Source organism: Lingula anatina, chromosome 1, assembly GCF_051362555.1.
Source record: "Lingula anatina isolate TDL-2025a chromosome 1, LinAna3.0, whole genome shotgun sequence".
Taxonomy (NCBI): domain Eukaryota; kingdom Metazoa; phylum Brachiopoda; class Lingulata; order Lingulida; family Lingulidae; genus Lingula; species Lingula anatina.
Genome location: NC_141767.1, coordinates 68,684,721 through 68,944,162, shown reverse-complemented (window position 1 = coordinate 68,944,162; position 259,442 = coordinate 68,684,721). Strand labels below are relative to the sequence as shown.

General features: G+C 36.7%; 26 protein-coding genes and 1 long non-coding RNA gene across 57 annotated transcripts; 13 read left to right on the top strand and 14 right to left on the bottom strand.

Annotated features, from left to right (window-relative positions):
• Nucleotides 1-17,550: 17,550 nt before the first annotated feature.
• LOC106153638 (DNA polymerase kappa) lies at nt 17,551-31,281 on the bottom strand. Its single transcript, XM_013527678.2, has 12 exons — nt 30,966-31,281; nt 24,438-24,563; nt 23,947-24,065; nt 23,482-23,634; nt 22,407-23,115; nt 22,070-22,194; nt 21,371-21,537; nt 21,017-21,049; nt 20,633-20,729; nt 20,189-20,360; nt 18,946-19,705; nt 17,551-18,354 (listed from the first exon to the last, which is right to left on the bottom strand). The coding sequence occupies exons 1-12, from the start codon at nt 31,132-31,134 to the stop codon at nt 18,255-18,257; spliced, it is 2,730 nt and encodes a 909-aa protein (XP_013383132.2). The 5' UTR covers nt 31,135-31,281; the 3' UTR covers nt 17,551-18,254.
• Nucleotides 31,282-34,579: 3,298 nt separating this feature from the next.
• On the top strand, nt 34,580-41,785 carry LOC106153469 (uncharacterized). The gene is made up of 3 exons (XM_013527445.2): nt 34,580-35,014; nt 39,458-39,623; nt 40,408-41,785. The coding sequence occupies exons 1-3, from the start codon at nt 34,856-34,858 to the stop codon at nt 40,470-40,472; spliced, it is 390 nt and encodes a 129-aa protein (XP_013382899.2). The 5' UTR covers nt 34,580-34,855; the 3' UTR covers nt 40,473-41,785.
• Nucleotides 41,786-42,917: 1,132 nt separating this feature from the next.
• LOC106152772 (epithelial sodium channel subunit beta-like) lies at nt 42,918-59,432 on the top strand. 4 transcript variants are annotated; one of them, XM_087002199.1, is made up of 14 exons: nt 42,918-43,445; nt 52,540-52,672; nt 53,353-53,621; nt 53,685-53,869; nt 54,065-54,210; nt 54,389-54,498; nt 55,485-55,648; nt 56,028-56,144; nt 56,268-56,430; nt 56,895-56,967; nt 57,153-57,210; nt 57,527-57,612; nt 58,128-58,203; nt 58,362-59,432. In XM_087002199.1, the coding sequence occupies exons 1-14, from the start codon at nt 43,106-43,108 to the stop codon at nt 58,599-58,601; spliced, it is 2,160 nt and encodes a 719-aa protein (XP_086858325.1). In that variant the 5' UTR covers nt 42,918-43,105; the 3' UTR covers nt 58,602-59,432. The 4 variants fall into 4 exon arrangements, with proteins under 4 accessions (XP_086858325.1, XP_013381986.2, XP_013382056.2 ...); XM_013526532.2 differs by having other exon boundaries at nt 53,353-53,869; XM_013526602.2 differs by lacking the exon at nt 42,918-43,445 and adding an exon at nt 48,158-48,494 and having other exon boundaries at nt 53,353-53,869.
• Nucleotides 59,433-61,860: 2,428 nt separating this feature from the next.
• On the top strand, nt 61,861-63,649 carry LOC147764928 (uncharacterized). Its single transcript, XM_086998830.1, has 4 exons — nt 61,861-62,309; nt 62,594-62,714; nt 62,930-63,034; nt 63,497-63,649. Exons 1-4 carry the CDS (start codon nt 62,215-62,217, stop codon nt 63,542-63,544), a joined length of 369 nt encoding a protein of 122 aa, XP_086854956.1. The 5' UTR covers nt 61,861-62,214; the 3' UTR covers nt 63,545-63,649.
• Nucleotides 63,650-65,325: 1,676 nt separating this feature from the next.
• On the bottom strand, nt 65,326-68,409 carry LOC106169300 (uncharacterized). The gene is made up of 3 exons (XM_013548720.3): nt 66,994-68,409; nt 66,493-66,684; nt 65,326-66,103 (listed from the first exon to the last, which is right to left on the bottom strand). Exons 1-3 carry the CDS (start codon nt 68,090-68,092, stop codon nt 65,517-65,519), a joined length of 1,878 nt encoding a protein of 625 aa, XP_013404174.2. The 5' UTR covers nt 68,093-68,409; the 3' UTR covers nt 65,326-65,516.
• Nucleotides 68,410-68,743: 334 nt separating this feature from the next.
• Nucleotides 68,744-71,039, bottom strand: LOC106152080 (cytochrome c oxidase subunit 5A, mitochondrial). Its single transcript, XM_013525572.2, has 5 exons — nt 70,873-71,039; nt 70,420-70,547; nt 69,948-70,052; nt 69,554-69,721; nt 68,744-69,003 (listed from the first exon to the last, which is right to left on the bottom strand). The coding sequence occupies exons 1-4, from the start codon at nt 70,964-70,966 to the stop codon at nt 69,557-69,559; spliced, it is 492 nt and encodes a 163-aa protein (XP_013381026.1). The 5' UTR covers nt 70,967-71,039; the 3' UTR covers nt 68,744-69,003; nt 69,554-69,556.
• Nucleotides 70,900-74,893, top strand: LOC106152081 (protein JTB). Its single transcript, XM_013525573.2, has 6 exons — nt 70,900-71,065; nt 72,165-72,266; nt 73,028-73,104; nt 73,639-73,727; nt 73,928-74,001; nt 74,289-74,893. The coding sequence occupies exons 2-6, from the start codon at nt 72,211-72,213 to the stop codon at nt 74,449-74,451; spliced, it is 459 nt and encodes a 152-aa protein (XP_013381027.1). The 5' UTR covers nt 70,900-71,065; nt 72,165-72,210; the 3' UTR covers nt 74,452-74,893.
• Nucleotides 74,894-75,194: 301 nt separating this feature from the next.
• On the bottom strand, nt 75,195-78,923 carry LOC106152079 (BLOC-1-related complex subunit 8). The gene is made up of 7 exons (XM_013525571.3): nt 78,744-78,923; nt 78,274-78,330; nt 77,769-77,881; nt 77,425-77,489; nt 77,008-77,115; nt 76,359-76,475; nt 75,195-76,177 (listed from the first exon to the last, which is right to left on the bottom strand). The coding sequence occupies exons 1-7, from the start codon at nt 78,790-78,792 to the stop codon at nt 76,108-76,110; spliced, it is 579 nt and encodes a 192-aa protein (XP_013381025.1). The 5' UTR covers nt 78,793-78,923; the 3' UTR covers nt 75,195-76,107.
• Nucleotides 78,924-79,050: 127 nt separating this feature from the next.
• Nucleotides 79,051-81,333, bottom strand: LOC106152067 (transmembrane protein 230). 2 transcript variants are annotated; one of them, XM_013525547.2, is made up of 4 exons: nt 81,078-81,333; nt 80,475-80,586; nt 79,708-79,833; nt 79,051-79,475 (listed from the first exon to the last, which is right to left on the bottom strand). In XM_013525547.2, the coding sequence occupies exons 2-4, from the start codon at nt 80,559-80,561 to the stop codon at nt 79,335-79,337; spliced, it is 354 nt and encodes a 117-aa protein (XP_013381001.1). In that variant the 5' UTR covers nt 80,562-80,586; nt 81,078-81,333; the 3' UTR covers nt 79,051-79,334. The 2 variants fall into 2 exon arrangements, with proteins under 2 accessions (XP_013381001.1, XP_013381000.1); XM_013525546.3 differs by having other exon boundaries at nt 81,029-81,332.
• Nucleotides 81,334-83,898: 2,565 nt separating this feature from the next.
• LOC106152068 (nucleolysin TIAR) lies at nt 83,899-127,582 on the bottom strand. 9 transcript variants are annotated; one of them, XM_013525551.2, is made up of 15 exons: nt 127,510-127,582; nt 127,395-127,425; nt 127,125-127,221; nt 124,311-124,406; nt 106,058-106,115; nt 101,404-101,491; nt 94,044-94,119; nt 92,886-93,015; nt 91,218-91,310; nt 90,984-91,068; nt 90,703-90,832; nt 90,227-90,381; nt 89,179-89,297; nt 86,868-86,894; nt 83,899-86,319 (listed from the first exon to the last, which is right to left on the bottom strand). In XM_013525551.2, exons 1-14 carry the CDS (start codon nt 127,514-127,516, stop codon nt 86,887-86,889), a joined length of 1,173 nt encoding a protein of 390 aa, XP_013381005.1. In that variant the 5' UTR covers nt 127,517-127,582; the 3' UTR covers nt 83,899-86,319; nt 86,868-86,886. The 9 variants fall into 9 exon arrangements, with proteins under 9 accessions (XP_013381005.1, XP_086862651.1, XP_013381002.1 ...); XM_087006525.1 differs by having other exon boundaries at nt 90,242-90,381; XM_013525548.2 differs by lacking the exon at nt 86,868-86,894.
• Nucleotides 127,583-130,432: 2,850 nt separating this feature from the next.
• Nucleotides 130,433-136,886, top strand: LOC106152075 (vesicular integral-membrane protein VIP36). 2 transcript variants are annotated; one of them, XM_013525565.3, is made up of 9 exons: nt 130,433-130,617; nt 131,490-131,590; nt 131,890-132,004; nt 132,283-132,365; nt 133,263-133,424; nt 134,353-134,467; nt 135,289-135,338; nt 135,626-135,689; nt 135,931-136,886. In XM_013525565.3, exons 1-9 carry the CDS (start codon nt 130,491-130,493, stop codon nt 136,092-136,094), a joined length of 981 nt encoding a protein of 326 aa, XP_013381019.1. In that variant the 5' UTR covers nt 130,433-130,490; the 3' UTR covers nt 136,095-136,886. The 2 variants fall into 2 exon arrangements, with proteins under 2 accessions (XP_013381019.1, XP_013381018.1); XM_013525564.3 differs by lacking the exon at nt 134,353-134,467 and adding an exon at nt 133,684-133,798.
• Nucleotides 136,887-137,777: 891 nt separating this feature from the next.
• LOC106152074 (armadillo repeat-containing protein 6) lies at nt 137,778-142,612 on the bottom strand. The gene is made up of 7 exons (XM_013525563.3): nt 142,461-142,612; nt 141,026-141,148; nt 140,142-140,793; nt 139,825-139,970; nt 139,206-139,337; nt 138,780-138,917; nt 137,778-138,208 (listed from the first exon to the last, which is right to left on the bottom strand). Exons 2-7 carry the CDS (start codon nt 141,140-141,142, stop codon nt 137,996-137,998), a joined length of 1,398 nt encoding a protein of 465 aa, XP_013381017.1. The 5' UTR covers nt 141,143-141,148; nt 142,461-142,612; the 3' UTR covers nt 137,778-137,995.
• An 87-nt stretch (nt 142,613-142,699) lies between these two features.
• LOC106152082 (uncharacterized) lies at nt 142,700-157,009 on the top strand. Of its 5 annotated transcripts, none has more exons than XM_087002694.1 (9): nt 142,700-142,804; nt 149,604-149,695; nt 149,905-150,451; nt 151,040-151,167; nt 151,514-151,583; nt 153,798-153,944; nt 154,456-154,587; nt 155,150-155,222; nt 155,449-157,009. In XM_087002694.1, exons 2-9 carry the CDS (start codon nt 149,636-149,638, stop codon nt 155,591-155,593), a joined length of 1,302 nt encoding a protein of 433 aa, XP_086858820.1. In that variant the 5' UTR covers nt 142,700-142,804; nt 149,604-149,635; the 3' UTR covers nt 155,594-157,009. The 5 variants fall into 5 exon arrangements, with proteins under 5 accessions (XP_086858820.1, XP_086858822.1, XP_086858819.1 ...); XM_087002696.1 differs by lacking the exon at nt 142,700-142,804 and adding an exon at nt 143,018-143,184; XM_087002693.1 differs by lacking the exon at nt 142,700-142,804 and adding an exon at nt 143,165-143,192.
• A 2,782-nt stretch (nt 157,010-159,791) lies between these two features.
• Nucleotides 159,792-161,647, top strand: LOC106152078 (uncharacterized). The gene is made up of 3 exons (XM_013525570.3): nt 159,792-159,949; nt 160,224-160,287; nt 160,822-161,647. Exons 1-3 carry the CDS (start codon nt 159,932-159,934, stop codon nt 161,361-161,363), a joined length of 624 nt encoding a protein of 207 aa, XP_013381024.2. The 5' UTR covers nt 159,792-159,931; the 3' UTR covers nt 161,364-161,647.
• On the bottom strand, nt 161,584-169,372 carry LOC106152076 (sodium- and chloride-dependent glycine transporter 2). Of its 2 annotated transcripts, none has more exons than XM_013525568.3 (15): nt 169,233-169,372; nt 168,258-168,384; nt 167,537-167,668; nt 167,004-167,177; nt 166,647-166,707; nt 166,218-166,350; nt 165,882-166,016; nt 165,625-165,728; nt 165,247-165,371; nt 164,746-164,858; nt 164,398-164,535; nt 164,068-164,167; nt 163,612-163,712; nt 163,018-163,179; nt 161,584-162,564 (listed from the first exon to the last, which is right to left on the bottom strand). In XM_013525568.3, exons 1-15 carry the CDS (start codon nt 169,254-169,256, stop codon nt 162,325-162,327), a joined length of 1,869 nt encoding a protein of 622 aa, XP_013381022.2. In that variant the 5' UTR covers nt 169,257-169,372; the 3' UTR covers nt 161,584-162,324. The 2 variants fall into 2 exon arrangements, with proteins under 2 accessions (XP_013381022.2, XP_086858817.1); XM_087002691.1 differs by lacking the exon at nt 169,233-169,372 and adding an exon at nt 168,823-169,163.
• Nucleotides 169,373-169,737: 365 nt separating this feature from the next.
• LOC106152077 (dynein axonemal heavy chain 12) lies at nt 169,738-171,980 on the bottom strand. Its single transcript, XM_087002697.1, has 2 exons — nt 171,808-171,980; nt 169,738-171,211 (listed from the first exon to the last, which is right to left on the bottom strand). The coding sequence occupies exon 2, from the start codon at nt 171,157-171,159 to the stop codon at nt 170,245-170,247; it is 915 nt and encodes a 304-aa protein (XP_086858823.1). The 5' UTR covers nt 171,160-171,211; nt 171,808-171,980; the 3' UTR covers nt 169,738-170,244.
• A 1,925-nt stretch (nt 171,981-173,905) lies between these two features.
• LOC106167876 (uncharacterized) lies at nt 173,906-177,739 on the top strand. 4 transcript variants are annotated; one of them, XM_087002690.1, is made up of 8 exons: nt 173,906-174,096; nt 174,390-174,479; nt 175,110-175,226; nt 175,738-175,839; nt 176,027-176,131; nt 176,286-176,461; nt 176,646-176,822; nt 177,158-177,739. In XM_087002690.1, the coding sequence occupies exons 1-7, from the start codon at nt 173,988-173,990 to the stop codon at nt 176,805-176,807; spliced, it is 861 nt and encodes a 286-aa protein (XP_086858816.1). In that variant the 5' UTR covers nt 173,906-173,987; the 3' UTR covers nt 176,808-176,822; nt 177,158-177,739. The 4 variants fall into 4 exon arrangements, with proteins under 4 accessions (XP_086858816.1, XP_013402223.2, XP_013402222.2 ...); XM_013546769.3 differs by having other exon boundaries at nt 175,107-175,226; XM_013546768.3 differs by having other exon boundaries at nt 173,942-174,108.
• Nucleotides 177,740-180,065: 2,326 nt separating this feature from the next.
• LOC147764927 (saposin-C-like) lies at nt 180,066-182,773 on the top strand. Of its 3 annotated transcripts, none has more exons than XM_087002275.1 (4): nt 180,066-180,592; nt 181,198-181,341; nt 181,480-181,652; nt 182,375-182,773. In XM_087002275.1, exons 1-3 carry the CDS (start codon nt 180,541-180,543, stop codon nt 181,635-181,637), a joined length of 354 nt encoding a protein of 117 aa, XP_086858401.1. In that variant the 5' UTR covers nt 180,066-180,540; the 3' UTR covers nt 181,638-181,652; nt 182,375-182,773. The 3 variants fall into 3 exon arrangements, with proteins under 3 accessions (XP_086858401.1, XP_086858400.1, XP_086858402.1); XM_087002274.1 differs by having other exon boundaries at nt 180,364-180,592; nt 181,480-181,638; XM_087002276.1 differs by lacking the exon at nt 181,480-181,652 and having other exon boundaries at nt 180,385-180,592; nt 181,198-181,337.
• A 1,190-nt stretch (nt 182,774-183,963) lies between these two features.
• On the top strand, nt 183,964-187,744 carry LOC106152062 (hemicentin-1). Of its 2 annotated transcripts, none has more exons than XM_013525539.3 (5): nt 183,964-184,222; nt 185,538-185,650; nt 185,845-185,995; nt 186,487-186,690; nt 186,990-187,744. In XM_013525539.3, the coding sequence occupies exons 1-5, from the start codon at nt 184,120-184,122 to the stop codon at nt 187,157-187,159; spliced, it is 741 nt and encodes a 246-aa protein (XP_013380993.2). In that variant the 5' UTR covers nt 183,964-184,119; the 3' UTR covers nt 187,160-187,744. The 2 variants fall into 2 exon arrangements, with proteins under 2 accessions (XP_013380993.2, XP_013380992.2); XM_013525538.3 differs by having other exon boundaries at nt 183,968-184,222; nt 185,845-186,046.
• A 688-nt stretch (nt 187,745-188,432) lies between these two features.
• Nucleotides 188,433-196,628, bottom strand: LOC106152065 (uncharacterized). The gene is made up of 8 exons (XM_087018079.1): nt 195,680-196,628; nt 195,223-195,407; nt 194,606-194,807; nt 193,885-194,173; nt 191,187-191,692; nt 190,759-190,940; nt 190,333-190,531; nt 188,433-190,057 (listed from the first exon to the last, which is right to left on the bottom strand). The coding sequence occupies exons 1-8, from the start codon at nt 196,242-196,244 to the stop codon at nt 189,771-189,773; spliced, it is 2,415 nt and encodes an 804-aa protein (XP_086874205.1). The 5' UTR covers nt 196,245-196,628; the 3' UTR covers nt 188,433-189,770.
• Nucleotides 196,629-196,785: 157 nt separating this feature from the next.
• Nucleotides 196,786-200,339, bottom strand: LOC106152071 (potassium channel subfamily K member 16). The gene is made up of 4 exons (XM_013525561.3): nt 199,176-200,339; nt 198,693-198,880; nt 198,163-198,361; nt 196,786-197,915 (listed from the first exon to the last, which is right to left on the bottom strand). The coding sequence occupies exons 1-4, from the start codon at nt 199,861-199,863 to the stop codon at nt 197,641-197,643; spliced, it is 1,350 nt and encodes a 449-aa protein (XP_013381015.1). The 5' UTR covers nt 199,864-200,339; the 3' UTR covers nt 196,786-197,640.
• Nucleotides 200,340-200,494: 155 nt separating this feature from the next.
• Nucleotides 200,495-204,230, bottom strand: LOC106152072 (protein PBDC1). The gene is made up of 6 exons (XM_013525562.2): nt 204,156-204,230; nt 203,050-203,115; nt 202,762-202,821; nt 202,150-202,293; nt 201,634-201,745; nt 200,495-201,294 (listed from the first exon to the last, which is right to left on the bottom strand). The coding sequence occupies exons 1-6, from the start codon at nt 204,174-204,176 to the stop codon at nt 201,101-201,103; spliced, it is 597 nt and encodes a 198-aa protein (XP_013381016.1). The 5' UTR covers nt 204,177-204,230; the 3' UTR covers nt 200,495-201,100.
• A 33-nt stretch (nt 204,231-204,263) lies between these two features.
• Nucleotides 204,264-226,559, top strand: LOC106151946 (uncharacterized). Of its 7 annotated transcripts, none has more exons than XM_087002267.1 (35): nt 204,264-204,436; nt 204,935-205,214; nt 206,083-206,341; nt 206,807-206,994; nt 207,249-207,426; nt 207,698-207,931; nt 208,181-208,292; nt 209,047-209,118; nt 209,250-209,396; nt 209,750-209,915; nt 210,254-210,386; nt 210,709-210,794; nt 211,234-211,373; nt 211,783-211,957; nt 212,231-212,398; nt 212,670-212,789; nt 213,166-213,273; nt 213,453-213,578; nt 213,922-214,051; nt 215,314-218,075; nt 218,319-218,483; nt 218,875-219,048; nt 219,463-219,655; nt 219,865-219,990; nt 220,282-220,542; nt 220,804-220,976; nt 221,121-221,216; nt 221,476-221,583; nt 221,801-222,022; nt 222,650-222,781; nt 223,763-223,939; nt 224,167-224,277; nt 224,524-224,623; nt 225,271-225,455; nt 225,655-226,559. In XM_087002267.1, exons 2-35 carry the CDS (start codon nt 204,969-204,971, stop codon nt 225,736-225,738), a joined length of 7,857 nt encoding a protein of 2,618 aa, XP_086858393.1. In that variant the 5' UTR covers nt 204,264-204,436; nt 204,935-204,968; the 3' UTR covers nt 225,739-226,559. The 7 variants fall into 7 exon arrangements, with proteins under 7 accessions (XP_086858393.1, XP_086858394.1, XP_086858395.1 ...); XM_087002268.1 differs by having other exon boundaries at nt 204,266-204,436; nt 204,932-205,214; nt 219,466-219,655; XM_087002269.1 differs by having other exon boundaries at nt 204,266-204,436; nt 204,932-205,214; nt 225,310-225,455.
• An 840-nt stretch (nt 226,560-227,399) lies between these two features.
• Nucleotides 227,400-237,767, top strand: LOC106152085 (programmed cell death protein 4-like). Its single transcript, XM_013525575.2, has 10 exons — nt 227,400-227,860; nt 231,128-231,231; nt 232,418-232,531; nt 232,969-233,190; nt 233,974-234,071; nt 234,753-234,867; nt 235,111-235,218; nt 235,755-235,865; nt 236,045-236,184; nt 236,489-237,767. The coding sequence occupies exons 1-10, from the start codon at nt 227,626-227,628 to the stop codon at nt 236,553-236,555; spliced, it is 1,314 nt and encodes a 437-aa protein (XP_013381029.2). The 5' UTR covers nt 227,400-227,625; the 3' UTR covers nt 236,556-237,767.
• On the bottom strand, nt 237,151-245,360 carry LOC106151947 (short transient receptor potential channel 5). The gene is made up of 14 exons (XM_013525393.3): nt 245,222-245,360; nt 244,740-244,971; nt 244,266-244,456; nt 243,582-243,742; nt 243,099-243,286; nt 242,633-242,812; nt 242,035-242,332; nt 241,706-241,811; nt 239,693-239,915; nt 239,321-239,487; nt 238,950-239,184; nt 238,591-238,770; nt 238,212-238,271; nt 237,151-238,034 (listed from the first exon to the last, which is right to left on the bottom strand). The coding sequence occupies exons 2-14, from the start codon at nt 244,953-244,955 to the stop codon at nt 237,831-237,833; spliced, it is 2,409 nt and encodes an 802-aa protein (XP_013380847.3). The 5' UTR covers nt 244,956-244,971; nt 245,222-245,360; the 3' UTR covers nt 237,151-237,830.
• Nucleotides 245,361-247,015: 1,655 nt separating this feature from the next.
• Nucleotides 247,016-248,912, top strand: LOC106151950 (uncharacterized). The gene is made up of 3 exons (XR_015332099.1): nt 247,016-247,400; nt 247,915-248,009; nt 248,382-248,912. It is a non-coding gene; the product is annotated as an uncharacterized LOC106151950 (long non-coding RNA).
• A 150-nt stretch (nt 248,913-249,062) lies between these two features.
• LOC106151949 (neurocalcin-delta) lies at nt 249,063-259,031 on the bottom strand. Its single transcript, XM_013525395.2, has 4 exons — nt 257,676-259,031; nt 250,769-250,924; nt 249,978-250,094; nt 249,063-249,667 (listed from the first exon to the last, which is right to left on the bottom strand). The coding sequence occupies exons 1-4, from the start codon at nt 257,799-257,801 to the stop codon at nt 249,452-249,454; spliced, it is 615 nt and encodes a 204-aa protein (XP_013380849.1). The 5' UTR covers nt 257,802-259,031; the 3' UTR covers nt 249,063-249,451.
• Between the last annotated feature and the right edge of the window lie 411 nt (nt 259,032-259,442).

Genomic DNA, 259,442 nt, shown 5'->3' with positions numbered 1-259,442 from the left:
AGTGAAATTGACTCTGAACTGCAAAATACTGAGGTATGTAGACCGCCTGTGTTTGGGAAATTGGCGGAGACCTCCCATTGACAGCATTTGAATGGGACTTGCCTGGATTTCTCCCTATCAGAAGACCATTACAGGTGATTTAGCTGGCAGAAACAGATCTTACCTATTACTTGAACGATACGATCAGTGCCTCAATTGGTGCCTCAATTGTGCACTCTTATTATGTCTGTATGTCATCAGAACTAGCAGGGCCAAGCTGACAGTGACAGGTAATTGTCCAGATTAATCAACAGACAAAAAAAGTGCACTACAGTGCAGCCATCGATTACAATAAATTAGCAGACAAAGTGGAACAAAGACTGATAGCTGCAGAACAAAATATCCCCAGTAATACAACAGAGACGCCTACAAACACCCCACCAAGTCCAAGTTCCTCCAAGGATAAACAGCTAAGTGCAGATATGACAGCTACGACAGATACAAACCTTTATACAACTATGCCCTCGGGATTTCATGAGGATGAAAAAACTAGGCAAAAATCTTTAACAATGAATTTGTGGAATTTGCACATCTTTTATACCCGGATCAGAGCACAACCTTAAAACTTTCAACAGAAAAAGATGGAAATATTATCTCTCAGCCAAAAGCAAAATTCCACAGAAGTATTTACCCATGGAACCAGAGCTTTGACATTTTTTTTTCAATTTATTCATCAAAATTCACTAATGAAAAACCCAATAGTGTTTCCACGGTCACGTGACTTCTGCTAAATTCTTCGTGAGAATGCGAGATTTTGCAGGATTTGAAGTTGAAAGGGGCAAGTATGGAGCTTACACAACGGACGCCATATCGACGAGTGCTTGTTTCGATCTGAATTTTTTCGAAAACACATCCATGCGAGTACTTGGAATAGAAATTTAACAGACGTACCTGATGACTTTTCCATGAAAGAACTGAAAACGTATCTTACAGACAGCAAGGATAGGACATACGATAAGAAATCTGTGCGGGCATTCAAAAGTCTGAAAGCTTAACGGTATTTTCAAGATGGATATGTGCAGAAAATCTACACAACAGCTTTAGTGGACCACTCTGTGTCACCAGAATTGTTTATGGGGAAGTGTAAAGTCATGGCATCAATGAAGCGCATTATCTACAATGTTGCCGTATGCCTGGATGTCAACGGCAAGGTCCTTGGAGGAACCTGTAATTGCGTAGCAGGGTGAATGTTTGCACTTTATGGTTTATTTTGGCTAAATACGCAAGCACTATCAGACAAATTGACTCCACAGTCATATGGTTTCACAGTGCCACTTGGCCTCTGTATGATCAGCCAATCAGAGGCACAGGATGTAATAACCAGCCAGTGGTTATACACTTGTTCTTAGAGTTACTTTTTCACCAATAAGTCCACTGAGACAGGCAGGAATAGTTTTCTGCTACATGATTTATTCAACCGACTGAAGACTCAGGTCTCTTCTACCATCTCTCTCTGTGGTATCTATCCCTCACTCTCTCACTCTCTCTACTTTTATACATGAACTTAATTTACATTTTAGATTAACTTCTAGGACTGACATGCGACATGCCATGCCTCAGGACCTTAAAATATAATTGTGGGTACAATTTGCATTAACTAATATGTAGATCACATTTATGGAAATTAGCTCTCAATACTATTAATAGTTCACCACAAGCAAACTGTCATGCTAAGATCCATTTGGATATGTAAATGATATGTATTCAAATTTATGTTATCAGCACTAATTAACGGTTTACTACAAGGAGTTCAATGTCACTGAGAATAGGGAGAGCCTTCTCTCACTTCTCCAGAAAAATTCACATTTAGTAGTTCAGTGTAAAGGAAAGAAAAATGTAAAGGATGAATACTGGAAGATTTATTCAAACACAACCCTGTCACAACCTTGACAGCAAACTAGCTCCTCTCTTTTCATGAACACATAAATAGATCTTTCCTATTACTTGATTACTCTGTCATCAGAACTAGCATGGTATGGGCGGCAGTTTATACAAAAATTAAAAACACAATTAGACGTTGTAGTTATCAGATCAGACAGCAATACTTAAGAACTAAACGAGACATTTCTAAAATGCGGCAAAATATGACTAGTCTAGAAAACGCAACTAGAAGCGATAATTCGATTTGACGCTAGATGGCACTCATGTCAATGGTCTTGGCTACCCTTGCGCCGACGTCACAGTCAATACCGCGAAATTCTGACACTGACAAGTGCTTGCGATTGACAGATTGAGGAGAGTTGACGGGTGTTGTACTATAGTAGGCTAGTATAGAGAATTACAATAATGGCTAACAACAGATCAAAGACCTCGATCAAGAGCAGATATCTCTATACAAATAACTGACCTTTTTGCAGAGACGACAGACTTGTTGGGAGTGTTTGTCAGAGCCGGCCAGGGTGATGATGATAACAACACCATGCGATGCGTTTTCAAGCTGACAGTAACAGGAAGGTGCTTTAAAGCTTGTTTCTTAAATGACAAATGCAAGTGGTACATGATCACAGGAATTCTGGAAATGGTAAAAGGATGTTGTGTGTCTGGCTGTACAAGCTAACAGTTGTAAAAATCCAGAGAAAAAAATTTTGTCAGCTGCCCACATTATCAGCATGACTCGAATGGCCATGAGCAATCAATCCTGCTTATAAAATATGTTAATCCAGATGGGAGTTTTGACATAAACAAGATGTGGACCCCTAGCTCAAAATTTGTATATGTGTGTTCAGCCAATTTTGTCACAGGTACAATAAGAAATCAACGAGTTCAATATCTTTAGTAATTTTTGATATATATGTGCTTCCTTGCAAACATAAGATTTTTATTGAATAATCTATCAATTCTTATGGTTTTTATTTTAAAAGAATTACTCAAAATGACTGTCTTCCTATAGTGGGCAGAGTAAGAGATCCAGAGCATCCAGGTTATTGTCCCTCAATTTTCCCACATAATGTGACAGTCCAAGTCAAGTCTACACAGAAGGAGCAATGCCTCAAACGTGAAGACACCAAAAAAGATGCATACAAACAGGCAAAGAACTGGTAAATGAGCAACTGAAGAAGACAGCCTTCTGTGAAGTGGCAGAGCAGGAAGGCAATACCTGCCACGAGGAATCAGCAAAGAAGATGGAGGACAGTCCTGTAGACCATGAGGACGTGGCACCATTGTTATGTATTTTTAGTTATTTAATGTATGTGTTTTATTATAATTTTTTCATTGTGATATTTGTATTAAGTTCAAATTTGATATTTGTTTATTCTTTTACTTTCATTTGTTTGATTTGTTTCAATTATATTTCAGTTCACCGTCGCCATATTGTTTCTAGATGAGTATAAATAAATGTTTATTACTCCACCGGGAATTCTGTGTTGACATTCGCTACAGTGAAATAACAATGACAAAATTGGACTAGAAAGACACCTGTTTAGACATTAAAATGGCTTCAGAGGAATTGATCCATGTGAGTTGGGCCAGAAAGGGTGCTGTCACAAAGGCCAAAGGACATGTTAAAAGAGCAGTCGCGAATGAGAAGGCAAGGGCATGTGCAGTTAAAATTGTAATGGACAAACTCAAGGACGTTTCAACATTTCGAGGCAATGCATGACGCGTATCACGTGGAACTGGAGTATGACCAGTTGGACGAGAGTGAGGAGTGGTTTCGCGGTGTCAAGGAACGTTATATTGAGGGTATTAAACTTGGCAAATCATTTTTAAGACATACTTCCAAGGTGCCCAAGGAAGAAAAACTATCAACTGATTGATCGTGAGAGTGAAAGGTTTACTTGTGTAAGTGAGTGTAAGTGAGCAATTGTGAGTGAAAGCATCCATCTATAGGACATCTATAGGGGTCCAGCAGTCACTACTACACGTAGTACTGAAAGAGCCCAGAAGCCCTCAGAACTACAACTGGAGAATGTACCTGTGCCAGAAATTGGTAATGAAGAAGTCATTGTGACGGAGCCAGAAGAGTGCAGTGATGCAGTGGAGGTGGAGTGTTTGGTGAAGCTGGAGGAACCTATGCAGCCTGGGGTGCAGTGCAGCATTTTCAGGCCTACCCAACTACCAGACTCTGCACCTACGGATCCAGAATAAACCGGTTTATCAGACCACACTACCCATTTTCAAGGTGTGTGTCAGATCGCATTACAGAGTATCAGCCACCACACCGATTTTGCCTGGTGCGCGATGTGATAGCAATGATCCTAAGCGGGGTTGGAAAGTAGTGCATCTCATCTAGATTCAATCGCTGCTGCAATTTTCCCTGTTTATGCTAAAATCTGACAATACCGCAATTTTCATCATAACCGGGATGGACGAGATTGAGGGCAGGGGTAATCCTAGAGAGGGGTGAGAAACGTCCATTGTTCTTGTCAGCGAGGCTGGCCTTTTTCAGGGTATGTACGCACAGATAAAAAACTAAGTATTGTGGAAACGTTACTAATGAAGCCACTGGTAGTACTAGTAGATATCAGCCTGTAGTCTAGAACAAGCGCCTCGATGACGAGTGAACAGGTGTCAAAAACAAAAGACCCAGGTGTGGTAGTTCAACTACTGTTCATGCGTGCCACAACGACCAAACCTAATTGTTCCTCAAGGTCACAAAACAATAACCGTTATTGACTTAATCATAAAAGTAGCGCGTTTCCACCCCCTGATTGAGGGAGTCGTCTGTCGCCATGGTGTTGTATTCATACGACTCCTACTTGACGAAAACTATGCGCGATACCCGGATGACAGGTAGGCTTACAAAATTTGTGATGGGGTATGATACTCTGTAATGAGATCTGACACACACCTTGAAAACGGGTAGTGTGGTCTGATATACCGGTTTATTCTGGATCCGTAGGTGCCGAGTCTGGTAGTTGGGTAGGCCTGATTTTGATAGATGCAGAAAGCAAGTATTCAGTGCAGCAGTTTGTCAACAATCCAGATGCCACTTTGTATTATATTGGATTTCAGAACTATGAACATTTCACATATTTTTGGGATGTGCTTGGTACAGCAGTGTACAATTTAAATTATGGATGTAAATCTCTGTCTATGAGGATCACCTTTTTCCAACCCTCAGCAAGCTTGTCTGGCAAGATTGATAAAAACCATTTACACTAGAGAGAGTAGTTCCCTATTCGTCTAACTTACTCCATGACTTATCAATAAATCCCAGGGACAGATCTTCCACAAACTTGGTATTTACCTACCCAATAGTGTCTTTTCTCATGGTCAACTCTATGTGGCATTCTCTAGAGCCAGGTCATTCTAGAACATTTTTGTTTAAGTCACAACATCTTCAATTCAGGACAAGTGTGGAAATAAGACTTTCACACAGAATATAGTATATAAAAAGATTCTATTAATCGTGTATACTTATCTCAAATAAAAAGCGAATTGTGTTTTACAGGTGTAATTTTTTTATGTCGTATGTTTCTGTAATTTTTGGTTCTGTAGAAAGTGGATCACACCCTACCAAGAAGGGTACGCACGTATAAAGATTGCAGTGAGAGCTCCAAAACAGTGGCAGCTCACCAAAAAAGAAACTATAATGTCTTACAAAAACTGGCGACAGAATTTAGCTTACATCCTTTCTTTAGATGCCAACTTTACTCCCTTCTTAGCTGATGGATAAACGTGGCTCAGAAAAACTGCCACTACCCCCCTACGAGGACTATGTGCTGCTCCTGCACATACCAGTAAATTCTAGGAACCCACTTTCTATGAAAACATTAGTAATACTTTTATCAATCACATTAAGGAAAACAGAAAAAAATCTCATCAACAGTTTTAACAGTTTCAGATACAGACTATGGGACACTGTAGCTGCAGAAAAGGAAGTTTAGCAGCTGAGTCAAACGTTGTTTTATGGCGACGGTCTATAACCTAATTCGCTATGTAATTTTGGCCATAATTGTATAGAGCCTCGGATTCAATGCTGCATTTAAACTCCCATGAAGCAGCAGATTCAGCGCTACATCTTTGGCAATTGGTTGTGATTGGCCAATCATTTCGTCCAATCACAGTAACTAGGTCGTGACATCTGGCCCAATCAGCATGAACTAGGTCACGCGTTTCCACGAGGTACGCGCCGTCGCATTTAAGGAAGCGAATGATAGTATTCTTTCTCTCACTACTCTTAGCACGTCATTCGCTAGAGAACAGACAACGGATTACAATCGCCACTGTACGATTTTTATCCCCGCCACCTTCCCCGTCTCCTCCAAATAACAAAATTACAATTCAATTACAAAAAATTTACAAAAAATTTTATCTGTCTGCTGCTGTCTTCATTACACTTTTCAGTGCCTCATAAGAGATCTAGAAGTTCAACAGCTCCCGAGAGTACTCCAAGCAAGCACCGGGCAAACAAAACGCCTCCTTCTGCAAGCACTTCTTACGCGGGACCCTCATCAGCACCAGACAAATGTCCACGAGGCGGTAAAGGAAAGCAACTTCTTCGTAGACCTACACCTCCCTCCAATGCGGTCGCTTCTTCACCCTCCACTTCTGCGAGTTCACCTTCAACCCCGCCCGTGGACAACCAAACTATTTTCAACATTCTCAAAGAGATGTCGCAAGCCATGTCCACGCTAGCAGCCAACTCGGTGCCAGCCCAGTCAGGCCAACACACTGTACCCGAGTCTGTTCCTCCATCTACGGCTTCTTCAGCGGACACAGGTATAGTACCTCCCCAAACTTCAAGCAGGTAATCCACAAAATCTATTCCCCTTCATGCCCTGGTCGATGACAAATTAAAAGACTGAAATTTGGGGGAACGAGTTTACAGAATTGTCACTACTCCTCCAGGACCAGTCAACTCAGTTGTCTCAACCTGGCGACTCCCTCCCACTGGCCATGGAAAACCACCATGGTAAGCTCACACTTGCAGTTTCTCAGGGTAAAAGGCCCCAGATCATCTCTATGTCCCAATGGACAATGGCCTCACACCTTCATGTCTGTGTATACTCTCAAACACCCCCATGAGGCTCCCAATTTACTCAAGTATACTGAAGACATTAGGGTCTTAGCAGGGCTATGGGGGGACTGGTTGGCTTACGACCGCAACTTCACGGCTAACAAAGAGAGGTCTGGCGACCCATGGGAAGACACTAATTGGGACCTTTGGAATAGGGCTCTACTTAACTCCCGCCCAAGCAACAGTAACCAACATTTTCGCCCAAGGGGAACATTCAAACCGAGACAGCCATTTCGTAAATTCCCTGCGGGGGTCTGCTACAAATTTCATTCCGGAAACCACTGTAGGGGGGATTGCTGGTATGACCACAAATGTTTCCATTGTTCAGGGGGGATCCACCCAGCTTCCCAGTGTCCCCACTCAGAGAATAGACCACCTGCCCACCCCACGTACCCCGCACGGGCTAACAGAAACACACCATCTACCTCCCAGGGTTCTCAAAACACCAGTAGATCCCAGCAAACTCAATAAGTACCTTTCCCGCTATCCTTCCGAATTAAGAAAGCAACCAGTATCGGGTTTTACGATTGGTTTCAAACTAGGTCACAATGGCTCTTAATCCCCATCTTCTGCCCATAATCACAAGTCAGCTCTGGATAGGCCCGAAGTTGTAGATCAAAAGTTGTCATCTGAATTAGAACTAGGCAGGTTGGCTGGTCTTTTTAATTCGAAACCATTCTCACATTTAGCCATATTGCCCATTGGCCTTCACCCAAAGAAAGATCCAGGCAAGTTTAGGCTCATTCACGATCTCTCTTCAGGTCAGTCAGTTAGTTAACGATGGCATTGATAGAGAATTCTCCTCTGTAAATTACCATTGAGAATACAATAGAACTCATCAATATGTCGGGAAGATCCTCTTGGATGGCAAGACTGATGTGGAATCTGCTTTCAGAATTCTTATGGTTCACCCCGACGATCAACACCTGTTAGGGTTTATATGGAATGATAAGTTTTATTTTGACACGCGCCTGCCAATGGGCTGCTCCTCCTCCTGTAGAATATTTGAAATGTTCAGTACCTCCCTCCAACGGATTGCGGAGAAAAAGTCAAGGCCCACTCTATGGTTTGCATTATTGACGACTTTCTGTTCGTAGCCCCCACCCTAGAAAAATGTCAGCAGGACCTCCACAATTTCTTGGCGCTCTGTAACGATTTAGGTGTTCCTATTGTGAGTGAGAAGACGCTTGGCCCTACCAGAGTCCTACCTTTCACCGGTATTGAACTAGATACTGAATTGATGGAAGCCATACTTCTAGAGGACAAGGTCTCAAAATGCAGGTCTCTCATAACCAAGTTCCTGGGTAGATCTAAAGTTACATTACAGCAACTGCAGTCGCTCATTGGGCTCTTGAATTTCACTTGCTCACTAGTCCTGCCTGGCAGGGCTTTTCTTCGCAGACTAATTGACCTAACGATTGGTATCAGAAAACCCCACCACTTCATCAGGCTGTCTATGCAGGCCAAGTTGGACCTGGAGACCTGGGCCCACTTTCTTTCTGTCTATAATGAGAAATTGTTTCTTCTTGATTTCAAATGGCTTACCTCACCCGCTCTGAAACTGAACACTGGTGCGGCAGCCTCCCTCGGATATGGAGCTATTTTTAGGGACAGTTGGTTTTTGGGGCTTGGCCAAAACATTTTCTAAACTGCACCATCACTTTGCTAGAATTTTACCCCATTGTAGCGGCAGTCGACCTCTGGGCCTCGGAGTTAAGAAATAGGTGTGTCATGCTCTTCACTGACAATGAAGCTTTGTTCCACATCATAAACAAACAGACATCTAGGGACCCCCACATCATGCACCTGGTTCGACACTTTGTCCTATCTTGTCTCAAGAATAACATCCTGTTTAAGTCAAAACACATTCTCGGTTGCGAGAATAACTTAGCAGATTCTCAATCACGTCTTCAGGCACAATCATTCAGACGACCTGCTCCGGCCATGTCCAGAACTCCGACTTCCCTCCTGGCACATTTTCTACCTCAAAACTTGAGTCTACCAAGGAACTTGTGGACGCGGCTCTGGAACCATCTTCCAAAAAGGCTTACGATAAAGCTTTCCTTAATTTCTCTTCATTTCAGACGACCACAATAGGTCTTCCTTCCCCCCGCTTCCTAGCCACGATTGCCGATATACTTTTGTATATTTCCCACCTTCGAGATTAAAAACTCTCTCCCAACACAATTGTGTCTGAAATCTCGAAATTAAGTTATTTTCACAAACTGGCTGGCCATTCTGACCCCACCAGCGCATTCAATGTTAAAAAACAACTTATAGGTGTTCACAAGTTGAACCCATCCTCCAATTCTAGACTTCCCATCACAGTCAGAGTACTTCACAAACTAGTTAGGGCAGTCGAGCTCACTCTTTCCAACTCCTACACCATGTCAATCTTTAAAGCAATGTACCTTACAGCTTTCCACGGGTTTTTCTGTATAGGCGAGATGACAGCTAGGGGAACGGGGGGCCCCAACCACTCCCTCTCCCGGGAATATTAAAAATTCTTTTGCAACCATGAAGGGGAGCAGGCAGTCGAACTGGTAATTTCCCATTACAAGCATAACATTAAAGGCTCCCCATTTTCCATAGTTATTGGCCCTAAAAATAATCCTTTATGTGGGGTAAAAGCCTTAGATCAATACATCAAGCTGAGGGGGGATTCACCAGGCCCACTTTTTTGTCACCTGAATGCCACACCCATTCATCGGGATTTCTTCAACAAACAGCTGGAGAGGGATCTTCGGTTCTGCCACTTGAACCCTTCCCGCTTCAAAGGACACAGTTTCAGAATAGGAGCTGCTTCCCTGGCCGTGCAGAACAACCTATCAGATGCTAAGATAAGACAGCTTGGTCGTTGGAATTCGGACTCGTTCAAGAAATACATTCGCACTCCCATGCTCTGGTCTAGTCAAGCAACTGGACTTGTGGAATAGGACTTTTTAGTATATTTACATATTTATATATATATATATATATATATATATATATATATACACACACACACACAGGGACTCACTTTAGTATGCACTCACACACATTTTAGTGACATTTGAAAAAATCGGACTTTCACATGTTTCACTTAGTGACATTAATCATAGAAGTATTTTCATTTATCATTTCATGTTCAGCCTCAATTTCATTTTGAAGTCCAGCAAGACATGCGGACCTCATATTCCTATCTTCCCAGAGATCTAGCAAGACATGCAGATTCTCTCCTTCTACCCATTTCTTTTATATTTTTCATTCCATTGTGTTATTTCTCTGGTCCAGCAAGACATGAGGACCAGTTATTTGTGATTACCTAATCAGTTAATTTAGAATTGGCCAATCTAATTCATAAAAGACCGGGTGGGCACATTTGAAATTTCTTCGACATCTAAATTTCTCTAACTAGGGATGGCAGAATGGAGAGCTCTACTCCTCGCTATAAGGCCTGATTATCATAAGGAAAAGAGCATACCTCCCCCTCCCTCAAAATGAGGGAGTTAGGGTTGGGTAGCACGCTGCAGCTTATCTGCCGTCCACCAACTTTGCTTATTAGCTTATCCTTTATTTCAAATTCCATCGACCTGCTTCGTCCGATCGTTGTTCAGAGTTTTTCTTCTCGGCCTCTTTGCAACCCCACAAATTAGAACGTCTGCACTACATTGTTTGGGAATTATATATAAAATAAAGTTTTTTCAGACGTAAAAGTTACGTAATTAGGCACTGTCACAATTATTCCATTTTAGCTTCTAAAATTACTTCATTTCATTTATTAGAGGGATTCACAATAAAAGCGGGCGTCATTGGCCAAATTTCGAACATCATACTTGTGTTTGTCACTTTAATACCTTTTCTATTCTTCACTGTATTGAACTTGTTTTGATCATGGAGACATAAATAGCATTATAAGGGTCATTCTTCTTGACCCCATATTTGTCTATGTATTATGACGCAGAACATGACTGTGTAAACACTAATCTTAAAAGTGATTTATAATATGTGTTATCAATTTTCTTTGTATAGACACTTTTGTGTTACTTCAGATTGCCGAGTAGTTTAGTTAGGTAAAATGTGCAGCATGTTCATCTTAAATCTTTACCAGTTTCAGAAATAAAACACTTCATTAATTTTATCAGTGGGTTTATTTGATAGATATATACTTTAAAAAAAAAAAAGTGAGATTTCCAATGAATTAAAACTTTCCAACTCCTTTTCCATAAATGGACCAGTGTTATCGCCTTTATTTTAGAGAACCGCAGATGACTTACATGGCCAACCAGAATGCCCACACCCATTTGACTGCTAGCCTTAAACAACCCTTTACAGGGCTATGATGAAAACATAGCTGATTCTAATGAAAAATGTCAAGAATGATTATACAATTTCACCACTCTGTGTAAGTCGCTCAGCATTCCCTTGGCATCAGTCAAAACTTTTGGGCCAAGTCGTGTCATTTTTAGGCTTGAAACTAGATGTTAAAAAGCGTGAGATCAGGCTTCCCCAAGAGCAAATTGATGCTTATGTCAGCCTCTTAACTCAACATGCTAAGAAACAAAAAATAACACTACTAGTACTTTCTTGAGTAATAAACTCAAAGCTTGTATAGTATACTGAACCTAGTTATTCTACATTTTGGTTTAAGCACATATTTACTTTTACCTATGTTTTGTTTGTCCCTCACTAGAGTTATATATTCAGAATTTTGAACAAAGTTTTAACACACTCATACATTGGCAGGCCAGGGCAAATAGTAGAAAATCCACATGAAGAATATTTCAACCTTGGTTTCGATGGCACTAGCATACAAGTAGTCTGTCATGGTAAACATGCAGGTAGAGGTACAGTAAGTGAGGGCCCCAAGTCTTTGAAAAAGGAAATGAATGTGGTAGCTACTTGTTACCCAGATATAGTCTACCTTCAAGTAAGGAGCAATGATTTGTCAAAGGAATATTCAGACCTCTTAAAAAAAAAACTTACGATAAAGTTCAATTCTGGACTGTGCCCCGACAGGAGAAAAAAACAACTCCAGATGGACAGTCGAGATGATCATTAACACTACATTCTACGTGACAAAGCTCGTGGGTCACCCTATCGTTAGTGGTGACTTTTTACAGACCTATATCACCAATAACAAGGGTTTGGTCAAAAAGCAGTGGATATAACAACAATCTTTGCCTATTTCGGTGCCTTGCCCTGCACAGAGGGTGGCCAGTTCTTGGGACTAGAAAAAACTGCAAAACAGTTGTTTGAGAAGTACAGAGCCAAGACAAGATGCAAGATCAAAGGGTTTGAGAGAACATCGAAAGGTTGTACGAGTTGCAGGAAACAGAAGACGGCGCGACTTTTGCTTATTACGTGCATCAATCGCTGAACAAGTACAAGGAAACCATGTCGCTTAATGTGTATGACAATCACTTTTCGTACATAAAAGACATGGGGAAATATACTCAAAAATATACTCAAAATGCGATAAAATGTTCAAGCATAAAGGTAATTTACATGTTCACGAATGGACATAAGAAGCTTACGTCAAACACCTCTTCCCACCAACCATTTTTGAGGAACTGGCGGATTAGGATCTGGTTATCTCCAAGGAAGATAGATATTACCCCTATCGGGCAACCTTCGATATCGAGTGCCTACTACCACCAGCGAACAACCCCAACGACAGTGAAAAACTGCACTTGGAGCACAAACACCAGTTCCTGAGTGTAAGCATTTGTAGCAATGTGCCAGGACACACCATGCCTAAGTGCTTCATATCGGACGGTGATCCCGAGAGAACAGTGAGAAGATTTATAGCTGCCCTCATTGAAATTAGTGAGGAAGCTATGGTAATATTAAATGATTAATTTAACTGGGTATTTAATATGGTTACAAAAAAGTAAGGGAAGATGTAGAACTAGATGTTGAAACGAGTGACAAAGAAATAGATGTTAACAAAACCTGAGAAAGGGCCATCAACTAACAATCTTTTTCTAAGTTTAGCAATCATTTAAAGGAATTACCAGTTTTAGGGTTCAATATTGGGCATTACGATTTGAATGCCATGAAAACATTGTCTTTTCCGGTGTTGATAAAAGGAGAAAAGTTGCGCTTTGTTGTCAAGCGGAACAATAACTTTATTGTGCTTAAGTCAGATAGTTTGAAAATCTTAGATGTCAAAAATTATTTAGCCCTCGGTTGTAGTTACAGTCAGTTTCCCAAGGCATTTGAGTGCACAGAATCTAAGGGGTTCTTTCCCTATGAGTGGATGGACTCCTTGGATAAACTCGAATACCCATGTCTCCCTCCACGTGAAGCATTTGCCTCACAATTAAAGCAAAAAACCATAAATGAGGAGGATTAAGCATTGTGCCAACAGGTGTGGGAGGAAAACAACGTGGAAACAATGTGCGACTTTCTCACCTGGTATAACAACAAAGATAATGAACCGATGCTGGAATCAGTTGCTAAAATGTTTGCCTTCTACCTTGAGAGGGGAATTGATATGTTTAAAGATGGTATGTGTACCAGGTTTAACGCTGAAATACCTTTTTCAAAACATAGGAGATGCAACAGGTATGTTTTATTGGCTATCTGACAGTTCATCCACTGCCAAGAGAACAAGAGAATTTGGACATTTGGAAAGAGAAGAAAATAGTTTTGACTGTTACAGAGACTACAGACTATTGTGATATAAACAACCTCTCACCAATCATATGCTACATATTTTGCATAGATAATTAAATGTTCTGTTTTCAAGTACCACTATACAAGTATATACATATCCCCACAGAGGGTACACAGGCCCTGTGGCTGTCCCTCCACGCATGGCACCAACTTGGCAACCCTGGACTACGTCACACCCTCCATTGGATCATCACACCACAGTTAACACAGCAGAACAAATCACACAGAGAGCAGACCACACTGATGAGGACGACTTGCAAGGTAAAGTTGCATCCAATCTTCTTTCGGCCCATCTTACCAAAACTAGATGCCACAAAATCTGGAACCAAGAATATGTTCCTTTCAAAGAGCTCATTCCGCGTACTACAAACACATCCAACCGGTCTGAACGCGAAGGAGCTGATGACCTACCAGAAACGAACCTTCTGAAATCATTGGGCCTCAGTAAAGAGGAAAAGAGGCAAAAGGAAATCACTTTTGGCCAATGGCAACAGGCATTTAATGTATTCAAAATCATGCACAACCTTAAATACCCTGGACAGAGTCAAAATCTGATCATTTATGGCAGCAGGATCCTGGAAATGTGGGCATCCAGATCAATGAGCTGGAAAGCCCTTGACGAGCGATTTCGTTCCAACTTCGAAGCTATAAATTACAAATGGAACTAGAGGATCAGAGAGGCGATACCGCCTCTGGATATTGTACCACCAGCTGGAGTAAGCGCATTCGTATGCCCCCCCCCCACCAAAAAAAAAAAAAATTGGACACCACCACCAGTCTTGTGCTTGACAAGCTCTATAAAATGCAATAAACAAGAGTTCTCAAAATATGCAAAAAAAAAAAAAAAAAATCAAAAAAACATAACAGTTTAAATGGTCCAATCAAGGAGATGTTCAAATTGACCTGTATTTTCCTAACACTGATCACTCCTGTGATTTTCTAGACAATAGGCCTATTGGTTTTCCTTGAAATGCATTATCAGTATTGCATATACCGGTATGCTGACAAAAGAGAAAACCTAGGGACAACACTGGGCAGATCTCTGCTAGTTTTGAAGATATGAAGGGCAAGAAAATATGCAGAGTTCAGTTTGTGATAAAAAGTAGGTCAAAGGTCAATTTCAAGGTCACAGTATGTGACTTCCTATATAAGTTCAATAGTAGCTATGGGCATTTCTTTGCCAATGTTGGAGATATGAAGGCCAGGAAACAAGCAAAGTGCAATTCATCATAAATAGTAGGTCAAAGGTCAATTTCAAGGTCACAGTAAGATTGCCAGTATATGACTTCCTATTCAAGTTCAATAGTAACTTTGGACCTATCTCTGCCAGTTTTCGAGATATAAGGGATAAAAAAATTTGCAAAGTTCAGCTTATGTTGAAAAGTAGGTCAAATGTCAATTTCAAGGTCACAATAAGAATGCCAGTATATGACTTCCTATTCAAGTTTCATAGTAACTATGGGTGTATCTCTGCCAGTTTTGGAGATATAAGGGATGTAAAATTTGCAAAGTTCAGTTCATGGTGAAAAGTAGGTCAAAGGTCAATTTAAAGGTCACAGTTAGATTACCAGTATATAACTTCCTATTAAAGTTCAATAGTAACTATGGGTGTATCTCTGCCAGTTTTGGAGATATAAGGGCTAGAAAATTTGCAAAGTTCAGTTCATGGTGAAAAGTAGGTCAAAGGTTAATTTAAAGGTCACAGTTAGATTACTTGTATATAACTTCCTATTCAAGTTCAATAGTAACTATGGGCGTATCTTTGCCAGTTTTGGAGATATAAAGATCAGAAAACTTCAAAGTGCAGTTCATCATGAAAAGTAGGTCAAAGGTCAATTTCAAGGTCACAGTTAGATTACCAGTATATGACTTCCTATTCAAGTTCAATAGTAACTATGGGCATATCTCTGGTAATTTTGGAATATTTAACATTTTCCCCACTGAATATTGCGATGTTGTAATTTTTGATATAGCGCAATGCCTAAGCCATATCTTAAACAAAAAAATGGACACCACCTCCAGTATTGCACTTGACAAATTTTACAATATGCAAGGAACAAAAGGTCTCTGGCATTTACCATTCCAGAATAAAAGCAAGTTTTCAGTTTCGGTATCTAATGGCTGCTTCTCCCGTGAAAATGCACCGATTGACCCCAAACTCCCAAAGATGAAAGGAGTCCCCAATTGTAACCCCTCACTATAACAGGAGAGCTTAGATCTGTGTAGTTTCCAAAAAATAGCACAAACAAATATTTTTTTGCAGAAAATTCCCATTTTTAGAAAATTTTGGCTTGTTTGACCTTGAAAAAAGGTCAAAAGTCAAATCCAAGGGCATATTTGGAATCTCCAGATATGACTTTCGGTCAGGCTTCTGTGGTAATTTTTCCCATAATTCCTTTGGTTTGGGAGATATTTAGCCTTGAATTTTCAAAAATTTTGACAAGGGTGCGTTTCAACAAGTGTCACGCCCAGGCCAATGCACCGACAGAGACAAAAAAACCAGGGTGTTCAAGTTGAGATCATATGTGACCTAAATCCAAGAGATGGGGACACAGGTCCTGGCGGTCTAGGAGGAGAAGCGGTAACGGTGACTTGTTTCCGGCGCCCGACTGCGGAGCCGCAGGAGCCGGCGGAGCTGTACGAGACGGGTCGGGACTAAAACCATGAGTACCGCCAGCGTATACGCTGGTGGTACTAATGAGACTGATTTCTTTCTCATGACAGAAATCACCACTTCTTTTGTCCCCAGCTTTTGACCCTGTGGTAGCTTCAACAATCTGCTACAAAAGAAGAAGAGCATGAAGCAGGAAATGAATAAACTAGGGAAAAGAACGTATTTGAGACAGGGGTAGATTGCTTAATCAACTTCTGAAAGCTGGTGATGCCTTTATTTTTGATGGAATGGCAGTAATCCAGTCAATGTAACCTCCAGGAAACTTCTGCATGCTTGGTGACAGCATTCCACTGATATCAATAGCAAAGAGATAAAGGTGTTCAAGAATCGACTTTCTTTGTTACCCACCTTTTAGCTTCCAAGAGCCATGAAAGATTATGAAGAGCCCAGCATGGATCCCAGATCTTAGAAATATATAATCCTGACCAGAGAACTCCACATCATTAGAAGAAATACCATGCCAATGGGAACAGCAAAAGGTGCTTGGCTAGTTCCTATTTCAGCATTGGGAATGGATGGCAGAATTCCTGGATGATATTGACAAATATTGCACACATTAAATAATGCCATGCTTGAAAGTAGTTAATTTTAAAGATAGCTCAGTATGGTTTTTAATGCTAAATAGATCAAAGTGCATTTAACTCAGTTTTCTTGTAGTCCTGTTTTATTTGTTAGTGTTTAGATCACAGTCGGAGTTATTGTTACAAAATGTCACTAAGTATTTTGAAAATGAGGGGCATTCAGCTTTCAGTACAAGTGCTAATATTGATGAGAAGAGACAAACATTATTATTCAAATAAGACAAAGGTTGTAGAGAAAGTGGGAGCAGCACTCAGATCGATGGTCTTCAGGAGACAGGGGAAAACTACATGAAATAATCTTCTGTGGTTAGATCAATGGAGTACATTTAACCCTCAGCCAGACCAAGTTTATAAATTACACCAGCTTATCTAGTCTGATAGTACTTAGGGGTTTTCTTGACACAGCTTTCAACAGGAAGAAGCCTCTGAGAGGTGTAGCACACAAGCACAGATGGTTCAGATGATGGGACGTTGGCATTGAGAAGATGGGGCATTGGCTCTGACATTATTGGACATTGGCACTGAGATATAATAAATAAATTAAGAAACATCCATGACTATGAAACAATTTACCTCTACCAAGCTGTCTAAATTTAACTTAAAGTTCAATATAGAATAACAATAGACAAAGAGACTAGTAATGTACATTTACAATATAGAAAGATAAGACTGCAGAGTACAATATGTATTGTGTAATAAAGAGAAGTGTCTGAATTACAGACAGAATCTTTCAAAAATTTTCTCTCAAGCTTTAGCACATCACCCTTGTTACAAGCACCATATCAGACTTGCCCCTTACAGTTTATTTTTCATGCATGTACCTATACCACTTGGCATATCCCATGAAATGACTGCAGACAAGTATAATGTAACCAAAGGAGAATTGGTCTGGCCATAAACTCTAGGAATTGTGGTGGTAGTGTATGAATAGGTGAGTGACTTAAATCCTATAGTTAAGAATTAATTTTTTAAAATACTTTTTAAACAACAATGACAGCAGCATACAATTAACAATAGCACATAAACATTTAACTATGCACTTATATAAGGAATTATCCCTCAAGAGAAGGCAAGAGGGGAAAACACCTGCACCACTGATTTCTACTCATCTGGTGATAAAACCAAAAAATTGGACATTACCAATATTCAAAAAGAAAGCGGTCTTACTTATAAAAAAAACTCTGTTACTATGGTTATACATGCTTCCTGAGCAGAAACAAGGCTGACAGATAGTATGTTGTTAACATGCAGTACAACCACATCACCTGCATCTGTCCCTAATTACCACTGAAATAAACATCTGTTTATATCCACATTTCTACAACTACATAACTTTTCACATGAAGAATTTGTCCAGCGTCTGGCCATTTTGTCCATTCAATGCTTTGTCACTTCTTCTACGTTTGGCTGATGGCTGTAACCCAGTCCAGTTTTCTCTGGAAGATGAAAAAACACCATTCTTGAACTTTTAAACCACTTTAGCGAGATTAGGCTCAAAAGTAGAACAAGGTTAAATTCAAGGTCACATTAAGATTCCAGATATATGATTTCCAATTCAAGTTTGATAGTAACTAATGTATCTCTTCTACTTTTGGGAATATAAAATTTTGACAAGGATGCATTGTGAGGATCTTCACACCTAGGCAAATGCATCAACAAAAGTAGGTTTAAGTTGATATTATATGTGACCAACTCCAAGAGATGAGAACACAGGTCCTTTTAGTATAGGATGAGGGTTAACAGTGACATGTATCTGCTGACATGACACCGAGCCATATGAGACGGGCTGGGACTTAACCCAAGAATATTGCCAGCAATTATGCTGGTGGTTGTAATGAACACACTGACCAATGTGCAACTTGTGGTTGTGAGTGATCATAGTTGGTCACATAAATGCCCGACATTTTACCTGGTATTTATTTCCTTTAGCACTTTATTATAAGGAATAGGTAACAAATTATTGGCCTAAAATATCCCAAATTCATTCTGACAATTTTTCATCATTTATATCAAGCATACAAACACACCTTTTATGACCTCCCCCCTGTTCCTGAAGGATTTCCTTGATGGTTGTTTTGCTGAGACAGGCATCCACATGTCTGTTAAATCTGTCCAGGTCTGGATCCCACTGCTGGATGCCACACACAGGACACACTAGGGATGGTGGTGCAGTGGACGGGCAGCGACTCTCTTCAGATGTACTGGCATCATTAGTGTGAACATCATCTGACCCTTGTGTCTCAAACTCTGATACTGTTATTGTATTCTTTGCATGAACTCTCCGGCGCTGCCTGCGAGGTTCAATTATATCTGTTTCTATAGAATTATCGCTTTGTGAGTTTAGACAAAGGTCCACATGGCAGTTAAACTCCTCCAGGTTTCTGCACTGTTGAATGATATTACACACAGGACACTGATATTTAACCATATCTGCTGCACTCTGTTTAATACTATTTCTATTACTGCTGGCAGTAGCTGGGGGATACAAAGTTCCAACAAAACTAGCAGAGTTTTCCAGTTCTTCATGCCCAGTAGCTTTTTCTTCTGAAAGGGGTTTTGAGGAATTGACAGCAACCTCAGAATCCATGTCACATGAAGTGTCACCTTTCATGAATGAGCTTAAATTAAAACCAGAAAGGTTTTCCAGGGGTTTGTCCTTCACCAGGCAGCCTTCACTGCTCACACTGGCCTCTGTTGCCACTTTAGTCTTGTTGAGAAAACTCACAAGTGTTGTCTGCTTTTGATCTTTCTTTGCGTTTTGAGACTGGAAGTTAGACATTCTGACCCCTGAAAATAATGAAAAAAACACCAAATTTTAAAATATCATATAGGCACATCTAAGCTTGGTTCAAGCCAACATTTGAAATTTTTCATCAATTGTTGAAGATTTAATTTAATTTGGACAATTTTTTTTTTCAAATTTATCATCATTCTAACAAAATTTTTATATGGGCAAGGTACAAAGGAGAGGTGTTAGTTCATTAACTAACACTGAATTTTTGCACAATTCTTCGGTGGACTCATGCCCCCTTACTTCAATAAAGTGCTTTGTTAATTCACAAAATAAGCTGTACAAATGTACAATAAAAGATCAATTTGTACCATTGAACCAGTACATTGGTAACAACTCAATAGCACAGATGACCTCACTTCATAAAATCCAACCTGGATATTTTAAAGGGGGCTCATTTGAGATGACACTGTTAGCAATAAACCAAAATCTATAAATATTTAGAGGTACAACAGTATATATTATTGTGCATCACTTACCCATGAGCCTCAACCTTAAAGGATTTGGAGAACACGCCAGAATTTCTGCTCTTAGTAAATCTTGTGCAGCTTTATAAATGCAGTCACTGTCACAGGTATACTCAACTAAGGACTGGGCGCGGGTTTTGACTTCAAACTTGACAGTTTTCAGCTTGAGAGTCACAGTTTTCCCCTATCAATTCAAGATAAAAGATGGTGTTATTTATTCGGTTATCATTAAATCATTCAATAAAACAACATAATGAGATATGGTTTCTAATACAATTAAAAAATTAAAAGCTTTTATGCATATATGTACATTGTTAAAACAGGTCATTTTGTCGAGAGAACTTTTTACATCATCTACGACATACATTAACAGACCACATATAAAACACATTGCTATCCAGTGCTATTGCAATGCCAATTTTAAATATTCAAGTAAAGTGAAATAAATGTACAAACACTCAAGTTCTCCTGCATAAGATCACTGGCAAGTTCTTCACACAGTTCACTGCACTTCTGATAGAGGTCAGTCGTTTTGCTCATTTCTTGAAATGTCCTGCCAATGTGGAAAGAAATACCATCATTTAAACCATAGCCATTAAAAACACTCAAAATGTTAAGTTTTCTCTATATATGAAATCTTAAGTTAAAGCTATCAATGTCCTGCCAATGTGGAAAGAAAAACCATCATTTAAAACATAGGCATTAAAAAAACTCAAAATGAAAAGTTTTCTCTATATATGAAATCATATCTTAAAGCTATCATCACAGTGTGCAGCAACTGACTGTTATTCTTTTCAATACAATAAACAACCTACTGCACACAAATGGGGAGGTACTTACCTTTCAACACTCATGCTTTTTCTCTCAGAATCTCTGAAATGAAGATCAACCATAACTGTAGTTAGAAATTATATGCCAGGTTGCAAATTACATGTACATCTAGGGCACTCCAGTTACACTGTACTTGTGTATCTATCAAGAGTTCCCCAGAGAGCTATCAAGCCATCATTTGGTCAGCCACTGGCCTCAAAATACAGCTAAGATTTACCAACACAGCTGTGTTATGGGGGATGATGGGTTGGTTCATCAGGACAGTCTGTGGGTGACCTAGCACCCCCCTCCCCCTCAAGTTATTCTTTTACACTCCCTGTACCCCCAAATCCTGGGGAAACCCCTGATGTCTATAAACATTACCTGCCAATTCTTGTAGAGCCAATACCAAGGCAAATCTGCATGAAGTACTTGAATGACATCTGGGAATACAGGTGATACAATATCCCCCTCTTCTCATACACATCAGCACAGGTGGTCACACCAAGAGCACTCAGCATCTTCTCAGATACTTTGCCAATCCCACACACCTGACAAGAGTACCAGTATTATGCTTTACTTACAGAGCAGGACTTAGGGGATTTGGGGGTCAAAAACCTCTCTTAGTTTTAAGGTAGCTTTTGCTTTTCTCAAAGGCTTGTTGCACACCTATTGAATCATTCCTCTGCTTCCAAAGTTCATTTTTGCATAAAATAAAATGGAGGATATCTGTTCACTTTGCTTACAATTAAATGGATAATGGGAATTTAAAAGAGTTTGAAACTGAATAAAGTGACAGTTTATGAGCAATATAAATTATATGAGGATGACAGGAAAATTTTAGTATTTTGGCACAAAATCATGTAAACAGTCTCTTCATTTCAATTTTAATTCCAAAAAAAAAAAAAAGGAAATGTTTTCAGAGGGAAATATTGAGCCTAAATATACACTGCCTACATGCCAAAATAAAGTAACCAACACACCTTCCTTATGCTAAGAACATCACAAGTAGTAAAACAACATATAACCTCTTTTCCCATAGAATAGTACAAGATGGACAATATACGTGTTCCCTTCACTTACCTTTCTAATGGGCATATCTTTCACAAAATCCATGACTGCCTCTCTGGTGGCTGGTATCATATACTGCCCATTGGGCTTGTTCTTGTCAGAGCACACTTTGGCCAGCATTGTGTTGGGGGCTATGCCTTAGGGATGGAGAGCAGGGTTTTAGTTATTACTGATCATTTAATGGCTTAAGTGTATCATTGCAATGAAAATTTTGAGAATATTCATTTGCCATTTACAATTTGTCATTTTAAAATACAAATGATAGTATGCCTTGGCATCTTAATCTAAAATTTACAAAAATGTAAGATGTAGAAATTAACAATCAATAAATTATCTATGTTGGCCATACCTGCACTTGCAGTGAGATTTGTTTTCTGTTGTATTCTGAACCTCATTTCATGCACTGCTTCCTCGGCACTAAGTCCAAATGTCCTGATTTCTTTGATTACCACTCCTTTCCCACACTGGGGGCATCCATGTTCTGCTGTTGCAGCACCAATAGTTGAAATATGAGCACCACTGTCATCATTATCATCACCATGGACACAGTTACCATCACCACGGTCACCGTTATCATGACCACTGTTACCATTATCATTACCATGGTCACCATTATCATCACCACTGTCAAAATTATCTTTTTCTAGCTTACTCTGCGTAACTTCACTGTTGCCAATTACCAAATGTTCACCATTAGCATTTTCTTCAGTGGAAACTTCCCTCTTGCTTCTTGAGGGTTTACCATTTTCATGACTCTCAACACCAGAATGTTCCAAACAAGTGCACCTGTCAGTGGTTAATGTATGTGTTCTTTCAGCTTCGGACAAGTTTCGTCTTTTTTCCAAGTGGTCTGTGAAGTCCAGGTACGCCTCATCTAAACTCATTGGACAAAAGTTGGAATCATACTCTGACATAATGTCTCGCACCTCTTTACTCACAGCTCGATACTTGTCAAAGTTTGTTGGCACGATTACAAGATCTGGACACAGTTTCTTTGCAATGAAACCAGGCATTGCTGCTCGAACACCAAATCTTCTGGCCAAATAGTTGGAGGTTGACTGAAAAAAAAAATCAATTGGGTCAATGTTTTTTCTTGAAAGGGCTTGGTCTTGGACAATATATTGTAATTTCAGGATTTTTGAGTTGTGGTTTACATGCAAACAAAAATATGTTTTAATATCAACAAACAAAATCAAGGCATTCAACAAATTAAAAAAAAAAACATTAAATCTAAATCAAAATATTTCAATTCTTTAGTAACCGTCAAAATAAAAACATACCTGCACACAATTCAATACACACTGAATACTTACTTGTGCTGAAATCTTCCATCACAGAAAGCCTAATCTGGTTATAAATAAAAATGGTAAAAAAAAAAAAAAAAAAAAAAAAAACTCAAAAATGTTACAGGAAAGATGTCTCACCAACATGTCCATTCCTCCCACGGCCATGGGTTTATTTCTCAGACTTGGCGCATCCCGCATTTCTACAGCAGCATAGAAAGCATCCATGTCCACATGAACTATTGTATGTCCAAGATCTCGGGATTCTTCCAACTGGTGAAGTAACTTGTCTACCTGACATGATGATATGATAATAATAATAATAGTAATAATAATATTTCATTGATTATTTCACTGATCATAGAAAAATACATTTACAGGCTCTCTAAACTACTACAGTGGTACAATGATATATATCAGATCCTTTCCATGATACACCAGATCCCTTACAATTACATATTGAGTATTGTGATACAATGTACATTGTCAAAAGAGTAATCTTGAATACTGTGGAAACACTTCATCACTTGTCAAATTATGATTTCAGAGTAATAAAATGTTCAGTCACTACACATACATAGCTTTCACTGCAGGACTACTCCATACCTCTATTGTGCCTTGCTGTATGTTCTTCTTGGTCAACTTCAAAAACTTCCTTTTCTGCTCAGCTATCCTGATGTTTACTTGTTCTTCTTTCTTCAGTTCATTTTCATAAAATCTTGAGCCTGTGTAAAAAATGCATAAGGACAATTTTAAAACTCAGAGCTACTTGTAACACATTTTAATTCTACTTCCACAAAGTCCAATGATTACTTAGCTCATATTAACTACATCTGTCAAATTGACATATGTTCCAAGTCTAAAGTTGGGTCTGGTTCCCTGGCTTGGTTGACTAGGATTTCCATGAGAGTGCTGTAACAGTGTTCCTGATAGGATAAGATGTGTGCATGTGACCACATAACCTTGGAAATTTCAGTTTTTTTGTTTTTTTTTTAAACTGGGGCCAGGGCACTTAAGGGGTCAGGTCATTAAGGATGACCTACTGCCTACTGATAGTATTTACTATCACATCACAATGCTAAGGTGGTACAACCTACCCTTTGATGCCTCATATATGATTTTGTTGATCTTCTCCTTGTCCAGGCCCTCCATGCCAGCCTTGTTGTCGTTGAGAGCCATACGGGATACGAGGTCTTTACCATCTTCATTAGCTTCGGTTGCACCTGGATCATGTCATCAGAATAATAGTTGATATATTTAACATAATGTAATTATTCTTACTTAATTTCCACAAAGCGAGTTATAACCTGGGTAATTTTGGATTTATTCACCCATGACTACACAAATGAAATCTGTTAATAGATAATATTAATAGATTAATGTTCTTAATGTTTTTTTAGTACTAAATTTTTTCAGATATTTTTGTCCAGCTACTACTTCAGTGTGTTACAATTCACTATGTTGGTGTAAATCGTGCAGCTGTGAGGCAGTCCCATACTCAGCATCTGTAAGTGAAAATTGTGGAAAAATTCCCATCATTTCACTAGAGAAGAGCCTCAATGGGTCAAATGCAGAAAAATAGTGTAAATTTTATTCCTCTAAGAATATTTCCTGGAAATTATAAAAGTTCAGAATGTTTCACAAGCTGTAGTGGAAATGAGCCAGCTAGGGAAAAGCACAACATACATGTAGGTGTCTGTACTTAGCACATGCACATGTGAGAGAGACTTCACAAAGAGATACCAGAAAAAGGCAGACCTGCATGCTCACATCCTCAATTTGCGTTTCTATCCTTGCCATTCTACTTACTTGACTGTACCACTTGTAGCTGACATTGGCACAAAAAATGTATACTTAATTTGTTAAAATAAAAGGGACTCGGCACTGCAAGTGAAATGAAGCCTTGCATGGTCCATTGGACATGAGGAACACAAGATAACAAGTGCAGAAGAGAGCAACACAATTACTGTGTTGGGAGAGTGGAGGAAGGGTGCTGAAAATGAGGAGGAAAAGACCACAATAATGAAACAGCTGCACAATGAAAATGTACATTAATCTTTCAGTTTTTTTTTATGATGTCTGAGTGAAAATTGTACTCAACTCTAAATACCCTTCACTTGAAAATGCATATTTCCTTTAGCAATGAGTGAGATGATCTTTTTTCTATAAACAAGGCAGCAAAGCTGTCAAATGTACAGACAAAAAACAGAAAAAAAAGCGCAGGAAATAGGATACTGTCAATTTTGATGCATTAATGTATTATGCTTACTGTAACTGCATAGCCAACATCAAATTCTAATTGTGCATAACATTGAATTAGGATGAAAGTAAAATGTGTAACAAGCATTAGACTGAGTTCCCATACCTAGATCAATCTAACAGGATCAATCCAACTCCAAGGGGTTTCTCACTAAATTGCTTTCAGTTTAAGCGGCTTAGGATTCTGGCATGCCAGTTTCAGTAGGCGTGACAGACAGCTAAGCCACTTACATTGATTGCAATTTAGCGAGAATTCCCTTGGAGATACATCGATCCACAGTTAGCGTGATAGGGTCTGGAAATAGTCCCTAAGGCTTGAGGCTGATAAGAGTTAAACTTTGGAAATGCCAGAATGGGATAAAGTGAAAATTTCTTAAACTCATTGCTTAAACTCAATTTAAAAAAAAAAAAAAAATATATATATATATATATATATATATATATATATATATATATATATATATATATATATATAATCATACTTGTAAGTTAAAAAAATACAGAAAGTGTTACAAAGTTACAGTACAGGGCTCCTGGTGGATGGGAGTGATAAGTCACATCTTGAAAATGCCAGTTTGAAAAATTTAAAATTAAAGAAAAAATTACAAAAAATATTCCACTAAAGCTGCCATTCAGTCTAGCTGCATAACCATGATATGAATCATCCAACTTCAGTTTAAACAGTGTAAACAAGTCACAGAAATATAATATATTTTGTTTTACCACAAAAAGGGCAGTCATAGCTATTATTCTGATATCTGAACTTGTCATCAGACCATGTGACCTCCATAGGTGGCTATACTTTGTAATAATTTCTTAAGAGATTTTAACAAAAAAAACTTTTTAGAAAAAAAATTATTTGCCAAAAAAGAACAGTTATTATCCCTTTAACTGTAAAGTCAAGTTGCAAATATTGCACAACAGGTAGTATCAATAAAAGTGAACTGTTACATACCCTTTGGAGTTATAAGTCCCACACTGAAAATGCCAGTAGGTAAAAGATAAAAATTTCAAAAATATATACAACAGAATAACATGGTCAACAAGATTACAGTTTCAGGACCATATGTGAGAGTTCAAATTCACATAATGAAAATCCCTATATGTGAAAAATGATGACAGTGCATAAAATAATATTACACAATGTTTAAAGACATAAAAACCAGCACAACTGCTAATGTGGAAAAACAAAATACACAGCGCTTCTGGTGGATGACAGTTGAAAGTGTCATCTTGAAGATGCTAGTGTTTGAAAAAAAAAATTAAAAGAAAATGTAAAATAAAACATAACAAAAAATACCAATAAAGCTGCTATTCAAACTTTTAATCTAGCTGTACAATTACTAACATGATATGAATAACCCTATTGAGTTTGAGAATAATAAGGCACTGTTATTCATCTTTAGCATTAATGTAAGCGTTACACAAAATTTTTTTTGTAAACTTATTTTCAATATTAAATAACATTTACCTGCATAATAATCATCGACTCCTAATTATGTGACACAGTTAAGAGAGATAAACCTATGGGACTTTACAATGAAATCTCAATGTGTGTTTATGTAATCTCATTTAATGGCCACTTGAAAATTAATTAAGCAAATTATTTTATAACCCTGAAATAACTTGAAAATTAATTAAGCAAATTACTTTATAACCCTGAAATAATTGCCTACTATCCATATACATTTATTGCACCAAATAGCACTCTACTGCATTGCTTTCAAAACAGAAAACAATTACAATGGTTTTCCAACACAAGCTGCACTTCAGTCTTCTCAGTAAGGTTGATTATCATAAGTAACATGGTTTTCCCTTAATCGCTATCCTGGCAGCAGTGTCCAAAATAGGGTTTTCTTCAACTTTCATGCAATAAAACATAATACTTAACAGCATATTGACCATCAATTTTTTTATAAAAAAATAAAAGTATCATGAATATTCAGAAAATGTGATTTGGGAAGGTCTTCAAGGCCACGGAAGTTCAGAGTCACACTTTCAAAATGCCAAAATGTAAACAAGAGATAACTGTACTGAAATGATTTTCTTTCCATTTTCAACACCTTTTTTAAAACAAAATAATCAATAAACTGTCATTTTTAAATGTTCAACTAGGAAAATTGTTGACATAAGAAAAATATCAATAGAACAATTTTCAATGTCCAATTTGCTCCATTTGCAGATGCTGAACATAGTGAATGATTAAATCTGACAAACTGCAATAATGAGTTCCTTTCCATTTATGAAACTTTATTACACAAAGCACAATAACAGGTTTACCGTCATTTTTATATAATCAACTAACAATATTGTTAAGAAGCAGAAAATGTCAAAACAACACTTTTACATATCTTATTAGTTACATAATGAGACTGTTGACATGCCCAAGAATTAAATCTGAAGAAATAACAATTATATACAAAAATACAGAAAATGCACGGCACCTCTGGTGGATGGGAGTTAAAAATCACATCTAGAGGATGCTAGTGTTTGAAAAATTATTTTAAAAAAAATTTAAATAAAACGTAAAATTTCCAATAAAGCTGCTATTCAAACTTTCAATCTAGCTGTATTAACTTGATATTAATAACCCCACCAAGTTTGAGAAAAATAAAGCACTGTTATTCATCTATAGCATGTTGGCATATCACTTTTTTTTTTGTTGTAAATTTATTTGCAATGTTAAACACCATTTATCTGCACAATTATCACCAAATCCTAATTTTGTGACACAGTTAAGAGAGCTAAACCTATGGGACTTTACAGGGAAATCTCAAGGAGTGTTTTATGTAATCTCATTTAATGGCCAATTGAAAATTAATGAGTAGGCAAGTGACTTTATAGACCTTAATTTAATTAGTGATCACCCATTCCTACAGTACCATCATATAGCACAAATGTGTTATAGGTGTTGCATACATGCTGAAAAAAGTGAAAAAACAGCATTACTTCCCTAAAAATGACCCGAACATGCTGATTTTCAAACTTGACCTGCGTATTATAAATACACATTTGTTCTGCAAGTTTCAAGCCAAAAGGTAAAATGGTTTTCCACTTATCATGTTATCAGTGTTGCATATATGCTGAAAAAAGTGAAAAACAGCATAACTTCCCTAAAAATGACCCGATCATGCTGATTTTCAAACTTGACCTGCGTATTATGAATATTCATCAGTTCTGTACTTAGTAAGTTTGAAACTAAAAGGTAAAATGGTTTTCCACTTATCGTGTTATCGGTGCTGCATATATGCTGAAAAAAGTGAAAAAACAGCATAACTACCCTGAAAATGACCTGATCATGCTGCTTTTCGAACTTGACCTGCGTAATATGAATATTCATTAGTTCTGCAAGTTTCAAGCCAAAAGGTAAAATGATTTTTCACTAATGTTATCAGTGTTGCATATATGCTGAAAAAAGTGAAAAACAGCATAACTTCCCTAAAAATGACCCCATCATGCTGATTTTCGAACTAGACCTGCCTATTATGAATATTCAGCAGTTCTGTAAGTTTCAAGGCAAAAGGTAAAATGGTTTTCCACTTATCGTGTTATCGGTGCTGCATATATGCTGAAACATGACAGCACTGTTCTGCAATGGGTTTTCTTCCATTTTTAAAACCCTTTTTAACATAAAACAAAATAAACAGTTTACTACCATTTGTATATGACCAACTAAGAAAATTGATGAGATGGGAAAAATATCAATAGAACAGTGTTAAATGTCCAATTTCCTCCATTCTGAGATTCTGAAGATAGTAGATGAATGAATCTGAAAAACTGCAATGATATGAGTTTATTTCCATTTTTGACACTTTATTACACAATACACGATATCAAGTTTACCATCATTTTTACATAATCAACTAACAATGTCATAAAGATGCAGGAAATGTCAAACAAACACTTTTACATATCTTATTAGTTCAATAATGACACTGTTAACATGCCTAACAATTGAATCTGAGGAAATGCGAAAAAACAGCATAACTTCTAAAATAATGGCCTGATTATGCTGATTTTGGAACTCAACCTGCATTTTAGTAAGATTGACCACTCCTGTAAGTATAATGACAATTGGCCTATCTGTTTTTCTTATATTGTGTTATCAGTGCTGCATATATGTTGAAAAAAGTGAAAAAATAGCATAACTCCCCTAAAAATGGCCCGATCATGCTGATTTTCGAACTTGACCTGCGGATTATGAATATTCATCAGTTTTGTAAGTTTCAGGCCAAAAAGTAAAATGGTTTTCCACTTATCGTGTTATCGGTGCTGCATATATGCTGAAAAAAGTGAAAAAATGGCATAACTTCCCTACAAGTCACCCAATCATGCTGATTTTCGAACTTGACCTGTGTATTATGAATATTCATCAATTCTGTAAGTTTCAAGCTGAAATAAAAAACAGTTTTCCACTTATCGTGTTATCGGTAAAAGTGCACGACGGCAAGGACGGCGACGACGGCGACGACGGCGACGACAGACGCAGATGATGGCTATATGTACAGACACATCTGTGTCTGTACATAAAAAGGGTACTGATACATTCAAGTGGACACCTTGGAGTCACAAAAAGACATTACTACTGACCAAGCATGACCAGTGGCATATGACATTACATAGCTACATGCCACGAGTGTCAAGTAAATACTAAAGAAGTAAATAACTATGCGGAATCACACAGGGGGAACAGATATATATGCACAGTTAACTGTTATTTAACTAAGCATGCATCTGCCATAGCACTGAAGAACTAAAGTGCTTCTTCAGTTGCTGTGTATGTTGCACAGCTGATGATGATATGAGTTTACCAAAATACACAAAGCTTCTTTATTTAAAACATTTAAAAAATGTTAAACCTTAATGAACATTTGTTTGTTCGGCATGCTTGTAACAACATTTTATTTAAAAACAATTACTAGCTGCAAGAAAGTTAAATTGAAGTATTTGCAGCATATGTCCTTTATCGGAAGATTAGGATTTTCATCGGTTATAATCAGCGACCAAGGAAAAGAAATTTTGCAACAAACTCAATGAAGATCCCCTTGATGACTTTGTCAATGTAGATGTACAAGAAACTGAGAATGTGGATCCGATTCACAATAGCCCACACATAGCTGTAAAAAAATGGAGGAGCAACGCAGACCACTAAGGATTCGGAATTTCCAAGCGGTTCCTCCATTTTAGAACAAGAAGTCAGGAGACCCTAGGATTCAAAAGTTAGAGTCTTGCACTGTCAGTTTTAAAACGTAGCATCCGCGGCCGCCGGACATTGTAAGGGTAGAACTCTCCGTTCGTTACACCGGGGCAGCACATTTATCAGAAACGAAGACTGAAATAGATATATAAGATTTGGGAACACCTACTAAGATCACTGAATGAGCTTCCGTCTTGTTTTTGACGCTGTATTTTCTCCATCTCGGAGTCCCTTTTGGAATTTTGACGACTTGGGGCCTGATTCCCCGGTTGAGCCCAATCACAAGAACGCCAGTCCTCCTGTTCGTCATCGTCTTCAAAATCATCCTCACAGTTCATGCTGCTGAATGTTACAACTGTTACAGCCCCCAGCTTCAACTCGGTGACAAGATGTTCACCCCACAAACACGCCAGTACTGGTTCCTCTGCGATAAACTACTCATGTACGTGATAACTTAAACTGTATCTATCATTAGCGGGTTTTAGTGCTGCCACCTATTGAAAAATAGGTTAATGATCGGTCAAGAGTTATTTCGCATCTATCGCAATGACACAATGGCACCCACTGGCACCTATTTGTGTTTCCTTGCAGTCTTTGGGCTAAATTGGACGTATAGCCCACCCACTGTACTGTATGATAATGGGTTGATGGGTCCAAGACAAATCTAAATACATTTATAATGGCATTGTGATGTATAATGCAGACTGAGATAAAAATGAATTTATATAATAGTCAACTACATTTGAAAAATGGGAAAAGAACGATTAAAATCGGGTTAGTAATTTTAACCCACTTATGGCCCTGTCACACCTTGACGATTCAGCCAGCGAACGCCAACGTATGAAAAATTTGGCCAATAGGCTGGCGTACGTCGAATAAGTTATGGGTTAGTTTTGTTTAAGTTAAGAGCACGCTGAAGCGCGCCGGCATACGTCGTAGTACGTCCAGGTAGTCCAAAAATTTTGTGCATGCACAAAACTTTTAGACGTAGGCCTATGTCAACGTATGATTCATACGTCCCGCATACGCGGGCAAAAAGTTATGCGATCGTTGACGCCCGTTCACACACACGTGTCAGTTACTCACAAGTCGTAGAATACGTCAAGATAATATCAAGCGTACCCAAGCGTTGTTCAACCTATGATTAACGCGCTTTGAACCTACGTGTAACTTATATCGAACTTACCTCTAGCGCACATTGACAATTTTAGACGTATTTGACGAGTTCCGAACAACCCCAGAACTTACTGAACGTGCTGCTAACGTTGAGCTACCGTATGATGGCGTGTTGGCAGCGTTTAGGGGAATTGGGGTAAAGCAATAACAACTCTTCCTTTGGGATTCAAAATTCCGCAAGAAATACATTGTACACAATGCATGGAAATATATTCTATTGCATTTTACCACTAAAACGGCAATGTCAGAGAGGGCTCCGTCAGTTAAAATCTCTTAAGATATTTTAACAAAAAACAAAACGTTTAAGGGGAAAAAACCCTGGACTAACTTTGAATGCAGGAATGGGGTCGTTGACCATTGGTAAGTACGGGAAAATTGCCGTTTACTCCAGGAAAATCCAATTTTTGGCTAAAACGAAGAGTTATTATGACTTTAAATGTACATTAACTAACCGGCTGTTTAAATGCTGTTTATAAAACACAGTTTTACCCGCCGTTTAGTTAACCAGTGTTTAGATAATTTATCCACTGGTTACGCTTATTTACTGGATAGTCCTAAACGTCCTTTATAAAACCGGGCCCAGTGGGTTTGGAGTAAGGTCCAACCACCACAGGGACGAAGGCAACGCAAGATTTCCCTAGGCGGATCGCCTGCAATATAATTCGCCATCATTTTTATGAATTCGAATAAGCGAGGGCAAAGCTTTAAAAGGCAAAATTATTTTAATAACATTATAAAAATTAATGTCAGCTACATTTCCAGCAGATAAAAGAAGAAGTGTCCCATTAGGTATTTATTTTTATTTAGGCTATTTATAATTTTTTAAAAGATGAAACACAGGGGAAATGTCGTACTGGTAAGCAACGGGGCTTTCACGCCTGGATGATGATTATGTTTGTTTTATTTGTTATACAGGTTAATAAAGTGCACTGATTTTGGGTAACAGATTTTGCTGTCATGTTGGGAACTACATTACTCAAACCAGGTGAGAAGATAATATCTATATTACTTGGCATCGAACCAACTTCACTGGGAACTGCATTGTGGGAGATTTCAATTCTCAAAGAGAAAATCTCCACGCCTTACACCCGACTCTCATTAAAATGTAAAATGTTAGTAGGTTGAATTAAATCATCATCATTTTACGCCTTTTAGGGTGCATTCCCAGAGATTTAGATCAATCCAGAGATTAAGATTTAGATCGACCTAACTTCCTGGGGGTTCACGCTAAATTGCAGTCAGCCGTGCGCGCACCATAGTTTACCTTTACAGCTTTTAGTAGGCGGGACAGACGCTTTTAGCCGGCTAAGCTGACAGTAATCTAGTGAGACTCCCCACAGGGATAGATCGATCTAAATCTATGGAAATGGGGTCTTATTTTCAAAAGGAATTAGTATATGGAAGTTCAAACTATCAAATAGGGGTAAATTAAGCCTTTGTTCGACTGAACCAATCATTTATATGGCAGTAATATTTCAGAATTTTTTCCAGGAATCAGGGAAGTGAACTAAGGTAGCCGCCAGCCTGTGGTAATTGCTGTCCCCTTCTTACCTCCCCTGTTTTCCTATTGTCAATTATTATTCAACACTTTAACTGCTTGTCAGTTTAGAGTTTCTGATAAGTTGCAAAGTATATATTTCACCACCTTGTATGTATTCTACTCAACACCAGGAGGAGGCGTGTTAATCTGTTAATCTGATTGCATTCAGCGAGAGCCTCCTCCCACCTCACCCCCCAAGTCACATTGATCTACGTAGAACGATAGTTTGATTGGGAATGAGCCCTAAGCTACTAGTGCCGTGCTTTTCAACAGTGGCAAGGAATAGGAGGCTCAGAGAGTATTCACAACTAGTCCGCGGATTAAATATGGTTCACACTTGAAAGCAAGCAGCAGAATCCCATAAAAATCCTGTAATGGATTCCCCACCTCCCAATTGACTGGATATTGAAATCGATCTTATATTATTATTTACTATCTGAATGTTTCTTTTATTTATTTTACTCTTTTAAATATTGTGTTTGCGTTTCATAAATCATGACTCTGTAAAGTCTACCGAACATTTAAAATGGTTTTTACACTTAAAATAAAAAAAAAACATAATTATTATTATTACTATTATTATTACTGTAGCTGTTGATACACGCTAAACCTTTCACTCCAGCTGTCACCCCTCCCTTGTTGAAAAAAAAAATAATAACTTTGGTGAACGTTTCGACAGGGTCACCCACCCACCACCCACCACCACCCTCCACCTCCCAAAAATATAATCATAATAAGATGGCGTTTATTTGCCATGGGACAAGAATAATTTTAACAAAAATAAAAGGCAATGCGCATGCACCACGTCTGTTACTCTTGAACAGTAGACATTCGTATAATCCATTCCTAATCCAGCAATATGCATGGGCTAAATAACCAAAAATTGGCTCGGAATTAACCGATCAAGGCGCAAAGTTTAAGCCACGGGCACTAAAGCACATCGTTACCCGAACCTTCTGTCTGTTCCCCTAGTAGTGAGTCCATTGTCAGTAACATATCACACCTTTGCCGCTTTATCTGTAGGACGGGCGCTGGCCGTGAGGATTGACTTTTATCCCGGTTCCCCAATGACTTTTAATGGCTATGTCTAAGGGGCAGTGTATTTAAGTAATTATTCGTAATTTTGCTAATAAGCCATTCCATGTCCATCTACCGTAAGCTGACACTCTTTGCGCTATAGGCCTCGAAAATACAACGAACCTTGGTGTGCAATTTCAGTCAAAGTAGACGGAAAGAGTTATTTATCACCTTTGTTCCTTCGTTGTTAACAAGAGTCTTGAAGCATAGAAACTCGTCTATAAATAATCCGCATACTTGAAGAACATCATTAAGTTCTGTGGACAATGGCAGAGATTTCAGCAGGGGGCAGGTTTTATGCTTTTGCGTGCCCGACCAAAAGGATGATGGTGCTGATCCTAGCCCTGGCGGTGGGGACAACGAATTTAGTTGCATACCCTACAGAGGAAAGAGGAGAAGGGGTGTTGGCATACGAGGATTTGAAGGTAAGAATCGTGCCCAAAACCTTCATTTGCCTGCAGGTCTGAGGGCAGAAACACGTTTTTTCCAGATCTTCGCAATCTACAAATAAACCGTATGAATGTCACAGTGAAACTCATTTAAAGATTTTTGCTAGGGTAATTTCAGTAAAAAAAAAGACTTTGTAAAAAAGAAAAAAAAAGTAGATTTTTTTTTTCAAATTATTCTAAAAAGACTTTGCTCAGTACTCTGTATATTCGGTAGTGTTACCAATTTTTTAAAATCAAACTGAACCATGGGAATGGAGTTAAGGATAAACACAAAATAAGTTTATAAACTTATGTTGTGCAAAAATGGAAAAATTGGGAACCATAAGCGCCATTACACATCTTGCTTTGCCTAAAAAGGTTGGCAAATTTAAACAAAAGTATGGTTTGACACTTATGAGACGATGAGACGAATTTTGGCAAAATATATGCAAAAAAGATAAAAATAACCTTTTGTAAAAAGAAAAATACAACAATGATAATCCCCCCACGCGGCTTTTTGAAAGGAACACTTTTTAAAGCAAACAATACAACTCAGTTAATTTACAGAAAAAAATAAGAAGAAGATTTGGCAGTTACTTGCACTGATGCTTTAGACTGCGACAGCAACGGCGCCTACACGGACAGACACAGTGATCAGAAGGTATTCAGACGCGTGCAGCGTCTATATATAAAAACCGATCACTTACTAAGCGTCTTAATATTCTCCCTGTCAGTTGCGTATTTTAACGTTATCCGTTTATCACAACATGAACAAGAAAGAAGATTTTTGTGTGATTGCTATATTTCTCCGTTCAAAGGCATAGGATGATTTTTATTGCTTCATATAACATTCTTTTGCCTAAAAAACAACACGAAGGCCCATTTTGGCCAAATAAGAAAATAAATTTCTTTTGTCCCAAATTTAAATCGAAAACTGACGTAGAAGATGTATTTAAATACACTGTACAATGAATCATATAATGTTGTAATTCGAGAGAAAATTATCGATAATGCGATGAAAGTTCATTGAAGGAATTATTTCACACGTTTTGTTCCTTTGATTCTTTTGCGCTCGTTTTGCTGGTCGATTCAGATATATTATACTGACCGCCAATGAGAAAGTCAAAATACTGACTTATTATTTTTCTATCAGCTATGCAAATTGATTTTTTTGTTGTAGTTTGCTCTTTGAAGTGATGACTTTTCGTGTTTTTTTTTATTTTTTATTTTATTTATTTATTTCTTTAATTTTGTTGAGGATACAGTCCCGGCGGAAAGTCCCCTTTCTTACTCCGCGGGCCCCTGCGGGTTGTTCATACGGCCTGGCGCGGTAACCATAAAAATAACATTATCACCCATGCGCTGTTTAGTTTCTGTTAACAATAGTACCATGCCCTGCCCCGTCGGGTAATTATCGTGACTTACTTTATGCTAACAAAAGAGCCTAACCCTAGCTCGCTGAGGTAAAGATCGAAGCTGAGTGGTCGCAATTAAGTGTTCGTCCAAGCCTTAATTGACCTTTAATGCGTGGTGGCTTCACTCTACTTTGATCACTCTACTCTGATACGGAGATTTTAAGTATAAGAACTTGCCAACAGTGATTTTTAAAAGTGCCTTTACCAAAAAGATTCGGTGATGAAAGCAACTTTCGTGTACATTTTAGCTATGAATTGATTGAATACACATAGAGTTGAATAAATGAATTTATGGAAAGATCAAATAAAACACTACTCGTACTTGTACATGTAATATTTATTTGGCTTCAAACCGTCTTTACTATATACATATTATAAACATAATTGAACTTTATTTTTATAGTAGGTCCTGATATTTCTGTTTGCTTTGTTCATGGATAAAATGCATTTTTTTCCAAAAAGACTTGTCATTTGTTTGGGTAATAAACATTTTGTAGGCCTTATCTTTAATATAATTTAGTCTACATTTGCATACAGGAACTCTCCCATCTACACCCGTAACATTTCTGTCCTTTTGAATTCGTTCATCAACAGTAAACAATCTTCCAATTAGATGCACGCAAAAGTTGCCTGGTGAACTGGCCTACTGTCGAATATCAAAATGTATGTTTGGTAGACAGGCGAAATATAGTAAAATGTTGTGTTGATCTTGAAAATGTCATAAGTGACGTTCTTTGGGTGTGGCATGGACAGCCTATATGTAAAGCCTTTAAAAATTCTTTGCCACTAGTAAAAATTACTCTATCACCGACCAGACTGACAGTAAAATTGTATCTTTAACACACCGACCACTGAGCACCCTTCTGCAACCCCGAGGTGCTTTTGCCATTTTTTTTTTTTTTTTGCCTGTGTTGAGCTACCTTCAGCGACCAGCCTTCGCGACCTATTTTTGCATGGCGTCCACGTGGTGTGAACTGGTGTGAACACCCCGTATACCACCTTTGTACGATGTGAGCGACCACTCTGCTTCCTTCACCCTCTAAACAGACTTTGCCAGTCTCATGGTCACACTAACGACCGACAAAGGAGGCGCACTTTCTGTGTAAATCTGGGCTCAAGAAATCTTCACAGAGAAAAGAATATCATTAAATAAAACAAACAAAATGCCCTTTGAACAAATACACATAAAGATGTGACATTTGGTTTGAGAAGATCAGCCAGCAAAAATGCCTGTCGTGCAGAACTTGGGCGTCTCCCATTATACTTGGACATTTTTAAACTAGTATTAAGATACAGTGAAAGGCTGAATAACCTCCCAGAGCAAAGAATTGTCAAGCAAGCGCACAACAGAGAACAAACAAAAAGGAAAAATAACTGGTTTTTGGCAACGTCAAACTTGGCTTCATGTTGGGGAATAAATCACTCAAATTCCACCACAACTGACAATAAAATCCATAATCACAAAAATAATAAGCCAAGGACATACAGAAAAATTAAAAATCAATACGAGCCCGAACCATACTTAAAAATGAATATTTCACGTACCCACAAAAAAACTTTTGGCAAAAATGCGAATAAGTGACCACGATCTAGAAATTGAAAGAGGGCGACATGAAAACCCAAAAACACAACTATCGGACCGAAAATGCCCTCATTGTGACAAGGTGGAAGATGAAATTCATTTTTTCCTCGAATGCGCTGATCACGAAATTGAAAGAAAACTACTATTTGAATGCATACCAGTGGTAAACTGGGTCTAACAGACAAGGTAAGACGGCTGGACATCATTTTAAATCCACCTTCTGTGCAGGGTGCAGCTGCAGTAGGGAGTTATATAAGTATAATTATGAAAAAACGCAATTAATTAGAAATACACTTAGGATTTAATCTATTTCACTTAGAATGTATATTGTATAACATCATATATGTATAATTTTTTTAAATATTATTATTTTCTAATATTACTGTTTTTTCCATATATATATATATATATATATATATATATATATATATATATATATATATATATATATTATTAAATGGGTTTAACAGCTTAGCACTAAATTAATCAGCGTTACGCCATAGCGTTCCTGCAACCGCAAAAGGGCAATGCTCGTTGAAATACGAAGCCAAGCTTGTTATGTCGCCTGGTTGTTGCATAAATCCTGTCTTTTCTTTCAGGTTTCATCCTTTCATCCTGGGTCTAACCTGTTAGACCCACCTCCCACGGAGTCTCAATTAACGGCGTAAAATTAACACATATAAACCACTTCTAGTTGTTTCTAATACAACTCAAATGATGTTGAGTTGCCAAAGAATGAGCAAATAAATCACTCGGTCAGCAAATAAAAAAAACTGCACCTTTTTCATATTGCTGGTTGTAATCTAGACCTATTTATCCTTCCCTCCAATTCATAAGAGCCCGCCAAATGACGTGCTTATGCTCGATTGTTGAGGTATTGTGGACCAGTGTCTAAAACTGGGTTTCCATACCTAGATCGATCTAACGGGATCGTACCATCTCCACGGGGTTTCTCGCTAAATTGCTTTCAGCTTAAGCGGATTAGGTGTCTGGCGCGCCTACCAAAGCTGCTAAACGATAGTTAATTACCCCCTATCAGCTTCAGTAGGCGTGACAGACATCGAAGCCGCTTAAGTTAATTGCAATTTAGCGAGAATCCCCTAGGAGATAGACAAATCCAAAGTTGGTATGATAGGGTCTGGGAATGGTCCCTAATGGTAGGCCTATCTCAGTGCAGATTATCATCGATCATGGCCGTCCTGTGGGCATGCAATGTAACATGAGCGAAAACAGTAATCGCTGATCATGTTTGATTACTTTCCAAGCATACTTTTCTCAGATGTTTATTTGGAAACTTATCAAATATTTTGCTGCCAATTTTTTAATAGGCTCTTTATTTTGATATCTTTAATCCCCTGAAAAGCCAGTTTTCTTCCACGGCGCTCCAAATGGTCTAATTCCAAAGCATGCCTTTCCTAACCCACACTTCACTATTTATTTCAGAATGCTGCTTTTGGTCGGTTCACCCAAGGCGACACTGCCAACTTATTATCTGGTCTCAAAAATATGGAAAACAAATTGGACTACGATGGAGCCATTAAACAGATTCCAGAAATGAAATCTAAAGTACCAAACGGCCCTGACGTACCTAGGAAGCGGCAGGATGGAGGTAAGTTCGTTAATGCTATTGTATATTGTCGGTTTCTTGGCATGTGATAATAAAAGAGCATTCACACCTATTTTAGGGGGTTGAATTTTAATGATATGGGATATATGTAGTGTAGATGCAGTGACAACCCAGCTGCAAACACAGAACGTTATCATAACGTTAATATAACCAAAAATCGTTACGGTAACGTGATGGTAATGTTAAAAAACGTTCTGTGTGTGCTGGGAAGTTACTATATATCCATCCTAAAACGTTAAAGGGATAATAACTCTTCGTTTCGGCCAAAAAATGAATTTTCCTGGAGTAAACAACAATTTTCCCATACTTACCAATGATTAATGAATCCATTTTTACAATCAAAGTTAGTCCCTGTTTTTTTATTCTAAAAAGTTTGGTTTTTTGTTAAAATCTCTTAAGAGATTTTAACAGAGTATAGCCATCAGTGGAGGTCACGTGGTCTAAAGACAAGCTCAGATATCAGAATAATAGCTATAACTGCCGTTTTTGTGGTAAAACAGAATATATTATATTTCTGTGAGTTATTCACAATGTTTTTATTGTGAAATATAGATCTCATACGAAGAGTTATTATCCCTTTAAGGAGAAGCTGGTACGTGTAGTAGCAAGGAAATGTATGAGAAACCTCCTAGGTAGTGGTAAAATTTGTCACATACATCCACATAACATTTAATCTTTTTATTTGACTGAAATATTTATAAAAGACTTATATCATAAGTTTAAAGTGTATTTTTTCAATATATGTGTAGTTATTTACCTTTTTCAGGTTTTCCTATGTGCATATGGAAGATGTGCCCTCAAGCACCTTGGACGAACCGCGGACGACGATAAACAGTGACCAGTTTTATCAGCTAAAATGCCATGAAAATGCCATTGTTTTTTATCTTCGCCAATCAAACAGAAAAGAAAAAACTGAAAAGTTGTCATGACTGACGCTAGTTTGACTAGGTCTTGGAAACCTGGGCCGCCTTTGCTGTCATGTAGCCTAACAGGATACAGAAGAAATAACTTATCGCTCCTTTCTTTCACTGGGCATCCGAAGGTGTTTCATATCTTGCGGTAACTTTTTGCTGAGAATAAAACCTCAATTTTGTTTACTCTTCTTTCCAGAGTATCATGCGAAATTTGTAGCAAGGGTATTGCCTTACTGGTTCATATTTTGGTCATCATTAATATTTTTGGCGAGTATTTTGTGATCAAATTGCTTAGGCATCACTGAACTTTTCAGTATTAAAAGCGCCATTCATAATAGGGGACTAAGTAGTGTAAGGGTCCAATATGGCCGACCCACCTTAATCTGCTCCACGGGGAATCTGTTCAGTGCCTATTAGCGGATTAGACGGCAAGCTTTGTAGTGGGTCACCATATTTGACCCTCGGACTAGTTAGTCCCCTATTCTGAATAGACATAGCCAGCGTACGTACTTGAATTCTCAGCAGGCTGAGGACAGGCCTGGCCTGTTTGACCCGCACATTTTATTGGCAATATTAAACTGAGTATCAATATTTTCAGAAATTATACTAGGAATTCAATTAATATTTGAAAATATGAATACTGTGATTCTTATGACATAATAATTTTACTGTCCAAGTTTCGATAGGGTCCATGTTACTTATAGGTACATGTAATAACATTTCAGACAAGGCAGAAAAATCTTAGTGATCTTGTACTTCTGGTGAAATACCCTCAACATTTAAAGCTTAATTTCAAAAATTGTCGGCCTATTGCCTCCGATGCTTACTTTTGAACAGTTTTGACCATTAAAAATTTTGTATCTTTTCTGGCTCCCATTACAAAAACAGTTATCCATAAAAGGAATTTAATTAGTCAAACGTTTTTTTAAAGAAATTATGTCAGAAACAATATACACTTATTGGTTCTTAATCCTGCTATCTTTTGTGCAAAATTTTAGAAAAAGTGTACATAAGCAGGACTAGGACCAACTAAAGTTGTTTGGTGGGAGCTTGAAAAGAACGAACAGATCACGTAAAATCTTTTCTTAGTTACAGATGTTACATTGGCAGGCGAATAGTTTTAGCGTTGTTCATACCTATATTTCTCCAAAAATGTGACTTTGGTATTTTAGATTTTTTGTGTTTTACTTATTTTTTTCATGTTACAAATAAATATTTGTGTGCATCCTGCTGATGTGTATGAGTTCTTGGTCTGTTTTAACATGTAAGTTCTAGTTACACACTAGGGGTTTAAATTGAAATGCGACTATGATGCTTTGATACTCCAAGCCCAGCTGCGAAGACATTAAACATTTCGATACAGTTTTGGATATTTTGCGGTGCTCCGGTGTGCCTCAAACGATAAGATCAATCTCTCCTTCCTTCTGATAAGACGCCAAGAGATAGTTTCAGAATAAATGGGGCTGGGTGGAGCTTCCTCTGTCCGTATAAGAGTGATATGTTTCAATAAAAGTTGAGAAATATACATTATAGAACCGGTTGAAAAAAGTTTCATTTCTGCATTATTCTGAAGGAAAAAATTAAGAAAAAAGAAAAAAATTGCCGCCGAAGTTGTCTTTTTCTTCAAACCGACCAAAAAATATACAGAACATTTTGTACAGTATGGAAAAACAATAGGCCTATACATCTCGAAAAAGTACATGCGCTTGTACTTATAAAAGCTGCAGCCAGGCCAGGGTATGTGGAACATGTGTCCCTCATGTGGCACTGTGCAAATCATTTCTCCGAAATTTTTACCAAGACGTTAACCCATGTCACGTATTAATCTGGATAAACTACGTTAACCAACATTGAAAAGTGTCATTTTCTACTCTACATGTTGGTTGTAGCCTTTTATTAATCATCGACCTTAATTTAACCAAAAATGAGGCACAAAGAATTAGTACCAATCTTAATACTGCACTATTTCTCAAGGGTCGAATTCTTGCCCCTTGTCCTCCGATATTAAGGCCTTTGATCTGTTGGTGTTACTTATAAAGAGGGCTTACAAATGAATTACATGCAAATATTGCACAAAGAATAATGTTAATAAAGTATTATCTTGATCGTGTCAGGACGTTTTGACATAATTTCAGACCCCTCAAGACCTGAAAAGCAGCCTTAGTGTACATATAAATGTAAATAAATATTATATAACATGTTTTAGAACGGTATGGTTTTAAACGAAGCGTGAAATAATCAAATTCCACCCTTTGACAGACAGCTAGGAATATGCTTACGAAAATAGACATATTATCGACGTGCACCTTGTAACTTCTTAAAGACAAAAAAATTGCTAATGAAGCGTAAATCAATCGACCATCTATATAGTATAGAAAACCCTGTGCGTCGGTTTCATATCCCCGCGGCTTCAACTATGTAACAGTCAACACAGCCCTATGATGTTGTGTGTTGAGATTTCAAGGTTTAGTAAGGAAATTACTCATTTTGAAATTTTTGTGGAGTTTTTAAAGTTTTAGAGATATCAGGAAGTTCGACAAAAAAAGCAAAATGCAGCAAGACAAATATGAGCAGGAACAAAGAGCAACATCACAAAGAAGCTTATTAAACAGCCAGAAAAATGGAGGTACTGGTTTTGATTCAGAACAGTCAGAGAACGGTAAATATTCATCATGCTCAAAAACTGCAAACTTTGAAGGCGGCGGTTTATTTGTCCGTCAGGCACAAGATCAACTCCCTAGCGCAGCCGAACAGCAGGATGAAACAAGCATGCTGCTGCTCTGTAAAAACTGGGGAGACAACAGTCCCATAAACGGCGTTCCTAATATCGCACGCTCGACATCCAGTGTGGGTAAAGTGACCTGGACTTTACTGCTTTTAATGTGCTTTGGTAAGTTTGTCGAATAGATATATTTTACATCGTTTACTTTTCCTAAATGTATCTGCTTTTCTTATCTTAAGTTTTTAGTTATAACAATTTCTTAGGTGGTATGCTAACTTTGTTTTCTGGATAAAGATGTATTTTATGAAATTAATTAAGTTGAAACTTGAAAACGGATGAAAATACGGGAGTCTTAAAACATCTGTTGGAACTGATATCAAACATTTGTCTTCACGTGTTATTTAAACCTATTCCAAGGATTGCCACGTTAAGTATATCGTGTTACCCCACAGGATTTTTCCCCACATCAAAAACAAATCGATGTGTCATGAACCTTTTCATACATATGGATTGAATGTCCTAAACTTATTCAATTTTAGTACGCTTAATTTAAGCATGGGATCGAAATAGGACGTTAGTTTTTGACTTACTTAGCGACTTTAGCAATATGTAAAACTTAATCATTCAAACATTCAAATAAAAAAGGGACAAAACGTCGGATGCAAGGCAGGGATAGGTCGAGCAAGTCGAGAAATAATTCGTGGCAGAAGAAACATTTCTCCTACAAAATCATCCTGGATGGTTAATCTCGTGTAGAATACCTTTAATAATAATAATAATAATAAAACACTTCTTTAAAACCGCGCTACACATGCGTCTCAGCGCTGTTTACATAAAAATATAAACTCCACAGATAAATTAAAGCCACTATAGACTAAAAAACAGGATACTTAAAAATTTTAAAAACTAAAAAGATGCTATAAATTAAAGTATTCTTTAAATAAAAAAGTTTTTAAATTCTTCTTAAAACAGTAATATGAGTCATCCAGAGACACATTAGATCTTGTGATAAAATTAGACCATAAAATCGGTGCACAAATCTTGAAACTTCTGTGTCCATATGTCTTAAGAGTCTTTTTAGTGTCTTTTCGCTTAAATTGAAGTTGTCCACTAGATCGAAGTGACCTGATAGGAGTTAAAAGTTCTGTGGTAGAGTTTAAGTAAAATGGACAGTCGCCCTTTAAAATCTTAAAAGTCAAAAGTAATATTTTAAAAACTATTCGTTGAGACACGGGTAGCCAGTGGAGGTTTCGCAGAATTGGTGTGATGTGGTCGGACTTCTGAGCTTTACAGAGGAGACGAGCAGCAGAGTTCTGAATTGATTGTAGCTTTTCCATTTGATAGTTAGGTATTCCAAACAATAGGCTATTGCAATAATCCAGTCTAGAGGTTACAAATGCATGGATGAGTAATTCAGTTTGCTTGGTGTTAATAAGGTGAAAGATCTTGGATATCCGTTGGAGACTAAAATATGCTGTTTTACATACTTTGTTAATGTGTGATGTCATTTCACATTTGTTATTAAAAATAACACCCAAGTTCCTTACTTCTGTTGTTGGTTTTATAAAAGAATCCCCAACTCTAATACTATCAAGTGCAGTATTGTCTTTAGAAAACTTAGAGTTGAAATGGACTAATTCAGTTTTTTCATCATTAAAAACTAAGTAGTTGGACTTGAGCCAAGATCTAAGTTCATTCACACAAGCCTCAATAGTTGCTTTTTCATCACAAGGATTTTCACATATAACATATATCTGGGAATCATCTGCATACAACATCAAATTGAAACCAAACTGAGCAACTATATCCTCAATTGGTGAGGTGTAGAGTGTAAACAGTATAGGACCAAGCACGGAGCCTTGTGGCACACCATAAAGTAATTTGCTTAATTTTGAAATAGAAGAGCCTATGCGTACATGTTGCTCGCGTCCAGTTAGATAAGACCAAAACCAGGAGAGAGCTGTCCCAGTTATCCCAAAACGGTGTGCAAGTCGTTGGAGCAATATGTCGTGATCGAGAGTATCGAAAGCTGCTGATAGATCAAGAAGAATCAATATCACATGTTTCTGATCATTCAGGGCTTGGAAGTGTCATTCTGCACCTTAAGAAGGGCTGTTTCTGTACTGTGGTTTGGTCTATATGCAGACTGGCATTTTGCATATAAGGAAAAACTGCTCAAATAGTCATTTAATTGGCTTGCAACAATACGTTCCAGGAGTTTGGAAAGAAATGACAGATTCGAGATTGGTCGATAGTTTTTTAGGACATTAGAATTAAGGTCTGCCTTCTTTATCAGTGGTCTTATCACTGCCTTCTTAAAGCACAGAGGGACTTTTGATATTCAAGTGATGACTTTGTTATGAAAATTTTTACAATTTTATTTTGATCATCACCACAGCTCACAATCTATCTGTGTGTGTGTGTGTGTGTGTGTGCAACATTTGGTCTTATAAAAAATTTACACCAGATTACAAGCTTAAGCTCTATTACCGAGCCTAACATCACTTTCACTCCTCAATTCTTGTTGAAGCAATGTGATAAAGAAACTTTTTATAAACATAAGCCTAATTACCCATTGAAAACATTTATGTGAACTGAATCGATAATGGACTTTTGAAACTGAATTTTTTCTTGTCTTTTCCTTATTGTTGTTCATAAACCCAAATAAAAACAATGGATATCGGTATCTCTTCATTCCCCCCTGTCCTGACAACTACTTAATTCATTACATTCACTTTGACTAATACACTCCACTGTTACCGGGAACCTCTCTTCAAGACAGTTATACAGATGAAAAAACAGAGATATGTAACTGCACTGTTAGACAATAATGTGTCCTAACGCAGTCTCTTGTTATCAGTGTTTCTGGGGTTTTACCTTAGGCACTACGTAAGCACGGTATCTTAAGTAGTATAGCACACTGTTAGCCAGGATAGTATTCAATTTACCTTCTCCGTTACCAATAACATTGCTTTAAAAACTTTTTTCTATTATGGCAACTTTAACGTAAACCTATAACACGCTTGCTATCAAAGTAAAGCTAGTGTGACGTCTGTTAATCATTGCGACATCCGGGTTCTATTTCCAAGAATCTAATTGGCCAGAATGAAGAAAGGTTGATTGGGCATTTAGACTTCGTTTGCACTTCCTATCAACAGGAGTAACTGTTACAACGTACAAGGCAAATCACGGTTATAAGAGATAGGCAAACACAGGCCCATTCAAAGCGAAATGCGCTTACTTAACTTGGCCTTTGAAGTAATTGTGTCAAATAATTTTCAAATAATACCCGAACCCAACGCAGTTTCTCGGTTTAAAGACCCAATGCAACCTAGTCTATTCTGTTACGTCGCATGGGCTTCTTAGCAATAACATTGTATAGTTAACTAATAAGTATAACTAAGGTATAGTTTTCTACAAACACACTGGTAGAAAAGCATATGGCACTACAATTACAAATAAAGGAATAATTGAAAATCATAAAGAGAAGGTAGAGGTGGATATTCATCACAATGTCCTTACAGGTTTTCACAAATCGATTAATATCGACCAATATCATTAATGGTCATTTCAACGTATTGGCTAAAATTCCAGGCACAGAGGATTAACGCTTTACTTGGTTGGAAGTAAACTAAACAGGAAGCATCGAAAATGATCATGAATTGTAGTGCTAGCATAATGCTTCCCTGTCAACGTGATACAGATCGAACACATGCACTTAACAAGGGTCGATGTTACCATCATGTGGGTCTCACGTGCATACTGTGCTGGTTTATTTGAGTTGGTAAAGAGGGGTTGGGGGTGGTGGGGGTGGTGGGGGGAAGCTTATGGAATGGATTTTGATCGAGTTTTTTTCTACACTTTTTCCGTATGGATCAATGTCAACTTCACCTTCATGCTGTATCAAAACGCGTTTTCCAGATCATCCGAAGATTTCAGGTGATGCACTTAAAGAACAAAATTGAATACCACATCCCGCTGTTGTGATCAAAACTCTCAACCTTTTTTCAGCTAACTTATTCATACATGACACATTTCATTTACCTTACGGTTATGGGTGACAAAACATGATCTAAAATAGTTCGACTCTTTGCCATTAATCATTAATTTGAATTCCAGTTAATCCCAGTCTTCTGTAATTGCATATATTTCGTTCTTTTGTTCTGATTTTTGTCCTATTTTTGTTTCTGATGAAAAAATACAATATGGCAGTGGCAGTAATCAGAATATTTATCAAAAATATACATCCTGTACATTTTAAACCTTTACTAGTATGAATATTTTCTTTAATGTTTGTTGCCATTGATAGACCAGTTTTATGCCAAAAGACTCGGCGGTCTTTTCTTTACTACAGTAAATATCATCAATGTAAGCATAATGTCTCTTCAGAAAGAGTCTTCTCTAGCAAAATAATGTTTTACATTTTTTAGTACTATATTTTTGATAATTTGAGTGCTTTGCAAAATGAAAATTTACATTTCATTGGTAAACAATTTTTGTATATTTAATTGACTAAATTATTCTTTATCTCTTGTCTTCTCTTATCTCTTAACAGTTATATTTCAATAATTACAATCGAATATTGACGGTTCACACATCATTGATTTATAAAAAAACAATAAATGGCGCCGATTATCCTCTGAAGTTTTTTATATTGAATTTTCTTCTGGAATCTTTCTAATCCAGGTGAGAAACTGGCACGGCACAATTTCAGCTGTTGTTATTACCATTCACAACAGTTCAACACAAAGGTTGTGTTTGAAAACTGCTATTGACTACGGGTTTGAGATTGGATACTTGAATTTACACCGCGGCGTAATCGTCAATTATGGATTACCCACTTCCGATTCTTTATAAATGGGCTACAGACATCAGCATTTAGCTAATTGACGTTGGTCCGACGACTTGACTAGGTAGCCTAAAAGTCCATCATATATCAGCCTCGTATAGTAACCGATTATTCAAGTTGGCGCAAGATGAGTACGGGGGCGCAAACTATGTATCCATCCGAAAAAAATCAGTTTGACTTTTTCAAAAACAGCTTGGTAGTAGATCATAATTCCCAAGACCCAGAGAAAAGCGCTCGTGAAGAGAGTCTAATTGCCTTGGCGTACGACTGGGCGTCCAACAGTCCCGTGAATGGAATACCGAACGTCGTGAGGTCGCAAAATTTGATCAAGCGCTTCTTCTGGCTGGTGGCGCTTCTAGGGTGTTTTGGTAAGAGCAAAACGTTAATTGATTAATTGATTAATTAATGAATTGATTGATTGATTGATTGATTCAATTGAGAGAGAGAGAGAGAGAGAGAGAGAGGATGTGAAACCATCGGCTCCAAGGGATTGACATTCCAATTACTTTGATCGTAATCATGCAGAGCAAATTTGGAAACGAAGTTTGGTGGGCAGCAACAGACTTTAATAGTAGGGTATGATACATTTATTGTGATGCGTGTTGAGATAAAAAGATTCAGATAGAATGATGCTTATCTATCAGCTTGAGAATAATTGGTAAATTAAGTAATTTCTGGGTTTTATTTAAAAGATGCAGAAGGCAGTTAATATATCAACGTTTTCACGATTACATATGTAATTGAATTCTTCTAGTGTTTTAAAACTATGAGAGGTAAACTGATTTTTGCAGTATCGCATGCAAAAACAGGTAATAACTTTACATGAATCGGTCATAAAGATAAAATGAGAAATAGTGCATCGATGTTAGAAGGTACAGATTACTTTTGGTGGTGAGAAGTGGGCAAAAATAACTAATGTGAAGTATTTTTAATCCATTTGTTGGAATGAATAATGCCTTTCCACGCATTTCACAAAAGCATCAATCATATTCTTTTTTATATACTTATAAGGAAGGTTTCCGCCTAAGTTGGCTACCACAAATTGACAAGATCATGACAAAGAAATTGAATGATTGTTTGTCATTCTTGTGCATAACTTTACAAAAGTAATCCAGTCAAAAGAGCACTTGTGTACTAAATTACTGAGGTTGCTTACATTTTTTTCACAATACAAATATATTAAAAAGAAGGCTAAACTTCCATCTCTATGTTTACGTGCAATTTGTTTATGTCAGTTATAATGAAATCCATTATAAAGTTCATCCTGCAATTACGGATTCGCCAAGAAGAAACGAAAACTGATGTCATGGCCCAGATTGCGTTTGTTAAATGCGCTCTTATTCTAAACCCTTAGCATGGGATCATACAATAAATACTAAAATACTTTTAAGCTTCAGCCACATTTACAATTACTTACAAGACAAAAGAACAGGTGGACAGACAGAACAATTAGCTTGAGATCCCATAGCAAGAAATAAGTGAAAATAAATTCATTTTATCACCTACTGTTTACGGCATGACTGACGACAAATGATCAAATAAGCTGTTCAATCCCGGGTATTTTTGTGATCGATGCTAATGGAAAAGTCAACTTCGGTTCGTCAACTCAGCCGTTGCAAAGTGATTGCATATCACTGCCTTTAACTTATTCATGGGCAGTGATTGATGTAACATCTATCGTATAAACAAACCAGTTCAGAAGTTCATCTTTTATAGGTAAAGGTGTCCTGAGCGTCCACACTTAAATTCTATACCACGCGTCAATCAAATAGAGCTACGTCGAGTGTTAACGCTAGATAACTGGTATCTATTCCACGCTGACTTTTTTAAATTGCATGTGTAATTCAAATAAATGTACTTCAATGTGAAATGATCTCCTCTGATTATAAGCGCCCATTTCTCCGGATCACTAATTGGTGCAGTTAGTATGATCTGACAACTGTTTGTACATGTAGTTTTTTTTCTATAGTTCAAATGTGTGTGTGTGTGTGTGTGTGTGTGTGTGTGTGTGCTTGAATTTTATTAAAAAGACAATTTGTTCTATTTTGCAAAACATGTGGTCTTAGATTATCTCAACTGTACCAGTTGCGGCAAGAGTATGTTGCCTTATTTTTCTACGTGTAAAACAGCCGAGTTACAGTAAAAATTAAAAACGTTTCCTATTTGTTGAAGATGAATTCCTATCTTCTCTCGCTGCTCTGGGTCTAACAGAGGCGCGTGCTACTTTTTTAAAGTTATTTCTTTTTATCATTTGTGAAACAATGAACCCGTTCTCTCACTAAATAATCAACTATAAAACTTCGTTTACTACAGTTTACATCGGTTTCTATTTAGAATTGATCAGGTTTTAATGTACGTCAATGGCAAACAGTCTAAATGTGATAAACACCAATTAAAAGGACTTATTATTATGTTTTTAACCGTCTGATTCAATAGTGTTTTAGGCTAATTGGGCATATATTGTTATCAGTAAAGTAATTGATGTTTAATCCAAATACTTATATATTAAGTACATCATTAAATCGATTAAAAGAGTACATGGATACTGGTATATACATAGGGTATGTAACCATCTCATTAATGAGGCGTGACAATTGGGGACATTTTTTGCTTCAGGGTTCTATTAACGCCCCGAAATCCTAACACAAAACTGGCTTGGATTAATTGATTATAGACTGACGGGCACTTGGCAAACTGGCGATTAAGCTATCAAAGCAGTTTGGTCAATGAAATTGCTATGCATCCATCATATCTCTGTAAAAGAACTGGCACGATAGCCGTGCTTGTAGACAAAACTAACTCGCACTTATTGATTGCAGATTGACGGACACTAAGGGGTCATTCCCCGTGAAACTATCGTTTTACGTAGATCTGTCCAGCTCCGCGGGGACTCCTGCTGAATGCAATCAGATTAACAGATTAACACGCCTCCTCCTGGCTAGGAGTAGATTACAGGGAAGCTAATGATTATAAGAGCACTCTGGAACCGAGGTTGCGTCTTAGACTGTTAATCTGATTGTATTGGAGTTGGATCGATCTAGGTAGAACGGTAGTTTCATTTGAGAATGAACCCTAAGCTAGGTAGCGATTAATCAATTTTGATGAATGCAAGCGCTACATATAGGTTGCTGTAAACTTTCTTTCTTAGTTGCATTTCTTACCAACCCAAACGCAACCCAAATGTACGCATTCACAAGAAAATAACTTGAATTGAATATATAATTATAAATAATTTACTTAAACACCCGATCAAAAAGAAAACTGGAGAGCAACACATTTTACGTGTTTGTCAAGTCAACAACGCAAGTACAATAAATTGATTTTCACTCAGTATTTTGCCCCATTAGTATTTGTTAAATTTGGCGTTGTGTTTGAAACTTCTACAAAACCAACTTAAGCACTAAACTATTTCTGAACTATTTCTGTCTATTTTTCTTTCTTAACGCAACGGTCCATGAAGTCCTGTCATTGCAGAGTCGTTTGTCCAGTCATAACAGATACCTTTGTTCAAGAGTATTCATATTGATTGCCCCAGGGGTGGAAGGAGGGGTAGCCAAGGGGATATGTTATTGCCCAGGAATTGTTGAAATATTCCTGGAGCTTTGTGTGTACTTGTTTTTTCTTTCCTTCGGTTTCTTTTTCTTTCATCGTGCATTTTCGAAACATTTTGAAGAAAAATAAGGAAAGATGTATGACACGATAGACTACATTAAACGAAGGTGCCCCCCCCCTCTTTTTCATGTGCCTCTAGGGTAGGAAAACACACCGTGCTCAATACTGACAATATCAGTTGCGGTAATTTTGGTCAACATAGTCAGTCGGGGGTGTGAGCATTTTTGAATGTTATTATTGCGCTGAGCTTCAACTATTCAGTCTGTTTTGACTCGAAAAAATGGGGAAAGGCGATAAAAAGCAGCAAGAATCATTGATTGCGCTGTCCTATAGCTGGGCGTCGAACAGTCCAGTGAACGGATTGCCGAATATAGTGCGCTCTGACATTAATATCTTCAGACGGACAGTATGGATTATCCTCTTCCTCGCGTGCTTTGGTAAGATGTGGGTGGCGTTCACATAGGTATCATGCATCTTGTTCAGCTAAATATTGCTTTTATGTACCAGAGAATTAAACAGGTAATTTGCAGCAGGCAGGTCATGTGAGATTCTTTTCTTGGAGGAATGATGTAAATCCGATCCGACAAATATACTCCATTTGAGAAAAACCGACATTTCAGCAGCAAGGGAAATTTGACACAGACTTAATAATAATAATAATAATAATAATGATGAAACAGGCCAAAGTATGATATAAAATAATACAAAATTGCATTTTTTGTTGAAAAATGCCTAGAACATTTGAAGTAGGTTTTACATGTGAGATAAAATTGAAGTCGTTGATTTTACTTCTTTTTTTAGGTGTTATGGGCTATCAGACTTGGGAACTGGTCGCTAAGTTCTACAGGTTTCCTGTTGATACGACGCTGACATACACCCATTCCAAAGAAGTGTACTTTCCCGCCGTCACTGTCTGTAATGTAAACCCACTAAGGTAGGTCTCAAAATGCATCTCTGAATGTGCTATCTGTATATAGGTACTGTTCCAAAATCTCCTGCCTTTTAAGTTCTCCACTTTTTGAATATGCATTTCTTTACTTTTAATGTTTTTGAAAGGCTATAAAACAAAAAAGACGTCTGCTATATGTAATAAAGATAATCTAAAAAATGAACAAGTTTTCCACAAACGTGGCTGTCGAATTTTGGGTAACATTGTATTGTTGACATTTCATACACTAATTGATCATTCATTCTGCTGCATTTCATAAATAGGTCAAATATCTGGATTACTTCCCGTCATTAATAATTCCAATCGACTCTGGATTACCAAACACTTTGTTCATTAAAAGCCTTGTTCGGTTCAATACTTCTTAAGCACAGAGCTGATTATAATCTAATTGGTAAGGCTTAATTGGATAAATCAGAAAAGGTACCCGTTGAAAGGAAATAAACGTATGGATTAGAGAATTAATATTTACATGTCTAGAGTTCTAGGTGTCAACATATTGCATTTTCATATATTTTTTTCTACGGTTACTTCAACTTACTTCAGTACCAACAAAGGAATCTATTAGGAAGTCAAAGTGAATTTTGCCATTTTCTTCGCTCTTCTTTGCCTGTACTATTTGATTGTAAATATTTGATTTAATTCGACACACCCATTTATTCTTCCAGGAGATCTATGCTTTCAAGCGCTGGTGATGATGTTTACGCTCTCCTAGGGCCGCCAAAATCACAAATGGGAAGCAGTCCTGGCGGTGCGCAAGCACCAGCAGGTCCTGCAGGGTCCTTTGCAAGTCAGAGTCAGACCACCCAGGCAGCTGCGGGTCCTCCAGGCCCCGCCTCCTCCAGCATAACAACACAGGCACCTGCTGCACCTGGCCCAAAAGGAAGTGGCAGTGGTGGGACAACTCAAGCACCGTCTGCCAGTCAGACCACGGTAGGTGCGCCTGCTGGCGGCGGCGGTGGGACAACTAAAGGTTCAGCTTCTAGCCAGACCACAGCAGGTGCGCCCGCTGGTGGCGGCGGTGGGACAACTAAAGGCCAGGCTTCTAGCCAGACCACAGCAGGTGCGCCTGCTGGTGGCGGCGGTGGGACAACTCAAGCTCCGGCAGGACCGCCAGCACCGCCAAGTGGCCGAAAACGCAGAAGTACCGGGACAAACAGCACTAGTACTTCGAGACGGAAACCAGTGAGTCTTTGGGTTTACGAGGTTTTGCATGAGCAAGATAACGGAAAAAGGGTTGACATTCACATTCGGTTAAATTTTGTTTCTTCAAAAGAAAGAGAAATGTTGCTTCCTTTTTCTTTGTTTTTCATTTCTTACAGTATTTTGCAAAACACAATTCTGGTTACCATAAAATTATAACGGTATTTTAACATCTAGGGTCAAATGAACGAGCGTTTCGAGATGCGGAAAAGATTTGGAAACATTTGGGCCAAACTAAACTACACAACCCGCGAGACTGTTGGTCATGAATTGGATACTATGATTATTTCCTGTACTTTTAACGGAGTGACATGCAGCTCTGCGTAAGTTTTTTTATTAATCACGATTAATCATAAGCTAGGACACAGACTTTACCTCCTAATCTTAATAATTATTTGCAACATTTAAATTTCAAATGCAGATATTGATTTGGCGACATCATTTTTTATGCCATACAAGTTTGCTTACAAGGTAATATCAAGCATATTTTAAACGTTTTAGAAATTTCACTCGATTCAACAATCATCAGTTCGGGAACTGCTACACTTTTAATTCCGGATGGGATTCAAGCATTCCCGTAGAAACTAGCAGTAACGCCGGCCCTTTGTATGGTGAGTCGACTCGTTAAACCACAATATTTGATGTTTTTTTTAATCAAATCTCTGTAGAGCGCTGACAATTAGAACTTTATTTTAGTCCCTAGTGCAGTTACATATCAATTACAAGTTGTATATTTCCTATGAGCAGGCTGAGTTAACACTTGGGTCTTTTTGCATCGACCGGTTTGATTTTGACTGCTACACCCGGGGCAACGGAACACTTTGAAGCGAACATATGAAAGGGGATAAAACAACCTTAACTTAATTACCTGCAAACTGGAGCGGTACCCTTTTTGTACCGCCCCTTTTTCACATAGACCACGAATCCCACGAATCGCCAGGAATTGACAAATTTCAGGATTCGTGGTTGAATCGTAATCAGTTCGTTAAGTTCTTAACAGTTTCGTATATAATCGTGGTCAGTTCTTGCAATTCTTGATCAATCGGGAATTCGTGGCAAAAATTTTGAGCTGTTCAAAATTTTGGCCACAAACTCCCGATTCCAAAAAACCGTAGTGAATTTCTGGGCAATATTCGTGCGATTCCAGCCGAATCCCACGAATATTCGTAACACCATCGCACCTGTATCGTAAATGAATCGTAGGGCGTGTCGAATTAGACCAGAAAATTGGCAAAATCTCACGAATCCTCACGAATCCTGAAATTTGTCAATTCATGGCGATTCGTGAGATTCGTGGTCTGTATGAAATAGGGGCATAAGCGGGCATATCTTAGCCGTTAGGGACTGGGTCTAGTTCAGACTGACCTGAGTGTCGGGGCACCATAAAAGCTAGCTTGCACACTATAGTAGCTTTTTAGCATTGCTGAAATGGGTTACATATGAAATCAAGATCGAGCTGGCAATATACTGAAATCAAGAACCTAGGGTACATGTAGCTCAGACCTGACTCCCAGGCGACCTGTCTCGCCTGCTATAAGGATATCAGCATACACTAAGTAGGTTTTCATGACAACGAAACTATTTTTATTATTCTCAGGCCTGAGCCTTGAAATGTACATCGAGCAGTCAGAATACATAGGGGACCTATCCGAGTCCGCTGGGGTGCGTGTTCAGATTCACAGTCAGAGGTCCATGGCATTCCCCGAGGATGAAGGCTTTAACATTGCGCCAGGTTACCTCACGTCAATGGCAATGACGCGGGTATGTCATGGTGTAGTGATATTGATGAACAAAGAGTAGTTTTAACTTTAAATTCAATGGTTTGCAGTAGCAGGCTTTTTTATTTTAACCATTTCTTCAGCTAAGCTCATATCCAATGAAATGTCAAAATGTTGTCACGGTATGACGAAATAAAAAAAGATTATTTTTGCTCTTGTTATCAATTTGCTTATATTCTTTATTGTTATTTTGATAGTTTTAACGTAGTATATTCTGTTTATTAATTTTTTTAATTTTAGCTAACCTGATGACGGATAAATGTTATAGGCCCATTAGCCAGTTTTCCCCGCAATAAAAAATAAATATATAAATACCAGCATATTTCCTTATATGGTGTCATCTTCAAAATTTCAAATTGTAGGTGGAGATTACGCGAAGGCCACATCCCTATCCCAGTAAATGTCGCAATTTCACGACCGAAGAAAGCAAGCAAAAAAGTGTGTTCACGTCCGTGCACAACGTGGACTATTCTGTGTCGGTAAGTCTAGCTCCAAGTGGTTCATACAGAGCGAAAGTGAGAAATGTAATCGTTTCCAAATATACATATTTTATTATGCATTGTGCACTTGAAATGTTTACCGTTGTTTATTGTTATTTTAAGGGCTGTATGAAGACTTGCTATCAGCGCTATGTGATTTCGGAATGCGCATGCGGGGACCCTGCCTATCCCTTCAGCTTGGACTTGGAAGCGTTCTCGGACTTGAAGAATAACATTAATGGAACGACCGCGGAATCTGTTGACCCTTGTGTTAGTGACGCAGATGGTGAGGGAATCATTGTAATCAGCACTAACACATTTTCCGGATCTTACTAAATACAAAATGTAAATTAGCACATTTTTTCTGGGACGAGAAATTTTAACACAAAATATGGTTTTAATATCATGCAAACTGCTTACGTTTCCCAACTCAGACCTTAAAGACGGTAAAAGCTTCTCAAATTAAGGTATCTGGTGTCGACTTTTCCTCTAAAATGTCAGAATGACGTTCAGCGTTGTGAATGAACAATTATTCGTTCACGGCTTTGTTATTTTCAATTAGAAATGATGAGAAACAGAATCTAAGTGCAGGCACCGATCTAGCAATTATTCATGAGTAGGAAAATTATAGACAAAAAAATGAAAGGAGTTGATTTTCGGAAGACTAAATTTGAGTCCGTCTGCTAAGAAACTAAGGTCTGCACCTGGAATTGTCCGTAATGACACTTAATGAAGTCTGCTCATTTCCAGATGAGTGTGTTGCTGGTATCAAAAGAAGGTTTGCTGATGATGATTTGTCTTGCGACTGTCCTTTAACATGTGTGTAAGTACTGTACAACTACCATCGCTTACTTTTTCTTCGTTTTTCTAAATACCAAATTTGGCGCAAAACTGATACATTTCGGTTGTTTTCTTGCCTTGCCCCCCCTCCCCTTCCCTCAAGTATCCCTGAATAACAAGGTGATTACATAGGAAGTGATGTACATGTTATCTCTATGTATGTTTCAGAGATGTTGAATACTCCGGAGTTCCGTCCTTGGCAAAGTGGCCGTCCAAACAATACATGGTAAGTGTATCTCCAGTGTAAAACTAGTTGTTTGCCCAGAAATTTGAAAACAAACCATGGCGAACAGACAAGTGGTTATTTCTACGAATCAAAAGATCTGAAAATGCCTTAAATGGTTGTGTTATTTTATACTTAATTGTTATAATTTTTTTTAATGGTGTATTAACCGGTCGTCCCGCATTTTTTTCACGTGATACGTGGTTGCATTTTTTTCTTTGGAAATGTAAATTTCATTTTGAAAAGGAATAGCAAAGGGAGGCCAATGTTGTCTTCGTATTGAATCAAACGTTTTAGGCGTAGTCAACTTTCCTTTCAGTCTACACTCCATGCGACCTTGGCCTCTGCTGGAGCGCACCTGGATAACATTATCAATGGAAAAAACGGCATGGCCGCCGAACCTGGGTAAGCCATAACAAGCGGTTTACACATCTCGACAAATGCATAATTACTCAGACGTTAAAACCACACAATGGGGTTTAAACCTTTATATAAGTTTTCAATATTTTAATTTCCCTTAATCACCAAGTTATACACCATATCCATAATATTTCACAAGAGTATGGTCCACAAATCTTTGTTTAGTTTTTGAGTCTCTCTTCCAGTGGAGAATGAGACGGGTGAATTTCACATTTGACGCTACAAATAAACATTTAGAACTCGTTTATGAGTTTATAAATCGTGATTTGCTCAGCGGTTTTGAATAGAGCATACCTTAGTGATAAAATGAACATTTGCTGAAATTTCAATAAATCTATTGTACAAAGGTCTAACGCATATTGTATGCCTTTAGGCTAAATGGCCGGATATTTCCCCTTTGATTTTTCACTTGAATAAAAAAAGGTATTTTGAATTGTAAAGTAAAAGAATGAAGGGCAAATTCTTCCAATAAAATTTAATCAGTAACTTTACTTTTGCAGTGACAATCTACTGAAACTTGAGGTGTATTTTCAAGAGCTAAATTTCCAAAAAATAAGCGAAAATGTTGCGTATGACGTAAGTATTTTGCTGGAGACAGTATTCAGTTTTTAACGGACATCTTGTTTTCAAATCTTTTTTTTGCCAAACTAGATTTGAAACTCATTTACGTGTCTTTATTTTTCTCTGCTATTAGGACCAAAGAACAATTCATGTAACTTGTTTATTATTTGTAGGTTTTTGCTCTCCTTGCTGACATTGGAGGTCAAATTGGGTTCTGGGTGGGACTGTCCATCATGGCTCTCTTTGAAGTTGTCGAACTTATCCTGGACGTCTTCCGTCTCCTACTCTTCCGCGTGGGGAGTTTCTGCTTTAAAAAACAGCAGAAACGCCCTCCCTCCAGACAGGTGAAAGTTCAACCGGCGTCAGAAGAGAACGTCTTGACCCCCAGACTGGAGAAAGTACGATTCACTTAGGAGAAGGGGCCCTACGATTCAAGTAATCGAAACTGTATATTTTGAGTTCAAAGGAGAGGCGATATTCGTGGATTAAGATTTGGGGTACATGTATTTATGGGATTATTATGCTGTAATTTATAAAGCATTTAAAACACTTACCTCAATTACCTGGAATTGTATTTGTCACAAAGACTGGCCTTGTATGTAAACGCGGTAGCATTATTTTGTGCACTCGAGATAATATCTATTCGGCTGTCTATTTACTTATTTCATTATAGCAGCCTTAGGCATGCAGGCGGCGTTATGGAATTGGTTTTTAGATTCAATAGTTTAAAATACTAAACATGTCTCCTCCTGTTCCAGTATTTATCATTATAAAACATTTTTCTTTTCATCATCATTAGATATGTATTAGTTAATTGGTTATATTTGTAGATTCTGTTAAGATGAGTACACAATTCTTAAAGCGATTTGCCATCTTTATATGTATATATTATTATATAATTTTCATGAACCAATAAATATGTTTAAGAAATTTCTCCTCCAATTTATCATGATACGATCAGTAGGCACGGGCAGCTTCGTTGTAATAACAATTAATGCTATTTACATCCTTTTTTCAGTATTTCCCCTCACCGTTCCCTGATAAAGGTCTGTCTGTTGGCTTATTCTCTACCAGCCACCACCTACTAAATGAGAAAAATATGAAAGATAGATTAAGTGTAAATATGACAGCTAATAAAAGTTAAGAATATGTCAGACAGCATAACTTCCGTCTCTGTCTGTAAAACCTATCATGTTTTACTGCATGGCTGCATGTGATAACTTATATATAAGTATATACACTATATAGTGTATATAGTGTATATAAGTATATACACTATATATTTAACTATTTCATTACGTTACTTATGTATTTGTTTGGTCATAGCCTTCTTAAAATTGTATGAGAACTAATAAAGATTATTATTATTATTATTATTATTATTATTATTATTATTATTATTTGCTTCCCAATAATTTCAGGGACTTGATAATTTAAGAAATAATTTAACACAGTACAAATATGCCCTGAACTCACTCTTAGCATCATAATTGGTATTTCTACCTAAATTTTACAAGTTGCTTTTGGATTTTGAAGGAGACTGGAAACCTGCCAAGTTCATAGTTTGTAATTCCAAGTTTGACGTCTACAGTGCTCAATATTTTCTGTCCTTACCGTCAAACCTGTAGCATCATGATACCGTAAATGCTGCTCCATGTCACACAAAATATACATCAGAGGGAACAATTAAAGAAAAAAAGGTCAACCCTATCTTCCTCTGGAGTTACAGTAAAAAAAATATAACACGAGATTTTATCAATATTAAGTATTGGTTTGATACCACTGTAAAACATTTGCCAGCCAATTAATAGGGAATGAACTGTTTACATATGCATTGCCTCCGTCCTGTATCGAGATTTTATTTCTTGATCATTGAATTGTAAGTTTTTGTAAAAATACTAAATCTGGAAGATAAAACTATAGTTGATCAAAAGATCGCACTTGCCACGTGCTTATGTATGGTCAACCAATCAGAAGAGGGGCTGTGCTGCACACATCTCCAACACGTCATTACGAAGATATTGAATATTTCTTATTATCTGATTCTATTTATGTTTGATACTTGAAACATTATTTAAATTTCAGTTTCTCAGTACATAACTCACGTTTGCAAATTAATGTTATAAATGTTATTATTATACATATTTATTATAACAACACAATCGAAGCGATTCCCAGCGCCAATTTGATTCTTATAATAATAATTGTTAAATTGTAACCTTGAGAGGTTAGAAAATTAAGAAAATATGCATTATATGCTTCATAAAAGACATTATAGTGTATGTGAGTGTTTAACTCGGCTTATAGAAGTGATTTTGAAGTTGAATGATATTAAGGAGAGATTTTTATGAGTGATAAATTTACACATATTGTTCCATAATTTACACATTCGGTATCTGCATGCGCAAGTTCTCTTACCGACCCCAGTCTTTTTAATAACGATTTTTTTTTTTTTTTTTTTTTTGGGGGGGGGGGGTCAACTTTCACCTTTTAAGGGTATAAAAGTAACACATCTTAGGTTTTCCTTGAAAAATTTTCCCACTTTTACGAACCAGCGATAATGCATTAAAAAATTAAGCGAAAAAATTTTAGTCAAAACAAAGGTCGATCTCGCGCAAACCTACTAAGTGCAAATTTTGCCGGTGTAACAGGAATGCAAGTCCGGACTCCCATATGATGAGTACAGGTAAGGGTTAGTTGGAGTATTGGGGTTAGTATATGGGACGAATGTCACCTGTACAAAGTAATGGGAAGCGGACTACGGTTCCTAGCGGAGTTGCATTCATTCCTGTTACACCTGGCTTTATCTACAAGATAATGGCCAGGCTAGTAATTGTCATTAGAAATAACGCTTCCTCGCATTTTTGTTTCATTTAATTAATAAAAATTCGCATGAAATACTGGTCTTGGTGGTTTTAAATGATAGAAAAATGTTTTGGTGTGTAGGAATTTTTCAGTATTTCACCCAAGAACAGTGCACCTTCCCCTTTCAAAAAAAGCTTAGTGGAAGTTCTCAAATTTAATATGTCAACTTTCATGAACTCGTGAACTGAGGGTTAAGATTCGTGCATATACGAGGTTTCACGTTTTCCTCCACGTTCACGATATTTGTGGCGAATAAAAAAAATTCCAAGTCCCCTTAATCAGGTTTTAAGGGATCTTGGATATTAACGAAAAAGTCCAAAACTAATGCAGCTAATGAAATTTCCTATTAACTTAAAGATAAGGTCTAGCAAGCCAAACAATTTTTCAAAGTTTGTAGTCACAGTGTAACACGAGTGACGTAATATCAGCGTTTTGAGGCTAAAATTGTCTTTTTTTTAATCAAATATTTCTCTTAAACAAAAAGCCCTATTAATACGATTGAAATAGCTATCTAAAGGTTAGCACAAACTCCATAAGACTCTGTCAGGATTTTCTCTTTTTATTTTTACTTTTGATTTTATTTTGATAAAACGTGAATTTTACGAAATATATATGGACCTTCCAATTTCAGTATTAATAACTTCAAAAATAAATTGTCAATCCAAAAACCAAGACTCAGTCGACTAGATATTATACTGAAACAGAGACACATCAAATTTCATGTCAATCTGACAATTACAGAATGAGATATGGGAATTGAAGTTTAGACTATGTTATCAATCTTCAAAGCTGAGAAATCGCTCCTAAACTTATTTGCTCAGGTAATTGGGCTATTTAAGCAAAATAATTGCACCTCCACCTTACCTGTTATCATCTTGTTGATCGGGAAGGTCTATACACCATTACGTGTTAAAATTGGGTTGTTTGTTTCTATCTAGATGCCAGAAAATCTTACTTTTGTACGCAAACTTATTCGTACCACGAAAGCCGCTCTTCCCTGAGAAATGATTGACAGCTGAGTAGGTCTACCTACTCTCGTTTCACTGACGTAATTAATCATAATTGTGCCTTACGCAGTAGGAGTCTGTGCACTGTCTAGGAAGTGTCTAAGGAAGCGCTTACAAACAAAAAGAGGATTACTGGGTGTGCCAGCAGAGGACAATGCCACCCGTCGTGCGTGGACGCCGCTCTACACACCAAGACGCGAAAATTGAGAAAGCAAAGCAAGATTTACTCCGAGAAATGGCCGAATGTGGGTACGTATATGTCATGATGCCACAGAGTGCCAAGACCGTAATATGCGAATTTGAAAATGTTTTGGGTGGCAATATTACTTAAAAACTTGCTTGCTATTACAATCTTTATTGTGCATAAAATGATTGCCTAACGATTTTTTTCTGACAACCCCAGACGTTGTACGAATACTCAGCAGTTCAAGTGTGATCTCGAGTCTTTACCTAGACGTGATTTAGACGCTATAGGATAAAATTTAATATATCGTTAACAATGTAATGAAAACAATATAATATCTGTTTTATAGGTATGATGGGAAAACATTTGCCCATAGTGTGGACATGACCGTGACGGCGCTACGTATCAAGGGGAAGAACCACAGGAAGATACGGTACCAGCATTATTGTAGCTGGTGGAAGGAGTTAAAGGTAAATAGTAGACCTGTGCTAGTTCTATATCAAGTGACACAAACGTGAAGACGATGTTTTATGCAATCACAAATAATATTTTATTATTCTGTCAATTAAAAAGGGCTCCATATTTATATTATCACGTAGGGCCTGCAGTTTTGTGTTTTCAAATGTTCGCTTCACATCCACCTCATAAAATAAAGATGCCAACCTATATTACCTTTTTTTTCTAGTTAAAAGGTGTTGGGCCCGAGGGGTGCCACTACTCATATCCAAAGGAGGTCTTGGGCTACATCCGAGCGCTTGTGCCGAATCAAGTGAAAGGAGAGTTTAGGGAGGTCAGTCTAACATCACCTTGTGTGTCATGTTTCTGAGTCAAATATTACATAGGCATGTAAAATATTAAAAAAAAAAAAAAACAGCAGTATAACCTCAATTTAGCTTTAAAAATACTTACCAGCAAGTACATGTATTTTTAGTATGTTATCCTCTCTTAATTAAAGAATTTATCAGTAATTTGTGCCAAATACATTCCCCATGGCCAATGCCAGTGAAATTTAGGAATAATCAAAGTCACGCCAGTAGATTTTCATCTGGTCAATACTCGCAAATTTGTAGATTTTGTTAAATGGTCAGAGGAGTGATACCTTTTACGCAAAATTAAGTAATTTACCATGAGCACAATTTTATTATATCCAGGGATTAATATGTAGTGATCACTTGTGGTCTTTTTTTATTCTAAAATAAATTAATCAGGTCTTATTTCATAGTAAATCATTCTTAATTTATTATCGTTTCAGACTGGCTATCTTGTCACCATGCAGCAATTTTGCAGGGCTGTACTCTAATCGGAATGAAGATACCGACATGTGCCAAATTTCATGTTTTCGCTTTTTTTTGTAATTTTTATTGTATATTGCAAAATATATAAATAAAGGGTAAATGAAAAAATATGTTTTGTTCTTCGAGATTCGATACATTCATTTCCTTGACCATAATAAAGCTACTTTACAAACCCTTTTTTTGCTAGGTAAAAAATCAGATTGGCAGGATTAAAATTTATTGGTTATGAAAGCAGTCAGAGAAATCTCAGTATTTCACAGTCAATTGATCTTTGTATGGCGGTAAATCATTTCACCACTAGTACTAGTAATTGTATATAAAGGAAGGAATACACTTTTAAAATATGAACCTATTCTTGCTTTTTCTGAAAAGGGCAGCTTCATAGAAACCACTACCAGACTATAAATGAATTTGTTGCCCCATCCTGTAAAATTTCACTTACCAAGATGAAATTGATCATTTTTCTGGCATTTTTTTTCATCTTGTCAATTTCTTAAAGCAAAGTTGTGTTCGGGTGAGGGGTCATCATTATTTTCCAATAAAAAAAAATGAATGCATGAGAATGGTTTCCTTTCATTTGTAAAGTATAAAAATTTAGAATACAGAAAAGAAAATTCTTTGATTTAGGTATTTTTACTGGTGCATTCAATTCCTGCCTTGATATACACCTTTCCAAGATAAAAATCAGTCACTCCACAATGACAATAACTTGGTCAATTGAAGCTCCAAGATACTAGTGACACCAAGCTTGAATGAATAACATAAACGGTTTTCTATCTAGGTATGAAATCTGGGCAGACTGTCACCTAACAAGATAAGAGATCTGAAGTAAAAGATTTTATATTTACTTCTTTCTTTTTGGAGACAATGAAAAGGTTGCTACAGATTTAGTGTAGGAATGACTCAGCCATACAAAATAGAAAATTGGCCTGTACTGGATTGACACCTTTCTAAGATAAAAATCAGCCACGGTTACTCCACAATGACAATAACTTGGTCAATTGAAGCTCCAAGATACTAGTGACACCAAGCTTGAATGAATGACATAAACGGTTTTCTATCTAGGTAGGAAATCTGGGCGGACTGTCACCTAACAAGATAAGAGATCTGAAGTAAAAGATTTTATATTTACTTCTTTCTTTTTGGAGACAATGAAAAGGTTGCTACAGATTTAGTGTAGGAATAACTCAGCCATACAAAATAGAAAATTGGCCTGTACTGGATTTACACCTTTCTTAGATAAAAATCAGCCACGGTTACTCCACAATGACAATAACTTGGTCAATTGAAGCTCCAAGATACTAGTGACACCAAACATGAATGAATGACATAAACGGTTTTCTATCTAGGTAGGAAATCTGGGCGGACTGTCACCTAACAAGATAAGAGATCTGAAGTAAAAGATTTTATATTTACTTCTTTCTTTTTGGAGACAACGAAAAGGTTGCTACAGATTTAGTGTAGGAATAACTCAGCCATACAAAATAGAAAATTGGCCTGTACTGGATTTACACCTTTCTTAGATAAAAATCAGCCACGGTTACTCCACAATGACAATAACTTGGTCAATTGAAGCTCCAAGATACTAGTGACACCAAACATGAATGAATGACATAAACGGTTTTCTATCTAGGTAGGAAATCTGGGCGGACTGTCACCTAACAAGATAAGAGATCTGAAGTAAAAGATTTTATATTTACTTCTTTCTTTTTGGAGACAACGAAAAGGTTGCTAAAGATTTAGTGTAGGAATGAATCTGCCATACAAAAAAGTAAAGAGACCAGTCTAATCTATAATTATATTTTATTTTTTGCTCTGTCTGAGGATTTGTATATATCATATCACCAAAAAGTGAGTACAAGAAAAATAGAAAACATGCCTGTATGGGACTTCAATAGACGCGAGCTCATTACAATTATATTAAAAAAATCAATGTCCTATAATACTTAATTTCATGCACAATAACAGTTGATTTTACTATGTACACAATCCTTTCTTGTGCCCCTTTCTTGGTTTCTTACAAGTTGTACACTTGGGTGCATTACGCGAGGATTGGGAGAATTCACCAGACTTGTATGTGTCCCCTTCCACTTTCCTGAAAGCATCCAGTTGCTGTAACTTCTGTCTTTTTCGCCCTCGTCTGTTCTCTTTATCAGCAGTATCCTCTCGTTTTGAACAAGTACTGATCCGAATTCTGTCAAGTTTTACAAAGCAATTTTTGGTCAATTTATTGAATTCAATCCCTGCACTATGAAAAAGTTTTTCATTTGATGAGCACAGTCCATCATTAAAATACATTACAGCCATATATAAACCAAGAGTTACAGCATTGCTGCTCTGATAAGAATCTTTTGGAACCATGGTCCACACCGTGGAATGAAAGCTTTCATTCTGATTTTGTGTCAATCCTCGCAAGCAGCCTGCTAGTAAAACTGGGTCCGCCAGCTCATTGATGATGGGTTGCACAACCTCTATAACAGCCGGGGGAAGGGGCTTCTCAACCTCTCTGTGTGTCGTGGTGCCACAAGCTTTGTCTTGTTGAAACTTGCACCAGCTGCTTTCACCTATGAAAGAAATGAAAAAATAAAAATAAGCATCAAATCAAGAAAAAGTTCTGTAATTACACTTTCACCAAAAATACATATCACTGTTTATGTTCGATTTGTTGTATAGGAAAAGAGTACTAATATACAATGTTGAAACTATAGAACATTTTTTATTGATAAATATTGAAGTAAAATATATCATTAGTTTTGCATATTAGGTCACTGTACACATTTCAATTTTTCCAATAGTTTTTGTACCAGTTATAGATAACTGTGACACTAGGGCAATAAATATGATCAAATCAAATATACAGTAGTTATAGGTGGCTTAGGTTTTGATGAGGTGTTTATATACATTTTTAGATAAACAGAGGGGGCAACTATGCCCAATTTCATCACCAGCTTACCTTCAGGACAATAACTGTGTTCAGCAAGCTCGCTGTAGTGGCGGGTTATGGCTTGGGTCTCCCTGACCATCCCATCTAAATTACCGATGTTGCGTCTTATTGCCAGTCCATAAAATGTTTGCATGGAATCTATTCTGGTCATGGTGAGGCGTCCTGCTCCCTGAAGTCCCTTTCCATCGCTCAGCTTCACCCCTGAATTATCAATAAAATTTTGGTAATTTTTATACAGCCTTCACAAGCTCACTACCTATTGTTTTTATTTAAGATTTGAAAGCTTTTTATATAATGAAAACAAGTACTAAAATCGATTCATATATACTGATCGTGTTCAAATTTTACTTATCACAGAGAGGTAAAAAAAACATATCATGGGGCCATGGATCTGTTTTAAAGTTACGTATAAGTCTAAGCAATAACCAAAGCATGCAAAAATAGTGTTGAAGATAAGTCAATCCTGTACAAATTCACTTTTTTACTTCTATTTATTTTCACTATTATTACCTTTATTTCTTGCAACTAAGCGCCGAAGTCTAGTGCCCATTCGCTTCTGAATATGGCCTATGCATTCTTCTTTTCTTATCTCAATGTCAGGACCATAGGGCTGCTCTTGCTGGACTCTCCGGAAGGCTGAGCTGTCCCCATCCCCTACAAATGGGTTGTAGCGTAATCCATACAGTTCCATTGAACGACTGTACAAAACAGAGGCACCCTCAGCTTCCATGGCCTGGGCTGAGCCTTCGTGGTTGCGGGGGCACTCCTCGAAGTGTTTTAGCTGAAATTCAACCTCTTCCGCCGTCGTGTGGGGCAGCTTTTGGAAATTGTCACATGTCCGACATATGGTGCACATGTAATGAACGTCCAGAATTTCTCCTGTATCAACTGAAATTGCGGCAACAAAACCGTGTTTAGATAAGTTTCTAGTTTGCCAGGAACCGTCTATCGTAACCCCGCAGTCCACAATTTCCCCTGGATCAACATCACTCCCTCGGAGTACCTGCTTCACGCGAAGCGCAGCGCTATTCATGCTCTCCTGAGCTGTCTCTCTGGCGTGGTCGCCTAAGGCCTGGCTGTGGAGACGCCAACTGTTGTGTGCTACTGGAGCCGGCATAGAGAGGTACGCTGAGAGCTTTTCAGCAGCAGTGTTGCCCCTTCCAATTGCTCGCATGCCCAGTACGCTCGCCCTGTTGATTTCGAAAAACTTCCCCGTCTTTCGCGACGTAGAAGTCCAGCCTTCTTCGGGCACTCCACCGCATGCCGTGCATGCCCATCTCATTACACTGGCCCATCCCCGTCTCTTCCCCTTGTCTTCCACAAGCACCACGTCTCCACCACACGCGCGACATGCACAGGTCTTGGCTACACTGTCCTGGAGCTGCCCGCAATTCCATAAACGGTAACCCGCCGGCACCATTTCTTCTCCCTCGCTGTCGGAGCTCGACGATAAATCGTCCTTCAAGATTTTCCGAGCGCTGGCTCCCTGCATACGCGAAGACTCCCCTTCATGACATGTGGGGTTTCTCCATCCACCAGAAGCACTCTCTTTCAAAATTCTCTTGCTTTCCTCGCTCATCCGTTTTCTCACGACTTTCTTTCTTCCCATGACTGTGTATATAACTGTGTTCTGCTTAGCTGACGTAAGACTTATGAGCTGCCAGGGCACGCGTAACAGCTTAAGAAGTTAGACAACCATTCTTGCCCCGCCCCCCATAGTAACGGTGCTTGACAACGGAGGCGGAGCCTAAAGCCTGCCACCCGTACCAGTCAGGACAGGTAGAAAAACTCGTCCAAATGTATATTTTTAGTCCGTGTTTCACAAATATAACTTAATTGAGTATTAGATACAAAACTGATTATTTCTAACGTATAAAAAACTAAAAATCGAATTTTAGACGTATTTTTAATATCCAAGACCCCTTAAAAGTTCAACTAGAAATAGATAGTTATTATCAGTCGTTCATTTTTGCTTGTAAATTAATACCAACTACTTTGCTACTTAGACGAGAAAATGTTGGGGAAAAAAGTGAAGACGACTTCTCTTCACGAGTCCTAGGTCCTCTTGATTTTTAACAATAGCAGAAAGCCCGATTGCATTGGGGACACAACATAATACACACGCACCCTGTTCTCAAACTTGTTTTAGGTTGGTTCATTCTACACAGTTCATCAATCATACACTTTCTCTACAATCCCTCTCTTGAAATATACGATTTAAATAGCAGAAGGGGGAATTACGTGACAAAAACATACCTCAGACATTTGGTAATATTTTATTTTCACCACAAAACGGGTTTTAAAACAATGAAAGATGAAAGTCCTCTAGATAAATAATTTAAATCATTTCTTCGTGAATCAGCCTTACACACAAACAGTTTTCTTTAGGGTCTTGTTTAAGAACTCTGAAGTCCTTTCTCTTTTAAAGTTAATTTCATTTTTGACAAATGTGTGATGTAATGTGATGTCAAAACGGGTCCCTTTACTTGTAAATTACTGTAGAACACTGCAACCAACTATCTGAAAAGAACAAGAATAAAATATAAATATTTAATCAACAATATGAAACAAACCAAATAAGGATAAACATAATAAGAGGCCATTCAGAATGAGAAGAGCCAAGTGCTAGCTAGGCCACGACTTAAATATGGCAGACCTACATGAAAGGAAGACCGCTTAATCCTGTAATGGTCTCTCCACCTCTCACATGCCTCCCCACGTGTCATCCCAGCAGGGGCACAGTAATTAAATCTCAGCTCAATTCAATCATTCAAGGTACAACGTGTGGGGAGCTGTGTGAGAGGTGGAGAGACCATTACAGGATTAAGCGGTCTTCCTTTCATGAAGGTCCGCCATATTTAGGTTGTGGCCTAACTAGCATTCAGCTCTTCTCATACTGAATGGGCTCTTACAGGTGCTTGATAAAACAAAGTGAAGACATTAAATGTATCTGATCTTTTCCGCTTCAAGGCTCAAGGATTCATAGCAACACGTTGTTAAAATTAAAGAAAATTTGCCTTTCCTTCATCAAAACCTGTAGCAAATTCAAGTAAGGGTTCTACCAACTTACTAATTATGCATAATAATCATTTGATTCTACATCTTTCAATGCTAATTCTGGTTTGTCATAGCCCAGTTCTTCTGGAATATCCATGCCAACCTCTTCCAGTGCAGGTTTTATCTCTTCAACAAGTGCTTTCCAAGAATTCATTTTTTTGTCTATTATACTGTGCCGGTGCTAAGAAAGAAAACAAAAATCTGCATTAGATGGGCTAAACATGCTAAGTATTTGGTGGACAATAAAATATCCACACATATTGCTGCAGATGAATTTATAACTAATATATATATTCTCATTCATTTCATTCATAAATACTCTCTTCAATTTTGTACAAAGACACCAAGAAAAAAAATTTTTAAACGTTTGAATAACATCTCCTACATCAGTCTATATATTCTATTACCCTGGTAAATTCAAGGAACCGAACACCAAGAGCATAATCGTTCACCCGCCTACAGGCATTGATGTAGGCTATACAGATGTCTGCATCAGGGATGAGTTCACCACCCTGAAACATACAAATATCAGACACAAACATCACTGTTCTGACAAGGATTTAATGACTAAAACTGCCTAGTTTGGTAAAAAATCAACAAGCATTGCCTAAGCTCAACCAGAAAGTAGACGGTACAGACTTATAATATGTTAGCAACAGTGAACAACTTTCTCACAGATGAGAAAAAACTACTTGAGAATTATTAGATCATTAAAGATTTACCAATTACAAAATATTTGAAATGAAAAAAAAAAAAAAAAAAAAAAAAAAAAAAAAAACACAGGTAAAAACTCATTTTCATCTTAAATCAGTCTGACTGGAAAAAATCTGCAAAGTTGCTGGTGATTGCAATACCAACATTAAATACATTAATTATTACCGCAAAGTCATTTCCAATACCCCTGAGGTCCCAGCCATCGATCTCTGGACTGTTAAGAGCATCTGTAAATAATTTGGATGTAGCATTTTCTTCCTCTTCTCGTGAAAGACCACCTGGCTGCATGTTAGCTGTAAAATTAAAATTCAAACCTTCAGACCATATCATTTTTTCTAATATACCTATTCTCAAAATACCAATACAAATTAAAAAATACTTTCGGAGGTCTGGACAAGGAAGTGAAAAAGACAATTACTTTCACTGGAATCTAACCTTTACTTCCCATGGTGCACGTGAACCAATGTAGGAAGATTAGGAGTGCTGAAACATGGTTATGCAGACTGGGCAGTCGTTATATAGTCGTAACGGGACTACGTGCAGAAGACACTTTCTTCGGTTAGGTTGAAGAAAATACTAACTGGCACGACACTGACGAAGAAAGTATTAAATATGTACCTGGTAATATTGAATAATGCTTCCTCTGTACTGCTGCTATAGGTAGAGACCTGCAGCGGTGTAATACGGCACGAAACATGATGTTGAGGGCCATTTTTTCCAAAGAGAAGCTTATGGAGGACGATCCCAGAATTCGTTTTTGCGCAGGCGCACAGTAAGTTCCGGAGACGATGTGGAGGCTGACGTTTTTGTAGTAAGTACATGTATTTCTCTCACTTTCTCACATTTGTGCGGCTGTAGTACACACCAATTTTATCAGCATCATCACTGTATCATGAATTATTTAGTTTTAATATTATTTTAATGTAAAAAATAATAGATCTATGCTACATTAGTAATATCTGCATGACATCATTCATAATAGAAATGCCCCCCCCCCCCCCCCACCACTTACCCCTTTTTCTGGTCAATCCACTGAGGCAATATTCATAGCATGTAAAGAAGACCTGGCATCCAGCACATCATTTCGAGACTAGTTTATGTTTTTGATCATATTATGATCTTTTATAAAACTCATTCATTTTAAATCTAAACAAATTTTGTATGGTTTTCCTTGTAAAAAAAAAAAAAAAAAAAAAAAAAAAAAAACATGGGTCTCACTGTATTGTGCAATACAGGGAATTCAGCGTAATACACTTGAAAAACAAGTCCAGTCGCAAGTAAAAATGGGAAACTGTAATTCCCAACAAAATAGGGTGATATAAAAGTGAAGTATATTACTATAAAATTAATATCGTTGTGTACTGGTTGGCTGGGATTGGCCAGGGCTTGGTAGCTGAGTCGGTAAGAGCAGTCGTACAGTTTGCGAGAGTCCCGGATTCGAGTCACAGTGGAGCCTTGGTGTTTTCTCCCCCCAAATTGCTACAGTTGATACAATTTAACAGATTGGCACAATTTGTTCGTCGTTGTTGCAGCCGCTGTGTTAGCTAGCTAGTAGCTCTTCTTGGCCAGTAATATTGCTGAGAAGATCTACTTGCCAACATGGCTACTGACCCAACAAACTACAAGTCATGTTGATTTGTTAAGTGATGTCAATGATATTTATAACGTTGTAATACATTTTGCTTTTATATCACCCTATTTTGTTGAGAATGACTGTTTGCTTTGTTTAATTGCAATAGCATTCGTTTTTTCAAGTGTATTGCACTGTGTTGTGCTGTATTGCACTATATTGTGGAATTCAGGGACACTGAAAAGGCACAAAAATAATTTTAAAAAGTATGCCATTAACACTATTCTTTGGTTGTATTCACTTTACCAATATGTGATATTAGTCCAGCATTTCCTTTCAGGTAATATGTTAAATTTAACTTGGAGGGTGCTGTTACAGCTGACAACATGATTGAGTTCTGCACTCCAAAACGGATGACTGTAGCCATTTTTGTGCTCATTGTGTAAGTAGAATATTCATTACCAGTAGTTAAGGCAAAAAGAATTTTGAAATCTTCCCAGTTGCCAACATGACAGTACTCAAAATCCATCCATAGCATGTTGATTTATACTGGTGAAGAAAAAAGCAGACTAAAGGAGGTGAAAACATAATCTGGGTGGAGGTAACAGTGGGAGTCTGCCCCAGATGATACATAGAATATGTGTAACTAAGTAGAGTATAACTGGTTCCCATAACCTTATTGTACCAGTAGGATCAGTCTATCTCAGCAGAGATTCTCGCTCAGGCAGAGTCAATGTTATCAGCTTTATTGTCGGGCACGCCCCCCTCGCAAAACAGCGTGAACAATCCGTGGACCATAAAGTTTTCCTGACTTTAAGTACTTAAAGTTATGAGGGGGCGTGCCAGACATTTAAGCCACTGAAACTGAATGCAATTTAGCAAGAATCCCTGAGATTGATCCAGCCAGTACGATAGGGCTATGAGAACAGTCCTCAAGATCTATAATACACAGAACATATGTAATTAACAAGATAGACTACTGTATGTGTAAATGTGTACAGTGGGCAATTCTTAAAACGTCCTTCTAGAAGAGATTAGAACTGAAGACTGTGCATGGCATGATTGTTCACAATATATCAAAAATTTTTCATAAGCAATTTATCTTTTTTATTACATCAGCAGTGGCTGTGCATTTTTGCTGTACATACAAATATTATTATTTTGACTGACATTGGATTCTAATGTTAATTCTCTTTATTTTAGAGTATCAGTGTTAGTTTTATTTCTGGAGAACCATTTTAGTGGACACATTGATCTCAAGAATGTGACACACCTCTCAGGTCTGTATGCAGTTGATAATTGGATCACATTAAGGGCGCGTTCCCATAGATTTTAGATCGATCTATCCCCGTGGGGAGTCTCACTAGATTACTGTCAGATAATCCGGCTTAAATATCCGTCCTGCCTACTACAAGCTGTAGGGGGGTAATTAGCTTTCGTGCCCGCTCGGCTGACAGCTATTTAGCATGAACCCCCAGGGAGTAAGGTCGATCTAGTTGGATCGATCTAATCTCTGGGAATGGGGTCTAAGATGTATCACTGAGAATTGAGGCTCTGCTATAATTTCAGTGTTTGGTATTTATAACAGACTGCTCAGAAAATAGCCTTAGAGAATCTGAAAATGCTATTCTGTTTAAGTAACACACTACAATCTGGATAAGACTGCACTGGATTTATTTAGAGAGAAGCAATGTTGGGAATAAATGTTTAACGTAATTCCAAATCATATTATAGCTGCAATAAATGTAGCAGTGTGTAACATAGAGAAAGTATCTTAATCCTCTTTAACATTTATTGATATATATGCATTTCAGAAAACCAAAGTGAAGCCAACGTGTGCCAAATGACAGGGAAAAAATATGTTATTGTAGATGAATGCAGACATTGTACACCTTTTGAAATGGTGGGTAGTTATCTTAGTGTATTTAATGCAGTTTAATTATTGTGAAATATATATTTTATGTTATGCAAAACTTTTTCGTTGGATATTCATATGGTGCTGCTAACACATTAAATTAGCTTGATTTTAATCAAGATGTTATGCCACCTGTACTCTTATCTTTAATGTATATTTTATGATATAATTAATCATTATTGATTCAGAAGCACAAAGTCGAGTGTCAACAGACAGGATATTATGAAAAAGTCAAATGTGGTGGAAAAGAAAAATACCACAGGTAATTTTTTTTTTTTTTTTTTTTTTTTTTTTTTTGGAAGAGGTTATAAAAATATACGTCTAGGTAGAACCTATAAAATGTAGTTTATGGACATGCAGGAATTTTATGTAAATACTGATGGTTCAGTAGAAGAGAATTTTAATGATATTGAGAACACATTTTTTCCCTGATTAGTTGAGGTCTAAGACAACATTTTACAAAAATTCTAGTTTCTTTTATTAGCAGTGTTTGACATTAAGATTTTGTTGCTTGACAATAACAATATCTTATTGGTTCTCTTATTGCAGTTGTCCAAAAATCCACTGGATGGAAGAGAGGGATTACTGGGTGTTTGAGGGGGTCTCCCTCACAGTGGGACTTGTTTCATATGGTGTAGTGCATATACGACGGAAAAGATTAGATCGATTACTTATGGAAAAAGTGAACAAACAGATAGCTTCTGGTGTCTGATGAAAAGAAACATTTTCTTCAAAGCTTTCTTCGGGCACAGAAATTTTGGGGGAGGGTGGGGGTAAATTTAATTTATTAGTTATTTATTGGATTCCATGGTGGATTATAAATGGGAGGTAACTGTTTACTAAAGCTTGATTGAAACATGTTCTGTACACTGTTCAAAAAGCTAGAACTCTGCTTCACAAGTGGGATATTAAAGACGGTGTCTGTGCTCTTAAATTCTTAGCTTGTTTTGAATAATTATCAGTGTGTTAAGAGATTGTTAAGTATTTTAAGCTAATGGTGAATGGCAAAAGCAGTTTTTATGGTGCAATTTTTTCATTTTAACTGATGATGAAAAGCAGGTGTTTGTTCTTCTCATTGGCCGGTGAAATCTCAATATCTTCTTCTCACATCTATGTATGTAATATTACCAGTGTAAATATATTTTATATTTATACATGTGCTTTATCTTGGAACATTTTTACCGTCTTCTGAGTTATTGCCTCATTATCTTCTTGTGAAAGAAGTAACAGGCTTGTATGAAAAGAAGTGTGCTATTAAAAAAAATCCCATCTGATCCGTGCTTGGGCTCCAGTTATAGTGACACTGACATTTGACATCAGGTGCATGTCACACTTTATTTATTGTAGAGTACATCACCCTATGCTGATGCAAGTCCCTGTAATTCTTTTACTCAAAGAATGCAATTAATACAGTTATACATTTATATAAGCAAAAAAAAAAAAAAAAGATTCAGGTGCTTGACACTTGTTTATTTTTTAAATTGTATGACAAATGTAGAAAAGAAAAAATTAACGTCAAATTAACATTTCACAAGAGTTCTCATCATAGTGATATATGCAAACAAAGCATATGTTGAGCAGCATTTTATTGAGATAAATGAAAAGATCAAAATCTGCTATTTATTGAGAATGAACTTGAACTTTAGAGCATTCAGCACTCGAGTCCATTTTGACTGGAAGATGTTTCAAGTATTTTAAAATGGCCAGTTATCATACAAGACTTTTTTCTAGTACTTTTTAAAAGTTATGCATCACAGTTGGCCAACATACTTGTAACTAAACAAGTTACTTGTTTGAAACGATAGAAATCAGATTTTTCTACAACCCACAGTGCGTAGAACCTCTGACCTGCAGAGGATAGCAGATTATAAATTAATGAAATAATCTCCAGTGCTGACAAAGACAAACACATGTCATCAGGAAATATATGGAAACAAGTAATCCCATTTTCTTTTCCATATCTATTCCACCAATATATTTCATGAAACTAACAAAAAAAATTGTTTGGAAAATAATTGCACTGACAACATCAGTAGTGTCTGATGTGGGTCATTCCACAAAAAAAGTGCACATTCTAGTCACATCAATAACACACATCTTTTCTTTACAGAGAAAGAGAACTTAAGACTATTTCACTTTAAATACTACTGATTCCTTCCATATTAGAGTGCACTGCAGTATAAAACAAGAATAATGGGGCACCTGCCACAAGGCAAAATTCTTCAAATATTACACAAAATGTGTGTCACCGATGTGACTCAAATGCTCACTTTTTTGTGTGATATCACCCCAGTCAACATACACTGTACTGTTACAGTATTAACCCTATGCTTTGAAGTATCTAAGCACCACTAATCTGCGTCTCCCATCACTTTCCAGAACCACCTCTTTCTTTTGTTGTCTTGACATTAACTGATGATGATCGGGGTCTCTCAGCCCTAAAAAAATAAATATTATATTTTTAATAGAAGGGAGTGATGTACAGTCATTTCAGGTAACTGACGCAATATATACTATTCTCTTTATAAGTTTGTGAGACACAAAAGCAGCCATTTTTAAAAAATTGGGAAGTTTTGAAATGACAGAAGTTCCACTTGAAGAAAATTAAATACAACTCACTGTTGCACACTTGCCACCTCTATGTCTCCATCTGTTGTATTGATTGACACAGGAATGTCAAGTGTATTAGTTCTCTGCAGCTTGTTGTACATACCAGGGTTCCGATTAATAGCTTCCCTGATAATAAAAAAAGTAATGGTATAAATAATAATGGAATACAGTAAACTGAGGAATCTCCTGTAGTAGCTCCCTACAGAGTGGGTACAATGCCATCTGTGCATGTGTAGATTTAATTGCTACCATCTGGCCAAAAGTTACAGAGTGGCTTTTTGAAAAATTTTGTATGATATCTGCCACCCTTGTACTGATTTTGTAAACAATATCATAATGGATATGTAAATGGTCAAGTTTATATTGAAGAAAGTTCAGTGTATCACCTTGAATGAATTTCTAATATTGAAGTCATCTCTCTCTCTCTCTCTCTCTCTCTCTCTCTCTCTCAGGGCATGTTCAGAACCAGTTGATCCATAGACTAAGTAATCCACAGATCAAATATGGTGCAAATTTTAAAATGGATTCCTGCCTCCCACACACCATTCCTGCAGGGGCAGAGCAATTATATCTCATTTGATCCATGGAATAGTTAGTTCTGGGATCAACTGGTTCTGAACAGGCCCATAGTAATAATATTCAAAACAACCATACTTACTTTCTTTGGTGCTCATAGTGCAACTGCTGCTTCATGAACATGGAATTTTTCAATAGGTCTTGGATATTTTGGAAGTGAGTAGCACTATTATGGATCACTTTCACTGCACTGCAAGATATTGGGTATCATATATTGTACGTGGACAGGGAGATATGTTGTCACAATAAGGAGAGTTCAGTTTCTTTTCAAATATTAAAGTGACATGTATTCAAACATTCAATCCTAAGAAGGTACAGATAACTAAAACAGAATGAAATAAAAATAAACATTCCATACATATATATCATTAAGTGTAGGACAATATCTTCTGTAAAGACCCCCCCCCCAAAAAAAAAATAAATAAATAAATAAATAAATAAATGAAAAATAATAAAAAAAAAAGAAAGAAAAAAAGGCTGCTGTGTAGCTGATGCTTACTGCGTGTCATAATCAGCATCAAAGCTGGAACCCTGCACCTTATCCTGTAGATCCTGAACTTCATGCTAAAACCATTGAAAATTAGGATGAAAAACACTTTCTCTTTCAGTGTTGCGCCACATTTATTATTACATCTACAATCTGTGACATAAGTCAAAAGAAGATAAGATTTTGAGCAACATTTCATCACAATAATGTTTATTTGCAACTAAAAATAGTTGGATTGTACAATAAAGTATAAATAACTTTAGCATAAATAATCTGTGGTTACTTTCTGGAAATAGCAAAGTATCATCAAATGTGCAAAATATGTGGCCAATTATTTTCTGAAGACAGTTTCTCACCCTCTTCTCCACCAACTGTGGCAATGTTTTCCTAACATGCTCCTGTATTCTGAACAATGCCAATGATGGTTCATTGGCCACGACCTGGATGTTCTCTGAAAACTTCTCTGTTACTGAAAAATGAAAGACATAAGCACAGCACTTATCTTAGTACAGTATAACCAAGGGCATGGTGCATTCCAGGGAAAATGTAGTTTGTCACTTGATCTGTATACATGCCTTTTACCTCTTTATGTATTTTTTGGCTCTGTTGTTAAATATCATAGATGCATATGTATACTACATTGTAGTAGGTCTAATGGTTTAACAAAGCTCTTGTTTACTTAATTTGTAAGTAATTACTTCACAAAGCACGCCCATGTAAGATTACAAATTTTTATGCCAAGACCAAATCTCTCTAGTCTATGCTAACTAGAACCACTGGATACCAATATTTGGGTAACTCATTATTTATCTGTCTAATTAATCCACTGATATAGTCCATCTCAATTTTTACAACACTAACCTCTCTTGGACTTCTGTAACAGCTCTGGATTTACATCGTCACCGAAGCGAGGATCAACTGCAATAGATTACAGAATCATTATGATACATGTACTGACATAGTCTGTATGTCAAGTGAACAGTCGTCTGCATGTCGTTCACAGGAACAGGACGGCATTTGTGAACTGTACATGCAAGAAGACAAGTTCTAAACAGCGTACTTAGAACTGATACGCAGTTTTTACTCTCTAATTAACGTTTTTTAACTCACTGCAGTGCTGACACTAAAGACAAAGAAAATGTACAGTATATTTTAGAAAGGTAAATGCTAAACAGAACTTGGACTGAGCGATACTGCTAGCATTACAGTAGTAATGCAATGGTAATGGAGGCCAATTATTTGGTATACGATGAACTCGGCGAGTGACTTTAAACACTGCCGAAAAAGGAAGCACCTTTTCAAAAATGTCGGCCTTATTGGTATCCACCTACCTTGCATTGCACTTCGCTGTACTGTCGAGTATCTTATCCCGTAATCCATTAATCGATTACATTTGGGGAACTTGTATCTGACATTGGTCTCGTTTCCATCACTCACTGATCTCAACTAACACAATCATCCGGCCCACCTAGCACATTCCTAATTTACGGTAGTTCACATGTGTATTATATTGTCAATTACCCATGTATGTTATATATCAAGTGGTATAATGTCCCAGAATCCACTTATCATCAGTTCTTTAAGCACCAAAATAATACTGCTTCAATTCACAGTGTGAAAGAAAAAACAGCTGCTGTGTCTTGTAATTTCTTTATTTTTTCTTAATATCATACATGCAGATCCTCCATAATTTCAACCACTAAATATATTCAAACACAAGACTCAAAACGCTAGCTACCATATTATGATTGCAACTGGTCCTAGAGGGTGAAATGTTGATGTAAACAAATTCAACAATACATTCATCATCATCATCATCATCACGTGTCAAGCCAACAATACATTACATAACTTAATTGAATGAAAAAATATATACAACCAAAATTATGCCCTTTTTTAAACTAAGCATGAAGACAAAAAATTCAGTCTCCAAAGTCAGGAATGTCACTATATGAATATCCCTGATATCCCTGGTAGGCATAAAACGCTAGCCTGACATGGTAAGATCCAGGTATAAACATGAGCAGTCCCAGGATTAGAACAGGCCATGTTCTATCTGCATACTGAAAAAATGAGACAGAAACTTCATAATTTGGTGTCATTTTTACTATTTTCTTACATAAATATATGATAAACTATTAAAGGGCCATGAAGGCTTTTCAAATAAATGATTATTTTTGCAAATTCTGCCCTGTCACTAGGCAACAATTCCTCAATCAATTGATTAGTCTATCAAAAACTATTGAAAATGACTATCATAGCATCTGGTGTTTTAATTGCCAAAGTTACCTTTACCTTCTGATCAATTAAAGTTCCACTTAGAAGTAATGCACCAATGGTTAAAAGAATACTCCCCACTACAAAGAGCACAACAGCAAGACTAATGGCTTTCCATGGAACTTTGGGAGGGGGTCTCACAAACTGGAATAAAAGATTAAAATATTAACTTGCAGCCACTTGGAGAATTCATCATAAAACAGTAGCTAGAAAATATCATTGCAGCAATTTTGACTAAGCACAGGTATGGTTCACAAACCTCTGCAGTCAGAATATTCATGGTATGTTATGTATTAATTCTACAATTAAACAGGGATGAGAATGCCATTTAGAGAAAAAGTCAGAAATTATGGCATGGAGCTTAGTGAATCACCTTGGCAAATGATATTCTTTGCCCCAAAAAGTCAGAAATTTGCTGATAGTTGTAAAAAAACACATCACAAATAAAGGTGGGGTAAAAACCTTTGGTTCAGTGTATCTAATAGGGTGTTGGCCATATTAATTCAGTCTAATACTCAGTATTTCAATATTAAACATTCCTCTTAACAGGGGAATAATTAGAGATAAGACAAATTCCTGACTGAACTGCTACCCTGAAGAAGTGAGAAAAATTCTGCGTTTTCAATTTGTAAATAAAACATCTTTAAGTAAAAGCTGGTTTAAAATAACTGGGGATATGTCCAGCACTCGTGTAAAATACCCTCTTCCCAAAGAAAAATATTGTATGTCCATGTTTCCATTTAATAACATTAAGACTGAAGAGTGATATGCAAGTCTTCGATTACCTGCAAGTCTATAAAGCCATCATCTGAGCTCTTTGTCAACCTGTGGTACTGTGCTGACGAATTATTTACAACCATCCGCGTAGGCATCTTTTCACAGAAAGGCTAAAATAATCTGAAACATATGAATGCATAAGCAATCTATTGAATAATTAAAGAAATATACCAACAGCCAATAATATGTTTCAGCTAAACATATTTGAAAAAGACTGTGCATATAAACAGACATACTTTTTTCATATTAAGTACAACAGTTACATGTATGATGTAGCCTAGCTACAATTTTAGTTACTCTCCCAATATAAACAGTCTCGAATAAGTTTCACTTTCAGTAAAACATCTCAGTAATAACACTGAAGCCCAAAACTAATTCCAGATCTAGTTAGTCTTAAATGCAACAGATTCCATGGCCTGTTGATGGTATATTATTTAAGAATGCTATCAAGAATTTATTAAAATTCAGTTCCTTTAGGGGGAATAAATTGAAGCCTTGAATATTTAACAGAGGCTGAATAAATAAACGAGATATCAATACGGATGCAAACAGGTTGCGTTACCTTAATCATATATGGGATCATCTCAGTGTAAAAATGAATTTACTCTAACCTTTCATTCAATACTGTTAGACCTATGCACATTTAGAGAGAACTAAGGAAAACATTTTCATCGACTTCCTTGCTTCACCTGCTGGCTAAAATGATTTTTATTTACATCCGGTGTCACTGCATTCAAGACAGGCTAATCCAATGTGTTAGCGATGTATTGAACATTGGTAATTTCATTCGTCCTTTTTAGAGAGAATTGTACTTGAGATGTGTTTTCCAGATATAAATAATGACAAAATTTGTTCGCACACTTTGCTGATAACTTGCACGTGAACACGTCAGAAATAACGCCATTGCTGTAGAGAAGACTAATAGCGCATCTGAGACGTCAAAACACAAGCAGCCTCAGAAAAAACATGGACATAATAATTATGTCCATGGAAAAAAGCACCATCAACATGTTATTAAACTATTACCACACACATATTGTTCCCGAGGAATAAGTAATAGGATCATTAAGTGGGACAATATAACAAATAATCGATTGTGCTCAAATGAAAATCATGAAATCAAATCGAACATAAGAAACGTTTTCTTGATGCATATTCACCTCATCATAGGCCTACAGTAGACCCCTACCTATTACACTCATACCGTTTATTTGGTCAGCGCGTCTTTCTCCATTTTAGTTGGATCATAGTTTTGATAAATCATTATAACGCCCTATTTTATGTAAAGGTTATATCAAGAAATTGGCTGCGCGAAATTGCAGCTCAACCTGGTACATATACTTGATCTTTTTAATCTATATTCACTGACTGGCGTGCAGTGTTCACCGTTCCAAAACTAAATGCAGACTCTGAGCGTTAGAACTTTATATATGGAAAAAAAATTAATTTCCTGGAAATTCCAATGCTTTTGTTATTTATGACTAATATATAATATAAACATCCGTGAACTTTTTGGGGGTTCTGGGTTTTTAGGCCTATATTTGATTAATAGAGTTTATTAATAGCTCGTATTTTTTACATTTTTTTGGAAGCATAAATTTCAAGGAAAAAAAATAAAACACTAACACGCACTGAACGCCTTAAAACTGAATAGAGAATGTTTCTATGCCGAAACTGAAAAACTTGCAGCAGTTAGCCTAATTTTTTAATTTCTTGAAATTTATCAAGATCTACCCTTTGAAAATACAAATAAATATTTTGTACGAGAATCATCAATGTTCTATATATAACCTTTGAATAAATAAATTAGATGCGAGATCTCTAAAAGATCAATACCATGACACAGGAAACCAGTCCTTTGCCGCTCTTTTCATAAAACACTACATAATAGATGTTTAGTTCCGAATTGCAGAAAAAAGATCTCTGCAGGGATGAAATGTTATTGAATTAATCAGTTAAGATATATTCTTATACTTAAGATTAATAATACTCAGGAATTAGTATTGATATCTTCGCGTTGTGGAAGTACACTAAAGTCGTTACTGGATCTATTTTAAAATAAACGAACGGTAAAATCCTTTAACATCAGTCAGTTACAAGTGAATCCTGGCCAATGACCCCATAAGAAGCTTCTTTATCAGAAAATAACTTTAGATTAACGGCCACAAATTAAGTTTCAGGATTGGCTTGTGATAAAGTGAGGCCAGGGAACAAAGATCAACGCGAACTCTTATCCTCACATAAATTGTTAAAGGTAATGGGGGCAAAACATCAGATTTCAAATCCAGAGAAAGTATCCGTGTAATGGCGATCTCCAGTGAGTTATGTTAGCAGCGACAATTTCAAAGGTAAAGGGGACAAATTGTTGGTGCAAAATAATGGATTCTGATATTTTTGTCAAGTGCCTAACCAGAGCTACAGGTGTGCCAGCGTCTTCTTTTTCATATCTCCCTGTGTGTGCACACGTTTGGAAATTGTTTGTGTCGTTTCTGAATCCCGGGCTAGCAAGTGCCCTTCCTACATTCATCTCTTTCCTTTATCTAAAACAATGAACCCAAACGCGTTTTCTGGAAAGATTCACTTTTGTTTGGTCTGAGCAAAATTCAATGCCGTCATCTGCAGTTAGGACTCTGTGCGATCTCTTTTTTTTTGGATTTTTAACAGCTAATATATATTATTGGTTATTCAAATCCTATAGTGTCGATCAATCCAAAGTTCGTTTTTAGAGATAAATACTAAGTAAAAGAATGTTTCAGTATTCAGTGATTTTAGACTTAGTACATTCGCTCTACAAATAGCATGGCAAAATATATTAATCTTCTCTACAGAAACCAAATACTGCAGCCGATGTATAATGAATTATGAATACGGGCAGCTCTACAATAGTAGATTATATGAGTCACTTGCACGCCATATTTGTTCAATTTTTATGATAAAATATGCTTTATGATTATTGCATGTGTGAAATTATGTAATTTAGCACGTGTTGAAACCTTGTATATCTATAATTTCAAGGTCTGTAAAACATTTATTTCCATTTGTTTACTAAATTGTATATAAGCCGACAAAGGTTAAAAAATCTTGCATGGAAGTGGAGCAAAAAGAGAGATCACTTTAATCCTGAATTTTTAAAATTATTGGACGTGTTATGACAGTGTTTGGCAGATGTGGAGCAAATGATACAAACATGTTTTCATTTTTGTAAAAATATTAAGATATATATAAATTGTTGTGTTATTGACTTGTATAGATAATAGCTGATAAATATTTTTTTTTGGGGGGGGGGGGGGGTAATAATTTAAAAGGAAAGAAAATGAATTAACAACCATTTTGAAAACAAAGGTCATTCGAAAAGTGAAGAACTTTCTGGTGATTCTTAACCAACACATCTTTAAACTATATAAATTTGAAGTATGTCAAACAGCTCCAATATTAACAAATGATATCTGTCCTTTATTGTTTGCCACTTCTTATTTTTACAACATTTTCTGTCAAAACAGTATTGCCCTGATCTTCTGATCATACACAGATATTTGACTGATTGCCTCTGCATTGCAGGGCGTACTAAAAGCAGTTGCTATACAAACATGACATTTGAACATTTCACTAACTTGTTGTTATACAGCTATATTATTATAACATTCTCACAACAAAAGAGCACACTTTTCTATAATACATGGTTAAATACATATTTCCTATCTAGGTACGTAGTGTATGAATTAGAGCTTTCACCGTTACACTGTAACAGGTGGCTTTACATAACATTTATTGAAATTCAGACTATAAGATATACAAACCCCACTAATTTACAAAGTAGTTATATGAAAACTATTAATCTCTCACTGGATACCATCCACTGTTTTGCCAAAAAGCAGTAGTAAAAATTTTGTTGTGTGCAACTTGGTTCTCAGTTCATGGTAACAGACAGGCCTGCTAGGGAAACAATATCTGCAGATGAAGTCCTGATCATATTTACTTTCACTGGATCCAGGGCCACAGGTCCTCTCCTTGTGAAGTCCCCCACCCAGGTACCAGTTACTAACTACAATACAATGCAATCTGCAGGTGTAGCACCAAGCCAAAGCTACTGGTTAGAATGGCTTTGCTGTTTACCAAGTCTGCCTACAGCCACTTTCTTTTTTACAAAAAATAGGGTTACACTGTTTGAGAGAAATGGTGAATTCCTGCCCCTTTAGAAAACTGACCTGGTGATTTGGTATGGATAGATACTCACAACCCCATCAAGACATGTGGAGCATAGATTGGTTACAAATATTTAAAATTAGATTATGTGCACTATGTTCATATCAATATATTCTTTACGACCATACTTTACTTCTCAACTCTCAAATAAAAACAACAGCAACAGAATGTCTCGTAAAATGAAAGTGTGGAAGAATTGTCTACATAAAAGCAGCACCTGAATTTAAAAACCTTAGCAAAATAAAACAGTGCCCATTTAAAATGGCATATTATTCAAGACTGTTACAGACTCTTATCTCTACATTTTAAATATCAAATTCAATTTTTAAAGTAATAATAGAGTTATATTTAAGCTGAAAACCAAAGTTACGCTATTGGAATCATGAGTTGCCTTTGATAAACAAGAAATCATACTCAAGTGCACAGTTTACAAATAAAGTACGACAGTCTTTTTTTTTTTTACAAATAAGGTATCATAGACAGCTTTTTAAATATCAAACATTGCTTCCTGTGTGTAAAATAAAATCTAACATTCACCCCCATGTAGTTTATTTAGCAGTATCTGTGGTTACAAGCTGCACACAGACCAGTCATCTACAACTGTCCTGTGCATTATCTACTACTGTAAAAATGACCCGTGTTCTCTAGTACTACACAGCAGGATGTACAAAAGGCATATCGCTATTCAATACCCCAGGTGCATGTGATGAGAATTGATAAGAGACCTGTCAGTGTTATTCAATTACTCTAATCAGCAGCAAGAACATTGATCTGTTTTTTCCCTACCGTTGCTGCATCCAGGCAGCACACCAAAAGTGCTTGGCTAATACTGCCTATGGCGTGTGCATCTGCCGCTAACATACAGCTGAGAGGAAGTGGCTAGAGAACAGCAAAGCAGTACAGTTTTAACATTGATTTGCTACATGTAGAGGTATATATAGTTCGATATATATCTATACATTACTCATTATATTTACATGTGAATTACCCTAACCCCGATTTCTTTTTTTTTTTTTTCAACTTTAAAAAAATCAACGTTGTAGTTTTCCTGGTGGGCATCTGGGGATATTATTTGTAAGTTACCTTTGCGGTCTCTGATCTAAATATTTCCACATGTACTATGCAGTCAAAAAATCAACACATGCAAAAACAACAGCATGTTACCAATCCCTTCAACTGAAGAAACTTCCTCCAAATTTTGAAGCAGAAATGGAAATCAAGTTTTAAAATGGCACCTCATCTTATTGGGATAATCCTCCCCATGAAGAAGCTGCACTACAAAATTGGCAGATATCACAAAATTTTTCAATCTTATGCATGTTAGTTATGTATACAAAAATTTCATCCAGATCCTAAATTTAAATCTTCACAGACTTGGGTGAATTTAGCCAAGGTCCACCATGCTGTGCAGAATGCTGTCTTTATACCCATGCCTCACTCTCATTTCATCTGAATAAATATTGAATTGCATTATGTTTGTCTGTCTTCATTAAAGCTGTCGCGAAGTCCAATATAAGTGCTGAAACCCCTCCTGATTCCATCGACCGCCATGAGTGTACAACCAGTCAGTGTGCTATGTACAGTGGTCACTTCGTGGCTGCTGGGGTCACTGGTCACTTTACTGGGCCTGTTGATATCCTGTCTGATAGCCTGGAAATAATCACACAACAACCATGAAAAAGGATTCTTAATAATAAAATATCAAATGCAAAGCATGTCTATTAACAAAGACTAGCACGGTCCAATTAAATCTTAACTTAAAAGCTACTTGTTTGCTTCTGTTTCGTAAGTTGTTCTGGAATTGCATGTTTTAACAAAAAATACCCAATAATACTTAGGTTTGAGATTCATTGGCAAAGCAGACATGTCCGCATAAATAATGATAATAATAAAATATTGAAATTACAGCATGAAAAAAGTAAAGATATTGCTACATATTGCTGCCTGATGGTGTCAAGTTCTATGTACTATTTAAAATACACAATAACATATAAAAAAGAGAAAAAAGAAAAAAGTTTATATAGTGAAAAAATGGGAATAAATATTATGTGGTCTTACCTTAGCAGTATTAACCTTACACATTTTAGGAAATACTTCCTAGAACCTATTTACTGACTGAGAGTGACTTTTTCTTTTTAGTCAAATTTATATGGCTAAAAAATCTAATGTAAGCACTATCATTAGCCTACAACACTCACCTACACAAAGTCTTTGTCTTTATTGATCTGGGTAAAATGAACAAAAGAAAAAATGTCAATAGCTGTACCTCCATGGCTGATTACGATTAGTAGCAGCTCCTAGTTTATTATGCTTTGCTAATAGTAGGTGAATAACTGACAAAAAGCCTACCTTTGACCTAGGTGGTTATGGGATGCATTGTAGGGAATGTTAAGGAGTCAAAATTCATAAAGAAAAAGAAGATAAAACTAAGTGAAATGACAAAAGTTACCTTCTCTTTCGGCTGTTAGGTTCTCAAAACATAGGCTCAAAATGTGAAAGAAGTAAATTCATCAATTTTGTATGGTTAGTTGTCTGTTTTTCATCATTTTTTTAAATAGAAAAATAGTTACCTATATGATAGGTATCCAGAGCTCAACTAAATTTACAACAGAAAAAATGGAATGCAACTTTAGTAAAATGATGATTAGTAGGCTAATATAGAAACATGCATCAAACAGAGATGATCTAATAACAGAGTGATACTGCAGATGAACATCCAAATGACCAAGTGTAAAACATGCTGATAATTGCTCTAATGAGAATAATAAAACGTAGCTCGCAAACAGCTGTTGAATTAAACACTTTTCTGTCCGACTTCGTATATAGAGCAATTTAGCTTCCTACCCATTCACCACAGACATTTTAGAAGTGTATACAGTTTTTCCCTTTCCATGAAATGGCAATTCTAAGAGGATCCCTTAGTCATGTCACTGTTTTTAATAATACATTTGTCTAATTTTATTTCATAGATAAATGAACCTATATCATCCACTTTTATCTTGTGTAAAATATTCAGTGATGGTAAAGATGGAGTCTGACTCTTGAACAATAAGACATTTTGACAAAATATCAGTTTTTCTTAATCCTTTGATTGAAATTTGAAATCAATTTAGAATCAAGCTTGGAAAAATGTTGCTTGCACAGCAAAGCTATAATTTAAAGCTCTGTGAAATCAAATATAAACTCTCGATATGGAAAACAGTGGCTTGGCATTGGTTAGACATTGATAGTGCTTGTAAAAAAATCCTATTAGCATAAGCAAGGTCAGTAATTTTTTCTTTCTAATTCTTCTAAGTATAGGTATGGTCAGCACAGAGATTAGGTATTAGTCAATTAAGTTAGGCTTCAGACGCTGCTGCTTTGCTTGGCTTCAAACTGATCTATATGCTGGCAGAAAACATATTACTTAGAGCAATAGCTCTCTATGTGAACATGAAACATGCGTTAACTCTTGAAAGAGATCAATGAATTTGCTGTTATACATCATTTTAGCAACAAACTGTTTTATCAGGATTGCATGCACGACTTCAACATTAAAACCTTCTGGGTCTGCTGAGAGATAGAACATTTGCCAATTCTCAAACTGATAAAATACAATTTGATACTCGAGTGCCCCCCCCCCCCAACTCATTGATAACACTACCGTACCAACAGATACAGTGATTCAAGAAAAGCAACAGCAATTCAATTAAGATACTTCAGGGTGTGGACAAAATGTAGAAATATTAACAGATCTTTGAACATTTTGTCAACATATCAAATCATTATCAAACTGTAAAACAACTTTCAAACTAATTTAAAAACCAGGTTTGCATGTTTCTTTCTTTAAAAGCTTACTTGGCTAGGCTCTATGGTAAAAAGCATGAATTCAAAGCTAGGTGCACCTAAATCTATGTCAAGGTCTTTATCTCAAGTATGTTAGGTGTCTAAAATATGTACTATTCAAAGCAGAAATTTGTATTATGCCACACATCTTTTTCTAAAATTCACTGCTATACAGTAAAATTCTGAGTGAAAAACATTAAACATCAAGAATTTGATACTTTTCAATAATTTCAATGCATAATCATAGATTACATATTTTATCTTAGGGACCTTAGAATATACAATGATCAAAATGTGGAATGCTCAGTAAAGCAAAGAGCAAAACTTGCATATCATGCTGCTTATCAAGAAAATTTGAAAAAAAAAAAAAAAGCAACGTGAAAGGCTGAATCACTTGAAAATAAACTTTGAAACTTATTGTAGAGATACTCTGTGGAAGCATAATCATGGTCAATACATAGATGTATTAAAGGCAACTGCTTCAACATGTCCAAGTAAAACTGGTTACTTTTACACAACTGCAATTACAACCCCAGTAATACAATTTGAAAAATTCTTTTTTTTCCATTAATCCCACACTCTGTCCAACTTTGAAATACTGCCATTTCAGATTCTAGGGATAAGACATATTGACCATGATGTAGCTGATATTTCTGACCAGTGTAGGCAGTACACTATGCTTACCTTGCTGCATAGGGTAACCCCCCATCCCCATCATCTGCTGTTGTCCATTATACTGCTGACCACCAGGTGCCCCGCCCATTGGCATCTGGCCATAGCTTCCCTGGACACACCCTTGCATCCTACAATAAATACAATATATTACATTGTATCTTATACACCAGCATGTACTGGTGAAAATGTACATATGGATATAATGTGGTATTAGATTACAATTCAAAACAATAAACTATGACGTGATAACTTTAAAATAAACCATAAAATTAGGAATGATCTTGTGTATTCAACTTTTCTTTATGAACAATAAGTAAATAAAATATATATAATAAAAATTTTATTTACACAATGTCATGCAATTCCGGAAAAGGTTGAAAGATATTTATTAATGTCAATTTTAGAAAACTTTTTTTAAATTGATAAATATATCATGGGAGTCACCTGCTAGGAGCATATAAAGTATCTTGAAAATTATGATGTGATTATAATACTGCAGGCCATATATTGTGTTTGTGCTATGGAAACCACTTTTACGTGACATCCCGTGAAAAGATGCATTAATAATTAATATCCCATTACTAAATACAAAATAATTCAAAACCAGCATCATTTGCCATGCAGAAATTCCCTTTTTTATGCTATTTTCACCTTCATGCCCTTAACAATACAGAATTCTAATGCAGCACCCAATACAAATCACGAGTTCATATTCTAAACTGCCAGCTGTCACTAAGTATACTAAGACTGGGTTCTCATACCTAGATCGATCCAACAGGATCGGCCCATCTCCAAGGGGTTTCTCGCTAAATTGACTTTCAGCTTAAGTGGCTTAGATGTCTGGCACTACTACTGAAGCTGCTAAACGATAACTAATTATCCCCAACAGCTTCAGCAGGCATGACAGACATCTAAGCCGCTTAAAATGATAGCAATTTAGCGAGAATCCCCTTGAAGATAGATCGATCCACAGTTAGTACGATAGGCTCTAGGAATGGTCCCTAACACAAGCCTCCCCTTATACACAGAAACAGGACAACACATCTATAAAACATACCCATAATTTCCATACCCATATCCATATTGTGCATTCTGCATGTAATTGCCAGGCATCTGACTGTACTGCTGTGGATAGCCCATGTAGTAGCCCATCTGGTTGTAGTAGTTCCCAAACCCCTGACCCCCAGGACCTCCAGCAGGGGCATTGGCATACTGAGAACACATTTGAAATATTAGTGACATAATAGTGATTTACAATACATAGGCTACATCAAGATGACACAATTCTATTATTATCAAATGTAAAAATACTGTAGTCTAAAGTTTCATTAAATTAGTCGATTAAACAGAAAGCCGTGTGTGATTTATTGAAATAAATTTTAAGACCAGAGAGCGATTAGCGGACTTGCTAACTTGGGCTTCATAAATTTGATAGTTTTTCTTGTTAACCTCCAGCAGAAAAATGACTAGAAATGATCATTTATGCCATTCCCAGGGCCCAGATTGTGGAGTTTTCCCCCTGGGGTTGTTTACCTGTTGTGAGGCTGCTGGGTTTGGCCCTTCATTGGACTCTTTCCCCCAGGAGCACTTCACTTGACACCCGTTAACATCCGTCCCATGCACTGACACTATGGCATTGGTTGCAGCTTCTTTATTATTATACCTGTAGTATAAAAAAATAAGAAAAAAAAATAAAAAGAAAAAAGAATCAGAAAAAATTTAAAGCATATAGAAAATGTTTTCTTTTTCACTTGTGATTTTAAGTCATTTCAGGAATTATTCAATATAATTAAGAAGTTATCAATATTACTTACCTTATGAAAGCATAACCTTTATCTTTGAATATCCTAATTTCTTCTATTTGACCAAATTGAATAAAATGTTGTTGAACTAATTCCTCTGAAAAATGTGAAAAACAAAGCTTTTAAATTAAGTGTACAAGTGTAACATGACATAAATAACAAAACTTCCTATCAAAAATTCAGTTGAAAGTGAATGTTCGCACTAAAATCAATCTTTGAAATTCTCACTGAGAAGATGGTACTTACGTGAGAGACCATTGTTGATGCCACCACAGTAGACTGTACAGTTAGTAGGACTGGACTGGTTATATACCTCATCATAACTTAACTTTTGGACAGCTGGCAAAAGGAAAATATATAAGCATTGTTTTATACATGCAGAAGTAATTCACAGGTATTCTTTTATATAAGATCTTGATGTTAGAATTAAGATGGCTCTTTAAACATTCTTGAGAGATGAATACTGAAAAATATGCTATCAAATTATCACCAAGAATATGCAAGAAATTATACTAAATACTCTATTCTTGTACAATGTGTTATGGAAAAAAAAAAGCTATACAAAGTCCAGAAAGAAGCAAAGATATAATTGTAAAAGTTCTCCTATTTGAATTGGCATAAAAAGACTGAACCATGCAAATATATAAATGCACCAACTCATGCAATATAAATGATTAATTCAAAATTACAAATAAGATATCTTCAAGTACAAATACATTACGTCCAAAATTACAGATTGAAAACATGAAAGCAAAAATGGAAGATTTGCCACATAAACCCAGTGCAGAGTGAACTTGGCCAACATCAGGAATGCTGGGCATGGTTATTAAAAACCAAGGAATTCAGCATATCCAAATACACCAAGATATTACAAAAGCACTTAAAATAGACGCCACAGCTATTATCTGGGTCAAACTGGCTAAAAAAACATATTGCCAATTTGGCATCATTTTTTGTTGAATAATTATTTTGTCCAACCAGCATAGGTCGTATACTGGAGAAAAACAAATATGACAGAGTGAGCTTAAATTATACTGAAATGCACACTTAAAATGTAAAATAAAAATAAACGTAACCAACAATAAACAAAACATGCACATGATCTCTATTTCATACACCTCTAATAATAATTCAAAAAACACAAAAAAGATATATATATATATATATAAATCCATTTTCTGTGAAAGCCAAGCTTAGATGCAGAATTAGGACATAAGCCACATGTGAATGAGACATTGTCCAAAAAGTTTTCCAATGAGGTGCTTACGTGGTATCTTGAAATAGACTCCATGGGATGTCAAGTCGACATTCAAAAAATTTCCCCAAGGTTTCTCTTTTTTTCTTTTCTTTTTTTTCTACATTTAGCATATGTAATCTAAAAAAGTGGCAATTGGCTTGTGTACTTAGGGAACCTAAAGTAAGTACTCAGCTGACATAAAATTTTGAGAAATTACCCCCATACATTAAATATGAAGGAAGATATCGATTCTTAATGCATCTTTTTCATGTTAATCAAACCAGTTTAGTGCAAGTAGTCAAAAGGCAAATTGACCTCCTTTGACATTTCTCCCCCTTCCAAACAGTTTTGGTCAATTTACCATCACAAAATGATCCCATCACTGTCTTCCAGTCAACTTATAAATATCCATACGCACGACTACAAACGCGTGTCAATGTCCCCGCTGGATTTACAAGCAAGCCATATTTCCACTTAAGTCCCCAAACACTTCCTTTTGGGTCTTTTCTATCAATATTTCACTTTATCATTTTCCCCAACTTTCCAATTCTTTTTAAGTTGTTCTTGTACTGTGTTTGAAAATAATTTCTTGTATTGGGGTTTTTTTTTTTTTTTTTTTTTTGAACTTGGGAAAATTTTTGTCATGCTTGTAAAGGAGAAGTAAAAGTGAAATATACCGCTCATTGGATGTGGGGTTCTACCTTCTTTTTGTGGAGGAGCTGGTGGTTTTCGTGTGGCCCAGTTTGTCCTAATAGGCCTGCTTCCGATCCATTGCCCATTCATTCCTTTTATAGCATTCTCTGCATCCTGGAGAGAGAGAAACATTCAAAATAAACACTAACCAAATGTTGTGTGTGCATGTGTGTGTGTGTGTGTGTGGGTGTGTGTGTGTGTGGGGGGGGGGGGGTGTCCAGGTGAGCCTGTAAAGTATGACTCAAAATACTGGTATAATTTTGACTACCTGGGAAGTATTCCAGACTTGTCAGCCAGTCACCCTTCCTTACACTAACCAACCTCTCCTGTTTTTAATAATTTCTCACAAAATCCAACAGCTTTTGTAATTTTTTATGGCACATTAAATAAAAGAAGAAAATCAGCAAAACATTATTTTCTGTAAAAAATTTACACAAACACCATTTCTTGTGACTGTCGACTCCACCTATATCAAGGACATGACACATTCAACAAATAATGAATTTTCCCGCAAAATCTTTCTGAGCAGAAAACCGACTTTCACCTGAGCTCATCTTTAATGTACAAACCTTTCCTAAACACACTCAGATCAATCACATTGTCTGGCAGGTCATCAGATTATATACAGTGACATAAAAATAGGAAGCACATAGAAGCCGTATATGCCAGCATTCTAATCAACTTGAGTGTTTTACTCATTATTCACAGAAAATACAATAATTGCTCGATCTTTTCAATTGGGGAAAATTGTGAACTTTATAAATACTGTATCTTTTAAGTATGAATTTCTTAAAAGTAGATCATTCCTATTGATTGGAAGCAACAAAATTAAATGCATAGTTCTATTCTATGCTGTAACAGCACCACAAAATTAATGCTTTATAGAAATATAATTTTGTGATTATGAAATAATGTATCTGAAAGTTTAATATTTTTTGCCAATTGACAAGATCCAGCCATTACCGTATAGAGACAGAGCCTTGATGGTGCACATTATAGTTACTGTGTTCAATGCCATAGCACATAAGGGCATTATCAGTAATGACATGTTATATGAAACACAATTTCTAAGACGCCCTGATACCATGGCCCGCAGGACAAACACTGTATATTAGATATATCAAACTTTAATAATTACTCACCACTTTCCTGACAAACGAGACAAAGCCATATCCTTTTGATTTTAACGTCTGTGGATCACGGATAATTTTGCAATCTCTGGAAAGAAAAATGATTAGAATGGAGACAACAGCAATACTTACAAAAACTGTTCTGGTTTTGAGACAATTTAGTAGACGGAGGGATGAATATAAAGTAACAGGATGTAAAAAGAGGTTAGGATATAAGGAAGGAGATCAAGAAGTTAAACACAATATTTCAGGTCTAATTACTAGTACAAGTATGTAGATATCTATACGCATCTATATTTATATTTAAATACATACACATAAATCTATATACATATAACTTAGCCTTGCAATTAAAAAAGATGATCATTTATGAAATGTACTGCATATTTACTCAGGCAATAATATGACAATGAAAAAACAGCCATTTTAACACCTCTAATATCGAATTTTGCTAGACATTATTTGCCACATATTGTTCGCGAGGGTTTTCAAATATCTCTCACAAATATGACTGGCTGTTGTTCACACTTGATTAACTGCCTCCGCACTTTCTTCCTGGACTGACTGCTAATTAACTTTAACGCTATAATGGTCAGAACATTATTTCTCTCTGATTAAATTAATTTACAGGTGACAAGGTATTCTTACTCAGGAAATAACTTTTCTCGCTATAATATCCCATTACTGGATGCTATATTGGATCAAGTTAACAATGGGTGCTGCACATCAGTCATTTATCCACACATCTCTAATACCAAATTTTATATAAGGGTTAATGGCATTCAAAAGTCAAAGATCCTCCAAAATCGGCAAGCATATGTGCAGTACAGAAGAAAACAAATATGGCAGAGTTCAAAGTTTGCACAGGCAGACAAATAAATGAACGTTTCAAGTTGGTTGGGATAGGAATTCATTGTACGTGTAGATTATAGTAATAATACAGGAGACAACATCATTTGCAATGTATCTCCTGGTTTTCGTAAAACTAATCACTTTTCAGCTGCATTTACAAACATATTTTCCTTGGAGACAGGTTGCTTTGAGATAATTCAGAATGGTTTACTTATGAATTTGCATGCCTTCCATAATGTGGCTCAGAATTTAATCATCATATCATCTAGAGTGCTTTCAAAGAAACACCATCACCTCTTTAACAAAGAAAGCCACTGCACCATTAGGAAAAAATCATTATATTTCTGATGGATATTGTAATGGCTATCAATACCAAACAGAAAAACAAGCAAAGCCTTTTCTGCGCATTACTTTGTAGTTAATTTTTGAAAACATTATTTATTTAACAGATGCACTTCCCCAGGCTTCCCTAACAAAACACAGCTTATTCTGTGTAACCTAATACTCATCGATTCCTTGGTTCAAGGATGGGATCTTTTCTCCCGACTTCCGAGGATCTAGTGAAGCACAGTTCTGAGCTGGATGAGCCGGACCGAGCAGGTGCTCAGCCAGGTGAAATAATGTCAATTCATCTAACGCTAATCAACACACAATTCAAGGGGTCGGGGTTGCCAGTCTCATTACAACTTACAATGTCGAAATGCCCAATGGGATTGCAAATGAACCAAATACATCTTTTGTGCTGACACAGTGAAGAGATATTACTTAGCAAACAACCTGTAACGTACACTTGATAGGATAATCAACAGTTTAGCATTTTTGGAGAAATTGATTTTTCCAGCAAATTATATGGCTTGTAAATATTGTATGTATCAAAATTCTGCACATTTATAACAGCTGGTAGTAGATAAATGTTACTTCAGTCTAGATTCATAGAGCAAAGTGGCAGTTAAACCCTTCAATACACATAGCAACAAAGCTTTCATCATTTTAAGTAATGGGTTTTTAGATCTAGTGATCATCAGCATTTCTTATAAAATATTTCTCACAACGACAGATACCAAATTCAGATGATAAATTGAGTTTTGCATACTCGAAACAGATTGCTTTATATTCAGTTATGAACATCCGTCAAGCGGTAACAATGTAAAATGCGTCATTTAACTTGTTGATTGTAGTCATCATCTGTATACACTTCACTACTTGCATTAATCAATCTTGTATGTTCTGCTACATTTTCCATCCACAAAATTTGTAAAGAGATATTCCAATCTTTGCAGTATTATGTATGTAAAGGAGGATGTTGAAAATTCAGTAAGTGTTAGTGACATTCACCTCGTTCTTTTCTGAATTATCTGTGCATTGAAGGGTATCCAGACATGATTTTGGGTTAGAAGAAAAAAGTAGGAAGAAATGGCTCAGTGGTCTTATGACTGGGATTCTGCAGGCTGCTTAGGGCAGAAATCCGCAAAAAAAAAAAAAAAAAAAAAAAGACAGATTTCTGAAATAAATCGGGGAAAAAAAGAAGAGAGAAAATCATGTCTGGGTATTTACACAGGTACTTCCAGACCCCAGCTGCCTCTTGGGTCAGGCCTTCCCAACTACCAGACTCGGCACCTACGGGTCCAGTATAAACCGGTTTATCAGACCACACTACCCGTTTTCAAGGTGTGTGTCAGATCGCATTAAAGAGTATCAGCCACCACACCGATTTTGCCTGGAGCGCGATGTGATAGCAATGATCCTAAGCGGGGTTGGAAAGTAGTGCATCTCATCTAGATTCATGCGCTGCTGCAATTTTCTCTGTTTATGCTAAAATCTGACAGTACCGCAATTTTTAACATAAAATTTAGGTTCGGACATAGCCAATGATGTTTTGTAAATAAGAACTTGCAAACTTATATATTAATTTAGAAAAGTAGACCTAATTTTGATAGCAGAAGCATATTCTTTCGGGGGTTAAATATTTTCGTGACTACCGGGATGGACGAGATTGAGGGCAGGGGTAATCCTAGAGAGGGGCGAGAAACGTCCATTGTTCTCGTCAGCGAGGCTGTCCTTTTTCAGGGTTTGTACGCACGGACAGAAAACTTAAGTATTGTGGGAACGTTACTAATGAAGCCACTGGTAGTACTAGTAGATATCAGCCTGTAGTCTTGAACAAGCGCCTCGATGACGAGTGAACAGTTGTCAAAAACAAAAGACCCAGGTGTGGTAGTTCAACTACTGTTGATGCGTGCCGCAACGACCAAACCTAATTGCTCCTCAAGGTCACAAAACAATAGGCTCGTCTTAATCATATGAGTAGCGCGTTTCCACCCCCTGATTGAGGGAGTCGTCTGTTGTATTCATACGACTCCTACTTGACGAAAACGAGGCGCGATACCCGGATGACAGGTAGGCTTACAGAATTTGTGATAGGGTATGATACTCTTTTATGCGATCTGACACACACCTTGAAAACGGGTAATGTGGTCAGATATACCGGTTTATTCTGGACCCGTAGGTGCCGAGTCTGGTAGTTGGGAAGGCCTGTTGGGTTATGGTTCACAATTGACTGAGGTTAAACAATAACTACTAGTAGTACCATTACAATACCAAACATGAGAGGAAAAATCAACAAAACAAGCGTTGAAGTTGAACCAGAGACATAGCACAATTATACATGTGTCATATCTATATTACAATTCAAAACATGGCATTAGCCCATGGCCTGGTAGATATGGTGTGCAGCTTATAACATGTGGTGAATTGCATCATGCTTCTTAAAATTTTCTGAATCTCTGGTTCGACTTCTGACTACAATGCCAAAGCTTAAAGTATCTCATAATAGGTAAAATATCTTCTTATAATATCAAACTTCTAGATAAAAATAAGATTATCCAGGAAGCTTTAATTCAACTGAAAAATCACTAATCTTTCTATTATATTTATGCACATTTTAGCAGTAAAAATGGATAATATGCTATTTGAAAGCAACCATGTTCAAGCCAAATGGCGAGAGAAAAAACCTTCACCCATCGTAAAAACAGTCCCAATGAAAATTGAGGAAAATGAAAACAATCAGGGAAAGAGTGTTAAGTTGAAAGAATAAACTGACAAATATAGCAAAAAATATCAAAAAGAAGTTTTGAAAAAAAAGACATACATTTTCCTGTTAAAACACTCGGTAACAGAGCCCTTTAATACATTGATTGGGTCCTATAGCTCTGTAGTAAATAAAAACAAGAAAAAAAACAAGATTAAACATCTCAAAGTTGCCTTTAGCTTTATGTTGTTTCTTCACATCTGTTGGAGTAATGGCCAGCAGCTGAACTTAATACACAATTAATCAAAGAGATGAAGAGTCATTTGTATCTCCTACCTTTCTCTATACTGTTACAAGTTAATTTTGTTCCCAAGAATAGACAGCAACAACTGGTATGCCCCTGACAATAGGGCCACATTTGTTATGCATCAAATGCCTTAAGTCACTCATCAAATTTGCATTTCTTGGCATCTCAGCAGCAAATGGATTCCATGGAGACCAATATCTTCCATTCTACTTTGCCAAACAATTTAAAGCAAATGCGGTTATCATGGTGCTTTTTTTTCTAAACTGTCAGAGACAGTTACCTTCATAGGGCCATTATCGGTACTTGGTCAACAAGCTCTCATTCTTACTTAGAATTCTGAGGAAGTGAAAGTGACATGAGAATCTCCACGTCCACCTTGATCTCATGGGGCCTGCTAAACTGAGGCAGCCACCACAGATAAGTGCAACGAAGACTCGGTACTTTTCTGTTCATACTAATGAAGTTATGATGAATCTTTAATCTTTTATTATTTATTACTTATTATCATTTGCTGCAAGAAGGTATTTTTCTATTTCACAAAAATAATGGTAAGGAACAAGGAAAAAGATTTTTGGGCATTTTCAACTAGAGTACATTATTCAAGTTTTATAATTTCAACCACTACCATGTATACATTGTTTATCAACAATAAAAGTCAGCCAAAACACAAACAAAGTTTGTTTTTGAACTTTATTGATTAGTTTAACTTCAATACAACTTCAAAGTAACAGTTAAACATTAGCTTGTCGTGGAACACTACTGAGGGACGTCTAGCGGTCAAAAACATAAACAAACACGCGATCGGCTGGGTAAATTGGAATTTTATTTTTTATTTTAATATTCCATAAATGTCAGTGCTATTCAAGGATGTTATAACACAATATCTTGAAGGAGGTATGTTCTTTCCAAATTTTTGTTGTTTATGCTCTTATTTACCGAGTTTTAGTTGAGCTTGCCGACTTAAGTCTCCTCCCGAGGAGGCTTGACATCGTCGACTTACAGCTAAGAAAAAAACGACGTAAGCGACCTTTTAGATTTTTTGTGAAACGGGACTTAGTGACGTAACGACTTAATTACGTTGGTAACCAAGCCCTAAGTCAGGGAAACCGACTTAAGTTTTTTTGTGAAACGGGGGCCTGGTCTAAAAAAATCAAATTAACACCAAATAAAATAGGTATGCTTTCTCCCACTTCATGTTCACAATATTTAATAAGATTTTAGTATTTTATAATCAAACTATATCTTTCACTGGCAGAAACCACCCCTCTATGCCATACATCAGCAGTCTGTTGATGTTGATGTGTCCCTTCTACAACCCAACCCCTCTTTGAATACTGTTAGTGCAAAGTCAGGCACTGGTTTTTAAACATTTTATATATTATTTGCCTGACTTTATTCCCTAATACTGCTGCTTCTGACGTTCAAACATGAATAAATCGATATGAAGATGACCAATCTCTAATTTATATAGCCAGAACATTGTTTTTTCTCCCTCTTATTGTATTTTTCTGGATTGGGCATAAAAAAACCTCTTGCCCTTTACAATGACACCTTTTTTTGCACATTCATATGTTGACATTAAGGCATTGCCACAAAGTGCATGCTGAAGGTGATACACACTTTTCTTATCCAATCATTAAAAAAAAAAGAAAGAAAAACACTCAGAAATACTCAAAGATGGCCCTCTTCTCAAAAAGAAATAGACAAAAATTCCAATTTAACTTTTCAGGGACTGTTCATGGGTATGATCTATTTAAACCTAGCCTACTGTTTTCAATAATATATATAGTACAGATGTAAAGCTTGTAAAGCTAGGGCATGTCCAAAACCATCACATTCCATTGATTTTTTTTTCTTGAAAAAAGTGCATGCACAGACTGCAGGGTGCTGAATATTCAGAGGAAATGAATTGGCCACGTCATGTTACCCACTCAAATATTAGTTTTAGAACCTTCTGGATAACACACCCTTTTGATGTCAAATCTGTTCAATGATCTATATCCCACAGGCAGAAATTTAAGTTGCCACACACACACACACACCCACATATATTTAAATGCAAGTTGTCATCAAAATTTGTTTCATCTCCCCTTCCCCTTGAAAAAAAGTTAATCAAATAATACAAGCTTATAACAGAATCACTAAGCAACATGTACTTGCATTCATAATGTGCTGTGACAGTTGCTGCACTTCTCATTCTCACATTATGAAGCAGCATGCAATGGGATTATTTCTCTACTCCCTGTGGGTTGTAGAGAGATACTACCACCTCTTTCACGGTAATTGAATAAATAAATAACCCTTTCCTGCTTAAGGGAAAGCTCTCCTTTCTTCATTTTGACGTCCCGGGAGAGCAGGGATGAGGCAGTGTTGGATTTAAGACGGAACCCCCGAGTCTCCACAAAATCAATTTTCCATGTCAAACTCTGATCATATATATCAGTTGTTCACAGGAAAGAATCGATATAATTTGCAAAACAACTGGAGGTCTAGTTTAAAACACAATCACGCAAAAATCAAATTTCATTGAGCTGTAATCAATTCTATTACTCAAAGTACACCAAGGAATACCTATTAGGGCTGCAGCCATGCTGTAAGCAAGAGACAGGGAATCAGAGGAGAAACAGGATACCTCTTAAGACAATTGATTCTAATTTATGTATATTGAAATTAGTAGAAATGTACCTCGGAGGGTTTGGGACTGGACCGTGTGTGACAAGCATGTGTTCTGGCGCATGCAACTGTCAAGTCACACTTTTCTTATTTCTCTGAGTGCTCCGTTACAATCAAACAAAAGAAAAGTAATTAATAATCTGCCTGAGTCCCTTAGTTCCCTGCAGGATCAAAGAATTTATTGAGAAGTTCTTGTGATATCATTATATCGCATTGATTAATAATGATTAAAAATTAATGACACATGATATGCAGTTTCAATATGATAAGTGACAGAAAGAACATAGGACTGTGTCACAATGCAAGTTATCGCTGCTGCTCATTTTTCATTGGGGAATAATAAGTAATACGGCAAGCTTAAGACTCGGTATTGGTAGCCTGGCTCTGCCTTGGAAGTCAAAGAGAACGGAACAATCTTTAACTGGTAATGACAGTTAATGATACTTCACATTCAAATTACACATTATCACAAGAGTGATAAAGTAGAGACAGGATCTTGATGATTTACTTACGAGATCTCTCCAAATGGAGCAAAAGCAGCTTGCAGCTGATGTGTCTGGACATCGTGGCTGAGATCACCAACAAATACATGGTAATGTTCTGAAAATCAGAATGAAAACTTTGAATATAAAATGAGAAAATAAAGTGGAGTAGGTCACAACAACAACAATCATGAAATGTGTTCAAATGATTGATATCAAAAGTAAATAAATTTCTGTACTATAACAATTGTTTAATTATTTTGATTTTAATAACAAATTATATAAACAAATTTTGAAAATGTGGAAATTATGAGCCTGCAAATGACAATTCACTGACAAGAATATTCTAACTTTTCTGCCTTGGCTGAAAGTCCCAGGAAGTTACTAAAAGCAATGATAAAATTTTAATGATTTATTAGCAAACTAAAATGATATCTTGTTTGGAAGTCACAGTTGCCTAGCTATTTCCCACCACAGACACAGTCCAATCAATAAAATAGAAACCCTGTTTTCTGCCTGTAATAAAATTAATTGCAGCAACATTACAGGAAAGCTTTGCCACATCTCACTCTGGCCTTGTGTTTCTGACTTACTAATATTCAAAGACATCTAGGGAAAACTTTCCAATTTGCTCTATTTACAAACACCCAGGGATTGCAGTTGATGGGTGTGTGTGTGTGTGCACTTATCTGGCACTAAACAAAACAGAGAGAGAGAGAGAAAGAGTGAGAGCTGCTATGAGTGGAAGTCAACTAAAAGCAATGGCCTGATCCTTAATAGCTAGGAAGTTATTGATGTAATGTTCCCCATAAAAAGTGCTTGTCTCTCTGATACAGGTATGCATTAGTGAAAATTGCTCTTTTTATTGGACCAGTACTCTCTGCCATTCCCGTGGGATGTGTGAAATGTTGATTAAAAGCAATTTTGTCGATTCAATCATATTTCTTCTTCTGACACCAGGCTATACAGTGACCGAAACAATTCTTTCAGGTCTGCTATGGGGATGACCCACACTGAAACAGGGGGATTAATTTCATATCTTCTGCTAACAGGCAAGATTTTTTTCAGTCTAAAAACCAATTTTCAAAAGGCAACTGATACAACCAACATTTATCTCATTTCTAAACATTATTGTGTGTCACTGACAGCATTACTAAGTAACTTTGTTCTTTTCTTAGATGTCCTTCTTCCAATTATTAGGAGCTGCTGCAAATTAAACTCTTACTTTCTAATTAAGTAAACAAGATCTTCTCCCAAGACTAGAAGGATAACAAAGGGACGTATTGCCTTCAGAACTGATACCACGACCTTGTTGGCAATTATAAAGTTAACATAAAGAACCAGCATCTGCATTGAACTGCTGGAAGTTTGATAGGCCTAACAACAAGCTAAGTGGTAAGTATGAATAATTAATCCCTCTCTTCAAGAAAATCAACATAATCTGCCAGAGCAGGCTACTAAATTGATAGAATCAACCAGGCTGAACTAATGATGGCTGATTGATCAAATTTGCCTCTCAGTGTTTGCAAATTGTATCAAAACAGCTGCTGTGCTTATGTTTGGTTTTGTGTTTGTTCTTCCTGATACAACTCACTCATTAGGAAGGGTAAGAAAAGGCATTAAAAATATGGATCAGAGAGACTTGTTAATAACTTCAGCAATGGGCTGTCTATTCCACCACCCTGTCCCTACCTGTATTTAAAATAACACCGAATATGTCGCAACAGACTGGTGTAAATAGCTATCAATTTGTATTTAAAGGATTGCGCATTACTTTTTTTTCATAGCTGTAGGATAATTTGATTGATTAATCTCATATAATCTGCTAACACTACAAATCATTGGGTCACACCAACCCTGATCATTCTGTAGGTCTCCTCTCCTACCTATAACTGTTAATACTAAACCATGCCACTTATTGTGGCGGTAGATTATCACCAGAATTGGATGAAAACTGTCCATTATCCCCAATAGTCTCCAGGAGAACTGGAAACAGATCATTCTTCAATGCAGTATTGATCAACAGTATAAAACATGTGAAAAGAATAAACGCTGGGAGAGCCACGAGAACGGTACTCGGGTAAACGCACACAAAGGTTAATGCAGTCGGGTGTATCCATTTTCCTATAAAATGATGAACACACAGATTATCATTGTTATCAATCTTGCAAAGTCCCATCATTTAGTCAGGCTGGCATCAATTATGTATTGGATTATAAGGAGAATGACACAGCATAGAAAAATGATGGGGAACTGATCTTTCCAGAAGAGTGAACTCTTACTTATTAACAAGGTGCACTATCCCCAGTTAACCTTGTCACATTTACGTGACAATCTCACTTTGACACTTTTCTCTGGAAAAAGTTCCAAGTCCTGTGTCAACTCTGTCCTGTTAAGTATGTTTTTTTTCATGTTACTATCACCAGCATTTACCCAATGCTGACCAGTCAAACTCTGCCTTCAGACAAGTATTCTTTTAGGGGTCTTAAAAGTAAATTGACTGTTTTAAGGGTGATTATGATTAATATACGTTGGCCATTTAACCAGGACGTTGCATAGATGCTTCATAATAATTCTGTATTGTTCTAATTTTAGTAATGTCCCACCGTAGGTAATTGCAAGATAACAGGTTTGACATTAGTTTTAAAATCTTGAATCATTTCATTTGCCTCATGAAAATCCCAAGATAATTGGTTTGACATTAAAATTAAAATCTTGAATTATATAATGTGTTTCGTGAAACAGTTAAGAAAGTTGAAAAAAGTTTAATGCTCAGACACCCAGGACATACAGTTCACAGCTAAATATACTGTCAATATCACGTCAATATACCATTAAGATGTGCCGGAATGATCCATTATTCAACTTTACATTTTGAAAACCTATGTTCAATGTCCATTCATCACTGTATGAGGACCATGGCTTGCCAGGTTATACTGTGTTCAGTCTTTTCTCTAGCCTGAATTGGATCATTTAATAGATAGAACACTTTATAGGACTCTTCCCTTTTGTAACATCATTTATCCTCTGTAAACTTTTTGTCTCTTCCACTTCCTTCAACTTGGAAAGAAATGTGCAATTCCTTCAAAAATTTCTCTTTCATGAGATATGGCAAAACAAAACATTTTATAGAGGTAAAGAATTCACTAAGGGAAGGAAAGATAGTATGAAATTGCACTGATATAAAAGTTGTATAATATTTCTCTTTTGTGTGCCACCTCTACTGGCTGAGAACACTGTGGTAGCTCCATAATGGCCAGCTGATCCCATTTTTCATGGATGGCCCATTTGCTGAAAAAATAATCTATTTTCCAGGAAAAAACCTCCAAATGACATCAGAGGAGATAAAGGGCCGATGAGTATTTTACGATTTTCTTCTGGTGACAACTGTATCTTTTAACATTATGGCAAATTAACCCTAACATGCCATCATATATTTCATTGTCAGGTCATGGTGCTATGGCTGAGAGAAGCAGATATTGCCTTCACAAAGGATCGATAGAGCACGGAGATATTTTTGAAGATCAGATCCAGATCATTTGACAGACAATTTTCTAACACCATGTCATTCTGGCAAAGCTGCTGTCGAGTTCCCCCTCCCTCTTAATCAAGGGGGGTGGGGGGGGTGGGGGGGGGCAGGAGACAGGTGTGTATAGGTCTGCCAGAATATCTGACTTTGGAAGGGGAGGGAGAATTCCCCTTTCTGGATTGTATCATATAAATGGCAGACTGTATCACTGGGGAAAACAAAACGGCCATAATGAACCACAACTGCCAAAATACAATGAAAAGCATCCAGGAATATGCCAGCAGGGAATTATACTGTACAACTATTTATTCCAAATCACACAAAATCAACTTAAATGCATTTATATCAAATGGGACACTGCGCAAACCAAACTGAACTAAAACGTTCTGCTGAATGGCTTATTGGCTAGCTATCAACTTCTCTACATGGCTGACAAGTTCTAGATCACCTAGAAGTCTGTGAAAAATGTTATTGTCAATGATAACTTACAAACTTATCAATTCAATGTTCAATAAGTAAGGCCATTTACAAGCGAGGAGAGAATGGATCACCACCCATTTTGAACCAGTCATCTCTCTGGGAAAGAAAAAAGTTTCCTCAACGTTGCAGACTGAAATTTGATTTCATAAAAATTGGGGGGAAAAGGACCCTAATAAAACTTCACATATAGTGATGCAGGATTCCAAAATATCTACTGAGTCCTGCATCACAATATCACATACCAAGGTATTCATAAAGATTTCCTTCCATTTACATAGCTTTTTTTTTTCAGAAAAAAAAAAGCCTAAATCTTTTTCAGATAAAATTCATAATGAGACCATTCCCAAAAGAACAGTTTGACAGATAAGCCACAAGCCAGAGCAGAAAACAATGATCACACTTACAGTTTCAAGTACCTTGCAACTGCAACTAGAAAAGCACTGCGAAGACCTTCACCACGGTATCTCAATTCTCATTGTTTGAATTAAACGCTACCAAAACCTAACCGATTCCATGTTGGCCTTTTACTGACATATCCTTAAAATCTAATTAATATCTAACTTTTGAGCCAGGCTGTTATTTAATAAACCAACAAAAGCAAACACAACCTCTTTGGCAGTGATGATAATAAAAAGGACAGAAGTTGTTACTTTTTATGTAGTAGTCCATACTTACTACTTGTGTCTTGTTTTGGTGCATTGCTAGGGGATGTGGCCCAGTTCACTTTTAATTCCTGGAAAAACAAAGAACGGCTACATCAAACAATGTACACATCACTTCAACTGTGGTAGAAATAATTACAAAAGTCTATGCAATGTTCTGTTGCTTAAAATCATGCAAAGCTTTTTTTTTTCACTGATAATGTTTTTCAATGTTACATGTGTGTAGTTATGTCAATGTGAATATTTTGTCATAGCATGTACTTTTATGTGCATATGGTTTAAAGATGACACCTGGACAACACAAAACAATGTTGAAACATTGTATCAATTTTATTCAAATAACAATTATCTCATATTGTCTTCAATGCTCATAGCAAAACACAGCACATTAACTTCAGAACCATTATAAAGCTTATACTGAAAATCTGAATATCTTTCTGCTTTCTTCCAGAATGGTCTCATCCATCCATATCAATATCAAATCCCTTTTCACAGTAGATTTCATGGAGGTTTCTGGCAGTCCACGCGGATTGAATCAATACATATGCATATTTGACAAGAAATAATAAAATAAAATTGACTAAGCCCCCATGCAATCTTAAATATGTTTTATGTCAAATCCTTACCATGAAACTCATTCTTCTTTTTACAAAAAAATAAATCAACTTTTCCAGCTGCTGGACCCGGTCCTGCTTCCTGAAGATAAGTCTATTACCATTCAAGTTGCTTTGCTGTCAGAAAAATACTAGATCTCTAGTGACTCCTTCCACCAAAATCAATTTTAGAGAGATCTTCCTAAAAGCAGGCTATCATCCAATAAATGCACTTTTTTCCCATAGACAATACTAATGTTTCTCACATGTATGAAATTCTATCATCCATGGTCTATATTAGACCCGTTTAGAGGCTTGATCTAACCAAAAAGAAAAGTTTGCCAATTTTGTGTGTATTACTTTGAAAGTTATAGAGCATGTGAGGACAGCCAAGTCCTACCAACAGGTGTCTGTGGTCACAAAGATAGGGTGCTATTACCACTACCTAATCTGGGACACCAATGCCACCATGTCAAAATGTATGATAAATAACCCACCGAGAAGCAACTGGGAATTTTCAAACATATTCCAATCATGATTAATAGGAAAACTCTTTCTTGCCTAAATGAAGAAGGAAAAAGATACTTAATCAATTGTTCAGAAATTAAAGTTGCAGGGTTGATTGCTATCAGAACTTACAGAACTTGTAAAATAATATCCAAAATGATAATAATAGAATGGTTGGAACAAGGAGAAGCACCAATATTTGATTTATTTTGAGTAACTTTGCAGATACTGTCTAACTCTGGTCCTTGGAGATGGCCAAATAGAAAAGATAAGCATTCCTTGTGTGTTCATTGCAGCAGATCTTCCCTTAAGAAAACCTATGTGGTGCAAAAATCAATAAAGGCTCTACACTCAATCAAGCAATAATAATGCCATTTGTGTAGAGTTATTAATCAATAATTAGTCAAGTAATTTGTTCTACCATGATAAGAGGTCGTAAAAAATGACCTGCCCAACAGCACAGCCCCCAGCAAAGAGGGGCAGCAATTCAAATCAAGTTTACAAGAATTGGCCTAATCTGCCGCGTCACATCACAAGCCCATCTGAAGATAACGTCTGTTATCAAAGTTGGCTGATTACACTGGAGTTATAAGGTACAAACAGCTGAGTGTAAATTATAAATGAGATGGCAAAAATATGCCATACAAGACCTATCTTCAGGAAATGAAAAAAAAAAAAAAGAAAAAAAAAAAAAAGAATGTGCCTGTAGAACAGAAAATAAGTGCTAATTAAGTATTCCAATGTCCCTGGAAGGATATCAATTAAGCCAGCAACAATTACACTTCGGGGAAATTGAGAATATGCTGCAAGTGCCATTAGTTACAAGCGCTGAAGCAGAGAATTTTGAGGCGGTTGTTTTGCAGTTAACACCTACCCATCTTGCCAAAACACTGGCTTCAGTATGTTTCAATGCTTTTGCTGTGTGGACTCAAAACAAGTTTTAGTAGTAACAATTTCTTATTAGCAATAAAAAATTCAATGAGGTTTTTAATGAGGATAAGAGTCAGATCCTTTGTCTTGTACATCCTCATTATCATCATGTGTCCTGCTTCACAGTAATGACCAATCCCCTCCACACCTTTGTCTTTGGCAGCTCTCAGCATGGATATAGAACATGAAGCAAGTTTTTACATACAAAACTTATTCTTTGACATGATGGCAGTTGCAAAATATGGCCCTATAATATCTCTTAACCATATTATTCAAGTATAGTTCAAAACAGAAAGGGAAAAAAACAATATAAAGAAGAATGGCTCTGTGGAATTTGAACATGATTCACTTTCAGGACAACTCTAAAATTAAGATGAACTCTTTGTCCATGAATACATGGCCACAAACAATTTAGAACATAGTGATTTTTAATGTGCCACAGATCACTAATATAAAAGCCCCAAAATGGCTAATGAATACAAGTCTTTGTCCACATGGACACCTGTTGTTTTAAAAAGTACCACAATGTTAGAGGCACAGATGAGGAAAATCTGACAACTGAGTTTATTTCTCATTTGCCATGAATCTGAATCTGTCGTACCCCCCCCCCCACCCACCCCCACCCCACCCATATTTTGAACCCCAGTTCATCAGAAATCTTACTAACTAGAACAAATCTTTTCAAGAGTGTTGGTCCCTCTTCCTTTGCCTGAGATAGTTCATACAACCTCAATCTGAAGTTGCCAGGGAATACTTTCAACAAAAAACTGTTTATCTTATTATTTGATAAACATAAATCTACAGTTAAAAAAAACTTATGCAAAAGAAGGTTTCGATAAATATCATACAATAACATCCACAAGTAATAAAAGCATGCTTTATTCATTCCATAAGTCTAATGCATATTACATTCAAAATCTAGCATTCACTTTCCCTGGTCAAACAGTAGCTTCATCGTTGTAGAACAAATATATCACTATTTTACTAAATTAAGTGAAAAATATATCTTCATTAGAAAAAATATACATGAACTCCGATTAAAACACATATGCTAACAAATAACCTGAGGAAAAAACCTGAGACAAAAGACAAATGCAATGATATAAAGTCAAAATTGATAAAAAAAAGACAAAACAAAATCAAAGGTGTTGTGGCACCTACCTGTGGCGACAGTATACTGTCCACGGATGGTACGAGGGTCAGTGGAAGTAATGGCGGTGCGGTGTAAGTGACACCTAGAGGTTGGGTCATTACGAACAGTCCAGGTGGTGGTGGTGAGGCGAGAGCATATGGCTGTGAGCGGGAAACAAGGCTGGTTAGATACTCAAGTCATCAACCGAGGCTGCTTTATTACAGCAGATCAAATCATCACACACACACACCACTCAATGCTGTCATCATACACAGTTTATAGACATACTTTGAGACAAGCTTAGTGCAAAGAGATATGGGAAGTCAGCCAGATAGAAAGAAAAAAAGCAGTCCCAAAAGAGATAAAATACATTGAGTTAAGTTAATATGGAAACCATGCTCATGCTAGGGAAGAACAATTTCATGCCATACTTCATCCACACGTGTGACACCTAGTGATGAGGCTGTGGTACACTTCTACAACATATGGCCTCTGTCCCATAGAGCCCTTTATTGACCAACTGAATCAAGTCAACTAGTACACTTAGCACATCAAATAACTCCCAGACAATAATCGCATCCACTTAGAGAATTATCTAGCAATTTCCACATCGTCATCGAGAAGTCAGATGACTTAATATGCACAGAAGCTGAATTCAATAGAAAGCAGAAAACCATTACCACTGCTGATAGTAGTCTATGTATGGGAAGTCAGAAAGCCAATTCTACAATAAACTTCAGTATCGCTTTTCACTTCATGACAGTAGGGGAGACGTGTTCTTATCTGATGAACAGACAACTCGGGCTTTGCTGTCATTGCAAGTGCTAATCAGCAAGACAAAGACAGTTCAATAACCATACCATCCATTTCTTTAAATTTCTGAGATATGTTAACTTAATCTAAGCCTCCTCTTTAAATGCATCTCCTCTTCAAATGGACCCTTTCATCATCGTTAGCAAGTATGTACATCAAGATTATCAGATCCCTACAAGTTTAATTTCATTTTCTTATCCGTCTTAAATAGTCTCCTTTATCAAGCTATTTGAAGGAACTAAGCAATAGGCTGCACAAAGTTACTCCAATTCCATGGATCTCTGGAGACTTGCGGCTGCATAGCCTCTTTTCTAATATATCATTATTAATGCAGGCACATGGGACATTGGACTCCATTATCTCCCAAGATGGAACATCTGAATCAATATGCTGATTTTTATTAATCACTCGTTCCTTCACTTGCTTAGCTTTACACACACATTGCCTAGAACAAGTTGAAGCTGTGTAGCACCAACACCATCAGAAACGGTGATCAGATCAATAAGCGAGACAACTCATTTGTTTACTGAATAGCATGAAATAGGATAGAAATCGGAAGCTTGACATTTTGTTGCAACATTTTATTGTTCATACCTCATTGCCTGTGAGATAAATGCAGATCAAAGCTGCAAATAAAGCTAAAATGAAACTTCTCTAACTAGGAAACAACTCATCCTTGCTCAAACACCTTGAATGGCGCAGTGGCCAGGGCTTTCTTGGATTCAATGCAAAAGCTAATATTTACTGTGGATCTGTGCATCTAAGTTGTGTTTGCAGAATTTGCAGCTTTTTCAAACAAAAACTGCAGTACAAGTTGTTGGTTTAGTGTTTTCTGTATTCAAATTTCACTGGTGTGACGGCATAATTGGTTTCTGATACACTCTAGAAAGCAACAGACAGACAGATACACCGATTACGATAACGTAAGAAGTCAATTTCCAGTTCACCAGTTCATGATTCCACCATGATGATCTAATTTCAGGATGTGTAAAAAGAAAGTTCCATTAGTCAGCAGCACGTTAGATATTATTACAATATTGTTTCACATTTTCAACTTGCACCAACACCTGCTCCGTGGTTTTCTGACAAAACACAACACCAGCCACGAGGCGACTTAAACAAATAAGACTGTGACCCATCGAGACCTTTTTCTAATTCATGCACATACATATAAGCAAGTTATCATATCTGTCAATATTGCAATTGACAAATGGTTTTCAAATCAGCCCATTAATCGAGAAATAATTTGTATAAATGCTTTTAGACAATTGTTAACAATTAGATATGAAATGTCAATCAAACGATGAATAAAAAGATATTTTATGCTAGAATGCCAATATCCCAAGGCTGGTGAACAGAGAGGGATCAACATGTGTGGAACAAGGAACAAAAGGACAGCAATTGGAAATCAATACAATAAACGGCTTGGATGTGTTATTTCTCCAGAGCTTTTACTCTCTTGTCCACAGTATGGTCAGTAAAAATTGAATATCCCAGCCTCCTACTTTTTTTTAATGTGTTTAGGTAGACTCTCACAGGAGGACAGGGGTATCTGATGGTGAAAAAAGACATGAGGAAACAATCAATTCTGCATTTGTTATCTAACAAACCCATTTTGCAGTCCTTAATAAGAATGATATGAAAAGAACTTGTTATGGCTAATTAAGCGTTCTCATTTGCCACCTATACTAGGCCTACCTGTTCTTAAACCTCGGTAATAACAGCCAGAGCTTTGGCGACAAAAAACTGTCACTTACTTCCACTTGTGCCTCAATAACAAAACAAGTGAAAATTAAGCAAGGAATGCTACCACTTGAGCTACTTAAGCAGGTGAGAAGATTGACAGTTTCTATCTACACAATGTTACCAGTCAGTCTTACACACAGAGCATGCATCCATTCACCAATCCTATATAACATATTCCAATTCTCGATAAGTTTTCAAATCAATTAAACAAAACAGCTAATTTTTTTTTTAATTAATAATCGCCGAAATGAAAGAATTCCTCATATAAACAGACTTATTTTAATAGAAATGAACCAAGTGATTTTACTCACAAACGGACTCTGTACAGTCGTTTCTGTCAGCATGGCTTCTGAATAGTTCTAACACAGGGGACTACCTGGTTGTATGTAAGCGGCAATGGCTGAGATCTACCACTGCAGTCTTGCACAGCTTTGTCCACTCAGCCTGTTACTGAATAAGGTACTCCACACTTCCCTGTTATCCAACTCTAGCAGATTACCATTATGAATAATTTACGAAGCTTTTCGACAAATGTGCCCTGAAGTCATTGAATGTACTTCTGTCAACTGGGCTCCGCCAATCTGATTGGTTATTGCAGTTCCCATCATGTAATTACCTCTCGAGACAAGTAAAACACACAAAGGGAAATTATGATAGTAATAATTTCTAATGGTAGTTTCTCATTGTACACAATACACGGTGGGCCACCTATATACCTGAGCTTACATCTAAGGGGATTATCAATATGATAACAAACATGTTTAGCAGATCAAAAATAACGTTGCTATTACGGCTGTGCAGAAGTAAGACGTATGAATGAACGCGTGAATGCTACAATTGGATAATGGACTTCAATTGTATTGTCCTAAGGAAGTATCCTTTGGCCTATTGTCTGTCACCTGTACACTTTACCAGAACAAAGAACCAAGTTGTTATTGAAATCCACACTGCAACTGAATTAATAACAGTACATAACACCCACAGCGCCTGGTGACTTCCAGGGAGTGAGGGGATGTGCACTGTCACTAAGAATAAGTGTCAATAAGCCATATTTAATTTTCTTTTAATTTTTTTATCCAGTTCATAAACATTTACAGGGAAGAGTAGTCATCACCTCAGTAAACACTTCACCGAGTTTCCCCCTTCATGTCCATCTCATCTCTGCTATTAGCCTAGCACTCTATACAGTACTGGCTATACAAAGACCACCACAATTACTGTCCCTTGTGAACCCAAATGAAACAAACAGTGCCAAGTACTAGAAAAGTTCCATTTCAGTTGGGGAAACACTGCTGGCCAAAAAATTGATTGATCTTGCACTATCTCGTTTAGTTATCCATCTACCTTGGATCTTTCTTTCCTTCCCTAGCGCACATCAGTCAAACGTCAGCTTATCTACATTTCTGACATCATTTGCATATGGTAAGGAAGATTCAAGAATGAAAAGACTTGTACAGAAAATAATTAAGAGACAGCAAATAATTTAGAGGCAAGAATGACATCGGGTCAAAAATAATATATCAGAAGTTATTTCACCAAGCAAGAAAAAAGTGTAGCCACCCTTGCTTTGATTATCTTGACAAACTCTATTAAAGATGCCTCTCAGACCATCAGCTGCTATAAAATTTTAATTGTGTAGCATAAGCAAAATGTAATTTAAGTTGGTTTTATCAAAACAGATGATGAAATATATATCTTGCTGAAATGGAAGGATTATAGGACATGAAGCAGCTTTTGTACAATGTAGTGAGGGATGAGGAAATTAAATAATATTTCAGAAATCATATAAACAGGATACACTGGGAATGATTCTGGTGAAGTAGGTCACATTAAAAATGGACATAGTTTCATAAAAGTGGTAATAAACACTCTACGAACATAAAATTTTGTCAAATCACAATTTCAAAGCATAGCCAGGGCAACCCGTCCTGGGTAATACAGAAGATAGCCTCCTGATAATGGTGCTGGGACCAGTGCTGACCAACACATCATATCATCTGAACCAAGTTGTCCAAAAAAGTATCATAACCATGCCGACTAAAAGCAAACAAAGTCTTTCTGAATATTTAACCTTCAATCATCTGTCAGACTATATCAATATGGTATTCTGTGAAAACAAACTCAAACTAAATGTGTTCTCTTTAGTTATTTATAAAACAAATAAATAGAGTATTGTATAAGCAACCTTTGTTACAACCGGACATGTTGGGAAGTTGTTCAAATGTTGTGGTGTCACATGCAGTAGATACCATTTTGCTGCTTTCACCAAGGTGGACACAAGGCTCAGTAGCCTTGGTTTTCACATCTTCAGTCCATTCTCAGTCCAAATTTCTCCACAGAATGAATTTTGATCTATTTATTGGTACATCTTTGATGTCCAATGCCATCTTCATCTTAAGCTTTTGATCAACTTAATGTATTAATGTATCCAAATACATTTTAGCCTTGCAGATTATAGTTTAAAATTTCAGTCATCTCCACTACACTTCATAAGCACCTACCAACACGCTTATCCACTCCACATGGTTTCCATTATATTTCTTCCATAACTAATGAAGTTTAAACATGTTAAGTCATTTATTGGTTTGCAATCACAAAACTCACCTTATTATAATTTAAAAAAGAAAAAGATGCCCTAAACACCTTAAATGTTTTCATCAGGAGGAAAACCATCCACATCCATATCCTTCAAACTGCCAATTAATGCCGTCTTTCTTTTAAATTTGATTAACTTATCTTGTCTGGATGAATGTATCACGTTGGTCTTCTCTAATTTGGTGTAACCTCACTATCTCCACAAAAATTTCCTATCCTTCTGGTAACATATGAACTCTTTTTATTTGACATCCAATTAAGTTTGGACAGAAAAACTAGCTAACCATGAAGATAGGACATGTCAGGACACAACTCAGGCAAAAAGGGGCATCTCACTTCACAGCAAAGACACACATGCAAGCAAGCCAGCATTACTCTTGTACATCCCCAAGTTCAGTTAACACCACTGGTTACAAAGAAATCCATTAAAAAGATCCAACTCATTAGTTTAATTGAGTCAATACGCTACTTAAACAAAATGTTGCGCAAACCAAGCAGAAAAAGTATTTAAGCTTGAAAACAGATTCGAAGGTAAAACATGCATGGATGGAGATACAGAACAAAGCAAAGGTGTACAAATGTCAGAAGAGAAATACCTGTGAATTAATCACAGGTCAGGGGATTTAATCAATTTCCAAGGAAATAACACTAACAATGAAAAAATTAAATAAAGGTTTAAAGAGAAAATAATATTGCGATACTTTCACATATAAGAAACTCGAGATAATTCTACCTACCTCCACTTGCTTTTGTGGCAGATTCACTTGTTGAGTCATCATAATTACAAAATGTGTTTAGACAACAATAACAGCAGCAGCAGTATCAATGTTTCTTAAATAGTTGAAGTAGTATTCAGCTGATCACACAAGAAAACCATCAATATAAAACCAGCATATAAAAAAGCACTTGTCCTCATTGGCACATGCAGCTTTTCCTAGTCAATGGACAATGAACTGTCTTTAACATTCACCAGCGTATCGACAGTATACAAGCTTGTTCATTTCAATTGGGAAGCCCTTAATGCCAACAACAACCTGTTCTCATCTCCGAGGCCGGTCTGCAAGCCTGCTGCCACTTACAAAAATGCTGGGCAAATCAATATTTAGTATGTTGCATTTTCACCTATTCGCAGACTTGCTATTGTTGTCAATACCATGAAGATGATGAGGGTAGGATGCGCACACATATATATTGCTGAAAACCATGATGGTATATTGCCCTACTATCAGCCAATTAATATTAATATATACCATTCGTCAGTTTGAAACTGATGAAGGCATGGTTGAGAAGAGTTGAGTGGCTGCTATGCAGGTATGAAGACTGAAGCAAGTATCATTTCTTTAATAGTTTTCAGTGAAGAGGAGCTTTTTTTTTTTTTGCATCAAATGATTTTCTCAGCACTCTGTCTCTAAAACTGTGCTCCTGTAGAAATAGACAAATGTCAACAGTTACAATGTGGTGGGCAAAAGAAGGAACTCCAAATCAAAATGCCATTTTTCTTTTAAATATATAATGGTCATTTATAAACACACACATACGCTGTATTATTGCTAATGCACCTTACATTATATCTTTTGTTCTTGTCAATTTTTGATGACAGACAGAGCAGACTAACTGAATGTTTATCTACCTGCAAATCAAATTAACATCTTTGAAAGTTTTCAATTGACCATCTTGAACAATCTACTTCAAACTTTTAAGTCCGCTTCTATTATGTTTACCGAGTAGTTCTTTCTTTTCCTGCACATCAAACGTGACTTAAACCTCGTTTAGTGTGTTTCGTCTGCTGCATTTAGAGAAGTAAAATAGAGTTCCTTCTATTTGTTGTTTATAAATACATCTAAGATCCCATTCTGCTGCCTCAATATCAAGTCAATATCCTCTGCAAATTGAAATGTTCTGTTTCTTTCAAATGTTACTCAGTGAAGCATATCCTGGTGTCATAACTGTGTATTTACGCAATTAAAGCGACAAGATACATGATTGAAAGCTGAGCTAAGAGAGCGTGGATCGCATGCTGCATGACAGGTTTTTACACCTATTCCTTCACATACATAGCAGCCCTACACTGCCATTATCCAAATACAAGCTTCAAACAGGAAGACATCAGTCAACTATCAAGTAACACGCACAAAAAATATGATAAATAATAATAAAAATAAACAAATAAAACAAAAAAAAAATTAACATCACACCTGCAAACACTTTATCTTTTTAATTTTCCAAAAAAAAAACAGTTACCTTCAAATGACTACTTGTAAGATTTAAATTTAGCAAGATATCTAAACAAAGCAGTGATTTTTTCTTATCTGAAGCCCCAACAATCAATAGATGAATTTCTTTTAAACTGATGGTCCCTGTCTGAAATCCTATGGTTATTGTCTAAAGACAAATAATAATTTTTATGATCATATTAAGCCACAATATGTTATCTTGAACCTATATGTCCCTTTTCAATCTATCAGTGTCTAATTCTCTCAATAGAGGTCAGCATCATCTATGACCAGAGTCATCCCATTCTATGCCGCCACTTCATCATTTTTTTTAAAGAAAATCAATGTCCATTTCTGACACATCAAGCCAAGATTAGTTGCTGTGTTAACTGCCATACAGAGGGTAATGAGCAACAGGGGGAAAGCAGGCTGATTGAGCGGTATCTTTACAAATATCTGCGTGGTCTCTAGTTAAGACAACCAGGTACCACATAAATCAATTACATTTCCTAGGATGAATGTTATTACTGTATCATACACATATTTTAAACTACAAAGAAGATATTTTTTATTTCACAAACCAGGCAGGTCAATATCAGCTAGTCTGTATTCTATAATGAACTTCGTGGAAACTGTCTGGTTTCATACAATTCTTTTGGTCATGCATTAGTACAGGGGTTATCATTACAGTCCATTAACGTAATTACAATTTTTTTTCCATTTATTTTACACACTCCTGAAAGTATCATCAGCTATTTCAAGTTAGCCAGTCCATTCAATTCCTGCATCCAACCCACTTCATTCTCAAAACACTGCATTTTTAAAAGGCCGCTGTGCTTGCGAGGGGCAGATGACTATAAATGCAGTGGATCACGAAGCTTCATAGTACTCCATCCACACACATCATCAGTTTTAATAGGCCACTAAGCTACAGTTAATTTCCTTTTTCATGGCCTCTTCGTACAATGGCAGACATTAATAAATATAAAGTGACTTCATATTTAGTCGTGTCTGCCATCAGGCTGATAAAGGTGTCACAGTCACATTCACTTCCACATATCTTACTGGGGCTCCAGTCGAAAAACATATGGACCATTAATACAGGTCCGTTTACAGTCTACTTATAACTGCCTAACTCTGTACAATACCACAACATGCCCCTTTACACATCTTGATTTCCAGTTTTCTGTGCCACTGCAGTTTAAGATGTTGACAATGTAATACTTTGGCTAATGCAGAAGCCACCTATACAGAGACCTTATGTTTCCCTGGGCCCTTGATACTTCAACTGATTGGAAGTGTACTAGAAAAGGAAGAACCCCCCCCCCCCCCCCTTGCAAAATTACATGCCAGGAATAGTCAAACCGGAGCAGTACAGAAAACTGTGCCACTCAATGTGAAAAGAGATGATCAGCTGTGGTAGATGATAATAAATTTCTACCAGGAGGAGATATATTCTAATCCCTCCCAGTTGCCTGGCTTACCACTGTTATAAATGAGTTGGTTGAATGCCTACCAGAGGGCTTGGTTACAAAGAATTTATGTCCAGGCTGCCGAGATAGAATTGTTTTAAGTTAAACTGTCACAAATCAAAGGGAAATGCACTTAAAATCTGCCAATTCAAGAGTCATCTAAATCCACCTGCAAGATATTCAGAAAAGCTGTGTGCTAACCAGACATTGACAGTATCACTTGTTCGGGATATTTAGATTCTCTGCAACACCCATGCGCCTCAAATTATAAGCAGTGTTCACACCACTTATCATTACACTGGATGATACCAGGCCATCAATCTGTAGAACAATCAGGAATGTGAACACATCTCTTCTCTACCTTGTCAATACTTAGTTTTAAAAACAAAACTGAAGCATAACAGGTATATATTTGTTTTCAAGAGATGCCTAGCTTATTTTCAATGTCAATCCTCTTGACTGGGGATTACTAAACATTACTTGACAGGGATAAACATTAAATATTAATAAGGGATTTATCACTGTAGGACCATATAATATAGAGAAACTAGCTATGCTCATTATGAATTTTCTGGGAGTAGATTATCAAAGTTTTTCTTCATATCTTAACAGACATTCCCTCTCTGGTACAGAGAGAGATATTCTGCAGTTTTGCAACTAGATTTTTTCCTGGTGGATTACTCGAGGTCAATTTCCCTCCCAAATGCTTCCCGACTTTGACCACGCACATGCTGATAAATGCCATCTTACGCGGCTTCTTTCACTGCACAGTTCCTTAAACAAAAGTAAAACAAACACATTCCAAAGTCCTTCTTTATCTTTTTCACACAATACACCGAGCCTCATTACTTTCTGATGTCTACCTCTGTAGGATCTCCTCACCAAACCTAATCTAATAGTGCCCATCAGAACATCTGGCCTCCTGTGGGAAACAGGGGAATACTTCATGTCAAGTCTACTGAACAAAATCATTAAACTCACATGAAATATCTCAATTTCCTGAGTGGAAATGAAGTGTTCAAAGCATCTTTTCTCTCACTCTCCTCTACAAATAATAAATGTCAATCTAGAGTTAATCTACTGCTAAATTCATTTCATCCGCAAAGCACATCTTATATTTCTGATCTGCACGAGAATTATGACTAGATTAAGGGATAAGACAACTTTAAATATTGATTCATAATTATACAGGCACCTTGAAAAAACAATCCACTTTGCTGGCTATCTGTTGAACTCCATTGACACAGGAACCATTAGTAAGATCATCCCGAGCAAAACGGTGTTCGATAAAATGGGAACGGTATCTCTTGTTATAAAAATTCTGAAAGGATTTTTCAAAGATGGCTACCTGTAGGATTCATTAAATCAAAGGTGATTTATATTGCTATGCACATTGCCATTATTTCAGTTTTGATCTCACATGATAATTGTACAGAAAGAATCTATCGCTGTAATTGCAAGAAGTAAAATAGGACTATTAATATCCATCTAATGCAGAATATTTTAGAAATAGCCTTTCCAAAACTATTCAAACCCATTTTGAACAAAAACAGATCTCGAATTTCTAGTTGTAATCCAACCAAGAAAAAAAGTATCAGTAAATATTAAATTGTCAAAACAAATAATCCTGGAAATCCTGACAGAATGTCCAAGTGCAACCTTACCCAACATTTTTCTAACACTCTCCCCCACATCTCCCCAAGCATCCTCCCCCCCCACCCCCCACCTCCCAAGTCTGGAGTTGTACCTACTTACTTCTCCAATAAATTTCTTCACGCCTGTCCATTGAAATATCACTCTAAAATATAAAATATACTCACTTTTTTAAAACTAAAAAAAAACTTCATGCTTCTTGTGTCTTTGGTGAAATGTGTCTTACCTTTGCATCCATCATCACATACCATCAAATAAAAGATACTTGATTTGATTGAACAACTTTCCAGCTCTTCTTCTGCAATGACTCTAAGATCTCTAACCTCAATTTTCATTTCCTATGTGCATCCTCATCATATTGCTTTTTAGAGTAATCGTGTCATATTTAACATGCAGGTTTCTCTCTCATTTTGTTATGAAATCCATAAAGAAACTGACATTTAGCTGCATATGCTTCAATATGCGACTTTTGACCTACAGATGTCAATAAAGACCCATGACATGTCAATCATTTTTGAAAAAGAGATCAATGCAAATTTGATTTCACAAATGTCCTCTGCGTTCCTTAAATTGACAGAAAAGCTATGATAATCAGAGTCACACAAAAAGCCATCCCCACTGTAGAAAATAAAGTAAAATTTTGACCAAGCTGTACTCATTTATGATCCAGGGAGTATAAAGCTGGATGAGACTAAAGTAACTGAAACTTACAAAAAGGTTACAAGTATTTACATTACAGATTAGTATCAAATTGAAGATTAAACTTTGCTTCAAACTATGGCACCATGATTGTTCTGATGGTTTGGATCATGTAAATAGCATAATAAATATACAATCTAAATTTAAATGGTTTTATTCATACTCCTTTTCAACATAGGCCATCCTAATAGGGAGACCATCTCTAAGAAATTACACCATTTTGTGCAAATATCATTCACAAAAGAAGACTGCAAAGAGACGAGTAGATTAAAACAATGGTGCTTCTTTCATATCTCTGCCACATTGGGCTGATAACAAAGAGAAGAGTAAATGGCTTCTGGTTCATAATTAATACCAATACAATTTAACAAAAAGACATTGAAATAAAGCCAGTCAGCTCCAACCCTCAATTCATTATGTTCCAATCTACCATCAATCTTTCTAAGATGAACCTTAATTTGAATTTAATTGATCTAATTAGCCACAACTTGTTAACCAAATGAAATATGTGGACATGAATGGAAGCAACAAGCGACCTATATTAATCATACTACAACTAGCACACTTCTCAGAATAATGGAATTTCTTTAAGAAAAAAACATTTTCATATCCATCTATTGTCTGTTCACTCAATTAGACAGCCTTCACATGCAATATGTGGACTCCAGTATCAATCGGCTTATTTTCACAGATGCTGATTACCCTAGGGACCTCGTCCTCCCTGAAGACAAAGAAAAAAACACAAGGAGCTTCAAGCACCTCATCATGAACATGTAATAACCTGATGTATACAGTAAAAAGAAAACAGATCACCTGACACGAGACACGGTGGGGAATATCTTTACAGGACATAAACATTCTATGCATATAGAACTTTTCTTACTAGGATCTTGATGTGAAACTGTATACTATTTGCAGTACAATGCAGGACCAATAATAAAGCATGTGTGCATGCAATCTGATGAAGAATGAATCTGTCCCAAGCATGCCAATCAGTATTTTTCCAGAGACATCAAGGCAGGGCTCATCTATCAACTCATACTTTTTGAAAGCTTTGATATGCAAATCCAATCATTAATTCATCTCTGAGAGAAACCTACCATCAAAGGCAACTTACGGAATTGGGTTAGCCTAGTTCCATTATTATCTATCCTTATTATCTATTGATACTTAATTAAATACTGGGATAAATCCACGATTTAAAACTAGCATTAATAAGTGAGTGTTATAGTCTGTATCTTCAAACTGATGCACTATTACTAACATCAAGCAATAACTTCACATTAGTTAAATAAACCAACTAATACATAATGGGATCTTTTTTGCCAGCACACAAAGGCCACAAATCTCAAATTAATGTCATATCATTTTTGTACTTTTAAATATTTTCTTCCCCATTTTCCATCCCTCAGCAGTCCTAAAATGCAGTCGTGCAGACCATTAATTAAAATTTCAATAATATGTTCAGATTACATTTTTTATGTAACTCAAATAATTAGGTAAGATCCTCTAGGTCATTCCTGGTTGTTAATTAAAACATGTATATCAAATTCCCTAGAGAAAATAGTACAAGAAGAAGAACATGTATGCCATGTATGCACACAATATGTTGGCATATTCCGCAATGTGTGCTTCATTGTGAATTTTGATATGGAGATTGAATCAATCTTTAACTTCACCCAAATGATCAATAAACAAGTTTGACTTTCAGCAAACAGTGCTTAGAATCACACTTCAGTGTTGATTTCCAAATTATGTTGAAAACCTTTTTTTTTTTTTTTTTGTATTTCACTGAGCTACCTTAGTGAGATGATTAGCATATTATAAATCAACCACGTTTCCACTCAGATATTGTGCAGATGATTATAATGAAAAGAAAAGAAAGCATCTGTCAGTTATAAAGCAACAGGTGGTCAAACATCCTAAAGTATACTTTAAAACAGACTGAGCTGACCATAGATTAGAGATGCAAGTTGCTATGTAGTAAGATTGACTATATATTGAGTAAATGGACAATTATAATTTTAGGCATATTTGGGCACTGAAAGTAGAATAACATTTCACAGTAACAGTTCAGGTATAAATATATATTAATTTACAAACGGAACCCCAATATCAACACACAGATGAAGCTGTACAGAATAAGATATCTGTTTAATCCTATGAGCTGAAACAAAATGAATTGTTATATTCATCTCACCATCAATTCCCATAATCAAACATCTGGTATTGAAGGACACAGGAGATGCTAAATTTTCTTTAATCCAATTTTCAATTTCAAAATCAAAACATGGATGTACTCTTTATTGATCAAAATGAGCTGAAATGTATGAAACATTTGAATCCATTAGTGGTCAAATAAAGACATCCCCCTAGGAGGCTCACTATTAGGCCTCCACACCAAATGAATTCGAAACAGTGTCTACAACAAAAGCAAAATGTGAAGGTGACAGTAGATGGAAGCAAAAACAGAAAATGGGAGAAAGTTAATTTAACAGCTTATTTGCAAATATTTTCTGCTGACAATGGCACATTTACTCACTGTTAAGCCTAGGTCACTGAAAATCCCATTTACAGAGCCCTCAGGGAATCCAGTTTACTGAATCCGGGTTGCAGGGAATCCAGTGTACTGCACTGTAGGACACAGGGAATCCGGTTTACTACACCATGGGACACAGGGAATCCAGGTTACTGAGCCCCAAGACACAGGGAATCCAGGTTACTGAGCCCCAAGACACAGGGAATCCAGTGTACTGAGCCCCAAGACACAGGGAATCCAGTGTACTGAGCCCCAAGACACAGGGAATCCAGTGTACTGAGCCCCAAGACACAGGGAATCCAGTGTACTGAGCCCCAAGACACAGGGAATCCAGTGTACTGAGCCCCAAGACACAGGGAATCCAGTGTACTGAGCCCCAAGACACAGGGAATCCAGTGTACTGAGCCCCAAGACACAGGGAATCCAGTGTACTGAGCCCCAAGACACAGGGAATCCAGTGTACTGAGCCCCAAGACACAGGGAATCCAGTGTACTGAGCCCCAAGACACAGGGAATCCAGTGTACTGAGCCCCAAGACACAGGGAATCCAGTGTACTGAGCCCCAAGACACAGGGAATCCAGTGTACTGAGCCCCAAGACACAGGGAATCCAGTGTACTGAGCCCCAAGACACAGGGAATCCAGTGTACTGAGCCCCAAGACACAGGGAATCCAGTGTACTGAGCCCCAAGACACAGGGAATCCAGTGTACTGAGCCCCAAGACACAGGGAATCCAGTGTACTGAGCCCCAAGACACAGGGAATCCAGTGTACTGCACTGTAGGACACAGGGAAGATGGTTTATTACACCATGGGACACAGGGAATCCAGGATCCTGTTTACGAGACTTAGGACAAGGTGGCATATTTTGGATCTACCTGCTTAGGCCAGTCTGTCTAGATCAGTAAATCAAACTTTGAGGTTAAAAAAGAAATGGAAACGCAAACACTGTTTAATTAATGAAATGTATTTATTATCCACGTCTATTCTATTTATAGTATAACACATTTAACATACATTTAAAATGATAAATTCAAAAAGACAACTTTCAGTGAACTTGTCTTAAATTGCATAATACAGTAATCAACGTCATATTAAATGCTGAGAAAAAGGCAGGTGTCATCTTAAAACCATATCTGGGTATAATAAGTGACCTAACTTGAATGATCATGTAGAGTTTATATCACCTGTTCATGTTGTAAATGATCATGTAGAGTTTATGTCATCGTTTCATGTTTTTGAATTATCACATGGAGTTTTTATGTTCATGTTGTCAAGGATAATTCAATACAAATGTACAGATCAACGTTTCTAGCTCAGCAATAAAGCAGCAATAAGTTTCATATATAAGTGCATGTAAAAGCTGTGCACTTACCTTGCCAAGGCAGACTCTCTTATTCATGGCGTTGAGGCCAGCGGCTGCCGCTGAATGTTCGGCAAACTCCACAAAACAGTAAGGATCATTGTTGGGCTGCAGATGAAAGAACAAAATTTCAATACATATATATATATGTATATTTAATAAAAACTAATTTTTTTAGAGGTTTATTATAAGGTAAGTACACCATATAACACTTTTTTTTTGAATAATTAAAATGCCACACAAAGCTTAGCAACTTATACATTGTTAACATAACATGGCCAATTCAATAACGTTTTCAACTTCTTAGCATCTATATACTGGATAAACCCATTATTCTGTTGCAGCCCAGTGTACAGTTAATTAAAATTCACAGGAGGGTGTGGCAAAAACTCAGTTTAAAACTATTCCCTGCAGCTGGAACTTAACCAACATAACAGCATATTTTCAAAAATAATACATATGTACAAGCACAATTAAATTATACCATTCTGTTTTATTCCTTGATAATCATAAATGCTATCACACACTTTAATTTAGTATGACCAGCTCTTTTTTAATATATCAAATCTGCTATAATGTTATGTTATCGAAAAATATCCGATCTGTAAAGTCAATAATATCTGAATACTATCGCTGTATTTTATCTACTCCCCCAGTGGTGCCCAAGTTTGATAACGATACAGTAGCATCTGGTGCCAGGTCACAAACTTTCACTACAGCCTAATTAGATATTCTAACATATTTACTATGTATTTAGTTGAGGCCAGCTACTGTAATTAGCCAACCAAATCATACTCATTAAACTGTCACAGCCACACTAATTTGATTGCACTTTTTTTTTTACAAAAGAAACAGAAAGATGCACAGTACATTTGTCTTCGTAGTCAAAAACCTTTTTCAGATCAATTCTTCCTTTTTTCAATACTTTCAACCAAGTAGACAATAGCTTTTTAAATTTCAATTAACAAGGGCATTCTTCTTATTCTCAGTGTGGTCCACATGAGCCACAAGACTGAAAATTGAGCCCCCCAACTACTTCAGTTATGGCACCAAAATCACACAATATTTGAGGTTATATGCAACCCCTTCAAATAGATAGATTTTGCTCGTTTGATTTCATATTAAACTAAAAGTGTATTGCACAATTTAGTTATGAATATCATAGGAGTACAATAATATAATAAGCTGCAATGATATAATATATGGCACAATATGTGAATGAAAATGAAAAGCAATACCCTTCTGGGGAAGCAGCAATTGTCATGTTGACATTTCTTCAGAGAAAGCTTTGGTCATGGTGACCTGAAAAATGGTATATGGTTCCAAGAGATCAGTGGTGCTATAGACAAATTCTCAAACGGCAAAAATAACAACTGGGGAAAGCCACTGAAATCTTCTTTGGAAAAAGTTAAAAGGGTCTACTTGTCCGACAGATTAAAATGAAATGACGGGCAAGAACTTAAGCAAGTGTGTTCTACTATTACAGTTTAGTGAAGTTTGGGAAACTGTGTAGTACACAATATTATAATAAAAAGATACATACCACTGTCCTTGTTCTATCAATCCTTACAATTTTCCAGCTATCAAGGATTTTATCTAATGTGTCAAGTGATTTGGGGACAAAATGTTTAAAAGATGTATAAAAAGTCTCACCTAAGGTTAAGGAATCATGTCCCCCAGTTTTCCTCAAGTACAACTTAGTCTTTGAAAACACTCAATAACAAAACTGATACTTACCACCAGTGTCATTTTATATAAAACTACAGTAGGAAATTATTTACCTGTCTGTTAATAATTACTGAAGGTCTTGGGGTTTATTTATTTTGCCTTTTTTTCTTAGCTTTCTTAAAATGTTTTCCAACTATCATTTATCTACACCAAATAACATGAAATAACTGTAACAACAGTTGGTTGTCTTGCAAAAGAGTGTTATTAAAAAAACTGTATTTAGGACACAAGAAACTGGGCTAATAATGAAAAGAAAACCTAATTACCTTACAGCTTAGAGTTGTCTGTTCAACACTCACTATCATGGTGAGAAAACAGAACTTCAATACATAACAAGTGTAAATTTTTTATCTATAAAATTAAAGTATAAAAAAAAACAGATACCACATGTCCTATTGCTTCCCAAGCCCATGTTGTTCACTTCTTCTTGACTACACGTTTATTTATATGACAAAAGAATAAACTCTAAGTATACTTACCCTTTCATTTTCATACACAGAAAAAAATTAATACCAACCACAATATACTTCCTTTTTCACTTACTTTAATTTAAATTTTTGATGCAAAAATATTTTTTCCAAAATAATCATTTGTTTTTAACACGTTGCCTTTTAGTTAAAAATAAGAGTAACTTAATCTAAAAGTATGTGATATATTCATAAAAAATTCATAAAAATTTGTGCTTTACATCAAATCAAGTCCAAAATAATTGGTTTAAATTGTTTTAAAAGTTAAGTAATCATCATATACTCAACAAACATGTGCATATGGTTGTTCTCTTCAATACTGATAGTACTTTTTAAAAAAACCTTTCTCATGCCAGTTTTGTGGGATTTCCTAACAAAAACACAATTGACAGCTTTGTTTTCATTTTCAAAATTAAAGAAAGATGTACAAAATAAGTAGAACGGTATTCACAAATCACAGCTGCGAGTATCATGAATACTTCTCCAGATCAGTGCACAAGAAACATTGATCTGCTGCTGTTGTTTTCAAGAGCAAAAGTATTTGCTGAAAAGAGCAGCAGTGGTTAAAATGGGAGTATTTCCCCCCGGTTTATTTCAAGCATCTGTTGCATCTTCCTGTTTCAAAACTCACCTCATGGATAATTTTGCACCCTTTCACTTCACCAATCTGACCAAAAAGGGCTATGATGAGATTTTCTGTCACCATGCTGTCCAGGTTACCAACGTACCTTCACAAAATGGAATACGAAATGATTCGGTTAAATATATAATGACTGGGATTTGTGTAAAGCAGACCGGAATCTAGTCATTTCTAAAGTTTCACATGACTAAAGGTTGAACATGCCTCTGTAAACTACTGGACGTGACATAGAATTTAGAGCGCCTGCTTTCAGATACTTACAAAGTACGTGGCTGGGATTCATCATTGTAATCTGAAACAAAAAGAAAAACAGTTTTAAAAGTATTCAAATAAATATTTATTTTGAAATTCAACACTTATTCGGTATTTTACGTACCTTCCATGTCCCCTGTATTGAATGGCTACCTTTTATGTTACGACTGCGCATGCTTCATTACATAGGTAGAGGGCGCTGAATATCAACAGGAAGGGCCACCTCTGCACGAAAAAATCACACAACTTGACTATCGATGATCTCGATATCGTAAACAAAGCATTGGATGAATGATCTACACCTAGATCAATGAAACTATCGGATAGTTAAATATTTTAGGTATGACAGATAGTCAACTAAATTATTGTTGATTATTCCCCTCTTCTTTCCTTGTGTCAAGATACCGTGAGTTTTGTAAGGGGATCGATGGATATTCAAAAATAATTTACACCTAGAAAGGTCAATTTTTTTCCCTCTGAAAACGCTTTTCGACTCTGAAGGGCTTGTATGTTTTTACAACAAGAACGTTGTAAGTGGAAATAAGAGGGCACTATAGATCTAACCCCAAACACGCTCGAATACGTACAGGGGGGGGGGGGGACAATTAAAGTTTCATCTTTTATTTCAGTTTACATTTCGCTGTTTGATCTAAAAGTTGTTGTAAATTAAATGGGATAAGAACAGTAAGAATAGGAAAAGTCTTGGCAAAAATTCCACAAAACGCACTTTTGTCCTATTTATTCATTCTTAACAATGTATTCAAACATATCATTAAGCCTAGGCTATATGGAATTATTATTCCTCGAGATCAACACCTTTCACCACCATCAAACTAAATGCGTGACTTCGATTTAAATACATTTTTTTCTGATTTTTAACAAATAAGACTGCAGATTAAGCTATTTAAACATGACAAACTTAAATAACGATTATTATTCTCAAAACTGCTTTTGGAATAGGCCCTACTAGACGTGAAATCAAAATTATTGATATAGGCCTATAGGGGCCTACATGTAGGCCTAAGTACTGTATGATATAATTTACCTTTCCTAGGCCTCAATGACCGGTTTCAACTTTATTACTGAAGGAAAACTACTGCATTAAACGCACAGCAAACGCATACAAACGTGCTTTCCGTACCGAAAGTTCCTTATTTTATCCCGACTGAAATTCATTATTTTGTAGCCTATCTACGTAAAAACAGGTGACTTAGTGTGCAATGTCGCATTCCGATGTTATTTAACAATTGATGAAGTCAAAATGTTTTAATAACTGAAATATGGAAGAATAGATAGCTATAAATCACAAAGCCATATTTCAGGGGCAGATCTAGGATTATTTGAAGAGGGGGGGGGGGCGGAGCGACAAGCCTCGGATGCGACCATCGTCCCTTTGGCGTGGGGTTCGGGGCCTGCTTAAGGGTCCCGAAATATTTTTTGGAGTTTTGGTGGGCACACGGTGCCTTTTGGTACGGTTTTGGACTATGATTCAGCTAGTCAAATTTTAATTTAAAGAGGGGAATATTGGTGTGATATATTTGGGTTTTAATCATTCAGCTTTTGGGCCCTGCGTCCACTAGCCTGCAGGTTGTATAAAAGAGAGAAACCAGAAGTTGCACATTAATTTTCATGCATAATTTGTGACACATAATTATTAACATTAATGAATTATATGTACATTGTAATAACTGCGAAATTCAGGGTCTGTTATTCGAAATTACATACGGAGGCTCATTACAACGAGTTGTTTGGTTCTGGACTACCAAAATTGAAAAAAAAATTTTTTTGAAAAATATCTTTATATAAGATATACAATAAGAAACGTATTCTGTGACTACGGTGAATATGATATTGAGAATGAACACTTAGAAAGCGCGACCAAAAGCCGTTTTAAGCAGTAGGCCTATTTTGTCGTACCAGTTATTTTCCTTCTTGTGCCTGTAGCCTAACCGAAAAAAAAAAATACACCACTGACGTTTTAATTGTGAAAGGTTTTAATTTAACTTCCATTTCAAACAAGATTTTCATCTGCGCATGCTATGCTAATAGTTAAAATATTCAAAAGTGAGGAACCTGCGTCCTAAGTCATAGTTGTAGGGCCTATATTTAGAATCACACAGTGTTTTCTTTTCTCATTTGTTACAAAGGACCCTTTTTATTAAATAACTTAAACAAAGAATGTAAGACTGTCTCTTGTGCTTTCGCCATTGTGATAAGCTTTCGAAATAAAACTAGATCGAGAATTTTTGTTGAATTTCAGGCAGAATTTCGGTTGCACTAGAACACAATTTGTTACTCATCTATGCCTAAGCGTGAAATGAGCGAAATAAACCCATTGCTATTAATGCACCGTCGAACAATAGCCTTGAACTCACAATATCTGTTTTATTTCAATGTTAACAATGCCCGTGCGAGAATCTATAGTCTCTACATGCACAGCTAGGGGGTAGGGCCTACCAGAGGACCAGGAGGACGCAACAGGTTGATGACGTAGCTGTGGTGCAAAAATCCTCACCAAAACAGAAATGCGCAAAACTAGTGAATAGCCAGAGAATATCTGTGAAAAGGAGCCTATCCATAACAAATAATTGGGTAGATATGAATGCCGGGATGACACTTCCTATGATTGTTGCACTTGATGATGGTCCCTTAATTTTTATAAACATCATGTCATTGTCCGAGGTGAAAGAGAATGCCAGGCTCGCGTGTGCAGGTAGAGGTAGACTTTTTATACCATTTTCAGAGTTTTCATCCCGTCTGTATAGAAGGTATTCAGCGACCTTATTGTCTGCTTATCAAAAAACATTTTGCACTAGGCCTATATGTAGGCCTAATTCATGAAAATATTTATCCATGGGTTCAGACAGGAGCCTAACAAAGATGAACTATTTTAATAGTTTATTTTAATATTAAAATAAGGAAAAGGTTTTAAATCGATACAAATGGTAAAATATGTATAACATTATTATTATTATTATTATTATTATTATTATTATTCATCTTAACTTCTTAAGATAATGGGGAGGGGGCAACGTCACTGGTGTCGTCTCGATTGCGTTTTGCAGTGCGACAGGTACACGGAAGTACGTCAGCGGAAGTTCAAACATGGCGACGATCAGTAAGGCCGTGGTGGCAGTGCTCATTTTATTTGAGCAGTATTGTGTTAATTTTGCCGAATGGAACACTAGAGATTATATGAAAAAGGAGCATTCCCTTGTGAAGCCGTATGTGGGTAAGACATTGTTTTCTTAAATAATTGCTGTATTTTTCTTGGCGAAATCTAAGATTCGCCGGTCGTGCTCTGCGTGGCACAGTCACCTGGTCCGCAGTTACTGGAAATTTCTGTAAGTTCATCTCTCCTGAACAAACTTAGGTAATGCTCAGTTTTGTGATTACTTTTCTAGATAATAATCATGAAATGGTGTCCTTAATTTAACACCTGTGGAAACTTTGTTGTTTTTTTGTGATATATACTCAGTATAACGCCGTGGGGTATTAACTTGGCACGACTTTGCGCTTTGCCACAAGTCGATAACATATTAGTCATTAATTTGCATGTTCATAGACTCGGGTAAGCGTGGAATGAGTGCAGTAAAAATCAGGGGGTCCTCAATATTTTATTTAATTTTTAACGATGTTCAGCACCTTAAAGGGGTCGGATACAGGGGTCCTGTGCCCTGTTTCTTTATGCCAATAAGTACATGTATCAAGTTAGAGACCAGTGCTAAACTCAAGGCAAAACCCATTTCAAGTGAAGTATTACCTCTCCAATTTCTTAAGAGCAATTTTAAAACAACTATCTATTCCCTGAAGCAGGCTTGATGTTTTGTTCAGTCAGAATTAAATTGGAACATGACCAACCAGAGATGTGATTTGAAAACTGTTGCATAAATTGAAGGCAATGGTTGTCTTTCATTTACTTGGCTTATATTTATCAAAATCATTGGTAAAATCCTTAAAGTAAGAGATACATATTATCACATTATAATAACTGAAAAACTTTTAAAAAAACAATCAGTGGAACCTACTTCAGTATTTGGTGATGCTTACTAGTAAACAGTATGCAGCATTTGTTATAGTTATTTTATTGTCATTGTTTTTCAGGAACTCCATGGGACTTTGTAGGGAGTACAATGCTTACCAATAATTACATTCGTTTAACATCAGATCATCAGAGTATGAAGGGAGGTCTTTGGAACCAGCATGTGAGTTATTAATCCAGAAAAAATTATTTATTTAAAAAATACTGAGTATTAGATATTTACTGATTTTTGAAAAAATGTTTTGTATTCAGTGAAATATGGTTTTAATCAATTTGGAATAATATGCTTTCAACAAAAGAAAAGTGGGGTGAAATTTATATTACTAAATTTGAAATTCCAGAGGAACTCGAATAGAACAATGATGATTTTACCAGAAGTTGAACACAGGCACCTGCATGGGTTTCTGTGTATGGAAAGTAATAGAGATTTTTTGAACTCAAGTTTTCACTTGAATATTTCAGCCTGTTCTTGTCAGAGATTGGGAATTACATATACAGTTTAAGGTGCATGGAAAGGGGACAAATTTATTTGGCGATGGCTTTGCCATTTGGTACACTAAAGAGAGACTGACAATGGGTAAGTAAGAGCAGTCTTATTATATGGTAATATTCACTGCCTGAATGGCCAGGTGATAGTGCCTATGAAGGGTGTATGAAGGGATGAAATAGAGGCATATTTATCTACAAATTTTGAATAAATTGCTGTAATAGATATTATGGAATTCCTTTAAAATCTGTACACATTTTTCAGTATAACTTATTTGTTGTACAGTTAGTTTGAAAATAATTTAAAAACAAGGTCAACAGTCTTTTTGAAAATACCATAATGATTTCTTATTGGTGCCTCATTTTCAGGAGATGTATTTGGCAGCAAAAATTTTTTCCATGGCCTGGCTATTTTCATGGACACCTACAGCAATCACAATGGTCCTCATAATGTAAGTACGAGGCTTGTATTTAACATAAGTGACTGGGGGATTACAAATAGTAGACATTCTTTTATGATATTGTGTTAATAATCATGCTTGTGCCGGTCTGCTTAATGTAAGATTCTCACATCCCAACTGTGCTGGATACAAATCCTCAAGTGTGGTATAATATGGCTATGTAATTTTATTACAATCAGTTAAAGTGCTGTTTCATTTGATGGGTATATCTCCACACAACATGTTACCAATGAGAAATTTGTACTTAATGTTAAGTTAAATTGTTACTTTTATGGTTAACCAATGCCCTGCAAAAAGCCGAAACCAGGCAATAACCATATAATATTTTCCATTATATGTAGCCAAGCAATTGGTAGATAGTGTCTTGTCTCTTGGACATCAGAAATATTTGTTCTTTTACTTCTAATGCATGTCAGCTATCTTGCTTTGCACTTGATGCTGGGTAGTCTTAGGCTGCCCCTAGTCTATCCAGATAAGTGCTATCATAAATCCAAGGAAATCACAGCTATTTTTCTTCCCTTTAATTTGCCACCATTTGTCTATAATAATATCCTTTGCTGGGCTGGCATCTACAGCTTTGCTCTTCTTACTCCACTAGCAAGAAATAGATTCTGACTAGCTATGGACAGTTTATTTAATGACTGTAAACCTGATGCACTGACATTATGCACTGACTGCATTATTTCAGTCTTAAGGAAGGCATTAATGGCTGCATTTAGATAATTAAATGGAAATGCATTCACACCATAAATAATGTGATGCTTGCAGGTGGAATGGGAATGTCCTTTAAGCCACTTCACCTGACTTTATAAAAGTAGCCTTAAATTTAGCTGGTATGCTTTCAATTGTTGGTATGGATAATAAATTTCAACTAGTTTTGTATTTCAGCATCTACACCCCTATATCTCTGCCATGGTGGACAATGGTACAATGGGTTATGATCACGATGCTGATGGCACACACACAGAATTGGCAGGTTGTGAGGCCCTGTTTAGAAATTTAGCTTACGACACTTATGTTGCTGTCAGGTATTCTGATGACACATTAACGGTAAGTTTTAATATGGTGTTAAGCAGTTTATTTTACCAAAAAGCTGTGAATTTTAACAAGACTTGTTAAAGTAGAACTTAATCATTTAATGTTTAGACCAGATAAAGTAGTCAATTTTGTCTAGATGAAAAAATTGCTTATCTAAAAAATATATGTATTGATATTCATCCATATTTACTGGAAACATTGACAAACTGAAATTGATTTATCCAAAGGTGTCGCATATGACAGGTTATTTTTGCTCCACATGATTATCCAGGTTTCAACCGACATAAATAACAAAGGGGGATGGAAAGAATGTTTTACAGTGAAAGGTGTCCATCTACCCACTGGCTATTATTTAGGCTTCAGTGCGGCCACTGGACAGCTAGCAGGTACAAAAAGGTCACTCCAAGTGGAGATGAATTAACCAACCAGCTCTGCATGGAGAGAAGCCCTAACATTTGGAGTGCTGTGCCTCACTTAACACTGTCTGTCTTGTAGATGCTGCACTGTGTTTGGTTTCCCTATCAACCTCAGCTGAAGTGCATTTAAGTTCATTGAAGTGAAATGGCTTAAATGAACTTTTGTGGGAAACTTTCTTTTTCATGCAACCTTATTTGGTTTATTCAATATATTTATATGAAAAATTTAATTAAAGGTCTTTTTGAGAGTTTGGCATGCTACTGTCAGCTTCGAGGAAAGCTTTGAATTTTCATTTTTGAATTGTTAAGTAAGACCAGAAAGCTTTTTAAACCTATGTCAGCCTACCTTCACTGAATGGTGCCAAATTTATTGAATGAGCCATTTTAATGGTTGCATGAAACTCTATATCTTGAATATAGGGAAGAACTAATTATAGTTTCCCTAAATACAAGTCATTTGAGCATGATGTAGAACTAGAGGCCAAACATTGTAGTGCTAGATTTTCATCACATTCCATTTTCAGGTATCCACAGACATTAACAATAAAAATAAATGGAAGGAATGTTTTAAAGTGAAAGGTGTACATTTGCCCACTGGCTATTATCTGGGCTTCTCTGCTGCAACGGGAGACCTCGCAGGTACAACCAGATTGGAACACAATCACATATTTAAGAAAATATATAACTGATTTTATTATTTCCATTTTCTGTTGCTGATTTCAAATTTTTTTTGTTATCAGTGGGATTGTGGGATATCCGAATTGCTCATTCAATTCAGAACCTTCTTCCATCTATTAAGTGTGTGCTCATAGAAGGTTGTGGAACTTATGCTTGTTGTTTATAACACTCATTCACTTATAACTTTACCTTTAGTTTATAGCTGTCATTGTAGTGCTAGTGGGTTAATGTACGTATGAAAAACGGTATAAAGCTTTTATAATCTTTTGATTTGATGTTATGTAATGAAATAATAGACTTAGACCTGCTGTGGGACTTTTAAGTTAATTTGAGGGGTGTGTCATATATATCTGCACGTCCATGATACTGGGTAACAACATTGGGTTATCAGCTTTGAAAGTCTGTCAAAATATTCCTATGTGTTGGATTACAATGGGAGTGCTTTCATGTGACAGGGGATGAATTTATCTTATTTTAACAAACAATTTTGTGTTTCCAAACATTGCTGTATATTTTTAACTTTTTAACTTTTTAATTCTTAGCTGGAAATGACACTTTTTTTTAGTTCTTTTTTAATATTTATATATATTAATGCAGTTCTTACCATAAGTGTTTTCCTCTTCTTGAATGACTAAAAGTGATGTTCATATTTATATATTGTGATTAGAACATGACATGTTTGATAGTACAGTATAAAAGATGCATCATTTAATCAATATTTTGATGCCAAAGGTTTCTGGGACTGCTTTTTATGTTATTTGATACATTCTATTTATTTTCAGATAACCATGATATTATCTCTGCTAAATTTTATGAACTGGAAACAGAAAGAGTAAGTATTGATATTACATGTAAGTGCAGTTTGAATTTAGTGAAGAGATTTATATCTTCCATTTTGATATTATTGAAAAGCTAAGCTAAGAAACTTTTTGTTGGGCATGGTGACCCTCTGAAAAACTCATTAAGCACTCATTAAAAAAGTCTGTGTTTTTAGCTGCAAATGTAACATTTATAGTGATGTTTTTTGCCTTCAGTCTTTTTCAAAGTGACTGAAAGTTAATCACACCATTTCATTAGATTATTAGTGGTAATGAAAGTGTAACATTTTATTAATTTCAGAAAGATGATGGTGTTGATTATTCCAAAATAGAACCATCTGCACAGTTTTTTGCTTCACCGAGAGGTTAGTAAAGATTAAATTATTCATTTTATTGCATAGTGTGAGAGGCAAATATGCTGTTACTTGAAAGAGAGAATATTTTATTTGGCACTTTGCATTCCAATAAAGTTTTTCAGAATCAATTTGCCCATCAGGTAGAAATTAAAAATGGATCATAAACATATATTTTCGTATATTAAATGTGAACTGTGTTTATCTCTGTATATTTAAAATAGTCCATGATAATTGATGTTATTATTTTTAGACCATGTTGATGATGCCAAAGGGGCCTTCATGTTGAACAGTTTATCTGGCTGGAAGCTGTTAGTGGTCATCATACTCATTATCATAGGCATAGGAGTGTGCCTTATGGTGGGCTTTATCATCTTTCAAAAATCACAGGAAAATTCAAGAAAACGTTTTTACTAAATTTCACTTTCATGTTACACCAATTATATTGTTTCAGAGTAGAGTCTGATTACAGAGTCCAAAGATTGAGTAAAAACTGAGATAACATGTGTTGTTTAAAGTGAACAAAGATATTTTCCAAAATGTGTTAATGTTACTTTTTTAAAGAAAAAAGTACAAGGAATACAGTGGCCTGTGTTTTACCAAATGCTGGTGGCATAACGATGTAACCAATCTTAGTACACTTGTGTACCTGCAATAATGTATGCACTGGGAACAATTGAGAATATTGTCCAAAATTTTGAGCCATTTATTTTTTAGTGAACATGTAACATTAAGCTCATGAATTTAAGACTTTTTTCTGGGTGGTATTCAGCCTAAAGCAGCCCCCAGTCATTCGGTCACCAAGCTAGTTCTTCCTTTCTATTTACAACCCAATATCATGTCTGTGAATGATGAAAAATGTTGTACAGAGATACATTATTATTGTTATTGTGTATGCGGTGTTTATAATTCAAGATAGTTCTTAATGCAATGAATGTTGAGGCATAAGAACTTGTTCACCAACATCAGTAAAAGTATGTTTATGGTTGCAGGATTGTACAGGATACATTTAATTTATTTTTGTTACATTTGAGAAGACCAAGTGGTTTTATTATAATTGTCAAAAACGAACTTTATAAGCTGAGAATAAAGAACGGTGTACAGCAAGTTCAAAACCACTTCTATAATTAAGTATTAGAGGGCTGACAGTTCTTTAATGCTTTTCATTTTTTTCCTCAAGTTGTGCTAATAAATTGTATCTCTTATTCACATCAGTGTTACATTTGATATTCAATTTGTGTTCCATCCATATTATGGTAATTGGCTTCTTTTGTGTAAGGTGAGCAGGTGCTAGTTTCAACTTATGAATTTAAACATTTTATATGCCATTTCATATCTTGAGCCCACTGCTTGTTCAGAGGTGATTGGGTAACTTGGAAGAAAATTGATGTATTTTGTATTTTTTCAGGTATTATCAGAAAGACATCCATTGACAAGTAATTTGAACTTTGCCTATTAATGTAGTTATATTTAAATGCCAAATCAAAGTAGCAAATACTGGTAAGGAACTAAGTAGACATTGAACCACTAGGTAGGTAGTGTTTTGTCCACAACAATTAGAATTTATTTTTGTAGTGCAATTTGAAAAGAATAGTTTCAGTTTCATATCTTCCATGTAGTTGGGTATTCATAGTAAGGCAAAGGAAAGGTAGGTTAGGTGGTTCACCAATATTCATGTTAGATTGAAACTTAAAATGTTTTTCTTTCAATACAGCAGGCACAGAGAAACATACAAGATACAAGTAGCAGATCTTTGCTCAATTAAATGTGGTTACGTTAAACAAATGCCTCAAAATGTGAAAGACTTAAAAACAACACCAGAAACCACAACCAGCCTATTTGTGCTTCCAAAGTTTAAAATTTAAAGTATTTTAGCAGCTTTAGAAGCTGCCAGATGATGAAATATTGAACAATACTAATTTAATGTACATAGCCTCGGGTGTTGTTCTAACACTATGGAAAAGATGGGGTATAGTAATAGTTGTATGTATGTAATAGTTTTGTACATGTGGACTATATCATTGTATAATAAAAAAACATTCTTTGGAAAAATATTGCAGCACTTGTTATTGTTAATGGGTATTGGATTCATGTGAGGGATTGTCAGTGTCAATCTCTTTTTATTCACTTTAAAAAAATCACAGCAATAACTTATAAACAACATATATTATGACTTTTAAATAAGTTCCTCCTTTCAGCTTGGTTTGTGTTATACTACATTACACTAAAGTTTTTCCTACAAAATTGTTCCAGCATTTGTGTTCACAGTATATATACGATCAGAGTCATGGGGACTTGGAAGACAACCATTTTTCTCCTCACTGAGAAATTTCTCCCCTTTCTCCTTTCCATCTTTCTATCAAGTCCACTTTGCAGCCTAAATCCCTGAGTGCACTCTTGGCTTCATCCGTACAATCTTTATGTTGCTGGTAGGCCAGGTTAATCAAACCTTCCGCACCAAGTTCCAAGATTGGATCACAGTATTCTCTGGTACGAGCTACTAAATTCCTCAGAGCCATGCAAGCCTGCTTCTGAAAATGGGAATTTTGAACATCATTTTAAAATTTTATCAAAATAAAAGTTTTTGGTACCTTTTCTTGAAGCAGCATCAGGGATGCCTTAAACAAACCTAAAGAAGGGGTGCAACAAACTGTGTCAAAATCTGGATATGAGCATTATTTTTATAAAATCAAATTCTTTCAAGATATATATATTTTTTTCTTTTGATACTTGTTTAGTATTTTTTTTACTTCACTAGGGTATGAAGTTTGTTAATTCTAAAGTGTATGTCAACAGGGGTGTGTTTAGATTAAAAGTTATCAGTCCAGCAGGATGGACATATCTCAGCCAAGGCAAGGTCAATGTAATCAGCTTAATTATCTGTAACTTGAAGTGCTTAGGTGAAGTAGGGAAAACTTTGTTGTTCATGTTTCTTTGCGAGGAGGCAAACTTGTAACAAATTTGTGAAAGAGAATAAAGTCCCCTGTAGTGTAATAAGGTGGAGGAACCCCTTTAAGCAAGCAGTAATTGAATAGATATAATGCTTCATGTGACAAGTGCATTTTGTGTATTTGCTCATTTTCCATTAATAACTGTAGCTACCTGCACAGCAGAGACATCTTTGTGTATCTTCATCCCTTGGATAATGACTTCATGGCCTCCACATTTCACGATTTTGGCACAATGAGGGGGTAAGCGCAGGGCAAGTGTTCCCAAAGCTGCACAACCATTCTCACATATCTGACATAAAATATTTATTGTCTAAATGACTAGGAAATCAACATTTTCAAGGAAACCAACAAAAAAAAAAAAGAAAAAAAAAAACACTGATCACATATTTAGCTATGTTTAACTTTTAACTCATAGATAGACTGAAAAAAAAAAATACAGGTATGCCAGTCTCGACCAAAAAAAAGTACACAAAGTATGATACCTGTACTTGGTATTAGTACACTATAACACTCAGTGACTGTTACATATATAGCACCTATTAGTTATAATAAATAAGAACAAGATGACACACTCTACCTGAGGCTGTGCCTGGTGTGTCCCCATAGCTCCCACAATCAGCTCCACACCACCAGCATTCACAATAGCTGCCTTCACATTGTCATTCCCTGCAATGGTTCGCATCAAGCCAATGGAATGCTTGGCTAAACCCTGAAAATACAGAAGTATTGAAATATTTCTCACAGAGATTGCTGGTATTCTTGAAAAACCATCTGACAGCCAGACACATTTGCCATGAATTGAAAATGTATGATGTTGGCATCAAGCCAATGGAATATTTGGCTAAACCCTGAAAATACAGATGAATGCTCTGTCACAGAGATCGCCCATTACCGAGTACCTTGTCTGCAAGTATGTGATGGAAAGCTCTACCTGATGGACTGGCATCTTTTCTTTGTTATTTCCAAGGTTTGATGCTTTGACCACAGGCAAAAAAATAATCAATTCTTTGAAAAAAAAACCTGTCCATATCAATAAGATTTCATGTTTGCATGCATAAGTTAAAACTATATGTTTTGACATAATTTGATATCTTAACACACGCTTTATCCCTTAACTTCATCCCTAACAGCAGAGTAAGAACCCACTTTATTTGATATCTCAACACTTTATTCTTAACAGCAGAGAAAGAACTCACCTGGTGATGCATGTTTTCAGTGAGGGTAGTCATCAATAGCTGTAAACCCCCTCTGTCTGCTATCTCCTGACAAAACTCATTCCTGACAGCAAGTTTACTCAGAGTTGCAAACAGCTCCCCAAGTACAGCTACATCCCCTGTAAAGCCTAAAATTGATCCAACAGATATAAGAAGAATAAAAATATCAAAATGTTTGATGATTTGCACAGTCGATTATTTTGCATTTATCACTGACTTTGAAGTTACAGAAATGTTTACAGAATCTATGAATAATCATGCACTTTCTTGATGTTGACTCATTATTATCAGATCCTTACCATTACACGTCTCCAATATCACCTTCAAAGCATTTGCCTCTGCCACTATCATCTTGGCATGTTCGTGAGCTTTTCCAAATGGGACCCTTGGATCATCATCAAAGGTTAAAACACGTAATGCAAAACATACTTCTTTCACAATCCCAGCACTTTTCTGGTGTGCAGTCAAAACAGAGATGAGTACAGAAATAAGATTCTGTTCTACATAAGCTTGTCTGTTCTTTTCATGCATGACACAAGTCAAACGAATCATCCTTACAAGCGCTTCACAGAGTTCTTCAGATTCTTCACTGTCCTTCAGCAAGTTGGTGAAGTACTCTATACCAGTCTGGTCCACCAGGTCAGGCTGCCCATTCAGAAGTGAACTGAGGGCATCCACACAGCATTTCAGAAGTTCTTTGTCAGAGGAAAGTTTCTGACATAATTTGAAGAGTACAGGGTATGCCTTGTTGCTACCAGCAAGACATCTATGAGGGAGATCTATATCACATTCTGTTTTTATCTGAGCTAAAGCTGCCTTCACTGTGGTAGGATCTATATCTCCACTGTCTAGAACACCACTGAGATTCTGCACAGCAGCAACCACTGGGTGTGTGGTCCCCTCTCCAGTGTGGGAACTGATGTCTTTGACTATGTTGCTGAGGTCTATTCCCTAGAGAAAAAACATTGATGTTAAGAGCATCTTTATGATGCTGCACTTTAATTTGTGACTAATGAAATATCTTAAACATGTCCTTGGGGTCAATTGTCTTATACAAGTCAATGAAAAAATAAATTCAGAAAACATTATCTGCTGATTATAACACACTTCACCTTGTACTGTAATTTACCAATTTGACTGCAACAACTACTGCACATTAGCCCCTCCCATCCCCTAATTCTACCTGTGCCAGAAACTGCTGTTCAGCTTCCTGCAGTGCCTCTTCTGCTGACATGTCAAACTCTTGCATGTTTTCACAGACCACATCATCAAATGTTTTCTGTGTAATTCTTTTGGCCATGGCAGTCTGTAAATAATGCAATAACAACCTGTCATTATATAAGGATATTACTATCAACACCAACACATATGTCAGCAGCTTACATTGTATGTATTCAAAATTAGTAGAAAGAAAAATGATATGGTAAATCAGACTTGGATAATTATTCAATGAACATATAAAACATGATGTAGTTGGTATCAAACTGTAAAAAAATTCAAATCCACCATACAAGTTTGCCCAAAATATTCAACAGTAAATTACAAATATATGTAAGATGTCATTGTTAAAACCATACAAATAGTCTTAGTAAAGAAAACACGTTCATCATTTTTTATACATGCAACAAGCAACTATATTAAGATATGTAGCAAGTATATGACTGAGTGTTCTGAAATTAATTATTACAAATAGTAGTGATTAACAAGTGTATATGTTAGCATTTTATTATCATCATTTTTGCTTGGTTTAAGTTTATTATCACATTATAGTACTATCATTCATGTCCATCATTTTTACCAAATTATGTTTCAAATACATTCAAAACATGAATACTAACAGGCCCGTAGCCAGGGGGGGTTCGGGGGGTTCGAAAGAACCACCCTTTTGCTGGGAAAAGGTCCACTCTGGATAAAATTTGATATATGTACTTGAGGATTCTATGGTAAAAGGTCCACTTTTTCAGAAAACGAACCCCCCCTCTGAAATTGCTGGCTACTGGCCTGACTAATGTCGTGAATAGTAATTACTCAATCTTTTAATATTCTCAAAAGGGAAAAATTATAAAAGTTTACAAATACATGATTTCAGAATCATTGAAAATATATTTCTTAGTTTCATTTGTGGTGTCTGTGCTTTTTCTGTAAAGAATACACAATAAACTACTGGGTATAATGTATGATCTTGCCTTTCAGTTCTGTTGCTACCACTCAATAGGACTGTTTTAATTTTAAGATATTGTGACTTAAAAAAATACAGTATCTGTGAAATTCACAATTTTCCCATTTAAAAGATCGAGTCATTACCGCATACTGCAGACACATGAGTCAGCAACTGACAATAGAAGTGTTAACCTCTCAAAAGTTATCACAGTCACAGCTTGCAACTTCAGCTTCCCAAGTTAATGCAAATGCATGTTCTGTTCTAATCACAAGTAGCGGGTTATAGGATACTAGATTATCTGTGCCGGTTATCAAAATAAATTAAACGTAAATTGTTGCAGAAAATTGGTCAACAACTTGATACAACAGTACTTCAAGTACTTGATTGGTGAATTATGTTATCCCCTGCAATGGCTAATTATGATTACCAGCATTAGAGCAAGGAACTTAAACACTACCTTCTTGGTTTTCCTCAGCAAAACAATCCTCGCTGTATTTGCTTAAAGGTAAGACAATGTCACAAGGTTGACACTGGCGTGGTCACCCTCTTTAGCTTGGTCGTTACTCAGGAGCACAAATTTCCGATAAGGTCTAACGCAAGCTCAATGTTGTACGTTTTTTCCTTTTTTATTAAAAAGTATTCGTGACTTGTGCAGATATCATATGTACACCTTCCTTTATATAAATGTTGTTTCAATTTGTGTCTTTTTTGACTCAAATTACCCATCTATTAAAATTATCAAAATTATCCAATTATATCAGATTACGACGCGCGCACCGCCAAATTCAGGGGATTACAACTGTAAGTACCCACGTTGTTCAGGTAATTAATCACAAATGAACCAGCTGTGGTTTTGTATCTCTTATGTACTAGAAATTATTCACACTTTTTAATATTTGGTTTGTTGTGTTTTGTTTTAGTGAAACTGAGCACAACGGTGCATTTAATAGGGTTTATTTTTAACATTGATACTCGTGACGAAGTGTAACAAAAATCCCCCAGCGGCCAAATGCTCATGCTTGTATACTTGGGCTTTGTCCTCATTTCTTGTGAAAATACGTTAGACTTTTATGTCCCTACATAGAAAGAGGATATTTTATTCACGTGAAAGTTGGAAGGATTTAATGCTGGTGGTATTGGACCAGAGAGGATGGGTCGTTTCACTTTCACTTTAATATGAGGTATAAAGGTTAAAAATGAGGTCAAATATTTGCCACTCAACCCGACCAAATGCCATTATATTACATGGTTAAATAGCGAAACTTACAGAAATAACAAAGAACGTTGCCTGATACTTTCTGAAAAAATATCTAAGCAGATAATTTCTGTTTTCTTCCTGTGCTATTTATATTTAATCCATACGGCTGTGTCCACCCACAATCCACAATCCAATTCAGGAAATGACCCAGATAGCAGGATGGCATTGGGCCAACGTTGGCCCAACGCATGGTTGGTTGTACTGCCAATATTGGCCCAACGTTGGCAAGCCAACCACCGACGTTGGGCCAACGTTGGCCCAATGTATGGTTGCTCATTGGCACAACGTTGTACAGGCATTGGCCCAACGTCATTTTGCCAACCTGCCAACGTTGGCCCAACGTCATTAGGCCAACCAAAGGCATTGGGCCAACGTCATGCCAATGTTGGAATTCTGACGGTTGGGCTGCCATCGTTGGCCCAATGTCATACCCCTAACAAACCTTCATTGGGCCAATGTTGGCCCAACGTTGGGGATTTTAAAGTGCCAACATTCATCCAACGTTAATTATTGCTTTCAATTATTTATTTTTCAAATGAATTTAAAGGCAATATATTAAATTTAAGCTTTAATATTTATATTCACCACAAAAAAGTGATTATCAATTCTACAACTGATTTTATTCGAGTGCATGTATATACATAAGGTAATAATAAAAGGTATAATAAAAAGTAAATGTTAAAACATTAACGTTTATTATAATATTCTAAAAGAGTATGTGAAACTTATTTTTTAAAACACAGATGGCTGATCTTAACCTAAGTTTATAGAAACAATTCATGCTTGAATCATTTTGAAAACCTAAGCATGCTAGATGCATTTGGATTCTTGTAATATCCAGATGTTTGTTGCAATTGCATGTCAAATACTAAGAAATGGCCCATATATATATATATATATATATATATATATATATATATATATATATATATATATAACATATGAACTCCAACTATAATTCTTTTAACCACATTGAAAATTCTGAAATCTAATCAACTCATTAACATTTAACAACAACACTTCTATCTTACATTAAATGTCCTTTCACTTCAAATTCCGCATGATCTCTTCCTTTGCCTGCCTTAATGATCCTTTATGTCACTATACTTCTGAAGGTTTCTCAAACATGTATGAATAATATTTTGTTTCATGGTCCTGCACTAGAGCCACATTTATTTTTCTTGGATTTCAGCATTTCCCACGTATTTTCATCAATGATATTACAATATTCACCAGAGTCTGGTAAAACACTGAGATTAACACTGCTTATAGATCTCTATTTCCACCATTTTGCATCAGTTTCCACACCAAATGTACATGCACTCCTGGATTATCATGTTCATAACTGTGATTTACATGGGTAATAGTTTCAGTTTTGCAGACTTTTGCAAAGTGATCCAACTTCTTACACTTGTTGCGAGATTTTCCTCTAGCAGGGCATTAAAGGTCACGACCAAAGTGTCCCTTACCTCCACATCTGTAACATGTTTTCTCAGTCAGGGGGTTTCTACTTCGTTTTTTATGTCTGACCTCCTGGCGTTTAGACTGAGGTGGTTTGTCAAATGACTTCGGTTTCACCATACTCACAGTTTCTGGTGTTCCTTTTCATTTAAATATTTAACTGACGATGTATATTCATGTTTCTCACCTGTGTTTGAGAGAGTTCTGAAAATATCGTGTACACCTGTTCCTGCAACATAAGCGTGCGTCTCCTCTGACAAGTATTTTTAATTTTCCGTCTTTGCTAATTATTCATTCCGTCCGTTGGTTCTGAAAAAATCAATCCTTTTCCCGAATCCGTCAGCGAAGAGTTTCAAACTTTCTAGCCAACGCGCTCGTCTAGCAGGCGCCTCTCCGACTTCTGTACGGCTCGATTTTCAGAATTTCGCATTTTTCCTCCATTTTCTCAAAGAAAGTTGGCTTACAGTCTTGCACTAGAGTTTATCCTCGTCGCCGTTGTTGATTCCTTCGAATCAAAACACATGACGAATCAAATCACTCAACGAATTGTATCAGTTTGATACGCTTGTGCCTTTTTCATATCCATAACTCTAAGGAACGCTATATCCGGGTCCTTGACCGGCTTATCATAAAAAACGGAATTTTAAAACAGCGGCCGCCGGAACGAGTAGCTGTACCAAGTTAACAACAGTTCATTCAAATTAAAAGTCAAAGTCAAAACACAACATATAAATTAAACAAATAGTGCACTAATGAGGGACTTTGAAGATAAGAGAGAGAGAGAGTGAGAGAACTGAATCACTCTAGTGATAAATTAAATCAAAATTGACCAAATGACAGCAATTAATGCTCACTGGTAAAAAAAAAAAAAAAAAAAAAAAAAAAAAAAAAAAAAAAAAAAAACTGACATCACCAAATATTGGCCTAATGGCTGGTTAACATAAAAAAGAATCTGGCTCAACATAAGTTTAAAGGTTAAAAATGACAAAAATTAATTGGCCCTATGCACGTTGATTCAACGTCAAAAAAATGATGTTGGTCCAACATTGGCCCAAAGGCGGCAGGCCAACGTCAAAGTGCCAACGTTGGCCCAATGTTGGCTTAACAGCGGCAGGCCAACGTCAAAGTGCCAACGTTGGCCCAACATTGGCCCAATGGTGGCATGCCAATGCCAACCAAATGCCAACCGTGCCAATGTTGGCCCAACGTCTTCTTGCTATCTGGGGACCTAACCGCAGAGGTCGTATTGTCCAATGGCATGGCTTCTTTTTCTTAATTTTTAGGTTAGAGTGGACCGAAATAAACATCAGAGGTGGAATTTTGATTTACGGTTTGATTGTGCGTATGCCATGCACGGAATTTACAAACGAGCGACGGGATGATGTAGCCTGCAGTATTTGCAGTAAGCGTGCCAAGTTTTAGGCCGCTCCGCTGCCCGGCAGTATTTTATTTCGATTATTATGTTTAAGTTGGTGGCTTCTTGTTTCACAAGCTTACTCTATTTTATTGTCTCTATGGAGGTATATGGAGACTTTACGACATTCGGTTTGAAGGCTTTAACCACTTGTTATAGTTTATTTTTGCATTGTATTGGATTAATGTGGCAGTCCAAGGTTGTCCTAGGTGGTTTCCAAGTTTATGCACCCGGTTTTAATATCATTGCCATGCACAGAATTTACAAACGAGCAACGGGATGATGTAGCCTGCAGTATTTGCGGTAAGCATGCCAAGTTTTAGGCCGCTCCGATGCCCGGCAGTATTTTATTTCGATTATTATGTTTAAGTTGGTGGCTTCTTGTTTCACAAGCTTACTCTATTTTATTGTCTCTATGGAGGTATATGGGGACTTTACGACATTCGGTTTGAAGGCTTTAACCACTTGTTATAGTTTATTTTTGCATTGTATTGCATTAATGTGGCAGTCCAAGGTTGTCCTAGGTGGCTTCCAAGTTTATGCACCCGGTTTTAATATCATTTAGCGATTTTATGACAATCGTTTACTATCCAATCAAGGTGACAGACGAGCGTGGTTTCATCTATTGTTTTTGCAGCAGTTATGCATAGTAATCACTGTGTCATTTGGCAGACTTTTATGAACTGGAGGGAAAGATAGATAAATCAAATGTATGTACAAAAATATTAAGAAGATACAGTTAGAAGATACAGTGATTAATTGGTTTATCTTTTGGTATGTTGACTTTATTTGAGTCACATAATGTGTTACAGGAGATATATATGCTATAACAACCTAATTTTTATGAAAAGTGATTTGGTCAGTTAATTAAAGCCAGTATCAAGGCAGACAGCTGAGTACTGGCCAGACAGGTGTTAGCATGCCCTGTCAAACTTGTAACTTTTCTATTTATATTTATGTACAGGATTGCATGCCATGTTGGGTCTTGTTCCACCTTGAAATTAGATTTTTTTTTTTTTTTTGTACAGTATATAAGCTGTTTACATTTACTGTAAAAGATAACTGGACGTGACCACATCAGATAGTTGAGTAAGCTGTCTTGTGGTCTCAGCTCTCAACCAGGAATAAACCTGACTGTGTGGAAGTACTTACTAAGTCTTGTTTGTTTATTCTTGGACCATGTCATGGTGGATCATATCTCCCAAACCCACCATGATAATACCCTCACTTCAAATCTAACCTTTATATTCTGTTATTGAGTTGAGGTATGCATCAAGTATCTGTAACTTGTAAGTCACGAAAAAGGGAAATGTGTACTAGTACATGTACTACATTCTTTTTAAATGATTGAGGTGAATCTGTTTGTTCTATGTCACAAAGCTACAATAACTATGTCTGGTGGTGTTTGAAGCAATCCAAGACAGGGTTTTGAATACATTCCAAGTGCATGAATGGCTTCTTGTTGAATTAAAACAATTAAAACTTTTAAAACATATATTGACAGATATATAGCCTAAATCAATATTACAAAAAATAATCATATTCACCACCCCCTGGTGAACCTCGGTGGTCAGTCATCTTGACACAGTTTGAAAATAATGCGGGTTCTTGTGTAAGATCCAGAGGGTCTTGGGATATTGAGAAGTCTAGTCATGGAATGAATGGTGTATCTAGAAAACCTTAGCTTAAGTGAATGTTTTGGTCTTTTGCTTTTTCCAAAATTGCTTCAGAGTTATATTGAGTGTTAGAAAAGGAAGATTAAAGGCTGGTAAGTTCGAGGAAAATGCCCTTTACCTTTGGAAAATTTGTTAAGTATAAGGTTTTGGTAGGAAAATCCTAGCTTAGAATGCTTTAAGTGTATTAATGATCTATCAACCTGTCACTTTGTATAATGAGCCCATAGGGTAATATGTAAACTTGTATCTTTTATGGAATATAAAAAGTTTTGAACAATTCAGAATTATCCCTTGGAGTAAAATACCTGTAAAATTACCACTGACATAGTCCAAAATTTACTTGCATGATAAAACGCAAGAATTATTGCATGGTCAACAAGATAGTTCGAGGCTAAAGCCATGAGTAAAGCTAGCGCTCACACAGGTGGTACAATTTAATCCCTTCTGCTGTGGATGGCTTTAGATGGCCCCTCCGCCATTAAATTAAATAATCATTGTGAACTATACTAACTCGTCCATACCTTCATTTCATGTCTTACATCATTTTACAAAATTTGTATATAACCCAGCAGCACTAGAGGAGGGTCTAGCCTTAGTAAAGCTGTGCTGAACTGACTAGCTGGCTTGTAGACCTGCTCGTGACACCACTTCATGCAAGTGTATACCCATTTGTTACTACAGTAATTCAGGTGCAACACTATTAACTAAAAGCATCACATTAAATTACAGTTGGGACTCCTGAATAGTGATTTCCATGCGTGGGATAAGTTTGAATTATTTATAAGTTATGTTTTGTTACATGTACTAGGATGATATTCACATGTCTACATTGACAGTGTAGGGAGTAGAAAGGTGAGAGGCTTAGTAAGTGAAGAAACACTGCAAGAATGAATATAGAATGCTTCCTTAGTTAAAGGGATAACAACTGTTCATTTTGGCCAAAAAATGAATTTTCCTGGGGTAAAGGACAATTTCCCCGTACTTACCAATGGTATATGAATCCATTCCCACATTCAAAATTAGTCCCTGTTTTTTTTTCTAAAAAGTTTGTTTTTTGTAATAATGGAGGTCACGTGATATGGAGGTCACGGGATGTGATGGCAGGCACAAATTCCAAAATATTTGTGTTAACCGACATTTTGGGGGTAAAATAGAATTTATTGTATTTCTCTGAGTTATCCCAGTGAAAATGTCAATAAAAATGGATCCAACTCCATGGGAACTCTTGCTGAGTGCAGTCAGATTAATAGATTAACATCCCTTCTCTTGTTTCCAACATACTGGTATAACATAATCATCAGCTTCTCTGTATTCTACTCAATGCCAGGAGGAAGCATGTTAATCTGATTGCATTCAGCGAGATTCCTTGCAGAGTTGGGTTGATCTGCATAGAACCACAGTTTCATTGGAAATAAGCCCATAGTGCCTTGGTTATTCAGAGAATAACATACAAGCAGCAGCCCAATGAAGGTGGATCTCCAAAGACCTTTCATAACATCTGGTAACCTAACAATGTGTCTGTATATGGGTCATTTGATGGTAATACTTTTTTCACAAAGCATGATACACAGCATAGATATTTAGGGAACGGGTCCCTGGGGTGAGCTATTCTTGGCAATGCATCGACGACGTATAGGTTATGCAATGGTTACCCATCAACACCATCTATTTTTATTCATTAAATGGCACATATATACTGGTAGATTACACTGATGATAGCCCATAGAATGTAGTTGTTCATTTAAACATTTTATAGCATAATATTTATAATGGATTTTTTCCATATCTTAGAAACTGAAGAAGAAAGCATTCCTGTCTCCATCATGTCTTGGGAAAATGTAGTAAGGTGTGCTCTAGATAACAAGGAGGCTCTACCTGCACTGGTAAGTGATATTTTAATGAAATTTCCAGAACTATCACTAAAATATGATTTCTTTTGAACAAAACACACTCTTGGGGTTTGCTTAGTCAATATGTATATATTTCAATAATATCAATAAAGTTCCTGTTCCCATGGCTTTCACTTAATGATATACATGTATATGGACTCTGTATAAAAGTTCTAGAAATTTTCACTTTTTTAAAAATTTAGGTAGCAGACTACGTAAGTTCAGTAAATTCTGAGAACTTGCCAAATAAACCAGCAGAGCTTGCAGTGAAAATTGTCTCTGATGAGGGAGCTGAGCCAGGATCACACCCTGATTGCAACATACAGTTTGACTATGACTCTTGTGTGTGTAGATTCCTGAAGAACTCCATTCAAGGCGCCCAAATTCGTTACTCCTGGTTTATTGGTAACAATCTCTTGGCCGTTTCTTTCTGGGGGGCAGATGAAGAGAAGAGACAACTTGAAAAAGTGGTTTTTCAGACAGATAAAATTGAAGTGGCGTTTCAGCTTCTCTGTGCTCTCAGATATGTGCAGGTGTTGAGCTATGAGGCCAAAAGTGAATCTGCTGAAAGATTTGTATCAACTTTTGCACCTGTGAAAGTGGGTCTCTTCCAAATTGGACTTGATGAAAACCCTCCTGCTGATTCACCTTATTCCTGGTTAGTGTTAGATGAAGAACTTGTTGCCATTTATGCTGATATCCTCGACAGTAAACCAAAAGTGGACCCAATGTTCTTCTATACAGAATCAGGTAAGTTTCAGCAAGTAGTATTTAAATTATGTGTATGGAGATCTATAATGTATGATTTTAAAGTCTTTGTGGACATCATTTTGCGGAAGAACAGATGTGCCTGCACTTCATTAATTCAGACCTCACTCCAACATAATTTCATTTTGTTAGAGCCAAATGGCTCAGAAAATACCTTATTAAAACTAAAAAAAAAAAGTGATGAAGAGGCATAATTATGGGATAGTATTTCATTTCCTTTTACCAAAATGAGTGATATAAAAGCTTTATCTGTTGTGACAATGTTATAACTGTGGCGACCTGCAGATTATCATAACTCTTGTTCCAAGTCTTCTTATTATAATTAGTTGATGGTCATTTAAATTCTTCTTGCCAAAGAAATGGATTGTTATTTTTTATATGTTAGCATGAACATAGAATAAGAATGCTACTACGTGTAAATGTAGTATCCCATTTCTTTCACTGAAAAGCTGTTATAGTAAGTTATCTCACCCCAGTTTGGTTATTTTTCAAACATTGTATGTAAAACATAACCGCTTGTCAAGCAACCAGTGGAATACTCACAATAAGACAAAGTCATTTGTTTTTCAGGGGTAAATTGTGTAGATAAGGTGATTTTAAGCAAATTAGTGAACCCATGGTTGGTTGTGTTTGAATCCCAGGCAAGAAAAATTGTAATTGGGAATCCAGTTGAAGAAAAACCAGAGGGAAGATTTTTGGTAAGTAGATGGTCAAAAAAAAGTAACTATAATTTATTATTGGCTTTAAATTTTCTCTTACTGGCTTTGAATTAGGGGTAAACTTGTAATAATATTTTTTGGTGTACAAGAGTCTGTTTTAACTCTGTATAATGCTTCTTGCTGGCAGTTTTAAGGTAGAAGACAATTATTTGTAATAATATTTCATTATTCTTATCTGTGTTGGTGAAATTAAATTGACTGTTAAGTTTTATTAAATTGTAAGCATAACTTGAAAATTATACCAGAAAGGTATGTTTTTTGCCCAAAGAGGTGTGTGCTCCTTTAAAGGGTAAATCATTAAATGAAATTAACATTTACTGCCTAGGCTGGGGACGAAACTCCATTGACTGCAGTGTTAAGGAAACTTACACCAAAATCAAAAGGGTTATTTAGAGGTGAGCTTGAATATGACACTTTTTGCTTGCTTTTACTTGTTAAGAGCAGCCCCTCTTATTAGTACCACCAGCGTGTACGCTGGCGGTACTCATGGTTTTAGTCCCGACCCGTCTCGTCCGGCTCCGCGTACTGGCGCCGGATACAAGTCACCGTTACCGCTTCTCCTCCTAGACCGCAAGGACCCCTGTCCCCATCTCTTGGATTTAGGTCACATATAACCTCAACTTGAACCCCCAGGTTTTTTTGTCTCAGTCGGTACATTGACCTGGGCGTGACGCTCCTTGAAATGCACCCTTGTCAAAATTTTTGAAAATTCAATGCCAATTATCTACCCTACGGAAGGAATTATGGGAAAATTTTCTACAGACGGCTTTCCAAAAGTCATATGTGTAGATTTCAAATATGCCCTTGGATTTGACCTTTGACCTTTATTTCAAGGTCAAACGGGCCAAAATTTTCAAAAAAATGAAATTTTTTACGAAAAAAAATATTATTTGCACTGTTATTCAGACACTACACAGACTTAACCAATAATTATATTGGAAAGTGTTACCCTTTGGGTCATCTTTCATCTCTGTGAATTTGGGGTCAATCGGTGCATTTTCACAGGAGTAGCGGCCATAAAATACCGAAAATGAAAACTGTCTCTAATTCGGGAACCGTTAATGCTAGCGACCCGTTCTTTTTTGCATTTTGTAGAGCATGTAAAGCCCAACACTGAGAGTGGTCTCCGTTTTTTTGTATTTCATACGGTTTTCGTGTTATGCTGTATTAAAAAGTACTTTGTGGTGGCACATTTTTGTAACTCAGAATTGTAACATTTAGTCCCTTATATCTCCAAAACTGGCAGAGATAGGTCAATAGTTATTATTTAAGTTGAATAGGAAGTCATTTACTTGCAATCTAGATGTGAGCTTGAAATTGACCTTTGACTTACTTTTCACCATGAACTGAACTTTGCAAATTTTTGTTCCCTTTTATCTCCAAAACTGGCAGAGATAGGTCAATAGTTACTATTGAACTTGAATAGGAAGTCACATACTGGCAATTTAACAGTGACCTTAAAATTGACCTTTGACCTACTTTTCACCATGAATTGAACTTTGCCAATTTTTGTTCCCTTTAATCTCCAAAACTGGCAGAGATAGGTCCATAGTCACTATTAAACTTGAATAGGAAGTCACATACTGGCAATTAATCAGTGACCTTAAAATTGACCTTTGACCTACTTTTCACCATGAATTGAACTTTGCCAATTTTTGTTCCCTTTAATCTCCAAAACTGGCAGAGATAGGTCCATAGTTACTATTGAACTTAAATAGGAAGTCATGAACTGGCAATTTACTGTGACCTTTAAATTGACCTTTGACCTTCCTTTTACTATGAACTGAACTTAGCAAATTTTCGTTCACCTTTATCTTCAAAACTGACAGATAGGTCCATAGTTACTATTGAACTTGAATAGGAAGTAATACACTAGCAATCTGTGACCTTGAAATTGACCTTTGACCTACTTTTTATGATGAACTGCTTTTTGCATGTTTTCTGGCCTTTAAATCTGCAAAATTGGCAAAGAAATGTCCATGGTTGCTATTGAACTTGAATAGAAATTCATATACTATGATATTGAAATTGACCTTTGACCTACTTTTTCACCATGAACTGAGCTTTGCATATTTTCTTGCCTCTCATATCTTTAAATCTAGCAGAGATGTGCCCATTGTTTCCCCTAGGTTTTCTCTTTTGTCAGCATATATGCACCATTGACAACACATTTCAAGGAAAACCAATAGGCCTTTTGTCTAGAGAATACAGTAGTGAGCAAGGGTAGGAAAATGCAAGTCAATTTGAAAATCTGCTTGATTGTATCATTTTTAGTTATATTTTTTGCATATTTTGAGAACTCTTGTTGATTGCATCTTATAGAGCTTGTCAAACACCAGACTGGTGATGGTGTCCCTTTTAGGAGGGGGGGGTCCATACGAATGCGCTTACTCCAGCTGGTGGTACAATATCTGGAGGCGGTATCGCCTCTCTGATCCTCTAGTTTTTCAACGGCAATAATAAAACATAAACTGACGTTTTGATGTAACTGAACAACAAAACTTTAATATATATAGTTATACTTCATTCTTCTGTAGGTATATTTCTTGTCGGAGTTTTTGTAAACATCGTTGACTTACAGGAATATTGAAGTGCCCAATTATTTTTAGATCCTGATGCCTATATGAAGCAGCTGTTCCATCAAGGGGCTGAAGCAAATCCTCTCACTGCAACCCGAAATCCACTACCACGTCCACGCCGTGATGAGGAAGGTAATGAGAGGGAGATAGAAAATGTCTTACTGGAATCCTTACAAGGTAAGTTACAGTGACAAAAGGAACATTATGACTTTTCCTTTTCAATCTTTCGGATACATGATTTTGGAATCATTGAAAATATATTTCTATTTAGCAGTTGTGATGTTTTTACTGTATAGAATGGAACCATAAAGTAGTTTGCTTTTCGATTTTGTTGCTCCTACTCAGTAGGAATTTTCTAATGTTCAGAATTTCTTACTTAGAAAAATACAATGTTTGTAAAATTTACAATTTTCCCCATTGAAAAGATCCAGTCAGTACCACATATATGTAAAACAATTGAAAAGGTTTGATAGAAGTAAAAGGTTTGTACTGATCTCAGGGAGGGTCTTCCAGAAGACGATCAAAATGTTTAAGTTTAAATTGATGGGCATATTATTTTCTCTATCAGAAAACTGTCAAAAAAGGAAGGTGCATTAATATAGATAATTTAGAAGATGGTCAGCAAATATCTGTGGGTCTGCCCCTGTATCTAGCCCGATGACATTAACAGGTTATTCGTGTGTTACAGCCCAGCTCACGCCGCAGCAGACGGTGCAGGATCTCGATGAAAACCTGCAAATGATGTGGGTCATGGCGAAGTCCGAGATGGAAGATATGATAGCCAAGGGCCTGGTACCTGGATCTTCAATCATCAGCGGAGGTGGGATAAGATTGATATTACTTGTTTATTCTTCAAGTGTGAAACTTGGAAAGATTGTGATTTTTTTCAAGATGTGTGTGTTTGAAAACCTAAATATTGTTATCTAATACATGCCATTATGGTTGGGTCAGTTTTATTTGTTCAAATGTAGAAGTATGTGCATAATGCATGTTTGTAGGGCTGTTTTTAAAGATTTTAAATCAGAAATGTCTTGTTCCAACCATAAAACTATAATAATAATGGGCCTCCAAATAAATAGTGATTTTTTTTATACTGGAACCATTTGTAACATAATTGGGACTATGAGGGCATTTCCAGAGATTTAGATCGATCTTATTAGATCGACCTAACTCCCTGGGGGTTCACGCTAAATTGCAGTCAGCCGACTGTGCACTGAAGTTAATTACCCCCTTACAGCTTGTAGTAGGAGGGACGGACATTTAAGTCGGATTATCTGACAGTAATCTAGTGAGAGTCCCCACGGGGATAGATCGATCTAAAATCTATGGGAATGCGCCCTATGTAACTTCTCTGTTTTTTTTACACAGTTTTGTCTTTTCAGGACTTGATCCAGATTCTGTTGATCACTTCAAGAAATGTGTAGATGAAATTCAAGAAGCATTATTTGAACAAAGGTTTGTATTTTTCATTATGTCTGAAACTTTACCAACAGTAATGCACTAGTAAAGGATTTTTTTCAGAAAAAGTGGTTTGTATTTTACAATTGTATTTATTATAACACATGAAAATATTTTGATGAGCCTAATTAATTTTTTTTTAAATTGAGTCATTAATTTTTTCATATTTAAGAGATGCCGTCATGTGTATAACCATATTTTCTTTATGTCTGTTTTTGTTCAGGTATGAAATTGCACTTAGTCACATGAGGGGTGCTTCCAAAATTTTCTCTGAGTCCAAAAATGAAACCATGAAGTCTTTCTTCAACTTGGACAACGAGCTTGAGGTTTTGGAGAGGTTGTTCCTCTGCAGCTTGGCAAAACAATAATGAGGAGTTTGGAATATTTAGGTGAATTTTTGTGAGAGACACAAGACAATCAGTGATCACCACTGAAACTAAATTTAACAGATGAACAGATGCACGTGCATCAATTCATTTGATTCTGATTAGACCAAGAGACTTCACCTTTCAATGGATAAATGCAGCCTTTCTTGTTTTATTGAGAACAAGTTATTATTATAATTTTATTTTGGACAACTTACATTTTATATTATGATTTTCAGTCACTGGTTGCATCCTAGTAAGACAATTTTGATGAAAGCTTGATATGTTGATGTCCTTACAGATGATACATTAAAAAGTTAAATACTATATTTATCATTGAATATAAAGAATGTCACTTGTATATTCTTATTAATTTTTGATTTACTTGATAGTAGCTTTAATATTTTACACATTTTATATTCTTTATTAAGTTAACATTCTGCTCATTCATTCTGCTCATTCTGTAAATTAGACCTTTTTTTTGCACCAGTATATGTACCTGTTTTGAAGTGGTTTATTTTGCAGAGAATTATGTTTTATGTATGATTTACATATAGTTCTAGGAACATGATGTAAATGAACATTTAGAAGTTAATATGGGGATATTGTTGATTCTAAGACATTTCCACAGTTCCCCCCAAGACAACTCCCCGCTTTCCAGAAAAGAAAATACCTTGCTTTTGAGTCATCTATTTGAGACATTTATATATTTCTTGAAAATTTACTAAATATGAAAAAGAAAACGAAAAGTATTGGTTAACAATTACAAGAATTCGGAAGCTCACTTATGCCCTTAAACAGACCTTAGAGGAAACCTTCAATTATTAGATGCCATAGATATAAATTTGCCTTTAAATGTCAGTTTTTAATCAAACAAATACTACAATTTATTAATTTTTTTCTTTAAGTCAATTAATCTGCATTTCATTTGATTTTATTAGTAAGTTTCGTGAATATCAGGTTAAGTAAATAATAATTAATGAACTAGAAAAGAAAGCCAGATTCGATGATTCAGATTCAGATGCTTATTAATGTCAGGGGGTAGTGGTGAAACAATTAAAAGTGATAATTCATTCCTTAATGGGATACATGGAAGAATGAGAGTATCCGTATACCCAACATCTACAAGGGGATAAATTTTTATTGAAGGCAGGCATTTATAAATTTTCTCAAAATCACTGTCTTTGTTCATTCTCAGTATGTTATCCATCACAGGAGGTAGGGGGATATTCCTGATAAATTATAATAGATTCATACTTTTCAATTTATATATATACAGTGAGAGTGTTTGTGTGTGTATACCTATTTGAAAATGTTAAATTCCATTGTAGTTGAAAGATACATTGTACCTTTATTAAACTGATTCAGTATTTACAAACCATTATTTTGTCATGTTTCAAATTCTTTTAATAAAAGTGTGTATGCATTATACAGTAATGCGAACGTTTTTGTTACTTTAAACAATTGGTAGATTCATTGACTGCATTCACAGTGTTTATTTTTACGTTTTTATTTTCAAAAGAAGTATACCAGTAATTAGTACCACCAGCGTGTACGCTGGCGGTACTCATGGTTTTAGTCCCGACCCGTCTCGTCCGGCTCCGCCGGCTCCGTTGGCTCCGCCGGCTCCGTAAGCTCCGCCGGCTCCGCGTACTGGCGCCGGATACAAGTCACCGTTACCGCTTCTCCTCCTAGACCGCAAGGACCCCTGTCCCCATCTCTTGGATTTAGGTCACATATAACCTCAACTTGAACCCCCAGGTTTTTTTGTCTCAGTCGGTACATTGACCTGGGCGTGACGCTCCTTGAAATGCACCCTTGTCAAAATTTTTGAAAATTCAATGCCAATTATCTACCCTACGGAAGGAATTATGGGAAAATTTTCTACAGACGGCTTTCCAAAAGTCATATGTGTAGATTTCAAATATGCCCTTGGATTTGACCTTTGACCTTTATTTCAAGGTCAAACGGGCCAAAATTTTCAAAAAAATGAAATTTTTTTCGAAAAAAAATATTATTTGCACTGTTATTCAGACACTACACAGACTTAACCAATAATTATATTGGAAAGTGTTACCCTTTGGGTCATCTTTCATCTCTGTGAATTTGGGGTCAATCGGTGCATTTTCACAGGAGTAGCGGCCATAAAATACCGAAAATGAAAACTGTCTCTAATTCGGGAACCGTTAATGCTAGCGACCCGTTCTTTTTTGCATTTTGTAGAGCATGTAAAGCCCAACACTGAGAGTGGTCTCCGTTTTTTTGTATTTCATACGGTTTTCGTGTTATGCTGTATTAAAAAGTACTTTGTGGTGGCACATTTTTGTAACTCAGAATTGTAACATTTAGTCCCTTATATCTCCAAAACTGGCAGAGATAGGTCAATAGTTATTATTTAAGTTGAATAGGAAGTCATTTACTTGCAATCTAGATGTGAGCTTGAAATTGACCTTTGACCTACTTTTCACCATGAACTGAACTTTGCAAATTTTTGTTCCCTTTTATCTCCAAAACTGGCAGAGATAGGTCAATAGTTACTATTGAACTTGAATAGGAAGTCACATACTGGCAATTTAACAGTGACCTTAAAATTGACCTTTGACCTACTTTTCACCATGAATTGAACTTTGCCAATTTTTGTTCCCTTTAATCTCCAAAACTGGCAGAGATAGGTCCATAGTCACTATTAAACTTGAATAGGAAGTCACATACTGGCAATTAATCAGTGACCTTAAAATTGACCTTTGACCTACTTTTCACCATGAATTGAACTTTGCCAATTTTTGTTCCCTTTAATCTCCAAAACTGGCAGAGATAGGTCCATAGTTACTATTGAACTTAAATAGGAAGTCATGAACTGGCAATTTACTGTGACCTTTAAATTGACCTTTGACCTTCCTTTTACTATGAACTGAACTTAGCAAATTTTCGTTCACCTTTATCTTCAAAACTGACAGATAGGTCCATAGTTACTATTGAACTTGAATAGGAAGTAATACACTAGCAATCTGTGACCTTGAAATTGACCTTTGACCTACTTTTTATGATGAACTGCTTTTTGCATGTTTTCTGGCCTTTAAATCTGCAAAATTGGCAAAGAAATGTCCATGGTTGCTATTGAACTTGAATAGAAATTCATATACTATGATATTGAAATTGACCTTTGACCTACTTTTTCACCATGAACTGAGCTTTGCATATTTTCTTGCCTCTCATATCTTTAAATCTAGCAGAGATGTGCCCATTGTTTCCCCTAGGTTTTCTCTTTTGTCAGCATATATGCACCATTGACAACACATTTCAAGGAAAACCAATAGGCCTTTTGTCTAGAGAATACAGTAGTGAGCAAGGGTAGGAAAATGCAAGTCAATTTGAAAATCTGCTTGATTGTATCATTTTTAGTTATATTTTTTGCATATTTTGAGAACTCTTGTTGATTGCATCTTATAGAGCTTGTCAAACACCAGACTGGTGATGGTGTCCCTTTTAGGAGGGGGGGGGGGGTCCATACGAATGCGCTTACTCCAGCTGGTGGTACAATATCTGGAGGCGGTATCGCCTCTCTGATCCTCTAGTTTACAATTGGATAGTCTTGTCTGCTATAATAGTATCTACACCCCAGTTTACGCAAGTAGGTAAACTCCACAAACAACCACCAAAAAGACACTGATGATAAAGGCTTTATATTAGAGCTTAAAATTGATTTTATTTCCCCGTCAATCGAGGACCAGGGCTGTAGAAAGATAGCTTATGATGCTTGAATTATTCTTAATTATTCCTGTTAGGCATATTTATTTCAAAACATTGTTTTACTTATTTTAAAAAACGACAGTGTTGTCAAAATATATTTTAAAAAATTCCACTGCAACCCCTTACGTACCATTCATTTATATTTAATATGTATTTCCACACATATAGCTGTAGAAATACGTGTTGTGCCTAGAAACTAAACACAAAAAGAACAACACCTGTACCGCTAAGAATCAATTTTTAAATCATTCCATTATTATATGTTTTGGTATTTTTACTAAAACACATGCCTGCAGTGTTTTTCGTTCAGGATACACTCCCGCCCATCCCAAAACTGCACTCTTCTCCAACTCGACAGCATTCAGGAACGGTTTTGGCAATCCGATACGCTGACACGTACATATGCCCATACTTACTAATAAACAAAATAAGGATGTTTTTCTTCAAATTTTGAAGTGAGCCAATGAAAACAAAAGAAAAGAAAGATTTGCCGGTTCAACTTCTGCCTTGTGAATTTCCAGTGCGCTGTGTAAAGTAAGACGCTCAGTGTCTCAAGCAATTTTCAAAGTTACACAGTAGGAGTAAGCCAAAATGGAAATCGTTATTACGGTAAGCAATTTAAAAAGGCATGTCCTTTTACTAATTGTCGTGCGACTAAGCCTGAAACCTCTAGATCTATCTCCAAAGTAGTTCATAGAATCGCAGTCGAAGCCCAAACCGAGGAAGTAAATAAGAGGTGTCACAAAGTCTGAGACATGTTCTTATCTTATCGTCTTATTTTACTTGATTTTTAGCATATGGTTTTTAGAAATTTGGTGAAAATTGAATTGTTTCACGGAGTTAATGAAAACTATATTACGTTCAATTGATATTCCCTTTGTAGGTCTTCGTTTTACTGGTCACTGTGAATACCATTCAGAGTGAAACGATTCCAAGTAACAGCCAAGGTCAGAAACGTATTTTGGCATGTTCTTCTGCGTCTCAGTTTTGTTGAACAACATATAATTAAAAAGACTAAATCACAAATTTTAATAATGATAATTATAATATAATGGATTCTAGCGATATTTGAAATACAAAATGATAGCAAGATAAAAATAATTGTATTTGTGAACAGTAAACATTGAAAAAAAAAAAAAAAAGATTTGCTTTTTGGTAAACAAGGATGTATCCACTTGCTTCCACTCATTGTTTTTTTTTTCTTAATAAGTTATGAACCACACCAAACAAGACATGCTTTAGTGATGTTAGCTAGATGTTGCATTGATGCTTGGTGCACGTGGTAAAGTATCTTTGATCACATTTCATTAAAAAAATCGATATTCACGTATAAAACAACATCTTATGCTTCCTCACATAAATACTCCCTCTCTCTCACACACACGCACACACACACACGCACGCACATGCACAAACACAGATAAGTACACATGGATTTTATTCATAGCGTTTCATGTACGCAATGTTATCATTAATCCTAGAATACCCAGACGGATTCTGGTTTGGAGTTCAGTCGTTGAATTGCGTCTTGGACTTAAAGACCAAACGCTCCGTGGTGAAGCCGGACCCCGAGTTCCGTGTTCCCATACGGTATGCACACCGCTTGCTCTACTACCGAGGCCTAGTCTTCGAATGGGGAGTTAGTGAAGACGGGCACTCGCATGGCAAGTCTCCTGCGTCTCCGGACTGCGCCGTTCAGTGGGAGGCTAAGCCGTCAGGAAGGAGCAACTGTAGCAGTGACGTCGCCAAAGACTTCGCAGCATCCTACAAGTCGAAATTCGGAGAATATCACTTGATTACCAACAATTGCCATTTATTTGCCACTCGCCTAGCGCGACTGTTGCGAAGCGCTGATTGTAAATCTCACGAGACTACGTTCAGTAGGTTGGTAAACCGCTGGCTGCAGGGGCTGTGGACTGCGGTAGAGGAGTGGGTGACCCCGAGCGAAGACGGACATACACCAGTTTTCACCAATAACCGCCCGGGCATGCGAAATGACGAGAAAATATACGTTGTAGAGTAAAAGACATTGGGAAAAGATACATTTGTCATGATGATAGGATTTAATTTCACGGGGTTAAATTTATTATTGAAGATGTCAAAATTTGTAAACATTACTAAGTTTGAAGTTCAATACGTAATGACCAAGTGAGAGAACAGTAAATATTTTGATTTTTCAGAGAACAGAGATGGTTTTAAGGCTGAGCAACACATGTATGTGACAAATGAGAAATAAACATGAGTGAAAACGATATAAAACTGTTTAATGTATTAACAATAAAAATAATAAACTAGTTTACAGCTGTATCATGCTTATCACATTTGCAAGCCATTGGCTGTCTGTCTGTCCGTCTGTCTGTCTACATTATCTTAGAGAGCATTCAGAACAAGTTGATCCGCGGACTAAATATGGCTGACCAACGCAAAGCGATAACGCTAATCCCCTGATGGTCTCCCCTCCTCCACACGCGCTGTCGCTGTAAAGGCGTAGCAACTAAACCTCGGAACCGAGATTTAATCCGTTTAATGGCACGTGTGGAGGCGGGGAGAGCATCAGGGAATTTAGCGGCTTGCTTTTAAGCGGGGTCGGCCATATTTAGTCGGCAGATCAGTTTGTCCGCGGATCATCTGTGCTGAATGCGCTTTTACATGTAGAAGTGTACAATGGATATGAGACAGGAGGAGGCGATTAAGAAGAAACATATGCCTACATGTACCAATTATGTTGAAAGTTCGAATTGCTTATCTGTATGTGTTTCACATATTTTGATGAAGTATAAAGTTTTTAAAAAATGGTATGTTATACGTATATCATGTTAGTAAAAATAATGTTAAAAAGAAAATCGTGCAGTTGGGGTAGGGCAATGCGGTGGTTTCCATCCACTATTAAGCAAATGTAATGAATCTGAATCACAATTTATAATACATGTGGACCTCAACACTGGTTTATTAAGATTCTACAGAAACATCTACATTTTATATATTTAAACGGACGTTTCTGATCTCTTCATGTCCGACAGCGTGCTGGCTGCTGTACTGGGTGCCGCAGTAGAACCCTGACCCAGCGTGCTTATGGAGCCGCCTGTCTGTGGTCTGCTCCAAAGAGAGGACGATGAATACCCTAAATTCTCCTCCCCTGCCTCCATCTGGCCATAGTACTCTTTCCGTAACCCCTCGCTAGCCGGCCCCCAGTCCGGTAACGGGCGCATCACCTCTTTTGTAAACTGAAATATACCCAATAGAACGTTTTACCAGCAGCATAGGTTTTATCATTTTATCAAGAATTGACACGTACGCTTTTTACTTTTATTTATGAACTGAACTGAACTGAACACACAGTACGTAAATCTATGATTACCACATCATGACATATGTTAACGAAGTTTTTATGCTTTCGTTGGCGAAAGCTTGTGTGTTAGGTGGTGGGTAAAATATCTCAAAAAGATCTTCACAAATGTTGGTGAAATTTTCAGGACGGAAAAAAGTGATTATAATTTCACCTAAAGAAAGGTGTCTAATATTTTCAAAATGACTTTCATAGTTTTTGCTTTCTGCTTTTTCGGGTTATATTTTACTTAAGAAACAATAACTGAATAACACTTAACGATGTTTAATAAAGCCTTAAAATACTCGTAAACATACAGAATTATCACACCTGTGGCTAAAGTTTTACTTACTTCCCATCCACCATCTTTACAAAACCTATACATCCACCAAACAGGGATCATGAGTGTCGGCCACAGGGATATCAACCAGCCCAGGGCCACCGCCCACCCAGGGTACTGGTACGTGTTATACGTGGGGTTTTTGTACAGAACAAAGTTGAAAATAATGGTTACCTGAAAACAAAAACACCCAATATTGAATTAATGTAAAAAGAAGTCAAGCATCAAAACAAATCACGGATTACAATTGGGAAAAAAAATCAGGAAAAAATTATGGATAATATCATTCATTATTCGAGTGTGGTGTATGGGCGGCCAAATGTGTTAATTAATCGACAAAGATTTCTGTATGTTTACTTAACTACATATGAGCGACCACATAAAAATACATTAATATGGAATTCCGTGGTTTTGATGCAAGCTGAAAGTCTTGGTAACAGTAGTCCTAGTTACAAACTTTTTGTTGTTTCATGTTGTTGGCAACGTCAAACATATATCCAATTAGTAAATTCTATTGTGTCGTTCTGAGGCGTGCCTTTTTATCTAAACTGATTTAGGTCTATACGAGTCTGTGGCGCTGTCTATTTTTCATTTTTAAATACATACGAAAATGATCACAGGTGTTAACACGATCCAGCAGACTTTCCAGTAAATATTTGGCTTTCTTCCTAACATCATTTCAATGTCCGTGGAAAACTGATCGTAGCCTGAAAAATAAACGTACACAAATGAACACACGTGATGAGTACAAAACTGTCAATTATTCCAATAACGACTTATCTGTTGAAGCTGTGAAGAAGTATCGAAAAGATAAAAGTCAATTTTCCCGGACGGCGGACGGACAACTTTAGGCTGTGTATGCCATTCCTTGTCTACTGTGAATTTTCATCCATTATAGGAACACAAATTCAATCGGAAAAAGAAAAAAAAATGGACATTGGTCTTGATTTGAATGTTGGAATTATTCGGAAGTTATTACACAGGAATAGCGAACAGAGTAAAAAAATCATCTAGTGGGTTTACAAGTGGTACTGCATGTAAACTCGTACAAGTTACCCTTACCATATATCCAATTAAGCACTACCACTTCAGTAAAACCGACCACCAACAACGGAAATCCACTGACACTGTAGTCCAATAAATTCAGCATGTATATGCCACCCTAAATAATATAAATATCGAATCTAACAAAAAATGACAGCTTAAATATTCTGTAATGTTAACCACACTTTTTATTATAGGGGGTAGAAAATTTTAAAAGGAGCATTAACTGGTGCATTTTGTTAACTTTGTGTGGAGGGCTTATATTTGGCCCTACCCAGTAGACATAAACCATATTTTTTTAACATCCAAAAAATTCCTCTCTTCCATTTACATATTCACTGACCATACCCTTGTAGCCATTGGAAGTCCCAGTAAAAAGCACACGAAACAAAACACAGCTCGGAAGATGATGTTATTCTTTCGTGGACGAAGCCAGTCTGCATACTCGTCAGTTAACGCGCTGAGGACACATTCGACTGTGGACAGCTAAAACAAAACCTACAGGTTATGACGTATTTCAAGTTAAAAATTCAAATCTACTCCTTTTTAACATGACAGCGCAATTTACAATAATCAAATTTGAAACCAAATAAATATTAACTGTAACAAAAAGAACAAAACGTATATCGTCTACAAAAATCACAGATCGACTCTGTTTTGAGCAGTATGGTAAGAAACAAACGGTCAGCAACCTACCTGGGAGCCGAAACCCAATGTCGCCATCATGATAAAGAAAAGGATTGCCCACAGTGGTGACAGAGGCATTCTTGCTATGGCCTCTGGGTATGCTACAAATGCTAAGCCTGGACCTAAGAACAGATAAAAACAGATCAATAAGATATATTTCCCCGCCATCCTTTCTTCTCTCTTTTGTATAAACGCCACTTCAAATAACTGGCGATGCATGAACATACACACTGAAGCAGAGAAGATGAGGGGAAGCACTTTCAGCCCTCTGGGGTAGCTACTTATAGTTATTGATCTAACTTACAAAGCCTAAAATTTAAGTCTCTTGGTTTTGGGTAACGTTTACTCATATTAGGATTTTTAATATTTGAAATAAATACATACGCTATGTTTAAGCTTCAATACCAAGTGGTGTTTTTTTTTTTTCATCCAAACTCTAAGGTGCGTATTACACAGGTGCCAGGCAATTTTTAAAGTATCTGTTGAGACTTGTAATGAATCAGTACTCACCTCCAGCTACAACGTCTTCAACTAGCACACCTTTGTTATAAGCTATATTACCAAGGACGGAGAAAATGACAAAACCAGCGTAAACACTCGTGGCGCAGTTAATAGTCGCAACAATTATAGAATCCCTGTAATGAAGTTTATCGTTTTATTTCAAAACTGGTTAATAAGGGAAATAGGCAGCATTTATATAAACTTGGACTGTTGGTGTCTTTTTTCAAATGTTGCTGAATAATCTACTTTAGACAGATGACAAATAGATAGATACCTCTAAATCAACACAAAACTAAAATTGATTAGTAAACGTAGCAAAAACAGTGGCAGCTGAGATGGGAGAAAAACGAGTTTACAGAATGAACACCCCGCCCCCTTACCACGCACCTGAGACAGTTGTTTTTAAAGTCGTTGTAACTGGACATGGCTATCAGCCCGCCAGAACAGGCACTGAGAGAAAAGAAGATCTGCGTAGCTGCGTCACTCCACACCTAAAAAAAAAAGTAAAATGTGAATAAGTTTTTTTGTGCTGTATTGGTTGGAACTTGAATAAAAATGTAAGTGGTCCTGAAGTTGCCTTTGTACGCTTTTCTACAATAAAAATGTCACTTTATTAAAAACTGATTTGGAAATGTCTTTCTTACCCTAGAATCTGCCAGTTTGGAGAAGTCTGGTTTGAGGTAAAATGTAATTCCGTCCACAGCGCCATCTAGTGTAAGCCCGCGTACCAAAAGTATGGTCAGCATTATGTAGGGGAAGATCGCGGTAAAGTAGGCAACCTGTGGAAAATGTTGTCAGTATCAAGATGTACTACTAACAGACAAAGCAACCAGCGATTTTAGTAAACCCAAATGTATAAAAGCATTATGCTGAGAAATTGGACATATTTCGATGTTGTTTTGAAAATTGTTTTACTGTGCGCGTGATAGATCATTGCATATATACTAGGTAAAAACCTAAATTGTAATTAAAACATGTACCTTCCCTAGGGTTTGTATGCCCTTCAGTAGACATAATAACACAATGACCCAGGCTACAAAGAGCGCCACCGGTACACGCCAGTTCATACCCCCGGGCTCGTCAATACCGGAGGTGACTTCCAGCACAAAGTTACTGAAATAGATGTATTATAAAGAAAAATAGAAGTTGTTGCATTAATAAAAATGTCAATTTAATAAAATCAATATTCATCTGTAATAAAGCTTATCTAAATGGCCTTGTGTCAGTAAAATAGATTATGTCAGATAAAATCCATATAACTGATTTAAAAAAAAAACATTTTGATTTGAGTCAAAGGAATATTTGGGATTTTCAATATCTAAAGATTGTTTATAAATGTCACTAATGACAACTTGTGTGTAGCATCGGTTGGTTTTCATGCATAAAATGAAGAATAAAAAGGTACTCACTCGTAATATTCTTCACTTGGCGTGGTGCTGCGCCCAGTAAAGTTCACAGCGATGGCTAGAGCTGAAATAAAACAATGATTACACACAGACTGAATAATTGAAGTCAAATTATTATAACTGTATTCCAATATGGATTTTAATAGGTTTTTATTTTTATTTGATTTAAAAAAAGATAATTTGGTCACGATTAAGCGATACAAGGACATTTTCGTTCAGATGGAGACGATCGACTGAGCGCCAGTCTTTAAGGCTCTGTTCTCACAACCCTACATTCCTCTGTGTTGGCAAAGACAACAGTCACCATTTCAAATATGTTTTTGAAATATGATTTTGCTTACATTTGCTCAAAGTTAATACCTGTTTTATTTTTGGGGTCCTCGACACAAGAGGGCGTGTTCCAGTACTTCTGGCAGGTGGTCCAGGGGAGCTCAGCGGTCATGGAGGAGATGAGGAAAACCAGCACGTGAGAGATGACCACATTGTAGTAGAGACCAATCATCCAAGACACGGACACCATCGCAAAGCCCAGGCCTAATGTCACAGTGATAAACCCATTCAGTGTAATATATATGTAGCGATTTAATGCAATGAGAAGAATATACAAGAGGGGGGTCTTTTATTCAAACGTGGCCCATCACAATAATATTAAATCCATCCTACTTTGTATTATTGGGAAGGGGCGCAGAGGTGTTTTTCCCTGGATGGAAAGATTGCTTGGTCTTGTCTTGTTTCTCTCGCTATATTTAACGCAGCTGCCAATCATTCTATCACAACGGACGTACAGGCTAAAGAACAGTCTACAATATAAATGTTGTAGAGATCTACCGGTCTATGTGCATGCCATGAGAAGATTTTTTAGAATACATTTTTTTGAAAAGGCAGATACTTACCCTTGAACAAAATGTTAATTCTCCATATAGTTATTGGTCCCAAGCTGGCAAACTGACCGAAAGCCAGCTCCAGAAAGAACAGGGGAAGGCCAACAAACACCAGCATTATGATGTAAGGCAGAAGGAACGCTCCTGAAATTTTAGATTTGCTTTTTGCAATTAAGAAAAATGGTGCAAATAACCCAGTATAATGATTGTAATAAATTTAATTCTAATGTAAACACACAATAATATTAAATACCCTATACCTTGGTTTTAAAAGGACATCCTTAAGAGTTTGTTTGTTTTTTATTACCGCGTCACTTTATGTGCATTAATCAGCTAGTTTAATGGACTTAAGTCTTTGACATTGCAATTTACACCCTGGTAACACTGATAACAATGTCAAGATGGCTACAAGTGAAAACTATTACTTCAGCAATAAAGGTGAAATCTAGGTTTTGGGGTGTAACATGTGATCGAATTCTATTCTAAGAAAGAAAGATGACCTACCCATGGTATGACGAGACTTATTTATCATTCATTGTTTTTTTGCAGTTACTTTAAATGATGTCATCATCTTCAGTTTTTTAATACGTCCCTTTGCCACGTGCATTAAAATTTGACGGAACGGAAAGCGAAAAGGAAAAAGGAACAAGAAAAATGAATAAATACAGAAACAAGAAAAAGAAGAAAGAAAAAGGAAAAGGCGTCAAGATTAAAATTTTTTACATGAACTTACCTCCCCCGTTCCTGAACGTCAGGTAAGGAAACCTCCATACGTTCCCAAGGCCCACGGCATACCCCACACATGTCAATATAAACTCAAACTTTCCACCCCACGTGGCACGTCCATCCTCTGCCTCGGTCTGTGAACGGAAAGTTAGGAAATATAAAAATGTTACAGACTATGTCACTGTAAAAAAAGCACTAAAGTTTTACAAATGAGACGGAGCCTACACTGCATAAAGTAAAAAAAAAAAAAAGCAGTGCGTGACTTTACTCCTACAGGTAGCTATGTACTTGTTCTGTCTATGCTTCAGATTTCTTTATATGGCATATTAAGTTACTCGAGATAAACAGAAATGTTTTATTTAAATCTAGGACCCACAACACAATTGTTTGGTGGGCCCTGCATGCAGTTTGAATATATACTACTTTGAGTCGCACTGGGAAATAAGACTTAGGCTGGAAAATTGGCAAATTTTACCAATAACGTCACAGTACGATACAACATGAATAAACCTGGATGGTCATGGGAAAGATATATGTGGGGGACCCACAGGCCTGTTCTTTCAAGCATGTACTTGTATATGCCGGGCGCCCCAGGTATGTGCTGAAAGCTATATATACACTGTACTAAGGCACAGGCTGTCAGCTGCATAACCACCTGAGAATTGTCACAGTCAACTCTTATATCTAAAAACAGGTGCGTTGCTTCATTGAGTTTTTAATATTAAAATTAAGTAATAAACTAGTGAACCCAATTCCCTCTGTCTTAAAGACATTCTAGACCTTTTAAAATACGCTGTATGATCCCGTGATATTACACAAAATAGGAGTTGTAACGTATTCTGCTACCCCAAGCTTCCAGTGGCTGTGACAATTTCTTAGTGGTGTCGTTGGTTCGTGAAAATATCGTCCACTTCTGTCTAAAAATAGATATGAATCGCTGTACCCCCCCCCCCCCCCACCACACACACACACACCTTCTCACCTCTTCAGTCTGCACAACTGCCATTTCTTAAATCTTTCCTTCGCTGTCACCTGCCAAAGCTTCGTGTAAAGAGGTCAACGGAAAGGTTTATACAGGGGTACTTACCTGTTTAAGTCACGTGGGACGCTTTTGTTCAAGTAATGCTTAAGAGCCTACTGCTTGTCCATGCACATAAAGTGTGCACGATTCACCGTTTGTGTTCATGCTCTCAATTCATTTACAGTTTTTTATTATAAGTATTTCATAGCTTAAATACGGTATCATGTGATGCATTGAGTGCGACTTTTTAGGATTTAAATACACGAACACTAAAAATTAAAACTGATTCTTGTCGATCTTTTATTTTCTAATCTAGCATCTTAAAATATTACTTTCGTACGGCTGAAGGTAATTTGCGAGTCGTAAGTTTTGAATGTATTTTGCTTCAGTTGCTTTTTTCGCGTCACTGGTTCATTCATCTTCTTGTAACACCTTAAAATGAACTTTTTAATAAATTTAAAAGAAATGACGGTTTGCTGCTTTATTGGTCTGTATCAACTCCAAAATTTTCAGTTTTTACGGTGGCTTACCACCAGAGTTTCAACGGTCAATATAAATCGTTTCTACACGTACATGTATTTAAGAACGATTTTACATATTGGCAAAAATATTGCACGCCAAATTCAACTACACACTGCTGCACGATGGAGAGAGGTAATGTTGTAAATATTTATAAAGAAGAGAGATTCAAATGTTATTTAAAAATGCCAATAAAATTAAGCAGTATACAGGAAATACAACAGCTTGGCAGATAGTATAAAAACCATTTAAAATGTAAAAAACAGAGATTGGACCTGAATCTTTTTTACAAAAGGCTTGATTCTACAATTCAACAAAATAACAACTTCAAGTTACAAAATACATGACACCAACATTACAACCACACTAAATAGTACCAATAATTGCACTTGTGTGTTCTAAAAGATTGTAAATTATAGGAATTATTGCACAAAATTATACTTGGCATCAAAACTCAAAGTAAGACTTCAAGAGCTACATATTTCATCAAGTATTTTGGGAGAGGTAACTGAAGGACCTTATCTTGCATTTTACAGCCCCCAAGACATTTTCTTATCAATGCTGCACAGAGCTTCTTCAATGAGTATGGATTGCTCCAAGCCTGTTTCAAAAAATTCATCAACTCAAGATCACACAGCAAACTGGGGTGCAGGTCTTTTAAAGGCATCACTTCCCTGTGTATAGGGTAACCAGCTGCGATGAGAAGTTGAATTATTTTTCTGTCAGACCGCATTGCTGCGTGTTGTAGAGGAGTCCATCCCGTGTGTTTGTCTCTGTGATGTGCCATACCTCCAGCTCTGAGAATGGCCTGGACTATGTCAGCACTGTGAGCAGGACTGTTACACACCAGATGCAGTGGTGTCCACAGCGTTTGACAACACATCGCATTTACATCAGCACCAGCTTCTATCAATTTCAACACTATTGTCAAGGGCTGAGCCACGTGTAGTGCAAATATAAAACAGGTTGGAATGTCCTCTCCCACTCCGTGTCCAACAGCATTGGGATCAGCTCCATATGACAGCAGCATTGACACCAAATCAATGTTACTCCTCAAGCATGCTAAATGCAGGGCATTCTCTGTATGTGCTCCACTGTCTAGTAACAACTTGGCAATATCCAGCCTACTGTTTTCTATTGCAGTGCACAGGGGGTTTCCCCTCCAGGCTGTACAAAAATTTACGTCAAACCCCTCTGCTATCTTGGCAGCTACATATTTTATTTTTCCTGCTTTAACTGCAAGAATAAATCTAAGTTGTTCCTTGTTTAATTTTGGCAAATCCTGGTGCTCTCCAAATTCAAAACTGAAATCTGTGTCCAATAACCAAGTATCTACAATGTAGTCCCCGTCTTCGGCATATCCATTCATTTCTATTTCATAGCTTGGTTACTTCAGTAATTACATAATGTTTAGGTGGCACCTAAAGCAAAAGAATAAAATTAAATGTTAAAATACGTAAAGCCACAATTTCGCTTTTGAAATTTTCCTGGACATAAATTTACCCAGTAGAAGTTGTGGAAATGATACATGCACCAATACACTTAGCAGCCTTGTAATAAAGAGGAAAGGTAATTACATGAAATGAGAAAAGGAATTCAAACGTGTGCTCGAGGCTGATTATTTGGACTTGTACATGCTTAACGACAAATAGTACAGTGTACTTATTATTTACATACAACTTGATTCTGAAAAAAAGTGAAAGTGAAGACAAGTTAACTTAAAGACTTCAATTCATGGAAATTGGTAGCACGAACATTCAGGCCATAGCAATCCTACTAACTCACTGTCTCTGATAAGTACTATTTCTGAATTGTACTATTTTAGCTCAAACAGAACATATCGAAAATTAATGAATGTGTTAATGAATGAATTTGGATTAGCAAATTAGTCTACCTTATTTTTTGTTTTTCCATGGGCATTAAATAAATAAAATTAACAACATACTGGTGTACACATACTCTTTATCACACCCACTGGGCATACCAAACATTAAAATACTTTAATCCCCCGTCTTACCTGTGTTGTACTGCCTGTGTTACATACTGCCTGCTGCCTGGTTTTGTTTACAGCGGTCTACCATTGTAGCTTCTGTACTCCTGGCGCAGAAGAGTTAAACTAGACAGCTGGGAAATATACACAGGAAACAAGGCAAGAAAGCTGTCAGATGTTGAGACATTACGCAGAAAAAATTAAAAGTTTACAAAAATGTTTTGGCCAATTTTGATGCACTGTTACATAATGCTTTAAAACAGCATAATCAATTTTACCTTCTTATATCAAGCACCACAAGTAACATGGACATTGAAAAACACAAGTAAATTAGTTCCATGGGATATAAAAGCAACTGAAAATATGCTAATGTGTGAAAAAAAAATTCACTAATAAAAGATCATGCGGATTTTCGAAAGCAACCTGACTCTTTACCAAACAAAACAACACAGTAAATTTCAAGTAAAACAAAAATAGGCCTACGGTCTGTATATGTGAACAAACTTAAAGTAAAATAACTAAAATGCAAGGTCAAAGATGAAATAAAAGTCTATCGATCCATTTTGGAACTTGTATATCGCATAACTCAATGATCGTTTGGTTTTAATTTTAGACTTTTTGAATGTCTCCCTTAATGAATATTTGACATTTTGTTTTGGTTGTAAAAGATAATGCAATCTATGATCTGGTTAATTTGTTACATTTGTTATACATCGGGGAGTATTTTTAAACCGAGAATCTTTTTTTTTTTTTTTCAAAACGTTTGAGGGATCTAGAAGACAGTGCTGCACTCATCGAGTAATAGTAGTAATAGAGAGAAACTCGTTTTTTTTTTTTTTTTTAGTAAATAAGTAAATAGTCCTAATCATTGTGATTGTTTAATAGCATATTCACAAAAATTGTATTCATATTGTCATTTTCATCCACACAAGTGGATGCATATGTTACAGTGAAATAAACTATGAACTATGAACATAATAAGTTAAAATTGACCCCTTGTTGTATTTACGTCATGTCTTTAAACTAGGCCACCAATCTCAAAAACACTCCAGCTTGCCTTGGGTCTAAAATGTGGCAGCTTGATATGATCTAGGACGCTAGATATAATGATATGATGAAAGGGGCTTGACCCCTCCCCCCTCCCCCCCCCTCCCCCACACACACACATACACACACAATACACAAGAATCAGGTACTAACGCACTAGTCTACTGACCACAGGGCGGCTAGTAGTCTGTTACAGAATTATTGCTGACACTTAAATTTAAAATATAAGAGGCTAGTTTTCAGTGTACATGATAAGGATGCAAGCATCCTTTGTTCTGTCAAAATCTGGTTTCACATAAGAACTCAAGTAGAAACTTGGTCCTAACTTAAAAGGCTTCCTAAAGGGAAAATTCATCAAGAATCAACCGGACATAAGTTTACTTTGGTTGCACATTTATATAGGCCTGCATTTTCAACTTCTCTCCCTCTGTCTCTCTCTCTCTCTCTCTCTCCCCCCCCCTCTCTCTCTCTCTCTCTCTCTCTCTCTCTCTCTCTCTCACACACACACACACACACACACACACACACACACACACACGTATAATTTTTATATTTTATTTTATTTTATGTATTTATTTGCTATATATTGGTGCAGTATGTAGTGTGTTCGTGTGTTCTCTATTCGTAAATTTAAAAAAATGTGCTGTCTCTCTTATGACGCAAAATCATGTATGCTAAGCACCTACCGCGAAATAAGGGTCCCAAAGCCTTCAGGTTAACATTTGTATGTACATGCAATTATTTGTTCTTTAAACTGTATTACAGTAATTAAGAAATGAATAAACCTGGAAACTTGTAAAACTTGAAAGGAACTTGCGACTTGCGATGGCATCTCAACTTCCCGATTGTTATCAGAAATGATGCTCTAGATGTCGGAAATGCGGAGGTTAATTACATGTATTAGGTTCTGTGGGTAAGTTTTTAAAACCACGTGCTGCCAATTCATAGGTGTCATCTACCAGCGAAATTGTTGCCAATATAATTATATGGTAGAGGAGTATTGAAATGGTGGAAGAACTTATTGACAAACTGCTAAAATAATCGCATTCATCAACCACCGGCCCAGAACCCCACAAACAATTAAAACAGCCAATTAACGACTGGGATGGTATTAAATACGCTGAAAATGTCCTAGTCCACATTCCGAAAGCGACAAGAGGATGGGAAGGGAAGGTCTACGTTGCGCTCTTGCGCTCGCTCTTATAAGCGTTGGGATTGCCTTGTACATCGAAGACAAAGACAAGACCGGCAACAAAGATCCTTCTAAAGGTAGGCATTTTGGTTGTTATAATTTAATCGTTCTTGTCTTGTTTTGTGGACGCATTCAGCACTTCTAGACTTACAGTCTAAGGTTAAAGTTAAATGCGGATTCTTCTGAAACAGACCATTTTTGCTTAAAAACGCTAAGAAAAAATCTAGGTTTTAAATAATTTCTTTGAATGCGAAGATAATAGGGAAAACCTAATTGATGCAGAGCCGTACTGATGCGTCTAAGAAAAAGAAATGGTAGTCCAAGGCACTGGTGCATTTCCGATCTTCTTAAAATTTGACTTGTTTTACAGATTTGGTATCAATCGCTTATTTGCGCCAATATGACCCACCCAGGAGTCCCCGAGGAAGATCACCACCCGCCAGTCCTGCGCCCGCTCCGGGTAAGTTTTTTTTCTCGAATTTGAGTATGAATCTGGCATCTCTGTCCTAAAGGTACATGTATCATACCATTCCGCAGATAACTTTTTAAAATGACAAGATTCAAGGAGGTTGAGCTTCCAAGACGGAAGAACGTTGAGTTCATTGATAACCCTGACATTTTGTCTCTTTTATGCAGAGTACACTTCAAATAATATGTGAACCAAGTAAATACATACAGGGGTACCTTGGCTTTCTTCGTAACAAATGAGACCATGAAATATACACGTAGAACAGGTGCTAAGCTTACTAACTGAAGTTACTCGGTTCACATATTATTTTAACTGTTCTGTAGGTGAAGGAGACAAAATGTCAGTCCCCTAGATATATTATGCTAGTGTTTATACATATTTCGCAACCCATTTACTTTGTCTATGAAGTGAAATATGAAAAATGCAGAAAACATACCGCCCATTTTTAATTAACATTCAGGTTAACAGTAATTTGAATAAAAAATGCGAAACAAGCAAGGGAATAGTATGAAATCCATTTAAAAAACAATACTTTTTTCTATTCAATTTACTCATTCTATTCTTAGACAGCGCAGGATTTATTTTACAAATATATTGTTTGTTTCTCATGGTATCCAGCAGGCGGCAGAATACGCAGTGGACAGCGATCTCCCAGGCGGAGAAATCCCAGTCATAGGAGTCCTGAGGAGGGTAGTGGTGATGATATAGAAACACCTAGACCGACTAGACATAGTCACAGTAAGTTATTTTAATAAGATATAATAAATCTATTGAAAATTTAATAAAAAATTAATTTATTTAAAAAAAATAAACTTTTAATGAAATAAATTAATTTATTAAAATAAATCATGTTGAAGCAAAGACTCTCATTAATTCAAAGCTATGTTTAAACCTATTTCGTAGAGTCATATACAGGAAAAGCAAACTGGCTTCCGCCAAAGCACCTATTTTCTAATTATTGTAACTCTTTATTTATCAGCCATTTGATTTACTAAATTCTCATAATTTAAAGACTAAATATTATTTGTGAAATTATAAGCAAAAACGACCAAATTGGCCTGTTCTCTCAATTTAGTGAAGAATCCTTAAAAAATTAATGGATGCAGATGAGGATCCCGATCTCCACCAAAATCTTTAAAGTTAGCCTTGGTAGTGGTAGTATTTTTGAAAAGTGAAGTGTCAAATTTTTAACAAAAGTTAATTCACTTAGGTTTAGGTCTTATGGATTAAAATTTTTTAACATCTCTAGGGGGTAGAAGACCCAGTGCATTGCGTCCTCCCGGTCGTAAGAGTCTTCAAGAGGGTAGTGGTGATGACATGGAAAGACCTAGACCAACTAGACCCAGTCGCGGTAAGTTATTGATAAATTCTGTTGAAGGAAAGGCTCTCATAATTGGAAGTAATATTTAGATCAATTTCGTACAGTTTTGAATGGTTTTTAAATACGACCACTCAATTTTTCAACATTAATTTTAATTAAAATTCACCTTGGCACAGGACATAACGACTAATCTTGTAAACATTTCTAACATTTCCAGGGGGCAGAAGACGTCCCTCAAGGCGGAGAAATCCTAGTCATAGGAGTCATGAAGAGGGAAGTGGTGATGATACAGAAAGACCTAGACCGACTAGACCCAGTCACAGTGAGTTATTGATAAAATCTGTAGAAACAAAGGTTCTTTTTAATTCAGAATTGTATTAAACTTGTTTATATAGCCTATTGTTTAAAGTGAGTTTTTTCAAGCTGAACATGGAATTCATTGGGGACACAGTTGTAAAATTTGTTAACATTTGCAGGAGGCAGAAGGCCCAGTGAAATGCGTCCTCCCAGGCGGAGAAGACCCAGTCACAGAAGTCCTAGAGAGGGCAGTGGTGATATGGAACCCCCAAAACTGCGTACTCCAATTCCATGTGCAACGTGTAGAATAGTTACAAACCAAGTGAATCAAATGCTTGAGGATAATCCTACTGAGGTAAGTTTTCTTTATTCATTTTCTTAAATTTATTCATTTATTTTTCTGCGTCTTTGGATATGGAACGCTCTTTCATCAGAAAATTTAGTGACATTTACGTTTTTCATATGTTGTTATTTTATTTCCTTTCTTTTTGTCCACTTTAATTTCATTTTAATTATTTCTTTCAATTATTTTCATACAGCAAGGGGTTGTCGATGCTGTGGACACAGTCTGTTCTGAGCTGCCAAGCAATTATAACGTGGAGTGTGAAATATTTCTGGGCATGTATGGTGGAGACCTTGTCGACTTTCTTCTGAATCAAGGGGAACCAGGGGTATTATGCAGTACAATGCTACTTTGCTAAGTGAAGATAGATTAGGTATGGTTCAATTTTGTATGTACAGTATTATCTAAATAAAGGTTGTGTAAATTATATGTCGCAGGCTAGATAATGAAATCCATTCAGATTTGCCCTAGGCAGGATTTAAATTTCAATTTGGCTTTAACAGATTTGAAATCGGTCTAGGCCAAATTAAAATTTCAATTCTGCCAAGGCTTATTTAGATTCTGACTAGGCAAAATTAAAATCTGGCTAGGTTTTATTGAAATTTCAAAATTATAGAAGAAATATTAAGTATATATCATCGTTGAAATAGTAAAAAGCACATTATATACTGTGTATTTATGTTTATTTTGTGTCCTTGTCTATTTTAGATGTAACGGTTTTTCTACACCAGCCTCTGACTCTGCATCGACACTACAGGGAACAAAGAAATGACGCGCTAATATCTTCAGTGATATATATATACATGTATCTTGGACCCAACTGAACTGTTTTCAACTTATAAGATAGAAAAAGTAGACTGCAAAATGACCTGCTTGATTGTTTCAAATGTAGGAGGGAAGAGGACGTGTACGTCACATAGGCCTACAAATAGGAGAAGGGTTACACAACAACAAGAAAGTGGGACACAAATACAAATGCTTTGTTTTGCACCAATATCTGTATATTTGTTACCATGATGTCCAAAGTGTTTCCAATATATCAAAAGGGATGCGATGTGAAGCACGGTTTATGACAAGTGATCTTTATGTGTCCTTACATGTTGTAACCGCATGGTTTTTTATGTAGTAAAAAGAAGAAACTAGAATTCTCATCAAGATTGACTAAATGACATTTATACCTCTTCTGTTGTATCAGTTATTCGTGACTTGATCAGTGCATTTATTTCTTGACTGTAACAACAGCTTTTTCAATATTAAAGGAGATTAAATAAAATGATCAGATTAGTTTCATTTGACAATTGTTACCACAGCCTATGCTTCACACGGGAAAATGTAATTCCAAATGCCAAACCTGTACCGCGTGAGCCATCGGGTGACATTGACATATTTCGGCTAAATTGCCTTAAGTGTATGTAGCCACGCAAAAAAAAAAAAAAAATAAATAAAAAAAATGTGACATCGGAAAATGAACCAAACTTTTGTGCATACAGGGATAGTATTTTACATGCAAGTAAAACCTAGGTTAAATAGTCTATTCACTGGTAAATGACTAAAGAGAAAATATTCTGATCTGCAATTTACAAAATCAAAAGAGAGAAATTCTTTATTAATTGTGCCACATGACAAACAATACTTATAATTAAGAATTTCATTAAAGAAGTAGAAGTATAACAGCACGAAACCAAACTCCACAAATCGCATCAGAGATTCTAGTACTTGATAGACAACATATACATTAGACAAGGGCTGTTCCTGAAAATTGGACGGTCAATAACATAACTTTTATATCCTCGGCAATCTATATTCAGTTTACACTTAGTAAGGAAAAACCAATGCATAACTGATTATTAAACCAATGTGCCGGTCGCTGAAATTCGCAAAATGGACACTTTAGCCATGTTATCAATTTTCAATTTGTAATTACTTAAATACAAAGAGGACACAAATCGCCAAAATCTATGTATCAACTAACAATATTACTTTCAATAAAATAAGTGATTTTGAAGGTTAAGGAACAATAATAATAAGTGAAACCGAATTTGCTATATATTAGGATTCTTTGGGCAATGAGCTGGCTCTTTCGAATGGGGCCGGGAAACCACGCAAATTTCATTCCGCTCAATTTTCGCACCGAATATTTAGAATACACTTCGAATGCCGTACGAGCGTAGTTCGATTGCTGGTTGAAATAGGATCGAGATGCATTCGAGTTGCATTCTGGCTCATTCTAGCAGGATTTGAAGTGTCTAGCCATTTCGGTTCTCGGTCGAATGTGATAAGAATGTTTCGAATGCTGTCGGGATGCCATGAGAATATTTAGAATGCAGTTATAGTGCAGTTAGAATACTATTCAAATGCCATTCGATAATTTTCCACTTGGAATGCACTTCGAAAGTTTTTAACATGGGGCCGGCAACATTCGGTCCGGCAACAAGAATGGGTAAAAATATTTGGAATGCACTCGGAATTTTTAGAATGCTCTTCGAATATCCAGGAACGCACAAAGAATTGTCTTTCCGACGGCATTCTTGCCCATTCCGCCTCTAATGTGACGGGGGTATAACAGAAGGCACACATCTTAACTTGTCTGAAATAATTTATTTAGTGAATCCCCAATTAATGCAAGGCAGACAATGCATAATTCCAACTCGAAAGTAGTAGAAGACTTCAATGTTGGTTTTTGTGCTGGACAGGCCAAAAATCTTGGAAAACGTATAGCAGAAACACTGACAGAGGAGCTATGGTATAGAAGCCCATATGCAGAGAGAGACTGGCTGGCTTGGTGCAGCTGCCATAATGACCATTTAAGGAAGGGCATGTAACAAGACGACTCTCTAACTTACTGAAAGATTCAAAGGTCTGAAATATAGCCTGATTGGATTCTTTTTATGGAAGTAATACTGTTTTTGCGAAATGTTCATTTTTCACATACACATGCTGTACATGTATTGATGTTTTCTTTGTGGGACTTGGAACTCACATGGGCATGAAGCCATATTGTTTCTGGATTGCCATGTTACATGAAGTAGATAATTAAATTTTGGTGATGATTTTCCACTTAATCATTAAATCATACATAATAGTGCATCAAGATTGACAAAAAACTGTTTTGTGCATGGAACGGCAAACTGTTTTTATTGATTTTTAATTTACAAGAATGATTCGTAGAATTGACATTCATTTGGACAAATAAAACATTCAAAAGGAATTGCTGTTTTTATTAGAAAATTGCTATACTGTGTTAAAACCAATATTTACCATTGCCTAATGTAGTTTTGAAAATGAGTGACCAAAAAGTCATCATTTTGAAAAATATTTTTCCCACTCCGACCTGTGACAAAAATAAAAATTGTTTGGGAAACAAGTAATTAAAAAAAACCTGCCTTACAGTACAACTCCTGTGGCGAAGGGTCCAGTCAGTGTCATCCTCGCTGTCAGCGTTGGCTCAGTTAAACAAGATGTAAACACTGCTTACATGCTCACAGTATCTGAAAGTTGTACTTAAAGCAATAAATACAGCTGAACTCTATAGAGAGGCTTGTGCATGCGTGACAGACACTGTCTGTGTGCGGACAATATGGCTGTGCCTTGGGCAGTGTTTTTTGTGTGCGGATTGTAGACAGTGTCCAAAATACACACCTTTCTTATGTTACAATGATGACATTTACAGACTGATGACAGTTAAATCTTTAATTAACTGTCCTGGGTTGGACGTACATCTTTTCAAATTGTCAAGTTCCACGCTTTTTGAGTTTTGTCTACTTTGACGTGAAATTGTTTGAAAGTTTAGTTTGGTCACAAGCTAGAAAGTGACACATTCCTTTAAAACTATGCAGCACAATCAGCCAATCAAATGACTGCACGCATTTGAACATTTGTTCTCCTTTTCACTGAACCGTGTCATCAGTAGAACATTTGTAAACCCGCAATACTATTCAAATCGCGGGAAACATAATTGCACGGAGCCTCTGTGTGCTGGCCAATCAGCTGCACGAGAAAACAAAACTATTAAGCTTGTGTCATAACGTGTGATTCAAGCCGTGCCAGATTTAAAGGAAAGGCAAGGCGAAATTCACTTCAGTTCCAACAGCATGATGCAGAAACTAGTAGTGTTGTTAGCTGCGTTCTTCTTTGTCGTGTATGGTAAGTAAGCATTTGGACTTATCTTTTACTGAACCAAAGGAGAGTAGGCCTACACGTACTTAGAAGGAAAAACTGTGGGTATCTGAAACCGTACATACTGCAGGTATACATTGTGTGGGCGTGCTAATGCATGAATTTTCGTAGCATGTTAGGGAATATAGGGCCTGTTTATTGAGTTAATTCTTCGACTCGTGATTGGTGTGCAATAAACTTAGTTTTGCAGCTGTTATTAGAGTTGTTACTGCAACGCATTTTGCAACCTGTCATTTATTCAAGTCACCGAAACTGTTTGAAGAACTATACAGATAGAAATAGTATGGAGGTGGGGTTACTTTGAGACCTTACACCGAAAGTTTTCAGATAACATACTTAACTACCATGCTTATCAGACATTTATCCTTGCACCAACCTGGTTATTGGTCGCATAAAACGGCTCTCATCTGACTCCCCAGACAGTACTTATCAAAAACAGCGTCTTCTGACGATTCCTTAATTTACTTAAACTTTTTCCAAATTTCATTTTTTTTTTTTTTTTGCAATAAATTAGCCAAACTTCTTCACTCTTATCTTCATGGACTTGCAGTTTGATACATTTTGTTTTGCAGCTAAATCTTTAGACGATGATCTCCTTCATCAGCTCTCTGAGGTGCAACACGCAAAGAAACTGAAGCGTCAGGTTTCGTGCGTAGTGTGTGAATTTGCTGCAGAAGCATTGGATGATATGCTTGATGTTAATTCCTCTGAGGCAAGTTTGTATTCATTCATTTATAATTTTGCGTTTTTGTATTCTCCTCCATTAGAATAGTGGTATTTACGTTTTTGATAAATTGTTATTTAATCATCTTTTCGTTTACTTTAATTTCTTTAAATAACTTTTATACAGGCAGAAATTATCGCTGCTGTGGATAAAGTCTGTAATGTGGTGCCAAGCTTATATAGGTCGGAGTGTAACACCCTTGTGACACAGTATGGTGACTCAATTATCGATCTCCTTAATAGTCAAGTTAGCCCACAGAATCTTTGCTCTGAGTTGGGGCTTTGCTAAGGTAAAACAGATTAGGTATGGTTCAATTAAATATATAATGGAAATCTTTATAAAGGTTGGGTTTCTCTCTCTCTCTCTCTTTCTCTCTCTCTCTTATCATTTAGTGATTTCTTGTAAGTATTAACTTCACCTTCAATAACTTTGTTAAGGACAGTGTCTCGAAAGGGGCAAGGGTATTTTCTGTAAGTAATTTTGCTCCGACTGTTGTCTGTGAAAAAGCAGACCCGATTGTGCCGAAGTGTGCTGAAATGGCCCATCTTACGGCCCTCTGTTGTATTCGTGTGTAGGTTTTAAGTGTTTAGTATGTTCTCCATACATCAGCACAGCCGATTTGGTCGATTTGATTCCTTAATCAGGCCCGTAGCCAGGGGGGGTTCGGGGGGTTCGAAAGAACCCCCCTTTTTGCTGGAAAAAGGTCCACTCTGGGTAAAATTTGACCTAGGTACATGGGGATTATATGGTAAAAGGTCCACTTTTTCAGAAAAAGAACCCCCCCTTTGAAATTGCTGGCTACGGGCCTGTTAATGGTCAACAGATGAGTGGGATATAAGTTCAGTGGATAGAAATCGAAGCGAAAAGAACTAAATCATGAAATTTTTTTAATTGTTCCAAAAAAAAATTAAAATATTTTTATTTTTCGACTTACTTTTTTTGAAACTGCATAAATGATTGAAAAGGACCTTTCTGGTACTTTTGACTTAGGGTAAATGTGCTTGTTTTGTAATTGTCTATTTTAGATAAACAGAATGACAAGAAGTAGACAGCAAGAACACCCGATCGATTGTTTCAATTGAATGGGCAGTAGGGAAGAGGGCGTGTACATTATATAGGCCTACCCGGAGAGGGGTACATAACAAGAGAACGGGACACAAATGAAAATACTTTGATTTGCACCATCTTGAACTTTGTATAATTGTTTCCATGATGTTAAATGGGTCTCCTATCTATAAAAAAGAATTTGCGATATTAAGTGCCGTCTATGACGTGATCTCTGTTCCATTGTATTTTGTAACAGATGTGTCCTATGTAGTTAATTTAAACAGAAGAAACTAGAATTCTAAATTTCCCTTAGTTTAAATTTATGACATTTATGTATCTTCTTTTGTCAGTTGTGAATAAATGGGTCAATTTATTTATATCTTGATTTTTACAACTGCTTTTTCTTTCATATATTAAAGGAGAGATGTACGTATATGATGACATTTGTTATATCTGACTATTGATACCATGTCCAGTGTACCATATCTTAATGTTTCATATGGGGAAAATGTAATTCCAAGTGCAAAGCCTTTTTTATTCTGTGTAAAATGTATCTCCGACAGATACATTTGAGTTTTGGGAAAAGTGGTTTTACAAAAATTATAAAATAATTCACCAATTCTAACTGAAACGAACTTGGGCTAAAATTAATTGATAATCTTTACAAATTTTAAGCCGTCCATTGCCCAATTTTGGTACAAAGACCAAATAACCTACGACCGCGTGGTGTAGTTGATACCAATATATCGGCCAAATTGACTAAAATGTATGTGGAAACGAAAAATTTATTACATCAAAAAATGAGCCACAATTCTGAATTTTACTTATGTCCATGGTATTAAATTTAAAGTTCCCGATGACGAAGAACTACTGGCTCCTTCCGCAGATGCACAGTACAACCCTAACTTTGATGCTCAAGTTGTAACTGACGCTTCAGCCAGAAATGTCCACAATAATAGCTGCGGCCCTGGTAGAGGATACATTGTGCTACCTGCGCTACCCTGAAGTACTTCTGGGTCTGATTAACAGAATCAAGTTTCATGGTGCTTGGAAAACCACTTTGAACTTAATCTTAAGAAGACGAAAGAAATAACAGTGAATTTAATGAAAAACCCAACAGAAATAATAAAACATTACATGTTGGGAAAACCAAACGCGGGCGGAATGCCTTTAACGACATACTGCAAGATGCAAGGAAGGACACGCACAGTTTTCCCAATGATATGGACATATACAGTAAAGTCTCGGCACTAGGTGTTATGAGGATTTACCTGCGTTAAGTACCTGGTGAAATATTGTTTTTTTTATTGTGACAAAGGTATACCCTGGCCCAATTGACCCACATACTTGTTACCTTAAGATTTTGTTTCTATTCTTCTTCCTGGACTTTTGCGATTGATCACCAGATGTGATTGATGGGCGCAACATGTATACTTTAAATACTACCTTGCAGTGGTAAATTTATAAATAAAAATAAAAAGGGTGTAAAATTTTTCAAATGTTCGTTTTGTCGTCGCGCCGCAGACTCACTCAACTGCTGCGTGTGTTTGTCATGTAAATTGAGTCGTGACCTATATTTGATATTTCTCACCTGCTTGTTACCTGTGTCTATTGTTTTGATTCTGGGCCAGTCTTACATTGTACTCGAGGTTGTTGTTACCTTAAAGGGACTTTTCCCTAAATCGGTGATGTTTTCGGATAATATAAGCGGCAAATACCAGTAATGGCGGACCAACGCATTTTGAATCAGGATCTTTGTAAAAAGTGTGTGCTTCTATTACACGTAGTTGTTATACTGGTGACCCAATTATCGTTAACGACAACAGGTGAGTGTTCCGTATAGTACTTTAGAAGTATAGAGAGGTAGAAATATAGAGGTTTGATATGCCTGTGTTTTCAGAGGAAGTTTAGTATGTGGTCCTTGCTGTCCTTCATTGTGTGGTGAGAATTTTTTTAAATTAAGACAGTGCACTGCGTCCCACCAGAGAAGACTTTAACACCTTTGGTTGTCGCCAAATTGCCCAAACTAGTCCCTGGTTTATAAGATGTGGGAAATGAAAGCTTGACAAATTTAATTCATCCCTTGTGTTTATTTTATGAGATGGTTCTCTTACAAAATAAAGCATGATGGTGCACCAGACCAAAGAGTTGTGCTACCGGTAGTACTAGTATATAACTCCTTGACCAGACCTACTAGTAGCATGAAACTAAAACTGATATGTATCGATTTTCTTTGTCCAGTGCTTGTTTTTATATGTATTATATATAGACTTTCTTCTGTAATTCCACTGGAATGTGAATAAAGGCAGATATACAGATTCAAGGACGGTGCATTGTTGACTTTACACTGATTTTCATGCCGGGGTCAACCTTTTCATTTCCCACATCTGGATGAGTGTTAAATAATCAACAGACGATATGTATGCGTGTAGTAGAAGATTTATGATAATTCATGACACCCAGTTTCACACAGTGGTGCGATTGTTTGATATGTGCCATTATAAATATACCTTCCCACTTTACATTTAAGGTATTGAGGTCTTAAAATACAAAGAAGCATCATGCGACACCTATTTCAAAGCGTTCCCGAAGTCAACACCTCGTACACTCGAATAAATGACTAAGGAAATTCTGTCTGTTTCCCCTCTTATCAGCAAATTATAGCCTTGTTATCTGAATTCCCATCAACCACCTTCAGTCACAGAGGTTACCTGACTGCAAATTGCTAATTTTAAAAGAATGATTAAAACATTATTCTGATACTGCATTATGATTCACAGAGTGTACAATGCTAACAATATTTTTTTCAACTGTAACAGCAGCACTGAACAGTGAAATTATCATAGAAAACCACGAAAAATTAAATCCAGAAAAATGTAAAATGCTACAGATAAAGTCGTATGAAAGTTTTATATAAAGTTGGAGTAAACAACTAACCAGTGGGTTTGAAACAGTCCTATACAAAAGGGTCTATTCGCAAAATCGCAACTTTTTTATCTTTTTTAAGCCGCGAGAGAATGGGTTGATGATTAATATACACTTTGTCGCAGATTAATTAAAAAAATTGCGACCACGACCCCTGCACAGTACTTCTAAAATTAAAACTGTTTCGATATGTCATGATTATATTTCAAATTTCAGTCACAATAACAGGTGTGAGCAATAACCCGGGGTCTGGGAGACGGTATCTGCTGGCTGGGGACACCCTTGACTTAGAGTGCTGGAGCCGGAGAGAAAACGATTTTACTCTGGAGGTAAGGAGATCTAAGTGTCATTTTAAATATAAACATTTTGACTCTTTTTTTTTTTTTTTTTGCTTATTCTCCGAAAGTCTTTTAAGTTTAAATAATCTCTTATGTATTGCGATTGTGTAAATCGAGACCTCTGTACTTAATTGCTGAAATGTAGACTGTAATAGTTTTGCTAGCATATTTTTCAATTATTCTAGTGGTTACATGATAATGAGGTCATCAGGGTAGGACAAGAAAACCCTTCCGTCCTTTCAACCCAAGGGTATCCCGCGACCCACCCCAAAGGCAGGACGAAACTCCAGCTGGAGTGGAGAAATGTCGACCTCAACCAAACCGGGAGTTACTCATGTAAAGATATATATGAAGATATGTTTATTAGAAAAGTGACTGTGATTGATAGTAAGTAGCATATCTAGAACGATATACGTATTACTTCTCTGAAATAAGATAAAACGTAATATTGATTGCATTTCTTTATTACTTCATTTATTTCTTAGATGTGTAATGTTGGTAATTGACAGTCATAAGTATTACAAGAGCATGTCAACCATCTCAGTTCCTTTACAAAACACTCTCCGCTCCTTATTCACTCATGGCTGTCAATTACTAACAATAAAAATATAAAAGAGTTGCATTTACTATCCCGTGTAACAGCAAAAGATAAAGACAACTTCGTCACACATGTGTAAAATCAAATTCAGTTTTATCTACGCACTGGTAAGAGTGAGCAGAAAAGATTACTTCTAATAGCAGTTGTCTGAATATATGGAAATAGATGATAAGTTAATTGTTAACTAATTGGTGCCCCAAGATCATAATTGCAAAATTGCCTGTTTCAGTAAAACCTGAAGTCATGAAAGTAGGGTCTCCCATTCCTGACGGTACAGTGGCTTTGAAAATTCGGTGCAATGTGTACGGCATTCCAAACTGGGCCTACGCTATGCTGCGCTGGTTCAAAGATGGCAGAGAGATTTCCAGCAGCGACGAAAAGGGAAAACTGGAAATGAGCGGCAATGAAAATTATATAACTATATATGATCCAAGTAGGTTTAATTAGAATTGTGTTAGTTGAGACTTCGTTGTGTGGGGTCACTTCTAAGGTGGTTGTTTTTTTTTAATTGAATTTTTAACTGTTAGAAAGATCGCTTTTAATGGTTTTAAACGTTATAACATCAGTTTCATTTATTTTCCTTCTATTTACTTTTTTATATGACGACATTTGTCTTACCTCACTGTATTTCTTTAAATGAAGCATTTTTATTGCTCTAGCTGTAAACAGTGGGTAAGCACTTATTAGTACAGATAACTACATGATTTTTTGTTTGTTTGTTTCGCCTTTCAGGCTCCTCAGACAAGGGAAATTATATGTGCAGTCTGAGTACGCTGGGCAATGTCATAGAACTCTTCAACAGGACCGTATACGTAGGAAGCGAATATGTCGGAAACGGCAACCAAATATGTGCCCATTGGACATTGGTATCTGCGATTGCAGTGGTGGTTTTACTTTTATAAACCATTGTTCAGTAATTTATTCAAGAATATGTATGTTTATATTTATTTTGCGACCATTGAAGTATATTAAGACGAAGGAGGCCAGTTATGAAGGTCAATCGTCCTCTTCCACTCAGAAGTCTTGAATACGCAGAACAAAATCATTTTCATGAACATTTTGAAGACGGAATGGGTCCGCCCTTTCTGTCGCAACCCCTACAGCAATGTTTCCAAGTTTTTCAGAATTGCTCACGGAAATGTACTCTTCGTCCTGTAGTTGTTGAACTGGTTCAGTATTTATGAAGTAATTTATGTATACAGAGAGACTAGCAGGCACTTGAAGAGAAACAAAGCCACATTACTCACAAATATGTCGGTGCTATGCACTACTTTATATATGACGCGAATTAGGCTATATGTCATGCATTTTATAGAAACTCGCAGGAGTCTCTTTTAGACTATTTTTAGTAGTGTGCGTGTGCGCGTTTTTTAACTCCTAGATGCGGCGACAAAGGCAATACTGTATTTTAGTTTCGTTTTGTATTAAAGTTCACTTTTATAAAGAAACGTGACGAAAATATAATAAATGAATATTGTTCAACGATATTTTTGATGCGTGACCGAGTCAACATTAACATTTTTATAATCGTGGAATTAGATCAAGAGATGTGTTTGGTGTGTGGGTGCACATGTTGGGGTATACCACGTATTATGTCGAAATAGAGTAGTTACACACGACATTTTATTCAGAATCCGGATTTTCTTTCTTAAAAAATTGCCATTAGTTCAGACTAGGATCTTTTGACTCGGAAGTAATGTTGTTTTAGTTTTGGAGTGCTAATGCCTCATGAACCATAACCCAAATTATAAAAAAGGCGTATATATATATGACTATATTCAAACAAAAAAGCTCTTAGAACCCTCTAGCTTTAATTTGGGACACGGATGTTGTATGGATGTTGTACGGAAAATGTTTCGAAAGCTGAAAATGATCGTTCACACAGTTACTATGCGATGTCTTTGTTTTTAACTGAACGATTTTTTCCTTTTGACGCTGAGGCTGACTTTATTGACTCGGAAATTGTACAACGCAGTAAACAAAGCATCTACGATTGCACGAAATGTCGCGGCAACAATAGCCGCCATCGATCCTTCATTGCACTAATCAATGGGCGTCTTCCGAGCAGAGAAAATATCGCACAAAGTGGCTGTCACCGTTTTTGTCAATTGAAGTTTTAAAAAGTAGGCCTATGTGAAAATTTTTTATTATTACAATTTGGTCAACATGTAGATTGCACTTAAGCACTATTTCAAATATAATATAGATAGGCGCTGAACCCCGTTTCACAAAGCAACTTCAGACCAGTCTGTCTTCACTCTTTTAAAAGAAGAAGACAATTTAAAATGTAAATGTCAAACAAAAACCCCTTAGTTTTAAGGACCACTACGTGTAATACCACTAATACTTACAGAAAATTTCGGTCTTAAAAAGTTTCAAAAAACTTCTATTCCGACTTCTGTTGTTTAGTGTAACGACTCCAAGTGCTATTCTCTACGGCGGAGGTTTTGTCTGTCGGGGATAATTTTTGATTGATGCAACTTGTTTATCAGAATATGAATGTTTGATTTTTCTCTAATACAAAACACACACACACACACTCACACACTTGAAACTGCAGTGCGACGTATAATCTTACAGATCAAAGCTATTATTTTCCCTCCAGAATTAAAAATAATAAAAACCAATGATAATTTGATACACAACGAAAATTCCTATTCAGGAGTGATGAATTAATTATTATATTTACGTATCAACTCAAACATCAATTCCATTTAATATCTATACACGTATTGTTACTTGAAATGAACATGCATTTAAAATCTTAAGAATATTCAGCATAAAGAGGCAAGAAAGACTATCGCTACATTTGGAAACAAAACCAGCAATTCCTCATCAATCTTTTCCTACAGTGGATATTGATCGCCACTTTCCTGATATATTTATTCAGACAAAACAAGTTGGGCGCCTCCCATTGAAAAAGGAAACAATCGCGTTTCCCGTTTGTTTGATAGTTATTCAGATAGGTTTTTTTGAAGGGGACCTAAAACCAACTAAAACGAACTTAAAACGTGACAGAAAACTGGTCCACAACCAGACCGTGACTGATTAATACGCCACACAAGAGGCACAGTTATTTGCATAAGAATGCTTTCTGTTATCACAGTTCTGCAGAGTTTCTGATTCGGTTACCAACGGCTAGTAACATGCCATGTTATCAGACTTGAATCACAGAGAGGTGGATTTCAAATATCAATTAAGAGTAACTGGACTCTCACTGAACACGGATAGTGACAAACTGTGGCTATGAATTAATTCATTTGGCCAGGCAAATTTCACACCTTTGCGTCGGTAATGGTGTTTTTGTTTTAGAATAATGTTTCTAAATTAAAACACACGTCAAAACATTCGGTTAAGTCTGTCCGAAAGAAATGTCCCTGACGCGTGTTTCTAATGTACAAAACTGGAACCATCCCGCCTTCCAGTTTGGCGTACGAGATTATGATATATTTATAATACAATAGTCAAGCAAAAATATGCTGCCAGCATTGTCCCGTCTTACTCAATATTCTCTCAGTTCTCTTTTTTTCCGTCGGCATCTTCATCCTCGCCGGCCAGGCCAATCTTCTCTGCAATCCACGCAAATTTCGCCACAATTTCATCCTGCATCAAAGTGAAACACATGGCGACGAGAGCCATCCCGAACACGATGTACAGCCAGGCGATTATCATCTGAATCTGGCCTTCAGACGTCCCCAGGTTTTCCACTCCGGGCACGTAGTCCCCGAACCCAATGGTCGTCAGGGTGATGAAGCAGAAATAGCTGGCTTCCAGAAATGACCAGTCTTTCTCCCATGCATCTGAAATAACGAATCACACCGGTTATGTGCAAATGTTGTTCTCGTGTCGTATAAAGAACAAGAAGTGGAGCCTATTTACACAGCAGGAAACGCTTTAAAAAGAATATTTCCAGTGCACGTGGGGTTCACACCGTATAACACAACACAAACGATTTTCTTCAACCTGAACGAACAGATGTGTTAAATTCTTAATATTACACAGAATCAGTTTTTTTTTCTATTTTTTAAAGAAAATACAAGCTTTCCAGAAAATAATGAATATGTATATGTCCTACCAAAAAGTGCGGCTCCGAACACAATCCAGACTGCAATCACTATCATTGTAATGGTCAGGGGGACGGTGATCTTCTCATCTTCATCTTCTTCATCTTCGTCATCACTCTCTTCATTATCGGCCGAGCCCGGGGGTATTGGCTTCCCCGAGGCGTCCGTCCGCCACGCTCCATTCTTAGCCAATTTCTCATCTTCGGGTTCCTAGAAAAGCCTTTGCTTTTGTAGTCTGATTTATGCGTTTAATTGATTGATGTTAAGATTTATGTCAGGTTTTAAATGTTAAAAATGGGCTTAAATCTCAAAACTACTTTACGGTCACTTGGCCAACCGCAATATAAAACGTAGCATCGCTGCATCAAAAACACGTTCAATATTCTGTATGTGTGAAATTGGACATCATGTCTAAAAATAAAAATTGAGCTTCTCACCTTTTCTTGTTTCTTTTTACAGCATCCACAGCAGCAGACGTTAGAGTAGATCCACCTGAAGATGTCGGCCATGACGTCCCCGATGTTGGCAAGGCAGATCAACATGAGGGGAATGCCTAGCAGAGCATACGCTATGGTGGCTAGCTGGCCCCACATCGTGTTTGGGGATATGTGACCGTAACCTGAGAGGGAATTGGTAAAAAAGAATGCTTAATTTTTTTTTTTTTTTTTTTTTTTTTTTTTTTTTTGAGAAAAAAAGATTACTTTTACCATTAAAACACGTAAACGAGACAACGATAACAACACGATTTAACAGTGTGGGATCTAAATTAGTAAAACAAACCTGCAGCAAGAAACAATTATGATATCAAGCAAGTGAAATGCATTCAGAATAGGGGTATGGCTAGATATGTGTGGTAGCCACTTACCAATGGTTGATACAATTGTCAGAGCAAAGAGGAAAGCGTTGGGCCAGTTCCAGTTGTACTGGTAATCCACCTGCCCCGACACAGGGTCTTCCTTCCCCAACATATTACACACTTTAGTCGGTTCGTGGCCATTGTCTATGGTATCTACGCTGTAGTTCCTCATTAGCTCTGTGAAAAGTTCTACGATTTGGTCTTTATTGTCATTGGTTATTGTATTGGTGATTTCCCACATTTTGTTCAAAGTGGCATTCTCGATGACTTGGTACGAGGCCTCTGAGACTTTGCATTCGTCCAGTTCGTTTGGTTCCTCGAGGCTTTGAAAGAGAAATCCGCCAGCCACGCTGTACAGAATCACCATGATGATCAGCCCGACGTGGGAGAAAGTGTATTTAACCACTAACTTGCAGTATCTAGCGGCGGCGCTTCCCTTCTTTTGCTTCTTGTCATCTTCCTCCTCCAGAAGTTTGGACTCGGCAGTGTGGGGCTTTTCAGACATTTTTTTTCCACTTCAACTAAACAGCACGACTTATCGTCCAATTATTTTAACAGTCTGCACTTACTAAATTCATATACAGAACTCACTGGCCGATTTCATCTGTCATCGCCGCTGACAGCGTCAGCATCTTCGTAATGGCGTTCCGTTTGATGGAGTCGACGCAAATATCCCGCAGTGAAAGTGAATATCGAACCGAAGTATTGTCACAGTGTCAGAAAATTAAATATTTCATAACCTACACCAATTGTCATTTAGATGTTATCGATTGTCCCGTCCCCATCCTTAAACAAAAGCAGTCATCAAGGCTTTCAGTGTGTCGTGTAAACACCCCTGACAGGACGCCAAGGCAACTCCATCAATGTTTAATGTCAGTTAATCGAAATGAAAACCCCACTCATCGATCCGATGAACTAAACGCAGAGAAGCGTGATCGACTTTGCGTTTAGTATCCATTACACTTACCTGTGCAATTCCGTGAATACAAGTGCTGTGTAACATAAGATACATGGCGGCGCACACCGTGTCTGACAGGAAACTAAACATTAACGTCAACTCATCAGTTACACACACAAAAAAAGAACTGAACAAATGTCAACCAACAAATGGGGATAATGTATTTTATTTTCAGCGCATCACAAAATAGCATATTGAAAAGAAACTTTTTTCGGACCTTTGGCTCCAAACCATTTGATAATTTTAAAATTGAATGGCATTAAACAGTCCATCAAACAATGCGGAGTTAAAATTTTTTGAAGATATTTTCAATAATGACTTAATTGCGAAAAGTGATGAAATAGCAGAATTTAAGATTTTGACAAAAAAAAAATGATGAGTAATTGATAGGTAAAAAATCTACAACATAATAGGCCTAATGATAATGATTTTTTTTTTCAAATTGCATGTTATCTCGAAATTATTTGATATATGGTTTACATTTACATTTGCCCCTAACTCTGCGTAATTATATTACAGTTCTCAAATCTTCAATTTTATTTGTGCTTGGAGTTTTCTACTCTAATCTTAATGCATGTCATTTTTTTATAATTCGTTAAAAAAAGACAATTCGAGAGAAGAGATAAGTATTAAAAATAAAAGATTATTTCAATAAAAATACACATTTATTATATTCAGTAACATTCATTATAAAATATGTAAAGAGCAACATAAAACTGGCATTGGTATAACAACATACATATGCATGCGTCTTCACAGTTTACCATTCATCAAATACATTATGATGCCATTGTAGTCACTTTTTATATCAATCTCAAATATCACACATTGATTGGTTGGTTCAGCAAAAACAGTCAATTTTTCAAACATACTATGAGAATGATTGTTGACAATGCTTCGGGTTGAGATTCTTCTTAAACAGAACATTGTCTTCCAGTATAAAGGTATATCCATGGGCGGAGTAAACAAAACAGGCACAGCGAACAATCTAATGTACAGTCCACATTTGGTCTGAATATTGAATTTTTAATTAATTCATGGACGTGATATTATCGTAAACACTTTGTATTATTACCATGGTTTTAAGATAAAACGCACAACGAACCTCAAAGTTGACACTGGACGGATGCTTCAAGGGCATAAAACAAGGAAAAAATATGTGCATAGTTTTTTATATAAAATACACGGCTGATGGCAAAAAGGGGTATATTGAGAATTTACTTCAAGCAACAGTAGCTTTCACTAAACCTTGAATTACAGCTGAATAAACGCTATTTCATATCTCCTCCATCCCGAGTAATTTTCATCATTATCCAGTGCTTAACCTTAAGGAATTTACAGAACCAAATTTAAATATTTACGGTTTTCTGGCGGACTTCATATAAATGTACTGTATATTATTGACGTGTAAAGAATTATGAAAATTCTCTTCGTTCCTTGGCGATTGATTGAGACATAACCTGGCAACCTGTTTATTCCGTTTGTAAATATACTTTTAATAAGTTAACAATTATTAGAACTACACGGATATCACAAAATCACTGAAAATTAACATGAAGTGTCTATGTAGTGATGGACGGATTATGACAGGGCATAATCATTGCTCACTGTTTATTGGTTTGATTTCAAACGTGCAATTTAACCTTTTTCCTCCTCTCGTCTTTACTCCTCCTCCTCCTTTTCTCGCCCTTGCACCTCCTCCTCCCTCTCTCGCATTTACTCCTCCTCCTCCTCCTCCTCCATCGCCTTTACTCCTCTGCCTCCTCCCCTTCCTCTTCCTCCTTTTTGTAAAAACCAAGTTTCTCTCCAATCCACTTAAACTTGTCGACGATCTCGTCCTGCATCAAGTTAAATCCCATGGCCAGAAACGCCATGCCAACGATGGTGTAGGTCCAGGCTGACACCATGATCATGATGTCCTCCACGGTTCCAAGGCCGTTATCCACAGAGGGATAATAGTCACCGAAACCGATGGTGGACATGGTGATGAAACAAAAGTAGAAGGAAGAGTACCACTTCCAATCTTTATACCACACGGCTGGAAAACGAATAAAGTAAAGATTATAAAATTTTAACCATAGACTATTATAACCCACAACCAGTGTCACATAGAGAATATTTCGCTAAATATTCACAGATATTATTCTGTCTAATTCTGTTCACATTTCTGTAGGCCTACTCTGAGAATTTTTGTACAGAAATTCAAAAATGACGTCATTACCCAGTTAAGCTCAGGAAGAGAGAAGCTTTTTGTTTGGCGAGGGATATTTACGACGACTGACTTAATATATGGAAAGAAGACGAGAAATGCCAAATTGCTATATGATTTATAGATGTTTGGAAATAAAAGCGATTATTTTCACTGCAGAATATCATGTTTACATCTTCTTAATCATCCTTTTAAATTTCAAAGCATTTCTATAAAAATAAAAATTGAAATACTACAGAAATCTAAGGTATGGCCACTTACTATACAAGACAGATCCTCCTAGAAGCCACCCTATGATCACTAACATGGTAACAGTAAGGGGCACGGTAATCTTTTCTTCCTCTTCGTCATCATCGTCATCATCATTATCTATGATGGTCGGCTCTCTGGACGGAGGAAGAGGTTTACCGGTTTCGTCGAGTTTCCAACCCTTGGTTGGTGACGGGGTTCGAATTTCTTGTACCTGTTAACAGAAGGCGTATATTTGATATATAAGATAAAACATCATTATTAAAGTCCAATAATGCAAATAAATAATGGTAAAGATCAATTGTTGAAATTTAGAAATTATTGATTATTGACGTTAACATGCTGTTTCACCTTTTATTCTAAAAATAGAGTTGATATACGGAACAATGGGATACCGACTGACCGTTTGGTGGGCTATGAAAATACAAGATAAAAAAAAACATTGACATGGAAGGTTTAAAATGAATTAATGCGTTTGTCTAACTTATGCAAATATAAAATAGTTCATAATTCTTTTTTTATCCCCATCTATCCAACACCAGAAATCAAATTAAAATACGTGCCCACATGATCCCGTAATTGAAAACATAATGAATTACTAGGTGGGTTTCAGTACTTTCTGAATATACCTTATCTTTATTCTTCTTTCTAATACAACCGCAGCAGCAGACTTTGGCGTAGATATAGCGGAATATATCTGCCATGACGTCACCGATGTTTGTCAAGAAGAGAAGAGTGAGCGGGATCCCTAACACGGCGTAGGCGATACACACCAATTTCCCCCACATAGTACGAGGGGCAATATGCCCATAACCTAAAAAAAAGAAAAATAATTTTTTTTCAACCGTCTTTTTGACTTTACGCGATTATCTTACTCTGTGATCAGCCACTTCCATTCAGCCTCCAGACGGAAAATTCGTTAAGGATTCGTTAAGAGATCCGTCCTCACCACTTTTTTGTTTTGTGATGCAAAGTTTATATTATCGTATACTATATATGTCAACTTATATCTTATATTAGGCATTTGAACTAAGCACTAGTTGAGATTTTATACGGATAAACATGCAGCTGATAAAATTTTCTTACCTATAGTTGTGACGACAGTCAAGGCAAAGAGAAAGGCGTTTGCCCAGTTCCAGATAAGTTTTGGTCCTCCCGGCTGGCCGATAAGACTGCAGTTGGTTTGTGGCACGTAGTTGTAAGACACGGCAGCCACCCCAAACTCCTGTAACTTTTTCTTGAACTTGTCCTTGATATCCTGGTCTTGAGCATCGCCTGCTTGAGACGCAATGTCCCAAATAAGGCTCAAAGTGTTGTTTTCTGCTTTATAATAGTCGGTCGCCGCCTTCTTGCATTCGTCCTCCTCGTTCGGTACCTCCAGGTGTTCGAAGATAAACCCACCGCCAATGCTGTACGCGATTACTAAAACGCCTAGTCCGACGTGGGAGAACATAAACTTGATGAATTTTCGACAAAATTTTCCACATTTCCCCTTCTTTTTCTTCTTCTTTTTCTTTTTGTCTTGCTCGGCTTCCTCTTCATCTCTGGGTGTTTCTGGTCTGGGGGTGTCTTTTCTCTCTAGAGCGTCCCCCTCCTCCTCGTCACTCAGTTCCATGTTGTCCTTTAGATTTTCGTCCGACAACGTTTTCATCGTGAATGTTAATAGAAAGTTGCGGGGAGGAAATTCCGGTAAAACTCAAAGCGTCTAATATCGATGTCACTTCATGAATAATCTCAATGGCTGTTTTAGTGTGCAGCTACATGGCAAAAATTAACAATGCTTTACAATTCCAGAGTAAGTCATACCAGTGCTCTGAAACACGACAACAACTGCGTGTCACGGGCCGGTTACGCTAACAGGTCGCGTTTTGAAATGATAAAGAGCTAACAGTTTTGATTGATCGTTTGCATTTCTTCCTAAAGAGCGCAGCTTTAATATTTTATGTCCTGCACACTCCTATCGATTGTCAAATCCATCTACTGTTTTGTGAGACGAGCTTTTAGCGGAGGCCATATCGACGTTCCAACTACAGGTGTATAGCCCCAAGAGACGATATAATGCTGTCGCGAAGGAGACATCAATTGGAAAAATCATTGAAGCCAAATATTTAACTTGTTAACGAAATCAATACCATACCATCAATGACAATGCAAAATATATAGGGACAGTAAATTGGCCGCGAAGGAACAAATAACAAATTGGTGATAGACTTTGTGGTAGTCCATGATTTAATTTCTTTTTACATGAGAAAAAATTGAAAGGCCACTGGTTTACAATAAGGTGGAAAATGTAAGATATGCATTGTGGTTAAACAGAACTGAAAATACAATCCAATCAATTTCAAATATAACTGAGGAAAAAATACAAATGTCCCAGATGACTTTATATTATCCTTGTCACACTGTGTTGTAGATTACAAAATGGACAATGCAAATACAAATGAATGGTTTTCTCGCAAGTGTTAAATATATATACATATAAATACAATACTTATTCACATAACGACAAGTTCTTGTGATGTCTGTTCCGTCCAGTAAAAAAAATGCAAGCTGTCTAAATATCATGAAGAATCTTTATTCTTGCTTCACCTAAACATAAGCATACTGCAAGGAGATACAATGTAATGCCCTTTTCTCGACTCCTCTATCGCAATGCTTCGCCAGCACTGATTATTTTGTTGATCTCTTTTCTCCACTTTATGTTACGAATGAAACGCTCAGGCTAGTAATTTTGTTCAGACACTGACACAAAAAGTTTTAATGGCTGAATATAGAAAGTAATTAAATCGAAAATAAAATGAAACACGTGTATATATGAACTGAAACGATTGCTTAACCATCGATTTTTTTCTGTATACGCGGATTGAATAGTATCGTTTTCTATTTATCGCAAGGGCTTTGGAAATCGATAGATAGGTCAGAAGCAGTCGATGTGTACAGTTCGGTAATTCACACACACACACATGTAGTTAAAGACTGAGGAGTTCGTTGGCCTATATCAGCAACCTGTAAACGTCACGTCATGGAGATTCACTTGCACGTTAGGCCTATTTTTTATCTTCTTCCTCGTCGTCGCCCCCAAAACCACATTTAGAAGTAAGCCAGGTCACTTTGTTCACGATCTCTTCCTGCATCACAGTGATTCCCATGGGTACTAGGGCCAGTCCAAAGATAATGTACATCCATGCTATACACATACGAAGCCGGCTCTCGTCCGTGCTTAAGTCATTCACACTGGGGACGTAGTCACCGAAGCCTATTGTAGTAAGGGTGATGAAACAGAAATATAATCCTTCCACAAATGTCCAATCGTACCAAACGCCTGAAAAAAACGAATTTTTTTCTTTATTGAATGCAACATCGTGTGAGCAGAGTTTATGCTTTTTCATCATTTAAAATATGGGGAAGACAATCTTTATGTTAACTTGTGTTATTTTACTCAATTTCATTTTTTAATTCATTTTTTTATTTCGATACCCCCCTACTTTTTGCCAGACGTATAACATGAATTCCTGACACGCCAGGAATTCATGTTATACGTGAAGTCCTGACACGCCAGTCAACCTTACCAAAGATCACCGCTCCACATACGAGCCACAGGGTAACAGTGAGTAAAGTAATACTCAGGGGGACAGTAACGGATTCGATATCGAACTCTTCTTCTTCGTCATCATCATCACTGTCGTCTGCGACGATTACCACTGGCATTGGTTTTCCTTTGGAGTCTAACTGAAACGCCGCGTTTGGTGCGGGTTTGATGGCGCGAACCTACAGCAGAAAATATGACGCACTTGTTCACATTTTAATTCATATGGATCTGTGTCAAAACATATTTTGTGCAAGATATAACTGATAAATATTCCTAGTCTTTTTTAAATAAGAATGAAACAATATGAATTTGCTTCTGCTCCCATTAGAAGATTGTCATATGAGGATATTCCAGATTTACTTGAATTTTGACATGAGCATTATTCACCAAACTCAGAGTCTCATTACTTTTTATTTTATTTTATTTAAACTTGTTATTCAAGGGACATTAACTTCGTTTTTGACACGTGAACAAGTGCCAAAGAGCTTATTCCTATTCACTGCGTCTTGCCTTATTCTTTTTACAGCAGCCTTTGCAACAGCCACAGCAGCAAACTTTGGCATAGACGTAGCGGAATATGTCTGCCATGACGTCCCCGATGTTGGTCAGATTCATCAGCATCAGAGGGACCCCCAGCAGCGAGTAGGCCATGCAGACGATCTTCCCCCAGTTGGTGTGAGGGGCAATGTGGCCATAGCCTGAAAAAACCCCAGGACATTGGAAAATATACCTGCATGTCTGATATGTTGCTTTTCAGAAGTTTTACCGAGCCTTTCATTCAAAAAGTCATTAAAATGAAATATAATTTATGGACATTTTTGAGTGGTGGTGATAACAAAAATTATGAACTGCACTCTTTTGATAGATTTTACGTGCTTCTTATGAAACAGAAGTGATCGTTGGTGTCAAAAGAACATGAAATCGCTCAGCTTCAGCTTTATTTCTGAACTTATTTGATTAAATGCGGCCTTTCAGATGGGCTGCAGTACGTACCTATTGTGGTCACAATGGTCAAAGCAAACAGGAAAGAATTAGCAAAATTCCACACGCTGACGTCCCCTCCTTCGTCTGGTTTTCCAATCAATGTACAATTCGTCCCCCATGAGTATCCCGTATTAACTGAAGCATCACCAAAAGATTTCAATTTTTCTCTGAATTTTTCAATGACGTAATCTTGGGTTTCCGTGTCTTTTAATAAAGCAAGGTCGTAGACAAGGTCCACAGTGTTAGTTTCTGCTTCAATATATGCCGCCCTGTATTCTTCACACTCAGAAACTTCATTGGGTTCTTCTAGCAGCTGGAACACGAACCCTCCTGCGATACTATAAGCTACCACGATAAGAAAAAGACCAACGTAAGAAAAAGACAACTTGAGAATCTTAACACAGACTGCAAGCCCACCCCCTTTCTTCTTCTCATCCTTAGCGTCTACAACATTGTTGTTTGGTTCTCCATCAGCTGCTGCCTTGTCGTCTGGATTTTTGTCCGAGTTTTTAGGATCTCCCGGCTTTGCACTTTCTCTTGGTCTTGATGTTCTTCGTCTTCGATTGGTACTTTTGTCCCCATCCACGCCGTCCGGGTTGGACGACCGTCTTCCCCTTGAAGTGCGCCTCTTTTCTTGAGAATTTTCGTTTGCGATCACATCTGTGCCAGATGCAGATGCCGTCCTTTGGTCCGACATTGGTTAGAACGTAAACCAGCGTTTCCCTCAAGTATTTAGTCGTTTTAATTTCGACATTCATAAAGTAGCCGCTCACTTCATTGCAGCCGTGAACAGCGTATGATTGGAAACCTAATATTGATTAGGTTCTGCACGTTGAAGTTTAGAGCATTGATTTTTATTCGAGACTGTATCGATTTGTAACAATGATCTTTGTTCAACATTTCATTCCACATTAAAGGACAAAACAAGTCTTGAATAATTAATTGACAAGAGAGCCGAAACTGTTTCGGTAAACGTCCAGTCTAGAAAATTAAAACTTGCTTTGGAAACATTTATCTGTACTATATCAGATACACCGAGTACACCTTTTATAGCAGAGTGAAGTGGGAAATGGCATTTATCCAAGTTGTTAACTAGCTAGCTTCTATAATCCAAATTCTCTTAAACAGTATTTTTCTCCTGTATTCATACACCACACATGGGGGGGGGGGGGGGGGGGATGATTACAGCAAAGGCCTGCCAAAAAAAGGACTCAATTTGCGAATACGCATGTCTGATATTTTACAAGTCACTGTTTGATTTTTGATGCACAACTGTTAACGTAAGCTGCAGTGCTTGACAGTTTTCCAATAAAATATACATCCAAATATAAGTTATTCAAATATTTTATTTACTTGTAAATGTTAGAGACCTGAAATCAAGATACTATTTCATATATTTATGAAAGGAGGCACATTAAGACAGATTTCCAGTCTAGCTTCTAGCTAGGACAGCGTGATTTATGCACCATCTTGGTAGATTGTCCAATTACGATCTCTAACCACAAAAAGCCCATCTCATCCATCTGTTGTCCACGAACCAACAATTTTTACCAACGTAGGTCGCTTGGGGACAGCTGAAACTTCCTCTCTACCAGAGGTGAACTGGGTGACGACACCATTTTTGCAGTTTCACCCAGTGCAGAAATGTGTACAGAATTAGCCATTAGACAAAAGCTCTCTATGGCCCTGGTAAACGGTAGCTGGAACTCATTATTACATGACTTGATGAGATATTATGGTACTAAGTTAAGCTGTCAAAAATGATCTGCCAGCACCACTTTAGAAAATATCTTGAATGACTGACTGTATTCACTGACAAGTGGTAACTGTAAACGTGCCCAATTTATAAACAGAGCTGGAAGACCTTTCAAATGACTCCAAGAAACTTTTAATGAGGAAATTCCTTCAAACTATTGAAATGTTTTGGAGGAAAGTTATTCCTTATATTGTTTTTCAACTAATTGTCCAATAGTGTTCAAAACAGGAAAGTATTTAAGATCCATTTGATCGTCTTTCTCAGGTAAACAAGGTGGTTTGTCATCTTTGACAGCATATTTTTCTCTCAATCCATCATTGCATCCCTCCCTATTTCTTGCTATTTCTAATGCAAAAAACTGCACCCTCGGAACTGGAAAAAAAAAAGAGATTCAATTTACAATCACTCTGAATAATGCTAAATACATTTAACAAGCCAAATTCCCATAATGAATTAAATATAAAATGTTGCTCAAAGTAACGTCCTTACACTTGTGAAGATTCTTTTGTCTATAGCTACTTATATTTGTCTGATCTTACCACCCAATATTTCATTCTAATTTTTAATAATTTTTTTATAAAAAAATATTTAGTTCTACACTAAACGTCCTTACAATTTATCAAACCAATACAATTTCCCTATCTACAAAAAGAAAAAAATATTGCAGTAGCTGAGACTGCTAAACACAATCAAAGAGGAACAGAACCTTACCAATTTCCGTATTTTTTTCTGTATACTCATCATCAGCATTTACTCTGACTAAAGTACCAAAGTTATAGTCCTCTACCCTGTCTCGAAATTCCTCACAGAATGGTCTCCATTTCTAAAAAAGAAAAATATTTAAAAAATATACCATTTCAAATTTCTCAGAGAAAATCATTAATTCATGAAGCTTAACAGCATGGGGAACTTATTATAACTTTTATCACAACAAAGTGCAATATTTGTTGGTTTATACATAAATATTCCATAATAATAAAATACAAAGCACCAATTCATTTTTTCTTTCATCTTGAAACTAAATGCATGAAAAATTGGCATGTATATAGCCAACTCCATATTATTTTAACTATTACACGATCAATTAAATATCAATAAATAAATCTGTGACTTTTTTTAATTTGAAAATGATCAAATATTTCCCCCATCTCAACTAATTTCTCAGAGAAATTAGTTGAGATGGGGGAATTAGAAGATCTAATAGCAAGGGAAGATTTTTGTACATACCTCTTTGGCAGCAGGTGCTTTCATAGCTTCAACGTCAACTACTGCAATATTCATGTCTGGAAATGTTTCTCTGAACATTTGGTAAATTACATCATCTATTTTTGTCAGCTTCAAGTTTTTTGGTTCTGCAACTGAACACAGCAGCTGAAACCAATTGAGATACAATCAGTACACAACAGTGAACATGAGAGGTCATTATACAAAATAAAACTTAAAAGGATGAAATTTAAGAATTTAAACACAAATTAGAGGAAAAAAACACTTCTTGTTTAAATAATCTGTCAAGTAATTTAACGAAAAAAAATGCCATGAAGCTGCATTGACAAAAATTATCTAATTTACCATCTCCTGGCAAACCTGTCAGCTGTCTGCCACCCAGGCAGAGTTATGAAGTGTGGATTAAGGTTTTTTTCTGAGATTGTTACAGAGCTATGACAAGTGCCAGGAAAGGAGGATGAAAGATTAGTCTGAAAAATATATGCCAACTATTCCAGGGAATTTTTTTTTTTTTTTTTTGACGTATAACATTGCACTATTCATCTTTGATTGGGCAACAAAATCTTATATTATGTGTAACTGGAACTGATGACAAAAGTTGTAGACAGAACTTACATTGAAATAAATCTCAGCATGTCTGTAAGCTTTCATAGCCCACTGAATCTCTACTTCTTCCTGAAAAAGACATTGAAAAGATAAACGTGCTAAAATCAAAAAGTATTTTTTCTGATTTCATTTTAAATTCCTTTAAAATTTAAGAAAAACTACATAAATAAAAAAGTCCAGCTTTTTCTAATATTGCTTTTAGTATATATATATATATATATATATATATATATATATATATATATATATATATATATATATATATATATATATATATATATGAAACTAGAAACTTACATTATTTTGAAAATTTGAGGCTGGTTGTCCCAATGTTGACCCAACTGCCTGAACTTGAGATGCATTCTGAAATGACAAGTCAGTAAACTCACATATAAGGTGTAACACAAATATGTATCAAAATGAAATAAAAACTAAATTGCATGATTGAGTTTCTAGGGTTCTTAACAAGAAGCAAGCAGATGAATCATAAACACCACTATTTTTACATTTGTGCCATGAAACTCAGTTTGAGAAATTAATCCTGCATTTGCAATCACAATCTCAAGGCTAGAGATCATGAATGGCTATTTAATTTATTAGGCCTGGGTGACAAAATTACTTTTGAGCATAAATTACAAATATATTTTACAGCCAATTAAGACTTCATTAAATCAGAAAAAATTGGCCGTGTGAGCACGAGCAGCATGGGACTTTGCAGTGTTAATTTGAAGAGTATAGAAATCATTTTGCATTCAAAGGTAATGTGTTTCACATAATTTGATTCTAAAGTAAAAAAAAGAACATATCAAATGTGTATGTTAAATTCAATATTATATCAAGCTTGAATAGTAGCCTGAATGCTTACTGGTACTTAATTCTGAGCCAAATTTCAGAAAAGATATTAGAACCATCCAACTGGTCTAATTCTATCATTACAGTACTAACCTCGAGTTATAACGTTAACTTGCAGTTTGTATATCATTTACTTGTTAATGATTACATACAAACGTAAAAAAAACTGAAGAAAATATCTCCTATTAACCCTAGCCTCTCCGACTCATTTTCAACATAACATTTCCCACTGCTTCGACTCAATATTCCTACATATTTTCAAGTTCAAAATCGTCTGGCAACGTACAGTACAGTGCTACAGTGGAAAATACAGACTGTACATAGTCTTCACATACATATGATTCACCTATCACACGTGGACCTTCGGCTTTAATCACACAGTAACCATGTAAAACAAGGTGTACAATCCCTATAAGAATTAACATGGTTACAGCTGGCTTTAATCCCTGACTACAGGAGTTATGCAGATTATCAAATGGAAATTTTACTTTACAATATGTTCTCTTAACAACTTCAAATTGTTGAATATCTGAGATAACAAACCGACTTACCAATCCTGCGAATTCTGCCATTTTGACCTATTTACCTGCGTGTCACGTGACATCAAATTCTAACCAATTGGGAGTTAGTTCAGAATCTTAGGCCTTGCCTAGGCAAGCAAAAAAGCCCAAGGCTGATTGGCTGCTTTCAAATTTCAAACCATTTCTCTGTGATAGCGGCAAGTATGAAGGTGCTGTCTAAATGAATTGTTAAAAAAGGACGCATAGTTTGTCCACGTATCTTCCTTCAGGAAGAGAGAGAAACAAGAAAAACAGTTTTACATTTTGTGACGGTAAGTTAAACCATTTGCTAATGTATCATTCCCTTGGAAACTTGCTTGTAAAATGATTCCGATATTTTCAGTAGTCACTAAGTACGATTCATACTTTTTATTTGTATTCATTATGCTTGCAAAATATTGGAAGATTTTGGTAAAAGTAATTGGAACTTTCAGTACTCTTTATTTAGATCTAAGTAAGCTAAAAGCTGAAAGCCAGATTTTTGTCTCAGATTGAGAGAAATTGTGTTTAAAATCACCTGTTTATGACCCTAGTTGAACCTCAATCTTTGTATCTGTTTTATGATAATAAAAACTGAAATAATTTAGTATCGTAAGTCCTAGCAGTATATAACCAATATTTTGCAAACACGTAAAAGTATTCTTTGAAACCTTTGCACTCACTAGGGATTTTAAGAAAGAATAAATAAAAGTGCAAGAGACTTTTTGCATTGATTTGTTGATGAATCCTAAAAACACACATTTTGATTGCATCAAATTTCTTTTTAGCAGAAGCTGCCGTTTAGTGACATATTTGGATTAGAGCATGGAGTCTGAAACAAAAAAGTATATAGAAATCATGGAAACGGAGGAGGAGTTGGGCATTGGAGAGACTAGCGATATGGATGCCACATTAAATAAGGGTGCTCGCAAGAATTTGTTTGATGATCTAGCCCCAACCCCCATGAAGGCCAACTCTAGTACAAATGTTGATCCCGGAAGTGAACACATGAGGGTTTTCCTCCGTATTAGACCATTTACTCAAGAGGAACAGGAAAACAATGAAAATCAGGTAACATGGTGATCTTTATTTTTAATTATTATTTTTCTTTGTTTGTTTGTTTTGTTATGAACTAGAATTTTGATGAATCAGATGAAGGGAAAGATATCCTATTTTCAACTTAGAGTTGAAATGGTTTGGAAATTTTATAAATGCTATTTCAGATTTTTGAAATTTCATAAGTTCCACTGTATGACAATATTTTAAAGCAATAATAACTCTTCCTTTGAGATTCAAAATTCCGCAAGAAATACATTCGAAACAACACACGGAAATATATTATATTGCATTTCACCACTAAAACGGCTCTTATTGTAGTAAAACTAAAAACTGTGCTTGTCAATAGGGCTTTCGGTGCCTTTTTTCCCGGTCATCAAGGCATTCGTTGCCAAGGATTTTGGCGCATCACGCGGATTCTCGCGTGCAGTCGAGACCAAAATAACACAGGCGCATGACACAATCCTCAGACGTAAGTTGCGAGTTTTTGTGCAGTGTGTCGGATAACGAAAAGCCCAGAACTGCACACTTGTGAATATGAGCAATTAAGACGATTATATCGTATGAATCTTATTTTATTGCAATAAAGTGTTGTTGTTGTCTGCTTTTCCCGCGGTTTTAAGTAGGTCATCAGAAACCCCGCTCGATATGCTATGTTAGAGAGGGCTCCGTCAGTTAAAATCACTTAAGAGATTTTAACAAAAAACCGTACGTTTAGGAAAAAAACCCTGGATTAACTTTGAATGCAGGAATGGGGTCGCTGACCATTGGTGAGTACGGGAAAATTGCCGTTTACTCCAGGAAAATCCAATTTTTGGCCAAAACGAAGAGTTATTATGACTTTAAATTTAGTGGTAATATTGATCTCTCTCTTCATTTTCAGGGCTGTATGGAACTTGAGAATATCAACAACCTGGTCATGCATGCACCAAAGGAGTCTGTTACCTTCAAGAACAGCACACATGGCTGTGGAAAAATGACTCACAAGTTCACATTTTCCAAGATCTTCTCAGAGGGAACGGAACAGAAACAGTTCTTTGATGAGACCATGCTTGGCACTGTGAAAGACTTTATTGATGGGCAGAACTGCCTTGTTTTTACCTATGGAGTTACAAACTCTGGAAAGACTTACACTATTCAAGGTGATTTCTTAAATCGTGCTATGACTAATGGTGGGGTGTTTACATTGTAATACACTTTATTTGAAAGGTGTTCTGTACAACATTTTTTACTCCAAGTCTAATTTCCCTCAAGGAAAAAGCATGTTCTGCTATGCACTAATTATAGTTCTACAAAATTTCTAATTAAAAAATATGGATGGTTCTGAAGGAATCGTGGTTAATTGAAATTCTAAAGCTCAGCAACAGGTAAACTTCAGGTAAACTTGAATAAGAGGATTTTTTTGTTTGGGGACTGAATTGGGAAAGATAAGGCCCCTTTTTTACTGCCTTTTTTGCTGTGCATTTAAAAACAACTAAGATGTTTTTAAATGCTTGTAAAACACCCCTAAGGTTAGTCTCGGACATTGCCATTGAAATGTCAGTACACCAATTTTTCAACTCAGAAAGTGTATGAAAAGTAATCATTTTGATGCTCCTGCGTTCCAGGTAACCCTAAAGATGGCGGAATCCTCCCCAGAGCCTTGGACGTGCTGTTCAACAGTATAGAGGGCCAGCAGTGGGAGAGCATGAGTCTGAAACCAAGGATGTTCACTGACGTCGTCAAGCTCTCGGATAAACAAGTAGAACTAGAAAAGAAAAACAAGGAGAACGTCATGAGCCTTGCCACTCCGGAGGTACGACAAATATTTTGAGCAAAGTGTAGTGATAAGCAGTGATAATGTCAAATAAATTATAGATATAAATATACCACTTTCATAGTGGTTACAATAATCAGTGCAGAGAAATAAACATGAATTATGATTTTGGGTAGTACAAGTGGATTATAATTGATTTCATGAACATTTTTTACAAATATGAATGCTCAGTTGTTAGTGGCTGGTTTCACTGTTTGACCTCCCCCCCCCCCCCCCCCATTCATTCCCTGTAGGAGCCTGACGTGACCAGCCTCCTTGGAGATGACCTCAGTGACATGTCCAGGATTAGCTGCAGCACGCGGACCTCTGCAGAGTCCCTGGCTCCAAGCTTAGATTCCACATCCACCGCCACAAGCCAGGATGAGAGTCAAGAAAGCAATCCCGTAGAGTCGGCTATTGAGACTGAAGATGGTGTGTGTAGTTGTATCATAACAAAATTGTGCATTCCTGAAGTCAGTTATAAGGGTTTGCAATAGGACAAACACAATTTTAGCCCTTAAACTGTTTATTGGTAAATCAGTCTGCACTATTGCCTTTGAAGAATTAGTCAAGTCTGTCTTTAAACTTTTAGTATTTCCTGAAGAATTACATTACAATAATTTGTAGAAAGATTTTACATACTTTAAATTAGATGGTGTATGCAAATGGCTGTTAGCATTTATTTATATAATCGGACTTGCAGAAGACAAGGAGAACCTGGAAAAGCTGTTTGAGGAGGCAGAGAACCGCGTTCGTGAGGAGGCAGCGATCAGTGTGGAAGGTCAAGGTCAGGTCAAGTTCTCTGTGTGGGTCAGCTTTGCTGAGGTCTACAACGAGTACATCTACGACTTACTGGAACCTCTCCCTAAGAAGAAAAATGCTAGGCGGCCTACTCTCAAACTTAGTGAAGACAAGAATGGCAGCCCATATATTAGAGGTGAGATAGGTGTCAGCTGTGCATTATATGTGAATTGGCATGCACTGATGAGACTTTTCCAACTTTTGACGGAATTCTGACTTTTTCAGAGTCATTTGTGTCATTCTTGTGAATTGTGTAAATCCTACTTTTTCAGTGAGGACTGGTCTCATGCCTGGGCATAGTAAAATATTCTTTTGTGTGTATGAAATAGAGCAGTAGGATAAATCACAAGACAAAAATTGTACTAAACTTTGGCCATGTTTCCAGGTTTGAAGTCTGTTCAGGTAACCAGTGCTGATGAAGCTTACCGGGTTCTGACCATTGGGAAGAAGAACCTACAGGTGGCCTGCACAAAGCTGAACCATAGCTCAAGTAGAAGGTATGTGATCTCTTCCAAACTGTGCCTTCTGCATTTGATTCGGTGTTCAGTATGCTCTGATGTCCCAGGCAGGATGATGAGTATTTCAAACTTTGACATTTTTTTCTTCACAGTTGAACTTCATTGATCATATGCACTCGGCTCACCGTCGATTGATTCCTGCGTCATCATATCTCGGCCGTATGACAGACGTCGCCATTTTGGTAGTAGTGCAAACTACTCTAGATACCCGGATGTAAACAATAATAAACATGACGGCGCCCTGACAGGACATTCAGAACTCCTCGACAATATCCTCAGTGTTTCCAGTTGTTTTTCACGTAGTTTGAAGTCTTGATCTTTAAAAAGTGGGCAGGAAGATAGTGCATATTCAATACATTCGTCGAATGACGCCATATTTGTTAGATCCACGTGTTTTGGGGGAACTATATTGTTTTGATTGCAGTATACATTAGTGATGCGGCGCCGTCCATCCGGGTTCTTGACCTGATCACATATGTTGTGCTTAGGCAACATTTTTTACTGTCATACATCCGAGACTAGTTTCAAGGCGTTCGGAAGATAGCCGGAAATTGTCGAGGAGTTCCGAATGTGATCATATGGCCACGAAGCCATTTCTTCAACTTTTTTTCTTGCAATCCAAAATCATGCTTGACTACTAGTAAATGATTAACATTGCCAATTCAATTTCTCCTCTTTTCTGGCTGATACACTACAATGTTGGTAAATATTGGAATTATCTTTTTTTTTTCAGCCATTGTATTTTCACAATCAAGGTGCTGCGAGTAGTTGCCAAAGATGATCCCCATGTAGCTAGAATCAGCATGTGAGTATGAGATGATAATGAAATACTGTTCAGCTGGTCTTTTAACAAAACAGATATAATAAGTCTGGATATGTTTGGTCTTTAGCATTTTATTGTTGATGCAATCGAGTTTTGATTGATTTTTTGTCTAGGTTGTCTTTCTGTGATTTGGCTGGATCCGAGCGCTACACCAAGACTCACAATACAGGAGAGAGACTGAAGGAAGCTGGGAACATCAACACCTCCCTCCTCACGTTGGGGAGATGTATTGCTGCACTTAAACATAATCAGTTCCACAAGTAGGTGTTCATTATTTCCTTGCATATAGTGTAAGAGAATGTTTTTAGCTGAAATAATAAAATGAACTTGCTCAAACTTGCAAGTCAGAAAGAATTGCTACTGGTTTTCCCGAAGAGATCCTTTATCTTAGTGATGATAGTTCCATCATTCTTGTGAGATTTCAAGTATGTTATGATATATATATATATATATATATATATATATATCCTTAAAAATTCTCTTATCCAAATAGCTGAGTTGACCTCTAAAATATTTTTCAGCTTTGATAAATGGCAAAAATGTATAAGCTGTGCAACAATATTTCATTTGGTCAACCTTTTCTATAAAAAAAAAATGTTATTTCATTGTTTAGAGAACATCCGAAGATTATTCCCTTCCGTGAGAGCAAACTCACCCGACTGTTCCAGAACTTCTTCTGTGGCAAAGGGAAGGCTGCCATGATAGTGAACGTCAACCAGTGTGCCTCTTTGTTTGATGAAACTCTTCACGTCTTGAAGTTCTCAGCTATAGCAAAACAGGTGAGGAGGTGGAGGACATCAGAAATTTGGATGTTCTTCTCACTCTTTTATCCACCTTGTCTGTGAATCTCCTGTTTTCACATCTCCCTAGGATATTTTATTTATTCCATACCCTCTTTGCTCCCTGTACTCTAAGTAACTTGAAAAAGTTCAGAATAGCATTTCAACAAATAATAATACTGTCAAAACCTATTTGTATTCCAGAGAGAATTAAGTTTTTATTCATGATTATGGCAATTTATTAGTGAAATGTATATTAAATGTGATTCTGATGATATGTGAGCCTTTACCTTGACCTTCAGGTATTAATGGACTTGTATGTTGTTTGGTGTTATCAGGTGGTTGTGATACAGAAACCCCCAGAGGAAGAGAAGAAGAAGACGAGGAATGCAGCTCGTTTGGTTTCCATGGCCTTGGCTCAGACGCCCAGATCCTCTGCTGTCAGGCCCTCCATCAGCTGGGCCACTCCTGGTATGGGCCACTCTGACGACTATTTCTAACAGATCTCTGTTGTAATTTTTCACAAAGAGAACAGACTGTTAAAATTTCCTGGCATCAAATGTTATTTTTAGTACTTTAATTAGTCCTGCACCCAAAAATCTTGCTCTAACACCTACGTTACTTTCATTTATATTTTGTAAAATTGAACATTTAAATTAGTGACAGTAAATAACAACTTCCAAAAAGATGTTGTCATGATAACCAACCCAGCAAGGAAAGGGATTTGAAAAATACACTTGGCTTACTTAAGATGAGACCATGACACCGGTGTCCCGCTTTCTTTCTCCCACAGGCACAATGTTGGAGGCTATGAACCTGCCTATTCCGGAGGACGATGAGGACGGCCTGTTTGAGGAGTCTGAGACAGACAGGGAACAGGTAATTTTTTTACTCTCTCCCTATATATATAATCTATAGTAAAATGTTGAGTCTGCTAGCTCAATGATGAATTATATCCTTGCTCACATAGTGCTGGCTTCCTGAAGTCAGTGTGCAGATATCTTATGGCCCCCTGTGTTTTACCATGTGGATAACAACAGGGCTGAGAGCTACATGTAATTTAAAATGGTTATCTGGAAAACTGATAAGTTTATTTGACATTTATTTCTGATTTTAGTTTCATATGAAAGTTTTTTTTATCTGATTGGAAATATGTGAAAACATTAGTTATGAATCCAGTAGTTTATGGATGTTGTGTCTTCAGTGTGCTGTTCAATGTAAAAATATATGTGAACCTCTCAAAGATAAGAATGGTCTCAGTGGCTAGTATGTTTGGCATACTTTTCACCCAGTTTGTGTCATTTGTCCCCATTTGTAGGAGCTGCTGGACATCATCCAGTCCCTGAAGAAGGACCTGCTGTCTGAGAAGCGCAAGATGGCCCAGATGGAGGCTCAGATACGGGAGGAGGTGTGTCAGGAGATGGCGCAACAGTTGGTACAGATTGAGAACCAGTACAGGTAACTGAGCACACTGAGATTTTCACTGTTTGCACATAACAATTTTTCATTGAAATGCAGACATATTGAGCTTGTTTTCCCTTGAGGTTCTGTACTGGAAATTGTTGTCTTGTTCATTATAAGTTAGCGTGGAAGATGCCCAGACTATGCTTTCTAATTATGTTTTAACATTCTTTTTAAAATGAAGTTGAAAGCAAAGGGGGCAAATTTTGCTATGAAGAAACCCAGGCAAACGGGTTTTGGTTGCGCTTTTGATAAATTTTGACTATATTAGCTTCAGCTCTCTACTCATTAATATTGTTATTGAAATGGTTTTTAAGATCAGTTTTTGAATTTCATACAGAGAAGTGTTTTTTATTAGCTTTAAAGATGAACAAAATTATCAAAACCTTGTAATCATTTCTGTCAGTGAGAGACTGCGAGAGGAGACCATCATGGTGGAGGAGAAGGCAGAGAAGAGGATCGAGATGTTCACGCAGTCTGTGAGGAAGACCAGGAAGAGAGCACGAGTGGACAGGTTTGAAGACGAGGAGGATGAATGGGTTTCCAGCCAGGTGCTACATGCAGCTCAGATTAAGAATCAGGTGAATTACTGACCCTGCTCAAGTTCTCCATTAAAGGTGTTATACAGTATAATAAACTTCAACAACGACAAAGTTAGAATGTTTTCTTCTATGCCTCCTTTCACCAGGAGATCAATGTGATCAAACCATAAGTTCTTCCAGATTCTTGTTGATTTATGATATCTGCTTCCGTAGTTTTGTTTGGTTGTAAGGATTAGAAAAAACATTTTTTTCGCTTACAGTAATATCCCTTTCCATGTTGATAATTTTTATTGTTTTTTTTCCCCCATGCAGGACCTGGAGAAGCAGCTCCATGAGTTGCAGACCAAGCTGGGCAGTCTCCAGGCAGACCTGAGGGCCAGCAGGGAGGACATGAGGCTGATGACCACGGAGAAGAACAATTTGATGGCAGAAAACACCAAACTGCAGTTTGAAGTGGCCAGCTTCAAGAGCAAGCAGTCGGTAGGTCAGAAGTTTAAATCGGCGTGTCAGGTTTATCTCTGATAGCAAAATTATTAGGTTATATGTTTTTTAGTGCATTGGCTTGGCCTGTGTTTCTACCCCATTGATTTGCCTAGGATGAAATCCTGGAACTTGGTACTTTTTGCATTAAAAAGACATCCACTCCTCCATGTGTTTTGAAGCACCTGCAAAATTGTTCCACCTGTTGGTCAGAGAAAACAGAATTTTTGAAATGTAGAGTCTTGGTTTTGTAGTATGTGCCATCTTTCAGGAAAATTCCCAGAGTGAACAAGAGGCCTGTGAAAAGTTACAGAAGGAAAAAGCCTGCTTGGAAGCAGAACTGGCGGAAGCCAAGGAACAGTTGGATGAGGTGAAGAGGAAAATCACACAAGTAAGAGCTTTTTTTTTTTTTTCTCTATCAATAACTCCTTTTTACCTCTGCCAAGGAGGTTATGTTTTCTCCCTTGTTTGTTTGTTTGTTTGTCTGTCTGTCTGTCTGTTTGTCATCAACCAATTTTGATGAAATTTTCAGGGTAGGTCAGAAATGGGTTAACTTAGAAGTGATTAGTTTTTGGTGATGATCCAGATCAATAATCAATAATAATCAAAATTGCTGCCTTGGCGGAGGTCTGCGCTCTCGGAGTGCTTTTCTAGTTGATACTTTAATTGTCATTTAAATTCAAATTTTACCAATCAAGGGACTAACTTAACACTAGATCTTAAATTGGTCATTGAAAAGAAGCACTCATTCTTTCTTTCTCTGCCAGGCTCAGGTAGAACATAAGAGGTCTAATTCAGGAGACATTGAAACTAATGAGCTAATGGAGAATCTTGGAAGGGAACTCCAGCACTCCAAAGAACAGTTGGCACAGAAGGTAACTGGGAACTCTTTTGGGAAATTGAGAGCTAATGGATGATTGTCTATAGTTTGAATGAAAATGATGAGAGTTGATTGTCGACAGAGGCTGGGAATGTTTTTAAAGGGTCAAAATAAAGAACAACAAAATTTTAAAAAGCATTCCTTTAACAGTTTGCCTTGGTTTCTCTTCCCCAGAGTAAGGAGGCAGAGGACTTGAATGAGATGCTGACAGAAGCGGGAGAGACGTTCCAGCAGAAGGAGGAAGAGATAGGCAAGCTGAAGGAGGCATTATCACAGGAGGTGGAGAAAATTGAACAACAGGTATTGCTGGGTGCACTGTACGTCACCCTTAAAATATTGGAAGAACAATTCTGCTGACAACCGCTCTCCACTCTGACACACAGTTACAGTTTTTCCCAAACCCAATGAGAAAAATATTTTTGGTTATATGCTTGTTGTTTTGTTTTTAATGTTGCAATTTATTTTTTGCTAAGTTAAGCTTACTTTTTCTATTAAAAAAAAAAAAAGAAAACAAACTTCAAATTTGCATGCGTAAGTGAAATAAGTTATGTGGTTTCTAAAATATGCTGTTGTCTTCATACAGACTTCAATACTGGTGTAGCACCTAAAGTTCTGATGTCAGATTTTTAAATTTTTTTTAAAGGCATTGACCATTGAAGAACTGAACAAGGTACTTGAAGAGACCCGAGAGGCTGTGGAGACTGCCAACAGTAAGCTGGATGCCCGAGACAAGACAATCCAAGAGCTTCAGTCTCAGCTAGAGACTACATCAGGTAGTAAACCTAGCACAAGTCACACTACAACCCAGGTCAGCCCCTCACTGGCAGCTTGTAATGCTCAGGACGGCGTCTCCTCAAGTCCTGTGCCTAAAATTGTAGTTGACCAGAAGGTAGAGACGCCCAAAGGAACGCCTAGTAGACACGATGAAAGACAAGAAGCCCACGAGGCTGCTGCTCATAGTATGAGACTTAAGCTCACACCTTCAAAATGTGGCTTTATTGCAAAGCATACCAAAACTAGCCTTCTTCGTTTAATGGGCAAAAGTCCCTTGAAAAGAAAATCTAAGGAAAAGACTGATGAAAAACTCAGTTCGGCCTCAAAGCGTAAAAGGTCCTCCCTCTTTGGAGGTACACCAGGGCGTAGGAAGAGCAAGGTTATTGACAGTAAAATTGCTAAGAGAAAGTCCAGTCTACTAAAACCTTACAGTTTAAGATCCAGAACCAAGAAAAAATTGCCCTTTGCCTGAATTTTTTTATGAATCTTGCAAAAGCCTTTTTTTTTTTAATTTTTCAAAATACAAAATGTGAATTTCAAAAAAAAAAAAAAAGATCTCATTTTTAAAAGGTTAGTTCCAGTGAAAAAACATAAAATCATGTTATTTTCTTGTCACCTGATTATAAAAATGTGATGGTGCCACAGCATGTGATACAGCTGTCCTTTCCACAGGGTTTCTACAGTATACTTTTTACGTTCAAAGTCTTAGTTAAAACATTGTAGTGACAAAATATTGTGCAGATTGATCTCTTTATGTTAAATTTGTTCTACAAGTGGTGCATTTTATACCAAATTTTATTTGTGAAGACGCATTTTTAATATATTATTTTGATCACTGTTTTTTGTAAATGTCTTATGTGTAGAATATATAGGGTATTATTGATTTTTGCTGGTGCTTTATTCCACTCCCAGTATTACATCTTTGTTTTTTAGATAGTTTAATGTGTAGCCTTCAGTCATTTCTTTTGTGACTTTTAAATTGATATTAAAATTATTTATTAATAAATGTAATCTTAAAAACTAATTTTTGTTTTGTGTTTTTTCTTATAGACTCTTCTATGCTTGCTGTGAGTTGGACAATTAGGGAAGTGCCTAATGGGGAAGAAAACTAATAGCTGGATCTTTTTTGGTCTAGGTGCTTTTTGGGGATGTGAAGTTGGAGCAGACGGGGACCATATTAACATACCACTGTTAATTTGTTCTAGACATTTTAGTATTAGTTTTCTCGGGATTAACTTGTAATTGTTTTCCTAATTCACAGAGAACGAAAACAAACAGGAAGTTACAGTTGGCATGCTAACCTCCAAAGTGGCAGCTCTAGAGGAGTCTGTCGGTCAGACAAACTCGGAGCTTCAACAGAAACAGGCCCAGATCACTAAGCTAGAGGAGAGCATTGAAGAGTATAAGAAATCCCTCAGTGATCATGAGTCCTTTGTCTCTGAACTAAATCAGCTGCTAAGAGATGCAAAGATAGAGTTGGACCAAAAGAAAAGCCAGCTTGAGAGCCAGGAGTCTGCAGTGAAGCAGAAAGTTGAAGCCCTGGAGAAGCAGGCAGAGGAGCAACGGCAGACCCACGAGGCTGCAGTCTCTGCCATGGAGGAGAAGCTGAAGCAAGTGCAATCTGAGCTGGAGGGTGCAAAGTCTGGTCTGCAGAAGTCTCAGGATGTGTCTGTGCTGTGCCAGAGCCAGGCCTCTGAACTGACAGCCTCCTGTGAGAGGGTAGCCGCCTTGGAGACCCAGGTGAGGGAACTGAAATCTGACCTGGAGTCTGAGCAGGAGAAGTATGCCAATGCCGCCGATAATGTCACCATCTTCCAGTACAGGATTCAGGAGCTGGAGGAAATGTTGGCACAAGACAAGAAGAAGGGTGAAGACTCCAAGAAAGAAGAGTGTAAGGAGAAGGATGTACTAGAACATAAATGCAGCGAGCTGGAGAAGCAGAAACGAGAATTGGATGAAAAATTAGTTGAGAAAGAAGCCTTTATTGCCAGTCTACAGCAGAAGGTGATGGAAAATGAAACTGCACTGGGAAAAGAGCAACTACAGCAGCAGTCACTGAAGGATTCCCAAGGTAGCCAGCATGCTGAAATTGATCGTCTTTCACAGGAATGCATTGAAAAGAACAATGAAATTAACAAACTGAAGAGTGAGATAGACATCTTAAAATCAGACCTCAGAACAGAAGTGCAAACTAAAGATGAAGTTCTTAATCGATTACAGATGGTTGAGGAAGAAAGTAAGGCTCTGGCAAACAAAAACAAACTATTATCTGATGAAGTTGCTACAATGTCGACTTCAAACCAACAGCAGGAAGCTAAAATCAAACAGCTTGAGAAAGAGCTTGTTGCATTCAAAGACAGCAATGGTCACTGCGCAAAGCAGGAGAAAGAAGTGACATCATTAAAGTGCAAATATGATGACGTACTGAAAGAGCAAGAAAAAGAAAGAAAAGAGATAATAGACTTGCAACTGCAGATTGAAAAACTTGAAGGGGTGCAGGAAAAAGAAAGAAGGGTCCACTGTGAGACATCTGAGAAATTGTGCCATCTTGAAAAAGAAAATGAAAGATATGAAAAACTGTACGAAGAAGCACAGACCAAAATTGCAGGTTTGAAAATGTCTTTAGATATTGCCACTGAGAATGAAGACGTCAGTGAGGAAAGAACTGCCGAGATAAAAACACTCAAGTCTCAGCTGGCAGAGAGGGAAAAGGAACTGAAGGCATCGCGGGAGCAGCTGGAGAGCAAGACTGCGGCCCTAAGTTCTCAGATCGAGGACCTGGAGGGAGATCTGGAGGCGTCCAAGGCCAGTGTGAGGCACCATGTGGAGAAGGAGCAGGACATGCAGAGGAAGCTGGAGGAGCTGACTGAGGGCCACAGGGCCAAGGTCCAGGCACTGGATGCCTTGGCTTCCAGACTCCAGGACACGGAGAGGGAGACGGAAACACTGAGGCAAAGGGCGAAAGAACTGCAGGGAGAACTGGATGCTAAAACCAGAGACTGCTCGGCGGCTGAAGAGAAAGTTTCTGAGTTGAGGAAGAGTGTGGAGGATTTGCAGAAAAGTAACGAAGAATGGCGACTGACAAAATCTTCAAATGCTCAACTTCAGAAAGAGCATGCCAAGGTGGAAGAGAGGTTAAAAGAGGTGCAGTCAAATTTGGATGCTGTGCGGCAGTCTGCAGCTCAGCTTGAGGCAGAGTTGAAAACAAAAATTGAAGAGCTGAATGAAAGTAAAGAGAAGTTGGAGGAAGTTATGTCAGAATTAAAAATAAAAACTGCAGAGCTGAATGAGAATAAGATGAAATTAGAGGAAGCTATGTCAGAGTTAAAAACAAAAAATGCAGAGCAAAGTGAGACTAAGGAAAAATTGGACAAAGTTACATCAGAAAAGGAAGAAAATGATAAAATACTCCAACAGTTCAAGGCAAGTTCATCGGAACTTGAGGGTAATTTGCTGAAAGAGATTGAACGACTTGAGAAAGAGAAAAATGAAAATGCGGATAAGCTTTTCAAAGCAAATGAACAGTATGATTTAATGAAATCTGAAATGGCAGACATTTCACAAAGGTGTGAAAAGACTTTACAAGAAAAAACTAAATTGGAGGAGGAGTTGCAGTCAGCCCTGGAGTCCAGAATCTCCTCAGAAAATGAAGAACTCAGAAACAAAGAAAGTGCCATACAGGAACTGAATAACCAACTCGCAAAACTGGAACGTGATTTACAAGAAAACGAAACCAAGTTACAGAACTCTGAAACAAAAGTGGCCACTTTGAGAGACACTCTGACCGCGCTCAGACAAGAAAATGTCAGATTGAAGGATGACTCTGAAGAAGAGAGTGACCACGTCTCCAACCTGAACTCTGAAGTTGCCAGACTTAAGCAGGAGCTGGAGGAGAAAACTGCAAAGATAGAGGGACTGGAGCAGAAGTACCAGGATGAACTCAGTAGCAGAGAGGACTCTGTGCAGAAATACCAGAAGCAAATTGACCTGCTTAAAAATGAGACAGCCATATTACATGACCAGGTGAGAGTTTGAAGGACATTATGATCATGTCCATTAGGATTACAGCTAAAGTTGCTGAGACCATCAGACTGATTGTTTAAATTCTACTCTGTATCTGGTTGGACATTAAGGATGAGTGGATATTCAATAGCTTTGTACATTGAACTTAATTCACAATTGTCTCCTTGATTTTATTAGCAGAACCAAGAACCTAGTAAAGGAGTTGATTTAGTGTTAAAAATGATTTGTTATATGTTGTTCCAGGTAAAGGTAGCCACTGAACACGAGACGGCAGCCAAGCAGAACTTGGAGACGTTCCAACAGGAACTGCAGGCTAAGAAAGAGTCCACCACTCAGCTGAGGGAGGAATATTCTAAACTGGAGGAGTCAAAGAAGAAGGTTGATGAGCTGCTGGAAGACCTGAAGAAGGTAAGGAATTTCAGTCTTAAAATAGTGTGCTGACCATATACGTGACCTTTTTAGCTTTCTTTAGACTTTCTGAATGTCAACTAATGAAAGAAAAATCCAAGAAACTGATTTTGGGCCTGGATGCTGTCCTTGTGCAAGAGCAACAAGAATTACAGAATGCTAACATTTGGAGTACACTGAAAGGTTGAAAAGACTGGTTTTGACTAATGCTGTGTTTGGATGTGTGTGTGATAGAGAGAGAGAGAGACAGAGTTTTGAAAGCAAAGTAAGATCTTAATAACACAAGAAAAGAAATCAAGTGAGTGATTTAGTAGCATATGTAGAGTTTGTACTGCAGTGCACCTAGCCACCTGTATTAATGCTGCTGCTGTTTTGTGTGTGTGTGCTGCAGTGCCAGGAGAGAGAGGCTACCCTGCGGAGTCAGCTCCAGGAGGCATCACGCTCTATGGAAGAGCAGAATTGCAAGTACAACCTGCTGGAGGACCAGCTCCTTAGCGCCAACCAGAGCCTGCTGGAGTACGATAGGAAACAACAGGAGAATTCAGCTGCTTGTGCTAGGCTAGAGGTGTGCGGCACACATATAATTCTTTCCGCTGCTTTCACTAATGTAAACTTTCTTTTCTGTCTCACTCGCAGTGTGATCCTTGGTGGTGGCATTAGTGGAAACTTTCTCAAAGTACTCTTACTATGCTTGTGAACTATTGTAGAATGGTTAGCTTTTCCATATTACCAATTTCTTTAGGCTTTATAACCAAATAATCAAAGCATAAAGCAGAATACTGCACTCTTTGAGTTAATTTTTATTAATAAGTTGTTTTCCATTGTAATTACTTGAACACATGGCACAAATTGGTTTGTCAAGTAGCAAATTGGATAAGATGTTTTAAAAAATGAAAATAATTACCCAGTTGACTGTTTGTTAGTGTACTGAAATGGTGTATGGGATGTGCTTTTTAAAAGTGTTTGAACTTTCTTACAGAAGGAGTCAGCCAGCCAGCAGAAAATCCTGAAGGAACACGCGGAAGCCCTGTCTGCCAAGGGCAAGGAAGTTGAAGAGTTGCAGCAAGAGCTGAGAAACAGAGACCAGAAAATTGAGAACAAGAACAAAACTATCTCCGAGCTCTGGACCAAGATTGAGACTGAGCGGAACAGCTTTGAATTGGCTCTTAAAGGTGAGAACGTTACCCGTTGGATATATAAACAACTTCTATTATTTTGCAAAACATATTTCCTTTTTGTGTGTATTTATTAGAAGTGCACCTACAGTGGAAGATAAAAACACCAGCTGTGCATTTTTATCTAAATTTTTACAGGCCAATTTTAGTATCTGTCATAATTCTTTAGGATAACTTTTTTCAATGATTTCTTGTTGTCTTTTCAGATGCCAAATCAAATGAAATGCTTATAGAGACTCTGAAGGAGGCCCTTGCAGAACAGGAGAGCGTAATGGAGCAACAAGACAAGGTGCTGAACAGTAGGGAAAAACAGATTGGGGACCTCTCTCAAGGTGAGTCATGTGTGCTTGTGCTAGGTATTATTTTGCAGCTTTGAATGATCATTCTTACCTTTCATAAAAATTTAGAAGTGAGGTACAGAAATACGTCTTAAATTTTAAAATATGAGTTCAAATATTGATGTGAAATATATATTTCTTCTTTTTTGGTTAGTTTATTAGCAATAAGCTGTCAACGTTTTGCTGTGGCTGTCTATTTAGGTTCAATACAAGAGGTGCAGGGTATAATATTATGTCAAGTTGATCAAATTTAAATAAATCTCCCTCTTTAATTTTTTGTCTCAGAACTAGAAGAGCTCAGGGAAAGGCACTCTGAGCTGCAGTCCAGTAAACGTACCTCCAGCAAGGAGTCTGACAACTGGCAGCAGCTGTACCGGGACCTGGAGACAGAGAAGAAGACACTGGACGAGATCAAGACGGGCCTGATGAAGCAGGTGGAAGGCCAGGCCAGCAAGCTGACCAAGATGGAGACTGAGAAGGCCAGGATGGACAGAGTACTCAAGGAGAATGAGCAGGAGCTGAGAGAAATGGAGAAACTGCTTTCAGGTAAGTGATACATTGTTATATAATAAATACTCATAAATAAGCGTATCGTTATGACTGTATGATATCAGGTTATTGTTTCAAAGTAATTTATTTTAAAAAAACCCAAACATTTCCTCCTGGTTAAAGTGAGTGGGGAATTGTTGATATTAGAAAGCAATTTTGTCATTTTACAAAATATGTGGTTTTTGAATCACACTCCGTTTAACTGGTGCAGTTAAGTTTACAATGAATTTGTGAACACAGATCTGTTTGATATTCCAGACACCCGTCAGCAGTTGGAGACCCTGAAGTTTGACCAGGAGAAAGTTGTTCAGCAAGCAGTGGACAAAGCCACCTCAGAGGCCAAGCAGTCCATTCAGGAGAACCTGGAGAAGACGAAGCAGAAGGCGAATGATGCCAGCAAGGAGGTCCGGCAACTCAGTATGCAGGTCAAGGTCAGTGAGAGGAAAAAAAAGGATGGAAATGGTAGAGAATTCTAAACAAAGTGTATACATCGGAATTGAAAATGGGATATGCATGTTGTAGCATTTGAGAATTAATGTAGTATAAACAGTGTTTATTTATTTATATAATTTTAGATTAAGGAGGATGCCATCAGCGAAATGCAAAGGGAACTTGATAAACTGCACAAGGAACTGGCTTCTGCAGAAGAGAAGAAGCAGGCTGAACTCAAGGTATGACTTGTATTTAATAAGTCAGTTGGTCAGAGATATTTTGATATGTGAATTTTTGTCTTTTTAGTAGGCAAAATTTATGTGTGAATCACAGTTAGAAGTAACACAGGTAGTTGTGTGTCCCTTCTGTCTAGTTCCACAACCTGATGCTCGGAGCAATTTAAACATAACAGTTGAACTAGTTTATGGCGATTGCTTGACATTAGAGTGTGGTTTCAAAACCGGTTCACATTGTGCTCCAATCTATCTTATCATACAGGAGTTCAGAGAAAAGCGTGACCAGCTTGCCAAACAGCTAGGGCAGATGATTAAGGACAAAGATGCAGAAATTAAGAGCCTCAAGGAAAATGGTGGCAATGAAGGAGAGGTATTTTGCAATTGTTCATGAAGTGATTAGCAATATCCTTATCGATATATAAATCTTATCAGCTCTCTCTCTCTCTCTCTCTCTCTCTCTCTCTCTCTCTCTCTTTTGTCAGAGCAAAGATTGTTTGTCTGAAAAGTGAGAACTAAACATTTTGATTTATTAAAAATTTATGTTGGAGTTTTGTTTAGTCATGTTTGACATTCTGGACAAATTGTAGGTCAAGTACTCAACAGTGAGAGATTTAGAAAACCAAGTAAAAGACAAGGATTTGACAATATCCAAGCTGTTAGACCAGCTGAACCAGCAGGGGGCGTCTGCAGCACTGGGCGCTGGCTCCAATAACCGCAGGTCCAAGAGAGGAGAGAAGTCTAGAGCAGAACAGGACCACCACCACCACCATCACCGCACAGCCAGGGAGGTGAAAAACCTGCAGGAGGAGGTGAGTGGGATACAGGCTGAAGATGGAGGGAGGGTGTGCTAATAGGGTTTTTATGGTCTCCAGGTGCACGTGCCCATGTTATTTCTCCCATAGTATAGACTTCAACCTGTGCATAAATGCCTCCCATCACACAGACTGCGTAGATGATACTGTAGTTCAGTATCAGAGTTCTCTGTAGTAGGACTGTAAAAAGTGCGCAAACTGTTTGCAAACATTTCAGTATCTAGATAAATACTATCTGCTCTAAAAATATCACTTTTATGAATCTCTTAAAGCATTGCTTATATGAAGTATAATAATTGACTGCCTGGTTATGTTGGTAGACATTGTTAAAAATATCTTTCTGTATTAAACATCTGTTGCCTGAAATGTGAAAGTTGATTCACAAATAAGGTTTTGTATGCAAAGAGCATGAAAATCATTATGAATTTGCTTTAGCCCCCAAAAATCCATGTTAATTATATTCCCAACCTTCTTTTTATCTTTACTTCAATTTTGTCTTTGCAGTTATGTGTTTGCCTTTCTTTTTATTATATTATTATTATTATTACTATTTTATATCACTAACCATACCCCCTGTTGCATGATTTGAGTGTTAAAAGGTCTGCTTCAACTGTCTTGTTGTAGTTGGAGAGGGAGAGGGAAAGGAGTAGTGACGTCAGTAAGACCCTCGATAAGGTCTATCTGTCTAAAGATGAAATTGTTGGGGATCTTCTTGAAGCAAACAAACAATTACAAAACCACATCAAAATTCTTGAGGTAAATTGATGTTGTGTTTTTATTTCATTTATTTGCTTGCTTATTAGATCTGCACAACATACTCTTCTTCCACCCTTTTTATTGCAATTTTGTTAAAGCACAAAATAATCCAGAAAAGCATTATCTGATTGCATCACCAGTAGATCATCCAGAAATTAATTCACCATTATCAATAATATCTCATTGGAGTCTTAATAATGTTAGCTCTTTAGAAATAATTTTTTTGGATAAATCTTCAAAATTTTATAGCAGGTTAATGAGAGTGACTAAAAGAGCCATTTTGTTTGATTTTCAAAAAATACTCTATCAGATTTTTCAAGGCTATCCTAAGATAGTTTTGAAATCATTATTTTGATAACTGTATATTCACTGTATTTAGCTTAAAGTGGCTTCTTTTGTAATATCTTGTTTTTTTAACTCCTGTTGGTTTTGTCTTATGGTTGAGTTGCATTTTGTTTCTAATAATTTCACCGTAGAGCCTTCCATGAGCATGCTTATATTTATTATTATTATTATTATTTTGTCATTGTATACCTGTTTAGATTTTTAATCTGCTTGTAGACCTTTGCTATTGCCAAATTACGCCTGTACCATCTGGCAGCCATGTGCTAATTTCCTTTTGATGTGTCCAGTTTTCTGTTCTATTTGGATAACTGTGTGCTTATTATGTCACCTTGAATATATACCCCTTACAATAAGTAAAGGGGAAAAAGAAAAGAATAATAATAGATAGATCAAGTTGCAATATCCAAGGGAAAATGAGATGTCAGACTGCAAAGTTGTGTACAGAGGAGGGGATTTTGTTTAAACAATAAGATTGAAACAGTATTTGGTAGGTTGATCAGTAATGTGCCATATGAAGTTCTTCATTAACCCCTGCTATGGAGTGAGGAAGCCAAATAACAAAAGATAGCACTAGATTTTTTCTTTGTGTGTTGAGTCAGTTGATATGGCATCTAAGTGTTTTGCTGTTCTTCCTAGGAGCAGGTTGTTAGGACCAGGTCTGTGTCTGTGTCTGTCAGCGAGGACGACGTGCTGGTGGAGGACTCCTTCACGTCGACACACCTGGAGATAGATGCAACGCCTGAGGTGGCAAAGACGAGGCGGACCACACGCACGACACGTGGCAAGAAGAGGAAGAGTGTAGAGACTGCTGAGGTATGCTAGTCATGGCAAAATTGATCTTGGTGTTTGCCTGTAATTACTGTAAGTAATATAAACTTTCAGATATTTTATTATATATATATATATATATATATATATATATATATATATATATTTTTTTTTTTTTTTTTTTTTTTTTTTTTTTAGACCAAATAATTATTTACAAGGCTTTGTAGATGGTTATCTCAGTTTTCTAACAAAGAACCAGCTAATTCTTTCAGACAACTCCTCCAAAGACAAGGAGGGCCACCAGAGGAAGTAGGACCAGGTCAAAAGTGGAGAAGATCAAAGAGGAAGAAAATCAAGAGAATCAGTCATATAGCACAGACAAGGTGAAATATATGCTCAGCTCGTATAAACAGAAGTCTCAGTTTTTGCATGAAACTGTGTTAAATTTTGTTCTTAAGCATTTTTAATAGTAATTGTTTACCTTGAACAACGCTAACATTTAGATACTGTTGATATCATAGTTTCACATGAAATAGGTGATTTTCTCCAATGTTCTCTTTATCTATTTTAAAATACCAAGGGGAAATTATATCCATTCTTTGAAGTGTAGCATTTTTGTTTCACTCCAGGAGCAGGACCAGTTCCAGAGGTCAGAAGACAGAGCCAGTAAGAGACATGGCCTGTCAAAACTGGGCAACATTCTGACCAACTCCCCCATAGGAAAGTCAGGTATTATCAGAATTTTTTTTGATTTTGTTTTTAAACTAATAATGACTTGTAGGCATGTATATGTGCACAACTTAAAAGCCAAAAAAACTGATATAACATTGTCCTTGCTTGGAACATTTTTCTGCATGAAGTATGATGCAGTCACTTTGTTGATTAGTAACTCCCATTTTTAGCTGACAGCTGTTCCAACCACTAGCATAACACTTTTTTGGTGACATTATCTTAACAATACTCCAATACATATTTTTATTCACATAGAAAAAAGAAAATAACAAACATTAAATCTGAGTGGTTCGACTTGAAGATTCTGTTGAAATAAAATCCTACAATATTGCAAGAGTGAATTTACTTAAAGTGTGATTTTTTAAATATGCTTTTATTTCTTATTTACTCTAACAGATTTTTGCAAAATAAGTTATGCTTGTTTTCTGGAAACAAACAGCTCCTTATTTATCAGATTGCCTGTATTCTTTTGGGAATTTTGAAAGAATAAAAGTTATTTCTTGGGTGTAAGAGTAATGTAAGAGAAATATTTGATGTAGCACTGGGCCTCCTGGTAGGTGAGGAACCTGTTTGTGAAGTTATCCATTAACGCCTGTTGATGAGCAATGAAGCTCTTTACTCCTTGCTGCACACACAAATTTCAGAGACCTCAAAATCATGTGACTTCACCTCTACCTCCACAGCAAAAAAAATCTGGGACAGTATGACCTCGCCAGTGAAGTCTCCGTCGTCGACCTCCTCCCCTCCACCACCACCTACGACAGAGAAGAAGAAAAGAAAACTGTTCAAGACTGACATATCAGCTCCTTTTGATTGTGCGCCTAACATGGTGGGTTATATGCCTGTCTCTGGCGTTTATTATCTGGATAGGTTCAGTAGATTAACTAAAAGATTAAGGTAATATCAGGTTGATTGAGAAAAACTTGCTGTTAAGCGGTAATTTTAGGTAACTGTCTGAATTTTTTGGTATTTCAGATGTTGCACAGTGTATCTGCATTATATTTCATATCTGTTTGGGTATTTTTCAGATAATTACTTCCACAGAAGACACATGTAAGAAAGACAGTTCCCATGACATTGTTAAGAGAAGACTGAGATCCAGAAGAAATTAATTTATTAATGTGAATTGATTTTTGTTAAGTGTTCATGTTTATGGTTTATCTGCAACAAAAGAATTTATATGTTCATAATAGATAATATATACATATGAAACATAGCTGCAAAAAACATTTTTTAAAAATGCTTTTAGTTATGAAGTTGACATATACTGAAATAACTTTCGAGTACATTTTCCTATGTGAAAATTGCTGTATGAAGTTATTCTGACATGTGGAGTAGATTCTACCATACATTATCTCTATTCAGCGAGGGTTTCAAAGTAATAAATCAAGTTATCCTGGGTATGATACACAAGGGTTCAAATTCAAGTAGTAATGAAAATTTGTCTATTCAATCTTCACTGATTTAAGTCAGTTTGCTCTGTGAAGCTTCTATTGTCACTGTATATTAGATTACATGTCATTTTCTCTACATTATGTCATCTTTTAGACAATTGCTCTATGTTACCGTTTCCCATTGACCTGCTCTATGTACCAACCCCACTAACGTTACAGATTATTACTTTGTGGTGCTTCTGTTTGAGTTTTGGGGCAGATTTTGAATTGGAATGCTATGCTGATTCGTATGATTTTGATCGTGGTTGTGTTTGTGATGAATGAATGAACTCAGATCATGTACCATCAACTTTCTGTTTCTTATACCAAGTAAACTGAATGTGTAATAGTTCTGTTACTTGCCTAATGATGTATATAGATAGGGAGACAAGCTTCTGTATATATAAACTTGGTCTTATAGATAGCTACATGTAAATAAGAAAGATACTCCTATAGTCTTTCTACATGATATTATATTCAAATAAATATTCATCTTATCAGCTTCTTTTTATTTTCTCTCTTTCTCTTAAATCCTACATATTTGGAACACTAACACTTCTGTGTTGGTATTGTAAGCTTCCATATTGAAAGATGCAGTATGGTAGGCTAAATATTCACCTGATGGTGTATAAAAAATCATTTGAATAAACCTTTTTGATTCTGAACAAACCAAAAAATGAGCTGACTGTTTGGTGACATTCTGTTGGCTCTTGGATGTTTCTTAGGTACTCTTACCAATTTAAAGTAATGAAATAATTCTAGGGGTTCTGAAATAACCTGAATGAACATGGGGTTTGAATTAAAAATATGTAGTTGTGGAACTTGGCAATGTAAGCTGTTCACAAAAACCATTTATTTTTATTTTCATATTTTTCTTTGGTAACACTAAATATATTTGTTTTTTAATTTAAGTTAGAATGTCAGCTGTATTGGAATTGAAGTAAAAGTATTTTATACCATGTTTTAGTCACAATAACGCGCTTCAATAATGGAAAACAATCATGATTATGCTAATATTATGACGTCAAAAAATAGAAGCCTTTTTCTACAAGTATTTATATAAGCCGTTCGTTTACATGAAAGATCGAGTACGTAAAAACAGAAAAAAACTAGTAACATTTTAGTTTAGGTTGTATTTATAATTCACAAAATAAAAATTTCCCCCCAAATTCTCATCCTCGAAACAATTCAGTGCGTTATAAGATCTTCGATGATTATCATTTATTTAGGGAATTTTTTGAGTCATCAATGCATGTAAACGTGGCAAGGGGATGTTTACAACGCATTATTCCAGATGGCGCACTTGCTCAATTTGTCCAATCGAAACTCGTCGTAGTCACGTGACACATTGAATCAAAACAACTCGAGGTCGGCCATATCTGTTGTGCAGAAGCGCAGGTTGTTACAGGTGTTTTGTTATTAATCCAAGGTGTAAGTCAAGGCAGCTAGTTGACAGTCCTCGTGGACTAGTCCTTAAGGGTCAATTTTTGCTTTGGGCAGATTTTGCGTGGAAAGTACGTTCGCTGAGCTTTGTTTACAGAGTTGATATTCCAGTAACAAGCAGTCATGGAGCAGCCAATGGAAAATGGCGAAGTGGAAAATGGCAACGTGCTCTTTAGCAAAGACTCAATGGAAAATGATGTACCAAAGGAGGACAGAGTGATTCGCAAAGCAAAACGGCTTACGAAGCTTAGCCCAAGAAAAGACGACCCACCCGTGGTAAATGGCAATTTACCTCCAGTTTCCGTGAAAAACATGCGCAAGTCCCGCATGGGTCTGGGACGAGGACTTCCTAAGAAAGGTACGCAAAGAGCTAATGAACGTCAGACGCCCTGGCATGAAGCCCTCTAAAAAGTTTAATGCACGTGTTGTTTTGCAATATTTATTGACAGTGCTCATAAATTCCTTCCACGTCTTGAGCGTCATGTTTTTTCTCGTATTTTATAAGCATGCCCATGCATGTCTGTATGTGTTGACTAAATTTTGAACGCGTGCTCAGCACATGGATGTTGTGAATCATGGTTTCTTATTGAAGTCTGCCTTATTTTGATGGTTTAAGTGGTAGACATAAGGGGATTAATTAGTCCTGCAGACATGGTCTACTCATAATATGTAAGATAAATGAACTGCTTGTATAGCATTCCTGTTTATTTACCAGTTCACCAATTCTCTTTTGTGTCCTCCACAAATTTATAGGGAAGCTGTCTGAGTGGAAGTCTTGAAAGTCCTGCGTTTTACCCGTTACCTCCCCAGCATACATTTGTATAGTCAAATGGTTTCAGTTGAAGATTGAGACAAGTGCTGCAGTCTGACCTTTCAAAGCTTCAACTTTGTCTGGTTTAAATGGTGCCACTGAATGCTTACATCAATTTGTCTTGATGTCATTTGCACAGTTCCAAGAAATCATACATTCTAACTCTTGTAGTGGCATCCTAATTTATGCACAGCTTTTGATAAAAATGGATGTCCAAGAGGCCAAAAACTTAGCACCAGTATGCTACATGACTTCTTTGCTGCAACTAGTACATTATTAACTTGAAGTAGGTAACAATATGATCATTGTGGACAAGTAGTTATTGATAAATAATTCAATTTTGTATTGCAAAGATAAGGATATATTCATTTGAATGTTTAAGCTTGTGATTTTTGATGGTCACTGAAAGTGACCAAGGAACATTTGCAAGGGATTTTCGATATGGAAATTGATTTGATTGTCCTTAAAGGGGCTTTAATGCATGTCTGTTCAAAGATTAGAAGATTATCTTTCACATGTTTGATTGGCTTATTGTGACAGCCAATCAGGATTCATGGATTTGACACACCTCATTTATACCAAGCCAACTGAATTTATATTGTAAGTAATGAGGGAAAGAGGTCAACTGTAATGCAGATAATATATCAGACATGAGCTTTTTTCCTGGAAAAGTGGAATTCCGCCTATTTTAATTCAATTCTGATGGTTCCTAAGAATCGTCAAGGTTAGGTGTTGGGTCCCATGATAAATGTTCAGAGGTTTGTTTTTTTTTTTAAACCTAGGCCTTTGTCTGATATGTGCATTATTCTGTGTTTGCACACAACAATGTAAGGACATCGTACATACATACATAAACATTAAATATACCTTAGCTATACATGGAATTCTGGTTTATAGAGTATCTCCCCCAACTCTTTAAATCCCATGTTTAAATGCACCTAGCATGTTTTCAGAATACTTCAATAAATACTTTACAAAGGGCCACGCTTTGATTTTCATGCTCTGTTTGTTTGCAAGTCACATGCCTGGATTGTATTGTTGTTATTGGGTGACCCTCTCCAGCTGAGCATATCGTTTCACATTGCTCAAGGCCACTGACACATCACCCCACCATTGCAGTTATCACACCTGGCAGGGATCCAGGTAGAAGAGCTGTATCAACAGGAAAATACGATAAGGATGGCTATTGTGGAATAGCATGGGAGGAGAAACAGCTGCCAATATATCCATAGTTATGCCATCCAGTCCAGGACCACATATCAGTACACTGACAAATCCTGGCATATAGTTGTTGACTGGTTACTGTGCCTGTTGTTTGCATGCACTAGCAAGCTTTTGCACGTGTTGCTGAATTTTGATATCTCTAAACAGCTGATTACGTCACATAAATTTCCTTCATTTTAAACTTTAGAACCATTTTGATATCTCTAAACAGCTGATTAGGTCACATAAATTTCCTTCATTTTAAACTTTAGAACCGTAACATAAGCTACTATGCATTGACTGTAGAGACACTCTTAGAGCCTTGTGTTTACTCTGGAGTCACAGTATGAAAACTTACTTGTGCCAGTGTGGATTTAAATAAAGTGCTTATTGCACATGCTTGCTTATATGGTCTGACGGCTTATTAGAGTGCCCTTGGTATAGAATAATTTTGCCCTGTTGTTATATATTGAAGATGGTGAACCTTGTAAACATTCTAAGTTTAAAACTGTTTTTCATTAAGAACATCCTTTTGATAGTTGGGTGCATTACTTTTTATGCCTGACCTCATGGTAAATGTTTGTAAACAAGCTGATCATAAACATGCTATAAATATCCAGCACAGAGGGTCAGAGATAGTAATTGGCCATGTGTTGAGACGTGGTGTATGACGTCACAGTAAGATGTAGACAGGCCAGTGTTGTGCCCCATTCATGCCAGGAGGAGTGTAGACAAACAGGAAACCACAGAAGCCTGTTTACGTGCAGTAAAACATCAGCATGGTTTACTTATAAGACGGGCATTCATCTTGAACTTGAAAAGTATAAGATCAGTATGTCTGAAAGATATACCTATAAGAATTTTTAACAGAAATGAAAGAATTTGATTCAAAGTATTTTTTTTTTTTTTGGCTGGAGTTATATTATTAAACAGTACAAAATCAATCAGCAGATATTACATCATACCAATTGTAAAAAGAAATAATTAGGAATCTACCACTGTCATCTTGAAAGATTTTCTTTATGAAGTAAAATGAATTCATCATTTAATAAATAGGTACTGTAAGTTGTTAAGGGTCAGAATACCCCAAAATGCCAGCAAAAATCAATAACACAAACACTTAACAATTTATTAACAGTGACTGACTTAACCAAATTAATAATAAAAGTACAATTAAACAGAGATAAACTTATCTCAAAGTGTCCATATCCTGTTAATTGTCCTTAAAAGTTCCACTCACTGTTTTCTCGAGGGCATCCGATGAAGGTCCAATATCCAGCACTTACACACACACACTTTCAACATCAAAGTAAAATGTGAGTCAAGTCCCCAGAAAAATACAATTACATGGTAATGATATAACGTTTAGTTGCTAATAGCATGAGTACTAACACATAACTATTATCAAGTACACAGCACAGTATATAAATGGATACATATGAAAGTTCATATTTATGAAATTTCGGTCACTGTACTTATAATCTCCCCCAACCTAAAGTCACATGTTATTGCAATTTTCACTATTTGTTCCAGGCAGTGGTGGGGTCACTATTCATACTCCCTCCCCCAAACTTAAGTTATGATAATCGCTATTTTCACTATTTATTCCAGGTGGTGCTGGGGGTAAGGGGACCTGGGGGGCTCCAGGCTCTGAACTGTATGAAACCTCTGAAACGCAGGACGCACACGATCCCAACTATGACTCCGAAAAAGAGGTAAGGAACTTTTTTTTTTACGGTGTTATATTATTTAAAGCATAAGCTTATAGAGAAGGGCCAAAGTTACTGGCTAAATTCTAGGCACTATTCTGCAAGCATGTAGGTTTAGTACTGCTGCTTGGATCATGGGATAAATTATCTGTCAAACAGGATAAAAAGCAAGAAGAAAAGTATGAAAAGAAAACCCCAGGTGTTACTGAACTCTAAATATATGAAGGTCCAGTTATTGCAAGCACTTAAACTAATTCTTTGGCTGATAACTTTTTTCAAACGGCCAGTTTTTGTACAGCACACCTGTCCTGTGTAAGACCTTGGTTTAGACAGTGTCAGAATTGAATTCAAGGGAGGTTTACTAGAGATATTGAAATTTAAAAAAATTGATGTGTTTTTATTATCAAGCAGTGCAGTTGCCTGTTGTCAGTTCAGAATATCTCCTCAGTGAGTTTGTGAGCTGTGGAAATACACGTGCATCTTCTATGTGACTGATCACTGGGTCAACAAAGACCTATGTTGATAAAGGTCTAATTACACTTAGCCTTTAACTTTACAGTTTTCAACCCGAGTTCTTGCAAAGATAATGCCTGAATACCAAATATGTATTTTTGGATAAGTGTCAGAACAGTTTTATCAAAACCTTAAGCAATTTGCATTTTGTCACAAGATGATGGTTAAAAGTTGTAATGATGGTTGTCTGCACAAAAACAGATAAGATTGTGAATGGTGTCTCTCCATCCTTGGGTCAAAAGTTTTTGAATAGGAGTATGGAGATCTATATAATAGATTGCTGGAGGCACATTCTCTCTAATCGCTTGACCACATAATATCTCTGTTGGGACAGTACGTGCATCCAACTCTTTAAGAAAATGAATTTTGGGTATGTTTTCAAAGAGTGATTTTTAAACACAGACTGCATGACAAAATTATTAAATTATTTTACTTTTATTATAAAATGTTGGAAAACCATTGGCAGTGCAATTCAACGCATTTTGTAGTATGTAAAATAAGTAGAATAGATGATGGTAAATTTTGTTCTTCTCTTTTAAAAATTCAAATTTGAATAATGACTATAATTGCTGCATTTGCAAAATGCAGCTTAAAGCAGTGTTAAATGTTGAACACAAAAGTAGTATTGCAAAATGAGATGATAGGTTGCTCAGGAAATTTGTCTATATTTTCACTGTAGGAGGATATTGTGGTGGAGACAGTCAAACCCCCCATTCAAGAGAATGATCTGGTGCAAGTTGTGGAGCCCATCCTGAAGGAGTATCTGGAGTGTGGAGACACAGAGGATGTCCTGGTATGGGACTGCTTACTATTAATGAATTATACTTGTATAGACCAGTAGTAATGTTTATGAAGTTACTGGAAACAAGAATGTAAAAACTTATAGAATTTTTCAATTTTTTTTTCCATTTCTACAATCGGCTGTGTAAACTCTGCACACCCAAAACCATAAGTTTGCATACTAAGTTTGTTTTGATTCACTAAATTAGTTTTAGTTCTTACTGGGCAATTTTGCATAATAATGAATGTGTGTTCAGCAGGCATATAGAAGTCTTGTAAAGGAAGATGAAAAAGGCCTTTGTGAAAGCAGCTCTGCTCCCTTGTAAAGGAGTTTCTACTACTGCATCAAACCTTGTTCCAATAACAAAACTTGCAATAGGGTTTGATTGCAAATCAGTGAGAAAAATAAGTTATTTGCTCGCTTTAATTCTCGTTTTTATTTTGTTTCAGAGCTCTCTTCAGGAGATGAACCTAGGTGAAAATGCTCACAAACTTCCAGAGATGGCGGTGAGCTTGGCCTTGGATAGAAAAGCTCACCATAGGGAGCTCACTTCCATTTTGATCTCGGATCTCTATGGCAACATCCTCAGCCAGGATGATGTGGCTAAGGGCTTTGACCAGCTCCTGGCTGGTCTCACAGATCTTAGCCTGGACGCACCTGATGCTCCAAATGTAGGTGCCTTCCTAAAATGATTTCTGTTCATTGAACTGTAAGGATATCTTACAGTTCAGTTTTGTACTTGTCGACCATGCTTACTCAGGAAGTGCAAACATCTCTTTTGTTTTAGTAGCTTGGCAAGACATGCTTGGTTCACATTAGGAAAAATCTCTTCCTGCTAAGAATGATGTGATTTTTTCTTTAGTCAACAGCTAATATTGAGATAGGTTTTACCTCCAATATTTCGATGTCTTTAGGACATCTTCAACTTAAAACAGCTGATGAAATTCTTCTCTGACTCTTGCTGCTAGTTTTTTGTGTGTGTTTAACTCAAAGAAACTTGGCAAAGAAAACTTGATATGCCTGTTCTATGCATGTCGTAGAGACTGGATAAACCAGTAGGCAGTTTTGTTTGACTTTAGTGATGAACAATAAAGAATGACACAGGGTCTAGTTGTTATTAGAGCTTTGCATTTTTGGTGCCATAAATTGGCTTGGATGGCTACATACATGAGACAGAATAAATTGCCAAAGGGTGGATATGCTGGAGAGCAGCCAGTCGAGATTTAACACGCATAGTGGCACTGCAGTCACTTTCAATGTGAAAGGTTACACATTTGCAATAGTATGCAGAAGTTGACTATGTTATTAAGTAGAATGGAGCAGTTTTATTTAAATTAAAAACTAGGCATATCAGGAAGACTGCTTTTGAGGTTATAATGTTTTAGGATTATTCACGGAAATTATTACTAATATATTTCACTTTTTTTTTGATTGTATATGTGTTCTCTTTTCAGGTCATTGGACAGTTCATAGCTAGAGCTGTAGCTGATGACTGCCTCCCACCCAAGTATGTGGCTAGCTATAAGGGAAAAGTAGATTGTCCACATGCACAGTAAGTATTATAGTTCTACAATTTTTTGTGAAAATGGGTGTGTTATTGTCATGTGTTATAAGTTATCAGTTGTATATTTGGTGAGAGAAAAATGGAATAATTAGATCATTTCAAGGGATTAATTCGAATTAAAAATACATATATAGCATAGTGTTTCTAAATAATTACGTCTGGTTTAGAACTTGTCAGAAATATATTTAATGATAAATTAACAAGATGACTAGTAAAGCAGACTGAATATCATACCAGTTGTTTTCACAATGTAAGCTTCACGTGTCTCTCTCTTTCTGTAATAAATCAGAAAAACAATGGAAATGAGCAATCTGTTTCCAATGCAATCTGTAGCTAATTGAAGGATAATAACCTTCATTTTATGCAACCGGCTATAAAACATAGTACAACTACATTTATCTTGTAAAGTCATGCCAAGCAGATGGGTAATTTTACTTCATGGGTACCTACAAAGTAGCGTGTCGAAGAGTTGCATTGGTTACATGTAACTGTGAACAAAAAATAAAAAAATGAAAAATAAAAGAATAAGTAATATCTATACTAGTACATTTAATCTAAACATTTGCCTTGACAATGTGTAAATGACCAATTAGTCCCCCCCCCCCCCCCCATTCTCTTAGTAAAAAAAAGAATACATTCATTTTTTTCTTCACTCTTTCTTTCACACAGGACTGCCTTGGACAAAGCTGATGTGTTGCTCAGCATGAAGCATGGCATTGTGCGCCTGGACAATGTGTGGGGCATGGGGGGAGGCAACAGGCCAGTCAAGTACCTGATTAAGAAGGTCAGTATTCTCTGTTAAAATCAGTGGAGAGTGGGTCTTAACACTGTGTCAGTGTGTGTGGTTCACTGGATAATTCACTTTTCCAAAAATTAAGCTTTTGTACTATTTGTTCTTTAAAAAAATTAGCATTTGCTGGAGCAAATATAGTCAACTTTTATATATTGTGTGAACTACATGTATATAATTCTGAAGTGTATTTTTTTTTATTTTTCTTTGAATTATCAGTATGTTTTGTCTCCTCAGATGGTGCTGTTACTGAAAGAGTATTTATCCTCAGGGGACATAGCCGAGGCAACCCGCTGTCTCAAGGAATTGGAAGTTCCACATTTCAACCATGAGCTAGTATATGAGGTAGTGATTGTAAATGGCTTATTCTTCAGCAACGTGGAGCACTCTTAAATATTTGTCCGTCTATTTGTAGCTAGTTGAATTGGTACTCTGGGTTACCTCAAATTCAGCCCATGCCTGCTTCTTGTGACTGCATTGACTTGTAGACTGTAGGAAGTTTCCTCTTAACTTACTAGTGGTTCACTGAGCCTGTACGCAGTCCTGAAAGTTTTCTTTTAATTGTCACCAGAATTAACTTTATTTTGGGGTCAGCGTACACCCCTCTTGCTCCTCCAAATAAAAAAAAGAATTCATTAATTATAAGTAAATTTTTAAATCACAACTTATTATTTACTTGTCTTAAAATCTTCAGATTTTGTAATAGTAATCTGGTTTTATGCCACTCTCTTAACCACATGGCACTTATCCTTTCTTGTGAAATTATTTTTTTAAGGAAATTGGAGAAAAAAGAAAAACATTTTTTTGATTTCTTATTGCTTTCTATAAAATCTGTTTTTCATTACAAAAAGCAGTCTTACCGATGCCATTGTTTTTTCCAGGCAACTGTGATGGTGATTGAGGACAGCAGTGAACGTGCTGCAGACATGATGGTGAAACTTCTTAAATCTCTTTATGAAACCAATATCATATCTATTGACCAAATGAAAATGGTAAGTGAAGTTAACCTTGTGTCCTATTCTTTACAAATATTAGTGGTTGAAGTGAGGAGTTGTTCATTTTATACCATAAAGTTTGTAATTTCCATTAACAAGTTAAATTGATTTCTGTATATTTTTTTCAAGATTTCCAAATGGAAGTAAGTTTTATATGAATATTTGTATTATTTCAGGGTTTTAAGCGCATATTTGAGAACATTGCAGACATCAGTATTGATGTACCATCAGCATACAATTTATTGGACCGCTTTGGAACCAAATTGCATGCTGCAGGAGCACTGCCAACTTCCACATACAATGAGATGCCAAACAGGTAATAAATGGGGTTATCTGTGTTCAAACAGAGGGTTAATTTGATGTTGTTCACACACCAAACATTTTTTCTGTCAATCATGATGATGAGCAGGGTAATGCTTTTCTTCCTCTCTTATTTGTTTGTTACAAGTAAGTAAATAAATATCCTTTGTAACTAATGCACCAGAATGTACTGGGAAAATGTAGTTAGACAAGTATAGTCATCATGTTCAGTTACCATTAGTGTACTTTGAGTTAAGACAAATTGGAATTGGAGATATGATACCAAAACTCTGTTGACCAGTGAATTGTGTCTTTTTCAGAGGACGCAAGAGGTTCGTATCGGAGGGTGATGGTGGCCGCATCAAAGAGGACCCACCTCTTCATTAAATACCAGGCAGCAATGGGAACTAAGTCAAGCTGACAGATTTCCCTGTACATAACATGTCAACATTCACTGCCAGCCTTTGCACATGTGACAGGGGGGTGGGGGCTAGGTGGGCAGGCTTGGGGAGAAAAGTTTTAAAGACGTGCTTAATGGTGAAAGAAATAACTGGGACAAGGCCCTTGCAGACCAAAATCAGGTGACTTAATTTTCCTAGTACATTATACAGCAGATGGAGAACTTGGATGCAGATCATTATATGTAATTTGAACCACGAAGTTGAATTTATCATTACATGCATTTTGATCAGGTTCGGGTTAAGAAGTTTGCATTTTAGGGAACATTTGTCACCCTTGCTGTAACGTCTATTATGTTAACATGGCCGTTTATCCTATTGCTTATAAATGGAAGTTGGTCTTTTTTTTTTTTTAAGTGGCAAAGCGAAAATATAACATTAAGCTTTCTTGAAACTATTGCATTGTAGAAGTTAAAATAATAGATAATATAAGGGGCACCTGATATACATTGCAACTGCTCCTAATTCTGATATAACATAACCATAAGGTGGTTAAAACTGGAAACCTTTTTGTTATGTATGGCATAAGTACCATTTTAACATTCCACTGTTTTTTTTTTTTCAATTTTGTTTCACAATTGAAATTAACGTGGTTGTGATAGGTGTACCACAACCTGCTGTCACAGGTGCAATTGGTGGTGTTTATGTCCATGTTTACATCATGTAAATATTATAATAAATTACAGCAAGTGTGATGTATATGAAAAGTGATATTGTGGTTCTACATGATCTGTCTGAATCAAGTGAGATGTTTTTTTCAGCTACAACAAGGTGGCAATAAAAATGAGCTGCTTTTTTTTTTTTTTAGACATGCATGAATTCTCGTTTTCTCCAATATATAACTGCAAAGGGTGTCATCAAGAAATGTTAGAAGGCTTCATTACACAGTAAGCCAGAATATTATTTTATAAACAAAAAAAAGATAAAAAAATATCTTTGTAGCATTTATCTGAATTTTATGTGATGGTTATATGTGGGTTTAGGTAAACCACATTGGTTCAGTTGCCTTGACACCATGTTGAATTATATGAATTTGCTGGAGTCTATCAGTGCTAAGCTGTAAGTTTCTTCTTAGCACAGTTGCTGACTTCAATAAAAATTATTTTTCCTTGCAATAAAGAAAAGAAACACAAATACCAAACACCATTTGTCATTCTTATGTTTTTAAAATTCTGTGTAAAAAAATTGTCACATCTTGCACGTCTCATATTTCTGGTAACTCGTGTTGAGAAGACGTGCCAGAAATCTCGTCAGCTTCCTCTAGTCTATCCAGTAACTGTTTCATGGCACTCTTCACTTGAATAACCTCACGCTGAACAGTGTTCAGTTCACTCTGAATTTTGGTAGTAGAGTCTTTCACCTTCCCTTTCTCTGCTAAATATCTCATGACCAGCTTCCCCATCAGTGTCTAAAATAATAGTAAAATTACATTTAATCTAATTTATTCCCCTTGTGGCTTAACACATGGGTTGCTTTAAAAAATCTGTAGTTAAGTACTTGAACCAAGTCTTTTGATGTTTTATAAATGAAAGAAAGGCAAGCTGCAAGTGACAAGTGTTAAATAGCTAATGTTCATCTTATGTACCTCGTATCTCCCATCTTTCTGATTTTCTATCTCCTCGTCATCTTCAAAAAAGCAACATCTCTGAAAGAAAAAAAAATACTTCTAAGTACTAAAACCAAGCTGTGCAGTCACAAGTCTGGCACAACTATTACGTAGTACAACTAACGCGGTCATAACCCCAATTATAATGGCATGCTTGCTGAAACAATAAAAATATGATCAACGTAATTTAAGTACATTTTCAGAGTTAATTCTATTCAGAAAAAAAAAATGTTTACTTGTAAAAGAGGCAAATTGCCAATGTATCCCAATAAAAAAGGAGAAAATATACTTCAAGTTTTCAATAGTAGAGGATCAAGTTAGAAAGAGTATCTGAATTGAGGGGTGCTTCCACCCTCACCTTTCTGCTGCAGTTTGCCTTTGGGTGCCCCCTACACCAACTGCACATCCAGTAGACCAGTCTGTACACACTCTTAGGACTGGGAATGAGGTTGAAGGGCGGCGGTAATGTTCCTATCTCTTCAAAGAATATCATCCACACTTTAGTGCGTGCAAATTTCCACTCGACATCCTTGTTGTCCTATCATAATGGAAAACAATGGTGATCTAAATTTCTAAAAAGTCCTCAGCTGACGTTCAAAGATAACATGCAAACCATTATTCAACTTTTGGTTTTATGCAACTTATTTGTGTTACGAACAATTATCATGTTTCAATTTGATTTAACAGAAAATCCTTTGAGACCTTTGATGTTCTCACCTGTACTTTCTGAAAGGAGTGAGACATCATAGCAATCAACAAGTTGATCAAAACAATGACAACTATAATGTTGAACACTGCAAACAGCACATAGCCCACTCCCTCAGTGAAACTGTGCTCATTGGCTACAATGTGGCTGCCATTGGTGCCCTGGTTGGAGATCACAACTTTGGCAGAGTCAACAGGCGACAGTCCAAATATTGCCCAGAACAAGGTTTTGAAAGTGGCCCTAATGCTAAGAAAATGTAAGGATAAATACTGTTAATGTGGAAAATTTGCAGCGTGTATGCAATGTTCTAAGAGGTCACATTTTTCACAAGTTACCCTTTCAAACATTTGATCATTAATTCTCCAACCAGCTGTCTACATACGTAATAAATGACTCCAACTGGACGTGCTCAGTTCCATCAGGATCAATCCTCTTTTGCCCCCTATAATACTGATACAGCTTGCTGAGTCCCGTGCTAAAGGAAACCATGATGATCAGAAAGATGCTCAGGAACACCATAATGTCCTTGAACATTCTGCTGATTGATACCTGAAAGGAATGGGGGGGGGGTGACAAATGTAGTGTAAATTCTCCAAACGCAAAGAAAAATTCACATTTGCTGCTGATCAAGATTCTCATCATGCTTTAAGTTTACTTATCACTGCATGTGTTCTCCAAATTCCAATCCAAAACTTGCCACAACTGTCGTTCAGAGATTATTTACTTAGGACTAAAAACAAACCTATCGAAATACCTGCAATGGACCTATATCTGGATTGAGCTGGAACAAAAACAGCAATCTCCCAAATGACAAGATGGTTGACAATGCAAAGAGACCTTCAGCTAAGAGAGTTGGGTCGAACTGATTCCAATATTTCCTTTCCAAATTGATTTCATCGTGCACTTGAGTGTCCAAATAGGCCCACCCCCAAGCTAAGAAGGTGGCAATGAACAGAGCACGGTGGATCACATCATACCTGGAATACACATAAATTTCAGAGAACAACTATGAAGTAACCTATATCACTTAGCAAACTAGAGGATCAGAGAGGCGATACCGCCTCCGAATATTGTACCACCAGCTGGAGCAAGCGCATTCGTATAAACCCCCACATACACAAAATAAGGGACACAGCCACCAGTCTTGTGCTTGACAAGCTGTAAAAATGCAATCAACAAGAATTTTCAAAATATGCAAAAAACATATATGACTAAAAATGGTACAATCAAAGTTCAGTTCATGGTGAAAAGTAGGTCAAAGGTCAATTTCAAGGTCACAGTAAATTGCCAGTATATGACTTCTAATTCAACTTCAATAGTAACTATGGACCTATCTCTGCCAGTTTTGGAGATAAAAGGGAACCAAAATTTGCAAAGTTCAGTTCATGGTGAAAAGTAGGTCAAAGGTCAATTTCAAGGTCACATTTAGATTGCCAGTATATGACTTCATATTCAAGTCCAATAGAAACTATGGACCCATCTCTGCCAGTTTTGGAGATAAAAGCAAAATTTGCAAAGTTCAGTTCATGGTGAAAAGTAGGTCAAAGGTCAATTTTAAGGTCACATTAAGATTGCCAGTATATGACTTCATATTCAACTTCAATAGTAACTATGGACCTATCTCTGCCAGTTTTGGAGATATAAGGGACTAAATGTTATAATTTTGGAGTTACCATAATGTGCCATAAATTTCCTACAGAAAAAATTAATTAAAATTAAGAAAAGGTCATTTTGGTCAAAATTCTTGAAATGGGAGGTGCTCTGAAGTTCCAGATGTTCAAATTTGATGAAATAATGTCATTTTTGACCACAAGTTATCTGCTTTGCCAAGCCTTATGTTTTATTTTTCTGGAGTTCAAAATTTATTATACATTACCGTACTGCACATTTTGCTTTCACCACCAATATGTACTTTTTGATACAGCGTAACTCGAAAACCGTATGGAATACAAAAAAACCGAGACCACCCCCAGTGTTGGGCTTTACATGCTCTACAAAATGCAAAAAAGAATGGGTCTCTAGCATTAACGGTTCCCGAATTAGAGACAGTTTTCACTTTCGGTATCTTATGGCCGCTACTCCCGTGAAAATGCACCGATTGACCCCAAATTCACTGAGATGAAAGATGACCTGAAGGGTAACACTTTCCAATAATATTATTGGTTAAGTCTGTGTGGTGTCTGAATAACAGGGCAAATAATTTTTTTTTCGTAAAAAAAATCATTTTTTTGAAAATTTTGGCCCGTTTGACCTTGAAATAAAGGTCAAAGGTCAAATCCAAGGTCATATTTTAAATCTACACATATGACTTTTGGAAAGCCGTCTGTAGAAATTTTTCCCATAATTCCTTCCGTAGGGTAGATAATTAGCATTTAATTTTGCCATTTTTGGACAAGGGTGCATTGCAATGAGTGCCACACCTAGACCCCAATACGGACAAAGCCCAAATTTTACGTGGAACGAGTTGAGATTATAGGTGACCTAAATCCAAGAGATGGGTATGGGGGCCCTTACCGTCTAGGAGGAGAAGCGGTAACGGTAACTTGTAGGCGGAGCCGCAGGAGCCGGCGTAACGATCCGGTCGGGACTAAAACCATGTGTACCGCCAGCGCTAATGCTGGTGGTACAATTAATAGTAACACTTCAGTAGTAAAGACTCAGTTTAATCACTAAACAACTTGAAAATCATTTCATGTGCACAGTCCTTCATATCAAATATAAAACACTACATGTGCAGTGAGACTGGCTATGATCATTTCAGTATTACCAGTTCCACCATTGCTTGAAATAACGCTTGCATCCATGGAACCAGAGTTGGTTTAAGTCCACCCACAGCAAACCTAACACATACACAAATATCCACCACTCAAGACCTGTAACAGGATTAGTTACAAAGATTTTAATATTAAAATATGCTCTGGCATTTGACCAAATCTTTTTAAAGAACATTTATATACTTGAGAAAAACCTATACTACAAATAAAATCGAATCTTAAAATTATAGCATTATAACTATATCACTTAATTTACACAATATGTATCTAAAATAAAAGTAAATATGTTTATTAAATGATGTCAAGGGACATTTCTCTCTACCTGTGTCTGGGGGTCCTCTGATGTAACTTATCGTATCCATGTCATTTTGAATATACAGAATCAAGAGGAAAAACACATATGAGATGGTCCAGCTGATGAATTTGGTCAAAGGTGATTTCAGTTTCTTGCTAAGTCCTGAATTTGGCGCCATCAAATAGAAAAGGGCGATTAAGGGCAGGAAGATGGTTTGAAGGAAAATTATGAGAGCTTTGGAAAATGAACCCATCCTTCTCCAATCCTCCCATCCCTCAATCCAGGCAGCGTACAGAACTTGCTGGGAACTGTGGTGAGCTACAAACTAAAAGGAGTGAAAAAAGGTAACTCGATCATACATGGTATTCTACATGCACTATAGCAAAATCAGTTGCATTCCTTTACATATTGAAAGCACAAGATCTCAAATTTAAATAAATAAAAAAAAATTGCAAATTGCATATTTGATATCCAATGGCATTCCTGGCAGAGAAAAATATAACTGACACTAAACTAAGTAAAATACATCATATTATGCATCAAGCAAATATCTGACTTATCAAACATGGTGTATTATTACAATTATCTTTTCCAATTAAACATTAAAATCAACTTGAAAACCCACTTCTTTCTGCTCACAGTCTATAGCCTTGAGAAGGCGTGTGAATTTCAGTGGTTTGTCTCCTGGAGAGGAGTATCCCTCTCTTCTCTCCAACAGGAGCTGGACTTCCTTACTGCTCCTGCACTGTGTTAGGAGGTCTACTGCAAACTTTTCCACTTGGTCTGCTAAAGCAATGTACTCTTTCTGAAATTTCAAGTTTGACATATATGACCCATATGTCAATTTTTTTTTCAAAAGAAAACAATAAATACCTTTTTAAAGATAGTTATATACCTGGAACTGAAATGAAAACAACATCTGAATATTTTTAATGTTTACCAATGCTTACCGAAATCATTCATCAGAAAAATGTGGGTTCAGACCTTTCATATATACGTATACATACTGCTTTACTTTACCAACAAATAAAAATCTTTTTGGTTCCTCGGTAAGCTTTTCATTAGGATCACTTTTTAGTGACATTCCTCACCTTAAATGACCTGTCATTATTAGCACATTGGTAGAGATCAAAGCTTAGACTGAATGCAGTTAGGACAGGGTCTGCAGATGACTGGCAGATATAATTAGGACTAGCAAGTGCTTTGTAGATATTGTACCGAACACGAGTTGAATTCACATATTCCCATTTTGTTTGTCTTTTACATTCTTTGCATGGGCCTATTAAAGAGATGTGACAAAAGCAAAGGAGAGAAATTGAAAAGTGTGAAGAATAAATGCGCAGATGCAAGAAATGCATTGATATATATGCAGGCACACACACACACACACACACACACACACACACACACACACACACGGACTCCCACACATGCATACATACAAATACTTTAGTCAAAAGACCATAGTAACAAGTCTCAGTGAGCAAGAAATGTGAAAAAAAAGATACATAAAAGAGTGTGAATTTCATAGAACTCAAATTGTATCTGTCACAATATCAAGTACATGAACTCACAGCTGGGCTGGTGTGGTGGAGGCAGAGTGTACCCTCTCTCCAGTAACAGCTGGATCAGCTCATAGTTGCCCAAGTGTGCAGCAAGCATCAGTGGTGTAATATCAGGTGGAAAATCAGGACTGTGCAAGGCAACATTTCTTTTCTCCGATTCAAAGCTTTGGCTGCAACAAAATATTCAGAACTTAGGCAGGCCCTTTACACATCAAGCTGCATTCTGTAGTGATATCCCGCATTCATACACTTTAAGAGGTCCTAATGAATAATGAAGCAGCAATAGTTCTCCCCAAGTTCACATTGAGTCCAGCCAGGAGACTCCATTTAGTTGACTCTCTTACATAACAGCTGGCTAAAATATGTCAATCTCTCAAAATGCACTGGTACAGATTGTATCATTGCAGTATACTGCTCCAGGCCTTAGGTAGTAACAGTAGTAGTATTCATATCAGAGCAGATTGGATATATAATTTATAAACTATTACATTATTTTCAAGTGAAATTATTATCAATTATCAGTTTTTCTCAAAAAATTATTCACTTTTTAAAAAAAATTCAAAAGTCAAAAGTTTTAGGATTGCCATTATCAATATTCCTGCAAAATTTAAAAAAAAAAACAATTTTAAGGTGTCAAAATTCCAAAACGCAGACCAAAGAATGCCCCATAACTAAAATAATAATTTTATTTACCTCTGTTTATCAAGAAGTAATGTTAAAATGCCTGCATGGCCACTCTGTATAGCATGCAACACACAGTCTCCAACAATGACATCATATTGTACCAGGCACTGTACCATCTTGTACAGACCAAGTTTGACAGCAAGCTGCAGTCCAGTCCTACCCTGATAGTTTTGACAGTTCACATTGAAGTTCTTGTTTTTCTGGAAGTGTAATGTTGTTCTGCTTCATAAGACCATGTTACTTATTTATTCTTATTTCATTTACTTATTTCATTTAATTATTTTTCTTTGCTTATTTTTTCTTTTCTTTTCTGCAAATTATGACCTCATAATGTTAAACTTAAGTCCTAAAATTATCTTAATTTACTCTAATATTATCAATAAAAATTTCCCATGCTTAAGTAGCTGAATACTTAATCCCCCATTCTGAAATGTCAAGCCATATTCTTTAATGCTTTGTGCTTCATAACTTCAACCTTCTCACCTTCAAAAATTCCTCAAGTTCTTCAACACTTTTCTTTTGAATGATCTCGAAGAAAACCTTTTCTGTCTTTTCTAGATTAGGTAGCAGTATACTTGGTTTGAATGTCGCTGGTTCAAGTACCACTGACCTACTATTATACCCAAGGGTCTGAAGGCTTGTTATTTCCCTTGGGCGTTGTTGCTGGGAATGGAAGCGTCTGTAATTCGTTTTTGTCATTTGCAGTATGTGCCCGCTGAAAGAAGCCATTACTACTCTTCACATACAGGCGTATCAGAGTGGCTGTTACAGTTAAACTTAAATGGAAATTGTTATACTAGAACCACGTTTACATGTACTAGACTGGCCTACTGATAAATAATAATGACCCCCCCCCCTCCTCTTATACCTAAATTATGGTAACTAACTTCCAAGTCTTCCCCCTCAAAATAGAGGGTCGTGGGTTGGTTATGTTAAACCAGTAAAGGGTTGCACAAAATACTCACCAATACTTCAGTTGAGGAGGAGTCCTTAACGTATGAAATTTCCCCTGGAGTTGGTTTACACTAATAGAACAGCGATTAAGATATAGAGCGACGCTCAATATACATCAAAAACTTTATAAACATCCGCCATTGCTTTCTTTACATGACGTCACGTTGGATTTTCAAAACGAGGTCCACGCTTTTTGTTTCAATGACAGTGGATAAACGCAAGACATGGTGTTTAAGCAGTTAGGCTTACTTTCTCTGCTGACGTAGCGAAAAAGTAAAACGTACCTAGGCGTTATTATTTGGACATTTGCCGATCTTGAAGTCATTTACGGGATATTTTTGTGTTTGGAACTGAATTATGGATAGAGAACTCAACTATGCAGTAGGCCTAAGGCTGGATCGACTGCCTGATTGGGTCTGGTAGTAGGTAGCTAGTAGGCCTAGTAGAAGTTCTACTAGGTACTTTTGTAGTATACCCCCCACCCTGTAACTTCCTGAAACTTTCATTTTTCAAACATTTTTTTACATTGTCTTTTTCACCTATGTCAAAACTGTTGAAATAAAATGTTTTTGTAATTACCTGTGGTCTTTTTATTAGTTTTAATCACGTTTAATCCACCCCATTGAAATACAATGTGAAAATTTACAATGTACCCGCAGTCAATAACTTGCCGCGTTTTCGTTGGCTAACTCTACCTTATTTTATGTGAACATAGGATTGATACATTGTATACTTGGACTTTCTCTGTGAAATTATTATGAGCTACTTGTTCACATAAAATTACCTTTGAGTTAGCCAACGAAAACGCGGCAAGTTATTGACTGCGGGTGTAAATTGAAGATTCTAACTTTGTATTTCAATGGGCTGGATTAAACGTGATTAAAACAAATAAAAAGTCCACAGGTAATTACAAAAGCATTTTATTTCAACAGCTTTGACATACATGAACAAGAAAATGTAAAAAACTGTTTGAAAAGTGAAAGTTACAGAAAGTTACAGGGTGGGGGGGTATACTACAAAAGTACCCAATTTTATAACCCTAGATATGCGAAGAGAGCACAAAGAAAAATGTCCAGTATATGGATGCTGCAAAGATCACAATGGTACACACAACTGTAACAAACTGTAATAAACGTTTAGAAGATGCAATAAGCTGTAATAAATTTTTAGAAAAAAATTCATAAACTATAGGCCTAATAGGCCTAAACATTTAGAAAATACAACATGAAGACAAAAATAGCAATTTCTAACTAATACTAGTTAGAGACTTAGCTAGGTAATCGCTGGTAATTTTGCTCAGCAAACACAATATCCTATAAGCCTATACACTTACAAGTTGCAATCGAGATAAATAGGGTTCTGAATGTTGAACCGGTTGCGCCTTTGTGGAGGGGGCATTTTCTAGTATTGCTATTTTTGTTCAGTCGATAAGGCCTATAACGAATTTTGGGATTGGCTGTGAGTTATTCATATATGCATATAATATATACATTTTGTAAGTTATTCGAAAAAAAATGGTAAATTTAAGATCATACTTAGAGGGTCATAGTGGCAGGAGGATTTCGTTTGTTTCACTGGAGAACGAAAAAAGGAGGCGATATCTGAAAAACGCGACTGTTCTGTCTGAATAAAAAAGGCGAAAACGCCACTAACGTAAGGGGAAAGTAAGACTGTAAAAATCGGAATGAAAATGCGTTTGAATCGAAACTTTTGCAAACTTGTTTTCACACCAGCCGAATCAATTTGAAGAAGGGGGGGGGGGTGATTTTGAGGATGTAATAAATCAGCTGTATATCAGACATAAAGCTATTGGACATTAAAATTCAAAAAGAAGTAGAAAAAGCCATATTTACAATGACAACAATGAAACAGGTGTCGAACGTTGCCTGCTAGCTCCGTATCGCTGCGGTTTTTACAATCGTTTTTATTAAGAGTAATATGAAGGCGGACTTATGTGTAGATCTAGTCGAATAGTGGATTTGAAGGACTTGCACTTTGAACAGTGGAATGCATGATGTATACTGGTAACAGTTACGAATCTGACACATCTGATACGCCGAAGTAGGTCACATAATACTTTACAAGTAGGAAAAGGGGGAACAGAAAGCCTGGTCTTTTACACTCCTTCGGCTTTTTAGACATGTTATGTTCAGTATAATGTTTTAGATACAACGCCAGGTTCAACGAAAGGCAGGTAGACTTTTCTTTTTCCTTAATCTTGTATTATAACTTAAATATATTGTGTTAATATGAATGATGGAGGAGATAGAAAATCATGACGATGAATGAGACATTGTACAAAAAGTACTATCTAGTTGGCTATCTCTTTTAAAGACAGTACATCATTACAAGCGACTTCTTCCCGGGATTCCTATTGTTTAAAGTATCCCGGAAAAATAAATCATTCCATGTAACTTATGGGCCTGCTTGGTAGTTTTACTGCTGAGATTCATTTGGCAGATTTCAGGACGTGAGTGGGAAGTGACCTGGTTTGAATGAGTCCTCTCTTGCTTGTTTTAAAATATTCACTTTACTTAAGAACAAGTTCTTAAATATAACTAGACTAAATGTAAAGTTTGCGTTATATTTTCTCAGAGCTGTATAGTGAGAGTAGACGCATGGGTATAAGATGATTTAGATGGTTTTAATGCAATGTACAACTGTGTACAAGCTCAAAACATTGGTCTTATTAACTTTATTTCAGATGATTTTATCCCGCACAGGATAAGGCTATCTCGAAGAGCTATCTCTATAAGGTGAACGAGAGAAGTGTGGAAACCGTTTGCATCGGGAAAATAAGTAGGCCCCTAATAAGTCCCTCTCTGCCATGCTCTTCCTCTCTTTCTCTTTCTCTCTCTCTCTCTCTCACACACACACACACACACACACACACCTGTCTCTCTCTCTCTCACACACACACACACACACGCACACACACATACACACACATACGCTCCCTTGCTCTCTTTCTCTCTCTCTCTCTCTCACACACTCACACACACACACACACACACACACACGCTCTCTCACACACACCTGTCACACACACACACACAGAGAGAGAGAGAGAGAGAGAGAGAGAGACACACACACACACACATGTGCGTCGTCATACTTTTTGCATTTCTTCCTGCTCGAAATCATATTAATATGCCGTACATTTGATTTCAGTGCTGTACAATGATTTCAAATCCGTGACTGATAGATGCCGGCGGGCTACATATTGAGAAAATACAGAAAGATAGTGAGGCGAATCGTAACTTCAGAAAAACGTTAATGAAAGCCGTAGGAGGGACGATGCCAGATAGTTGTAAAATTGACGTCGTTTGTTATGGCATGCGAGCAGTTGCCATCACATTTGCAATTCTTGCCTTCGTGTTTGGGACAATAATGTGTTTTATGATGTATAAATACTATGCTCTTCTTCGAAATTACAGACGTATCGATCCGATGCTTATTGGGGAAGAAAGAACACGAGACGAGGAAAATGAAGGTCGTGATTGGACCGATGCCCAGACGTTTTCTATGTAATACCTTTGTAATAATGAAATATGCTCACCTTATATGTCATTATCACCGTCCGACAAATGTCTTTTGTGTACACAAAGTACTTAGAACAACGGACATAGTGAAATAATTGATATTTATTGTGACTGTAGAAATCGCAGAGAAACATATTGAAATAAAATTGCCTGGAAGTGAGCCCTTACGTTGCCTTGTAAGATTATTTTGACATGATTATATTCCAGGCTTTCGTGGCTAAATGAAAGAGCAAGTGGTACGTCGGTATCTCTGGAACTTTCCACCACGTAAAGAGAAGACTGATAAGCACATTACAACCATCACGATTATAGAAAATAAAATTAATATAATTTAAATTGATGATTGTGACCGTATCGACATTCAAAATCAATGCAAAATGACAACACATAATGAAACAGCGTCAGGGTTATAAAAGGCATGGTGACGTGGAACGCCCAGGATACTTATAATCTTTTCTACATTTTGCAAAAAGTGATTATCCAACACTGGGTTGGTTATTGCTGGAAACTATTATTCCAGTTATCGACAGAATTGGAAGTGAATTTCATCTCTGACATAAAATACCCTCTGTGTGTGTCTTCCTGGTAAAGTCAGTACAATTGGGATATTCTCAGTGATCGTTAAAAGGAGAATATGCAGTAAAGTTCGTGCTTGCTTCTTTGCAATCTCATGTTTCTGTCTTTATGCTGCTCCTCTTGTTACTCAGATAGCGAGTCTTTGCCATTTGTACTGATCCCACAATTGTTAGTAGTAAGCATATTAAACAGCGTCTCGTCCTTTAAGCAACCTTGCACGAATTCGTCTTTGGTGAGAACGCCGTCACAATTAGTGTCCATCTTTTTGAAAATGGATCTTGCTCTCTCCTTTGGGCTGCTCTCTAACTGAGGTTCCCTACCAACTAAGCTGTAGATCGCCTGAAATAGATGACATAGATAAGCGAAACGCTGGGAGGTACTCATGTGCACTGAGGTCATAGATTACTGACTTTTAAAATCCGTGGAGCTTAAAAATATAGTACCGAATATTCCACACCAGAAACCAGCTTTCAATATTTTGCTGAACAGTTTTGTAGACAGAATTAGCCAGAAAATATCTATAATTTGTCAAAGAAAAATATCCCTGTGGCCCTGATAGTGGGTATATACAATGTATATCTTATCTGTATTTCTACTCATTCTTATTTTGACATCATTCAGTCGACAAAGTCCAGTCACAGATATTCACTTTAAGTATCTCCGTCATCTCATGCTCCTCAATGGTACCATTCCTGTCTATGTCATACAGCCGAAATGCCAGGGCCAGCTTCTCCTCTGGTTCTCCTGATTTGGTTATACTAATTGCCTGAAATTTTAATGCAAATGATATTAGCAGATAATAAAGACTGTCACCAATTTGAACTGTGTATTTTTTAAAATGTGTCATGGCAATATATTACTTTTCTACAATAATAGAAGAGCCTATTTTAAGTAATATATTCGTGTTATAGAGGAGCTGGTTTTTTATGTAAAGCTTTCATATCCATGCAATATAATTTGACACTAGTAAATCCTCAATTTACACTGGTTACAAGGGACATCGGTGTCAGAAAAAACCGCGTTCCAGATCTCAAAGTATTGATCAGAGAAGTGACAGTAATCTCTTAACTCTCCAGTCTTGATCTAATAATTTAAAACTATTGACTGTAAAAATGTGCTACCTAACACACCCTGGGACCTGCATACTACAGTGATAGTCCCCAATTACTATTACCTCGTACTAACGCCCGGCTCAAATGAAATGAAATTGTTGGATTAGGGGTGCTACAGATATAAATAAACATAAAGAAAATATCTTAAATATAATCCTACTGGCACCCGTGCTCAACCTCATTTATAAATTGCGCTAAATGGACTCAAATTGTTTGTATTTTGATACTTCCAATTTCTAAGCAATTAGGCAAAAAGCATTTTCAAAATCTATACCCAAGCGTCTGTAGTTACGCCGGAGACAATAATTAAAGAATGCCGTATACTCACTACTAAGAATTCCTTGAAATCGATGGCACCACTGTTGTCTTCGTCGAATGTCCGGAAAACGTGTTCGTAAAATGACTTGGCTTTGCTGTCGGGGAAGAATTCTGAATAAAGGTCGAGGAATTTACTTCTGGTCAAGGATCCTTCAGGGCAGTCTTTCTGGAAATATAATGAAGAACACGATCAGCATCAATTAAGATTGCTTTTGACCAGAAATCACATCAGAGGCACCTGTATGTCTTTACTGAAATCTAGGTACCAGTTCCTAGTACGCCTTTATTCCGTATTTTTTCACCTTTATCATATACATTCATAACAGGTCAGTTATTGTCATAAAAGCCACAGGTTGTGTTTCAGTTCATTAACGAGAGGTCTATCTAGACGTTCACAGAGCATGTTTCCGCCATGCCAAAAATATAAATATGAGAAACCACGAAATGTAAAAATCTTGATGTTGAATGCTGTACCTAATCATGAAGTCTGCGTTACGATGTCTTGTTTACAAAAAGAAAGTATGTGATAGACTTCATACAAGAATAAGCTCAACTTTCCAATAATACACATAATTGCCCCCAAGTTGCGTTTCATTTCAACTATGTAATGAAAATGTCGCGTGAAAATCTAGATCGCTTTGCTGGATTTGCAAATCCGCAGAGACCAATTTTCGCCCAGATTTAGCAACCGTGGGACGATCATTTACACGTTTGTATTCGCCGTAGGTGGGGAATGCCAATTAAGTAAATAGTATCTCTGAAGGACAAACCCTCAAGGAGACGGGGTACAACAAGGGTGACGTACATAGAGTTGCCAAGAACCACAACCGAGAAAAACAGAGATGCTGTAGTACCTGACCTTTTGAAGTGCCCATACCAGTGCGTCGATAAGAAATTGAACATTATCCGGACAAGCAGAAAATCAAATGATTTGTATAGTGAAAAGAAACTAGACCTACATGGACTGAGAACATAAGTTTATGCCGGCTTCTCTCTTTATTTTCGATTTGCACAAAAAAAAAAAAAAAAAACCAGCAAGGTTGGATAACTTGGGTACTGTAACAAATTGTGGGAAATTTCCTCCAAAGGCGATACGTTAAAGATTAGACATTTCGCTGCCTGACTCTACTAATAGACCAACTCTCGGAGGACGTTCATTCATTTCGTTTGCATCTGCATCAACTGCAGGAAGGTCAAACCTGTGATAATTCTTTAATTTTATTATCAGCCTCATCAGATACATACAGCAAAAAAGCCAACTAGCGCGTCTGTCCATGGAAAAAACATTTCGCAAATGTGCCTGCGTCCAATAAATTGGTTTAAGGTATTGAAGTGGAGAGAACGTGGCTTTCCCGGTAGATATTGATGTCCTATGAGACTTCTGCCTCGACTACTTACACGTGGCAGGCATTTGTTTAATGGGTAGTGGTGACAGACCGTGTATTTATATCTTCAGTTTCCAGTACACTAACTCTCACTGAACCTTCTACCTTGGGTTTGCCTACACCTTCTCATCCATTATACTGATCACATTTTGTACTTGGCAAGAAAAGTAATACCACACAAAATCATGAGTCATGTAACCCAAACTTTAATATGTTTCAGTACATGAATATACAGTCTAATATACGACATTCACATCGAAGATTTGATCTTTTTCAATAACGTACCATGATTTTTTATGAAGAATGTGATATACATATTGATGTTGTTCTTTACAATATACCATGGATCACAAGTTAGAGAGCATTCACATCGAGAAGAGCCGAGGTCTAGCAAGGCAGAGACCTAAATATGGCGGACCTACATGAAAGGAAGACCGGGGAAACCATTTAATGGTCTCTCAATGACATTCACTGACATTCATTGAGAGACCATTAAAGGATTACGCGGTTCTTCTCGATGTGAATGCTCTCTAAGCGTATATGTTCCGTGAATGATACCATAGTTACGCATCACTCTGTAGCTAAAAAATGGTGCAAAAAATAACTATTAAGTGAATCAGATGGAGGAATGCACATGCCCCAAACACAATAAGAATGCTTGTGGATTATAATCAAATGGTGACAAAGATCATTCAAAGCTTGTCATATATTAACATCAATGGCCAAAAGAGTGTATGGGACCTGTATGATTTAATGTTACAAGGGTGAGTATTTGGGTTTCATTTGTGATCAAGGAACACCAATTTCACAGTGGCAATATCATACAAAATACCTTATATTCACTATATTATTAAAGATTATATGTTAACCACACACTATTGTGAAAAATGCATCAGGGAAATCTTTATAACATTGTGAATATTTACTAGAAAAAAACATTTCGTGTCACTATGGATTTTTTTTTATTTTGTTTTTGAAGTCAATGTAAAATGGTAAGTTTATCGAAGAAAACAATATATTCATATTAAGCAAATAGTGCCTGGGTCCCATTTCCTATCAGGAATTCTTCATAGTCCCCCAGGACTGTGTACTATTTGTTTATTATTAAAAGTTTCTTATAGATTAACAGGTAGATCTAAATGAAGAGATTATCTCGTTATGCTACACAAAATAAAGTAGAACATTATCAGTGAGCATTGGGTTATTCTTTCCGTGCGTATGTGTATTTCTTCTAGCTCGAATCTGAGAGATCAGTGGCATAAACAAATAGAAGGGATTATGCTGTGGCCAGCACCTGTGTTATAAAACGTCAATTAACCAATAACAGCAATAAAGAAAACGGAAAGCAAATCAATTCTGACCGATTTCGGCCAATGTTAATGTTGTGTGTTCATTATTGTTATGTTTATAGAACTTGATCGGTGAATTGCAATTGTAATCTGTCACTCAGGCCGCACACACTGTCACCACCTATGGAAATCTGGAAACTGGACACTGATTACATAGTTGTAGTCTGAACGATTTGATCAATCTCTTGATCAAACCATCGAAAACAATTGAACATGAATTATATTTAGGCGTATTATATCATTGCTAAATGATGAAATTTGCCAAGATATGTGTAGTGGTTTTCCTGTATCTGGAATAGGTAAATCTATAAAAACAATTGGCAGAATGCTCCATCGGTACGCAATGCTTGTCAAAATGCAATACACTAAGTTTGTGTTAATAGTATATACATGCTTTTGCGTTTGAAAAGTTTTATCTTATTACGAACAGACGAATCTACTAAGGGGTCATTAAGTGATGAACCTTTCGTGCTCTTGAGAGTTCACCCACCACATGACCTGCTCACAATATACATTTTCAGTTGAAACTAGAAGGACGCTCTGAGAAGGATACATATCTGGTTTTCAATATTTTGGTTAAGGACGAGCGATAACCACAGAAATTGCCTTGACTTATCTAATTTAGTTTAAGCCATTTCCTTTTGGACATTTTATCATACTGCAGGCAGTGAAAACATCGGGTACATACAGGGGCAGATCCATAATTATTTGAAGTGGGGGGGGGGGGGGGGTCCGCGGATGCGCAGCCGACCCCCCCCCCCCCCTTTGGCGTGGGTTTCGGGGCCCGCTGAAGGCCCCGAAAAATTTTGATATTTTAGAGGGCGAACGGTGCCATTTGATCTTGTTTAGAACTTTAATTCAGCTAGTCAAAATTCCAATTTCAAGAGGGGACCATCGGTGGGATTGCTTTCAGAAATCGAAGGTGGGTGGGGGGTGGTCAGGACCCCACTGACAACCTTCCCTAAATCCGTCATTGTAAATATACCTGTACTGGAACTTCTGGCTAACAGTCATTTTTTGTGTGGGCTAGATGATTGTGATTTAGCGGCACCTTGTTGCATTTGCCTCTGTTATCTCCAGTAAGTGTGTGACATGCTTCTTACTAATTAATGTGCACAAAATTCACCAAAGAGACTGATCACAGTCCAACATGTCCTACACTAAGAAAGGACTTTACGCATTTATATTAACGATTGATTCCTTCACTACCAAGATGATATTCCCCTTAGCCAAGATGAACTGTTACCTGTCTGAACGGGACTGTTCAATGATTTGCATTTATTTTCAGGTCTCCATAATTGGCCTATCAAATGATATCATCACTTCAGAAAATGCTACACACCGCGGCAAAAATCGATGTATGCATCAGTGATTTAGATGCAAGTTCACTGCCACCATCTTATGAGTACTGAGAGATAAACGCTGCAAGTGATAAAATGTGCCTTAAGATAATCACAGTGTATCATTACTTTTCATTTCCGGAAATTGCACAAAATCGTCGTTAACTGCCACTTCTCTCAGTTTGCTTCTAAATACAAATAAAGGATGCTCTCTTAGTTGGCATTTTAAAGTTTACTTCAATTTTTTAGGAACATGAATAACACAAGCACAGTATTGGCCGACAAATTATGGCAATTTAAGATACCATCAAAGTCACATCGAGTTGAAGTGCGTGTTTTATTAGGCTGGATTCTGCAACAAATTAAAATTTATAAGATCTATTATCTCTCGCGGGTACTTTCAACATTGGCATGATCTAATTTGTGTTTGAGAAAGACAAAGAAAAGGGAACATTAACAAAAACCAATACAATTTCCGGGAAATGCCAAAGTGTAAGAAACGTATCTGTTGATACTTGATCCAAACCAGAGAAGAAAGATCAAAGATTATTCCTCTGACACAGAATAATTCCCAGAAGTGTGGTTGGACCTAGTTAGAATTCTCTCTCTCCCCCCTCGAAAAAAAATCGTACTTAATTAAGAACGAATGACTATTGCCTAAATATTAAAATGTTTTGAATAAAATGCTTCAAGAAAAATGACATTGCCTTTTCTGCAACGAAGTGGAAAGTAAAGAATAAGTGCTGTTAAATGCAATTATTGAGACACTTCCTCCTAACCTTCAGGTTAAAACAACCTGGAAAATTCAGTACATTACTTATCTAAAAATGTTGTTATCAATCATTTACAACTATGTTCCTGCAAGTTTTAAGAGAAACAAAAGCTCAGACTGCGCCAGGAGAAAGCGTTAAGACTGCACTTCATGGAGCCCGTTATCCCTGCCCGTAATCACCATTTCAGTAGTGCATTCGTCAACAATAAAGCTTCTTCATACCCAAATACACTTGAAAGATACATCCAGTGTCAATTCACTTCACCAAATGCCTTTTACGATGTTTTCTTTTTCTACAGGCGCTATAAACCTGTATCTCAGGGGACAAATCTTGAATGAATTACCAAATTCGCTGATTTTGTTGACTTTCAATGTAGCTATGGTGACTCATATATCTTGGGCTAGTGACAATAAACGTGATCATTCCTCTCCATCTCCTCCGAGCTGCGTGAAATGCATATATATGTGTTCACTCACTTCTACTACCAGATATAGGAAATTTAATGCCGTCAATTTAACATTGCTTAATGCACCTGTCAAGGTGCCCGGTAAATACGGGGAATTTCACGGCAATGGTTTTGTTATTGATTTAGAAGAGCATTTTGAACGTTTGAATCTTAAGGCTGCACTAAACACCGGAATACCTTCTAAAAGTCGCCTTCCTGGTATTTTGAGAGACGCTTATGCCGCACTATTTGCATGGGCATATCTAAAGGCAACTTCTTATGACATTAAAAAATAATATCAAACGATTAGGCAAAAAAAAAAAAAAAAAAAGCCAAACAGGTCCCGTGATGGCCTGCCTTAGCTCTATACGGCATACACGATATATCCTCTAACAATATTACGTCAATTTCCTGCCATATCAGTATTTGAAAATTAATAGAATATAGATGTGCTAGAAATAAGACCTACTTCATTAAAATGCAGTTTATTCTCATCGATCAACGGCGCCAGTGAGCTAACCTAGATATAACCCATATGATGTTCACCCGAATGGCAATGATGGCATTTTATTTACTCTGATAGACTAATTAATATTAAGCTCGCACAAGATCGCGTTAATGAATCTACATTGATATTTTATAAATGCGAATTAATTGACAAACACAATGTACGGGTTGGCCTATCGAGTGACAAATGAAAATTATTCGACAGTAAAATGTAAACAGAAAACCAAGCAAAACGTATACCAGTCAGACTGTATGCGAAATAGATGCTCTTCATATTTTCATAAACGTGTTAATAATGGTGTATCTTAGACAAACAGTGATAATTCGCCAGCACTGTTGTTTCTCCACGTTCACGGTGATTGATTCCGGTAACCATCCATGTTACTATGGATTTGGAGGGAACTCGATTTAGTGACAATTCATCTAACGGGTCTCAATGAAAACATGCTAAAGGTTACGAATAACAAGAAGGATATAGCAGTCGATCTGTAGTCGATACTCTACAGTTAATTTAAGGCTATATTCGATTTACTGTTAGCATAGGAAACGGAGAAAAATTGAACATGAAAACCAACCGCCAAAATTTCTAAATGTGAATGTATGCTTACACTGACGTATAAATGTGTAATCATTATTACGAATTTTTATTATATTTTCTTTCTTTAATAATTTTTCTATCATACGAAAGTCTGCAACTATAAAATTTCGAAAAAATGCAATTTCACATATCAATAAATGGGCACCCTTTGAAATAAAAAGTCTTCAAAAACTATAGAGTACAAATAAATAGGTCTTAGTTTGCGTTTAAAAAGTGCCTGAATAATACTGTTCTCGCGCTAGTCAATTAACATCAATGAACAAATTTATTAGTACAATAATCATAATTTGAACCTAATGATGGATAATTGCTCCATATTTCTTTAGCCGTGTTATTCTTATCGAATTGTTTCTGTTTAGTACACCATTTGAACCAGTTACGCGAGATGGGGAATCATACATCCATACATCAGATATACTGTATGTCCTAGTATGATTATGTTGGGGATAAATCTACAGTTATTTAAAATAACACAAAATCCTACGCAGACTGTAGTATTTCATTGATAAGGCAAACTTACCATGTAGCCCTTATACCATTCCTTAATCTGCTTTTCTGTAAAACAAGTCTTTTCCAACAAATAATCCATATCTTCTCGTGGTAATTTGCACTTCTTTTTTGAATTGGAACTCTTCGCGTTTCCCATTTTGCGACAAGAGTCTGTCAGACCTCCTCTTAGCTGTGGATCCTTAGTCCATACGATGGTCCATAGAATTCTTTCTTGATGTTCTGCTTTGTCTCGAGGAGGTCTGTCTTAGCAAACGCCAACTTGGTAAAATGAAGAAAAATAACTTCGATTTAAGGCTACCACTCGAGATAATTGACTGCAGGGACATAAATCATTGGCCGTCTTCCTGTGTAAGGTTCACTTATGAAAATAATTTCCAGTATTGTTTTGAGTAACAATCTCCAGGTATAATGAGCGGCTTCCCGGGGCTGAATGTCTGCTGGCACAGACGATTCTCGGCACGGCACTCCCTGTCTGAGCCGCCGAGCTGGGAGACAGTAATAGATTTGGGTTAAAATGTACTCTGCATTGCTGTACTTCGTTCTCTCACAACAATCGAGCCGAAAGCGCCGGATCTCAGAATAAGTGGCAGACGATGCGGCCGCCAATATTTTTGGTGACACGCACAAATCTGACAACAAAAAGCGACTAATTCAAAAAATGTCACAATGCACTCGATTTCTGCAAAAAGCTTTTAAATCCAACCTGTAATCCACATTTATCTATTAATGGATTTTATGCCAACTTCAGAGGAGTCCCGGGACAGTCGTTATTATCATGTTATTTATAAAAAAACGCAAGAGCATTTGACTGAGTAAGTGCCTACAGCAATTCGTACTGAAACTCTACATTACCAGACGCCTGATGGTCATCGTTTATGATTAGTTTTCAAGTCAGAATGGTTCTCTTTCAGCTTGGGTCTAGATTGAACACGAAATGGCTAGCACAAACGGAAAGTGGTATTAATGTCATCACAGTAAGCACTAGCTTTGCTTTTATGAGTGATCTTTTTATGGTAAAACTTGATATGGCTTGTCCTCTTCAGGAATAAAATCTATTAAGTGATGCCATTTCTGATACTTATGTCCTCGCACAATAAACTTGGAATGGACGTTTACAGTCTCAAAGATCTGTTAGAATGTGGTAGTACGATGAGGCTGATTGATAAGATCTGCCGTAGACAAACGCTCTCAGGACGCGATACTCCTTACGGTTCTAGATAGCTTACGATCCGCATGTCATCTTCGGATGCCGTGTGTTTCAGCGCAGTTCACAGCTTGCCCTAGCCAACTGGCCATTATATCGAATTGGAAAGCATCACAAGGGTCTGTCGTGCATTTGAAAGCATAAAAATAAACACCTACCAGGTACCCTTGGCACAGCCACGTCAATAATTAAACACAAATACAACTAACGTCAGAAGAGCATACAGCAAAATATCGACACCGGTTTGTTAAATATTTAAAAGTGATCAATACATTTTCCTCGATAATAGATACATTCGATCTTAAGTGCCCGAATAGAAAATAATTATCTAGAAACTGAAATTGCGCGTTTGCATGTTTCCCATTCTAATCAAGCAAATAAAAATGCAAGCAGTATTGTGGATTAAAAATGATGTGAAGTAAATCGTAGAAGTGCATTTGTTTTTGTTTAGGGTGTTATCTCTAAGACTTTGCATTGATCAAATACAATATTGAAATGTATTGATCTTTTATATCTGTTGTTGATCTTTTATATCTGTTGTTGTTGAACTATGATAAACATAAAAAGAAATTG

What these genes read in the sequence shown, in the direction of transcription:
- LOC106153638 (XM_013527678.2), bottom strand. Translation starts at nt 31,134, where the DNA reads ATGAACTGTGAGGATGATTTTGAAGACGATGACGAACAGGAGGACTGG. An exon ending in AAGCTCATTCAGTGATCTTA is followed by an intron (nt 24,564 to 30,965) that starts GTAGGTGTTCCC and finishes GACATGATCCAG; the next exon opens with GTGCAACCGAAGCTAATGAA. An exon ending in CATATATGAGGCATCAAAGG is followed by an intron (nt 24,066 to 24,437) that starts GTAGGTTGTACC and finishes TTTTTTACACAG; the next exon opens with GCTCAAGATTTTATGAAAAT.
- LOC106153469 (XM_013527445.2), top strand. Translation starts at nt 34,856, where the DNA reads ATGGCAGAGATTTCAGCAGGGGGCAGGTTTTATGCTTTTGCGTGCCCG. An exon ending in TGGCATACGAGGATTTGAAG is followed by an intron (nt 35,015 to 39,457) that starts GTAAGAATCGTG and finishes TATTTATTTCAG; the next exon opens with AATGCTGCTTTTGGTCGGTT. An exon ending in TAGGAAGCGGCAGGATGGAG is followed by an intron (nt 39,624 to 40,407) that starts GTAAGTTCGTTA and finishes TACCTTTTTCAG; the next exon opens with GTTTTCCTATGTGCATATGG.
- LOC106152772 (XM_013526532.2), top strand. Translation starts at nt 43,106, where the DNA reads ATGCAGCAAGACAAATATGAGCAGGAACAAAGAGCAACATCACAAAGA. An exon ending in GTACTTCGAGACGGAAACCA is followed by an intron (nt 53,870 to 54,064) that starts GTGAGTCTTTGG and finishes TTTAACATCTAG; the next exon opens with GGTCAAATGAACGAGCGTTT. An exon ending in GCGAAAATGTTGCGTATGAC is followed by an intron (nt 58,204 to 58,361) that starts GTAAGTATTTTG and finishes TATTATTTGTAG; the next exon opens with GTTTTTGCTCTCCTTGCTGA.
- LOC147764928 (XM_086998830.1), top strand. Translation starts at nt 62,215, where the DNA reads ATGCCACCCGTCGTGCGTGGACGCCGCTCTACACACCAAGACGCGAAA. An exon ending in CGAGAAATGGCCGAATGTGG is followed by an intron (nt 62,310 to 62,593) that starts GTACGTATATGT and finishes TCTGTTTTATAG; the next exon opens with GTATGATGGGAAAACATTTG. An exon ending in GCTGGTGGAAGGAGTTAAAG is followed by an intron (nt 62,715 to 62,929) that starts GTAAATAGTAGA and finishes TTTTTTTTCTAG; the next exon opens with TTAAAAGGTGTTGGGCCCGA.
- LOC106169300 (XM_013548720.3), bottom strand. Translation starts at nt 68,092, where the DNA reads ATGGGAAGAAAGAAAGTCGTGAGAAAACGGATGAGCGAGGAAAGCAAG. An exon ending in CTTAGTTGCAAGAAATAAAG is followed by an intron (nt 66,685 to 66,993) that starts GTAATAATAGTG and finishes TTGATAATTCAG; the next exon opens with GGGTGAAGCTGAGCGATGGA. An exon ending in ACACAGTTATTGTCCTGAAG is followed by an intron (nt 66,104 to 66,492) that starts GTAAGCTGGTGA and finishes TTTCTTTCATAG; the next exon opens with GTGAAAGCAGCTGGTGCAAG.
- LOC106152080 (XM_013525572.2), bottom strand. Translation starts at nt 70,966, where the DNA reads ATGGCCCTCAACATCATGTTTCGTGCCGTATTACACCGCTGCAGGTCT. An exon ending in GTATTGGAAATGACTTTGCG is followed by an intron (nt 70,053 to 70,419) that starts GTAATAATTAAT and finishes TGTATGTTTCAG; the next exon opens with GGTGGTGAACTCATCCCTGA. An exon ending in GGTTCCTTGAATTTACCAGG is followed by an intron (nt 69,722 to 69,947) that starts GTAATAGAATAT and finishes TTTCTTTCTTAG; the next exon opens with CACCGGCACAGTATAATAGA.
- LOC106152081 (XM_013525573.2), top strand. Translation starts at nt 72,211, where the DNA reads ATGATTGAGTTCTGCACTCCAAAACGGATGACTGTAGCCATTTTTGTG. An exon ending in GCCATTTTTGTGCTCATTGT is followed by an intron (nt 72,267 to 73,027) that starts GTAAGTAGAATA and finishes TCTTTATTTTAG; the next exon opens with AGTATCAGTGTTAGTTTTAT. An exon ending in GAATGTGACACACCTCTCAG is followed by an intron (nt 73,105 to 73,638) that starts GTCTGTATGCAG and finishes TATGCATTTCAG; the next exon opens with AAAACCAAAGTGAAGCCAAC.
- LOC106152079 (XM_013525571.3), bottom strand. Translation starts at nt 78,792, where the DNA reads ATGGATTACGGGATAAGATACTCGACAGTACAGCGAAGTGCAATGCAA. An exon ending in ACAGCGAAGTGCAATGCAAG is followed by an intron (nt 78,331 to 78,743) that starts GTAGGTGGATAC and finishes AATCTATTGCAG; the next exon opens with TTGATCCTCGCTTCGGTGAC. An exon ending in GAGGTGGCAAGTGTGCAACA is followed by an intron (nt 76,178 to 76,358) that starts GTGAGTTGTATT and finishes TTATTTTTTTAG; the next exon opens with GGCTGAGAGACCCCGATCAT.
- LOC106152067 (XM_013525547.2), bottom strand. Translation starts at nt 80,561, where the DNA reads ATGCCTACGCGGATGGTTGTAAATAATTCGTCAGCACAGTACCACAGG. An exon ending in ATGGCTTTATAGACTTGCAG is followed by an intron (nt 79,834 to 80,474) that starts GTAATCGAAGAC and finishes CTTTTATTCCAG; the next exon opens with TTTGTGAGACCCCCTCCCAA. An exon ending in GAACTTTAATTGATCAGAAG is followed by an intron (nt 79,476 to 79,707) that starts GTAAAGGTAACT and finishes TCATTTTTTCAG; the next exon opens with TATGCAGATAGAACATGGCC.
- LOC106152068 (XM_013525548.2), bottom strand. An exon ending in AACCCCACATCCAATGAGCG is followed by an intron (nt 91,311 to 92,885) that starts GTATATTTCACT and finishes TCCTTTTGCCAG; the next exon opens with CTGTCCAAAAGTTAAGTTAT. An exon ending in CATCAACAATGGTCTCTCAC is followed by an intron (nt 91,069 to 91,217) that starts GTAAGTACCATC and finishes CACATTTTTCAG; the next exon opens with AGGAATTAGTTCAACAACAT.
- LOC106152075 (XM_013525565.3), top strand. Translation starts at nt 130,491, where the DNA reads ATGGCGACGATCAGTAAGGCCGTGGTGGCAGTGCTCATTTTATTTGAG. An exon ending in GAGGTCTTTGGAACCAGCAT is followed by an intron (nt 131,591 to 131,889) that starts GTGAGTTATTAA and finishes TGAATATTTCAG; the next exon opens with CCTGTTCTTGTCAGAGATTG. An exon ending in TAAAGAGAGACTGACAATGG is followed by an intron (nt 132,005 to 132,282) that starts GTAAGTAAGAGC and finishes CCTCATTTTCAG; the next exon opens with GAGATGTATTTGGCAGCAAA.
- LOC106152074 (XM_013525563.3), bottom strand. Translation starts at nt 141,142, where the DNA reads ATGGCCAAAAGAATTACACAGAAAACATTTGATGATGTGGTCTGTGAA. An exon ending in CTGAAAACATGCATCACCAG is followed by an intron (nt 139,338 to 139,824) that starts GTGAGTTCTTTC and finishes CTGTATTTTCAG; the next exon opens with GGTTTAGCCAAGCATTCCAT. An exon ending in CACACCAGGCACAGCCTCAG is followed by an intron (nt 138,918 to 139,205) that starts GTAGAGTGTGTC and finishes ATTTTATGTCAG; the next exon opens with ATATGTGAGAATGGTTGTGC.
- LOC106152082 (XM_087002692.1), top strand. Translation starts at nt 146,067, where the DNA reads ATGCCATGCACGGAATTTACAAACGAGCGACGGGATGATGTAGCCTGC. An exon ending in AGGAGGCTCTACCTGCACTG is followed by an intron (nt 149,696 to 149,904) that starts GTAAGTGATATT and finishes TTAAAAATTTAG; the next exon opens with GTAGCAGACTACGTAAGTTC. An exon ending in CTTACTGGAATCCTTACAAG is followed by an intron (nt 153,945 to 154,455) that starts GTAAGTTACAGT and finishes CGTGTGTTACAG; the next exon opens with CCCAGCTCACGCCGCAGCAG.
- LOC106152078 (XM_013525570.3), top strand. An exon ending in GATTCCAAGTAACAGCCAAG is followed by an intron (nt 160,288 to 160,821) that starts GTCAGAAACGTA and finishes CATTAATCCTAG; the next exon opens with AATACCCAGACGGATTCTGG.
- LOC106152076 (XM_013525568.3), bottom strand. Translation starts at nt 169,256, where the DNA reads ATGGCAGTTGTGCAGACTGAAGAG. An exon ending in GGACCCCAAAAATAAAACAG is followed by an intron (nt 166,708 to 167,003) that starts GTATTAACTTTG and finishes GTTTTATTTCAG; the next exon opens with CTCTAGCCATCGCTGTGAAC. An exon ending in CCAAGTGAAGAATATTACGA is followed by an intron (nt 166,351 to 166,646) that starts GTGAGTACCTTT and finishes CATCTATTTCAG; the next exon opens with TAACTTTGTGCTGGAAGTCA.
- LOC106152077 (XM_087002697.1), bottom strand. Translation starts at nt 171,159, where the DNA reads ATGAATGGATATGCCGAAGACGGGGACTACATTGTAGATACTTGGTTA.
- LOC106167876 (XM_013546767.3), top strand. Translation starts at nt 173,988, where the DNA reads ATGGGAAGGGAAGGTCTACGTTGCGCTCTTGCGCTCGCTCTTATAAGC. An exon ending in TTCTAAAGGTAGGCATTTTG is followed by an intron (nt 174,109 to 174,389) that starts GTTGTTATAATT and finishes CTTGTTTTACAG; the next exon opens with ATTTGGTATCAATCGCTTAT. An exon ending in ACCAACTAGACCCAGTCGCG is followed by an intron (nt 175,840 to 176,026) that starts GTAAGTTATTGA and finishes TAACATTTCCAG; the next exon opens with GGGGCAGAAGACGTCCCTCA.
- LOC147764927 (XM_087002275.1), top strand. Translation starts at nt 180,541, where the DNA reads ATGATGCAGAAACTAGTAGTGTTGTTAGCTGCGTTCTTCTTTGTCGTG. An exon ending in GTTCTTCTTTGTCGTGTATG is followed by an intron (nt 180,593 to 181,197) that starts GTAAGTAAGCAT and finishes TTTGTTTTGCAG; the next exon opens with CTAAATCTTTAGACGATGAT. An exon ending in TGTTAATTCCTCTGAGGCAA is followed by an intron (nt 181,342 to 181,479) that starts GTTTGTATTCAT and finishes TTATACAGGCAG; the next exon opens with AAATTATCGCTGCTGTGGAT.
- LOC106152062 (XM_013525538.3), top strand. Translation starts at nt 184,120, where the DNA reads ATGGCGGACCAACGCATTTTGAATCAGGATCTTTGTAAAAAGTGTGTG. An exon ending in ATTATCGTTAACGACAACAG is followed by an intron (nt 184,223 to 185,537) that starts GTGAGTGTTCCG and finishes TTCAAATTTCAG; the next exon opens with TCACAATAACAGGTGTGAGC. An exon ending in AAAAGTGACTGTGATTGATA is followed by an intron (nt 186,047 to 186,486) that starts GTAAGTAGCATA and finishes TGCCTGTTTCAG; the next exon opens with TAAAACCTGAAGTCATGAAA.
- LOC106152065 (XM_087018079.1), bottom strand. Translation starts at nt 196,244, where the DNA reads ATGAAAACGTTGTCGGACGAAAATCTAAAGGACAACATGGAACTGAGT. An exon ending in GACTGTCGTCACAACTATAG is followed by an intron (nt 195,408 to 195,679) that starts GTAAGAAAATTT and finishes TCTTTTTTTTAG; the next exon opens with GTTATGGGCATATTGCCCCT. An exon ending in GTTCGGAGCCGCACTTTTTG is followed by an intron (nt 190,058 to 190,332) that starts GTAGGACATATA and finishes TCGTTATTTCAG; the next exon opens with ATGCATGGGAGAAAGACTGG.
- LOC106152071 (XM_013525561.3), bottom strand. Translation starts at nt 199,863, where the DNA reads ATGTCGGACCAAAGGACGGCATCTGCATCTGGCACAGATGTGATCGCA. An exon ending in GACCATTGTGACCACAATAG is followed by an intron (nt 198,881 to 199,175) that starts GTACGTACTGCA and finishes GGGTTTTTTCAG; the next exon opens with GCTATGGCCACATTGCCCCT. An exon ending in GCTGCTGTAAAAAGAATAAG is followed by an intron (nt 198,362 to 198,692) that starts GCAAGACGCAGT and finishes TTTCTGCTGTAG; the next exon opens with GTTCGCGCCATCAAACCCGC.
- LOC106152072 (XM_013525562.2), bottom strand. Translation starts at nt 204,176, where the DNA reads ATGGCAGAATTCGCAGGATTG. An exon ending in TGGCAGAATTCGCAGGATTG is followed by an intron (nt 203,116 to 204,155) that starts GTAAGTCGGTTT and finishes TTGTCATTTCAG; the next exon opens with AATGCATCTCAAGTTCAGGC. An exon ending in AGAAAAAAATACGGAAATTG is followed by an intron (nt 201,295 to 201,633) that starts GTAAGGTTCTGT and finishes TTTTTTTTCCAG; the next exon opens with TTCCGAGGGTGCAGTTTTTT.
- LOC106151946 (XM_087002267.1), top strand. Translation starts at nt 204,969, where the DNA reads ATGGAGTCTGAAACAAAAAAGTATATAGAAATCATGGAAACGGAGGAG. An exon ending in TCTCAGCTATAGCAAAACAG is followed by an intron (nt 209,916 to 210,253) that starts GTGAGGAGGTGG and finishes TGGTGTTATCAG; the next exon opens with GTGGTTGTGATACAGAAACC. An exon ending in AATGGAGAAACTGCTTTCAG is followed by an intron (nt 220,543 to 220,803) that starts GTAAGTGATACA and finishes TTGATATTCCAG; the next exon opens with ACACCCGTCAGCAGTTGGAG.
- LOC106152085 (XM_013525575.2), top strand. Translation starts at nt 227,626, where the DNA reads ATGGAGCAGCCAATGGAAAATGGCGAAGTGGAAAATGGCAACGTGCTC. An exon ending in TCAAGTACCTGATTAAGAAG is followed by an intron (nt 234,868 to 235,110) that starts GTCAGTATTCTC and finishes TTGTCTCCTCAG; the next exon opens with ATGGTGCTGTTACTGAAAGA. An exon ending in CTATTGACCAAATGAAAATG is followed by an intron (nt 235,866 to 236,044) that starts GTAAGTGAAGTT and finishes GTATTATTTCAG; the next exon opens with GGTTTTAAGCGCATATTTGA.
- LOC106151947 (XM_013525393.3), bottom strand. Translation starts at nt 244,955, where the DNA reads ATGACAAAAACGAATTACAGACGCTTCCATTCCCAGCAACAACGCCCA. An exon ending in AACTTGAGGAATTTTTGAAG is followed by an intron (nt 244,457 to 244,739) that starts GTGAGAAGGTTG and finishes TTACACTTCCAG; the next exon opens with AAAAACAAGAACTTCAATGT. An exon ending in TTACTTCTTGATAAACAGAG is followed by an intron (nt 243,743 to 244,265) that starts GTAAATAAAATT and finishes ATTTTGTTGCAG; the next exon opens with CCAAAGCTTTGAATCGGAGA.
- LOC106151949 (XM_013525395.2), bottom strand. Translation starts at nt 257,801, where the DNA reads ATGGGAAACGCGAAGAGTTCCAATTCAAAAAAGAAGTGCAAATTACCA. An exon ending in ATTTCAAGGAATTCTTAGTA is followed by an intron (nt 250,095 to 250,768) that starts GTGAGTATACGG and finishes TTAAAATTTCAG; the next exon opens with GCAATTAGTATAACCAAATC. An exon ending in AGATGACGGAGATACTTAAA is followed by an intron (nt 249,668 to 249,977) that starts GTGAATATCTGT and finishes CATCTATTTCAG; the next exon opens with GCGATCTACAGCTTAGTTGG.